The sequence below is a fragment of the Achroia grisella genome, unplaced genomic scaffold, assembly GCF_030625045.1.
Source record: "Achroia grisella isolate CSIRO2021 unplaced genomic scaffold, CSIRO_AGI_Agris_v1 utg794, whole genome shotgun sequence".
NCBI classification, from domain to species: domain Eukaryota; kingdom Metazoa; phylum Arthropoda; class Insecta; order Lepidoptera; family Pyralidae; genus Achroia; species Achroia grisella.
Window position 1 is genome coordinate 1,355,758 of NW_026713026.1, and position 239,163 is coordinate 1,594,920.

At 34.5% G+C, this 239,163-nt stretch overlaps 1 protein-coding gene across 1 annotated transcript; it reads right to left on the reverse strand.

Annotated features, from left to right (window-relative positions):
- Window positions 1–1,957: 1,957 nt before the first annotated feature.
- LOC131851605 (voltage-dependent L-type calcium channel subunit beta-4) lies at window positions 1,958–208,660 on the reverse strand. The gene is made up of 13 exons (XM_059202121.1): window positions 208,513–208,660; window positions 195,424–195,542; window positions 81,719–81,754; window positions 18,846–18,962; window positions 17,935–18,054; window positions 16,737–16,935; window positions 11,862–12,087; window positions 10,412–10,535; window positions 8,609–8,749; window positions 7,702–7,869; window positions 6,673–6,803; window positions 4,148–4,215; window positions 1,958–2,977 (listed from the first exon to the last, which is right to left on the reverse strand). Exons 2-13 carry the CDS (start codon window positions 195,496–195,498, stop codon window positions 2,664–2,666), a joined length of 1,719 nt encoding a protein of 572 aa, XP_059058104.1. The 5' UTR covers window positions 195,499–195,542; window positions 208,513–208,660; the 3' UTR covers window positions 1,958–2,663.
- Window positions 208,661–239,163: the final 30,503 nt, after the last annotated feature.

A 239,163-nucleotide genomic window follows, 5' to 3' on the forward strand; every position in this document is an offset into this window, starting at 1 on the left:
TCCTTTAGAAAGTACATACTATACCCTGAGGAGATAAAAAGCATCGCTCCTAACAATATCCTTCAATTCTTGTCTCTGACGGGTCTAGATAACGAACTTTGAAAAAATACGGCGACTTTTGTATCTATGAAATAGAAATAGAAATAATCTTCATTCAAATAAACTCATTACAAGCATTTTTGAATAGTCATATTTTGATTCTACCACTCATTCGGAATGCAGATTCATCACAAGAAGAATGAGCAAGAAACTTGTGTGTTGCTCTTTTTAATAGATGTTTTTTTTTATATAAATAATTACAGTGTAACAAGTAAGAGGCATGCGACAATCAACATAGAAATCGCTACGCACTCATTATTAGTGTAATCAGATAATATTGTCAGTGCTATGTATTTAAAATTTTTCTACAAAAACATTATTATCGTTAACGAATTCTTCGCCATCGTCCATCGCATATCCATGTATATAAGCGACTGTTACCATTTACCACCGAGTTAGTTGTTAGCCACAAAAAGTTCATGAACAATCACTGAGCGTTGAAGCACCAACACTCTTGATTTCACCCATACTACATACTTATATACATAACCTCGATTCGAGAGGAAGGGGATTGTTACTAATGTGGACTAATGATCCCATTCCATCCGTCATACTCGTGAACGAGTGCTGCTTGTAGGGACTGGTCTGCTCTTATCACTACGACTGATTTAATCTTATTGTGTTTTTATATTTGAGCCTAAATAAATTAGTGCTGATTGGTAGTTTGTATTCACACGTTTCGACTTGTAAAATGTGAACTTACAAGGATTGTTTAAAAGAGCAACACACAAGTTTCTTGTTTATTCTTCTGGTGATGAGACAGCTTTCCGAATAAGCGGTAGATTAAAAAAAATTTTGACTATTCAAAAGTGCTTAAATTAAGTTTATTTGAATAAATGATTTTCTATTCTATTGCTAGCAATGTACCATGTCAGATCGACGTCCACGCGGTTTCCTCTGGAAACCATCGTGATACATTCCTGGTGAATTTGTCACGTTGGGCTAACTGATCTGACTTCATGTTCATCATATCATCCTCCACTGGTGCCCCGCCAGCGTAATCCGTTAGCGCAGGCGGGTGTACCATTCCATTATCATCCTATAAAAAAACCTCGATTCGATGGCTGCGCATACGATTCCTCGCTTGAAGCAAACAATTGTACCAATGAGTATGATTGTTTGAAAAGTTGTTACTATACATATTATGTATGTCTCTACTATGTGTCTACAGTAGTTGTCTAGTACACTGCTTAGCTTGGGGATAGATAGGGGGGAGGGGGGTACCGGATAGTCATTAAAGTGTTTAGGGATCAAATCAGCAATTCTCTGGTTTTTGGTTTGATAAGTTTTAGAGTACCAGATAATTATCTGGGACGAAGGTTCCAGATGCTAGCGGTACCTCGCGGCAGAACTAATATATTAAACAAGGCGCTCATGACGCTCGCACTGACTACTCTCAATCAAATACCAGAAAGAACGGATTTGTTTGTATATAGTCTGTTATTGTTTGTATGTAGTGTGATATCACAAAAACAACATTGTATGTTATATGTCACCTGAACGAACATGTATAATATATTATTAGATACACTATTGTATTGGGCTTAGGCCTGTAATAATAGTTGTGTGAGTAAATAAATAAATGATGAGTAAATATGTCAATTACCTAAATTGTGGTAATTATAGCATCTATTACAGATTTATTTTGCTGAGAATATTTGAATACGAATAAAGTTACGAAGAGTGACCTGCCCTCTCTCAGATTATTTTGCTTTTTATCGGTATTCCTCAACATCGGAGAGTTTATTATAGTTGACATACAAAGTTTTCTGTCTCCCAGATTAGATCTCAAGACCTTGGCGTGATCATGCTGTAACAATCTGCTTTTATCACAAAAAAAAAACTCAAACTCATCGATATAAAGTATTTTATTTACAAATGATTGCAACAATGAAGTACAGACGATGCAATATAATTACAGAGTATGTTCAAAAAATGGGAAACGTATAATATCTAACGGTACTAAAATTATTTTTATGTAAAATTTATACAATCGACGCGAGCTCCGTACCATCGAGTGCGAGTGGTTCAGCACGCTAACCTACACTACATCTCTCTCCGATATACACGTAGCGGTCTCTCCGTCCTCTTCTTACACATACACGGAAACGGGGACACGCGCCCGAGAAGCGTGTCACTAAAGCTCAGCGAATCAGGCGTCGGCGACCGAGAGGGCCGAAGGAATGCGCGACAATAAAACATTAAGCGGCGCCGGACGTGGCTCCAAGTGCGCGAGTACCTGAGTCGAAGTTTAGTACCAATGTTTTGAGCCCTTTGGTACCAAAGTTCGAGCAAACATTTGCACTTTGCCGCCAGCCTTCGATTTTAAGCGCACCTCGAGGCGGTCAAAGTTCAAACGTGTGCATAGTTCTCTTCTGAAGAGATGATTACGGAGCGAGTACAGCGAGCACACACGATTGCAACACGTGTTAAAATAAGCGTCGGAAGGATTTAAAATATTTCGAAAAGTTTGAAGCCATGCCCGTCGCCGGAGATTAAGGATACACGAAACCGCAAAAGAACCGGTCTCAGAAGCACCACGTGGGACCTAGCGGCGGCGGCGGCTACACGGCGTTGAGCGCGCGCCGCGACGGGCCGTACTCGTCGGCGGCGTCCCGCTCCCGCGCGCGGCCCCGCTCCTCGCGCGCGTACTCCCGCCCGTACTCCTCGCGCGCGTACTCCTCCCGCGCGTACTCCTCGCGCGCGTACGCCTCGCGTGTGTAGTCGTGGCCGTACGCCTCGCCGCCCGCCGGGTACTCGGCCGCGTAGCCCTCGTGGTAGTCGCGCGGGTAGTGGTCCCGCGGGTAGCGCTGGTACCGCTCGCGCGGGTAGTACTCCTCCTCGAGCCGCTCGGGCCGCGCGGGCCGCGGCCTGCCGCCTGCGGGCAGTCACACCACTCGATACCGGGACGAGGCGCCATGCGATGCCCGGTTGAGAACTACCGGTCGAGACGCCTTCGTCCCGTCATAAAACTCAAAATACATGCAATTGACTAAACACCCCAGTTAGAAAACGTCCGGAACAAAAATGGACTGTCTTCATTCGAAATAATAAAATTTCACTTATGGAATAAACTCTCGGGGAGGAAGCGGGGGCTGGAGAGCACACTGCAAACGGCACACGGGCGGTCAATGAGGATCGGGGGCACCCAGACTTACGGCGGCCGAGTGACCTAGTGGCTACCGATTACGACCTAGGACACTAGACTGAGCGACATCTGCAGTAGCGCCTCGCCAGGCTTGCGCACTTTGCCGGGACAAGGCAGCACGACCTCGGCGGAGGGCGGCGGCGTCGGCGTCGCTGTGAATAAGCACATAATAAGCGAACCCCGGGGGCAAAGCCAGACGCGTTAGAATCAGGCGTATGTCGTCTTGTCTTTGTGTTCCGTGTACTTGTAGATCGGCCGATGGTCGAGTGATTAGACAGAAATGAAAAGGACCGCTGCCCGGAGCCCCTATAAAGAACGTCCACTATGTAGAAGCTTTAGGTTAATGTTGAGCGAAATCAAACGAGACAGTTAGTAAAGCGACACCCTCAATCGCTAGTGAAGCTGGTTAAGCGGGCGGGAGCCGCTAAATATGGTTAAAACCTGGATGGGAGGCCATCGGCGGAGTATCTGCTATAGGGATACTGGAATTATGGTCTTCGCTCGGCTGTTAGTGGGCTTGTCCTGAGGCTTGTACTGAAATGAACAGGCGGGAGTCAATGGGCTGTTGGATTTAATGGACATTGTTCTAGGACGTTCCATATGTCCAGGATTTGGGAGTTACAACATCAAATTACAACATAGAATGGTTTAATAACCTCGTTAGTAATAATGAACACAACATGTAATGTAATTGTACATCGAGTCAAATATTTAGAATACAATTTATTTCTACTAATATTTGTAAGAAATTAATAAAACAAATTCCCATCTGTTGAAAAACATGATACTTGTAATCAATATGCTTCATATTGATCACGAGTATCATGTTTTTAACATAACGCCAATTTCTAACTTAAAACTATAGTACTAATGTGAAAATGTTACATGAAGATTTATTACCTCTTTCTCTCTCGTAGTTATAGGAGTCTGATCTTTCACGGTGTCCTCCAGGATGTGCGGGGGGATCAACAGATGGAATATAGGGTTACACATGCAGTTATGGCGTTCATTAATTCATTTATAAAAAGAGTAATCGAAACGGTGTATTAGATAAGTGGTCAGATCATAGAATTGATTATATCATAAAGTTGTAACTTAATTATAGTTATAGCGTTTCATAATATACTTAATCATTACTGACATGATGTCATTTCTTGTTTAATATTATTTCGTAGCTGTTACCATTTATATAGAGAACAATATTAATGTTGTGGTATTCATTAAAGTAGACGGGATACCATTTATAATAAGATTAGTTTGGATTCGTTTCAGCAAAAATTGCGATTAGTTAATACTTAAATACTTAGTATTGTAGGTTATGGTAAAAAAAAATATTTAGAAAAAAAGGTGAATACTGTAATTTTAACACAAGGAATCCAAATAATCTCAACTTCTATAGAAATGCCTATTGTATGTCAATAAAAATTTACAATAGTTGCGTGATGATATAAAAATACTACCGATAAATATGTTCAGGAGAAAGTTAAAAAGATGGCTGATCAATAAGTGTCTTTACTGTTGATGAGTACTTTAATTCATGAAGTAGGTAATCGTAGTACTTTGACCAGAAATTTAAATTTAATTTAATAATGATTAAAATAAAAATGATACTGAGAAATATGTATATCTACTCTTGTAATAATAAATAGACACTGTTAATTTTTGCGTGCCAGTTTCTGGTGAAAAGTGCGATACATAAATTATAATTTATTTAAAATCCTGTAAACCACTTTTCAGGCAAAATAGAGATATTTGTATTTGTATGACATAAGTGCTAAATGTGTTCTCGTATACGTGACGGAATCGTCATAAATCGTAAACGCCGAGCAGCTCGTGAGCATGGTGATGCACCATGCTCACGAGCTGCTCGGCGATTACGATACGTCTGCTATATTAATTACTAGGCTATGAGTGCGCGTGGCCGTATGTCAACCATATTTCACACTCGACTGCGAATGCGCATGGCCGTACGTCTGCTATGTTACTCACTGGGCTACGATGCGGCACGGTACACGCGGCAATACGTCAGTCCTATTACTCAGGGAATTGCGTAGTGTATAATTCACCAGGCCGTGGCGTGCTGTGCGGCGGCAGGTCGGCCCCGGCGCCCCCTACAGCCGTTGTCGCAGTAGGTCTGTGTGACTCACCAGGCTGCGTGTGCGCGTGGTGCGCGTGGTGCGCGTGGTGCGCGTGGTGCGCGTGGTGCGCGTGGTGCGCGTGGTGCGCGTGGTGCGCGTGGTGCGCGTGGTGCGCGTGGTGGGCGTGCGGCGCCGGACGCGGTGCCAGGCCGGCGGCGGCGCCCCCTACAGCCGTCGTCGCTGTAGGTGTGGTGTGTGACTCACCAGGCTGATCGTGCGCGTGGTGCGCGTGGTGCGCGTGTGCGCGTGTGGTGCGCGTGGTGCGCGTGGTGGGCGTGCGGCGCCGGACGCGGTGCCAGGCCGGCGGCGACGCCCCCTACAGCCGTCGTCGCTGTAGGTGTGGTGTGTGACTCACCAGGCTGAGCGTGCGCGGGGTGCGCGAGGACCCCCTGCGGCGCCGGACGCGGCGCCAGGCCGGCGGCGGCGCCCCCTACAGCCGTCGTCGCTGTAGGTGTGGTGTGTGACTCACCAGGCTGCGCGTGCGCGTGGTGCGCGTGGTGGGCGTGCGGCGCCGGACGCGGCGCCAGGCCGGCGGCGGCGCCCCCTACAGCCGTCGTCGCTGTAGGTGTGGTGTGTGACTCACCAGGCTGCGCGTGCGCGTGGTGCGCGTGGTGCGCGTGGTGGGCGTGCGGCGCCGGACGCGGCGCCAGGCCGGCGGCGGCGCCCCCTACAGCCGTCGTCGCTGTAGGTGTGGTGTGTGACTCACCAGGCTGCGCGTGCGCGTGGTGCGCGTGGTGGGCGTGCGGCGCCGGACGCGGCGCCAGGCCGGCGGCGGCGCCCCCTACAGCCGTCGTCGCTGTAGGTGTGGTGTGTGACTCACCAGGCTGCGCGTGCGCGTGGTGCGCGTGGTGGGCGTGCGGCGCCGGACGCGGCGCCAGGCCGGCGGCGGCGCCCCCTACAGCCGTCGTCGCTGTAGGTGTGGTGTGTGACTCACCAGGCTGCGCGTGCGCGTGGTGCGCGTGGTGCGCGTGGTGGGCGTGCGGCGCCGGACGCGGCGCCAGGCCGGCGGCGGCGCCCCCTACAGCCGTCGTCGCTGTAGGTGTGGTGTGTGACTCACCAGGCTGCGCGTGCGCGTGGTGCGCGTGGTGGGCGTGCGGCGCCGGACGCGGCGCCAGGCCGGCGGCGGCGCCCCCTACAGCCGTCGTCGCTGTAGGTGTGGTGTGTGACTCACCAGGCTGATCGTGCGCGTGGTGCGCGTGGTGGGCGTGCGGCGCCGGACGCGGTGCCAGGCCGGCGGCGGCGCCCCCTACAGCCGTCGTCGCTGTAGGTGTGGTGTGTGACTCACCAGGCTGCGCGTGCGCGTGGTGCGCGTGGTGCGCGTGGTGGGCGTGCGGCGCCGGACGCGGCGCCAGGCCGACGGCGGCGCCCCCTACAGCCGTCGTCGCCACAACCGGCGGGTGTGTCGCACGCCAGTATGTCTGCAGTGTAACAAACTCCACTCATTTTTTTTTTCTTTTTTTATACCGTATTGGTGGCAAATAAGCTTACAGTTCATATGGTGGTAAACTGTTACAGTAGCCTATGGACACCTGAATACCAGGGGTATCACGTGCGCGTTGCCGACTCTTAAAAAACCTTAATATTCTTGAAAAACCCCATGCTGTAGTCTCTTGAGAAAACCTCGGCAGGTAGTTAATTCCAAAATCTAAGTGTACGCAGGAGGAAGTTGCTCTGTAACTGCAGTGTCCGAAACTACTCGGGTTTTAGTGTGTGGGGATGAATTCCCTGTAATTTACTTATATAGTCACTCTCATCGAAATCTTAGCAGCAACTCACTTTATCAATTCATTGAGTGAGCTCATAATTACGCCGTGACTTAACTAAATATAGCTAGAAAAGTCATCAGCGTAATGGGCGCCATAAATTGAAGTTGATCAAATAATTTAGTCTGGGTACCCATATTGAAACTACTACTACCAATCACCTTCCGTTAATAGTATTTCTAAACCGATACGATATTTAAACCTTCAAGAAAAGAGCTTATTGCTTCTTAAAAGGCAGGCAAAGCGCTTATGGTATCCCTGGTGATCATTGCTATCTCTTACTATGAAGAGATCCGCTTTTCGCCTTTTGCCTCTATGCTATGAGCAAAAATACTACTAGTAATATAAACAGAGCTAAAACGCCCGTAAATACTTTGGTGGTAGCCATGAGTGATTATTTCTAAGAACTAAACTGTTATGTGTTCCGACTCTTAACATCACTGTCAAACCTCATCCTTCAAATTGGATTAAACTAATTAGCTGAGATAGAGGTAAATATTGAGTAACTACGACTAACTGTTACACTATCGATGTCAAAATATTAATCACATACCTCTAAATACTCAGCAATGTGTTCACAAGCGTCCTCAAGTTGGTTCTCCTCGAGGATGACGTCAAACATGTCCGGCGGACACTGCGACAGCTTCTCAGCGGCCACCATTTGCACCGACAAGTTTTTACTCTGTCCTTTCCCGCGTGACTTGATCAGCCGCTGTAATACCTGAAAAATATAAATTTTAAGACATTTTATTTCTATTTTCATAACCACGTCCTTATTGCTATCAATATTAGATTGACCTCCACAAATTTATGGCATTCTGGTCAATGTTTGAATAGTAAGTAATCTGAGATTAACTGATCTGATCTTAATTGACAGTCATCCTTTTCATCCTACTTTAGTGTAAAAGTAATTGCGATTAAATTATTGAGTCGAACTTCTTAGCATTCCGTGGATTAACCGTGTAAGTGCCGGGTCCATTGTGTGGCAGACTGGGAAACTCCGAGCAGTTCTCAGGACTTGTGACCCAGGTTAAGTTTTAAGCGACCCCTTTGCCGATGTACATCCACACTCACTTACACCGCTCGTGTTTTTCTTCCTGCCCAGCCAAATTTGATAAGCCAGTACAGTTTCAGATACACGTTCTAATGTAGAACTTACTACAGTTCTAGACAGGCCAAGAACAACACAAAAAAATAGTAAATTCCCCATCAATTTACTCTATTAAATTATATTTTATAATGGTTTGTCGGCATTGACCTCAAATTTGTCGCTATATTGCCATCAGCGCATCTTAAGTAGTGTTCATTACAACATGGACACTTGACAATACTATAAACCCAAATATGAAAAACTAAGGGAGGATTCTCCGATTCGGGATTTACTTTAAATTCTTCTCTGTTACTGAGAGAGAGAGAGAGAGAGAGATATAGAGACTGTTTGTTATTGAAGTGTTTCTTACCTTTGGGCTAGAAATCTTCAAATATACAATTGTTGGGGCAAGCGATGTCTTTGCTAACTGTGACGGATGGTTTATCGTGTCACAATCTAGCACCACCAACTGTAGGGTCCTCGCTAAGTCGAATATCCGTTCTATTTCAGCCTGCAGTAATAAAAATTATCATGTAATTTAGTTTAATATTATAACACATATTTAGTTTAGCATACCCATGCTGGTTAGTAATAAAAACAAGTGCTGAAATGTCTCGTTATAAAATGTTCAATATATGTAGATGTTAATAACACAACGTTCTTAAAATGTAATTCTGTACAAACATTATTTAAAAGAGCAATACGCAAATTTCTTGCTCATTCTTCTTGATGAATCTGCGTTCCGAATGTGTTAATAATTCCGAATAACAAAATATGACTATTGAAAACTGCTTATACTAAGTTTATTTGAATGAAAATTATTTCTATTTCTATAAGAAGTTTGTAGACGAAATTTATATATTGTTAGGTAGATACAGGTTTTAATGTTACTTATTAGAATTAAAATATTTACCCAAAATTCGTAGACTGTCATTTAATATATACAGACTAACCAATAAATAAAAACTGCATAATAGATTTTGCCGGTGCTTCAGGCATTATCAGAAACAAATTAATCGATAGACTTGCCGAATCTTCAAATTGCATATTTAGTTCAACTCATTGCACTGTTTTATTTGCCCTACATTCTATTACATTTTTGCTGTTGCATTGATCATTTATAAGTATTATAACAATTATGTTTCTTGATTAGTTCGTGCTATTACTTGCGTGTTTGTGATGTGTTAAATGAATGGAAGCCAGTTATCTACAATGTAAAGCATCGCCAATATTATTGTAATGAATGGTGATGATTGTTTCAATACTATTATCATCTGTTACTGAGCTGTTTGCGAGATATTGTTATGAAGACTGTTAGTAAAGTCTCTAGAAGACAAAGGCGTTGATGGTGGTTCTTGTTTGCTATGAATCTTTATGTAATGCTTCTCTATATAGAACGAAAGTTCCATTCAAGTATGGTTGGATAAAGAGTATTTTTATTCTATTCTGTAAATTATCTAGGTTGCTGATATATTATTATTTTATATCTTTTCTTTTTGTAGTTTATAGAAAGCATCATGGTACATTAGTCATTTATAGAAAAGTTCATTTCAAATTATCTTTTAGTTCTTTGTCGTGAGCATGAAAATCAAGTACTGTAACGTTTTATTATATATACTCTTATTTATATTCTATCCTATTGCACCAAATATAGAAAATAATTTAAATAGTAAATTTACATTAACTGATACAAAAGGCGGTCTTATCGCTAAGCGATTTCTTCCACACTACCTTTCGGTGGTAAGAGAAACTAAATCTGTTTTAATTCTTCAAACTGAAGTAAATTATTGTCTTTATTCAGATTAGTCTATTTCATCACATACACTAGACTTTCGTTCATCTATTTTACTTTATATATCACATTATTCTTTTTTTATAGCATGATAATTATTCGATTCAAAAATTGCATAAACAGTGACCACCAACAACGAACGACCCGTGTCTCGTAGAAACTCCAGGGAATGTTAAATTAGGAGCTGTAAGCTCTAACTACTGCCACAATGTCTACCCATGTTCACCGCACCTGAACCTCGGCTAAGCAATTTGACCTGGAGTTTGACCTGTCCATAATTGGTTTCTTTGGCGGGTTATTGAGTAACGATCGCTTTGCCAGCGAGATATCGGCAGACACCCTCGTGATGATAATCCTGGAACACAATCAAGATGTGATTACCTGGACTTCAGCGAGGCAGGTGGAACGCGAGTTGGACCGTTCCATTATCGCTCTTTTCGATGGATTGTTGAGGAGTGAACGCTTAGCTAGCGATATATCTGCCATCACGCGGGTTATTATTATCCTGAAATGTCATATTATGTATTCATGAATTAAGGCTCTATCTATATATCTTAATATATAAAAATTCCGTGTCAAGTTCTTTGTTCGCCATGAAGTCGTAAACCACTGAAGCGATTTTGATGAAATTTTATATGTATACTCGGTAGGTTTGAGAATAGGTTGTTATTTATTTTTTATAACCCTAAGTACTAAGGTTGGCCCATACCCAAAAAGTAATATCTTACTGACAATTTTTTTACGATTCGACTTTAAAAATACATGCAATCAGAATATTTTACTCTTCTATCATCAACACCTATTTTTTTAATAGCGATATGAATATAAATGGCAAAATAGTGTTTGCCGGGACAGCTAGTATAACATACGTAGATAAGCCTTGTCATAAGTGCCTGTAATAGAGGTACATGATTAAAGATATACTGATTTGATATTAACTTAATTATGACGGCCTCGATGATATAGTTTTTGATGATGATTGTGACTGATGATGCCTCGTTTAGAAGCTAATCACTAGTCGCAATACGGGTGATCTCAATAGATCTAATAACGGTCGGAATTAGTTCACTAGTAAGAAAGGACGCTTCCACTAGCGGTGGTCAGGTTTCCGCACTGAATGTTTGTGGTCTCACACCAACACTTGCCGTGGTAGCTGAATAATAAAGATATGGTTTACCCTGTTTTACATAAATAACTACGCGAAATGTAGTTTGTTATTAAACTTTCTTAGTATCATGTGAACTAATGGCGGGAGTTGTTGGTAATGGAGATTAGTGACATTGCTATCAATGTCAACAGATTGATCTCCAAGTGAAACCCACTCGAACATTGCATTTAATTCTTAATGAATTTGGATGATAATGAACTCTTCATATCATTCTTCATGTCATCCCAGGGACTGACTGCACTGATATCTCTGACTGATTTATTTCGTTACTCAAGTAACAATGAATATTTATTTACTACTAGCTGTTCTCAAGACTTCGTCCGTGTGGAATTTAACTTTACTTTTCTAAAATAAAAGTAGCCAAGTTATTTCATTACATCAGCTACCTGCCAAAGAAGTCCCGTCAAAATCGGTTCAGCCATATCAGAGATTAGCCGAAACAAACAGACAGACAGACAGACGAAAATTGTAAAAAATGTTATTTTGGTGTATGTACCGTATTTATATTCATATGCATGTGGTAAAAAACGGTTATTTCAATATTACAAGCAGAAACTCCAATTATATTTATATGTATAGATAAAGGTATTTTTATGTATCGTTAAAAGGCACCAATTAAATTATAACAAATATACTTTTTCGTTCAGTTCATATGATACTGACCTGCCCTCAAACCTTCTCTTTAGAAAGTCAAACAGTGCCTTTTGCATCATGTCAGTAACTTCATATCCCTTGAGCGAGGGTCCCACCAGGACCACGGGCCGCATCGAAGGCACCACGTCGTAGGGTGTGCAGGCCTCCTGCTTTTTGAAGAACGGTTTCCGCTTGTCCTTGCCGGCCGGCAGGGCTCCCGCACCGCGCCCTCGTCCTGCCGAATCTGAGTCCTCACCTGAAGAGGAGACAATATTTTACGATTAGTTTCTTAACATTCGTCTTATAAAACCACTGAATTTCCTTATTGGTGCTAACAGTCAATTATAACATTGGCTACAAGTTACCTGATCCACTTCTAATAATTATTATTTTTACTAATATTGGAAATGTATGTCTATCTATTTATTAGCTATTAACGATTAAACGGCTGAACAGATCTTAATGAAATTTTGGTATAAAATAGATTGCGCCACAAGAATGGACCTATTTCAGGCGTCCATAGGCTTACCTCCTTAGGTTCTTAGGTAACCGTTTATCATCAGATATGCTTGATTGCCACTATCGTGGTACAAAAATATGGACAAAGTCATACCTACCAGCTAGTTTCGTACATTATAAATCCGTAAGTATTTCAAGACCTTTGTTTTTTACTTTTTCACTCAAGAAATACTAAACGGATTTAGGTGAAATTTGGTACATAAATAGATAGAACATAATCCATATTAACACAGTAGATACTTATTATCCGAATATATGCAGGTAGCGTCGCGGCATATGGTTAGCCTGCTGTAATTGGCTAACGGTGCACAATGATCGATAATTTACTTAGTTTCTATTATCCAACACCTTCAGAACTATTTCTGAACAGGTAAAAACGTTATTTCCATTATTCATCACTTCAATAGAATAATTGCTCAATAGCTAAATAATTCCTATGTGTTTATTACACAATAACGATTAATGATAAATTTAATGGAATATGAAATAATTCAAATAAAACGGTTTGGAAGAATTTTTTATATTTTAAAGGTCGGTATAAAAAATGCTTCAACATACTTCGTTTACTAGAAAACGCTCGTGTTTTGACAATGTTTAAAGATTTTAAAGATTCTTTTCGATCGTTTTTTAATATTAAACTTGCATCCAATGTTTAGAAATTAATTATTAAAATTATATTGTTTTCCATAGATAGAAATAAGTTAATCAAATATATAAATAATTATTACCCTTAAATAAATAAATTAGATATTTTGACTGGACCTATTGCACGTTAATTTCACTTTTGATTCGCTTATCGTATTCAAATACTTATAAATAAATTTAAATAATCTAAAAGGATATATACAATGTAATGGATAATGGTATCAAAATGAATGTAATAAATAATATTTTCCAATATAAAATTACATAATATATATTAAATTATAATAGAAAGGGCCAAATCATATATTTTATAAGAACATGTTGGTGAAACTTGACATAATTTCCTGGTGTTTACATGTGTGAGTGATCTTACCTCAATTGAAGTTAGAAGAATCTGAAAAAATGACAATAGTGGGTGCTAAAACCAGGAAATCTCATCAATTTCCACCTGTTTTTATATACTTGTGTGTGTTGTATGTATACAGATAGAATATTAGGGAAAACAATGCGACCCTTTGGCGGAATATGGTTTCAAAATATTAATTATACTGTATATTTACTGCGGCGTCGCTTGCATGAAATATAGCCAATGTTATAGTCGGATAATGGAGCTTTCCGTATGTGAAATTCTTAAAATCCATTAAGTTATTAAAGAGATTATCAGTGATAAACAAAAAAACATATCTTTTCAGTTTCTATTCTCGTTTAGGTAGCCAAGGAATATACATAATATATAGTAAACTTCAACTACGGAATATATACATATTATAATTAAACTTTTATTTATTAATTCTTAACAATAAGTATTGTATTGTGTTTAACAATAATTCGTCGATTAAATAGAAAAATGTCATTTTTCAAAATTAGAAGCTAGACTCCTTTTATATAAGTCAATTAAATTAACCACGCCGTCTTAATCATTATCTAAATACTTTTAAAATTATGTATAATAAATTCTCTGTGTAAATTTAAAACTTTAAAAGAAAAATAATTTAATTTAATTAAAAAAAAAATACTTTAAATGCTTGTCTTGTAAAAAAATGTACATTTTGAATACTACCATTTTTCTATTTAACCGACGAATTGTATTAAAAAAATTATCCAAATCTGAAATCTGAACAATGTTCAAATATTATCTTTATAAATCTGAAATTTATCGATGAATCGTATATCGAATAGATTTTACATTTAGATATTATTATCTGAATATAAACTCTAAACAATATCAAATATCTGATATAAAACAAAATTATTTTCACAGCATAACATGACCGTATCACTACTAGCGGCTCCTCAAAACCTCCTCCAGTTAGTGAACTTGTTTTTAAATTTTATACATATATATAACACATAATTTAATATTCCAAATTCAGAGGGTCGCATTGGTGTACCCTAGGGTCTGTAATGTGGTATGCTCATATGGCTCGCGTGACCAATAATGGTTTTGAGCGCAAAGCAACTATGATCACATTGTGTGGTCCTGATCTAACAGTCTAGTCTAAATATTATTGAGAATTTAAATAGTTTATACATGTAATTAGTAAATCACGATCTTACCACGGTTATCACGGGTAAACTGAACACTTTACCCGTGATCATGGCGGTTGAAACCCTATCGAAATATCGGGAACTCAATAAAAATAAAACATTTACTAATTATACGTATAAATAATGACCGCATCAAACTTAAAACATTTAAATAGTTATCTCAATAATATATGCATTTGTATCATTTTGTTTAATTCCAGTACCATTAGCATGTGTGAGAGGACTAACATTTAGTGCGGAACCCTGACCAACGCTTTGGAAGAGTTATGACCATAAGAAACTAGGTACTTTGGTCGCCGACCAGTCAACATTAGGCTTCCAACTATATCTCAACTCTATTCATTGATGATGCCTCGTTTAGAGGTGAAACACGTGTTAGAATATCCGATAACGTATTGAGCTTGATCGGTAGAAGGGAATTCGCGATTTTTCAATTATCCAGGGTTATTATTATCTCTGTTATTTATACGGTAGTCGTCATGAAGCAGCAGCGCGAAAGAGGGACCTTCCGGAGGACACCGACAAGCCCCGAAAGGAGCCGAGCGCCTTTTGTGCTTGTTACCACGGCAAAGTCAGTAAATATAATAATAAAATTTAAATTCTGTAACGATTCAGCTATTAGACAACTTCAAAAATGTGTATTAGTGGAGTTACAGAGTCTCCAATAATCTCTAATTTGCATATATGAAGATGTAACGCTACTACCATCATATTTCTGGCAAAGCGCTTCATGGTTACACAGTGGGCTAGAAATTCAGACATCCCACCCACTTTCCTCCACGAGAGTTTTGTGAAGAATTATTAAACGTTAAAAAAGGGAACAAAGCACTAAACACCAGTGCTTGAGAACGAAATCTTAAATTAGGTACTAGTTGTCTGCTTATAATGAGTTAAGTTGTAGAGTGTTGTGCAAAAATAAGCATATTGTAATAGGTGCTAGTAGTGCAATGTAAATTTAAATTGATATTATTATATATTCTTTATATAAAATGTAATTGTTGAATACATCGAAATTTTGTATAATCAAGATAACTCTCAGGCTCATAAACGCATATTCTTCGTGCTTGCTTGCATGCTTGTCTCAAATCAATTTTCGTTCCCCGCGCATTTCGTACGACTGACGTACATAATCAACATATTTCCATACAATTTCATAATATTGAGCATCATCCAGATAGTCTATTTCAATATCTTGTCACATAAGTTCATTTTAACTGTGACAAGAGAATACAAATAGATCTATGAGCGAGATTATGCGCTATGAGAGTTTATGGCGCAACAGGTGGCCAACACACGTCAGACGTATCGAAACGAACGTCTAGTTCATAAAAACGTTTACATGTAAATTTGGGAACTGACGAAGAACGTATAGCTGTGACACTGGCCTTCTCATTGACGAGTTCCATTATGTCAATCATAGACGAAATTATACATTTATAGAAGAAGCATAGATACAAATGGCACAATAAAGAATAGACTTCTATGAAATTAAATCTTCTTGAATAGCGGGATTTAGACTTATTTACAAAAAATAAAACCTCCTTTTAACGTACTTTAACTTCAAAATGTATGGTCACTTTCTAATAAGTCAACAATGTTGTTTAAAAGTAAATCAAAACGATTTTTACAGCTAATATTTTATATAACTTCCGATTTTTCGTAAATAGTGAGGCACAAGATGGCGGCCTATGAACAGTGACGAAAAGGGGCGAAAAGGGCATTATACGAGCAGCCGGCGAATGGAACGGACGCGTTGTGCGCGTGTCTCTAAAAAAAGATTTATTACAAGTTTAATGTTTCTGCAAATACACTATTGTTAGTTGTATTGTTTTTAAGTGAGTTAACGACCACTATTTAGTTTGAATTAATTAATTAATATGATTTGTGCCTATAAAGTTGAAAGAAATATATAAATAGTAAAAATTGCATGTTCTAGACGTTTGATATCATTATCTCTGAGTACAAAATATAAGATCTGATTTGACCATAACGATCCTACCTACCGTCTTTAAAATAGAACCACGATATCGTGTGCACAGTGCAGTTCAGTTTTAAACGCTCGAAGTGTAAAACTACGTATAACTAAAAAAAGTTCAATGTTTTAGTGTTTCGTTTGCTGCCGGTAACGGCTATTGAATGCAGTAGCAAAAGCAATGTCATAAAGTAGCAGGAAGCATGGGGTGAGTGACGTACCGGGCGTGGGAGGGGTGCTACCTCTGCTGGCCAGCGGCGGCGGCGCGGCGGCGAGCGCGGCGGAGGCGGGCCGCGGGCCCCGGCCGCGCGCCGCCAGCGCCGCGCGCACCGCCTCCAGCTTCACCGGCGACGGGATGAAGCCGATGTCGCAGCCCTCTTTCACGAGACGCCCGATCCACCAGTTGTTGTCGTATTTCTCCTGGAACCGATCAATGTGAGGATTAGCTTCCGTATGGAAGCCCTAGTCATGCGTATGCATGATGACTAGGGCCCTCACAGGACACTGCAAATTGAACAAGCATATGGCTAAGCTAGGCCTATGCACGACAAGTATCTGCAGATTCTGCCAAACTGAAGAGGAAACGCCGCTTCACATCCTATGTGGTTGTAGCCCACTCATGCATAAACGAAATATCTCCTTTGGAAAGTTTACACTGTTTCCCGAGGAGATAAAAACGATCGCTCCTAAGAATATCCTTCAATTCTTGTCCCTGACGGGTATAGGTAGCGAACTCTGAAAAGGGCGAGCACAATAGATCTATGTAGGTCGCAGTGCTACAGGTGCTACACATCTGACAATAGCCCAAACAACCCAATAAAAAAAAATAGCTTCCATAACTTTAACAATATATAGATCTGTTGCCATGCAAAAAAATCATATGTTTACGATATGGTAGTGAAATTACTGGGCTGCTCATTAACAAAAAAAATGCCTAATAACTATGTTACACCACCATGTCGACGACATAAAAATGAATCCACAGATACTTATTAAATTAAAAATATTAGTAAAAATCTAAGTATACCCTAAAACAATACACGAGAATGTCTATAGTTATTGTTCTTGCTTTATTTTTCGCCTCGGCAATCAATCATCAGGCAATGAATAATATTAATTGCCTGATGATGTTTCATTCAGAGGCGAAACACGTATCGCAATATGGGTGTAGATTCTGTAACTACCGGAATTTGATCACGAATAGAGGTCGTAACCAGAGCTTACAGTAGAGAAGGTCAGGTGTCCGCAATGAATATTTGTGATCTCATAGATACCAATTGTAGCGGAATTAAATAAAATAATATAAATCCATTACATATTTAGGATTCATTATATATTTTGGTTCCTGTAATAATTGCCTTCCAAATAATTAATAGCATGATATAAGAATAAGCTGATTGTGTCTACTTCTGGGCATACCTTGATGTGCAGGAAATCGCGCACGTCGAAGGAGATGGCGCTGCCGTGAACGGGCGAGTCGTCGTCGATGGTGCCATCGTAAGACACGTTCGTGCGCACTGCGAACGCGACGGGCTTCGACTGGAAATTATTAAAAATGTGGATTACTAACTGTTTTTATGGTAATTGGTATAGCAAACAAATTGTCGGCCCACACTGTGGTAATCATCTCTATGTAGGTACATGAATAGCAGGTTACCGTGACACCCGTGATATCGTGGTGCCTTTCTGGAGTACTGAGATTTAGAATCCATTTTTAATAAGTTAAACTTAATGTAAGGACTTTTCATTAGTTATGATTTATTCTGCTGCTCATTCGGAACTTAAATTCATCACAACAAGAATGGGCACAGTAAGTACCTTTACTTACTGTACCTTGCCCATTACTTGTTTACTCTCATTCTCCCATAATCAATATTACTCTTTGAAATAAATGTTATTTTCATTCAGCATTACATTTTTAGGATTTTGTGTAGCAAAGTTGATATATATAATAAATAGTTGCCTGACTAATAACACAAGCAACCCCTTTCACGAATATAAGAAGTGAACCAGCCAGGCATATGTTGAGGAGCCCAATGACCAGTCCCACCACGCCGCTGCTTGTGGCGTGACAAGGACATTTGTTTCACAAGTGATCAAGACTGACAGAAAAAAGGGCGAGCACAATAGATAGAGGTCCAATCACCAGACAATAGCTCAAACAAACCAATAAAAATACAGACGAATAAAATTTTTATTTATTGTCACCAATCAAAATACTTCTTATAAAGGAAGCTGCTTGGTAGAAAAATATTAGAGACAGTGGCACGTAGCCGATATAATAAAAAGTGTATCTCGTTTTAGATAGTACTTAAATGAGAAGAGCTTACCCGTGCCTTGTCGAGCTGCAAGAGTGCCTGCGCTTCTTTCTCGCGGCGCAGCGCCTCCTTGTCTTCGTCCAGCGACAGCTCCGATGATGGCTGCGAGTAGTTGGAATCTGCTGAGCCCTGCAATATATGTAAATACTTTATTACTTACTGATTCATTAGTATCTACATTTCTATACTAGTATTATAAAAGGTCAAGTTTATAAGTTTGGATAGTCACAATAATTGCCGGTATTCCGTGACGTCTGGTGTCTGTAAAGACACCAAGAGGCTTCTCCGCTTCTGGGAGGAGCTTGGCTGACTATTCTATAGTACTATTCTATATACTGACTATAGTAGTATCGGCACACGCATAACGTCCAAATCAGAGGCTAAGTGCGGATAACTAATGTTAATTGTTAATATTATATTGTTTTTTTCTTATACTATTATGGTGCCAAACAGGCATACTGCCCATTTGGTGGTAAATGGTTACCGCAGCCTATGGACGCCTGAAACATCAGGGATGTTATATGCACATTGCCGACCCTTAAAAGACCTTAACCCTTCTTGCATAACCCCATGCTGAAGTATCATGAGAAAACCTCGGCAGGTAGTTCATTCCACAATCTAAGTGTACTACTGATCCAATTCTGAAAATTCTTTTAGTGTTGGATAAATATTTTTTATACTCTTTATCGGGGAAGGCTATAGGCTACATAACATCATGCTTCGGCTAATAGGACCGTGCAATTAAACGTGTTAGGAAAACGGGAAAAATTGACGTAGACGAAGGAGTCAGCAGGTAGTATTTATAAATGGGGTTCTTTTTTTGACACCATTAAACTCTGTAATTATTAGTAAGAGTCTCTTTTAAAGCATGTATATGGTGCATCAACCTGCACTCACATTATTAGCGAAGACCAGTGGAAGATGGGAATGTTAGAAGTCAGGTCAGTTCGCATATCATGGCGAATTCACCAGGAATTAACGACATAGAGGTCGACCTGACATAGTACATTGCTAACAATCAGGAAATTGCTAGTATGGGCATTAGTGCAATGCCCATACTAGCAATTTACTGATCTTCTGGTCAGTTTTGAATAATTACTTACAGTTCACAGCCGAATGCTTTTGGATGGCCATTTAATATCACGCTATAAACTTTAGAAACTGAGCAAGAATTAGAAACATCCAGAGATATCCTAAGTGAAAACGATATAATAACTGGGCCAAAAGTGTGTAACGACACGATGGAAGAAAATCCAATACGGCCGCTGTTTCTTTTAAAATATACTGCTAGTGAAACCGCAGGGCATAGCTAATCATGTGTAAAAGGACTGCACTCCATTGAACGTATATGTATCATCATTATCATTACATAGTACCTATAAAATAAAGTCGCTGTCGCTATCTGTCCGTCCCTATGTATGCCTACATCTTTAAAACTACGCAACGGATTTTGAAGCGGTTTTTTTAAATAGACAGAGTGGTTCTAGAGGAAGGTTTATATATATAATACATGTACACCCGTGCGAAACCGGGGCGAATAGCTAGTCAATAAAATTGTACTCGATTTTTTCGGCAAGAAAACATTAAACATTATTTATAAATATACCTATATGTATATTTATAAATAATGTTTAATGTTTTCTTACACCGTAAAAGAAAATCATGCGGGTTCTTCGTAGCATTAATTGTAGTTTTAATTATAATGTTTGTCTGTCTATACATTCAAATAATTAAGTAAACAAATTACTATTTAGTAATTAGTAACTTAGTTTACGATGGTAGCTCATGCACGGGATTTTGACTTAATGTTAGACATAGACACCGATAGTACACAATAAAACAAAAACAATTAGAATAGAATACAGAATATTATTTAGTCAAATAAACCTAAATTTAAGCAAATTTGAATAGATATACTTATTTTTTTAATCTACCGCTCATTCGGTAAGCTGTCTCATCACAAGAAGGACGAATATGAAACTTGTGTGTTGATCTTTTAAATAAATGTTGTAACTTTACATTATTAAGTTGAAATGTGTGAATACAAACTACTATTTAGCAATAATTCATTATAGTCAAAATATTGAATACACGAACTGGTTGAGTAACTAAATAAGATTAAATAAGTAGATCAGACTGGTGCCTACAAGCAGCACTCGTTCACGAGTATGACGGATGAGCCAGCCATCATAGCGCTCGACCATATTTTAGGGAGCCCAATGATTCAGCGGAATAAAAACTCTGCCTTAGTTGCTTTAATAAAAATGGTTTCAGTAATGTCTTACTATGTTACTAATACTTGGTTATAGATGGCGCTGCGTGAATTCTCGTGAGATTATTGTTATTATAAATTAATATTATATTTTAATATGTTTTTCTCTTCTCTCTCTCTTTATAAATAAAATAATATATTTAAAGTAAAATAACGATATACACTGCTTACCAACGGCTTGTAGGTTGTCATTGGTTGTCAGGCGAGGCGTGACGACTGCATGCAAGGCACAACACACATAAATGACATAACATGCCCCCCTCACATCACAAGTACGGAGAAGGCAAGAATCAGACGCACACAAAATAAAGGCACAAACATGAACACATTGCATCAACATAGTTTATCGGGTAGACAAGATTTTTTTTCGGACTACTCTAATGCTGCCGCAGCTGGCCTTTACAGCTTCACCGGACGATAATGGCGAGTACAGATGTCACTCCTAACCCGCGGAAGGACTTATGGAGCGGCTGAAGGCCAACTCCCGCCTGCCGGATGCGATCCCCGTTTGAATTGAACGGGGGATCTGTATTAGGTATGTTAGTGGGGGCAGTATTTATACTCGGTTTGTTATATATATAAATAGTATAACAAATTAGTAACAGACATAAACAATAGTATAAAACAATTGAGAATTAAGAAAATTAGTACCTATGAGAAGTAGCCATTTTGTAGTATTTTATTTTCCCGCGCAAATAAATGTGCCACAGATTCACAATATTGCACGGCGAATTACAGTAGAATGTCGAGCGTGACATGGCTGTACGCAATGTTAATTTACATAAAATAAACCCAGACTGACATTATAAATCAAATTTGTAATTATGTGTAATAAATACAAATGATTGTACCGTCTGAGGAATCGAACCCGTGGCCATTGGAAGTAAGGCGGTGTGCAAAACCGCTCGACCATTGTGGTCGTCAAAAGTCAAAGTGTAAGGTATATAATTTAGTCGCTGTTTCGTGACCACAGGTGGTGCAATCTGGCTGAAAGTCAAGCGATTATTTTTATCTACCATTCGTGTTAAAACCCAATAAACTATATTAATGTACACTAAACTCGAAAGTTTAAAAGTAATTAAATTTACTATCGACACTTTGTAGAATATCATGCAAAATATTAGTTCAATTTATAAAAAAATCTTTCTTTTAATAAAAAAAATATAAATCGTCTAACAATAACAGTAACGGTCAATAATGAAAGCATTTTTTTTGTCAATACAGTTATAATTGAATATAAGATAGATAGATAAGAGGTTTTTTGTATATTAGTACACACATATAGGCTTGTAATTAAGCCAATACAGATTATATAAACCAATACAATACAATATGGGTAAACCTGCATGTGTGTGCTACAGCAATACTCAAGAATCAAAACACTGATTTTCAGCTATGTTCTCCAGGCTGAATGTACTTTTTTTAAGATGTAAAGATAAGAGGTTATTTAAGAAATATTTGATTCCTAAAAGAAATTAAATTATATCAAGAAGATAGTAAATATTGTCTAAAAAAGGATATTTACAAGTATGTCCACGATCTAAAACTAAAAGCCATATTACAAATATTTCTACACGCAACCATAATAACACCTCACCTTAGCCACAACATCCAAATACGTATAAATAGAAAAAAAGATATTTCGCACTGGCAACCATTTTCGTGAGAAACGACGAAAAAATAACAAAAACGGACAGTGACAAAGCCGAATGGTATTCAAAAATAGAATGTCGTAACTTTTTAAAATGTCATTGATTGACGGAGGTTTATAGAGTCGGGAGGTTCTGTTGAAGCACGATTGATCAAGAGGTTTGAATAGGACTGGAGGCCTAAGCACGGAGTTTTCGGCGGCAGACTGGCGGGCCGGGGTCGAGGTGTGACGTCATACCCGCCCCCGCTCAATAGCGCCAGCCTGCATATTTTACGCCCTTGTTTTTGGGGCAGAGCCAGTTAATGCGGTAGTTTTTTTATTGCTGTTGTTTGATTTATTTATTTATGGATATACTAAATAATTATTTCTATATGTCTATAAATAAGTTGTAAATAAATCATTAGCAAACAGACATGGCTGTATGGGTACTGTTCCTTATGCCTTTAAAGGTAAACAGAAACAAAACAATGCGATCTCGTTATGTTATCACGGACAATTTCATAACATACAAATTACAATATTATTAATAAGTTATTAATAAGTACAACTTGTTGTAATTACCTGGTGATATTTATATTAGAACTAGCTGGCCAGCGTAGCTTCGTCTGCATTACACTTGCATGACATTGAACGTTATATTTCGCCCAATTTACATAATATATTTTTAAACTATACCCTTATGTGTTATTCTGATATATAAGCAATCTTACTGTTATCCAGTAGCTTTTGCGTGAAAGAGTAACATCCATCCATACTCACAAACTTTCGCATTTAGAATATTAAAGATTTTTTGGCGGGAAAATCGCATTCCATTTTTAATTTTTATTTTTATTGTGAAGTTTATCAACTATTTATTCAATCAATCAAATCATTTATTCGCAGAATACAGTACTTATATGTGTATACAATATTAAATATAATGTCCAGTGTATTCAGCTTGCATACAGGCGTGCAAATTTTTATATTTTTTTATATATTCATATATTTATGTCATTCTGATTCGTATTTCGATCCCCGTTTGAATTGAACGGGGGATCTGTATTAGGTATGTTAGTGGGGGCAGTATTTATACTCGGTTTGTTATATATATAAATAGTATAATCCCATCAAAAACATAAATGTGAAATGATAGCCGAGTTTAATATTATGATATATGCCTTGATTGTTGACTTCTACGACAAAAGAGATGAGATCTAAATGGGTGCCAAGTTCAATGGTCTATCCTGAAATGTATTTATAACAATATAAAATATCATTTCTTCTTATAACTTAGGATAATATACTGTAGCCTAAGGTCTAACTTGGCCAGTTCTCATATACCAATTATTACTTTCGATTGCTAGTTACTACTAATATTAAAATAGGAACCGACAAGTAACATGTCATATTTCGTACAATAACTAAGTTATTTTTTTTTAATTTATACAACCACAATGTAGTGGCATCATGCATGATATTGTAAATGCCGATAAAAGATTTGTAGAAATTATTTTAATATAAGTTTGCTGTAAAGATTACTTCAAAAAGGTATGTTTAGTTTGAATACATACAACTGGTAGACCTATGCAATCCAATACACGTAGAATACAATCCAGACCTATACAATAGAATCCAGGTAGTCGAATAACAAACATATATATTAAACATGCAAATAAAATTCAAAACTTAATATTGTGCGGGAATCAAACGTCCAACCATCAAAAAATAAAGCAGTGTACTACTACCTATGGCATTAGACCATCGTCATATTAGGAATAATAATAATTCAGGACAATTCACACAGCGACATCTAGATCCAAGTTAAGCTAGCTACTGTTATGGGTACTAGATAACTTATACAAATACATGGATATTCTTCTATTTCTTCGTAACTATACATAGAAAACACCCAGATAGATGCAAACAATCATATTCATGAATACAAATGTTTGTACCGTGCGAGGAATCGAACCCGCGACTATCGGAAGTAAGGCAGTATGCTATACCCCTAGACCGCCAAAAGAAAGAATAGTGTGTAATATCTTATTATTATTATAAACACGAAAGTATGTGAGTATGTATGGATGTGTCTCACTCTTTCACGCAAAAACTATTGCCGTTCACTATGATGAAACTTTACAGTAATATAGCTTATACATCAGAATAACATATCATTACATAAACAGTCTCTCCGTCCCTATGTATGCTTAAATCTTTACAACTACGCAACGGGTTTTGAAGCGGTTTTTTTAATAGACAGTGTGATTCAAGAGGAAGGTTTATATGTATAATACAAGTACCCGAGCGAAGTCAGGGCGAGTAGGTAGAAATAATTTTCTCACGGGTGAAAGCGAGGGCAGAGCTAGTAAAATATAAATTATATATAAGTAGTGTTGTTAATGAATTCGCGTAGGCCAGTTAGTATAGCGCGCTTTATGGCGGCACATTTTCCAAGAATTCATTATTTTCCCTATTCAAGGTCAGCCATTTTTATGAATAAAGAATAATGACGTCATCGTAACCTCCACTAAGGGTCGACACTCACGTATTTCTGTACATGATAATGATTTACGAAAATTGTCTTTAAATATATATTCCCCAAGGTTGTAATTTCAATGGCTTAGACTATAACTAGGATTTGTAGGATACGTACATATCCTGTAATAATCTGCTGAAATTTAATTTAAAGTCCACCGCGGACGAGGGACAAAGTCCTCGGCGGACTATTCTGTCTGCCAAACTAAATTGCAGACTTAATGTTTCTAATGTGGGAATAGTTAGATAAATTCTTTATTCACCAATTACAAAGACATAAAAAAAATAAAAAAAATATGTGCCGTAAAAGGGAATAGGCCACTAACTCGGCATATATATTGACCTCTGACCTCTCATAGGGTTACCATTTGAGAATACAGTCAGCAAAATATAAATAATTATATTATTCATAATAATATTATATATAATATGAAGTAATTTTGTTTACTTCATTCTAATTTCATCCCCTAAATCATCATCATATTCTAATACACCTAATAAGATTGGTATTATAATGAACACTTACACGACTAACTGTTACCCGCTATTTTGTCTGCACAATTTTTCATCCGACATTTCATCCCTTCAAGATTTTTTAAAATTAAAAGATAGCTTATGCTAGTCATTAGATACTGATTATCATCATATATCTAATATCAATAAGATCTGTTTAGCTGTTTAATATAATATAAAAATATAATAACCCTGAACAATGTGGGGTGAAAGGGATTGTTAGTAATGTGGACTGTTGACTCTATTGCTAGGTCAAGCAGACATGGTACATTATACCATGTTGGGTTAACCTCTACACGGTTCCCCCTGGAAACCATCGTTATAAATTCCTGTTGAATATGTCATGATGGGCTGACCTGGCCTCAACCTGGACAATTCACACAGTGCCATCTAGTCCCTAATCGACAACTGATATAAATACTTAGTTACATTTCTTATATATATAAATACATACATATTATACATAGAAAACACCCAACAATTATACTGATGAATACAAATGTCTGTACAATGCGAGGAATCGCACCCGCGACCATCGGAACTGCAGCGGTGTGCTAAACCGCTACACCACAGAGGTTTTTACTTTAGGTACTTTCGCATTTATAATATAACTAGCTTTTGCCCGCGGCTTCGCTCGCGTTAATTTGTCCCCTTGGGGGTGGAATTTATCAAAATCCTTTATTAGCGGATGCCTACGTCATAACATCTTCCTGCATGCCAAATTTCAGCCCGATCCGTCCAATGGTTTGGGCTGTGCGTTGATAGATCAATACGTCAGTCACCTTTGAGTTATATATATTTAGATTTATAATATAATAATAATATAACAATAACCTCAAGACAATTCACACAGCGCCATCTAGATCCAAGTTAAGCTAGCTAAAGCTTGTGTTATGGGTACTGGATAACTGATATAAATACACAGATTTTTTTCGTAAATACCTATATATTAAACATATAAAACACCCAGACCAAACAATTATACAGAAGAATACAAATGTTTGTACAATGCTAGGAATCGCATTCGCGACCATCGGAACTACAGCGGTGTATTGAACCGCTAGGCCATCGAGGTTTTTAGTAGCGTAGAGGTAACAAACAAACAAATAACAAACACATTTCGCATTTCCTAATGCATATAATAATAAAAAGTCTATTTTAGTTTCTGTTTCTGTTTACTCAGTCGAGAGCGTGCATTAGCTAACGTTAGATTTCTGTTTGCATATGATGTATTACTACCGAGAATTCTCAGAGTACATACAAATATGTATGAATATATGGATAATGTGGATGGTTATAAGGCCAGAGGAAGGCCGAAAAAGAGATTGATGGGCTGTGTGAAAGATGATATGGTAAGAAAGGAAGTAAATAACGAGATGACTGCGAACAGGGATGAATGGAAGAGAAAAACATATTACGCCGACCACAAATAAATGGGATAAGGAAGAAGCAGATGATGATGATAAAAATAAGAGTTAAACATACGGCCTAGACTATTAGAAATAGTTCATGTTTAGTTGCTATGCCGGAATTTAATTCAGCTAAACCAATTGGTTTAGCTGAATTAAATTCCGGTGCAATAGACCATGTACTTATAGTTCAAATAAATTTATTTAATTATATTTTATTCATGTAGATCTATTACAGACTCTTATATCATATCATACTTTGGAGGAGGCCTATGTCCAGCAGTGGACGTCTTCCGGGCTGCGATGATGATGATGATGTCATATCAAATCTACAGTCAGTTCGGAATGATTTCGAAATGAGAAGAACTTACAAGAAGCTCAGCTCTTTCTTTTCGAATGAGCTTGTATATGATTACAAAACAGATTCATTTTTAAATTCAAATCGTTACAAAAGTACCTGAATATCAAAGAAATAAAAATATACAGGTGAAACCAGGGCACAGCTAATAATATACAATATACATAGAAACAAAGCTAGAAACTCTGGACGTGATAACTCCATCTAGCCCCAAACAAACCATTATATTACATCCACTATCATAGATATATACTATTCAAACTAGATCATTCTAGAACTCAGACCGAGTGGAATTTCCTTATCAGATAGCCTTATCAGCTATTGGTTGCTTTAAGCTGCCTCTACAATAACTTTAAATACTTTAGAAAGACTAAAATTATTTAAAAGAGCAAGTAAAACGCAAGTTTCTTTCTCGTTCTTCTTGTGATGAGAATGTTATTGGTTAAATAAAGCTGTTTCTACAATACCTTTAAATAGTAGAGAAAGACTTTACAATAGCTTAAAAAAGAAACACGCAAGTTTCGTTCTCATTCTTCTTGTGCTGAGACAGCTTTTGATGAGACTATTATTAGTTAAATTAAGCTGTTTCGACAATAGCTTTAAATACTAGAGAAAGACTTTACAATAGCTTAAAAAAGAAACACGCAAGTTTCGTTCTCATTCTTCTTGTGCTGAGACAGCTGTTGATGAGACTATTATTAGTTAAATTTATTTCGACAATAGCTTTAAATACTAGAGAAAGACTTTACAATAGCTTAAAAAAGAAACATACAAGTTTCGTTCTCATTCTTCTTATGCTGAGAGCTTTTGATGAGACTATTATTAGTTAAATTAAGACAATAGCTTTAAATACTAGAGAAATACTTTACAATAGCTTAAAAAAGAAACACGCAAGTTTCGTTCTCATTCTTCTTGTGCTGAGACAGCTTTTGATGAGACTATTATTAGTTAAATTAAGCTGTTTCGACAATAGCTTTAAATACTAGAGAAAGACTTTACAATAGCTTAAAAAAGGAATACGCAAGTTTCTTTCTCGTTTACCTTTTGATGATGAGACAGCTTTCTAAATGAGCGGTAGATTAAAAAAATAAGTATGACTATTCAAAAGTGCTTAAATTTAAGTTTATTTGTATCAAGAATTTTCTAGTCTATACTATTAACCGACATGATAAAAAGAGATAACAATTCAGTTGTGTTTTTATTTACTTCAGAACACCGTTATTTATAAACCAATTTGGTAATATTTATGCTATGTATGTACGTATGCTTGAAATGGTATATTCAAGAAATATCATAGAGATTTCCAGAAATTTAAATGTTCTTCAATGGCCTAATTTGAATAAAGAATTTCTTAATCTATTCTATTCTAAATTCTGAATTCAAAATTCTTTATACAAATAAAACAATTGTTCCATACAGTTGTTGAAGACAAGTATAAAGTCTTTAAGCATAAAGATACCTGTGCCAGGACACTCCACTCCATCATAGCTGATATTATAACTTTTTAAAAATGTTTTTAATTTATTATATTACTCACTACTCGCCCAGGCTATGCACGGATGTACATGTATTATACATATAAACTTACCATTAGAATCACTCTATCTATTAAAAGAAACCAAATGTTTATAATTAAATAGATATATATTGTTTTGTAGTAAATTTAATTATATACAAAGTGAGTTTTATGTTAATTACTCAATGTACTCTTGATGATCAGAGCGGTGTGTAAAATTGATTAAATCTAATATCTGACAGATTAACATGTAAATTTACATCGTTAATCTTACTAAAATAAATAAATAAATAAAGTCGCTTCCTCTGTTTGTCCGCTTAAATCTATTAAACTGCGTAATGGATTTTAATGCAGTTTTTAGCAATAGATAGAGTGATGCAAGAGGAATCTTTTTATGTATAATACATGTACCCGTACCGGCGCGAAAAGCTAATCTTATTAATTAATATTATAAATGCGAAAGTTTCTATGTGAGTATGTTTGTTACTCTTTCACGTAAAAACTACTGAACTAAATTTGATCAAATTTTACAGTACACCTTTTGCATCAGAATAACACATATGCTATATTTTATATTGAAAGTTAGACACAGCTAGTAAGAAATAAAGATAAGTTGTCGTTAGCTGATTGATTGGTTGATTAATATATACATTCAACTATTATAGAGAACTAAGGATGTCCCAAAACTTCCATAGAGATAACGTTTTCCGAGCGAGTATCGATGCGGCAAACAGCTGCTAAATAAAATATCATCTACTAGCTGTGCCCGCGGTTTCACTTGCATGAAATTTACAGCCTATATATTATTCTGATGTATAAGCTATATTACTGTAAAGTTTCATCAAAATCCGTTTCGTAGTTTTTGCGTGAAAGAATAACAAACATCCATCTGTTCATACTGACAGATTTTTGCGTTTATAATATAAACTGTTTTTACTACATGCATATGAATATAAATACATGCACCAAAATAACATTTTTTTACATTTTTTGTCAGTCTGTCTATTTGTTCCGGCTCTATGAAATGGTTGGACCGATTTTGATAGGACTTTTTTTGGCAAGTAGCTGATGTAATAAGATGTAAAGGAGTAAGTTAACTTGAGTTACTTTTATTTTAGAATAATAAAGTTTAATTCCACGCGCACGAAGTCGCGGGAACAGCTAGTAGATAATAAATGTCTAAGATACACGTTATAAACTATGATAGAAAAGTTTCATTAAATTGTATGTGGACTATAGAGTCATTGCTAATATATATAGCAACGGTCTGTATATCCGTGTAACACTGACGATCTAAATATTTACCTTAACATCCGCACGATTTAATGAAATCCAGATTCGTACATGGAAACAGGTAAACACATATATCCGATGTGACCACTGACATACCTTTCACCACCGAATGGTAAATGAAGCACGCGTCGTCAATAACTAAGCACAGATATCGGATATTACCACTGATATACCTTTCACCGCCGGATGGTAAATGAAACTCGTCGTCAATAACAAGCGCGTCGCGACAACAAATATTAAAAACACACTGCGAATGCGCGCGCACCTGCGTGAACAACTTGTTGTATCCGTGCCCTTGGTTGTTGTACCCCATCATGTTACGACATGGCTGCAGGTGGTGGCCGCTGCGGACCACCAGGGGGATCCCGTCGTGGTCTGCCGTGGTGCCGACACATGGGGCCGCGCGGTGCCCTCGACGGCCACGGGCGAATAAACCCGAGTGGCCCCGATCGTCCCCCCGCTGGATCCCCGTACCCCCCTGACCGCCCTGTCCCCCGGCATCCGGGTGAATGGGATGCGCGCGCAGCGATCGCTGCACTCGACTCACGAATCGTGGGCCATAGGTGTAGTGATTAACAACTAGGTGTAGTGATTAACAACTGGGTCAGCACAGATAATGGTTTAAAGGAGGCACGAGTGGGAAACTGTTTGGGGTGTCACGTGATTTGACGTAACGTCACACGGGAACAAGGCAACGCAACGTAGAACCACTTGTATTGACAAATACGAATTGTTAATTACGTCTATATACCAAACCTAAGTTTTAATAATATATTAATACAATAATATAGTAAAAATATATTAATAATGCATTAATACAATAAATAGCATTTGAAAAGATTGAGGGCAGTGATTAGAATAGAATAGAAAATCATTTATTCAAATAAACTTAATTTGAGCACTTTTGAATAGTCAACAATTTTTCATCAATGAATTAAAGGTTTGGAACATTGAATTCCAAATTTAAATCCATAATTCCAATTAATCCAAATTTAATAATAAAAAGGCATAAAAAGGCAATAATAATAAAAAGGCATAAAAAGGCAAAAAAAGTCGCTGCAACGCTAATTCCAAATCCTGAGTCTAAATAATCATAACCAAGTATTATAGACACTGAATCCTTGCCGAGACCTTCTATTTACTATGACACTAAGTCTTTCTTCAGGGGGAAAGGGGATTGTTAGTAATGTGGACTCATGACCCTATTACTAGCAATGTACTATGTCAGGTTGACCTCCACGCGGTTCCCCCCGGAAACCATCGTGATAAATTCATGGCGAATTTACCACGATGGGCTAACTGACCTGACCTCATGCTCATCTTGTCATCCTCCACTGGTGCCACGCCAGCGTAAACCGTTAGCGCAGGCGGATGCACCATTCCACTGTATTTCACCAAAAAAAGGCTATCTTCATAGATGATGTTTGCCTAAATAATATTATAAGTTTATTATTTAGCAAGATAGATGACTTGGTGTTATTGCCAGTTTTATAACACCCGAAGTAAAATAAGTGTTATAAGATTGACGTGTCTGGTTATCTGTGTAATTGCCTGTGACATCATAACTCCTAAACGAACGAAAGCGGTTTTGTATTCCACCTAACTTCCGAAGGTCCTGAGTTCGATTTCTTATACGATTGTCATTGTTCGTTTTGGACTGGATGTTTTCTAAATATATTGCGTATGTATTTAAAATTTAAAATGGCTACACAGTCTATTGTGCAATGTTCTCGTACAGCTAAAAACCGTATCAGATGGAGAGAAATTGCAAGGAGCTCTATAACCAAGGAGGACAATGTAGAGAATCTACTTATATCTATGAAAGTTACGGCCACTCTGTCAAGAGTGTATAAGCAAATTCAAAAAGTAAAAAATAGTACTTAACTTTTCTGTAAAGAAGTAGAATTTAAAAAGAAAAATAATATTATAAAAGATTTTCTCTTCAGTTGTTTAGTACCTATAACATAAGCTCTGCTTAGTTTGGGACTAGACGGCGCTGTGTGAATTGTCCCGAGTTTTTATTATATTCAATACGTTGCTAGAGATATTATTCATACAACCGGATGCATTGTGTATATGTACATTGAAATGATTGAACAGAATTTACAAACATTTCGCAGAAAATGAATCAGAGCTCTTGTTTATTCATTATTCATCGGAAATACTCCGTGTATTACACTATGTGTGTACAAATAAACGTTAATTAAAAGAAATTTATTTCCTTGGATTGGAATACATAGATATATCGTGTGAATAAACTAAAATGAAGAATAATAATCTCAGGACAATTCACACAGCGCCATCTAGACCCAAGTTAAGGTCTAAGATACGCGTTATAAACTATGATAGAAAAGTTTCATTAAATTGTATGTGAACTATAGAGTCATTGCTACTATATATAGCAACGGTCTGTATAACAGTTTATAACAGATATATAATATATATATATTATATATCTCCCTTTGATGGGGTGATAAACTTGTCAATGCGGGTGAAAACCACCAAACATTTTTTGGTGATTTACAAATGTAAAAGAAATGATTATGATGACAAAAATTTGCGGACTATGTGTTTAGAATTATTATTTTTATGTATATATTTTCTATATCTCCTTACTCGTATTAATAATAATAATAATAATAATCTCAGGACAATTCACACAGCGCCATCTAGACCCAAGTTAAGCTAGCTAAAGCTTGTGTTATGGGTACTAGATAACTGGTACCAATACATAGATAATTTTTTTTTCATTAATACATTCATATTATACATAGAAAATACCCAGACCGATACAAACAATCATACTCATGAATACAAATGTTTGTGCCGTGCGAGGAATCGAACCCGCGACCATAGGATGTAAAGTTGTGTGCTAGACCGCTAGACCACCAGTTAAAAAAATGTACTTACTGGTCACCCCTTAACAAATAGTAACATGTTTGTATTTTGCATACATTTTATCGTTACACGTCATAATTCTAGGAACAATGAACGTTGTTAGGCCATCCAAATGCATATTACGAGTACGTTTATCTAATCTCACTGTTCTCATGAGAAATAAGGCTGTATTCACACAGGTCCCGGCACGACACGACAATGCAGAGACACGAAACTCTATATATTGTCTATTTATTACTTAATTTTAGATATTTAACAATTTAATTAATATGACATTCGTTTATTTATCTAAATATATATAAATCAAAGGTGACTGACTTAGTGATCTATCAACGCACAGCCCAAACCACTGGACGGATCGGGCTGAAATTTGGCATGCAGGTAGATGTTATGACGTAGGCATCCGCTAAGAAAGAATTTTGATTAATTCTACCCCCAAGGGGATAAAATAGGGGATGAATGTTTGTATGAAACTTTGTCAATTTTAAACCGATCGGGCTGAGATTTTGCATGCATAAAGCTACTATGACATAGGCATCCCCATAGAAAAGATTTTGACGTGAGGGAAGCCGCGGGCAAAAGCTAGTTTATTTATATGCTTTGAATAGGTTACATTGTTCGTACAAATTAATTTACAGTTCCATATTAAGCTGCATTTTGAGCATGCAAATTTAAAATCATGTTAATATTAAAATCAAGAAATGTTAACAACGAATATCATAATTATTTAAATTGTTAAATGTCCAAAATTAAGTAAAAACAATATCTATGTTCAAAATTAAGATCAGAGAAATAAAATTAAATGTAATAATAACAATTTATGTCGTTTATAGGAAATAATCTGTGTTTGAAGTAGAGCTTCTTGTATTCAGCGCTGAGGATAAGTTGGAGTAGTCGATCATCGTTGAAAATATTCCGGTATACTCCCTTGGAAGGCCCTTGGAGGAATGAAGAAGTCCTTGAGAGGATTAAAGAAAAGAGACAGATCATAGAAATTATTGAGAATAGGCGGGGAAAAATGTTGGGGCACTTGATACGACACGACGAACTAATTAACAACATTATAGAAGGAAAAATAGATGGAAAGAGAGGAAGGGGAAGACCGAGACACAGCTATATCAAGCAAGTTAAAGAAAAAGTTGGAGTCGTGTCGTATCAACAGCTAAAAGGACTGATAGAAGATCGTGGAAGGTGGCGGGAGCTCCACCGACAAGAGCGCAGCTCTTAAATTATGAATGAATGAGGGGCCCTTGGGCACACAAGAATTCGGGGCCCTTTTGGAAATAAAAAAGAATAATTTTTTACTAAGTATGACCATTTATTATAAGTCATCAAATACAGTATGATATAATATGAATAAAATACTGCTGGGTTTTTTTTTGTTACGATTACGATAACGGTTTCTTTAAATGACAAATTACTCAGGTGTTATAATATTAGTAAGACTATGTCACGACGCTGAAGAGAAAGTACCCTAATCAGTGCATAATGTACAATATTATATTATAAAGAGCCTTTTGTAATTTTGCTCAGCCGCTATGATTTGGCAGCATAGTGAATAAGCATGTTTATTTCATATCGATTAGAATAATATTTTATATATATAACTAGCTGTCCCGGCAAACGTTGTTTTGCCTTAAAATAAAAAAAAAATTTAGGGGTGGACTACCCCTAACATTTAGAGGGATGAAAAATAGATGTTGGCCGATTCTCAGACCTACTCAATACGCTCACAAAATTTCATGAGAATCGGTCAAGCCGCTTCGGAGGAGTATGGGAACGAAAACTGTGACACGAGAATTTTATATATAAGATAACTAATGGTGTGTTTGAAATACGACAACATATTATGGCTACATACAAGGCATCTCTCGTCTCCTTTTAGATGGGGGATCGATCGGAGGGGGACCTAAATGAGACTTCGGTTTGGCAGACGAAGTCATGGGAAACGGCTAGTTAATATATATAAACATAATCGAGACTTCGGTAATAATAAACGAAAGAGATCAGCCCGAGGAATTTTAGGGCGCATTAACACGAACAAGGTCGGGATTTATACGCTAGCTCGTAACCGGTGAGTCACGCCGATCGGCCCGGGAATGTGTACAGCGGAATATATCTTGACGGCCTCGATGGTTTAGTGGTTTAGCACACGTTACTTCCATTGTCGTGGGTTCGATTCACGGCACAAACATTTGTATTCATGAGTATGATTGTTTATATCGGTCTGAGTGTGTTGTATAATATGTATTTACGAAAAAGAATGTATGCATTTGTATCAGTTATCTAGTACCCATAACGCAAGTTTTAGCTAGCTTGACTTAGGACTAGATGGCGCTATGTGAATTGTCTTGAGATTATCATTGTCATTATCATATAGCATAATAACATCGGCGATCTTAGTTGCGGAAATTTCCGGCTAACGTAACTACTAGCTACCGTACTAGGGACATAGATAATATTTATACATAGAAACTGAATCACTTTTGAATAGTCATATAATTTTTTTTATTTTACCATTCATTCGAAAAGCAGATTCGTCACTAGAAGAACAAGCATGAATACATGAACTACATGCATATGAATATAAATACAATACATACACCAAAATAATATTTTTTACAATTTTTGTCTGTCTGTTTGTTACGTCTAATCTCTGAAATGGCTGGACCGGTTTTGACGAGAGTTTTATTGGCAAGTGGCTGATGTAATAAGGAGTAACTTAGCCTACTTTTATTTTAGAAACATAAAGTTATATTCCACGCGGACGAAGTCAGCTAGGAAGAAATAAAAAAATAGCATACAAAGTTGGCAATAGGAGCTGCCTCAGCTGATATAAGTATAACCTCAATGAGGTTCACCTATAGAGCGCTGGTTTTCAGGCCTTGCTGAAGAACCAGATCCCTGTTCAGAACAGCGGTGGGCTAAGTTAAGAAGGCTCTGAAGATCACCAACATCCAGTAGGAGACGGCACATAAAGAAGAAGAATATAAAACTAAAAGGCTTCTATTTGCATTACTGCTGTAAATTTCACGCTCGTAGCAAGTAGCTACGGTAGGCTGTTCTAGAAAATTCGTAGCTCTGCTACGCTATTTCGTAGCACAATGCAAAGAGCAACACGCAAGTTTCTTGCTCGTTCTTATGACAAGACAGCTTTCGGAATGAGCAGTAGATTGAAAAAAAAATGTGATTACTATTTCGAAGTGCTGCAATGTATTATGTTTATTTGAATAAATGATATTCTATTCTTTTCTATTCTTATCTGTCTATTGTATTCAAACAGACATAGTGTATATTTGGCTTACTTAGATTTCTAGTTTTTTTCTCTATTTTCGATATTACATATATAAATAAATCGAATATTAGACATGAAAATTGCAGTTTCTTTAAGGAAATTGTAAGTCATTTTTGTAAAATGAGTGTAATCGTGTGTCTATTGGTTTATTAAGGTTTTATGCAAAAGTGACCTTAGCAATTTGGATCAAATTTTCGCATAATGTATAGTTAAATATGAGTCAATATATTGTCTATAGAAAGCCGATAATGATGGGGTGTAATAAATAATAATAATAATAATCTCAGGACAATTCACACAGCGCCATCTAGACCCAAGTTAAGCTAGCTAAAGCTTGTGTTATGGGTACTAGACAACTGATACAAATACATAGATTTTTTTTATAAATAGTTATATATTATACATAGAAAACACCCAGACCGATACAAACAATTATAGTCATTAATACAAATGTCTGTACCGTGCGCGGAATCGAACTCGCGATCATCGGAAGTAAGGCGGTGTGCTAAACCGCTGGACCACCGAGCCTGTCAAATAATGCCTTTATAAGGTTAAAAATGTTTTTTTTATTTTTATTGTCTGATTATTATTAATATATAGTACCTAATAATAGGAAAGACATCGCGGGCATAGATAACCAAAAAAAAACCTTTTAAAGTAACCAATTGTAGCAAAAAAATTTCTATCCAAAGTCATAAAACCACGATAAATTCTTATATTAATTGCAAATCGTTCAAAAAAGCAAACATCAACAGTCTATAGGTAGCTCCGTAAATAATTCTTACACACCAAACTCTTCTATAAACCAGTGGAATATCAACTCTAACACCTCGCCATAAGATACCATACGGCAAAATTTAACAACTGAAAAGCTGAAGGATAACGAACTTTATTACCAACGAATAAGAGCTAAACACACGTGTTATTGAATATGTTATCGGCATGCGGTAGTTCATTGTTAGGGTAAGTGAATACAGATCTAATTGCCGGGTAATACGATTGGATTTGCTTTGTGTACAGTTTGACAGCTGCGCGCGTGCGCGGAGAGCGGATCGATGGGCGCCGCGCCGGCGACGGCGGTGACCCAGTTACGGCATCGGGCGAGACGGTGCGGGTTTGATGTCCGGCCAACTGCTGCGTGAACATTAATAAGTCAACATGTCAAAGGTTACGTTTCCCTATATACTGATTATAAGAAATAGCACAAAATCATACCAAAACTTTGATACTAATATTATAAAACCAGCCTATATATTATTTTGATGTATAAGCTATATTACTGTAAAGTTTCATCAAAATCCGTTCAGTAGTTTTTGCGTGAAAGAAACAAACATCCATCTATACTTATAAACTTTCGTGTTTATACCTAATGTTAATAAGATACCTGACTGCTTTGTTTATGATGATAGCGGGTTCGATTCCTCGCACGGTACAAACATTTGCATTCATAAGTATGATTTATTTATTTACGTCGTAATTTTTTTTTATACTACGATGGTGGCAATCAAGCATACGGCCCATCTGATGGTAAATGGTTACCGTAGCCTATGAACGCCTGAAACACCAGGGGTATCACGTGCGCGTTGCCGACCCTTAAGAAACCTCAATATACCCTTCTTGAACCCCATGCTGTAGTCTCGTGGGCCTCCTCAACCTCGGCAGGAAGTTAATTCCACAATCTAAGTGTACGCGGGAGGAAACTCCTCTGAAACCGCACTGTTCGGGACCACTTAGGTTCCAGTGTGTGGGGATGAATTCCCTGTCGATGGCGAGCGGTGCGGTGGTAAAAGGTGGCTGTCGGCATCATGTCGAACAATTCCTCAGAACACAGTCCGTTGTATATGATTGTTTGTATCGGTCTGGATATTCCCTATGTTCACTTATATATATTTTATCTTGGAATAATTGGAAAATTTCATGGAAAAATGGAATGATTTTTTTTGTATATGATAATGAAATGGTGCACCCGACTGCGCTAACGGTTTACGCTGGCGGGGCACCAGTGGAGGATGATAAGATGAGCATGCGGTCAGGTCAGTTAGCCCATCATGACAAATTCACAAAGAAGGGGAACCGCGTGGAGGTCAACCTGACATGGTACATTGCTAGCAATGGGGTCGAGAGTCCACATTACTAACAATCTCTTTTCCCCCGAGACCGCGTATTGGCAAATGTAGTGTAGGACGCCTTGTAGATAGGTGCAGCGACGACCTACGTAGAGTTACGGGTAGTAACTGAAAGAGAAGGACTGAAGATTGTGCTTAGTAGCATGCCTTAGGACAGACCTATGTTCAGCAGTGGACTGCAGTGGTTTGATGAGGAATGAATGGGAAACGTATATAGGGTATCGGTGGTCCAGCGTTTGACCACACTGTCTTACTTCCGATGGTTGCGAGTCCGATTCCTCGCACAGTACAAATATTTGTTTTCATGAGTACGATGTACTGTGCTACACCTACTAGGTGCAGCGACGACCTACGTAGAGTTACGGGTACTAACTGAAAGGCTGAAGATTGTGCTTAGTAGCGTGCCTTGGGAGAGACTATGTCCAGCAGTGGACTGCAGTGGTCTGATGAGGTTATTGTCATGAATGGGAAACGTGGAGGTGAACTAAAAAAACCACGTTTGTGTGGTCAATATAATATAGATTTTACAGTATTAAACGAGTTAACGAAAACGTTTCACCAGGAAAATAGCTGGCGTTAAATAAATAGGTTAAATATACTATAAAAAAATAATATGGAGCTCAGGGGTGGCAAGAAAATAGCATTCTAATCTTGACAAAGGGTGCGACCAAGATCCGTAACTCGAGGGGAGCGATGCAGTGGTGCGTGGTCGCACTGTTAGCGGGAGCAGCGAAAATAATTCATTTTATTTATATCACTTTAATGCAGTTAACAGAGGTAAAAATACATGTGACGGACTTAACAGTACGAAAAAAATATATATATAAAATTATCGTGTCACAGTGTTTGTAAAACTCCTTGACGGCTTGACCGATTTTTATATTTTGTGAGTATCAGATAGATCTGAGAATAGGATGTAAACTATTTTTATACCGAAATGATAGGGATGATTCATCCAAAAATATATACTTATTTATAATATGGATATTATACAGAAATTATTTAATAATTTCTGTATAATATCCATTTTTAAATTATATATTTTTTTCCGTTTATTCTATACAAATGAATAAAATTTAAGTGTCTGTTGTAATTGCAAATTAACATCTTTACATTAAATCTATATGAAAGTATTCATGGGCTAATTATATCAAAGAATGTATTTAAAAAAAATGTGTCTGTTTGTTATTGCTTAAACGGCTGGACCGATTTTGTCGGAACTTTGACTCACAGATAGCTAATGTTATTAGAAGTAAATTAAGCTACTTTTATTTTAGAAACAAATGTATTTAAATTAAAGAATGAGTTAGTGGGATTTCTATATTCTTATGATTATAAACTAAAATCACGTATTACTATTTTGAAGACAACATTAGAAATCGCTCTGCTCGCATTAGGGACTGGCAATTCAAAAACTCCAACTGGCAAGGTGGCCTTAGCCTCGAGTGCCCTCTAGACCCTCAGGCCTGGAGACTCGAGGGCATTCTGTATTGATGAGTTATTCACATCAATCACTTGACACTGTTTTTGACGCTTTTGGTGTAGCGGCTTAGCACGCCGAATTCCGATGGTAGTAGGTTCTTTTTTTTTTGTGGATGATAATGGAATGGTGCACCCGCCTGCGCTAACGGTTTACGGGCACCAGTGGAGGATGATAAGATGAGCATGAGGTTAGGTCAGTTAGCCCATCGTGACAAAATCATCAGGAATTTAACACGATGGTTTCCAGGGGGAACCGCGTGGAGGACGACCTGACAAGGTACATCGCTAGCAATGAGGTTATCAATCCACATTACTAACAATCCCCTTCCCCCCAGATGGTAGTAGGTTCGATTCCTACGTATTCCGTACGATGCAAACATTTGTAGCTGGTTTACATCCGACGGTCGCGGTTTCGATTCCTAGCACAATGCAAATAGTTTTATTTATGAATGTGATTGTTTGTATTGATCAGGCTGCTTTCTATGTATATATTAAAGAATATATGTAAGCATTTCTATCCATTGCTTAGTATGTAGAGGTTTAATATGAAGTGTATAATAAATATATTGAAATACAAAAGTAAAATTGGTAAAAGGTAATGCCTCACAACATGACAACAGCGAAAATTTAAAAGAACAATAGAATACAACAATTACACTCTTTTTAAATATAAAATTCTAGTTTAAATGCCTTCTATTAACAACAGCCGGAAATTATTTTAACAAAGTTCTAATATATTACTCTCTAAAACTTGTCGAATCCGACTCGGATGGGCAGCAGATGGAGTCTAAATTACCGCAGTGTCTCAAGACGAAGGTTTACGACCAATGTGTGTTGCCATTGATGACTTACGACATAGAGACGTGGTCGCTAACTATGGGCCTCATGAATAAGCTCAGAGTCACTCAGAAGACAAAGACGCCCTCTCAATGGACTATGCATGGAGTTTCTCCGCATGATCGTATAAGAAATGAGGAGATCCGCAGAAGAACCAGATGCCCGACATAGCTCGAAGAATTGCGAAACTGAAGTGGCATTGCGCAGGACACAGATCGTAGGACAGATGGCCATTGAGGCAGTACAGTCCACGAGAGACGACCGCAGACCGGGAGACGCAGCGTGGAAAGGTCACCGATAAGGTGCACCTACGATTTGGACAAGATCGCTGGAAAGCGTTGGATGCGAGCAGCGCACGACCGATCGATGTTTTTTAGGGGAGGCCTTTGTTCAGCAGTGGATGTCTTCAGGGCTGAAATGATTATGATGATTATGATGAATATGATGATATGATGATTATCATCATGATGACTCTCGAAACGCCCAGTCCACAAACTGTCAAACAGAGTTGTATATAAAACTAGCTATTATATAAAATAAAAGTAGCCTAAGTTACTCCTTGTTACATCAGCTACCTGCCAAAAAAAGTCTCGTCAAAATCGGTCTAGCCATTTCAGAAATTAGCTGGACAAACATACAGACAGACATATATGTATAGATAATATAGCTTCGTCTTGAATCATGTACAACATTTATTTGAAAAGAATATGAGTTGAGTTCCTTCTCAGTTCTTCTCATCTCTAAATCATTCCGAACTGACAGTAGATTTGATATATCAAATATTTGAGTCTGTAATAGACCTACACGAATAAAGATATTTTGAATTTGAATACGTGCATAAAAGTACTCATGAAATGGCCATGCATATAAATATTTGTTATCTGGCCGTCTCCGTGTCTAATTTGGGATTTTTAATCACCGCACAGAACATGATGACGGATATCACACTCCTGGGAAACGTGACAACGTCACGACATGTCACTACACGTGGGTAGCGAAGAGAATAATAATTATAATAGAATACAAATTCACTACAATAAGAAAAGAAGATGATACGGCAAGAAAGAAAGTAAATAACGAGATGACTGCGAACAGGGATGAATGGAAGAGAAAAACAAATTAAGCCAATCTCAGTTGGGATAAGGAAGATGCAAATGATGTTAACTATGTCAGGTCAATTTTCACAGCGCCATCTAGTCCCAAGCAAACTAGTGTTATGGGTACTGGACAACTGATATAAATACAAAGATACATAGAAACAGAACTAGAAATAGAAATAAACTTAATATAAGCACTTTTGAATAGTCAATTCAATTTGTCAAGTTTTTTTATCATTACTCATTCGGAATGCAGACACATCAGAAGAAGAATGAGCAAGAAATATGTGTGTTGCACTTTTAAATAAATATTGATTTACTTACATATTTTTATACATACGTAATTTACGTAGAAAATACTAAGACCGATACAATCATACTCAGGAATACAAATGTTTGTACCGTACGAGGAATTGAACCGATGCGACTATAGGAGGAAAGGCGGTGTGCTAAACCACTAGATCACCGAGGCCGATTTGAGATTAGTCAGGTGGTATATATATACACGTACTAGCTGTTTCTGCGACTTCGTCCGCGTGGAATTTAACTATATTTTTCTAAAATAAAAGTAGCCTAAGTTACTCCTTATTACATCAGCTACCTGTCAAAAAGTCTCGTCAAAATCAGTCCAGCCATTTCAGAGATTAGCCGGAACAAACGGTCAGACAAACAAAAATTGTAAGAAATGTTATTTTGGTGTATGTACCGTATTTATATTCATATGCATGTAGTAAAAAACGGTTATTTCAATATTACAAACACACACTCCAATTTTATTTATACGTCTATATAAACTACTTTATATCTATTTGGAAAATCAGGATTTTTATACTACGCAGGTGTTTACCGTAGCCTATGGACGCCTGAGACACCAGGGGTGTCACGTACCCGTTGCCGACCCTTAAGAAATCTTAATATACCCTTCTTGAAAAACCCCATGCTGTAGTCTCTCGAGAAAACCTCGGCAGGTAGTTCATTCCACAATCTAAGTGTTTTATAAATGCTTAGTGGTTCAAAATATAGTAATGAACCTCGGGAAATAGGTTTGTTATCTTAGTAATGTTTGTTATTAGTCAATGATTTGATAATGTAAATAATTAGATTATTAGATAATTGTATTTACGCGGGGTGTGTTAATTAATAATTACTTGCTTACCCCTTATTACTTACCCCTGATTACAAGCTTTAATTGCGGAGACACGTTTCTATACAATATTCGTGTATATATACCTACTGTTTTTAAATTCAAATCCATTCAAATTCAAATTAAAAAATCATTTATTCATTTTAGCCGTTTATGAACGTCAAATTTTTTACATTATAATTTTATTTTTCCACCGTCCAGTTCGGTATATAGATCCAATTGAGAAGAACTTGCAAAAAACTCAAATGAATTTTTTTTTTTTAAACCAGTTTATTTATAATGTTTATTTATATAGGTGTCTATGTCTAACATTAAATGAAAATCCAGTGCATGAACAACTACTGCCATGCACGCTCGTCATTCAAGTAATCGTTTAGTGAGTAATACTAGGCTTTGCTTTTAAAGACGCGGTAATTATTTACACGAACAATGAAAAAAATCACGGGATCTTAGCATGTTTATTTATTTGAAACACTACCCAAATATCGGAACTCAATCAAAATAGAAACGTGGTATGATCCCGTGATTTTTTCTATATACTGTTACAAATTTGATGCGGCTATCATACGAACAATTAGGAAATTCACAATATCTTAGCACGTTTTACTTATTTGAAACACTAACGTAATATCATATTAATAAAAACAGAAACGTGGTAAGGTAAGATTCCGTGGTTTTTACTAATACGTGTATATTTACTAAAGAAGTAGAAAAACATATAAGGAAAATATTTAGGAAACTAAACATATAAATCTATACATGCAGATTTACGAAAAAAATTGAGGTATTTATGATTTTTATAATTTTGTTTGTCGGTCTGTGTATGTCCGCGTCGCAGGGCATGAAATACTTTCTATATGCCCTGCTATATACTTGTATATGCACCCCATGCCTTGAAAAAAACCTTCGCAGGAAACTCATTCCACAATCTGAGTTTCGCGAGAGGAAACTCCTCTGACACCGAACTACATGACTATTTATATTATAGATAGTGAGCATTTAAGAAATATTGGTATATAAGTAAATAATATTTATCATTACATAGTATAAAGTAGCTTTCGATGTCTGTCCTAACATATCCTTAAAACTACGCAACGGATTTTGAAATCTTTTTTTTAATAGATAGAGTGATTCAAGGGAAAGGTTTATATCTATGTATAATACATGTACATCCGTGCGAAGCCAGGGCGAGTAGCTTGTTTACTTATATTGCAATATTTTTATTTACCGTAGTCCGGTGTCAGAGGAGTTTCTTCTCGCGAAACTCAGATTGTGAAATGAGCTTGCAGCGAAGATTTTTCCAAGAAACTACGGCATGGGGTGTATAAAAAGGTTATTAAAATAGTAAAATTATTTACTTATGTTTCAATATTTCTTACAGAGTGACAAACAAACTTTCAACGACTTTGTATCCGCATAAATTTACTATTAAGTGCATACACTAGATATTAAGTGAATCTTAACACAATACATTAGTGAAAAGCTCACTCAAATCGGTTCAGTTATTTCTATTTTTTGTAGAGAATTGTATGATCTACAACTTTTGTACCTATTTTGACGCTAATATTTGTGGTTTCAGAGAAAAATGGAAAAAAACTGAATTTTTGACCTTTGACCTTGGATAAAAAAATTTGCAGAAGTAATCGAAGGGAGTTTTTGACATTTCATTTGTAATGGTTTATTTAACGTCTATAGCAATTTTCAGCTCTATGCGAATTTTGGCTAAGTTATCATTTTTTTTGGTCTATTTTGACTGGCTTTCGAGTGACAAACATAAACTTTAACTAGTTGAGACGACTTTAGGGTATAAAGTCGTCTAAAAAAAAGCAAAAGTTTACTAAAAGATTGGATTAACATAAACACAAAATATTAAGTGAATCTTAACACAATACATTAGTGAAAAGATCATCCAAATCGGTTCAGTTATTTCTTAGGTTAGAGAAAGAACAAACGTATCTACTTAAGTTAGGTAAATACTAAAAGAGTGCCATTTCCCATAGTTGGTCTTAAAGTTCTGTTTTTACCTAATGGTTAGCTATATACACATTTTTAAATAGACCAATAAACAGAAATAACTAACAAAGAAATTTTCAAGCAATAACATACGTGTATAAAATTATGTTATGTTATGTTACATACTACACAACATTCAAAATTTTCATTATTAGTTAATTATCGGGCACAAATATCAAGACAAACAGACAATAATTCTAACAATAATTGTATTCTACAACATTGATAAATTCGCTAAAAATCTTCAATGCACAGACAGTGATACCGTTACATTTTTATTTATATCTTGTATATATATATATATATATATACCCGCTAATTAAATAGTTTTGTTAACGGATTCATATGTAATTATGAACCCATCTGCTCTAATAGTATAAACTGGAGCTGGCACCAGTTGAACATGATAGGAAGAGAAAGAAGTCAGCTCGCTTAGCCAATCGTGACGAATTCAACAGGAATCAAAAACAATGGAAACAATTTCCACCTCACCGGAGTCCTGGCTGACTCTGGTGAGGTCGTAATTATATACGAAATTGCTATAAAAGACGCCTAATTAATAACAACTCCTTCCATAAGGGCATTGAAACTAAGACCTAATAACATATTACTTATGAAAATATTTTGTGACGTTCTTTCAAATTTAGAAGATAGTTCGTTAGAAAGGGACAAAACATTACAATAACGTTTATTTTTTTATTACTAATTTAATAAATTAACAATAGAAAGGACACTGACTTCTGAAACACAGGTATTTTCTATAGCTACCTCAGGGATAGTATATATAATTCAGGGACTTCATAAATTATTTGTATTTGTAAAAAATATTAGACAATAAAGATATTATATTATTATAATATTTCTAGCATATCTGTTGATGATTGATGTGTCATTACGCTCATTACTGAGAGACTGATAAAGCAGAGCTGACTGGTAGGTTCTTTAAAATTATTTACAAGGTAGGCATTTACACGTTCAATTATTATGTAGTGTAATATATTTGTGTCTATATTATATCTTATTAAAACAGCAGTATCCCGATTAACATAACCAAATGTTATCACACTGTGTACCTTCGTGTTTGTCAAACCGACCTACATTAAGTAGCAACATACCCGTCTCCTTTGCCTGTTGCGCTGCCGTCTAAATCTATCCATTGTGATACAGCCTTCGTCATAAGACACACATCTCACTATTTGACACTTAGCACCTGACACTTAGCACTAAAATCACTAACTAATTGTGCATTATAGTGTTTTTGGTTGTAACAGTGGCCGCGTACGGCGCGCGCGGCCGCTTGCTAGTGGCTAAAAATATATAACTCCCTACCTAAGAAAAGACGACGGAGACACAGCCACGTGTTTTTGTATTGAACGGTATTGATCTATCGTTTTTTTAATAACCCAAGACGATCTGATCAGCGCTATCTACTCCCAAATGCTGAACTTATAAATGTTATAGGTAATAAATATCGATTTTTATTTCTAACTAGATGTACCCGCGATTTCGTCCGCGTGGATTTTAACTTTGTTTTTCTAAAATTAAAATGTTTTAAAATAAAAGTAGCCTAATTTACTTCTTATTACATCAGCTACTTGCCAATAAAAGTCCCGGCAAAATCGGTCCAGCCATTTCAGAGATAAATACAAAAAACAGTAAAGAAGACAAAAATTGTAAAGAATGTTATTGTGGTGTATGTACGCCTTCTACTCTCAAACTATGCTGAACTTGTGTTATGGGCACTAAAGAAATGATACAAATACTGAAATATTTTTTTTCTTAATACATACGTAATACACGTTCCAAAGTCGCTGTCGCTGTCTGTCCCTATGTATGCTTAAAAAAACACCCAAATTAATATATAAAATTTAACAATTGGCAATATTAGATATACATATATGTACCTACTTCTGAATTCTTTATGAACCAGAGAGATGTGTGAATACTCTTAGCCACGGATCCCCAAGGGTGTACTTTGATTATGGTAGTTAAATAAATTAAACTACGGAAACCTTTCCACAGTGGCTGTTATATTATGTAATTAATAATTATTAAAAGACTATGTGTTCCAAAAAAATCTAAATAGCGTGATGTAGAAAAAAGTATAAAACTAAACAACGCCATCTAGTGGCACACTTAGGAACTAAAACAAACGTAATCTCATTCGATTGTACAATGTGGTTATAGTTTTAAAGCTTAAAAAATGTTTCGGTTATATCAAACTTTTAGTTTTATTACTTATTTTTACATATATCTATCTATATCTAATCTGTGGGCACGACATTGAAGGAAATCGTAGCAATTTGACTACAAGGCAAGGCAAATTACTATAATTTCTTTCCTGACCTCTATTACCAATCAGTCATCCACTCTTCCCTATATCACAACGAAATATATAATAATACTAACAAAATTATTGTAACCAATGTTCAAAATTACAACATATCGGATGACGATAATGTTTCACAAAAATCTTTAACGAACAAAACAGGCAATGTAGACTACATATTGCGATGTGGTCGTTTCTGATGACGACTTCGCAATACAGGGGTGTTATCCAACAAATTTATTTAAACACTCACTATAATCCTTAATACGTTAGCAGTAGAGTATAAAATTACAAATATCGGTGGTATTACAAAGCTTGCGAGATGGTAGATTTGTATAGGCAGTGGTTCCGCGTGTGTCGACATTGATGTCTGCTACGGTTGGCAACTAAACTAGTTTAATAATTAAATTAAATTAATTTATTGACTAACTGGTGTTAGAGAGTTAGCGGGAAACTTAAATAAGGTATTTTCTTTTTTTATTTTTTACTAACTGTGCCCGCGGTTTTATCCGCGTGAAATTTATAGCCCATATGTTATTCTGATGTATAATCTATATTACTGTAAAGTTTTATCAAAATCGGTTCAGTAGTTTTTGCGTGAAAGAGTAACAAACATACAAACTTTCGCGTTTACAATATTATTATTACGATATAAATGAATCCTTATTTTATTTTTGAGGTATTACTTTTTTTTAATGGATGATAATGGCATGCTACACTCGACTGCGCTAACGGTTTACGCTGGCGGGGCACCAGTGGAGGATGATAAGATGAGCATGAGGTCAGTTCAGTTAGACATCCATCGCATCATGACTCCAAACCCGCGGAAGGACTTATGGAGCGGCTGAAGGCCAACTCCTGCCTGACGGATACGACTTTAGTCTAAGGGCACCACTAGGGGTTCGAACCTAGGACGTCGCAATTTCGATCCCCGTTTGAATTGGACGGGGGATCAATCGGAGGGGATATATATTACTCTGGTTTCCCTTCAAAACACATATCTTTCGCCTATCGAGATCTCTTTTAGAGATAAGTCCATCTTTGCTCACTCTGTATATATTTAAGTTTACTACTGTATTTAAAAGTGCAATAAAGAATATATAAATCTCACGTGAATAAAACTGCGGGCACCGCTAGTTAGATATATAGATAATCTATAACCAAATATGTAGGTACTAGACCAGCCAAAAGAATGGTTTTATTATACAAGTACCATTAATTTCAGTTCAGACCAAAATAACTCGCCGTGAGTGTCAGTGCCCGATTACGAAGTCAAGGTTTACCATAGCGCCCTCTAAGTACGTAGCTAAATATTGAACTAGATAAATAAATAGATTTCAGAGTTGGTGAAGCTTGAAAAACATTGAACTTTGATTATTTCGGATGCGCGCCATCTATCGCAAAACTACGGTACTACGTAATGACAAGCGTTCATTTTAAGCAGAGCTCTGTAAACAATACATGAGATTAGTTTTAAAAGCACGCTCCACGACTCAGTTGAAAGGATTTAGTGGTAGATGGCGCCACTTGTATGAAAATAAATAGTTGTAATCTAATTTTCAAAATGCAATACATACATTTAAATTTACAGTATCATCACAATATAATAAAAACATATATAGTAGACAAATATATATGAATAGAAAGGTGATATTAATAAAAGAAACTGACGTCGATCGAAAAAGACAAATTCGTCGCGCGAAGCTGGGTGAATAAAATAACAATAATAATAAATAACTCTGGACAATCAACACAGCGCTATGGGTGCTAGACATCTGATATAAATACTTAGATTTTTTTTGTAATTACATACATCATTACATAGTCGCTGTCGCTGTCTGTACAACATAGATATATAACAGGGATAGCCCTATGTTATATATGTATGTTTAAATATTTAAAACTACGCAACGGATTTTGAGGCGGTATTTTTAACAGATAGAGTGATTCAAGAGGAAGGTTTAAATATATAATACATGGTACACCCGTGCAAAGCCGGGGCGAGTAGCTAGTAATACCAAAAACTCGGACTGATTCAAAGAATCATACTCATGAATACAAATATTTGCACCGTGCATGGAATCGAACCCGCGATCATCGAAGTGAAGCGGTATGCTAAACCGCTAGACCACCGAGGCCGTCCGAAGACAGCTAGTTTGTTAATAAAATGACGCCGGCGATGTCACGGTATAGTCGAACAATATTTGCCGAATGGGTGCCAACATTGATGTGAGTATGAATGAAATCTCTTATGAAACCACTGCGGAATACTTTCGCAGTTTATTGGCGTTTTTCCAACTTAATAACGTGTGAACTAGTCATACTGACGGTGTGTCATAGTTTTACGCAACGAAGGTAAGCAGCCATGTTTTTATATATGTATAGAAAGTGAGATATAAATTTTAATTCAATTAAATTGATATATTTATGTCATCTCTACTAAATAAAATTTTAATGTACCCACAAGAATAGCACTTTTTTTTATAATCGTCCATCTCCTTTTCAATGATGGAACAGGCAAAGATCCTTAGACCGTACAGCCTAGTCTACGTTTAAACTTCTTCATATTTGTATAAGTGATGAGGGCAAAGGCCAATTCTGATGTATGTTTATTTATTAGGTTTTTATTCGTGTTAAAAATTTAAGTCTTATCCACAGTCCATATCCTTGTATCAACTATTTAAAGTTCTCTCGATATAGAGGTAACGTATAAATATATAGGTATATACGTTTCAAAATTATGTTTCTTGGATGTCGCGCGGGATTTTTTTCTTGTTAATTATCAATAAAGACGAATACCACTTTATTCTTGCAATTTATTCAAAAGTGAAGCTTGCAGAACTAATTTGGGTCGTGTTTCACCTGTCGTCCCTTTTAGCGGCTGTACAACGATTTTGCAGAGGAAAGTCCAGAAGTTGATATATCTCTTATGAGTTCATAACTAAGCTCAATAGTTGACGTTGCAAGGAACGTCACCGTTCACCGTTGTGATATGACTTGTCACATCACAACGGTGAACGGACTGATAACCCAATGTCAGGACCTCCACGTGGTTCCCCCAGGAAACCATCGTGATAAATTCTTAGTGAATTTGTCACGATGGGCTAACTGACCTGACCTCATGCTCAACTTATCATCCTCCACTGGTGCCCCGCCAGCGTAAACCGTTAGCGCAGGCGGGACAGCCATTCCATTATCATCCATAAAAAAAAAAAAACCCAATGTCAGGTTGCCTCCATGTGGTTCCCCCTGGACACCATCATGATAAAATCCTGGTGAATTTACCACAATGGGCTAACTGACTTGACGTTATTATATCATCCTCCACTGGTGCCCCGCTAGCGTATACCGTTAGCGCAGTCGGGTGCACCATTCCGTTGTCATCATTTTAATTATTTATACACCCTACATATTTTACCCCGTCGATCTCACCTCCGATCGATCCCCTATCCAATTGAAACGGGGATCGAAATTACGACGGCCTGAACTGAGGTTCGAATCCCTAGCGGTGCCCTCAAACTAAAGTCCTATCCGTCAGGCGGGAGTTGCTATCAGCAGCTCCACAAGTCCTTCCGCGGATTTGGAGTGCCATCTGCACTCGCCCCCTATCTGAAGCCAGCATCCGATAAAAAACACCATTTTCATATTTATGAAGGAGTACAGTGAATTGCGTATTTAACGAGTTCAAAGTACCTAACAGTAACGGCTCATTAGAACTATATTTATTTTAACATATGGTATCATAATAAAAGTTTGCTTTGATATAAATTTGCGAGTTAATATGTCAACAGCTTATAAAGATGGGCGTTGCGCCAGATTTATACAAATTTTACTGACTCTGTGTACAAGTACTACCTGTTATTTTTAATTTAGTACATATTATTACTATATATATATATATATCTACTAAATTAATACTCTGTGCCGGGGAGAAGCATTGCACCATTTTAGTTCGACCTCCATGTTTCCCATTCATTCCTCATCAGACCACTATATATATATATATCAGTTACTACCCGTAACTCTATGTATGTCGTCGCTGCACCTATCTTCAAGGCGTCCTACACTACATTTGCCAATACGCGGTCTCGGGGGGAAAGCGATTGTTAGTAATGTGGACTCTCGACCCCATTGCTAGCAATGTACCATGTCAGGTGATAAATTCCAGATGAATTTATCACGATGGGCTAACTGACCTGACCTCATTCTTATCTTATCATCTTCCGCTGGGGCCCCGCCAGCGTAAACCGTTAGCACAGGCGGGTGCATTCCATTATCATATTAAAAAAAAAAGCGGTCTCCACTCTAGCATATGTCTGTGCTTGTTTCGTATTGGAAATCATCGTGGGTAATTTACTCACGATATTATTAAAAAATCAGTAGCGGACCAGTTTCTACAAGCATTGATAGCAATGCTTAAGGAGGTACATGCTTGTAAGGATTGGTCAGATTGACCCCATTGCTAGCAATGTACCATGTCAGGTTGCCTTCATGTGGTTCCTATTAGAAATCATCGATTGGTAATATGTCCTCAAGATATAATATTTTAAATAAAACGTGCTATGTAGCTTGTATCACTTTATGTAAAGAACATATTGTACCTATCTACATTAATACACTTTATTAATCAACAAAGTATAAAAGTAAGCACCCACATCTATATATGACAATTGGATAACTGACTTGAAATCATGTTTATGTTATTATCATCTTCCACTGGGGCCCCGGTAACATAAACCGTTAGCACAGGCGGGTGCACTATACAATGTTTAAAATTTCTTTCAAACTCTGTTTTACAGAGGTAGACAGAATCTCTGAGTGGATATCTCTTTCTCAAGTCCCCAAATTGTTTTGTAAGCAGTGTTATTTTCTTAGCTGACGGCTTCAGTAGTCTAGCGATTTAGCACACTGCTTTACTTCCAATGGTCGCTGGTTTGAGTCCTCGCATAGTGCAAACTTTTGTATTCATAAATATTATTGTATCGGTCTACTAATCCAAACAATCGTACTCATGAAAACAAATATTTGTACCGTGCGAGGAATCGACTCGCAACCATCGGAAGTAAGACAGTGTGGTCAAACGCTGGACCACCGATATCCTATATAAGAGTCACAGGTCACCAGGTAGAAATAGAAAATTCCTATTTCTACCGATGATGGTGATCCGTGACAAGTTCTTCGGATATTTAGTACAGGCACCAGTTCTCCAGAAATCTGTATTTTTGTATAGAATTTTACATGCCTCAAAGGCTCTGCACTTTATATTATGTATGTTTTTGTGGAGAAAATAAATTTCTATTGTTAGCAATGTCAGGTTCATTTCAATATTGTACCACCTTGAAATTAATTGATTTGATTTTCTTCCTATCGTCATCCTATTATCCACCACTGGTGCCCCGCCAGTGTATGCTGTTAGCGCAGACGGGTGCACCAATACATTCTCATGTCACATTGTTTGTTACCATACTCCTACGAAACAGCTTGACCGATTTTTATGTTTTATGAAATTGCATATGCATATTCAGTAGGTCTGAGAATCGGCTGCTATCTATTTACTTATACCCTTAAGAGATAAGGGTTGTCCACACCTAATATTTATTTTTTGGGCTATTTTGTTTTTTTATTTAGTATTAAAAATACATACAACCCTAAATTTTCTCTTTTCTTTCACCAACTCTTTTTTTTTTTTAATTTATATGACAAAAGAACGTTTGCGTATCAGCTAGTCATATATAAAAAAAGGAGTTGATAAAACAGTGGATCAACAAGGAAGTAAGTCCAAATTATAGCCGGATGGTGTTGGATCGATGCGTTAGTGATCCAAAAAAAAGATTCAAATGTTCCAAAAGGAAAAAGAGCCGCGACAAGTACCGGACGGGTGGACAAACCGTTCCTTTTGCTGTATATAATTATTGTGGAACTGAAATAGATCGGAGTCGTTCACCCTGCGACATGTTTGGTTAACTCTGATTTTAACTCGCAAGTGCCACTTGTATTTCTATTTTTTCAAGCTCGAGGCTCGCCTGATGGTAAGTGTACGGCCCCATGAACACCACAACATCAGAAGAATTGCAAGTACATTGCTGGCCTTTTGCAAGTACTCTTCTTAAAGCTTTCAATATCGTATCGGTTCGGAAATACCATTGCTGGAAGGTGATTTCACAATATTGTTGTGCGTGGCAAAATGTTTCTAGAAAAACGTACGGTGGACGACTGCCATTTATCCAGATGATCAGGATGGTATTTTAGTTTCTGGCGGGTGGTACGGTGGTGAAACTCAGCAGCTGGAATCCGAACAATTCCTCAGAACACTCACAGTAATATATCCGGAAGAAAATGCACAGAGATGCAACGTCTCGCAAAGTCAATGGATCGAGTCTGTCAATGGCAGTTGGCAGGCAGTGATGCCTAGCTCATACGTCATACTCGTGAACGAGTGCTGCTTGTAGGGACTGGTCTGCTCTAATCACTACGATTGTTTTAATCCTCGTTTCGTTTCGATTGATTTCTTCGTATTTTAATTACCAATATTTTGCAGTGTTGCCACGGTCGTGGATAAAAAATAATTATAGAATAGAATAGAAAATCCTTTATTTTTTATGAACTTAATTTAATCACTTTTGAATAGTCATAGTTATCATTCTTTTAATCTGTCGCTCATTCGGAAAGCTGTCTCATCACAAGAAGAACCAGCAAGAAACTTGCGTGTTGCTCTTTTAAATAATCATTGTAAATTTACATTTCTAATTTGAAACGTGCGAATACAAACCATCATAAGTACATAATAATAATCTCAGGACAATTCACACAGCACCATCTAGACCCAAGTTAAGCTAGCTAAAGATTGTGTTATGGGTACTAGATAACTAATACATATACATAGATATATTTTCTTTTGTAAATACATACGTATTAAATATAGAAAACAGCCAGACAGATACAGACAATCATAATCATGAATACGAATGTTTGTACTGTGTGAGGATTCGAACCCGGAACTATCAGATGTAAGGCGGTGTGCTCAACTGCTAGACCACCGAGGCCGTGGAGGTTAATATGAACGTTTCAATCTATTTAAAAAATTAACCAATCATATACTTCTTAAATAGTCACCGTATACACAGAAAATATGACTCATACCCAAGCAAAGAGCAGGATATATACGGCTATATAGCTTTCTACTTTACATCGTTTATTAAGTGATTGAATGGTAAATTGAGATAATATTAAGCTGTATAGATTTCAATTCCTTTGCCTATCCTTTAAAAAATGTATGTACTTGAGTATGTTAATGATATTTTTTTTCATAATTCACCAATAGTTACCATAATGAAATCATAATTGGTTTGAATGTAGCAACACATTCAAGTAGTTCTTAAATCGTGATACGTTAATTAAGAATTATTGAAAAAAGTTCTGGAAACCGATGGCGGGATAATTTGAATTAGGAACACATATATCTATTATGTATCTTTTAGAAATGAAAAATTAAATTTCGAACATTATTTTTTCGACGACACTGGCATCTGCACTAGAATATAATTAAAAAGAAATGGATATTGCGCGGGAAATAACGCGTGGAATATGTCTGCTATACTTACACCTATTAATAAAGAGCGAGAGCAGGAATTTTACAACAACAACAATATTAATCTTCGTGACCGCTCGGAATTCTCAACACATTATTTTCTGGTGTTGTAATAGTTACATTACAACGTTATAACAGTCTGTAATATATTAAATTATTAGTAAATTTTAGATGATTCTATCTTTTTTGAATAACTTATTTACATTTTTCCTTCTTCCATAGTTGAAGTAAGAATAAAATACAAAATCATTATTGTATTAAACAAAATTTAATTGACGGCCTCGGTGGTCTAGCGGTCTATCACACCGCTTTACTACCGATGGTTGCAGGTTCGATTCCCCGCACGGCACAAACATCGGTCTGTTTGTTTTCTATGTATAATATGTATGTATTTACAAAAAAAAATGTATTTGTATCAGTTATCTAGTACCCATAACACAAGCTTTAGCTAGTTTATCTTGGGTCTAGATGGCGCTGTGTGAATTGTCCTGAGATGATTATGATTATTATTATTAATTAACATACTAGTTTCTGCCCGCGACTTCATCCGCGTAATCATGTTGACCGGCACAAATAGTAATAATATCTATGAAGTTTTCAATCTGAAAAGTCACATATATTCGAAAAATTATGACTCTAGCAGTATATTGGTCCACAAATGGAAAGACAAAATACATGACAATACAGCCGAATCTTTCGTAATCTATACATATAAATAAAATTGGAGTGTCTGTTTGTAATATTGAAATAGCCGTCTTTTACTACATGCATATGAATATAAATACGGTACGTACACCAAAAAAACATTTTTACAATTTTCGTCTATCTCTCTGTCTGTCTGTTTGTCCGGCTAATCTCTGAAATGGCTGGACCGGGACTTTTTTGGCAGGTAGCTGATGTAATAAAGAGTAACTCAGACTAATTTTATTATTGAAAAATTGTTTTTATTCAGAAAAGTAAAGTTAAATACCACGCGGACGAAGTCGCGGCTGTAGCTAGTTCGCCATAAAATTATTCGTGTTAAGACCCGGTTAATAATATAAAAAAGTACTAGTCGCAGTTACCGTCCACGCTATTTCTAATGCGTCAATTTCCAACTGATAGGTAGGTAGGTGTCCCGAGCGCAGTCCCTATTACCGCGTGCGTGACATGACTGCCCCATCGCATCTATTTCTGTACCACCACCACTCCGCAATAACAGTACCGATGGTATTTTTATTGCGCGCCCGTTTTATTTCAGTTACAATTTGACAAAATAAAACTAAGGGCCGGAGTGTAACTCGACACCTATCTTGGGAATTTCCGATCCATTGCCGTTTAAGTTGGTAGTTCCGATGTTACGTGCGGTTGTTGTGCACCGATGGATATGGTATTTGGTTAAAATCGTCCGCCCTTTAATGAGAGTGCATTCACCTCGAGGTGTCACTAGAGGCGCGCGACACGAGTTTCCGTGAATCCCTTTGAGTGCCTCGCTGAGTATGGGACAGTTAAAGAAACTAGAACTGATCTTGCTGTATCAATTTCTAACCTAATTTAATATAGTAGGAATATGAAGTAAACAATAATTTTAATGTTGATAATCTACTTTTAAAATCATATTTTTATATTAAAAAGTTAGCCCAGAACTGTGAATTTACGAGGTATTAATCATATGTTTTCAGGAGGATCGCGTGGAGTTCAACTTAACATGACATTGCTAGCGATAGGTCTTGGATCTCTCGCTTTCGGTCTAAGATGTTATGTCTACGGCTACCTTTTACTATCACACCGGTCATTATCAATAGGTAATTCTTCCCCACACGCTGGAACCTAAGTGTCGCTCGGACAGTGCTGGTTCACTGGAGCTTCCTTCCCCGTACACTTAAATTGTAGAATGAATTATCTGGCGAAGTTTCTCTAGAGATTATATCATGGGGTTTTTCAAGAAGGTTATTTATATTAAGGATTCTTAATAGTCGGCAACGTGTACATCATTGTCAAGGTGCATTTTATCATTGAGGGATTTAGGCTATTATCAGGTGCTAAGACCTGTAGCACTGCGACGTTCATAGATCTAATGTATTGATTTGTGCTCGCCCTTTTTCAGAGTTCGCTACATAGACCCAGCAGGGACAAGAATTGAAGGATATTCTTCGGAGTAATGGTTTTTATTTCTTCAGAATAGAGTGCATACTTTCCAAAGGAAATACGTTTATGCATAAGTGGGCTACAACCATATAGGATGTGTAGTGGCGTTTCCTCTTCAGTTTAAAAAAAGGTGTATCTTTCACCTTTTGGATTATGTGTTTTAAAGTTAAATAAATAAATGAAGTACATGCAAAGTTTATTGAAATATCGTAACAGAACATCGATACTCTGAAATCAAAAACGAGTAGGTATCTGCTTAAACTAAAAGATACGCGTTTAACGATCACAGCAAAAGTATTAACGATCCAACATTATTTACTATTATATCCTCGAATTTTAGTCACAGACAGCGCAACTAACTTTCGCAAACAAAAGTAATAAAAGAAAAGTTGTTCGCCGAATCGTCCCAACATATTAACGGCACAAAATCCAAATTTTCATAAAATTAACATTTATGACTATCGTAAAATGCGAGACTCCAGCTAACAGCCCTGGTAGCGCTTCGGTGATACTTAACAGACGATATAATCGCTTGCTTCTACATAAACACGCTATTGCTTCCCTCCGTATCATATAAATTTAACACCTGTCTTCCTGTCAAATGTACTCCCTCCCTGCGTAAAGTTGTGCCGTGAAAAACTCGTAGTTATCACTTAGTGGTATCCATTGCCGGTTAAGTAGCTAAGTTGAATGTAAGTGTTGGTAGATAGCGAGCAATGGCGCCGGCTCGAGCCACCACGACGGGTGGATGGCGTGAAGAGTTTAGGCACGCAATAGCAAGTTTTCACGGCGCCTCAGAACTTATTTCCGCTAAATAATTGCCAGTCATCAGCGGTTGAAACTGTTTTCGGCGTTGTATATACTGTTACTATAGTATATACCCTCTTTTACTAAGTACATTTATACTTTTCATTTTAGCAGCAAAACTATAACAAATTATTAATAGAAGTTATAACTGACTAAACAGAATTCAAGCAAATAAATTAAGAATAACATCCTAAAATTCAAAACTGTTATCTAAATATGGTGACTGACTGACATAGTGATCTATCAACGCACAGCCCAAACCACTGGACGGCTCGGGCTGAAATTTGGCATTCAGGTAGATGTTATGACGTAGGCATTCTCTAAGAAACTATTTTGATAAATTCCACCCCTAAGGGGTTAAATTAACGCGAGCGAAGCCGCGGGCAAAGGCTAGTTATTTAATAAATTAATATTTAATCATAATAATAATTATAAATAATTTATTTATATAGGACATTTTAGAAGCTCATGAAAGTCTAGGTGGTAATATACGAAAATCGTGTGCATGAACTACTATTGTCATGTTTTGCTCAATAAATGTGATTTAACAGTTGTTTTAAATTTATTTAAAAGTAACTCCAGTACATCCTTTGATATGTTATTGTAAAATTTTATACCCATTGCCTTAAAAGACCGTTTTTCTTTTACCCTCTATTAAAGACAAAACCTATTCGTAGGGTTTGGACCATATGGGATTGCCTGAAAATCCTGTGTTTTGAAGTTAACTGTGCACAGTTTTACCTACCACTACTAAATCAAAATTAAAAATCATTTATTCATATAGGACATTTTAGCCGCTTCGATACGTATTTTTTTTTGTAATTTATTCCCTATCGTATTTGCCCTTTCTGAATCTCAAAAGAAGAGCAGCTGTGCAAAACAATGCATTTGACTGACCCTAACTTTACACGCTTTCACTTAATTTGTACTTTCCTAACAACAATGTTTTCTGTCCTGTCGACAAAACTTAACAAATGAAATTGACATTCAGTAAATTTTTTTAAGAACTTTTAATAATTCTATGTTTTGCAAAAGACAAATGAAGTGACGGGTTAGAACTAGTTATATTATAGACTACACATAGTAACTTGTGTTAAGGCTGCATGTCCCTGACTCCTCTCTACACAAAACGTGCTCTGAAATTTTTCTACAATAATAAATTTAACTCGATAAGTTTTGTTCATACGATAAAGCAACTAATATCAACGTTTTACATTAGTCAGATTTTCTTTAAACAAGTTTATTTTAGAATTATAATTGAAAAAAAAAAACTTTGAACAATAAAAAGTACCCATCTTCAGCTTATTGAAGTACCCATGTTTTATACTGGTTTGAATCTTAGTTTGTTCGTACTTTGAATGAACAAATCAAGGCAGTATAAAAATTTTTAAACTATGTAAGACTAACTAACTAAAATGTAAGTAACTACTATAACTAATGTACATATTATTACAGTAGTACAAAGGTATTTATTTCGTTATTCTAAAAGTTCATTAATAATTTCTATAGTTAGTTTGACTCTATAGTTAGCCACATGAACATAAATATTTCCATTGAAGTATGTCTGCCCTTGTCTATTACACGAGATGTGCATTTAAACCAATTGTGGCGCAAACAATATTACTACCATAGTATTGGGAAGTTTCAGAAATGATACGTCGATGCAGCAGTACTTTTAATTCCTTTTACAAAGTACAGTCCACATAAATTGCGTCGCTGTACATTCACGTCTGGTCGTTCCGGTCGTCTCGAACAGAGAGAGAGCAGCCCGCTCACTCCTTGTTCCCGGCCTATTATCTCTGTTACTATTGGTGGCGGCATAATCGTGACACCTACATCACGTGACTCACTATGGTTTTATATGAATGAAATGTAAGTAACAAATTAATCAACCGAGTTTTCTTTATGTATTGAAGCTAACAATAGGTGAGGAGAGACGTAAAGTCTCTAAACAGATAGAATGAATACTCAAAAATACCTACATAATAATTTTATTTCGTGGACACAGTACTCTTAAAGAATCTACTTTATACCCCAATGCGGTGCGTAGATTTTCTAAGTCAGTATCTGTTCACACAATCCCACACTTCCACCCACAGTTGGGGCGTGTACTACGCGCACGCACCACCACCCTTCGCATTCTAAACATTGCTCATCGTTCGTTTCTCTACTTGCCCGTGCACTAAACTACTTGCATATTTCATAAACTAAATGGATTTAATATACAACTGGTTACTTGCTTATTTCCACAGATATAGATGGAGATACAATATATCTTGCAGAGAAGTTTATTGTTAGTAATGTGGACTAATAACCACATCGCTAGCAATGCACCATGTCAGATTGACCTCTACGCGGATAGCCCTGAAAACTATAGTGGTAAGTTGCCATTTGTCACGATTGGGTAACTGACCTGATTTCATGCTCATTTTGCGATCCTCCACCGGTGCTCCGCCAACGTGTGCTGTTAGCGTAAGCGGATGTAGCTTTTCATTATCTTACATTATATATATATGTATCTTGTAATATTCGTGGTAAGGTTCATGTCAACAGGCGATTGTTTTCTCCTTGGAAACCATCGCAACTAGTTCTCTTGAATTCGCACACAGTACATTAACTGACTCCATTCTCATCCCATCCTTTCTTCGTTCGTATCCGTAAGCCTTTAACGAATTTGACTTAAAATTTCAAAAAAAGAATCCAACCGTTACCGAATTTAATTTTAAATTTTCAAAAAAAGAATCCAACTGTTAACGAAATTCTTTTAAAATTTTCAAAAAAAGAATCCAACTATTAACGAAGATCATTTCAAATTTTCAAAAATAGAATCAGTTAAACGAACCAACCAGCCAGTTGTATAACATATCGACTTGTACAAGTGACTTGGCCACAGTAAACTATATCAATGCGTACACCAGGGCACCAAGTGTAACGCACAGCAATTAGAGAGGCACGCGAGGCGCCGACGTCTCCGCCCGCCCTAATGTACACTTACGTGCCGCGGCAAGTGTTCAAATTACTTATTGATATCTATATTTATTATACCAGAAACTAGATTTAGAATTGGCGTTCTATACGAGCTTTGTACGCTATAGACACAATATATGAAACAAATCAAAATATTATAAAATATTATAATTTTTGTAATGACATATTGTAAATTAAATAATGTAAATTTAATATTGTAATGGGTGAAAACTGTGATCGGTACAGCCTATGCTGTAAATAATATAATTGACGTAGTGGAGTAACCTGAAACAGTCATGCTCGCTATAAAGTTCAAACTTGTGGCGGCGTGGTGGGCCGGGTCGATGTGCTCCCTCAAATATGGTTGAGTACAATGATGGCTGGCTCATACGTCATACTCGTGAACGGGTGCTGCTTGTGGGGACTGGTCTGTTCAGGTTGTGAACACTGATTAAATTTTTTGTTCTTTGCGATAGCATATGCTGGTGGTCACTCTATTCACCCAAATTTAAATTTAAATGAAATAGTGTTATTGTAAATATGTACAACATTAAAAAAAAATACGAGCTGAGTTTCTTGTCAGTTCTTCTTATCTCGAAATCATTCCGAACTGACGGTAGATTTGACATATCATAAGAGTCTGTAATAGACCTACATGAATAAAGATATTTCGAATTTGAATTTGGATATGTTTCTTCATGTAGGTCTATTAAAGATTCTTATGATATATAAAATCCACGGTCAGTTCGGAGTGTTTTCGAGCTAAAAAGTTGCGAGCTATTGTACTGATATATACAATTTCTGTATGTACCAACGATTCTAGTACTTTCCCACCATTGCTAATATCTATATATAATAACCTTACTTATCTGTGGTGTGAAGCAATATATACATTTGAAACAAGAATACAGATAATGCTATGTCTATTAAAGACTTTTATGATATATGAAATCTATGGTCAGTTCGGAGTGCTTTCGATCTAAAAAGAATTGACAAGAAATTCGAAGCTTATTATTTTTAAATGAGCTGTACTCGTATATGACTACAAAAATACAGATTCTTTTTTATATTCAACTAGCTTTCGCCCGCGGCCTCGCTCGCGTTAATTAGGGATGGAATTTGTCAAAATTCTTTCTTAGGAGATGCCTACGTCATAGTAGCTTTATGTATGCAAAGTCTCAGTCCGATTGGTTTAAAATTGACAAAGTTTCATACAAACTTTCACCCCCTATTTTATCCCCTTGGGGTAGAATTAATGAAAATACTTTTTTAGCGGATGCCTACGTCATAACATCTACCTGCATGCCAAATTTCAGCCCGATCCGTCCAGTGGTTTGGGCTGCGTTGATAGATCACTATGTCAGTCACCTTTGAGTTATATATATGTAGATTAGGGAGAATATAGTAACCAGGATATGCTATAGTATTTTTGTAAAAATACAATAATTTAATCAATAACCCTAACATTTATATTTATGACAACTAGTGGTCTCCCAATGGTCGAAACCAAACCATAGTTAATCAAAATTATGAGTTTTAACATTACTGCCAAAGACTATACTTCTATACGTGTGTGTCAAATATATGTTAGTATCTGTAATGTTTTTATTATAAACGTAATGTACTGCATTTTTATGCATTATTAAAAAAAATATATATTCGAGATTTCTTCAGATAAACCTTCTGCAAGGAATTCTACAAAATATAGTGAAAACTGTATCAAAATCGATTAAGTGGCTTCGAAGAAACAAATGGTTATACAGACGAAAAGTGAGACTTTGTTTTATATTAATAGACTAGCGAGACGCCCCGGCTTCGCGCGGTTGCAATGCTGATATTAAATATACCTAATTACTGTACCTAAATTTATCAGCGTTTCTCTATAATATTATGCATGTATTATATATATAAACCTTCCTCTTGAATCACTCTATCTATTAAAAAAACCGCTTCAAAATCGTTTTTTGTTTTTTTTATACTACGTGGCAATCAAGCATACGGCCCACTGATGGTAAATGGTTACCGTAGCCTATGAACGCCTGAAACACCAGGGGTATCACTAGCGCGTTGCCGACACTTAAGAAACCTTAATATACCCTTCTTGAAAAACCCCATGCTGCAGTCTCGTGGGAAAACCTCTACAGGAAGTCCATAATCTAAGTGTACGCGGGAGGAAACTCCTCTGAAACAGCACCGTTGCGTAGTTTTAAAGATTTAAGCATATGTAGGTAAGGACAGCGACAGCGACTTTGTTTTATACTATGTTAAGATGAGTAGCAAATCAATTTTCTTTTCAGTATATTTGTGCCGCAATCTTGTTTGTCCTTACAGTCACATAAAAATTTGCAATAATATAGAGTGAACAAGAACCATTCGTTCTATCATTTATATTTGGCCCACCCACGCGCTCTGGATATCATATACAGACAGTCGGCTAGGTTTTCCATACATCGAGTGTAATAAGTTGCAATTTTTATAACACATGTATAAAAATCGATTAGAATATTCGAAGACGGCGTCGGTGGTCTAGCGGTTTAGCACACCGACTTACTTCCGATGGTCGCGGATTCGATTCCTCGCACGGCACAAACATTTGTATTTTACCAACAAATTCAGCGATTCATTTTTATATTATAGAAGACAAAAATATAAATAAAAACTGCGTGTCTTTGACGTCATTTCACAGAAAAACCTTCGCATTAAATTTTGACGCGTCGGTGGTCTAGCGGTTTAGCACACCGACTTACTTCCGATGGTCGCGGATTCGATTCCTCGCACGGCACAAACATTTGTATTCATGAGTATGATTCTGGTCTGGGTACGGTCTGGGTGTTTTCTGTGTATAATATATACATATTATACACACAGTATTTACGACGAAAAAAACTATGTATTTATAACTAGTTGTCTAGTACCCATAACACAAGCTTTCGCTAGATTAATTTGGGTCTAGATAGCGCTGTGTGAATTGTCCTGAGATTATAATTGTTATTTTTATTAGAGAATAAACTCTCCACTTTCATTCCTTACATATATACTTTTGTACTTTGTTTATATATTATTGTATTATGTTTTTCATTTATAATATTTATTCAACATTTGTTCTCTCAACTGATACATATTTTGAATCGGCAGTCGCACGATGTGAGAAGGGCCTACATGTTCCGTGTACTCAACCATCTACTGGTGGATTGTATTACTGAGTACACATCTAGTGTTCTATAAATATTCGTTTGCGCACATTTCTTGTAATTCACATTTGTCACAATTTTTGCTCACACTCCGGACGTGCCGACGCGTGCGCACGTGGCGACGGCGCCGAATTCATGTTATTAATTATTTATTTAAAGTTTCTTTTAAGTCTAAGCAGCTTCTTCTTAGTGTAGTCATTACCAGATTTAGATGATATGTCACTGATCATAATCATCCCTGAACTGCAAATAAACATATCATATATATATGTCATACTCGTGAACGGGTGATACTTATGGGGACTGGCCTGTTCAGGTTACGAACACTGATTAGACTTTCTGCTTTTTCAATAGCATATGTTAAATGTCACCATATTCTTCCAAATTTGAATTAAAAAAAAATTAAACTTATTGTAAACATGTACAACATTTATTTGAAAAGAATACGAGCTGAGTTTCTTGTCAGTTCTTCTCATCTCGAAATCATTCCGATCTGACGGCAAATTTGACATATCATAAGAGTCTGTAATAGAGCTAAACTAAAGATATTTTGAATTTTGAATATGATTAAATTTTTCCCATAGACAATATCTATTACACAGCATAGCATAAAGAAGCAGAGTTCGCTCGAACCAAGTCGCGTCGCCATATTAGATCCGTATCTTTGGCGCCATAATTATCCGCCATACTATTTCCACAGATTGCATTCGAATTTCGAATTCCTCGTGTTATTTTCTCAATTAATACCTACTTACAATTTGTACATCATTCAAACATATCCTGTTTTAGAACCGAAATGTAATTGTACGAATGACGTTCTTTAAAATGTTCTCGGGAGAAATCTAACATGGTTTTGTTATTAATTACAGTCAATATTCAATTATATCAGTTATGCCACAAATAGGATACATTCAAACCGGTCTAGACATTGTCTATGTCGTTTGTATGGGTGCTTCAATCTCACCTACTTCAGCTGCAATAGAGCTGGTTGTGTAAACTGAATTTCGGAGATTTGGCAGTAAAATTATACTTACTATACATTCATGATACCCTAGTCCTTGGGAGTGTCAATGTATGAGCGTTATTAAGTACAAAGTTAAGAATTAATACATAATTAATAAATAAATATTCCTTTACGATATTCTTCTCCGATCGATCCCCTGTCTAATTGCGAATTCCAAAATGACGACGGCCTGAACTGAGGTTATCGGTTGGTCGGTTATAGATCGCAAATATTTCTTTATAGTAATACCCTTTCGATCGTCAAATTCCATACGACGACCTGAGTTTCGAAGCAGCGGTGTCCGCAGACTAAAGTCGTATCAGTCAGGTAAGACTTGGTGTTTGCCGTCCCATAAGTCCTTCCGGATTTGGAGTGCCATACGACGCCCTGAGTTTCGAAGCAGCGGTGTCCCTACACTAAAGTCGTATCCGTCAGGTAAGACTTGGTGTTTGCCGTTCCATAAGGCCTTCCGGATTTGGGTGCCATACGACGACCTGAGTTTCGAAGCAGCGGTGTCCCCACACTAAAGTCGTATCAATCAGGTAAGACTTGGTGTTTGCCGTTCCATAAGGCCTTCCGGATTTGGAGTGCCATACGACGACCTGAGTTTCGAAGCAGCGGTGTCCCCACACTAAAGTCGTATCAGTCAGGTAAGACTTGGCGTTTGCCGTTCTATAAGTCCTTCCGCAGATTTGGGATGCCATCTGTACTCCCCCTACCGTTCGGTGAAGCTAGCCAGCTGCCGTCTGCATTAGAATAGTTCGAAAAATTACAATATTGCGTTGGATCTCAATGAACCTTCAATCAATGATTCAAATCGAACTGTTTCTAAGAACATATCCTGACTTGAAGTAGTGTCTACATTGGATGGTATATCTGAAAATACTTTAGAATCACTCTTATACGTGATAGTCGACGTTGCCCATAGATTACAGTTGTAATACAGAAATAAATGCAGGCGCGGCGCACGCGCGACACTTTACTGTAAAAATAAACTGTTTACTTCGAATTATGTGTGCGTAATAAAGTACTTTACAACATATGTGTGTATTATTATAACGCGTCTATTTCGAAATTGAATTCTTTTGATGAACTTGTAGCTTCCGCACGTAGTGTGAGATATAATGTGTCTCCACATGAAAATAAAATTGGAGTGTCTGTTTGTAATATTGAAATAACCGTTTTTTACTACATGCATATGAATATAAATACGGCACATGCACCAAAATAAAGTTATTTACAATTTTTGTCAGTCTGTCTGTTTGTTCCAGGTAATCTCTGAAATGGCTGGGCCGATTCTGACAGGACTTTTATTGGCAGCTGTTGGTAGCTGATGTAATACGGAGTAACTTAGGCTACTTTTATTTTAGAAAAATTATTATATTTTAGAACAATAAAGTTAAATTTCACGCGGACGAAGTGGCGGGAGCAACTAGTATTCTATATTATAAGAGGTTAATGAATAAATAAAATGTTGTAGTTTTATTTAGTTCCTATGCTCGCGGTTTCACCTACATGAAATTTAGAGCGTATATGTTATTCTGATGTATAAGCTACCTTATATTACTATAAAGTTTCATCAAAATCCGTTCAGTAGTTTTTGCGTGAATGAGTAACAAACATCCATCTATACTCACAAAACTTCGGGTTTACAATATTAATAAAATATATATATATATATATATATATATATATATATAATATATATATAAGTATAAGTAAAAAGAAAATACAGAAGAAGACTTGAAATACGTAAATATATTATAAACGATTTACAAGAAGTTGAAGTATAATAAAATATATAATAAACGAACTATAAATTTAATTACAAATTTAGAATATTAATAATATTATTGTTAGACCTACAATGAGAATCACTGGCAGTTTTTATATATTGTTTTATCCATATTCAAAATGTGATTTTCTTTATATACATTTTTGTTTTATAACAATTCTGTCGCTGCGCTCTGCTATAATAAGCATCTAATATATCTAATAAATATAATTATTTATATTATATAATAAATATAATATAAATAAATGTATATATCTAATAAAAAACAGTCTATACAAGCATCTCTCTATTTTACCATTAGCGAATTCGTTTTATACAATGATAATGGTATTTATGTATCAACAATGTTACCATTATCATTATATAGCTTATTACCATATCATTATATAGCCTTTATCCAATTACTTGGGGTCGTCGCAGTATGCCATTTTCTTTCACCGATCCACCGTCGTCTAATCTGAACTTACTGGGGGGAAGAGAATTGCTAGTAATGTGGACTTATAACCCCATTACTAGCAATGTACCATGTCAGGTTGACCTCCACGCGGTTTCCCCTGGAAACCTTCGTGATAAATTTCTGGTGAATTTGTCACGATGGGCTAACTGACCTGACCTCATGTTCATCTTATCATCCTTCACTAGTGCCTCGCCAGCGTAAACCGTTAGCGCAGGCGGGTGCACCATTTCTCTATCATTCACAAAAAATCTGAACTTACTCTCTTATCTCTTAATAAATATTTATTGATAAGAGATTATAATAATAATTACCCTGTATATTCACACAGCGTGACGTAATGACATAAAATTTATTTAAGTATTTACTTCTGTCAGTATAGTTTCCATAACACAAGCTTTGCTTAACTTGAGAATAGATGGCTCTGCGTAAATTGTCCTGGATTATAATTATACTAAAAGACCATTCAGAGTTCTCATGTGAGTAAATAGTGTTGCGCATGCACATAAATCAACATAGCAGTGATTATTAAAGTAGAAAAAGAAATAGTAAAGTGACGAGTGGTAAATATATCGTTCAACGGACCTGTGAATAATCTTAGAACCGAGATAAAAGTCCTACTGCGACATATAATGTTGCGGGGATGTAAGAAAATGAAGGGCCACGGATTTTGGATGCGGCTTATAAAAGTATGCACTGTAATTCCTTACTATGACACTCACTACAGTTACGAAATGTGTGTTTTTACTTTAAAGTTACGATGTAGATATTATTTCAATTGTATAGGTGCTACAGACAGTCCTCTTTGTCAGAGCTGCTTTATAGTCGAATAAACGGACGCTCATGTATTGCTGGAATGTGCAGAAGTAGCCACACGACGTACATAAATCGTCGAAACGTTGAGGTCGCTACGTGCAGCCTGTGAAGATGCCAGAAGGCTTCTGCGCTTCTAGGCTGGAGCTTGGCTAGTGCAGAAGTAGCCACACAACGTACATAAATCCTCGAAACGTTGAGGTCGCTACGTGCAGCCTGTGAAGATGCCAGAAGGCTTCTGCGCTTCTAGGCTGGAGCTTGGCTAGTGCAGAAGTAGCCACACAACGTACATAAATCCTCGAAACGTTGAGGTCGCTACGTGCAGCCTGTGAAGATGCCAGAAGGCTTCTGCGCTTCTAGGCTGGAGCTTGGCTAGTGCAGAAGTAGCCACACAACGTACATAAATCCTCGAAACGTTGAGGTCGCTACGTGCAGCCTGTGAAGATGCCAGAAGGCTTCTGCGCTTCTAAGCCACCGAGCGTTGGCTAGCCTGTGAAGTGCAGAAGTAGCCACAAAACGTACATAAATCCTCGAAACGTTGAGGTCGCTACGTGCAGCATGTGAATGCCAGAAGGCTTCTGCGCTTCTGGGAGGAGGTTGGCTAGCTACTCCAGTAGTCTCAGCTCTACACGCCCAGATGACAGGCTAAATCCGGATCCGGATAATTGACTCCAACTTACATTACATAACATATTTCTCAGTACTCGTTCTATCCCTATTCTGACAAATTGCTTCTCCTCTCATCCAAGTGCGATAGTAATATTTTCAATTGAAATTCTGCCGCAAATATTTACGTTCTGTTCTACTTAGCTTACTGTACATTTTTTTTTATTATTTTTATAGATGTATATATGTATGTTCCTGTATGTAGGGGACATTTAGGGGTATTACGTTATCACGTGACGCCCTAGATAACACTCAAACGTTGCCATTCCAGAGGACTGCAATGACAGGTCTTGTATTCTGTAATTTCGCCGTAACTCACCCGAAATACAGATACAATTTTTTTTTATTGGATTGTTTGGGCTATTGTCAGATACCTGCACCTGTAGCACTGCGACCTACATAGATCTATTGTGCTCGCCCTTTTTCAAAGTTCGCTACCTAGACCCGTTAGGGACAAGAATTGAAGGATATTCTTAGGAGCGATGGTTTTTATCTCCTCGGGAAAGAGTGTAAATTTTCCAAGGGAGATATTTTGTTTATGCATGAGTGGGCTACAACCACCAACCAGATACAATTACAGAAACAGATTACAAAGCGTGTCTGCTTTGTAATCTGTGCTTGGCGACTATAATGGGTAAGATAGAGGTACCAACGCAGACGAGTTTGCACAAAATAAATCTAAAGTATGTTCTTGTAATATTGCTAATATAGTAAATAGAAATGTGAATAATATTTATTCAAATAAACTTAATATAAACATTTTTGAATAGTTACAATTTTTATTCTACCACTCATTCGGAACGCAGACTCATCACAAGAAGAACGAGCAAGAATCTTGCATTCATCTTTTAAATAAATGTTGTTCTAACTATACACACATTAACAAGGCTTAGGCATGCGACAATCAACATAGAAACCAAATAAAATAGGCATATCTGACTATTAGATATTGATTCGTAGTGACATGTACGGAGAGTGCATCGCCTACGTTCATTTGGAATTATTTTCGTAGGCTACAGTCGCGGCGCGTTGCCACACAGTGAGTTATGTCCAGCACACTTATTTCCCGAGTTTATAAAGATTACACTGACTATAAGCCACGTGGGTTCAATGACGTATCTTATTAATTTAAGAGTACGTATCGGAACATGTCGCAACAGACATAAAACGTGTAGTATAAAAATGAGCAGTAAAATATGAGAATTGTTAATCATATCGTCTTTTGAAATATAATAATAATATCCCTAGAAAATTCACACAACGTCATGTAGTGTAAGCTAAGCAGAGTTTGTGTTATGGGTCCTAGACAACTAATACAAAAATACATTCTCTTCTCAATACATATACAATTCAGATAAACCAAACCAAATTACCCGGTAAACACATAGATCAATACAAACAATCATATATAATAAACATCAAATTTATACTGTGTGAGGAATCGAACCCGCGACTATTAGTATTAAGGCAGTGTGTTTCGTTAATTCTAATATTTCAATATATAAAATCTGTATGCACCAACGGTTGTACTACCTTCCCAATATTAATAATATCTATATGTAATAATCTTACTTATCTGTGGTGTGAAGCAATATATACATTTGAAACAAGAATACAGATAATGCAATTAATAAAACTATTCAAGAAATCCCAATTAAAATAAAACCTTATACCGTGTAAGATGCGCGGAGAAAAAAAAACGCGATTGCCACGTGCTTCCCGCGACGGATGCGTATAATGACGCCCCCCCCACTCGCCCCGCCTGGTAGCCGTCCCCTCTCGGTCTACTACCAGATATTTCTGGTAGCGACAGCAGAGACACTTCACTTGTACTTTACTGGATGTTTTGATATGACTTTCCTTGTCTGTAGTGTTAGAAAATGAATAGACGCGGCCAGGTGTTTTTTTAAGTGAATAAATTTTATTTTTTGTTCTTTCAAGTAACATTTGGATTATTTGTAAGTTTATAAACATCATGAAGTTTAGTAGAATTTAGAACGTAAAGTATCAACGCGAATTTTGATATCAAAACGAAGGAAGCTAAATCCATTATCCAGCATTTAAAGGATCGTTCACTATCATTACAGTCATTTATAATTTAAGAGCCGCCCTCTTATTGGTGGAGCTCTTGCCACCTCTACTATTTCATTTCTCACTTTCATTGTAATTCTTCCCATCCTTTTCCAACACTATATTTAAAACGCATCAATTTTGTATGCATGTAAAAGGAAAGACCTTTTACATGCATACAAATCTATACTTATTAAATCGTTTCCGATGTCTTAGTGCTACTGTTTTGATTGCTAATAAATAAATAAACTATTACCAATCCATACTAATATTTTAAAGTTCATAAAGTTCTGCTCCACGTATTATTATAATGATTATTCTTCTTCTTCTTCTGTTCCATAGGAACTAAATTTATTTACCCCAGAATGTTGCAACGACTTTAGCTCATTTGGTAGCATTTTTAGATTCCCCTTTGTGTAGTATGATGGGCACAAAGGTAAGGACAGTAGGCAAGCCACACTCTGCGATGGTGAAGCGATTTACCCCATTTCACCAAGCGACAACCTGCGGCCCACCTCCCAACCAAATGGGCTGGTTGGTGCTTGGGCGCAGGTGTTCGGCTTTTCGAATAAAGTCCAATAGAGCAGGGTGATTTGACTTCCATAGGTCAGCCTTGACCTTATGTGAGTCTTGTCAGAACGCTCTTCCTTCTTCGTAATGATAATAAAATCATAGGACAATACACACAATTGCTTCTAGTCCCAAGTTATAGATAGTGATTATTAAAATATATTAAATAATACTGGCATGTCTAATATTTTCTAAAGCTCTGTAGGCCGGCATGCGTCGCACGCGCATCCGGCCGCGCCACGCGCCCTCTGACTCGCAGCGATCTCTTTATTTGCAATAATAATTACATTAAGCCCGTAATATATGTATATGTTTAGGACAATATTATTTTTACTGGAAATATTAACCAGGGTACGATTGCCTTTACCAACAAAATAATAAACATAAAACTGATATTTGGGTGCTCTCTTTAAAAATAACTGCTATTTATAGAATCCTTAGTAATATTAAATTAAAACTGTTATCCTTGTTTTGGAAACTGACTCCTGATATGCAGCTCATGCTAGTTTGGGAGTCAGGACTGCATCAAACTGTACCCTGATATAGGTTTAAATAAATAAATTATAAATGCGAAAGCAACTCTATCTGTCTGTCTCGCTTTCACGCCAAAACTGAGATGAACCGATTTAAAAAAAATTGGTATATTACAATTTAATCAATAACGTAAAAAACAAGTATCAAGCTTCTACCTTTAAAATAGACTATACATCCATATAACCTTTCATCAAAGGGTTGCTATGTGTTAAAAGGGGAGCTTTTAACCCATTACAACCCTTTTTTATGCATCAAAAAGTAACCTATGTCCTTTCCTAGGGTCTAAACTATCTGTATATCAAATTTTATGTATAACATTTCAGTAGTTTAGTAGAAAGCGCTACAGACAGACAGAGTTACTTTCGCATTTATGATATTACTAGCTTTTGCCCGCGGCTTCGCTCGCGTTAATTTATCCCTTTCGGTGTGGAATTTATCAAAATCCTTTCTTAGGAAATGCCTACGTCATAGTAGGTTTATGCATGCAAAGTCTCAGCCCGATCGGTTTAAAATTGACAAAGTTTCATGCAAACTTTCATCCCCTATTTTATCCCCTTGGGGGTAGAATTAATCAAAATCCTTTCTTAGCGGATGCTTACGTCATAACATCTACCTGCATGCCAAATTTCAGCCCGATCCGTTCAGTGGTTTGGGCTGTGCGTTGATATATCACTATGTCAGTCACCTTTGAGTTATATATATTTAGAAGTAAGGATAACTGGTCTGGATGGTGAAACACCTATATTCTCTCCGCTTTTCTTATGTTTATTATGAGTAAGCATCGTAATTTTTTATGTAAATATATTCCACGAATCTTTGTAAGTATCGCGAGTAATTATTTTGAGGAGATTTTTAAGAAATGTGACATAATAACAGATTGACGGCTAATAACCTATGAGATCTGGGCACGGATCTTTCCTCATAAGATGAGGATCTAGTCTAATATTATTACACTGTGTAGGCGACATATTACATATAGTCTTACTATATTTTACTTGCGACTTTGTCTATGTTTTTTAAATAAAAGATAGCCTATTGAAGTCCTTGTTAAATCAAATCAAATCAAATCAAATAAAGGTTTACATTAGTTGTTATTGTAATATAATGTCCCATTATATATATTTTGATAAAGTTTAATATTGAAGTTTAATATTTATGAAAATTTTTAGTAATAAGTATAGTATAAGTAAGGAGCCAACAGAATATCAGCGCTGCAGAGTTATCTGTAGCATTATGCTGAGTCCTTTTCACTTTTGCGGCACATAAAGCCACCTACATTTCTTTTATTAATTTCATGTTTTTTTCTGTATCTGATGTATGTTGTGTGTCTGTTATTATGAATAAAGAATTTATCTATCTATCTATATATCTATTATTATGTTTTGCCTCATTAGACATGCAAAATACATAATTAATAAAAAAATATTTAATTATTAAATAAAATTGTCATCAGAGTAATTATAAATACATATTATTATTATTATTACATTATTATTCATTTTAAAACTCGTTTACGTAGTAAAAACATTATAAAATCTATCTTTTAAAAATTACGTCTTTGATAATTTCATTGCGAGGCATGACATCTTAGTGCTCCCGAAATGCATGAGTAGTATGGGCATCACATGGTCGTGCTGTTCATGTATATAGATGACAGTTACCACTTTCTTGATGGTATCGTCACCTATATATATATACCACTTGATGGTAGGCCGACAGTCTGTCTGCCGTTCCAATTAAATAAAAAAATTAAGTACCGTTCACCGTTTAGTTGAGAAATGAAGAGAACCCAGGAAGAGACACTTCTTGTGTTTCACCTTTTCGTGCATTTGCTCATTTTGACATTTTTAATACTTTGACTACTATTTTTTTTTATTAAAATATAGCGTAAATCTTGAAGCTAGTGTATACCACACTAGCTTCAAGTCAAATGTAATTAGGAATAAATATTCAGAAACGAGGAGCTATAAATATATGAACTGACAGACAGACAGACACATTGTCGCATTTATAATGTTAGTACGTTAGTATATACTGTGTTTTCCTCTAAAGACTAGAGGAAAACCTGTAACACTATCTTTAAATAGGATCAACTGTTTAGACATAATATACAACAGACAGACAGACATTGTCGCAGTCATTATATTATGTAAGTATTTTGTGTTTTCCTCCTAGAGACTAAAGGAAAAGTTCAGATGTACTATTAACTAATAGACCAGAGTTTTATCGGCAATTACGATATTCTTAGAATCATATACATATATATATAGACAAATTCGTAATATGTAAGATCATCCCATGAAGCTGTAAAGGCCAGCTGCGGCCAACAGCATTACAGTAGTCCGAACAAAAAGGTTTCAGAGTTCTGGAATAGCAATGTATGAGTGATCACATGATAACGTGATGCCTGTAGTGCTATTCATGAATAGCACCATGGACATCACATGACATGTGTATGAAGGCGATGTTTACCATTTCCTATCAGATGGGCCGTTAACATGTTTGCAATTCCGATAACATAAAAAAACTCCTCATTTATTATTACATGGATAACTAGCTGTACCCGTGACTTCGTCCGCGTAAATAATGAAAAAATATTTAATGACCTAACGAGGGTAAAATTTTTACAAACTCTGAATGTCATATTTATTTATATTTAATCAACACCCTTAAAAATAAGTTTCAAGCTTCTCTTCTTCCATCATCTCAATCTTCCATGCAATCTTTCATCCCCACTTTCAACCCCTTACAACCCTTTTTTCGCATTAATAAGTAGCCTATGTCCTTTCTCAGGGTCTAAACTATCTGTGTACCAAATTTTATTTCAGTAGTTTTGACGTGAAAGCGAGACAGATAGACAGACAGAGTTACTTTCACATTTATAGTAAGAATAAGGATAAAAACTTATTCAAATTATCCTCATAATTTTTGGGTTCATATGAAGATTCCTTAAAACAATGCGCATCTTATGTCATTCGCCATATTGGATTTCTGATGACGTCATAAACGTCTGTCCTTGGATTTCAAGGTAACCCACTTATGCTGAATGTCTGAGTGTTGAGTCGCTGTCGGGATGTCGTTTTTGTGTTTTGTCGCCCTCTTGCTTGGAATTTATACATTACATTATATATATAGATACTTTACTATACTGACCAGTATTATGTATGATGCAATAAAGCCTAAATACACTCAGTTCTTTGCCTTATAAAATATTAAAAAGAAAATACAAATACACATGTCATTATTTAAAATTAGAATAGGTTATTTTACTAAGAAAATATTAATTCAAAAGAGCAACACGTAAGTTTCTTGCTCATTCTTCTTGTGATGAGTCTGCATTCCGAATGAGTCGTAGAATAAAAAAAAAATATGACTATTCAAATAAGCTTCAATTAAGTTTATTTGAATAAAGAATATTTCCAATAACTTTCCAATTTCAAACAATACACATTATTTAAAATTGGAATGTTGTTTCTTTCGTATAATTATATTATTGACTTTTTTATGATATGTACTGTAAATACTATAACTGTATAATACTATAAATGTTTTTTTTTAATTGGAATAAAAACAAGTGGATTGTCCCGTTGATTACAGTTCGTAACCATCGCCTAATATTTGGATAGCATGACGGATATCACGTTATGTGATGCTTATAACGCAGCACTTTATTTACCACTCTGGAGAACTAAGAGTGGACATCACATAAACAGGCTCTGATCGGACGGGCCGTGCCCACGACGCTGTTTGATTGTCAAGTTCTTTAGTTCTTGCAGCAAACAATGATGACAGTGTTTTTGCTATAATAATTTGACGAAAATTATATTTTTGAATAAGTCTTAGTTGGTTTTAGTCAGTTGTGGTTAGTTAGTCTTAGTATCAAAAAGAAACCAAAATTAACGCCAGTGGTAGAACAGTATCAAACAGATTTTTCTCAGAGTTTAAACGTAGAGTCTAAAGTCGAACGTACATTTATAAACTTGTATTTAAAAATAAATGTGACATATAATTTTTGTTTTAATTTAACATATTTTTATATAAAATAATTTAATCTTCTGATTAATAACTTAATATTAACTTAAACCGTTTCCATAAAATCTTATTGTGTTATAAATATTGTGAGAACCACATGTGGTTCTTTAGAAACCAGTATAAAGAGATATAGCAATGACGCGTACTCCACTCGTTACTTATTTAAGAAAAAAACATTCGAGTTTATTTTACCTCCTTGCGCTGGTACAATAAACCTGCATTGCATCATTTGTGATTCATACAATGTGTAATTTTAGAAAAAAAAAGACTTCAATCGAGATATAAATATTAGTAATATAAGTTTTTTGTTTAAATCAACATGTCTCTATACCGAATTACTCTGTATTTTCCAAAGTGTTCCAAATTTGAATTAATAATACGAGTTTGAATCAACAGATGTCGTAACAGAATTACATTGAATGTATTTTTTTAAGTGTTCCAAATTTGAATTTAAATATAGGAATACAGATTTTTTATATGCATTGGAAATTTTTTTCCTACTGCCTTGTAGCGTTACATTGCTTCTCAATTAAAATAGAATATATAAAATCGCTAGGTTCTTGTTTATAAGTAATACAAAGGTCCAGTTAAAAGCAATGTACTAAGTTTAGCAGCCGCTACTCGTTTTAAGAGTTTAGCATTAGTATTATATTTATTATTTAGACCAGATTTAGTCACTTTTGTTCTCTTAACACAGAGACAACTTTCTCTCTATAATATAGTCCTTATATCATATTGTAGAGTTTTTGGCCAATTATTATTAACTAAAGTAGTTAGTGGTACTGGTCGTAGGGATAGTGATAAAAATTATGACTTGTATAAGAAGCCTATGTAAATAAATAAGTTGAATCATCTCATAAAAAAAGAATGTATTTCTGTATGACAAAAAAGATTATTAAAATGGCGTTTTTTTGACCGGGTCAGGCCATGTTCATTTCATTTTTATTTCGGTACACATTCATTATTATGTATGTACCTATAAATTATATATATGTATAATTAAATGACATATGTATACTAATAAAATATATGTATACATACTAATTAAATGACAGCCAAGCGAGTCGTCTCATTACACTTCTTTTATTAACCATATGTCACGCTCTATACCGAAACGAAAATAAACCGCCTATACCGCGTTATCGTTCCAAATATAGTTACGTATGTTTCCTAGCAGCCTGCAGGGATGTATGAGTAACATACAATCCGGATACTTGACCCGCCGTTTACTTACTTGTTACATAGCATATGATTGTTGATCCCAACCGGCGCGGTGAGTAATTGCAATTGGGATTTTTGTACGCTGACGTCACATCTCTAAAGAGATCGACAAAGATTTTCCTTGAATTTATTGTTTAATGTGTTGCAATATTAATTGAGAGACATTTTTTACAACTTACTCAGCGCCATCTAGTTCTAGGGTAAAGAGAGCTTGTTTTATGGGAACTGGACAACTGATATAAATATCATCATCTGCTTCTTCCTTATCCCATTTATTTGTGGTCGTAATATGTTTTTCTCTTCCATTCATTCCTGTACGCAGTCATCGCGTTATTTACTTCCTTTCTTACCATATCATCTTTCTCACAGTCCATTCATCTCTTTTTCGGCCTTCCTCTGCCCTTATAACCATCCACATTCATATGTAACACCTTTCTTAAATATAATATATTATCCTCTAATATAACTGATATAAATATATAGATATATTTTTTTATTTTAAATATATTCTTAATAGACATAGAAAATATTTATTGATATATTAGTGTGTCGAATTCAAAGAGACATATTTTTACAACTTACTCAGCGTCATCTAGTCCTAAGGTAAAGAGAGCTTGCGTTATGGGAACTGAATAATTCCGATCAGTCTCAGGACTCTAAGGGAATTTGTTCTATGATGCTGTCATGTAGAGTGGCTTCCCATTGGAAACTTCTACTCTTCTGCAGCCTAGAGCTACTGCCGATCTTGTAGCTCCAGGATATGATGGCGTTTTAATCGTCTCACATGCTGTTCTATAGAAAGTTCTCGAGCAAGTTTATTAGGGTGATGGATCAACCGTTCCTTGTATTTGATATAAATATATAGACACATTTTTTTTTGTAAATGTATTCTTAATATACATAGAAAGCATCCAGACAATCATAGTCATGAATACAAAAATATTTATACCGTGCGAGGAATTGAACCCACGACCGGAAATAAACCGATTGCCGCCATCGTGGTATAAAAAAAAGTAAGCTGATGCGTTTTAGGAGTCCATTCTTCATCAGAACATGAATGAATCGGGTCAATGGAGCTTCATATTAATGAACTAAACCTACATATGTAGTTTTGATTCATATCATAATTAAGAGGAGTGGCTGGTATATGATCACAATGAACTCATTTGCATAATCACATGCATAGTGATCGGCTGATTAGGAATTTGTTTGATTACTGGTTTTTTTATTTAATTGGACTGCCAAACAATATGACGCACTTGCAATTCCCCTGGTGTTGCGGGTGCTCATGGGCGGCGGTAATCATTTACCATCAGGCGAGCTTCTAAATCGTTTGTCTCCTGTACTATAAAAAATTACGTTAAGTGGCAACTAGTCTATTTCCCGTACTAGATGCCGCCAGAATGTTTCTATTTTTTTCATTGTATATAAAAATATAATTTGTTTTTGTCTGTTTATTGTCTGCAATCAGATCAGAAACTAAGTAACATAGTTATAACAAAAAAAAAAACATAAAGCATATGGTATTATAGGTAGAGAAATATATATGTAGCCTTACTTTTATTTCCCTGTCAATCATAAATACGCAAAGTCACGGGTAACAGCAGTAATTAGAAAATAAATATATACGAGTTTACCGCCTATGAAATTGTAAAGGCAAATATGAGTTTTGTTGTTACGAAATTCAATACAATCGGTATAGAAAGATATAGGTTACTCTAACTCCCTGTCAATCTTAACCACGCAAAGTGACGGTAAAAAACAGTGTAATATTTTATGACAGAAAATTAATATATACGAGTTTAACGCCTATGAGATTGTAAAGAAAAAACGAAATTCAATACAATTGGTATAGAGAGTGTAATATTTTATGACAGAAAATTAATATATACGAGTTTAACGCCTATGAGATTGTAAAGACGAATATGAGTTTTGTTGTTACGAAATTCAATACAGTTTAGTATGAGTAGGAACCGATATAGGTTAGTTTAATTTCCTATCAATCGTAATCACGCTATCACGGGGAAAACAGTCATATTTTATGTAAAAAAATATATATACGAGTTTAATCACTACGATATTGTAAAGGTGGATATGAGTTTTGTTGTTACGAAATTCAATACAGTTTAGTATGAGTAGGAACCGATATAGGTTAGTTTAATTCTCTGTCAATCATAATCACACAAAGCCACGATATAAACTAGTATAATATTTTATGACAGAAAATAAATATATACGAGTTTAACGCCTACGAGAATCCCCGAAGGCCATGAAGCATGGCGACCAGTTTAATTAGAATAAATTTGGACCATCATCAGCTTGTGATATACGCATCTAACTGTACATTTGTGAATGATACATTTCTTATTTAAGTTTCTTATCATTGAATCAAATTTTATAGTACGGGTTCCCTATGTTTATGGATTTATTTTATCAACTAGCTACTCCCGCGACTATGCGTGGAATTTAACTTTATTTTTCTAAAACAAAAGTAGCCTAAGTTACTTCTTATTACATCAGCTGCCTGCCAAAAAAAGTTCCGTCAAAATCGGTTCATCCATTTCAGAGATTAGCCGGAACAAACAGACAGACAAAATTTGTAAAAAATGTTATTTTGGTATTTATATTCATATGCGTGTAGTAAAAATCGATTATTTCAATATTACAAACAGACACTCCAATTTTATTTATATGTGTAGATTATGAAACATTCGGCTGTATTGTCATCTATTTTGTCTTTTCATTTTTGGACCAACATACTACTCTCGAATAATGATGACTCTAGTAGAGTCAACATTTTTCGAATATAGATAACTTTTGAGATGGAAAACTTTATAGATTTCTTTTTGTATCAGTCAACATGATTACACGGATAAAGTCACGGGTAGAATCTAGTATGCTAATTAGATATATAGATAATATTATCTTAGAATAATTCACACAGAGCCATCTTGTACCAACTTCAAAAAAAGATCACGTGTTTAATGGACATGGGGCCGTCCACTAAACACGTGATCTTTTTTATTACATGTAGGTATATGTGCTACTGTCATTCGCTTTAAGTACTGCATCTACGAATTAGGAGATACGTTTAAATATAATTTCATATAAGATGGAACGGACAGAATTCTAATTAAACTTGGGTTCCGGATTTAAAGATAAGAGCTGTTAACAAAAGTGATATATTTCGCTCATAATAATTCAGAATGACATGTACCTACTTAATGTCATTTAGCGACCAGTTCTGACGCGTTACATTCAGATAGCAGTATATTATACTGCTTTTAGGGACATCAAAATAAACAAAGCTTTTTTTTAACGTTTCTACAGATACAAAATTAATAGAGATAACTTTTTAAAACACCAAAATAAAGATGTTTGGTTTATGTACTTTGTTCGGATTAAAAAATAAAAATTGAAATTCAAACAATCCACCAATCACATTTTGTCCATCCATCAAACATATTTTGAAAATCGAACAATGGACATTCATTGATTTTTCGATATTCAAAATGTGTTTGATATTTTTCACTAATTTAGCATTATATAAAAAACAGATATTTTATGATTTTAGCAGGCTCTGGAGAGAAACAATCTTCTAGTGTTGTGTCCTTAAAACAAAATATTTTTTATTTGTTGTGTAAACGTCCATTTTAAAAAACAAAATATTTTTTATTAAAAACTAAATGCAATTATTTTAGCACGAAAGTGTTGTGTCATTAAATAAAAATATGTTTTATTTTAAACGTGTTCTTCGTATTTTAAATATATACGAAGAAAGCCTGCCTTTTTATTAAAAAAAAATTGCAGCACTTATAAAATATATTGTTAATTGCTCTCAACCAAGTCTATTTACGTATAGACAAAGACTTATTCTATTGTATTGTATTGTACTAAACAATATTTAGATGCATGACTCAGAATATTTTTATAAACAGAGGTCGCTAGAGTAATAAAAACACGGAAAATTTCACATGTACGCAAATACCAATACTACTTTAATATACTTTACACATTTATAGCAATGTCGAATGATGAATGCTTCTAATTCATGCATTATCCACTCACAAATCCTTTATACATGTATAATGTTATACAAATTATATATAACTTATATAAATACATTGCAAATAATTCTTACTTTGTATAACATTATGTTTAACATTTATAACTCCACAGTATACTCTCAATGCGTTCTCTAAATAAAAAAAAAATACAGGATATTTGATTGTTTTTACCAGTAAAGCGATGGCAATGATAGCATGATATACTGCTCTTTTTTTTTTGGCATTCAACTTACCTTGAAGGATAATATCGTCAATGTTGGCGAGGACTCCTGCGGAACAAACAATAAATATCCTGCTTTAATTGTATTTATATGTATAATATAAACGCATTAACGAGTATAAGTGGAGTGAATATACATATTTTTAAATTATACGTAAATCTTTAAATCGTTTATTTCCCACAAATGCTACGTTGGACGAGTTTTATCTTATTCTACAAGATATAATTAAGTAAATCATTATTTAAAAAAATTATAAGTAATATATTATAATAATTATTTACGCGGACATTTATAAAAATTAAATCCTTAAAATTATAGGTACAATTAGTAAAAATCACTGGATCTTACTACGTTTTATTTTTATTGAGTTCCCGATGTTAATTATTTTATTACTTGTACAAGATACGCTAGAGGGGATGTCCAATTCAAACGGGGATTCAAATTACGACGTAATTAATAGCTGTGCCCTCAGATAAAAGTCACATCCGTCATGGAGGAGTTGGCTTTCCACCGCTCCATAAGTCCCTCCGCGGGTTTGATGTGCCATCTGCACTTATCTATCCTTCGGCGAAGCTGCAAAGTGCAAAATCTGTGGAGCCGTCGTCAGAATCGGACACAAAAATGTGTATTTTTTGTATATATACATACTTTAACACCGTATATACATTCGTATGCATCTAGTGAAAAGCAAATTATTTAAAATTACAGACAGACACTTAAATTTTATTTATTTGTATATATATAAATAATAGAAAAGTATAACTTTACGACCTAAATAAAAGTTTAGACCCAAATACAAGTTAAAAGTTCCTAATATTAGAAAAAGGAGACGTGAACCAGTATTAGTACTCCGATTTTGAAAATTCTTTGAGTTTCAGATAGCCCATTTAGCTAGAAGGACTATATGTATATATATATATATAGAAAATTGTTATAAAAAACGGGGAAAATGTAACGCAGACGACTTTCATTGGCCAGCGAAGCGTGACTCATATTGGCTATTCCACGAAGAAAGCGCATCGAAAGAGCTTACTGCAGGAAAATCGTACGCCTCTGCGACTCATCGGTTCTGAGGAATAAGTGTTGTCTTTTTGCAGTCAATTCCATTCTAAAAGGAACAGCTTCGTGAGAAAACTGCACTGAATAATGCCAATTTGAGTTTAATTGGTTGCAGTATTAGCGTTTTGATTTTGTGAAATAACTGGCTGCAGCATGCGGCTTTGTTCTTATGAATTATGATTCACTAAGACTTTAAGATCATGTGCGTGGATCTATCCTATTTGAGTCGCTAAGTAGTTTGCTTATAATAATAACATCTCAGGACAAATAACACAGCGCCATCTGGTCCTAAACTAAGCAGAGCTTGCGTTGGATACTGGACAACTGATACAAATACATAGACAGATGTTTTGAGAATACATACATAATATATATATGTATAAAGACCCAGACCGATACAAACAAACATACTCAGGAATAAAAATGTTTGCACCGTGTTAGGTATCGCACTTAGGTATCGAACTCGCGACTATCAGAAGTGAGACGGTATCTTAACCCGCTAGACCATCGAGGATATCAAGTTTGTAAACTGTAGTTATTATAATTTAATCTGTGTTTTGATAAGACCGTTGATTAATTATAAAAAAAAAAATACCAAATATCTTTATTCAGAGTAAATCGGTAAGTAACTACATACGTTTTGGAATAAAAATTACGTGTCAATAACGTATAACTTATTTATAGACATTCAAATACAATGATCGGGTCATAGACGCACGTAATTATACCAGAACCGAATCATAAACACTTATATTATTACCCCTCGTTGCCTATTACGCGTATTAAAATAATTACAACGAAACAAAGCGTCGCAAAAAACGTAAGGCCAGCAAAAAACAATAACAGACACTTCGCATGAGTACGGCTAACAAAAAAGGCGATACGACTCTACCTTTCCTAAATTATCCTGTCACGCTCACCTATAAAGTGCAATTGGTTTTTAAAAATTCAAAACCGAAATTGGAACTCGTTAGAATTTTAATCCAATACAGTATAAGAAGTTTAGAGTAGCTATACAAATGTGTACTCTATTTTGTGTGGTGTAAGGATTAAATGTGGAATGTTTTTATTGTAGGTTACATTTTGGTGTCAGGTTGCGCGCACAATAGGCGCACGCGCATGTACCTGCAAGCAAGGTGACCTACGGTGAAGGGCACGAGGCTGCCCTTGCGCACCCTACGCTCCCCCCAGCACCGAACCCGCGGGTTCCATTCGCATGCATTGTCCGACATGCTATTACAGAAATGACCATTATGGTTACGCAGATAGAGATTGTACCCATGTTTATTATCATATCGATATATTTTTAGCAATTTTTATCGATAATTTTATGTATGAAAATTTATATAATGTACTAGCTGTCCCTGCAAACGTTGTTTTGCCATATAAATTAAAATCGCGTGTAAAAATAGGGGTTGATGGTAGAAGGAAAATTTATTTATTTTTAATGTCACATTATAAAAAATGGAAAAATAAATATTATCCAAATAATAAAAAAATATTGGTGGACAACCCGTATCACATAGGGGTATGAAGGTAGACCATTCTCAGACCTACTGAATAAGCATATAAAACAATTGATTGATTTGAATAACAATTTGTCCAGCCGTTTCGGAGGAGTATGGTAACTAATTTTGTGACATGAGAATTTTATATATAAGATATCTAAAAAAAAGGCTTTAAGGAAACATATTATTATATAATTTAAATAGCTTTGCTCGTATGGCAGTGTTCTTATAATGTCAAAGGGCACTTCGAAGTAAAATGAAAATTATGGTTGCTTTAAAAAAAAAAAGAAAAAAAGAATTTTATCCACGACACATAATAAATAGTTAAAAATTATACAGTCAACATTATACTATGCTGGCTGCGTATATGTATGATAAGCCTGTCAGTCAATCACTATTAAGTTATTAACCATAGAGAAAAAGTAACTAGCACTTTGTCTATGCTACAACTCTTTTTATTTTGTATCTAAAAATATTTTATAGCCACGTTAAAACTACTAATAATTTGTTAATATATAAAACACACGACAATCCACGAAACAATTTCATGAGATAAATATCTACATACATTAATGATAATTAGAGGTAAAAGCTGATAAACCGGTCGTCTATAAAGTGCTTATTACAATTTTAGTTCGTATTTTATTACACATTAGCCGGTCTCGTCTTCATATTTACATACATAGCATATGTAATCATTAAAAAAAAACCTGTGTAATTTTAAGACACACGGAATCGATCTCATTACAAGATTACGTAACTATCGATATAAACTATCGATATATCGTTCCCACGCCTATTCGAATGCCAAAATATATTTGAAATGAGCTGGAAGCGACAGGTGCATTTGCTAACATTTAATCGAGTTCAGCCGAATAACCGAATTAGTGTTGGGGTAAAAACCCCCGATTATTAGCCAGTGTCTCGATTGGCCGATAATGGCGAGTGGTAAATGAGTAATCGATACGACTCGTAACCACTTTCTGATGTAAATAACACTGATTCACGCAAGCTATTTGTCAGTTACCTACAACTAAGTGATGCTTTGATATTATTTACGCCACTTCGTTAATGTTTGTATGTTATTTGCCTGTCTCAGGTGAGTATAATATAACAACTATAATCTACATTTAATATCAAATAACTAAATTATTTTATACTAGCTGACCTGTGCAAATTCATCTGTACCATACTTTATATATATTATAAAGTACAATTTATAGAATTTCTTGTTAAGCTATAGCTTATGTATTATTCTAATGTATAAACTACATTACTGTAAGGTATTATCAAAATCCGTTCAGTAGTTTTTGCGTGAAAGTGTAACAAACATTCATCCATATATTATATTTTCTTATAATATACTAGCTTTTAACCGCGGCTTGGCTCATATTATATGGCTGCTAGATTTGAAGTATAAAATAGATATATTTTTTTGTTACGAGGCACAAAGGACGGTATCGTTCGTAAGCAAAGACAACCTTTGGGAGACAGAAACTGGTAGATGGCGCAAAAATGGACTACAGAAATAAAAAAAAGCATAGCAATACTAAATACTAAATAATCATAATTTGCATATACTGTTGCTGACGTACTTTTTATATCGTTACGATTTTCGTTTAACGTAGTGAAAATGACGTTTGTCAATAATGCGATCATAGACGCCATTTGACGCTGTCAATTTAAACGCAACTTTACATATCGATAAAAATTATTTCTATCGAATGTCGATTTAGTAACCTCGTTGCAATGTCACGTAATCTATTTTGAAATGACAGCGTGGAATTAAACGGTTTTTAATATATATTACAATCTTTAAAATATCAGCATTAGCAGCATTATTTATCTTGTTTTGGTAATTTTCAGTATTACATATATTTTTATTATATTAAATATTACGTAGAAAGTCGTGAAAAGGTTTTAAATTTATTAAAATGGGAAAATTGTCACGACTCACAACACGACATCAGTGTTGCCAATTCGATATTTTATTTTCGTCCCAAATCACATAGAATATATATAAATGTTTAATATAAAATTAGGGTTGATTATGATATTAATATAATTAAAAAACTATTTCAATGAATACGGTGCTCTGTGAACGGAATACAACGTTTATGATGCTCTGTGATTTGTTTAAAGTAAATAAATTTATTTGTTTAAAGTTTTTACAATTATGTACAAATTTAAAAAGATGTGCCCATGTCATTGTAAATTTATATGGATACCTATGTACTTACCTAGATATCTATAGCAGAAAAGAGAATTTAATTTGTAGGTTAGATTAATATTATTAATGATTATAAATAGTTTGTATAAAATATGCTTTTATATTCAAAATTATTAACCTTATTTTTTCATTAGAATAGAATAGACTTTCTTTATTTTATTTTATTAAATGTCTATTAATAAAATTAAAATAAAAGAACAAGTGAACGCTGCAGTATATTTTGTAATTTTTGAACGCAATAAAAATTGTTTCAAATCAACCAACTAGTGTAACAACCCAATAAATTAAAATGTATCCCTCTAAAGGTATAAGCTATCTAATGTACTGACTTTTTAAATTGGTCGGATTAACAATATTCCGCTACAACTTCATAGTAGTGTTTTATCGATAGAAATGATTTATGTTGCGGTCATTCGACCTTACTTGATCGCATTTTTAAAATGAAATGATTTCATATTGCATCACAACTTCAACAGAAACAATTTCATATCGTGTTACATAATTAGCCCACTGGTCACATACTGGCCACATACTTTACAGTTCATATATTATATTTTCTAAAGAATTCTATTATATGTTTTTGTATATAGATTTTTTAATGTCTAACAAAGATTGTGACAGACAACAACATATACTACATACATATATATAGAATACATTTTATATACTATTTGACTGTCCTAAAACAAACTAAATAGGTAAAACATAGTCTGGCCTCTGTGATACAAGCTATGCTTAGTGCAAAGGAGACCGTTGAAAATAAACACAACTGTTTAACTGTCATAGGTTAAGTTAAGTTAAGATCAATATTTGTAAAGTTGTGTCTCCTGTGAAGTGTCTTTTCTTGAAATAGATATTAATATTATTATTATTATTCTCTTTTTCACAGCTTTAGCTGGTGACTAGAACCGAGGACGGGACATACTAGTCTCTTTCTTTATTCTGCTGGATCGTTCAGCTGCTGTGGCATTTAGAATTTATTATTATTATTATTATTTCTTTATATATTATATATATATATATATATATATATATATATATATATAATAATTGTTGTTTGGTGATTTATATTATCGTCGACTGTGCAAATACGAATTCTCAAGTATTTTGGTCACATTAGCCGAAACACACACACACACACACAACAACACACACACAACACACTGTATGGAGCGGCTAATTATCCAAGGTTCGGTTGAAGGCAGACGTTCTCAGGGTCGATCACCAACGAGATGGACTGACAGTATAAGAACGGCTACACAGCAATCCATAGTACAATGTTCTCGTGCAGCCAAAAACCGTGCCAGGTGGAGACAAATTGTAAGGAGCTCTTTCGCCAAGGACCACAACGATACCATATCACAAAATATACCATCATGAAAGCCACGACCACTCTGCCAAGAGTGAACGACTGAAGAAGAAGAATATGTATATACACATACATATAAATACAAAAGTACAAAGTAGGTATTAACTAATTTGAATCAAAGAATCGAGTATACGATGTTTGTGATATAGTATGTTTTGCAGCACAAAAGCCTAGCATTTATTTCTCATCTAATCATTTTTGCATTCACAAAAAGCCAATGAATCATTTAATTTTCAACCTACAAGGTTATATTCTTAGGCATAATTATAAATTGATGTTTTCTATGTATATTAAGAGTAGGATAGAATAGAAACTCATTTATTCAAATAAACTTAATTTAAGCACTTTTGAATAGTAAACAATTTTTTTTAATTTACCGCTTATTCGGAAAGCTGTCTCATCACAAGAAGAATATGCAAGAAACTTGTGTGTTGCTCTTTTAAAAAATGTTGTAAGTTCACATTTTACAAGTCGAGATGTGTGCATTTAGAAACAACATACATCTATGTAATTATGGTATATCAGTTGTCTAGTACCCATAACATGAGCTCTGCTTAGCTTGGGACTAGATGGCGCTGTGTGAATTGTCCTAAAATATTATTATTAAATGTATGGAATACGTACATAAATATATTTTTTTATTGAGAGCATCGTTGCTTAGTTAATTAACGACGCTTTGTGGTCATAGACGTGAGTTCGAATCTGATCGACACTAATAAATATCTATATGCCTATTTATATTATTGACTATTCCTCAGTGGAAACACCCAGAACAAATTAGTCTGAGAGATAGTAGTATTTTTGGATTCAAAATAAGCCCAGATACGTGTGGGCATGTCAAGAGTAAAGGCAAGACAATGATAACTTAAGTAATAAGTGAACATGATTATTTTAAGTGTTATATAATTAAGGGATGTTATATACATTACAAAGACTTATTCTATACTACGCATGTATACATATAAACCTTCCTCTTGATGATAACTGCATTAAATATGTTGTATAATTTAAACGATATAAGGATGCACTTTGTTTTATACTTTATTACAATGGTATTATATATATATATAAACTTTGCTCTAGAAACTATCTATTTAAAAAAAACGAATCCGGACGATTGATGTTTTAATTTAATAATTTGAATATAGTTGTATATCTTTATACATAAAAATTATATGTCAGTTGTTTGTGATCCGTAAACTACTGAAAGAAATTTTAATTTGAACATTGTGTACATTTTGATCCAACTTGAAAGATAGGATAGCTCACATCTCAATTTACAGTCGCAATATTATTTTATTGCATATTATTATAAAATTAGTATTATAAAAGTCACAGCAACGCGTGGCCGGGTCTGCTAGAAGGTAACTGATATATTTGCATAATGGAGAAACCGCGATATGGAAATAATTGTAATTGTATCCTTAATGATTTCATTTGGAAAATTATACGATTATGCAAAGTTATATAAGTTATTTCGATTATGTATATATTTAGTTATTTTCCGTGGTATTTCCCGTGCGAACACATCAAATTCAAATTCAAAAATCATTTATTCATGTAGGACATTTTAGCCGCTTATAAACGACGGTAGGGAAAAATAATATTTTTTATATTAAAAATTATAATATAAAAAATATATTTTTAAATTATTTATTTTCATATTTTAATTTTTTCCCTACCATCCAGTTCAGTATATAGATCCAATTGAGAAGAACTGGCAAGAAACTCAATTGAATTTGTTAATCGAATCTTGAAATACTTATCGGTGTTAGGGTACATATAGTTTTTGGAGAAAATCCGATAATTTAAAATATTAAAAGGAGATAGTATCATTATTCTCAGTACCTTGATTTTGGTGACCATAAAGTCTGTATTAACATTTTATTTTATGTTATCTTCTATATATGTTAGTCATTAAGATATATTAAATGGGACAATATTGCTATAAAAATAATATTCAGTTGCCTGAAATAAATTAATTAATAAAAAAAAACAATTATTTAAAACTTTTATACAGTCCATGTACCATTTTTACGTGTATCATTTATAGTATTTCACAATTATAATTTGACTCACCCGTTATATTCGTGAACGGGTGCTGCTTATAAAGACTGGTCAACTATGATAATATGACTGATTTATTTACAATTATGATTGATTTATTTTGTTACTCAAGTAATTATTTATTTACTTATGTCAACTTTCCTTTTAGGCCGTTTGTATTCACACAAAATTCCTAAAAATATAAATTGAACAACATTTACCCCAAAGAACAACACACAAGTTTCTCGCTCATTGTTCTTGTGATGAGTCTGCGTTCCGAATGAGTGGTAGAGTCACAATGAAATGACTATTCAAAAGTGCTTGCATTAATTTTATTTGAGTAAAGACTATTTGTATTTACTTACAACTATCGAAACATTTTTACAAAATGTTTTAATCAATTAAAAAGTACATAATACATTATATTTATTTTTTTTATCCATAGACATATGTATAGTCGGTGCTCTTGTTAGTTTTTTATAATTCAAATTCTTAATCTATGATTTAAATTTAAAATTTCGAGTAAATCGATTTTATCCAGGTCTCATATAACCATTTCATGGATCGTAATATACAATCCCTCGATTGTTTAAAGCTCAGACATTATGTTTACCATTGTAGTGTTATAAAAGAGAAAAATATTTCCAGCTATTATCTTTGAAACAAACAGGGGGTAGAGAGGGAGGGTGTGAGTGCTGTGGGGTAGAAACTTTACTGTCGCTGCCGTCAGCACCGACCTAGTTAAGGGGTGCTCGCATCCGCCGCCTTTCAATCAACGCTGAAAACTGCCACGGAAGGCGCGGAAAATGCATCGTCCCTTATTCCATATTCAGATTGACGGTTCGTATTGAGGTGCGGAGGTTTATTTTTAATTTATTGAGGCTTTGGATGGTTAGCCTGCCGTTTAAGAGCATTTTATATGCATTCTAAATGCATTAGTACTATAATACCTACGTTTTTATAGAATTAAGGATAACTTACAAACTATTGCATGGTCATATTGCTGTTTAAGAGTTACAATGAACTAGTACTATATAATACAGAGATTTTTTATAGAATTAAGTATAACTTAAAAACAAGTAGTTTTTGAGTTATCATTGTCAAATTTATAACAAAAATTAATATAACATATTTTAATCACTGTTTTGAAAATAATTAATTATTAAAATCGGTTTACTTGAAAAAAATCTGAGGTAAAACGCTTCTATTTTTAAGTATATTGAATGGAAGTATAATTCGAGGAATTAAACAAATCAAGCAACAAAAAAATTTAAAAAATAAAATTGTTACTTGGGCATACTGATTCTTACTTATTCTTACATTTGCAAAAAGATTTATAACCATGAATATTCTAATAAGATCGTTTATGGTGTAAACTAAGCATCTACATGTTTGATCTCGATTAATTTATTTAACAATTACTAATATGCCCCTGACGGCTCCTTTTACTGTTGAGGTACAGCCGTATATTACAGTTTTTATTATATTTTACAACAAACCAGAACAATATGAGGGTAACGCAGCTGAAGTCGAGTCACAACGCGAGTTTCAAAGCGCCACCGACTTCCCACCTTCATGAAAGAGGACTACTGGCCGAAAGGTGTGGTATATCGGCGCTACCGTGGCAGATTGCCGTCTTCAGTGCCGTGATCACACAGACAATATCATTGTATTAGTTTATAAATATATTATATGTATGTTAGTCTATAAGGTATTTATAATATAGGCCTAGTTGCCTGAAATAAATGAATAAATAAAAAATATCAATATCTGTCATTAACGTAGCAGCTGTAGACTTATTTGCAATACATTAAATAATTAATTTCGCAAATGCCAAAGTGGCATCGGCAGGTGCGATCTGCAATTGGAATAAATCACTTTTTGCAGACCATATTTGATTATACGTTTGTAGAGTTTGGCATTCAACTCATATTTTGTATGGTCACGTATCATTACCGTGTACTTGGCTAGATTTAAACTTAAGTCCGATGATACATCTTCAGGGCCAAGCCGCTTAGCAAAGATACTGATGAAAAGGAACTTATCAAATACCAGCTTTTGGCCGCGGCTTCGCTCGCGTTAATTTATCCCCTTAGGGGTGGAATTTATCAAAATCCCTTCTTAAGGGATGCCTACGTCATAGTAAATATAATTTAATCTCGTTTCGATCACAGTTGCACGTTACATATCAACTGTTACTTAGCAACATGATTACTTATTTTAAATGTGTTGGATTAGACTTAATCTTCTAAAATCCATATGCCTAATACTACTCTTTGATCCAACATTTATAAAAAAAAATGTTCTTTTAGGAAAGGAATGGGCTTATTGGTTTGGTAGTAAACACTTCTTTTTTCTTAATTTTCACCACAGACTTTGTCATCTACATCTTATATACTCTTTTCCTCATTCAACCTAACACATACACCAACCATAATTATTAGTAGTAAAACTTTAGAGATTTAGTTTTAAAATTTCACTGTTTAGGTAAATAATATCTTATGTAGAAGGTCTTAAAGAGTATTGTTGAACTGTTGTTGACTTATGATATACTAGTTGGACCCCCGGTTTCACGACGTGAAATTTATAGCCTATATGTTATTCTGATGTATAAATTATATTACTGTAAAGTTGTATTCAAATCTGTTCAGTAGTTTTTGCGTGAAACAGTAAAAAATATCCATCTATACTCACGAACTTTCGCGTTTAGAACATTAATAAGATTGTTAAGGAACTATCTAATAATTATCTTGACTGAAATTGAACAAGGCACTTATCGTAGATCTGTTTGAACTAACCAAATGATTGTTTTTAATAACCCTTTTAAAACTTCGTATGCTATTACAGTACCATATAACCTATGTTATATTAACGTTGAAACATTTCCTCTCCTCCCCGGGCCCTAACCCGGCGTCAATCGTAAAACTTCTTTTACAGCCTTCTAAAACTTTTACACGGAGTGTTAGAGGGGCAAAGTGGACGATAAAAAACGCCTTGCTACTATACAAATTGACTAATTTCTGTCCGTGGCTCCGTTTATACTTCACATTACTTTCTTCTTGGCCGTTCTCTCACTGCTGAGGATCGCGACTCTACATTACCTTGTCGACCAGCTGTCGCCATCGCTTGAATGTTTAGCTTACTACATATGGTCTGACCATTCAATGAGACTTCAGCCTCTAGGTCTTTTACCCTCTATCTTTTCTGTTAACAACTTCACATTACAAATATTACTAAATACATTCTGCCATGGTCTGCGGTATCTCAGTCTCACTTATTTCAGCCGTCGTAGATTTCTCTTATTGTTAGATACGGATCCCTAATATACGTGTTAGTTATACAGTATGGAATAACACAAATGTTCGTGTTTACGATCGTAGAACTGTTCTACAATGACATATAAAACTTTCTATGTAACATTTGTTATTCGCGAGCTGTCATACGAAATGTGGACGGGGTTGTGGTCGCCGATTTGCTTGCAGACATGCAATAAAACGGCTACACACGATAAAATTACGACAATATCTTAGCAGTGGAGGTGGAGACAAAATCGGTGACTTGTGTTTAATTGGCCTCTATTAAGATTAATATATATTAAGATACATATAACAAATTTTATTTGTATATTAATACACACATATACATTTAATTACAAAGATACGACAAGACAATACAGATTATTTTAACAGATTATAGAAATATGACCTAATTTTTTTAAAATAAGTGTGTCGACGATATTGCATTTTTGTATTATAACAAATATTGTCATATTAATATATTGTGACATATATATCTTTGTATAAAAAAATTACGTGTCACGTTGTTCGTCCGCGATGGACTCCTAAACTACTGAACCGATTGCATATTTGGTATGCACATTGTGCGCAATTTGATACAACTTGAAAGATAGGATAGCTTACATCTCAATTTATAGTCGCAATATATATATATATATATAATATATAATTATTTTTATTAAGGACCTTAGGTACAACAACACGTGGTCGGGTCTGCTAGTGATTAATATAAATTTCAATACAATTGCTAGGTAACATTCGAGTTTAAAATCTAGTTCAATGATTACTTACAATTAAAACTGGCTCTTGACTATTGATTCTAGTTATACAGACGATTTATTGCTCCAGTCATCGAGTAACTATTATCAATATAATTTATGTGTGAGCTTTTATTATTACTGTTCAGAAATCTACGTATATCTGTATGTACGTATATATATATCATAATAATTATTACACAAATAGCTTGCATGCTAAATATATTACTAACTAGCTGTACCCGCGAATTTGTCCGCGTGAAATTTTACTTTATTTTTCTTAAATTAAAGAATTTTCTAAAATAAAAGTAGCCTAAGTTACTCCTTACCACATCACCTACCTGCCAAAAAAAGTCCCGTCAAAATCGGTCCAGCTATTTCAGAGATTAGCCGGAACAAACAGACCGACAGACAGACAGACAAAAATGATAAAAACTGTTATTTTGGTGTATGTACGGTTATTTCAATATTACAAACAGATACTCTAATTTTATTTAGAGGTATAGATAATATAAATGTGAAAGTTTATGAGTATCGATATATACATGGACGGATATTACTCTTTCACGTAAAATCTACTGAACGGATTTTGGTGAAACTTTACAGTAATATGTCATACAATATGTGGAAGGAATTGTGGTTGATTTGCTTGCAATCATACAATAAAACAGGGTTCATACAATAAAATTACGGATAATACCTTAGCAGTGGAGTTGGAGACAAAATCTGTGGCTTGTGTTTAATTAACCCCTTATGTAACATGAAAATGTTGGATTTTTACCCATGTAGGACCATGTGTGATGAACATCAAACAATGGATGGAAAATGGTAAATACTTATAATGAGGATACGTGTACAAACGGTTGTAAGACAAAAAGTGACAATAAAAATATATGACAATTGTAAAAGGAAATACTAGAAATTGGTAGAAAAATAAATATATAAAAATGTGCAAAGAGTTTCCAACACTTTATTTATGTCGACTTTGCTATTTGGCAGTTTGTATTCACACAATCAAGACCACCAATTGTAGCGTCCTTGCTAAGTTGAATATTATTAAAAAACTTTTCAATAACATACCTTAGCTTATATACTATACGTTCTTCTGACGTATAAACTATGTTACTGTAAAGTTTCATCACAATTCGTTCAATAGTTTTTGCATGAAACAGGAACGAACATCCATCCATCCACGCTCACACACTTCCTCGTTTATAATGTTACTAGCTGTGCCCGCGGTTTCACGCGCAGGTAATTTATAGCCTATATGTTATTGTGATATATAAGCTATATTACTGTAAAGTTTAATTAAAATCCGTTTAATAGTTTTTGCGTCAAAGAGGAAGAAACATCTATCTATCTGCAATTTACATTAGTTTTAATAGCAAGTACCTACAATACATCGTATGACTATACTTCGGTAACATGTAGAGTATTGTAGAGTGCACGTGGTGTAACCTTGATGAATATTGCGAGTGTAACTCCCGACTCCCAGAATACGAAACAAAAAACAGGCAATGTCTGGAACGGGCCGAAGTAACGGCCACAAGCACGCTACTCGCCAAATATTGCAAGGACGTCCGGTTCTCAATGTGACCCAATGCGCTACATTACGCCGCGCTGCCCCGATTTCCGATAATATAACCATACGTTATGAATTATCCGAGACAAATCCATAGTCTAAAAAAATGTAAAAATAAATATTACCTAGATAAACTTTTTTTTTAATTTAAAATAATATATGTCGCTTTCTTTGTGGTGACATCCTTTTGGCCTGTGCCTTTTTATTACTATTATACTGTATGCGTATTCATCAATTTTGTAGGTACACTTTTTACTATATATATTATACTACTTTTTTCTAGTTGAAATTTGTAATGTCGTTTTTTTTGGACTACTCTAATGTTGTCTGCAGCTGGCCTGTACAGCTTCACCGGACCCAAACCAAACCGTGGACGGACTTATGGAGCGGCTGAAGGCCAACTCCCGCCTGACGGATACGACTTTAGTCTGAGGGCACCACTAGGGGTTCGAACTACAGCTCAGCCCGTCGTAATTACGATCCCCGTTTGAATTGGACGGGGGATCGTTCGAAGGGTCATCTGTAGAGTACAGTACCAGTTTGCTTTGTAAGATATATTTTGGTTGTATCTTCGGAGATTAAAGAAATTACAGGATTAGAGGTATGACATAGTCCTTCGAAATGGCAAAACACGAGTCATAGCCGTCGTATGGTAATGTTATGTCCATAGTGTTTATATATACCATACTACAGTTCCAATTAATTTATTTTGTTGTCTGTATATAAAAAGAAATCTAATGAATAAATATTTCTATTATGTAGATATATATTCTTGCAACTTCGTCTGAGTTTCCCCACCCTTTGCAATATTTTTAATTGCAGCTCCACGCCTATTGGTCGTAGCATAATGTATATGTATATAGCTTAAAGCCTTCCTCAACAAATGGACTATCTAACATAAAAATATTTTTTCAATTCGAACCAGTACTTTCTGAGATTAGCGTCTTCAAACAAACAAACAAACAAACAAACTCATCAGCTTTATAATATTAGTATAGATATCCTGATTTTTCTTTTATTAACTATGGTAGTGCTAGTGCTAAATCCTAACAGAATGCAAGCAGCCTTATTGTTCTGGTAAGTGGGGCTGGTGGCTATTTATAACAAAGATTCCAATCTTTGATTTTTATAGCACAATGGAAAGTTCCAGATTACTTATGTTAGTTACAAATAAACTGAACGTCAATACTTCATTTTTATTGCATACTAGCAATCCACCCCGGCTTCACAAGTGTGTACTCACATATTATAACCTTCCACTTGAATCACTAATGTAAAAATTGCATCAAAATCCGTTGCGCAGTTTAAAAGATCTAAGCGAATAGACAGTGGAAGTGTCTTTCTTTTGTACGTAAAGGTTACGGCTTGCGAAGCTGTACCTACAAATTCTGAAAATAAAATTTATTCTCATTAAGTTAACACTATATTTTCTCTTTATAATATTCATTTAGTTATAATTTGACATACATTATTAAGTAGTCAATAAATAAGTAATAATAAGCATTTAAATTGTTAATGGAAATAAAATAAAAACAAATGAAAATCGTCTCTCAAATATCGCACGTTTATCAGACAACTAAAATCAATTTGCAGTTCCAAAATCAATGCGTCAGATCTTTGCGCGCGAAAAATAAGTCACCGACAATCCGACGTAATCCCCATTAGTGCACAGAGCAAAAGACCCATACAGCCCATGTTTGTCGTACCTCTCACTTGCACACCCACAAAAAATAAGACGCGCAATCAGTTGCATTCCTTACCCTTGTTGCACACAAATTGTATACACGTAAAATTACACAAAACTCAACTTTAAACCCATTCGAAATAAGAAGCAATTGAAATGCATTTGAAAGGCTACTTATTTTTTTCGAACACCAAGTGCGAAGGGCCCGGCAATTCGGCCAGTTTTAATATAAATAACAATAACAAGTCAGGTCGGTCGATCACTAAAGACCTTTTAAAAACATTGAACGGTTTTGACAGATTGTTGCTGCACGGTTGTCTTCGTTCTTTTCCATTTTTGAATTCGATATTTTATTTTATGTGGTAAAGACATAGATGGCAAAGAAATAGCTCATATAAAGCTTTATTTTATGTCACTATTACTTGAAATTTACATATTCATAAAAAACATACTTATAATTTATGATTTGAAGAAATATATAAATCAAACTCTCGTAATCAACAAAATGTCGTTTCAATAAATTGCCTTAAAAGTAGAGCAATTTTTTATATTGTGAGAAATCGGGTCGTCGGAATCTCTCAGACAGATTGGCACTAGAAATCACTTCATTTGCATCTTATAGCTAGGAAACCAGGTAAATTACCTTATATGCTCGCGCTGACGTAATATAACGTCGTGGACGAATTAATTTTATATGATTTCAATATCAAAATGTATACCGTTGTGGATCAAAAGATAGCGTTGTAGTCGACTTTAGATGATAATGCTCACCCTTGCTTTATGCATGGAACGGAATTTGTCTATGGTTTGACCATAGCTATAACAATTTTGCGATATAGTTCAATTATATATATATAACTGCGGCAAGTGTTGAACCTACAGTCCTGTTTGTAATAGAATAAGTCTTTATATCTGCTACTATTAAAACACTTATTCTGAAAAACTTATGCGTAAGGTTTTTCAAAACATCATCTAACCATTAAGCATAATAATTAAATACACATTTATTAGGGTTCCAAACCCAATAGATGAAGCGAAACCGTTATGGCGTGACTTAGTCTTCTCTCCAACTTTCATAGCGCTTTATTTCAGATATGCTACTAATTTAAAACTATTTAACCTATTGATTATAAACCTAAATTATTGTTAAATAAAATTAAAAATAATATATATATAGTCTTTGCTTTAAATAAAACTCTTGAAATTTTAAAATAGTATTAAATTAAATGGAAAGAATCAATTTATTTTATACGCTTAAAAGCCGCCATCTTGTGCATTACCTGTTTAAATTGACATTAAATTTTGTCACAAAGCATTTTAGTATTCAAATAAAACATCAATTTAATGACTGTAATATGTTTCGTTAATTTCTAACGTAAAGTTTAATCTGTAAAGATATTTCACCGCCGAACAGGGCCACCCAAATTAGATATATAGAATTAAAATTCTATAATACCCACACGGCATACTCGTAATACTTTCGGTGGACATTATAATGTGATATTTCTATATTTATCACAAATAGTTATGCGTTACCGTTACTGTCTCGAGACAGTCAGTACTGGCAGAGATTTGCCGTCAACTCCGCATAATTTAAGTCTAATGGCCCGAAATGTTGATATTACCATAAAATAACTATAATACTCTACAATTGCTGGCGACAAAGCAATCAAAATATCTACGTATGGAAATTTTACGCGGTTGCTTAGTTTCAACTGTATGGGTATGTAATAAGGCGCATGGGATTACATGTGTTGTATGTTTGTATCGGTCTGGGTATTATATTTGTATATTATGTAACATTATTTGTTAATTATAATTTATTTTGTATAAAACATACATATATTTAAAATAGATATTTATTCGATTGATATAATCTGCAATGTTAAATCTTACCTTCTAAAGATATACGTCAATTTGACATACATCTTTAGAAGTCAATGTCATTCAAATCGTCAGATGTCAAAGTCATTCTTTTAAATAAAACTTTATGATCAAAACGGGAAATGGTTGTATGGGCTGAGTCCTTTTGCCTTTCTCTAAAAAGGGAAAAACTGAAACAAAAAAAAAATCAAAACGGGAAAATAACAAGATGGGCAATTTTTGTCGGTTGATATATAAACGAAGTGAGGAATAAAGACTTGCTTTGTATTATCTATTATTAAACAGCTGTTTTAATTATGTATGTATTTACACAAAGAAAAAGTTCTTCTTACTGTTGAACTAGATGGCGCTGCGTTAATTGTTTTGTGTTATTTATTATTTATTTATTATAACTTTCGTATTATTATTATTAATTTATTATAATTTCCAATTGCTTTGAGTATACAGGTGAGGTTTATGTAGGTTACTTTCCATCTGGTTGACTATTAGCATATGTTCCATGTAATAAACGTGCTGTTTTGGGGGGGAAAGGGTGTAATGTACAATGTACCATGTCAGGTTGACCTCCACACGGTTCCCCCTGGAAACCATCGTGATAAATTTGTCACGATGGGCTAACTCACCTGACCTCATCATCATCTACTGGTGCCCCGCCAGTGTAAACCGTCAGCGCAGGCGGGTGCACCATTTCATTGTCATCGATAAAAACAACATGCTGTACAGTACCATGTCAGCTCAACCTCCACGCGGTTCCCTCTGGAAACCATTGTGATAAATTCCTCGTGAATTTGTCACGATGAGCTGGTCTGACCTCATGCTCATCAGACAAAGGGGATTGTTAGTAACGTGGCTCGATGATCTTATTACTAGTAATGTACTATATCAGGTTGCCCTCTACGCGGAAACCATCGTGATAAATCCTTGTTGAATTTGTCACGATGTGCTAACTGACCTGACCTCATGTTCATCTTATCATCCTCCAATGGTGCCCCGCCAGCGTAAACCGTTAGCGCAGGCGGGTGTACCATTCCATTATCATTCTTTAAAAAAAAACATGCTGCTCAAGTTAAAATGTATCTTATGACAACATACTATTAATCTATATTTCCATATACATCTTTTGCCACCCAGCGTCCATTTAGATATAGTCAAAGTGGTTGAATCCTACATTAAAAAATTATGTATGACTAAATTCAAATGTGTTTCTAATAATATATGTATTACAAAACGTATCAAGCTCAATAATTTTAGCATAATGTGTTTAAAATGTCATAGTTACTTTATTGAATTGCGTAAGCAACGTGGGAGGAAGATACGAGTATGTAACATGCAGATTGGTAATAAAAATAAAATTATTATAATTATATGTGTATTATGTATTACTTATTATGATATATATACATATACATAGGAAATATATATTACATATATACCAGATGGAACATTTTTTCTTAGCTTCTTCTTTTCGTTAGCTCTATAGATGGAACATTTAAACAAAATTTTCATATAGTCTTGTAATTTATCTGATACTAGCTACCCACCCCGGGTTCGCACGGGTGTACATGTATTATACATATAAACCTTCCTCTTGAATCACTCTATCAATTAAAAAAACCGTTTCAAAATCTGTTGCGTAGTTTTAAAGATTTAACCATACATAGGGACAGACAGCGACAGCGATTTTGTTTTGTTTTATATGTAATGATTTAGTGAATCACTCTGTAGGATTATATTTGTAGTTGTTAATAATATAAATTGAAATAACTATATCAAAAGACAGATCAAAAATCAAGAACTTAATTATATATAAATGTTTAGTTTGTTCACGTTTGATAAAAATATCATCTCATTTTAACACACAATACATTCAAAAGATAATATTTTAAGGAAAGTGTTACATATGAATGTGGATGGTTATAAGGGCAGTGGAAGAAGAGTTGGATTGATTGTATGGAAGTTGATATGATAAGAAATGGAGTAAATAACGAGATAACTGCGTACATGGATGAAATGTTATCGATACTAGATAACTGATGTAAATATTTAAATACATTTTACTAGATATCTAGTGTAAATATTTAAACACATATTATTTGTAAATATATACATAAAATATATAAGAAGAGATGGATGGACTGTATGGAAGTTGATATGTTAAGAAAGGGAGTAAATAACGAGATGACTGCGAACAGGGATGAACTGTTGTCGATACTAGATAACTGATGTAAATATTTAAATACATTTTATTTGTAAATACATACATAAAATACATAAGAAGAGATTGGATGGACTGTATGGAAGTTGATATAGTAAGTAAGAGAGTAAATAACGAGATGACTGCGAACAGGGATGAACTGTTGTCGATACTAGATAACTGATGTAAATATTTAAATACATTTTATTTGTAAATACGTACATAAAATACATAATAAGAGATGGATGGACTGTATGGAAGTTGATATAGTAAGAAAGGGAGTAAAAATAACGAGATGACTGTGAATAGGGATGAACTGTTGTCGATACTAGATAACTGATGTAAATATTTAAATACATTTTATTTGTAAATACTTACATAAAATACATAAGAAGAGATGGATGGACTGTATGGAAGTTGATATGTTAAGAAAGGGAGTAAATAACGAGATGACTGCGAACAGGGATGAACTGTTGTCGATACTAGCTAACTGATGTAAATATTTAAATACATTTTAATTGTAAATAAATACATAAAAATGTATTCAAATCGTACACTCATCTCGGAATATTTTTAGAAATCAATAAACGACGAAACATAACGTACATTTGGCAATAAATTGTTCCAATTAATTACATTTTTATCTTGAATCTGTTGCGATGAAATAAAAACTACTTTTTGATATTGCTCGGACGCATCTTAATCACTAATTATTACATTCACAGAGAGGTCTATTTATGTAAACATACCTGTTTTGGCTAACTGTACTTGCTGAGTTGTATATCGCACGATATATAAAGCTACGTTCACACAGAGAGTTCTAGGCATATCGGTTGTTGAATAAAAAAATTACTACATCACACACTTTACGTCCTCGATGGTTGCGGTTTGTCACGTCGCGGCGTCGATTTATTTCCGATGGTTGTGGGTTCGATTCCTATCACAATGCAAACATTTATATTCATGAGAAGGTATGATTGTTTGTGTCAGTCTATGTTTTCTTATATTATGTAGGTGTTTATAAATAATTGTATCTATGTACTTATATCAGCTGTCTACACAAGCTTACTTAGCTTGTCTAATTACATCAAACCATTCAGGAACTTATTGATATATACTCACAAAATTAGTTGTTAAGAAAAAGTTAGATGACAAACAAACGTACTACAGAAGAACTATATTTACTCATCCTTTCATCACAGGTTTTAATCCAAAGGACATAAAAAATAGCGTAGGAACTACTTATTCTCAAATCTACCAATTACATAAAAAAGAATCCTTAAAATAGGTCAGGCCGTTTAAGACTCCGATAGCAAATATTGTGACACGAGATATTTATATATAATACTAGATACTGGCCCGGCTTCGCTCGGCTGTGCATGTATTATACATATAAACCTTCCTCTTCACTCTATGTATTAAAAAAAACCGCTACAAAATCCGTTGCGTAGTTTTAAAGATTTAAGCATACATAGGGACGGACAGATAGCGACAGTGACTTTGTTTTATACTATGTAATGATTAGAAGATATTGCCACTATTCATCGATATATTAATTGTCTTTAGATAGTAAATATGGGCAGGGCACATAGCTCGTAGGATAGATGGCCATTGGGGCAATAAAGTCCTCGAGTGGCAACCACGGACCGGAAGACGCAGCGTGGGCAGGCCTCCAGCAAGGCGCACCGACGATCTGGTCAAGATCGCAGGAAGGGAATGGATGCGAGCAGCGCAGGACCGATCGTCGTGGAGATCTTTGGGACAGGCTTATGTCCTGCAGTGGACGTCTTCCTGACTACGATGATGATGATGATGAGATGGTAAATAAATAATATACATCTTAATAATAAATCTCGATCATGTGGACGTGGTTTTACAATTAAAATAACTTTAAATATTGTGCAATTAGCAGATATTAGCAGTTAACCGACTCTCTAATAGTTTAAAAAAATACGAGTAAAAAATCAGGCGGTAAGTTCAACACCTTCAAATCAAAATGTTTATAGATTATATTAATAGATGCAAAAACTATAATATGCCGATATGTGTTAAATTATAAAAGTTTTTGGCAATAGCATAATACATTACAATACATAAAAATAAAAGGTAAACGCACTCGGCTCTGTCTATCTACCGCGTAAGAAACAGAGCGTGAAGATAAACTTAAGCACAAGTACTAAATAAAAATTTTATCAACTTTATATATAAGTTATTTACTTACTTAATTAACTTTATAAAGCGGTTTTGCACGCCGCTTTACATCAGATGGTCACGGGTTCGATTCCTCGCACGGTGCAAACATTTGTATTCTTGAGTATGATTGTTTGTATCAGTCTGGGTGTTTTCTATGTATATTGTTTATATATTTAAAATGTACATATCTAAGTATTTATATCAGTTGTCTAGTACCCACGACACGAGATCTACTTACTGTGAGCTTAGATGGCACTGCGTTAATTGTCCAGCGAAAGAAAATACTATACACTACGTAAAAATACTTTTGGCTTGACACATATACTATATGAAAATGTCTTGATAATTAAATCATTAATGAATTCTATAGGTTTTTGAACTAAAAAACTTGCTTTTTTTGAATGAAATTTGACTTAATTAAGAAATTTAAATAAAGGGTGCCGATCAATGAATGAACGACGAAATGTTAGAACAGATGCTCAGCGAAAGCGTGTGAAAGAGGTCCAGTTATATTATTTGAATATTCGATTATATTTTATCTGATAACACTGTCGTATCACTGTTACGGTTAGATACAGTCCTGTCAGTTATTAGTCAATTTAGATTCTCGATTTAAGAATCTCGATTTATGTCTAGAATAGAATGGTAACGTTCTTAATTCAAATAAAATAAATTTATAATCATTTTTATGAATCTGTCACTCGTTAGGTTCTTCAACTATGTAGAATGAACAGCTTATCATCATAATTGTTGTTGGCAGCTTGTCTACCATTTTTTTTATAAACATAGTATTTTTAATCTGTTTTTTATATGTCACTTTTGACTATCTGTTGTTACTTTCTTCTTCGCTGTGACCCTTTTTGGGATATATATAATTTTTTTACTATTATTTGATTTTTAATAAAATAGTAGTCGTGTTCTCGCTGCAGTCACAATATCTTCTTTTATAGAGGCATGATACCTTAGTCCTCCGAAATGGTAAGTTACTTTTGAGGTATGGTATGGTAAGCGACGGCTGACTTGCCTTAATTGGGCTAACAACTTATTTGTCATAACAGTTTATATAAAAAAATATATACAAATCACCAAATATGAAATTTATTTATTTATTAAAATGAAATGTTTGTACCCCGCGAGGAAGCGAACACGCGACCATCAAAAATAAAGCGGTGTGCAAAACCACTAGGTTACTGAGGGCGTCAAATATTTATATAATTAATTCATGTATTTAAATAAAATTTATCTATTCGAAGATTATCGTAGTATCAAACTTTATATTCAGACATATACATATGTTTCACTTGAACGCAAACTTTTATGTCATTTCATAAAACTGCGTCTGGTTTCCGGTGCTTTATTAAATTTGTTTCTAATTAAAAAGTAACTTCTTCAACCGGACGGATTAGCATACCCGTTTGTACAATATCGAGTGCATTTACGTAAGTGGCATGTGTCCCCTACTATGGACAACATTTTATTAATTATCACTTTTATATTCGTATTCCCAAAATCATTATCATTACATAAAACTACGCAACGGATTTTGAAGAGTGATTCAAGAGCAAGGTTTATATATATAATACATGTACATCCGTGCGAAGCCGGGGCGAGTAGCTAGTGTGATAATAAAAATGATAACTCGGGACAATTCACACATCGCCATCTATTCACTAATTAAAGTCTAGCTGTTTAGTACACCGTCTTACTTCTGATGGTCGCAGCTTCGATTCCTCGGATGGTACAAACATTTGTATTCATGAGTATCAATGTTTGTATCCGTCTGGGTGTTTCATGTATATTATAAGTATGTATTTACAAAAAAAAGTATATATGTTTTTATTTCAGTACTTTGCTTAGCTTGAATATTTATGGCGCTGTGTTATGTGTATAGGGTTGTTATTATTATTATTAATAATGTATACATCTGCACTTGCAACAAATGTTTGTAATCTATAATATTCTCTACTACCATTGCAATAAAGACGGTGTGCCAAACATGTATATCACTAAAATGGTTGACGAAACAAATTTTCTTATCGAGTTATGAAGCGAGAGTGAGTACTTTGTGAGTAACTGCAAAGTTGTAGGTGTTACATCTAGATTGGACGAGTTTCGTGTATTATCCTAGTTACGAACCTCCAGCAGACCCCTCCGATCCCCCGTCCAATTCAATCGGGGATCGAAGTTACGACGGCCTGAACCGAGGTTCGAACCCCTAGTGGTGCCCTCAGACTAAAGTCGTATCCGTCAGGCAGGAGCTGGCCTTCAGCCGCTCCATAAGTCCTTCCGCGGGTTTGGAGTGCCATCTGCACTCGCCCCCTAACGTCCGGTGAAGCTGTAAAGGCCAGTTGCGGCCAACAGCATTAGAGTAGTCCGAAAAAAAAACCACCAATAGTGTCAGTTTCCTCATTAGAGATGCTCATTCTTTGGTTATTACACGTTTGCTCATTACCATAATGTGGCAATTCTACAAACGAATTTATCGAAACATTTACTTTAAATTATAAGCGGTGTCGCAAGATTCTATATTTGGATGTCGCATATAAAGAGAAATGAGAAATTGTTAGCGAGAAATTGTAGTTATACAGTTTATGGAACAATCTGGTGATATATTTTTTAATTTTATTCGTTTTGGGGTCTTTGAACTACGGAATATAATATATACATATATATTTTTCGTCTATTCATATTTTTTTTATAACAATGTTTAATAAATATCACATATTTTTTTAATGTTATACTATAGGGTTTACGCATATTATGGAACTTCGGAAATATTTTTTTTTTCGGCTATTCATTTTTTTTTTCAAGTCGTTTTTGTGGTCCTCTCCCCTGTAGTTAAGCAGCTCGCTTTGTAAATTCTAATTTAGCTTAAAGATTAAGATATAGCAGTGTAATTACAGGGTCTGAAGTAACATCTTAGTCCTCAGATAATAAATGAAAATAAAGAGAGATGCTTATAGACGTTTATTACAGTATAGCGCAGTGACAGTAGTGTATATAAAACAATTGTATAAAAAGAGTACCCATATTTGAAATATATAAAGATAAAGGAATATACAAAAACTGCCAGTAATTCTCATAGTAGGTCTAACATTCAGGAATAGCAAATACCATGCGCTACTTAATGCTACTTACTATTATGTGTAATACTATATGGATCGTCAGCTGGTTTGACTTTCCAATTACGTAAAAAAAAGTACGTCCGTCAGTTGTCTAATATACATCACTAGAATTTTATGCATTGTCTATGATTATTTATCTTATTAATATTATAAACGTGAAAGTTTGTGAGTATTGATCGATAGATGAATGTTTGTTACATTTTCACGCAAAAACTACTGAACGGATTTTAATTAATCTATACAGAATTATAACTTATACATTACAATAATATATAGGCTATAAACTTCATGCGTGTGAAACCACAGGCGCAGCTAGTATAATTATAATGGGTTGTCTCTAAAATTAGCCAAAAGATGATTACTCCCTCGAGGGGTTGAATTTTCAACTATATATACCAGGTTCCCATAACATATTAGTTTCCTCTGTTGACCTTTCCTAGTCCTTTAAAAGGTAGCTTAATCTTCCAAGCATAGTCTATAATTATTTAATGTGATATAAATAACTTAAAACTTGTATTCAATTATTAGAGTCCTATTAAATTCCAATATGAACTGAACCTATTAAAACTATAATACAAAACACTTGTGTATCAGTTCACTTGCCTAAGCACCAACGCCGAAAAAAAAAAGTGAGACCATAAAGTTTTTTCCCGCCAGAAGCAATGGCGGTCATAGACAATGGGCGGCCATTATCCCGTGACAGTGCGCTCATTACCGCTTTTTTCGCTTACGATCCCGTCGCGCCAGCATTGTTCGCAATCGTCTACCTGGACCTATCGCTATATCGGACTTAAAATGGATAATGTGTTTATGATTTTTTTCCTCATTCCATGTATCTTTTCTTGTATTAAAAGGGATGTGACATGGATAGATATGGAATTATAGGTTTGTTTATTTTAAATCAATCTATTTCATCATAATATATCTTATATTTACATTTGTAGAAAATAACATAATTTTGATATGGGAATTTTGCCAACTGAAGATCAGCTCTGGAAGCTGTCTCCAGCATTATGCTGAGGTGGTCTATATTGACCATGGTAATAATGTGTGTAAATTGTTTGCTTTTTTATGTCATAAGTTTGGTAGTAGATATAGTCTTAAAACAAAAGACTTTACATCCAAACATTTGCATTTGTTTCCACAAAATATAAGAGTTAGTTAAATAATATAAAGTAATTTAATGGTAGGTTTTAAGATAAGTTTAATTTTATATTTTGGCAGTAGATATAATTTTAAGTTACATGATTCTAATTACCATAGTCTTCTTTTGTATTTCAAACACATTATATAGAAACGTAAACTGCGTAATGAGAATATTATGCAAATACAAAAAGTTACAATCTAACCTCCTTTTTTATACTAAAACCTTGGTGGAAGTTATCAAAAATAATAAAGCCAACAATCAAAAATTTGCACTCTATAGCTTGATTGGTATTATCTGTGGTATTATTTAGACTGCCTAATCAAGTATCCGCAATTCTTAAAACAAAAGTTAAGTAATTTTTTATTAGTCATTTATTCATAAAACAATAATACAATTGTGTTTGAATATAAGTACAGTTCATAAAAAATATTGGTATAAATTATATTTTTTTTTGTTGAGTTACAATAATATTAATTTATTTTTGAATAGTAATAAACTTCCAATGTCCTTCAAATCTACAGGCAAATTATTATATGCTTTTACAGCTTCACGCGAACAATGCTCCACCACCTTAAAACTAGGAAACAAGTTACCTCTAACATCTCTCTTTGTAGAGAGAGAGAGATCTCCCTCTCTTCTCTTTGTATTCTCTCGCATCAATTTCCGATTTCTGACAAAACACATTCTGACATCTGATTATACGCGCATTTGTTTTGCAAATGCAAAAATTTACAATACAATCTAACCACCTTTGCACGCAATATATGAGAGTAATTTGTAAGTTAGTAGATATTTATAAGTTTGCAAATAGATATAGTTTTAACACGTTATACGATTATAAATACCATAGTATTCTTTTGTATTTCAAACAAATTGTATAGAAACGTAAACTGCGCATTGAGAATATTATGCAAATGTAAAAATTTACAATACAATCTAACTTCCTTTTTATACTGAAACCTTGGTGGAAATTACCAAAAATAAAGCACACACACACAAGTTAAGGTGACTTGACTTGTTACTTGTAATAAAATAAATTCCACTTATAAATTCGGGTGGGTCATGTTTTTTTGTCAATTAAAAATTACCGAAGGGACTGAGCAGGTACTCGGTAATGCCGACCATGTACCAATAATACACGTATTGCCGTCTCTCTCTGTTCCGATATTGCTAGACAAAGAGGACGGCGTTTTCGTATTTGAATCTCGTACATTAGAATCGAGTAAGGATTTATTTCGAGAGTAGGCATCACGACGCGTAATGTATGGATGTGGTGTATTTAAAATTTTCTTCTTTAATATTTAATAGTGTTTAATTGCATCGAATTCATTTTTGATAATTAAAGTGATCAATTGACTTCTTAATTAAGATCAATGTGGTATTTGGATTTTCTATTCTACTGTCCATTTAAAAATGGTACTAATTTCCTATAACAAGAATGATTAAAAATAAAAATATTTATTTTCTATTTTACTGTCTATTTGAAAATGGTACTAGTTTCCTATAACGAGAATGATTAAAAATAAAAATATTTAATTTTAATTGACACCTACACTTGAGGTGGACTTAATTAGGACATAAAAGGACAACAAAAGTAGTAATAAAATTGGTAAAATTCCTTCGTTCACTAGAAAACGAGCTCCAAATGTCCATATGCCTGAACAGACTCATAATAATTTTATCATCAATAAGAATTACCTCGATTTTACAAAACAAAAATCCCCGTCAAAATCGGTTCACCTGTTTAGAAGATATTCTACAGACAGACCACAGATAACATAATATTACAGACACACAAATAGACACGTTAAACTTAAGACTCCTCTTTTTTACCCAACTAAAAATTTATGTAGTACTCGGGGCTAAAATATGCTATATTTTTTTAAGCTTAAGCACTTACTTTTAAACGAAGTTAAAAATATATAAGTAGTAATTTTTGGTCATACCAATGTTTAGTTCACTTGCTTTTACTTCCGCGATACAAAGGCAAAGTTTAGTATGGGGTCATAGAGAAACCGTTAGTTTTTTAATATTTTAGTTAAGTTTTTTTAAATAAAACTAATTCTTATAATTTTTTCGCGCATTCAAAAGTTCATAAATCCATAGCAACATAACATGAAGGACTAAGTATATATATGTAAGGTGTACGCTAAAATATTTATTTTAACACATCCCTTTCAACAAATCAACGTTCCAAGAACCCTTAAGATTTAAAGTACAAATAAAACTGTAATATAAATTCGGTATTCCGCGTCCAACCCACCTAACTCTCAAGCAGGTAGAAACTTTATGAACATTGAACATATGAAGCCAATTAACTTTTGGTACCTGCTCGGTATATGCGTGTGCGCATGTGTGCCTATACACTTGCGCAAACGGGGGTGTAAGTTCTCATACACGTTTGGGGTTCTAAGATAAATCGTTGTGGTTTAATGGAATTCGGAATTTATGTCTGGGTCCAAACAATTTTTTATTGCGTCAAGTCGCCATTGAGCGGTACACGGCTCTGTAATTAGTAACACTTATTACAAACTTACTAAGCAACTATTTGGGTAATTAATATTTTAAGATAATACTCATACTAACGGCCTCGTTGTTCTAGCGCTTTACTTCCAATGGTCGCGGGTTCGATTCCTTGCACGGTGCAAAAATTTGTATTCATGAGTATGATTGTTTTTATTGGTCAGGGTATTTTCTATATATAATATATGCATTTACGAAAACAAATACTATGTATTTGTATCAGTTATCTAGTACCCATAAACTTTAGCTAGCTTAACTTAGGTCTAGACGGCGCTGTGTAAATTGTCCTGAGATTATTATTATTTATATATATATATTATATCTCCCTTTGATGGGGTGTTAAACTTGTCATTGCAGGTGAATATCACGAAACAATGACATTTATAAAAGAAATGATTATGATGACAAAAATTTGCGGACTATTCTACTCTACAGGTGTTTAGAATTACAGCGTTTTGGAGAAGTTTATTATTATTATTATGATTATTATACAAAAATTCTATTATTATTATTATTATTATTATCATCATTATTATTCTTCTATATTGCTGTTGATTGTGTACTAAACTACAATTATACACTAGCAGTTCCCTGGACCCGAGTGTAGGTTTTTTTTGTTATGGATGATAATGTGGTAGAATCAAAATATGACTATTCAAAAGTGCTTGTAATGAGTTTATTTGAATAAAGATTATTTCTATTTCTATTTCTATTTCTAATGGAATGATGCATCCGTCTGCGCTAACGGTTTACGCTGGCGGGGCACCAGTGGAGGATGATAAGCTGAACATGAGGTCAGTTCAGTTAGCTCATCGTGACAAATTCATCAAGAATTTATCATGATGGTTCCCTGGAGGAACCGCGTGGAGGTCAACCTGACATGGTACATTGCTAGTAATGGGGTCGAGTCCACATTACTAACAATCCGCTTTCCCCACCGGGTGTAGGTTTGATGGGGCTATTGCTGACAAACTCACTACACCTTTACTGTTTGTGTTTCTCTCCCTTCCCAGGCAAATCTGGTAGAAGCAGGGGGGTGGGATGAGATTGTTAGTAAGTAGTATCATTGTACCATATTATTTCAACCTCCACGCAGTTCCTCCTGGAAACCATCGTGATAAATTCTTAGTGAATTTGTCACGATGGACTAACTGACCTGACCTCATATTCACCTTACCATCCTCCACTATTACCCCGCCAGCGTATGCCGTTAACGCTGGCGGGTGAACCATTTCATTATCACTTAATACAATACAATATAATACAATCCACTGTTCAAATATACAGGCGACAGTCACCACTCAAAGTCTAGCTTCATTTTCATAAAAATTATATAAAAAAGACATTAAAGTACACGCAAATCGATATACCCATAATATTAAAACATCTCACTCCATCGCCTTTATTGAAAGCAAATTAAATGTAAATTTACAATAAATGAATTACATTTAAATGTGAATGCCAAATTGGGCGGACGAAAAGGCTATCACTTGTTCACAATGGACACCGTACTTCAAGCAAAAAGTGAGGCCGAGGAAATGGCAAAAAAATGTAATAAATGGAACAAAAACTCGGTAGCAGAGCAACACCGCATGGCGGTATTGTCTTCGACATGTGCCTGCATTTGTTTTTTTTTTGTGTCAAGGCAGATGACTGATTTCTTGGCGCTGGATGCTTAGTGACATTTAGATCTAAAAGTTTCTAGAGGATTGTTAGTCATTTAACGGTTAACTTATCTAATATATTTATTACATTCTAAGGAATAATATTCTTTTGATAAAACAACTGAACACTACATGGGCAAAGCAAACAATAGATCTTAACGTTAAAGAAGCTGTAAATGCAATATGAACAATCCCCTCCGATCGAACTCCCGTTCAATTCAAACGGGGATCGAAATTACAACGGCCTGAGCCGAGGTTCGAACCCCTAGTGATGCCCTCAGACTAATGTCGTATCCGTCAGGCAGGAGCTGGCCTTCAGCCGCTCCATAAGTCCTTCCGTGGATTTGGAGTGCCATCTGCACTCGCCCCCTAACGTCCGGTGAAACTGTAAAGGCCAGCTACGACCAACAGCTAGAGTAGTCCGAAAAAAAAAGTATGAACTGTGTAAATAATATAAACAAATAATAAATCAATTTATCCCTCCACGAATATAATAAAAATAAAATAATTTCATGATTGCAATCACACCGCACTGATGAGTTCTAAATAATAATAATAATATATTTTTATTTCAGGCAACTTTATATTATAACAATACTGGCCCACATTATAAATTTCTTAAGCACTTACATACATATGTAGAAAATAATAATTGAATACATCTTATAGACACAACAGGATATTATCAACGTCTGCTCTTTCATTACGAAACGAGCCGCAAATTATTCAATATGTTAAAACAACGGACCTCCAATACTATTACCGTAATCTCGGAACGAACCGTGCCACCCGCGGCGCGTACGCACCGACCCAAGAGATACACCTAAAATGCAATTACCGCATCCTATCCAGAAATTTATGCGAACAGTACAACGAAATAATAGGGCGCCATCGCTGATTTACGATTGCCTGTAATTCTAAGAACACGAAACAAACGGGTCAGGTAAAAAAACCTACTTGTTTTAATATCGCGTGCAGCCGCTGGCTGTTATTGCCGTCATGAGTCATTTATAGTGTAATCGACATGATTCAGTGACTAGACGCGAAAAAAATTAAAAACTCAATGTGTCGAAGGCCGTACAGCGTGTTGTCTGTGCGCTTGCGGCAATTAAAAATAATTAGGGAGCACAAACATGGCGTCTTCTCGGAAGGACGCGTGGTAGATTTACATATGGCGGGCTGTCTAAACTAAATCGGCTACGATTAGGGGCAATAGTGATTGAAAAGGGTAAAGGAACCGGCCAGTGTTAAATCATTGCTTTTATTTATCGTTTTAAAATTCAAATACCTTTGTGCGTTGAGTTAATTGCGGCGGTCATGCGACTATCAAACATACGTGACTACATAAAAGAGTAATGTGTGTACCGGAGTGCTCACTTAGCATGTCGTCAATGTAATTTATTTGGACACCACTATTAGATAATGACGGAGTTTGAGATGCATCAATCATACTCTATAGTTCTATAATCAATTTGAAGGTGTTGCTTTGTAATAGTCAATTTGTTGTCACATTAATTTTGTTAAAGCATAATAATTATTTAAGACTATTATATTTATGTTTGGCATGTGCAATATTTATACTTTGTTATACTTAACAAAGTATAAATATTGGGATGAATTCCCTGTCGATGGCGAGCGGTGCGATGGTAAAAGGTAGCCGTAGGCATCATGTCAAACAATTCATCAGAACACAGTCCGTTGTATATTCCATTAATTTGTTTAATAAATGTGAAATAAAAATTGTCTCTGTTACAAGAAAAGTAAAAAAATGTACATTTTATACAATTATTTGTTATAAATTAAACACAAAATATACTATACATGTTATGTTATATAATTTAATAGGAATGTGCATGCAAGTTTGATCTACCATTGGCATTAAACCATTTTCAGGTATCAAAATAAGATAAAAGCTCTTTAAAATATTGAAATTAAATAAAAAAGTACATTTATTAGTTTTACAACTTTAAAATATATAATTTATTTAATTGAACATTAATTTGCGGCCAGTTTGTCAATTATTGTTAAAAAATAAACAAGTGCAGATAATACAGCCTCCCGCGAGTCATTCGGGCAGTGGGTCGGCGTGTGGCATGCATTTTTGCGTTTCAAAACAGGTTACGTTTGATGGTAGAGTACAGTCAGCGAGGGCGTGGGAGCTCATTCATGCCCGTACTTTACTTTTTATACTACATATTTTCCTCCTATAGCCATATATTTTTAATTGCAGTTAAATATAAAGTTCAACCCTTAACAATCTTTAGTTTAACCCAGAACAATCTTGGTTTTGATACCTTAATTGATTATTTAACATACAGACGCAAAATTCAGGAGAATGCTTCAAAAAAGATAAGTAGAAAATATCTATAACAAGAAAATAAATTAATCCATCTGAATTGGTATAAATGGTTCTTTTTTTGGATACTAATAAGAATCTGTACGTCAATATTTGGATCAATCTGTATATTAAAGTCTACAATGCAATAGTATTCCTATTATAATTTTTAGAGGAAAAATTCGATTAAAATTGTAATTTTTCTATAACACCATGAGCTTAGAAAACTTACCTAACCTGAGAGAACCTACACTACCACACACATACTTAATACAATATTTTCGTGGAGAAGGTGAAAGAAAGAAGAAGAAAAAAAAGAATTTAAAACAAAACACAAAATGGGCATGGACTCAATGGTCTATGGAACGCAAAAGCGTAATATAATACCTAACCTGAGAAAAAGAAAGATTACCAGGACTACTGCTCTCAATGTTAGTAATATATCGTACTTAATTTCGACCTAATCAGCCGCTATGACCTAAGTGACCTATTTTTTTTCCACATCTTTTCATACTTCATTGGTTTTGCACTAGCAAATTCCATTAGCAAAAGTAGGATAATAATTCTATAAAAAGCAAAAGCTAACGAACGCATTAGATAAAACGAGATGGCATTATCCACCGTCTTGGTCTTACGTATGGATCGTCCATATCATTTAACACTTTTTTAAGGACTGTAGATATTTTTGGATTAGGCTCATACTGATAATAAATATGTAGGAGAAATATGCAAATTATTTATTTATTCGCAAAGATTGCAACTATAACATTAGTAAGTTTGATTATACTTTTGTTATTATTTAAAAACTCACACTATGATTCTTTGCGGCGCTTCGAGGACCACCTACTGAGAATTATGCTGCGTTTATCCTAAGTTAAGTTATTATATTAAGTTTTAAATTTTCTTAGTTACTTTTCCCCTACAGCTTCATTTACGAAGTTACCTCATTACTCATGCTCTCTAATTTTAACAAATCTTTTTCAATTTTCAGGATGCAAACTCTTGAAATTTGAAAGTTTTAGTTTAGTTACATCTAAACAAATATTCCTCAGCGTCTCTTCAAACACAACGTATTTTCTTTACTCTCATTGCAATTCTCTTTGAAGTGAAGATGCAAGCTTTGCTCATCCCCGCGTACAGTAGCCGTGCAGTGCACATTTATGCAATGCCACGATCAAAGCCCAGTTCTACTCCATTGAATGCGAGGCGCAAATTACTTTATCCAGCCACATAAAAGGAACACGTCGTAGCAATCACTTTGATCCGGTCTAGAGCTCTGTGGAAAATCTAGAAACTATACAATTACCCTTTATTTCTCTGCAAGTTTGAACATGCGCTTATTTCATGTTAGTGGGATTTATTCGCAAAGATTGTGACTATAAGTAAGCTTGTTTATATTTTTGTTGTCATTATATATTATATACACAACTATGTTCCTTTACCACGCTTATTGACATTTGCCTATATCCTTGGGTGAATTTATTCAATTTATAATTTTCTTAGTTAGTTTTCTTCTACAGCTTCCTTTACGAACCCATCTTATTACTCGTCCTCTGTTAATCCACACGTATTTTAAAGTTCCTTTATTAAACATAGCGACTAGACTCTCTTTCAAATCACACACTTATATTAAAACAAAGGTAAGAAAATAAAAATTTCAATATACATCGAGCATTTGGGTTACGACACTATTGTTTTGCTCTTTCACATTGAAAAGAAATCATGTAGGAATGAATAGCGAACAATAATATAATCAATGGAAGAACGAACAATCGATGATCCAACAAAAACAGTAATGCAGAAATTCTACGTAAACCATCACAAATTAAATGGAGAAGACTGAAGAAGGCCAACATCAATAAAGTAAGTTGAAGAAGAATCGATATAATGAATATATATATAAATAACCTTCTAGAACATATTTGCAATATATTATATTATTTATACATAACTGTAACTGTTTATGTTATCGGAATTAAAACAGGAGAGTATAATTAATTTACTTTACAGAGCATTTATTAATGTATATTATGGTACATATATTTAATATATATATATAAAGTTTGTTTCAAAACAGATGGAGTGCCATAGAATTACTGCATGGTTGAACCTCAGACAAAAAATACAAACACGTATATATTGACTTCACAGTCGGTTTAACGTCTAAACACTGGAAAAAAGTAACGCGATTAAGAATATATTAAAGTATAAGAATTAAACAACCTTATGCAAAAGGTTTAAGCTTCAAAATCGGTTATTATCTAACTCTGTAAACCGATTACGTACATTCAATGCAGTAATGCTATAATGCGAGACGGAATTGCAGATGTATTGTCGCATTATGCATTTGCTACCGCGTCGCAAAATCCATTATATTGGACTTTATTGAAAGTATGTCTATAAAGATTTTTATTATATTTAGGATCGTGTTAGATGTTACAATTGTACAATAGAAAGAAGTAATAAATAATCAGGATAATATAGTTTATTCTGTAGATATATCTAACAAAAGTATAGACAAAACAATAATATGTAGTTACGGTAATACGACTGTAATTATTCTAAGGAACATACTATAATTTACAGAGTGATAATGTATATTGAAGGCGGTTTATCAGTCTAAGAAATCATTTCTAGACACCCTTTGAATAGAGGAAAGACAGTAAAATGTGGTAGGTTGTATGTGGATGAAATATAAAAATAAATGTATATTTTACAGAATATATTAAAGATCAAAAAAAAATTTACACTTTCATATAATCTGCGCGCCCACGTGATCACTCTTGGTGAAGGTGATTCAGTTTCATGAGTAAGTAGTGTGATATCCTAAGCTGAGTGCAACGGGCGCTGCTTGTGCGAACTGATCTGTTCGGGTTATCGCTACTGATTAAATCATCCATATTTTTGTAATTATGTTCAAGATCATTTGAAAAGAATAAGAGCAGAGTTTCTTACTTGCTAGAGAAAGCACTACGAACTGACGATAGATTTGACTTATCTTAAGAGTCTGTAATAGACGTACATGAATAAAAATGTATTGATTTGATTTGATCTATTGTCAGTTCTACTTAGTTCGAAAGCACTACGAACTGACAATAGATTTGACATATCTTTAGAGTTTCTAATAGACGTAATCGTACATGAATAAAGACATTTTGAGTTGATCTAGCTTCCACTTGGAGATCAGACTAGACTCTGTATATTTCTACAGCTGTATAAAGGTTTATCACTGTACATACAATTTGTCTAAGGCCAATGAACCACCACGACCTCGTATGAAACAAAAAATGGCGTCCTTCTTAAAATTCACCGTTCAGCACATTCCTGCCGCTCGCCCCGGGTCCACGGATTTGAAATGCTTATTGCGATCAGCTGTAGAAATATACGGCAGGCTCTATGTTAATGTACAATTTCGGATTTGTTATTACAATTGGGTGCGTTCACCGGCGGACCCTTATTTGCGAGTCAAAGGATGGTGGGATCACAACGCAACCACGGCCAGAGTTCAATGGACAAGTCTTTTCGTGATAATGAACAAGATTTTGTTACAATTTAGGCGCGAAATATAGCATTTTGAACGTAATATATCAGATATTTATTTTACTAGGAAATTCTACATTAATAGATGATGATGTGTACACATAATGTCATATATACAGACTCACATAACACATGTGTGTGTACATACCAGCTAGCCTCCCCAACATCGCACGGGTGTACATGTATTATACCTATAATCCTTCCTCTTAAATTACTCTGTCTATTGGTAAAACTGTATTAAAATCTGTTGCGTACTTTAAAAGATATAAGCGAGCAGACAGCGAAAGCGACTTCTATACTATGTAATGATAAATATATATGTACAGTATTTAAGTAATTATATCAGTTGTCTATCACGCGTTACGTGTACAAAGATGTGTTACAAGATCTACTTAACATGAGACTAGATACTAGATGGCGCTGTATGAATTATCCTGAGAAAAATTCTAAATAAAAAACTATTTAGTTATGAGACAAATAATACGTCACTCTCTTTGTCTAACCCATGTTACCAGTTTATCTGGGGTCGGGTTTCCCTGTACATCTGCGTCAGAGAACTCTATTCTGGGTTGTCTATATAGTAAGGTTGTCCTGGGCCATCTGCTTCTTAATATTGTTCTACCAAGTGGCGCGTGGCCTGCTCCTACCTCTGGTCGAGTTTGGTATGAGGCAAATAATACGTGCATAATATTGAAAATGTAAAAATTGTAGCAAAATTGACGTAAATTGAAACTTTACTTGAAAGAACTTACAAAAGCAAATTACATCAAAACCAAACGCCAAGTGATGTTGCCATTGCGAGCGAACTCATGAATAAAACGGTGTAATGTATTTATGAAATGTACATTTCTATGAAAACCGAGGAATATATATCGGATTTTGAAACAGTAAATGCTCAATTTTAATTCTACATGAACTTGACATGCACGAGGACAGCGCAGGTCAAAGACATTGGAAATGGGGAAACGGATTCGCTGGAATCATCTAGAATAAGTTTTCGAACGGATTTTCAGCAAAATCTGTTGTTCACAAGCACTTGACGATCGTTAAATAGTTGTAAATAAAAGCATTTTCAATACCACAGAATAATTATTATGTCAAAGATCTTAGAAATGAGGAAATAAATTCGCTGGAATCTTCTAGAATAAGTTTTCGAACGGGTATTTTCTTTTACTTTTGTTGACAACTATTGAACGATCGTCTAGTACTTGCATGTCGGCAAGTTTTTAATGGATTATAATGGAATGGACAATCAGTACTGCATTAATAGTCTAAACTGTCAAGGTAGGAGTGGAGGGTGATTAGAATGAAGTCAGTTCATGGATTACCATCATTGGTTTCCAGTGTACAGCCCCTAACTGGTGACCTCGTTCTTGGATGTAAGACATAATTATATTTTAAAGACCAAAACTACATATAAAATTAACAGCTATACCATACCAGGAAGAACCGTGTGGAGATAGACCTGACAGGTTACATTATTAGTGGTAACAACGAAAATTCCGGTGATGATTGGTGATTTGAAATCAATTTGTTGAAATAAAAATCTTAATCTAGCGTTAAGCTGGGTTAATTTAAATTTGTTCTTTTTTTTCTTAAATATACTTTTAGTGCATGTCATATTTCTTAACTGCCGTTACAATTTCATTTTCATAAACATATAAAATGAGTGAAAGATTTTTTAATACTAAAATTTTTGTTTGTAATGTTAACCATTAAAAGCAAATAATAGTTTACAAAATTGCGAAGTTAAAGACCACTGATGAATGAATAAAATCGGGACAAATCGGCGAAACAGAAGAAGTCTTCAGTGTCACATGCATTGAGAGGTGCTGCAATGCTGAGATGTGCGCTCAGTGAGGCCTTTTGTTGAAACTGGGTCGCAGGCACACTCCACACGAGTATGCAGTCACCAGACAAGTTCGCTACAAGCACCATTGTCTTATTAAAGACCTGTTTATCATAAGACAGCTCATTTGGATAAAATCCCTCGGCTCTCGTTAGCGAAACGATGACTATGATTTATGTAGATGATACTTTACTTCTTTTTTAAGCGGACAACGTTATAATTTGATTTTCATACTGCTTTCTTGATATATGATAGCGTAGCGGCTTTTGTATTGATTGCCGCATGAATCCTCATGTAAAGTGCGAATACTGTAACTACCATATAGTAATTTTAAGTAGCTGTGACATGGTCGAGTGGAATGAGTAGTCATGCTCACTAAAATGTCCAGACATGTGGCGGCGTGGTGGGCCGGGTCATTGGGCTCCCTAAAATATGGTCGCGCGCAGTGATGGCTGGCTCATCCGTCATACTCGTGAACGAGTGCTGGTCTGCTATTATCACTACTACTGATTTAATCTTATTGTATAGTTATATTTGACCCAAAACAAATAGAGCTGGTCGGTAGTTTGTATTCACACGTTTCGACTTGTAAATGTAAACTTACAAGGATTATTTAAAAGAGCAACACACAAGTTTCTCGTTCGTTCTTCTTCTGATGAGACAGCTTTCCGAATGAGCGTTAGATAAAAAATGTGGTAATTTTTTTCAAATAATTACAATTTTTGTTTGGTGAAAATATAAAACATAATTATTATCAAATCGGCGAGAATAATGTTTATTCTTACAAAATCACAGTCTACCGATATACATACATATCTTAAAATAAGTAGTGAAACTTCAGTAAGAGAGAAATATTTGTTTCAATAAGATAATAACAATAATAAAAGTAATCGATTAATCAATAAATAATTATTATCTTTCACGTAATGCGTATGAAAAGAATATTTTTTCCATTAAACATAATATATATATAGGTAACAAAAAATATAAGAAACTATTAGAAATATCACACCTGCAGACGCTCACGAATGTTTATCTAAAATAAAAAGCACCGACATTCAAAATGTAACCACAAATTTCGATATTTGCTCCGAGATCCGAATAAAAATATGTTAATGTTCAAAATTTTACCTGCCCCACAATGTATGTAGCATTTACTCGCTATTTTAGTTTTTTTTTTCGAAATTATCATAGGCATAATAGTATTACAAGGGGATATAATTGGAGCAAATAGTTGACTATTGGCAGCAGGTCGGCTGGGTCCTAAATAAACAAACCATCATACCGCTGGGGTATGATGGTGACACTCGTTATAAATTTCTATCCTTAAATGATTCTCGGCTTTCTGTACATTAATATTTAGAATTAAAAACAAAATCTTATTTCGTAATACATACAAAATAAATGCTGCCAACAGTTTATTTGCGAACAGCGTTCCAATTTTAAAAAAGTTACGAGAACATCCCGAACGAAACATGTTAAATCCACAGAGCACTAATTATTTCCCGCCAATTACAGTCCGTAAGTTTATTATTATAATTTTAATCATGTGTTAGGCAAATGTATATCATGCAAACAGCTAAATTTTAGATTTATTAACGCAATATAAAAATTTTGCAAACTAAAAATTGTATCTATACATGTAGGTAAAAGGCAAGTCATTTCTTTTAGATTTCTATTTTTATCACTTTGTCATTTTTGTAAGCATTTATAGTTTTTACTGTTCTAATCAAAAAGACATAGAAATTCAATTGTTTCTTTTAAATATAAATATTTTTTATGATATATTTTTCTATACTAATACTATCATGAGAAAAGATGTGACTTTTTGTTCAGACTGCAAAATCTCTCCAATCTCCAATTTTTAAATTTCCTTCATGCACCTATAAGAACAAGCTTCATTAGCAATATGTAGCATGAGTATGTACATCTTATGTACCAAAATGTAGAGATCCCTATAATAATTGTTGCCTTGTCAAGCCGGGTCAAGTCATTTATGTAAATAAAAAAATATAAAGCCCGAAATAACATGCATGTCCAAATGCCAAGTTATTTATTTAAATTAAAAAAAATAAAGCCCATAGTCAAAACGCAAGTGTCCATATGCGTTTCACATGCACAGAGTATGTATGCGATCGCGTTGCATGTCCCATTCTCACGTCCGAACTTTCGCACAAAAAGTAGTGCGTGATTTATCGTTTGCGAGCGATGCGAATCGACGCCCCCGCATCCCTCGGGGGTGGTACACCCTCGCCGGTATAGCCACATTTACTAATAACTAAAAGTGCTAATAGTGAGACTGCTGAATTTTTTTTTATAGGAGAGTAAAGGTTACAGTTACAGTACTTCCTTATACAGGGACGGGGATTGTTAGTAATGTGGACCAATAACCCTACTGCTGGCAATGTTCCATATAAGATTGACCTCCACGCGGTTCCACCTGTAATTTTTATATAAGTAGGACAGGAAAAGTTACAGTACTTTCTTATACAGGAAAAGGGATTAGTAATGTGGACGAATAACCCTACTGCTGTCAATGTTCCATATAAGATTGACCCCCACGCGGTTCCACCTGAAATTTTGATATAAGTAGGACAGGAAAAGTTACAGTACTTTCTTATACAGGAAAAGGGATTAGTAATGTGGACGAATAACCCTACTGCTGTCAATGTTCCATATAAGGTTGACCCCCACGCGGTTCCACCTGTAATTTTTATATAAGTAGGACAGGAAAAGTTACAGTACTTTCTTATACAGGAAAAGGGATTAGTAATGTGGACGAATAACCCTATTGCTGGCAATGTTCCATGTTAGTGAATTTACCACGATTAGATGAGCGATAAGATAAGTAGGTTAGTTGTATAACCTAACCTCATGCTCATCTCATCATCCCCCACTGGTCCCGTCATGGTGTCCCGTCAGTATAAATAGATAGAAACCAAAAGAAAATCAATATAACATGCCTCTTATTCTGTAATATCACTGCTGTATCCATATACAGCAGTGATATTACAGAATAAGAGGCATGTTATATTGATTGAGAATAACCAAAACACATCTTATAAGGCAAGCTGCAAGCTGGATGAAATAAGAGAAGTAGAAGTACCTAGGCAGAAAAATAAACCTATCTCAGATATTGTATATCAAAAATACCCAGATAGACATTGTTACATTTTGCAAAGTCTTATGGCAGTGAAGTAATCAGGAATGATAATACAGGAGTGGTATCGCAGGTATCACTTGTTAATGTGACGTCAGTATTCGTACTTATAATGTATGTAGAAGACGACTTCCATTTACCATCAGATGGGTCAGTTTGTTTACCATTCAAATTATATAGAAAAAAAGGCATCGATTTCAAATGTTTTAAGACAGTTGTGGTACAACATCTGTTTATACACAAAAAAAATATAGGTAACAATGGGCGGCCTTATCGCTAAATAGCGATTTCTTCCAACAACCTAAAGCAAAACATTACACTTATAAATAAGTATTACACTTTGATATTCGCAACGCAATGAAATCCGAATCAAAACTACCACAATTTAAATATATCAAATCGTTTCCTTGCTCTCTCTGTCTACTGGACATAGGTATAAGTTTGTTTCTTTCTTTTTAAAAACCATAAAGTTTAGGCGTCAAGTTCAAAAGTTCACTAAACTGTAAGTATAGCATCTATTTTAATCTTTTTAAAACTTGTTTTTGTGCGAACATAATACTGTCGGTGTTATTGCGACCTGGCGCCACTTTTTGAGATACATATTATAAAAACGACCTCGGTGGTCTAGCGGTTTAAGACACCGCTTTAGTTCCGATAGTCTCGGGTTCGATTACGCGCATGGTACAAACTTTTGCATGCTTAAGTATGATTGATTCCCAGCTAATATTCAACGGTGACAGCGGCCAATATCATCATCATCGTCATCAGCGCAGCCCGGAAGACGTCCACTACTGGACATAGGCCTCCCCCAAAGATCTCCACGAAAATCGGTCATCGGCATCCAATGCCTTCCAGCGATCTTGACCAGATCGTCGGTCCACCTTACTGGAGGCCTTCCCACGCTGCGTCTTCCGGTCCGTGGTCGCCACTCGAGGACTTTACTGCCCCAACGGCCATCTGTCCTACGAGCTATGTGCCCTGCCCATTGCCACTTCAGAGTCGTAATTCTTGGCCAATATACATGATTATTAATTCGGACATCACGTTATCATGTGATACCCATGATACCACTCATGAGTTGCCATTATAGAGGACTAGAAGTCATGTTATTTATCTTTTAATTGCACGAATCTTCTTTACAAGAGTTTCAAGTTAATTTCCACTTAACCTAAAAAAACTGAATTAGAGATCTTCTGTTGTCATACTGCATTACCGAGTAGTAGTTACTGTAGTAGATAAATAAATAATAATATCTCAGGACAATTCACACAGCGCCATCTAGTCCCAAGCTAAGCAGAGCTTGTGTTATGGGTACAAATACATAGGTCTTTTGTTTTTATAAATGCTTACAAATATTCTATGTATTATATAGAACTAGCTACTCGCCCCGGTATCGCACGGGTGTACATGTATTATATATATAAATCTTCCTCTTGAATCACTCTATCTATTAACACGTTGACGGACAGTAGGAACAAGCGAAGTTCGAAAATTGACACTATATGTTTTTGTGATTTTTAGAATGTTAGAAGTATAGTTTTACTCTTTCTGCTTAAATAAACTTATATATTATATATTATATTATATATATAATATATATTTATCATTTACATTATCATTATTTATTTATATTTCAAATGTAAAACCAAAAAAAAAAGTAAACAGTATAACCTATAGTATCGTTAACCTAACCTAAAATGCTAAATTTTGTTTTTTTATTTCTGTTTAAAGTATAAAATGAATAATAAACAAATACATACCAGTATAGTTATATAAATAATAATAAATCGATCGCACTACTCCCTTCACAACCACGTGCATAATGAATCTGCAACTCGTATAACAGGTGAAATATGAACTTCAACCTAAAAAGATGTTTTCAAAACACGACACTATGCTTCTACGTATACGCCAGTAAGTGCACATTTGTGCTGCTATAGCCGTAGGGTCTAAAAACGACCGTTTCGTTTTGGACGGCTATAGCAGTCATGCCACATTGTGAACTTCGCTTTGACGGCTATAGCCGCAATTGTCCGTCAACGTGTTAAAAAAAACCGCTTCAAAATCCGTTGCGTAGTTTTAAAGATTTAAGCATACATAGGGACAGACAGCGACTGCGACTTTGTTTTATACTATGTAGTGATACACCTAGATCGATACAAACAATCATACTCATGAATATAAATGTTTGTACCGTTCGAGGAATAGAAGCCGAGACCAATGGAAGTAAGGTGGTGTACTAAACCACTAAACCACCGTTCCATCATGTAAAATATTTTAAATGAGAGGCAGTAATTTAATATACAAGCTGCAAAGAACAATGAGAGGAAAATAAAAAGTTGTCGAAAATAATAAAAAAGAATACTTAAAAAGTTCAATGAACCGTGATTATAAGATCAAGGAAAAATTTTGCAAATGTATCTACGTTATATGTATTATATGTTATGTATGTGATACGTTACGCAAACACATAGAAAGCTATGCTAATGTACACAAACAGTCATGATCGAATAAATCTATGTAACAATTACATATATTATATGCATACAAACATACATGACGGCCTCGGTGGTCTAGCGGTTTAGAACACCGATGGTCGCGGGTTCGATTCCTCGAACGGCACAAACATTTTTATTCATAAGTATAACTGTTTGTTTCAGTCTGGGTGTTTTCTATGTGTGTGTTTAAAAAAAAATGTCTAAGTTTTTTTTATATCAGTTGCATAGTATCCATAACACAAGCTCTGCTTACCGTGGGACTAGATGGCGCTGTGTTAATTATCTGAAGTTATTTATTTATTTATTATAATTTGTACATGCAAATCAACTTATTTTGACTTGATTTCATGTACGTGAAGAGTATGTACCCTGGACTATGCTTTATCAGATTAAATATTAATCTTGTCATATCATTATCATCATTTCAGCCCAGAAGACGTCCACTGCTGAACAAAGGCCTCCCCCAAAAATATCCACGACGATCCTGCGCTGCTAGCATCCAACGCCTTCCAGCGATCTTGACTAGATCGTCGGTCCACTAAACTTGTATATGTGTTTTTATTGTTAACTAGCTGTACTTGCGACTTCGTCCGCGTGAAGTTAAACTTTATTTTTCTAAAATAAAAGTAGCCTAAGTAACTTCTTATTACATCAGCTACCTGTCAAAAGTCTCGTTAAAATCGGTCCAACCATTTCAGAGATTAGCCGGAACAAACAGACAGACAAAAATTGTAAAAAATATTATTTTGGTGTATGTACCGTATTTATATTTATATGCATGTATTCAAAAATGGTTATTTCAATATTACAAACAGATACTCCAATTTTATTTATATGTGTAGATAATATAAATATTATTTAAAATATGGAGATTGCATATCTATTTATATCTTATAAGGTAATATAATATATGGAGACCATTTTAAGTGTCCATATATCAAAATGTAGGCTTGCAGTTAACATAAAATACAACATTATTGTCAAGATAACAATGTCTATTAACATATACACACAATTCTAAGTTCTATTACCATAATACAATAAAATACATAATCGTGTAAAAGTATACAATAATCATCTCACATACGTATAACACCAGAGAGACGTGTAACCGAATATTGTGCACACGACTCGATATAAAAACCATAGACAATACGGTAAGTTTTTATTAAAAGGTTTTAAGGTGGCCATAACTGTTCAGCTCTATCTGCCATAGATACGTTTTTTTTATTATTTAAAGGTACGCGTTTCACGGGACGGAATAAAAAAGCTTAAAAGCATTGCTCGCAATACTTCGCCGGCCGTACCTGACTTTCCCACAAAAAATATGATTAATGAAGGTGGAATTAAATAATTTCAGCGCAGGTACCCGTGCGGGGTAAAGTGGCGATTTTTTAACTATTGTCGCCGTACGTGAGCATTGTGTGGCGTACAATTTTTGGCCATTAAATCTCGTACCTACCTAATAATTATATATCCTCGAATGAAGTATGGCACCGTGGAAAACTATTTAGATTTTTTTTTAAATATAATGATTCAAAAAATAATCTTTATGAATAGGTAAGTTAAAATATAATAACCAGTGTATATTATTGTTATTATTTATTATGATACTTATATCCAAATTTGAATAGAACACAATTTTCAAATATATTGTCCTTTTCTATGTTTAATTTTTTTAATTTATGAAAATATTTTCGACTATTCAGAACCCGCTACCCGCGACTACCTCCTCGTGAAATTTCACTTTCTTTTTTTATAAAATACAATTTCTGAAATCAAAGTAGCCTAAATTACTCCTTATTAGTTAGTTTACATTTACTATATGCCAGTGAAAGTCACATCAAAATCGGTCTAGCAATTTCAGAGATTAGCAAGAACAGACAGACAAATAAAAAAAAATATTAAGTATGTAGAGTATATCCTTTCATATGCATTTAGTGAAAAGCTGTTAATTTGAAATTACAGACACTTTAATTTTATTTAATTGTATCGATATCCATACATTGAAAAGAAAACTAACTCATTTAGAGGAATTAAATATTTACAAATTATTTTGATATTTTTTCTTCCTACCTTAATTGTTTTTTTTATATTTTAATTCTTATGTTAAATTAATAATATATTTGGCTTTATATTTTTTATTGAATACAGTATCCTAGATTAACATATATTATACTTTTATCTCAATTCACGTAGGCAACAATTACTTTTAACAATCGATCTTACTGATCACCGGCCGGCACTCCGTTCAATTATAAAATTTTACTATTATAGTAGGTAGGTAGGTACCTACAGACAAACAGCAATTGTAAAATTTTATAACGTATCCTCAAAGCTTATTGGGATACAAGCTGCAATTAACATGTATTCGTTATAAACGTACATCGCATTTTTATTACCCCCTCTTTAGGGTTCCTAACCCTAAATGTAAAATGAAACCCTTATCCTCATGGATTTGAAATCAATTATTATAAATTGTCATAATATATTTATAATCCAAAAAAAGGAAAACATGTGATAATAAAAACATTAGAGAAACAAATAAATTTAATAAAAAATAAAATCTTAAATTGATTTTATATTCACATTTGTTTATATTGTCACATTTAAAATGTAAAGTAACAATAAAATTATTTAAAAGAGCAACACGCAAGTTTCATGCTCATTCTTCTTGTGATGATATAGCTTTGCTAATTAGCGGTAGATTAAAAAAAAATGTGATGACTATTCAAAAGTGCTTCAATGTAAGATATCATCATTATTATTACATAGTATAAAACAAAGTCGCTGTCACTGTCCGTCTCTATGTCTGCTTAAATCTTTAAAACTACGCAACGGATTTTAGCGATTTTTTTTAATAGATAGTCTGATTCTAGAGGAAAGTTTATATATATAATACATGTACACCCGTGCGAAGCCGGGGCGAGTAGCTAGTTCATAGTATAAAACAAGTCGCTGTCGCTGTCCGTCCCTATGTCTGCTTAAATCTTTAAAACTACGCAATGGATTTTAAAGAGATTTTTTTAGTAGATAGAGTGATTCAAGAGGAAGGTTTATATGTATAATACATGTACACCCGTGCGAAACCGGGGTGGGTGGTGTGGTAGCTAGTTGTATATAAAGTCACAGATAACATAATATTACATAATATGAATGAATGATTTTTTTTTCGATATAAATTGTTCGGAACCTTTTAAAATCCCAGCCGACTCGCACCTGACCGTATTTTTATTATTTTTTTCATTTACTATCGTGATTTCTGACATTAAATACCCGTGTTTTTGTACTCGTTTCGTGAATAGATTTGCAATAGAGTAATTGACGCTTCGTTTAACCAATTTTTATTGTTGTTATACGAGTTTCTTTGATGTGCTATCGATTTTATGTAATTACAAAGGCAGTTATCGGCCATTAAAATGTATTGTCTGCTCTAAGTATTTTATTGCCGCTTAATTATATATAAATTGTAATTACCTTAATTATTTTATGTTATACTTTACTTTTGCACACGACCTCGTCCACATTCAATTTAGATTTTAACATTGTTCCGGAGTAAACAGTATCACATATATTAACATGTATAATATTGATAAGAAACTGTCTGAAATAATATAATTGTGAATAATTAAAAATAACTTTTTATCTATTTATTATTAATCACACAGCGTCATCTAACCAAAGGTAAGCTTGTGTTATGAGTACTAGACAATTTATAGAAATACTTAAAGACAATTCTTTGTAAATAATTAAACAATCATAGAAAACACCCAGACTTAGCAGCAACTTAAATTAACAAATTATCTCAATAATATTATAAACGCGAAACTGTGAGTATGGATGGATGTTTGTAACTCATTCACGCCAAAACTACTGAACGGATTTTGATGAAACTTTACAATATACAGCTTATACACCAGAATAACATATGCCGTAAGTTTCATGTGGTTGAAACCGTAGTACACAGTTAGTAAGTCATATATATATCATACTGACCAGGTATTTGTCTATATGCTACATATGTTTAATATAAAGAAATAAATTCATAGTTGTGTACTGACTATGAAAAAGAAAAAGATGTACTTTCATTTAATATTATGTGTTCAGTTGTACTGTTTTTGACAGCCTCGGTGGTCTAGTGGTTTAGCACACCGCTTTACAATCCGATGGTCGTGGGTTCGATTCCTCGCACGATACAAATATTTGTATTTGTGAGTATGATTGTTTGTATCGGTATGGGTGTTTTCTATGTTTAATATGTATTTATTTAGAAAAAAAACGTATCCATGTATTTATATCAGTTGTCTAGTACTCATAACACAAGCTCTGCTTATATTGGGTCTAGATGGCGCTGTGTGAATTGTCCTGAGATATTATTATTATTATATTATTATTGTATAGAGCGGGGACAGAAGCACGGGTAGACGTGAATCTCTAGAGGTCGCGCGAGAGTAATGCGAGCCGACAGATGTCACGCTGCGTGCACTTCCGAAAATAAAAAAAACTACCGTAGTTAGACAAGAACTAGTTACGAACGATGTAAGTATTATATAATATACGGATGGTTCCGTAGAATATAATATTTGAGTTCTATCTGTTTTGTTTTTAAACAGTGGCCCACACTATTGTATCGAGTGCTTATAACTTGTGAGTTTTAATAATTATAATAGTCCAGGACGATTCATATAGCGATATGTAAACTAAACAACTGGTAATATACTTTTCGGTTTTAAATTGACGAAGTTTCATACAAACTTTCATCCCCTATTTTATCTAATTATATATGTAGAATTAATGAAAATCCTTTCTTAGCGGATGCCTACGTCGTAACATCTATCTGCATGCCAAATTTCAGCGCCGTCCAGTGGTTTGGGCTGTGCGTTGATAGATCACTATGTCAAACAACTTTGAGTTATATATATATATAGATAATCTCAGGACAATTCACACAGCGCCATCTAGTTCCAAGTTAAGCTAACTTAAGCTTGTGTTATGGGTACTAGATAATTGATACAATTACATAGATATATTGTTTAAATAAAATAAATACATACATCACCCAGACCGATACAAACAATCATACTCATGAATACAAATGTTTGTGCCGTGCGAGGAATCGAACTGCGACCATCGAATGTAAGGCGGTGTGCTACCGCTAGACCATCGAGGCCGTCATAGAGAGATAAATATAAAAGATCTTATATGTATGTATTTATTTACTACAGCTATTGTTAAGCTGACGCACTACTCAATTAAGGGTAAGTGCGTGTTCATGTAATGTTTTTATAAGCATGTTGTACTTACATGTCGTGCATTGGCCGTGATATCATAAAACCGACCCTTACGTTGTTTTCTTCGACCTTACGTTATCAGAAATCTTTCGAGCAGCATTAGAAATGAATTATTCGTATACGTGATTTCATACCGTTTATTACATTTAACCTACGCTGTAATAATGTAATTGTGTCAAGGATATATAAGTTAATTTCATGTTATATACATGTATGTAAATAAAATAAAAATAATAAAAACAAAAAGTTAAGATGTAAAATATGTGCTAGGCTGGGATTTCCTTATAAGTATCATATTAATATTATAAACGTGAAAGTTTGTTTGTACGGATGCATGTTTGGTACTCTGTAACGCAAAAACTACTAATATTTCCCCCAATTTACATATCTCTTTAAATTATAGCGTATGTGTTATTCTAATGTATTAGCTATATAACTGTAAAGTTTCATCAAAATCCGTTCAGTAGTTTTTGCGTGAAAGAGTAACAAACATCCATCCATACTCACAAATTTTCACGTACATAATATTCATAAGATTATTATAAATGCAGTGGAACCCTAATTTGGTGCAAAGTGTAAGATCAAACGCACTTGTAAGAAGCAACGGGCGACATTTGGCACATGTATGCGGCACTGCAGCACCGTCCATCTGTCTGTCACAAAAAATGTTCATTGCCTACTTAACACAAGGGCTATTTTAATTATTTCCTTGCTCATACGCCCGAAATTAATATTCAATCCATTTTTAGCATTCTAATGTTGAAAAATCAATGTATTTTTATAAAACGCGTGCCACTAATTTGTCTATGGTATTGTAATCTTTTCTTGCAATCTGACTTTAGGAAGACGGATCGCAGTCTTTGGATTAACATTTATGAAAGTGACGTTGTTGTATGATAATAACCAATGTATAACGAGAGTTATATCAGCGAAACCTCTCTACAATCTTTTAAATGATCTTGGCCTGTCTAAAACTGCAGTAGGTTGTATATTAGAACGTGTATTTAAAGCTAGCAGACTCCTATCAGATTCCGCTGTGCGGGGAGATAAACTATATGGATCGACGATCTGGTCATGATCACTGGAAGACTTTGGATGCGAGCAGCGCAGGACCGATCGTCGTGGAGATCTTTGAGGGAGGTTTCTTTGTTCAGAATTAGACGTCTTCTGAGTTGAAATGATGATGATAATGATATGACAAAATTATATTTAATCTGATAAAGCATAGTCCAGGTACACACTCTTCACATATACGAAGTCAAGTAAAATATTAGTCAAAATAAATCAATTTACGTAGGACATTTTAGCCGCTTATGAACGTCCGGGCTGAAATAATAATAATGGGAGAGAAACGCGAGCGGTGAATCTATGGAATGCTAAGAAGTTCATCTCTTGTTTTATACATTGTGACCTAACTCCTCCTAAACGGCTGGATGATTTGAAAACATAATTAGATGAGACAGGTGGCGCTATTCTTCCGGGCAATCATCAAGGTATCACCAACGTCACGTGATGTCCCTGATGCTCAGGCCAGGCTAGTGTCGTCGACTACTATGCGATTCATTTATATAAAAAAGTACCATGTTCTACTAATATATCAGTCAGTATTAAAAAAACGAATAAATTCTATCGATCCCCCGTCTAATTCAAACGGGGATCGAAAATACGACGGACTGAGCCGAGGTTCGAACCCCTAGCGGTGTCCTAAGATTAAAGGGAGAGTGGGCCTTCCGCCGCTCCATAAGTCCTTCCGCGGGTTTGGTGTACCATCTGCACTCGCCCCCTATCGTCCGGAGAAGCTGTAAAGGCCAGCTGCGGCCAACAGCATTAGAGTAGTCCGGAAAAAAACAGCCGTATCAGTACCATCTACTTCTATACTATTCATAATGTTATAAAATATTAATTTGGAGACAACTCATTATCTAATAACAATATATAAATATTAATCAGTGAACTAGTTTCATTGCAAATTACATATAAGTACGTATTTGAGTATATTATTGCAAATCCGTTGACATATTGACCTAAAGTTCATAAATTTGAAGGAGATATGCCGTTACCATTCGGGAAAGGTATAAAAACTGAAGCAACTAACATAATAAATCTGTCGTTTTGTTTAATTAAAATCATTTAATCTGCAATCTGAATACATTATACCGGAGCGTGGCTGATAGGCCGCAACTTAGTTGAAATATATGGATAGATATTGTGTTTATGAACGTTATCTAAAACTATGAACTGCTGAATACTATATACAGTATTTATTTAAATTAAAATTATAATTTATTTCATAACTCTAACATCTACAGTAAGTTTAAATCAATAATAATTATATTTATATACATTTGTATTTTGTTTCATTGTATAAGTACTTAAAATAATGGAGCAAACATTGCTATTTGCAATTCAGCAATGAAATATATTATTGTTAGGATTTCTACCACCAGAACACACAAATTCATAAAAAAGCTATGCATTTATCAAACCTATGTTAGCTACTAACCTTTTGCATTCTATTCTTTCGTGCTACATTCGTGATTTAAAGAAAATAAAATATTGAAAAATATAACATATCTTTAATTCTTATAAATAGGCTAATAAGAGGTTAAAGTATGCGTTCCTTTAGTGATCCCAAAGTAAAACATGTAAATTTGTATAAAGAGAATAAAAAAATGTGCTTTTGAGTTAATATAAAACGTATATATTATTCTATACATACATTCAGTCATTCTTAATTTAAGAGCCCCGCTCCTATCGGTAGATCTCTTTCCATTTTCCACGATCTTCCATCCATCTCTTTAATTGTTGATACGACACGACTCCAACTTTTTCCTTAATCTGCTTGATATAGCTATGTTATATTCTTTCCCCTCTTTTTCTTTCAACTATACATGCAACCTAACGAAGAATATTCCTATATTTTATTGTATACATACACGCAGCCGGCCCGAACAAAACAAACAGCCGTATGTTTTCAAAGCGGGGCTCGACGTTATACTAAGTAATGTGGCCGTATTATCCAAGTATTTCCGCTATGAGAAATGTTATCTACGAAATCAACATATAAATTATTATGTATATAATTTACTACGGTAATGTTCGACACCAAATTGGAAAGTACAATATTGAACCGGAATGTAGTTTAACTACCGAAATACGCTATAAAGTGAAATTGTATTGAATTTTCATATTAACTGTACAATTTAATACTGATTTAACGATCTCTATATATTTAATTGCGGTGTGAGAACTTCTATAATAACTTCAAAGCTACCTTATGAAATATTCAATATTTTCTACAGAGACCACGAGAAGAAGACTCTGGGAGATTTCTGGGACTATGAGACTCTTTCTCTTCATTCTCTTCAAATACAGAAGAGATATTTTCTTTCTTCTTTTTCTTCCATTGCAGAATATAAAACACAAACGAATGGAATAGTTAGCATTCTCATTCATACTGAGAAGTCTCAGTGTCCATTCTGGAATGTTGTTAAAATGTATGGAACATACATTGGTTTGGATGACAAGTGATCTATCACTGTAATAATAATAATAATCCTGAATAATTCACACAGCGTCCTCTAGTGTCAAGCTAAGCCGTACTAGTCATCTGGTATGAATACTTAGATACATTTTTTTTTGTAAAAACATTGATAATATGTATAGAAAAAGCCCAGACCGACTCAAACAATCATACTTATGAATACATGAGCTTGCATCGCGCGAGGAATCAAACCTGCGTGTATCGGAAGTAAAGTACTAAACTGCTAGACCTTCGAGGCCACCAACCTTATACTTTACCTATCATCTTCCACGTAACACCAATATTTGGATGGAGGGGATTGTTAGTAATGTGGACTAATGATCTCTTTGCTAGCAATGTACCATGTCAGGTCGACCTCCATGCGTTTCCTCCTGGAAACTATCGTGATAAATTCCTGGTGAATTTGTCACGTTGGGCTAACTGATCTGACCTCATGCTCATCTTATCATCCTCCACTGGTGCCCCGCCAGCGTAAACCGTTAGCGCAGGCGGGAACACAATTCCATTATCAATCCTCAAAAAAAAAACACCAATATTTGGGGGAGGGGATTGTTAGTAATGTGGACTAATGATCTCATTGCTAGCAATGTACCATGTCAGGTCGACCTCCACGCGGTTCCCCCTGGAAACCATCGTGATAAATTCCTGGTGAATTTGTCACGTTGGGCTAACTGATCTGACTTCATTCATCTTATCATCCTACACTGGTGCCCCGCCAGCGTAAACCGTTAGCGCAGGCGGGAGCACCATTCCATTATCATCCACTAAAAAAAAAACACCAATATTTCAGTATGTATTAAAAAAAAACATAAAATTTAATTGTCATTGTCCACCCATAAAGTTTAGGAGGTAACGAAGCAAAACATAGACTATTAAAATTTAGAATAAAAAATCCTACCAGATGCCTAATGTCATTGACTCTAGATATTTCCAAATAAATTAGAAATGACAGATAAATTATCGAGATCATCAGGTAAAAGCAAGAAATCCAATCTCACCATTCAACGTCGGGCTAATGTTGTCACGAGATGACAAAAAAGCTGTGAATCTTCATTATAACAACTATAAAACATCTGCGACCACTAATAATGTTACATATTCGTGTTAATTTCTTCTCGATGCGTAAACTCCCGTTCAATCTAGTTCCGAGCCAGCTGTTGAATATTCAAGTACCCACAGTGCGACAGTTAGATAATCACGAGATATGGGTAACAAATAACATTTCTTAGCGAAATCCTACATCCTTTATTCTAAACCTTATGTCTATAACGAAAAGGGATAAATTGAATGAATACGTTGGTCATTTTTGTGCCAATGTGATCGACCGCGATCATCGGCGACCATTGAAGTGTTAAACCTGATAAATCACTAACAACCTAGTGATTAATTTATGGAGTGACCATCCTAAAATGTCCAATAAGAAAATGACACTTAAACTAAAGGGATTAAGATTCGAAGTGGCGTGTTTAAAATGTGGTAAAGGGTCAGTCTAGAGTGGTGTTACGATATTTTATAAGATACTTTATGGATCGTTATAGAAGTGTGTACATGACAATAAAATAGGAAAGTCTGGTGAAAGGTTGCCAGATATATTGTTTTATTTTATATAATAAATTGATTTTTATGTTGTTCCTCGTAAATGAATCGTTAATTATTGCAAGAAAGCAGCATGATATATTAGTGCGGTCCACTTTGTAAATATAATCGACCCGTTCATTAGCATTTAAACTGTGTACGTTCAATGATTTACATGATGTGACAAAATTATAGAATTGATTATTTTATGAAAGAGTGCAAAAAGCTAATATTTTTTTATTATAATATTTCAAAGTACATTAAATTTATTAAAAAAAAAACTACACACAATATGCGTATAACAGACACATATGTTTAGTCACTCACAATAGAACCTTAATAAAATTGAATAGAAATATTGTCGATTTTCGATTACTTACCTTACTTACTTATAGATGCATTTGGGGGACTTAACACCATGAGGTATTTTCTCCCAGTCAACCATTGGGCAAACAGAGATCTATGTGGGCAGAGCACTAAAATAAAAGTAAAAAAAAATCGTATAAATAGGTTAAAGCTTGCTGTATGTTATCTCTCCATACAAAACGTGTTACTATAAATAAAGTCTATAATAACTAATTAAGCTCAATAAAATTCTATCCGTAGGATAAGAGTATTAATATCAACGTTTCACAATAGTTGAAATTTCAACTTCATGATGGTATTTCCACATCTCTAATATTTTTATTTCTAAAACAAATGAATGCGTAGCGTATTTGAAATTTAAAATAAATATAAAAGAGTTTTTATGTCTCGTTTACAGATGAAAAACTGTGTAAGACTTTGGAAGTATAATTACGTTTCAGAATAATGACAAAAAGACTTTTATATTTATAGCAATTAAGGTTGGCGTGTGGTGCCGCCGTAAGAATCTCTTCCCGTGGGTTTTTTTTCGGACTACTCTAATGCTGTTGGCCGCAGCTGGCCTTTACAGCTTCACCGGACGTTAGGGGGCGAGTGCAGATGGCACTCCAAACCAAGGAAGGACTTATGAAGCGGCTGAGGGCCAACTCCTGCCTGACGGATACGACATTTGTCTGATGGCACCACTAGGGGTTCGAACCTCGGCTCAGGCCGTCGTAATATCGATCCCCGTTTGAATTGGACGGGGGATCGATCGGAGGGATACCCGTGGGTCTTGTAACTAAGGGATTAATAGACCAGTGGACGGGCAGCAGCGTTCTACTTAGTAACTACCATCACACTGCGATCGCCAACTCGCATGCCAAGTGTGGCGATTATGGCAATATCCCCCCAAAATAGGGGAGGCCTTTGTTCAGCAGTGGACGTCTTCCGGGCTAAGATGATGATGAAGAACAATTACGAAAGTCGAATACAGTAGAATGTAAATATTTACGTCAAAATTTTGAATTTCGAAAATATTGCTATCGCGCTTGGATGAGAGGAGATGCAAGGTCTCTGAATAGAGATGGAATGAATACTGAAGCATACACATCCTCTGAAGCAGCTTTGGAGGAATTTGATAACAAACACTGTAACCCTATATTTTTATATATTAGACACTCCACTAGTTTATTATACACAGTTCACTAAGCAAGTACAGACAAAATATTGTATGTATGTATTGGAATTTAGAAAGTTACATGTAAATATATTATTATTGTTCATTATAACGCAATCGGGTGTAGATAGACAATAAAATATCATTACACACCCGATAAATAAGAACTGACCAAGAGCTAGGGTTACCAGCCGCCCGTTTCGTTTTATTTATCCTCGTGTAAAATGTATAGGTAGATCAGATGATACTTTAGATACAATAAAAAAATAAATATAAATATAGTTATTTTTAATTTTCTAGAGAAAATACCATCAATATATGAAAATTTCTGTATCCAGCAATGGTGTTTTCGAATCGATACGATATTGAAACCTTCAATAATTCAAGATTTTAAGTTCGTACTCTTTCTTAAAAGCCTTAGCCTTCTCATGGAAAGCCGTAATGACTTAGCTTACCTACTTGGTTATTACGCTATAATATATATATATATATATCAACATTAGGCTTCCAAGTTACTTCTGAACTAGCTCTAGCTTGGAAGCCGAGTATTGTACCAGCGGGTACCTGATGATACCTCTTTCAGAACCGAAACATGTTATAATGCAATATGGAGGTAGATCTTAAATCGTTCGGAGTTTGATCACCAATAGAGAAGGTCGTAACGCGTCCAGTAGCGGTGGTCAGGTTTCCGCACTGTATATTTGTGGTCCCACATATGGTAAAGGTAGCCTATGTGAGACCACAAATGAAACAAATAATAGTCATTAAGCAATAGACATGACATTACTGTATAATAACTAATGATTAATAATAAAAATCATAAGACTCAAAAAAAATAATGACAACCCTAATGGCATCAAATGGTACCAGTTCCATAGACACGACAAATCATAAACACGTTGTTTTAATTGTAAACGAAACTGGTTATCTGGATAGAGAAGAGAGCAATAGATAAGGTGAGATGCGATGACTTATGGTTGAGATGTTATGTAAGATGTGCGCAAGGATCTCATTATCCTCGCATAATAAAAACAGCATACAAGTAATTTACTTGGCAGTGGAAAGAATCACCTATTTTTGCTGCTAGCAGTTTGCTTCATTTTACTGAACTATTCTGATGCTGTTGGCTACAGCTGGCTTTTGCAGCCTCATCGAATGATAGGGGGCGAGTGCAGATGGCACTATAAACCCGCGGAAGGACTTATGGAGCGGCTGAAGGCCATCTGCAGCCTTACGGATACGTCTTTAGTTTGAGGGCACGGCTAGGGAATTGAACCCATTGCTTCGCTAACTGTATTCCTAATGTCAAAGAAAACTTTACAAATCAACTGCATATTAATGTTCTTCCGACCTCGGTGGCCTATCGGGTTAGCATACCGCTTTACTTCCGATAGCCATGGGTTTGATTCCTCGCACGATTGTCAGTATGTTTATTGGTATTAGTCTAGGTGTTTTATATTTCCAAAAAAAAAACATTTAAGTATTTATACCAGTTGTCTAATATAACACAAACTCTGCTTCGTTTGGGACTAGATGTCGCTGTGTGAAATGTCCAAGGATTATTTTTATATAATTATTCGTATATTGTACACTAGTACGCGAGCCTTTTGCTGCTTCGCCGGACAAAAATGGAGGCGAGAGTAGAGGTAAAATTGGTGGTTGAGGTGCTGTTTATGTAGGTATATACAAATTCATCAGGTGAGGTTGTCATTTCAATTACAGAGAAAAAGTATAAAATCGAAGACAATTTTGAATACAAATTTTTAATACAAACTATTACATTACAGCTATGTAACACATTCTCTAAAATTTATAAGATATCTTTGAACTGTACAATAAACAGTTGAATAGCTAAAATAAATTTTATTTAACTTTCTGTGTATTTAAATTTTGTGTTCAAATTTATAAAACAAACACAAACAGAATGGAATCATATTCAAATGTACAATTTCATTGGCTTATCATCGTGTAACCATATACGGCACGTCAAATTGTCACAAAGTGGGCGGAACACGCGAATAGAACTATTGGTGTTACCACAGAGATAGACGACTCAAATTCTATACAAATAAATAAAATTAAAACATTTGTTTGTAATCAAATTAATAATATCAAATTAACAACTTTTCACATATATGTATATACAGTACTTACATTTAAAAAGAATTTTTAAAAATTTATCTGTCAATGTCAGAACAAACGTCTTACTAATCTCTGAAATTGCTGCACCGATTTCGAAGGGACTTTCACTCATAGGTAGCTACTGTTGTAAGTAGTACCTTAGACTACTTTTGAATTACAATTTTTATTTATTTTAATAAAAATAAAAATTACACGCGAACGGTTCAAGGCTGATAGCTGGTATATAGATATACAAATAAAGCTGAAGGGTTTGTATGTTTGTTTTCACGTGCTAATAATCGTCGAGATAAGTAAATACCTTTATTTGCCATAAAATTATAATCGTTAATAATAAATCGAGATAAGTACCGAATGTACCATGTTATTGACCTGCGGTTCATAAAATGATAAATTCGTGTTGACCTGACCTCAATCATCCTCCACTGGTGCCCCGCCAGCTTAAACCGTTAGCGCAGGGGGGGCACCATTCCATTATCATTCATAAAAAAAAAATATAATAAATAGTGTATATTAAACATGAAAGTTTAAAAATAAATATAAAACTTTGTAAGAGTTCTTAATTAACTGTAATTTAGAGCAAAAAATTGATACATAAAATCCGTTCAGTTGCGACATCTTCGACTATTTCCGTTATGATCAGTGGGTGTGGCATTGTAATCACAAATTGTGAAAACGAGAACAAATATACAAAAATTTATGATAATGCCCAGTTGGCAAGTGAAAGGCGATTTGCTCATTGCTAACACAAAATCATTTGGCACGATAATAAAAGATGAATCTAGAAATTTATTCTAATCAAATGTTGCAGAGAGACTGTTCACCGTTGGTGTTCCAAATTATTTATTATTATTTATTATATTATTACATTATTTATTAATAATAATTTACAATGCAGACGGTGAAAATGTAATATCGTTCTAAATTGTTTCTAAATTTGAATAAATAAAAATAAATTTAGAAAACTAGACTACTTATTATGCATGTTGCTTAAATACACTCCTTGATGGAATATACCTACTCTCTTTTGTATTATAAAAAAATAATAACTTTTGTTAGGTCGCTTGTTAATTTATAGTTACTTATAGTTTACTTGACTGATAGACTTCAGTTATCTATAATCTATCGGTCACTTATCGACTGAATACTCCAGTCGAGGTACACACTGCAGTTCCGAAATATATAACTGGCCGGTAATAAACCCAACATTCATTTAAATAAAAAAGAAGAAAAAAGAGAATGAATGCCCGCCATCTTTTATTTATTAATAAAAATCATTACGTAGTATAAAACAAAGTCGCTGTCGCTGTCTGTCCGTCCCTATGTATGCTTAAATCTTTAAAACTACGCAACGGATTTTGAAGCGGTTTTTAATAGATGGAGTGATTCAAGAGGAAGGTTTATATATATAATACATGTACACCCTTGCGAAGTCGGGGCGAGGAGCTAATGTCATATAAATTAGACATTGTGCTCCGCTTTTACTAAATATTTTTTATAACTATTCGCGATATATAATAATTCTGGAAAGTTACTCACAGACGACGATGCCGTCTATTATAGAAATTATAAAAAAGACTCCTAAAAAGGAAAAGAGTTTGATCATTTCGGAGGAGTTTTGTATATATAAAATACTTTAAAATACAAGACAGATCATATTTAAGACGCGACCTGTATATATCGTACTTATAAGTAACACGGACTGATATCATCTCTAAGTTAGGCAACAACAATAAAACATATTGTTGCGTTTTGGCGAATTGTTGAATTAATGCTTATAATATTGTTACGAATTTAAACGATCTTTTGTGACTTATAACGTTTGTGACAATGAAAGATATCTTATTTCGACTTCTACAATATTAGTTTACATCATAATTCTTTTTTTAGTATCACCAAATCTTTATTTTTATAACAATATTATAATAGTGAATGTAAAGGTGTGACGTTTAGTAATACTTTGTTTTATTTAATTATTTATTTATTTATTTACGTCATACTAAGTAAGCTTTACAGTCTCCCATCATTGGGCATATTGGGAGACTTAGGAAAATAATACATACATATATTTATATACACTAATTACACAAGGAAACAAAAGAAAAAAAATTATACTTAATCTTAATTGAACATACTGCCTAAATAATCTACTGCCATCCTACGATACTCCAGTAAAATACTAGTAAATATGTCTAGATCTGGAAAGCGACTGACTACACCGTTGAGTAGACTCAATGCCAGAGAAATAGGAACCTGTTTGGTCAGCTCTGTTCTTCTCCATGGATTTGATGGATTTTTTTTTATATTACGATGGCGGTAATCAAGCGTATGGCCCATCTGATGGTAAATGGTTACTATAGCCTATGAACGCCTGAAACACCAGGGGTATCACTAGCGCGTTACCGACCCTTAAGAAACCTTAATGTACCCTTGAAAACCCCCATGCTGTAGTCTTGTGGGAAAACCTCGGCAGGAAGTTCATTCCACAATCTAAGTGTATTATTGTATGATTTAGTAATGACTCGTCTAACGGTTTAGCTTACCGCCTTACTACTTATCCCATGGTCGTGGGTTCGATACCTCGCACGGCACTTACATTTGTAGTCATGAATATAAACGTTTATGTCTAGGTGTTTTCTATGTATATTATGTATGTAATTACAAAAAAAAGTATCCATGTTTTTGTAACAGATGTCTAACACCTTGTATGTATTTTTATATGTTGTACCATAAAAAAATAGAAACTAAAAATTTTGTCTAAAAAATAAAAAAATAAAATTTAGGGGTGGACTACCCCTAACATTTAGGGGGATTAAAAATAGATGTTGGCCGATTCTCAATACGCTCACAAAATTTCATGAGAATCGGTCAAACCGTTTCGGAGGAGTATGGGAATGAAAACTGTGACACGAGAATTTTATATATAAGATTATTATATACTGAGTACTGACTTCTATGATACTGATTATTTCTACATATTGTTAAACTGTACAAATGTATCAATAATTTCATAAATTCATGCAACTCTGATACAATATAATCTAATATATTATTGATAATAATTTATTACAATTGTTGAGATATTATCTATTCGCACGGTGGCCGAGCATTACCGTGTACTGGAAGAGATGTAATTAATCTCGCGCCGCGAATTTGAGATTACGTCAACGAATGCTGGGTCATACGCGGCGGTTACTTGTTTTCTCACGGTTGCTGATCACACCCCGAGGGTGTGATGGTGAGCAGTGTTTCACTTTATGCAGATTACAGAAGATCGTTATTACGATCTGTGCTACTTTTTACTAATACAGAAAGGTTGTTAAAGTTTGAGGGCATTACATTATGACAGCGTCAGTGGATTAGTGGTTTAGCATACCAGTTTGCTTCCGATGGTCGCGGGTTCGATTCCTCGCTCGGCAGAAACATTTGTATTAATGAGTATGATTGTTTGTATCGGATGTTTTCTATAAATGTATTTACAAAAAAATATATCTAAGTATTTATATCAGTTGTCTAGTATCCACAATACAACCTGTGCTTAGCTTGGGAATAGATGGCGTTGTGTGAATTTTCCACGGATAAAAAATAAAATAAATGAAATGTATAATATCACTGATTAGGGAAAATCACGGGATCTCACCACTTTGTATTTATATTTTAATGAGTACCCGATATTTCGGCAATGTTTCAACCGCCATAATTACGGGTAAACTGAAAAGCAGCGAGTAGATAGTAAATAATATATTTTATGGGCAGACATATTTGTCTACCTTCACACGTCTTCATTTGTTGATACTATTGAATTAAAACGTGGTAAGATCCCGTAATTTTTCCTAATTATACATATAAATAATGATCATGTTAACATTAAAATATTTCATATATTTATTTTATTTATTCATTTACTTTGCTTTACACAATTATGGTATTTAAATTAATTTACACACACCTGTTAGATATTGCAACGTGGATAATTGATCTTTGATTATTGATCACATACACACATACACACACACACACATACGCATAACGCATAGGCTTCTTTGTTTTGGTAAATTTAAATATTTTGTAAATTTTATTATACAATACGTGATCTGTAACGTCACAGCATGTATTTTTTTGGAATTAAATAAACTCGGTGGAGGGCGTTTATTCGCAACAAAGTTTTATACTTCTCTGAAAATCATCGTTTCTTCAGTAAATTAGTACACATGTTTTCTGTTTAATAATAAATAAATAAGAATAAGAATAACATTTATTTCATAAAATATAACTTAAGTAACATTGTAACTATGACCCCACACTAGGCTATGCCTGTATCGTGGAAATCAAATCAGGTTTGACAGTTAACGTTACATTGGTACGGCGACCAGAGTGCATATAAAAATTTAGTGTTTATATAATATTAATACTAGTAATATATGACAAAAAATATAATAAAATAAACAAAGAATACAATAATAAAAATTACAGATATGTATTTGTTAGTCGGCGAGTGTGTGTGTGTGTATGTGTGTACGTGTGAGTATGTGTGTGTGTGTTTGAGTGAGTAAGAATGTTATTTGGAAGTGTTGTAAATTCATATAGAATCATTAGAATATTTCAGAATTGTCTAAATTTATATTACGGGTTTTAGTATTTTCTCAGTGTCCTCATATGTCCAGGACATCAGTATACTGATATATAAAAATAAAAACAATATTATACATATTGTTTATTACATATATTATAATATATATGATAAATAAAAACAATATTACCATTTCTTCATGTCACTGATTATTGATTGTTGCGTAAATTAAAAATGATACCTACAAATGATTAAAGAAGAACGTAGGTACTCACCGCATTAACGGCGTCTCCAAATATATGTAATTCTTGTATGTCGAAGTATGTAACGCAATAAACTTTAACGCCGACCGGTCCGACCAAGAAATTTGAATAATAAAGATATGGGATCCTCATAAACAAGCATATGCCACATACCTACTTATCAAATTCAATTCTAATAGTGATAAAGATTAGGCGGCCAGCATAGAGGACGCGGTGGTTGAACTACTATGTTTTCTGCCTACTGTACTATGACTCACAGAGACATCTTATAAGCGCATTTTATCTAATTGTAAAATTTAAAATATCATAATAAATTATTAATACGAATAATTATTTGATTTTTAGTAAATCAATATTTTATATATTTTATTGAAAAAACTAACGTCTGGACTGTTGCTGTAATAATATCTTTTTACAGAACATCCAACATGATCTGAAGAGATTCAAATAATAATATCATTGCTTTAGAGTAAAGAGAGATATACACTCTAATAAACTATTTTAGAATTAACCAATTAAAACGTAAAGAAATGTTCTATATTATTCACTAACACATTTAAATGTTTGATGCTAAGTAATTTTGCATTGTGATAAATTTCATTTATATTACAATTACAAAATTACATGAGCGGATTAAGGAATGTATTGAATATTGAAAACAGCAGATTAGCTGATAGCAACAAAATTGCAGATTTACTATATGTAGATGGGGAACGAGGATTGTGAGTAATGTGGATTAATAACTTCAGTGTTAGCTATTAATGTACCATCTCAGATGACCTTCACGTGATTCTCCCTGGAACCCGTCAGGATGAATTTCTGGATTTGCCGCGATGAGCTAACTGGCCTGGCCTCACACTTATCTTATCGTCCTCTATTGGTGCTCCGCCAACATATGTCGTTAACGCAGGCGAGTGCACAATTCCATTATGAAATAGTCCAGTAGGTAAACATTCTAAACTATCTGCGGACATGTATCCTTAATCTTTGACAATTTTACCGTACTAAACGTTAAGTTCAGCAATTGGCGGTGTCGCAACGCCGTCGCCACATTATGTATTCATACAATAAAATAGAAATAACGAGATGTGCCCAAAACAAGCCTCATACTATGGGGACATACGTGATACAAACATGTTTTCCGAAAGTAGATGTTATGGGCGAACCACTTCTAATGAGTTTCAAACTGTTGTCTCTCTCGACACTTCCTCTAATCTCTCATTTAAAAGTTCATGTATCTAATGTTAGATTTTATTTATAAATATTTGCATTATCTAAATGGTCAATATAGCGGTTTATTTGTTAATTATTTCAAATTAAATTGTTTGAATCAAGTTTCATTTCCTGTTTTATTTTTGGTCTAGTAGGTACTATGTAGGAAGCCTAATATTCTATCAAATATGAGTGTTATGTTTTTTTATACAACGTTTGTGTGCAAAAAAATGACACATCTCATCAAATATAGGTTTTTTTGTACTAGTACTAGTGTGAGATTATTTATACTTAGGACGGTGGCAAACGGGCATACGGCCCATCTGATGGTAAACGATTACCGTGGTCTATATATTGAAACAAGGGTGTCACGCGCTGCCGATCTTTAAGAAACCTTAATATACCCTTCTTGAAATATTTTAGTGTAATATTATATTTTTAAGGTTTGAACGCGATTTTAAGTTCATTAATTAGAGTTATTAGACACACATTATAAAAAAAATCCTTTAGATGTGTGTAGAAAACGCAGTTAACCGACAAATCTACTCTACTATCGAGTTTGAAAATAAGCTGTGTAAAAAAATTAAAGAAATATAAATTCCAGTTTCAGATATTTTTTGTCTGAAATTCAATATCACGTGTCCACATCAGGATATAAACCGTTAGCGCAGACGGGTGCATCATTCCATTTAAATAAAATCCATTAAAAAAATTACAAGCCGCCCACACGCTGCAGAGGTGTGACGTCACAACAATGGCGCCCAATAACCAAGCACTTCGGCGTACATAATAAAACCGAACTATTCCGATCAAAAGATAAACAGATATCGCATCAAAACCGAATAAAAGTGTACTTTATACCGGTTATTATGCCCTAATAAACATCTGTGTGTAGATGTTTACGAGGACCCATAGACAATCTGATAATAGACATTACGTTGGAATAAAAATTGTTTACTGTGAGATGTAGCTGGCCACCGAATAAGTATGGAAGTATTTTTATGTCGGCAGGGTCCCGTAGGCAGCGGGGCGGACGCCGCCGGACGTTTACCCTCGTTACTCTGTATGGAACCTCTAAATTTAGAGCCTATCTATCCTTTTAATAGAGATATACAAGATATTTTTGTTTGTCAACCTTAATTTGTCAACGCAAAGATTATATTTATAAATTTTGTCAGAGCCTTATTTAGTTTCTTCATTATTTTGTTACATATAAATTAATAGAAAACTTGATTTGCAAATGACAATTACAATATATACATATATATACGATTCTTGTCAGTTGTTCTAGGGTCGAAACTAAATTCTGAACTGACACTTACTAAGTGTCGTAATAAAACTAAAAGTCCAATTTAACGTGTTAATTATATTATATGTATATGGGCTGTTAAAATAAAATAAAAAATATATTTATCACCAGCTGTTAACCGCGACATCGTCCACGTGGATTTAAAATAAATATTTACAAAATAGAAGTAGCCTATTTTACTCCTTATAACATTAGCTATCTACGACTAAAAGAGTCTGTCAAAATCGGTTTTAGAGATTAGCAAGAACAAACAAACAGAGACAATTTTTTTTATAACTACTTTTTTTTATGTAAATATACGTACGTTTAAATGCATTTAGTGAAAAGCTATTAATTAGAAATTACAAACAGATACTTTAATTTTATATATTTGTATAGATTTGAAATTTCATATACGGAACCGAACCATGGACAGTATGTACACTCTCTTTCAATAATAAATAGATTTGATCGTTTGATTCAACACACCTGATGTACCGCAGCAGTTTAATCGACCCAACTAATTAACCGAACTGAGCTCGGTATTAAACTCCGATAGTAAAACCTACTCGTTAAAATGTACAATAAAAAACTCGGTAAGGTCCCCATAAATCTGGTATTAATATAGGGAGAGATATCCTAAATAATGCAACTTGGATAGTTAGAACGTAAGTTTTATTGGGAATAGTTAAAAGTTGGATCGTGAATGTGTTGTCACGGAGAAACGGAACGACATTGTTTTTATAACTTAAATAGCAAACAAGTTATTTGAAAAAATCACCTATGCATACCGAAAGATATACATTTTTCCCGCCGATCGCTGCCCCGTCCAATTCAAACGGATATCGAAATTAGAGCTTGTATTATGAGTACTAGACAACTGATACAAATACTTGTTTTTGCAAATCCATACATAATATACAAAGAAAACACCTATACAAACAACTATATTCATAAATATAAATGTCTGTACCGTGCGAGGAATCGAACCCACGACTTTCGGAAGTAAAGCGGTGTGCTAAACCGCTAGGTCACCGAGGCCGTCCAAAAACAAACGTTATGGCGGCAGTAGTAGATGACACATAGGTATAGCGTAACTTTTTTCCAGTCCCAAACCAAGATTTTAACAATCACCAATTTATAATTCAATTACTTTGAAATATTAGTGCAAAACCGTTAAAGTTTCAAAGTACCTATTGCTGATTTACGACGCATTTTTTATATGTTTCCCTAACATGCATATCGTAATCCTCCAACATTGTAATCCATACGTATGTTTATTACAAAAAACTAAATTTATTCTATTATACATTGTATTTCTCTTGCCTTAAATATTAATTGAATTTAAAATTAAAACATTGGAATATAGAAATATTATAAAGATCTGAACCCATTACTTTTTATGGTATAATTAATTCACGGCTTTGATTGTATTACATTGCTATTAATATATTTATAACAAATTGTTGTCTATATTTGCTGGAGAATATAGCTTTTAAGCTTAAGAATTGTTATAGTACTAACAACATAAATTTTTAGAACTCAATACATATAAAACAGTTTATTTATAAAAAGTGATTTAAAAGTATTACTAAAGGAAAGGAAAGTAATGTGAAATTATGTCAAATTAATATGGATTATAAATACTTTTGTTAACTTTATTTATGAATAAAAACCATCCATTAGCACTAATTTATTATTTATTAAAATATTAAATACACAATACAGAATATACGCAATATAAAATCAAAAATTATTCATGTAGGATATTTTAAACGCTTGTTCATAAGCGGCTAACATGTCCTACATATATATATAGATATCCTATTTAACTATTATATATATTTGACTGTCTTATATATATATATATATATATATAGTTTGATACTAAATTTTTTTGTATTATAATTTGTTATCTACCGTCCAGTTCAGTATACAGATTCAATTGTGAAGAATACATATAGAATGACAATTTCAAATCGAAGGTGATTGAGAAAGTCATTACAAAATGCCGCTACCAGAAGGAGCAGTCCGTGTGGTCCACAATTAAAATGCACCTCTAATTTATGTCGAAGGCTCAATACATTATCATTTAATTTATCTGTGTAATATTTGTTCCATTATCCATTTTGTAATTAATAGAAATACTTTTGTTTCCTATCCCATAATGTTATGTCGCGCGGCATTCCGTTTGATGTACGGAAATGTTTAGTGGCCATAAAAATATATTATGGGAAACGATGGGGTTATCTCGGTTATTGATTTATTGTAAATTATTAATATAAGTTGATTTGAAGAGGAAATCTGCGACTGATTAATTTAAATGTTCAAACACAAAAGTATTAATTAATGTAAGATATTATAGACACTTGGATAATATTTTAAGGAAGGTGTTATATATAAAGTGGATGGTTATAAGGGCAGAGGAAGGCCGAAAAAGAGATGGATGGACTGTGTGAAAGATGATATGGTAAGAAAGGAAGTAAATAACGCGATGACTGCGAACAGAGATGAATGGAAGAGAAAAACATATTACGCCGATGACAAACGATCACAAATGGTATAAGAAAGAAGCAGATGATGATTATAGATACTTAGTTGTAATTGTAATTTTTTAAGAGGAATCAGATAGATATGCAGTTAAAATTTTGGTGAAAAAAAATATCTACCAATTTCTCTAATAGAAATTATATAAATGATTGCGAAATCTTATCAAAACCGTATTTATAGTTTAATAATGTTGAGAAACAGACATTTGTACTTTATTTTTAGAGATATATTCCCAACTCAATAAGCTTATTACATTATTAATCAGCTTAGAGTTGCTTCAGTACTCTGTGATGTCACGACACAAAGCATTGCGAAATCCTAGAGAGCAGACTATTGCCTGTATTTTAGGTCAGCCAGCAGCTTATTATAATATTTTACAATTAGACCGTTCATAAATATATGGAACATTACGACGCTGGCCGTATATGTTCATAGACATAAATCACTGTGTAACAAAAGGCGATCGCGAACTCCAGCGCTAATTGGGCGTCACCATAAACCGGGCGGCCATTTTGAAAACACAAAAGTCAATTCCCTCTACAAAGAAACGAAAAAACCAAGGCCCACCGTGTAACACAATCTTGTACCGCGAAAGAACATAAAATTCGGTTGGCTATTAGATTCCGCGGCGTCGGTACCCACAACGACATTTTTATATTTTTAAGTGAACGGCCTGCGCCCGCGCATCGCACACACGCGCGCACACACACTCGCAGCCAGGTATAAACAAATGTGCTAAGTAAAAAATATTATTATAACATAATGCGCCATAAAACACGAGTCTCGGAGTAGGGCACGCGCTTCTCAAAGTGCTGGCGATCGCGGCTACGAGGTACGGCGCCCGGGCGTAGCGATCACGTAGCGGTTCGTAGCAAACCTTCATACAAATCAAAATAATTTCATACATTATTTTCATTTATCTGTATCAATATTCCTTGCTTATTTGACAAAATATATAACTATAAATGCATAAGTTTGTACTCGTATTTAGTTATTTGAAGTTTAAACTTTTGTAATTTTTTTTATGAAAACATTTATTGCTAGTCATAATTTATTAATCTACTAAAATGATAAATTACAGTATTTCTTTGTCAAATAAAATTACTTGATTTTGGCTTTGATACGCTACCGCGTGTCTAGATAAAACATTATGCAGTAAGGATATTCGTCAACATCTGTTTGTCTATACAACATTCCTATTCATAAACAGACCCCAGAGGATACAGAGATAGAAATAGAAATAGAAAAAATCTTTATTCAAATAAACTCATTACAAGCACTTTTGAATAGTCATTTTGATTCTACCATGCTTTACCATACCGTACTTTTAGATTATGTCGTTTATTTCTTTTCTTTTAAAGCCATACAACTTCCCACTGTTGGGCGTGGAACCTCTCATTATACAAGAGAAATTTGTTTAATATATCGAGATTTATACTGTTTGTGTCGCTGTATTTACGCTGAATTCCTTAAAATCTGTTCACTACATTTTCGAAATAAAATGAATGGTAATATATTTCATTTTGATAAATTCATTTCATTCATTCATTCATCATCATCATCATCTGCTTCTTCCTTATCCCATTTATTTGTGGTCGTCGTAATATGTTTCTCGCTTCCATTCATCCCTATTCGCAGTCATCTCGTTATTTACTTCCTTTCTTACCATATCATCTTTCACACAGTCCATCCATCTCTTTTTCGGCCTTCCTCTGCCCTTATAACCATCCACATTCATATGTAACACCTTTCTTAAAATATTATCCTCATTCCTACGCATTACATGTCCATACCATGATAGATATTATACATATCATTCATTCATTCATATAATAATAATTAATTAATAATAGTAAATAATACGAAATCTTTGAGAACCACTTGAAACACGGTACTCGACATAAACAATGTCAGTGATTTCTATTAAAATCATTCGGCATTCGATATACGAAATATATTATAATAACGTCTGGGAACAGCTCTATACGCAATGTGCAATAAATAACTAACAGACACACACACACCGGCGGATAACTCTTATTCCGATAAATTTAAAGGTGATTTTTGAGCGTAATAATTTAATTATTGTTAGAGAAAGTTTTTTTGTTTTTATAATCAGCAATACTTAATACTTTTTTATAGTGTGACATTTATATTGTGAGTTTGTACCGTACCGTAATAATGAAGAAAGAATACATATAAATAAATAATCCTGGACAATTAACACAGCGCCATCTAGTTCCACTTTAAGCAGAGATTGTGTTATGGGTATTAGACAACTCATATAAATATTTAGATACTTTTTTTGTAAATACTATATACATAGAAAACACACATACTGATACAAACAATCATACTCATGAATACAAATGCACTGCGAGGAATCAAACCCGCGACCATCGGAAGTAAGGCGGTTTGCTAAACCGTTAGACCACGGACGCCATCAAAATAATAGAAAGTATATTAAAAGTAAATTACAGACATATAAAGGTATCATCAATAGTATGAAACAATTAAAAATTAGGAACACATGAATATAAGTATGTCTGCTAAAGAAGCCATTTTGTTTTTTAATTTCCCGCGCAAACATAATCAATAGTATAAAACAATTAAGAATTAGGAACACAAGAATATTGATATGTCTGCTGAAGAAGCCATTTTGTTGTTTCTATATTTTCCCGCGCAAACATAATCAATAGTTATAAAACAATTAAGAATTTGGAACACAAGAATATTAGTGTGTCTGCTGAAGAAGCCATTTTGTTTTCCCGCGCAAACGTAATGCGCCACAGATGCAGAATATTGCATGGCGCGCAGGCGCAGTAGGATGTCATAGCTGTATAGCGATGTTAATACTACTATGAGTATTAACAATGATAATTACAGTAACAAATTAACTAAACTGCAATCGTGTAATAATATACTAAGGCAAAAGCGTAAATTTTAATATTTTTTAAAAAGATATGTATGTAACAACATTACATTAAGTTTATTGATGTCTCGTTACTCTGATAAATGTTACAAGATTAAAAAAAAAAATAAGCACACATATAACTGTACAAAAGCGAATTTTTAAGATCGCGTACATATGCATTCTTTTTTTAATAAGATGTAATAATTTGGAATTATGGGGAAGTGTGAGGAAGTAAGAGAAATTAAAGAATATCGTGCGGATACTGTGGTGAGCTGGTCAGACGAACTTCGACTCATGGAATATTCAATATTAAAATAATTTATTCGTGTAGGACACATTATCCGTTTTTGAATGGCAAGTTTTTTGTATTAATATATTTTATGTAATATTATCACAATTGTAATTCTAGATAATAGAAGCAAAACATTTTATAGAGTGTGTTTGAATCAGACCTGGCTGAGGTTGAACCGTTGTAATTTTCAGTTTTTATTTTAGATACTATTCATTCAAAACAATATATTTATTACAAAGATTAATATTTGTTATCAATAACAGTATTATGTATTTTATAAGGCATAATACTTGGTATAATTAATTCTAAAGACTGTTAAAAAAATACCATATTACGAAGTTCGTCTACCAACTGAACAGTATCGTGTGTACGAACCCAGAAAGCGGTGAGATTGGGCTGCAGCCGACTCTGGAGGTCAGGGTCGGAGAGGGCTCCCCTGCCGAGGGATCCCGAAGCCGAGGAACTGCCGGAGGGCCGCTTGCCGCGCCCCGCGCGCCTCTCGCCGCCCCCGCCGCCCCCGCCCTGCGCACCACGTCCAGTCACACCGCCGCCCCGATCACACATTTCGACCTTGAAATTACCCTAACCCCATTTTTCAATCCTAGACTACGTATAGACAACCCTACAGCTGAAAAAAAACCCTATATTTGCACTTGACCATGACAGAGCCGGATTAAGGGTGGGAGCGCTGGTATAGTTTTACAGGTAAAAATCAATAACATATTTTACACATAAACTGCCTTTACACGACACGTTCTTTCACGCGCGATCAGGAGCGCGCGCGATTTAGCGCGGGAAAACCAGCGCGCGCGATTTAGCGCGGGAAAACCAGCGCGCGTTATTTAGCGCGGGAAAACCAGCGCGCGTTATTTAGCGCGGGAAAACCAGCGCGCGTTATTTAGCGCGGGAAAACCAGCGCGCGTTATTTAGCACGGGAAAACCAGCGCCTGTTATTTAGCGCGGGAAAACCAGCGCGCGTTATTTAGCACGGGAAAACCAGCGCGCGCGATTTAGCGCGGGAAAACCAGCGCGCGTTATTTAGCGCGGGAAAACCATCGCGCGCAATCGTGAGTGATTGTATTTAACTACTCTTTGTGCTCACTCTTCCGCGCGTGATTTTGCGTATGTTTCATGTCATTTCACTTTCTTTTTTAATCCGCAGATTTAATTCTCCAAAGACATATTTGAGATTGTCTATAAATCTATAATTATGTCTTCACGTCATAGTCACACGTCCGCCATTTTTCAATGATTTATTTCAATTGTTATAAAAAGACGCCAAAACACGCACGATTGCAGGCGCGGGTTTTCCAGTTCTCTTTCTTCTTTTCTCTCTTTAATTTCATTTACATACACTCTTTTCCTTTTCTTTTGCGTGAAACTCGAATCGCATATAAAAGAGCGTACGTGTAAAGGCAGTTATACAGTATGATGGGACGGGATGGTATCAAAATAAAAAGAAATCATTCGGAACATATCAATGAATGACTAATTCATTGATACGAATCGATTTAGCAATAAATAGGCATCGGATCTGATTTATTTATCTAACGCATATAATTAACTACGCTACTCTCGGATATCGGTATCTTTTATTTTAATAACAACGTAAAAAAACTTATTTGTAGGACTAATCACCAATGAGCTGTATTTATAATGAGTTTGAAATCCTTTCGGCATCACGTGCTTCGTTTTTATTTATGGAAGTAAAGCAAACTATCTGAGAATATACCTGATGATGAGTGGTTATTATCAACTACATATATGAACAGCAATATTGACATCATGTCATTATGTGATGCTGACAGTAGCCCTAACTTGTAGCCATTTCTTGGGAATAAAGTATTATATATAAAGAGATATAATACTTCAGTACTAAGACATTGCTACAGAGAAAAAAACCTCTATTTTTATTCTGTAATTGGGATGGCAAAGGCCACCAAGGGCCGACGCCAAGTGGTAACCGTCGCCTACATACAAGAAAAGCGCTACCATGTGATACCTGTGATACACTTGCATTGCCATTACAGAGAACAAAAATGTCACGAGTCTGTACCCTGTAATTTCTCTGCCATTTCTCATTTCTCAAACATAATTTTCAAAACAAACTGATTGACAGCAGAAATAAGTAAGTTATAGGCATCTACAGACTTTGTCTAAAACCACGGTTTTACCATTTTCTGTATGCATATTACCACCATATGAATCTAATGTTACATTAATGAACACAAAAAACATATCACGCACATGTACCTTGTATCCCATCGGATATTTAGTCACCCTTCTGTTATTCTCACTTGATAAATAATGACCAGCGGCGTTGAAAATAAAATTAACAGGATCGTAAACTGGATACCGATTTCCGAACTCCGATGACTATTTGAATGCATCCGAAATTGAATTGGGGTCTTTTATCGCTTAATATCGAGCAACGACAAATTGTACATATATATTTTAATTAACATTTCCATCTGTTTCGTATGTATTGCAATATCGTTTATTTATTACAATAATAAAAACGAAAATATACCAATAACATATGGAGAAGTCATTTGATTTCTATTTCTATAAATATAACGACGTTTTGGTTAGTAAAATGTATATTATGTTACTAAAATATCAGCTTTTAAACTAACATTTATCTTAAAAATATATTTTAAACATTTAAATCTTTTATATAATAATAATATCTCAGTACAATTCACACAGCGCCATCTAGTCCCGAGCTAAACAGAGCTTGTGTTATTGTTAGATAACTTATGCAAATACATAACACAGACTGATACAAACAATCATATCATCAATACAAATGTTTGGCCGTGCGAATCGAATCCGTGACCATCAGAAGTGACGGTGTAAATTATTACGACAATATAAAAAATATGCATTTATAATAACCAAAACGACATTTTTATCTAGTGTTAACATCACTACAATTTAAGCAAAGTTAGGTAGTTGAAGTGATAGTGCCATTTGCATGCTAAGAAGTAAGAGAATGGATGATAGTCTGCCATCGTCTAGTGCCCAGTAAGTGAAGCATCGAGATGTGTGATCGTATAGCGACTAAAAGCATCTATAACATACGTAATAACTAGATTAGATATAGCGATAGTAACAAACATATATACATGTGAACAATAACGACACTTCATCTACACTCATGTCGTTTACATTTCAACATATACATGGTAAATAAAGGTATTTTCATCTCCCGATATTTCGACTAGGTTTCCCTAGCCGTGGTCACAAACTGACTGGAGTAGATTGACATTGACTGATACTCCAGTCAGGCTGACTACAGTACAGTTGTAGTAAGTAACCGTTTTTTTGTAATCTACTCGAAATAAAATTTGTCGTCACGTCGTCGTAACTATGCAAAAACGACAATTAATAATTGAATGAAGATGTGAAGAACAACGACACTTTATCTACACTCATGTCGTTTACACTTTAAGTGTTACTAACACTTGAAAAACTAGCACATGCAACGACACAATATAAATTATTTAACTAAATAAACAATAAACCAAATAACTTTATTTACCATAATATTATTTGTGTTAAAACGCGTTTTTACATATTTAGTGCCGTTATTGTTGATATAGGTACTATTTGCTAATTTCAATTTCTTATTTACATATAAATGCATATTAAAAGTTATTATAGCGATAAACACATCGAGCTCAATAATTTGGGAGCTCACAAACCTAAAGACAAGATTATATATATATATATATCATTAATCCACTAGTTGTGCATTTAAATTTATTGTCATGATTATAAGTAAATATAGAACAGTCAGTATCGAAGTACAGACAGTTTACAGCCCTCGCCAAAATTCAATAATTCGCCGCCTCAAAAATACTTTGAAATTTTATATCTATGTATGTATATTGACCTGTACTGAATCTATTGTCGCATACTACATGTCTAAAGGTTGTAATAACCCTGTACCAAAATTTATTAGATATAGTAAAAGTTAGCATCTTAAATAACTACAATTGTTTATCATTTTAAAATTGATGATAATTTAATATTACTTCTAAGGTAAACAATACCAATTATATTGCAGCGCCATCTAGTCGCCGACTAAGTAGCCAACTACGGGTACAGAACAGCTATAATAGAAATACTTAAATGGTCTCGGCAAGCTGATCGACGGCTGAAACAAGTGAGACTGAGGACTTTTTAAGTCAATCTCTATCAAATAAACTTCAATACTAATAAATTAGCAATAAATTAGCAATGACATATAGTATATTTATTATGTAACTTTAGAGTATTAACTGGTATTAGTCTGTGGTAACATAAGTCTGTATTACTACTCTGTATTGTATTGCCTTAATTTCCATTGGCTCTTCTCAAGACAGCGTACATTACTGTTACCACAGATTAATGCCAATCAATAAATAGAGAAATAGTCCAGAAATAATCTTGATAAACTTATTTTGAGCACTTTTGAATAGTCATATTTTTTTATTCTACCTTTCATTCGGAATGCAGACTCATTACAAAAGAATGAGTCAGAAATATGTATGTTGCTCTTTAAAAAAATGTTGTTCAGAATTATATTTCTAAGAATTTTGTACGAACACAAACTGTGAAATAGTAAAGTTGACATAAATAAATAGTTACTTGAGTAACAAAAATCAAAATATATTTCATGTAGTTCTATTACATACTCTTACAATATGTCAAATATACTAGTATTGCTACTCTATGATCATTACACTACAAGTATATTATAATTCAAAAATACTAAATTTCAAAGCAAATCAATGCTGCATTTCTTATTTATTGATAGTAAACAGTGGATGTTTAAGACAAAGCATTTGGGTTACTTGATCTTATAGATTTCCAGTAAACGTTTGTTTCTCGCGGCCGGAGCGCAGTAAATCTCCGCTTAGAAGACGGTTTAGGGCTACCCTTCGGTTTACTGCCCATAAAAACACATTTCGGGTTCTCTACTCCACTTATTGTAGTCGTTAGTTTCAAAAAACCATTCTATGTATAGCATATATAGAGTACAATGTTGTGTGTGCACAGTAATATGACATTAAAAGAGCAATGTACATTTTTATAGAATGTTAATTACTCGAACAAAAGGCGGTGTTATGATTTTAGCATCTATTTTAGTGTATGTTAAACTGTTTTCTCGTAATTTTTCGTTATCTATTTATATATTCTACATATGTACTAGCATAAAAACGAGCTTAATTTAAATATAATCATTATAATTTATAAGATGCATAATTATATACTGTGAATCTTAGGGTATAGTGACACCCTTACTAGCAAGATACCATATCTGAACGTCCTAGCGGTCATCCTTGGAAACCGTTGTGATTGAATCTGCAATTTATGAAGGACTACCTGACCTGACTTCATAATCTCATCCTTCCACCCTCAATTGGTTCCCGAAGTGTACACTAGTTAGAGTAGTTGTAAAAACTATTCCATTAGAGTTATAAGTTGGCTGTTCCATTATATGTCATGAAAAATAAGTCATAAAACAAAATACAGAAACAGAAATAGTGGACCATTTCATGAAATCCTCGACTCCATTATTTGGTCACTATATATATCTTCTATTTATGACATATTTCCAATTAGTATACGAAGGAATACCATATAATAGTAATTACTTGAAACTAGCGGATCCGACAGACGTGGTACTGTCTGTGGAAAATAGGGCTAACTGGGTCCAATTATGTTACGAAACTATTTAGGAACTCATTAAAACTACAAAATATAAATTATACATACAAAATTTCATCGAAAACCATCCAGCTGTTTAGAAGACGTGATGTGACAAACATACGTACAGAAGAATTACGTATATTAAGATTGTACAATATAGAAATAGTTATAATAATAAATGTACCGAATTAGAAAGGTGACTCTACTCGCTCGCTTGCACTCGATAAAACTTGTGCTAGTTTGCAATCAAATCGGAATACAATTATAAAATATTGTAAATGTCATAATATCGATGATAAATATATCGATTATTATAATAACAGTGAGCAGCGGGGACATTACCAGCAATTTAAATAAAATAAATCGTGGCCATAACGTCGAATGATTCATTTAACAACCAATGTTTCCGGTACGGGAAATTTGGTGTCGCTGTGTGGGCGCGCTTGTTGCGAATTCTTCCTAGCAATTTTATAATAATAATCATTTATTCAGCATAGTATATAATACAGGGTAAAAATATAGAAAAACTGCACATATACCTAAAAATGGTAATATAGCACTATGAGCTGAAAGGGCCTCCACTCAGCTGGTATCAAAGCGTGTCGCTACAGCGCTGATTTTCAGTGGAGCCACTTGAAAATAACAAATAGCATTCTTGAAATTGTTGACTTTAAATGTATAAAAGGATGAATTAGAAGTATGTGTGGTGGAAGAAAAATATATAAGGTACATTTTCTTAAATATTTTGAATAAAAGACTTAATTGTACAAAACTTATAATATAACTTGTATACGATACAAGTAAAATATTTATTTTACATAATATAGATATATAGTTTCTCGAAAAACCTTGGCAGGTAGTTCATTCCACAATCGAAATGCGGCAGGAAGCTCCTCTGAAACTGCACTGTCCGAGACCATTTAGATTCAATCGTGTGGGGATGAATTCCCTGTCGATAACGAGCGGTTCGATGGTAAATTGTGGGCATCAGCTCGAACAGTTCTTCAGAACAGAGTCCGTTGTATATTCGGTAAAACACACAAAGAAGGTAAAGCATCCACAAAAATCAGGTTGTATTAATTAAATAGGGAAAACCATAAAAAAAATGTCAGGAGACACTTTATATGCCAGGAAAAACATATAACATGTATAACAATGTAACCGTAATACTATAACAGGAGAAAACAGGCGCTTCATTTATTAAACAGGGAAAACCTCAATGTCAGGACAACTTGTTACGTCGGGAAAAACATATGCAGTAACCATAAAAATTTTATGTTTTTGACTGGGAAAACCGTAATATGCTCTGAGGGAAATGTCTCCATACAATAATTACAATGATAAGTATCATTGACCTTCCTATTGACAGACGTGATTTCCAATATATTGAATATATTCTATAAAATACAATAACAGAAGAAAATAGGCGTTTTATTTATTAAACAGGGAAAACCAATTTAAAACCACAATATCAGGATAAACTTGTTACGTCAGGAAAAACATAACGTTTAAAATTTTGATTTTTTACTGTAAAACCCGTATACCTTTAAGGGAAAAGTGTCCACACAAAAATTACAGAGCAAGGACTATTGCCTTAACTGTTGAAAGACGAGATTTTCAATATATTGAATATTTTCTAATTATTATTGAAAACATAATGTTAGATCTTATTATAAAAATGTTTGAAATTGTTCAGTGGTGTATCGGCGACACTGTGGTAGATTACCAGTATCAGTGCCGTGACCACACAGACAATTTATATTAATATACTACCTGTACCCGCGACTTCGTTCGCGTGGAATTTAGGTTTATATTTCTAAAATAAAAGTAGTCTAAGTTACTCCTTATTACATCAGCTACCTGCAAAAAAAGTCCTGTCAAAATCTGTCCAGCCATTTCAGAGACTAGCCGGAACACACAGACAGACAGACAAAAAATGTAAAAAATGTTGTTTTAGTGTAAATACGGTATTTATATACATATGCACGTAGTAAAAAACGTTTATTTCAATACCACAAACAGACACTCCAATTTTATTTATATGTATAGATTTGTTAATATTTAATATATTTGTATTACTATTTTATATGTATTTTAGTCGATCGAGTATTTATAATATAGGTCCCTATTAAAGGTAGTAGTCTGTATTAAATAAATAAATATATACGAGTAGTTAAACTGTGCTGTCAATAAATATAGAGATGGAAACAATACAACTAGTTACGTAACGATGGAAACTTTTGAATCTACACAAGATTTGACGCAAATTAACAGACTTTCATCTAATTTTTATTTGATTATTAATTTAATATATTCTAATGTATTTATTTTAATAATATTGTAATTTAAACACACTTTATGAAGTTATTACCGATCAGATTTACGACGAGAAATTAAGATAAATGCATTAGTTTTTACGGCTATCACATAATCGATCGATTGATCGAAAATCGATCAATAAATCTAAAAAGTGTCGTTAAAATAAACGGCTGGTAGGTAATAAATAGTTAAACTGAGGATTATAGGGTTCATATTTTTTTAATTATTGTCATATCAGACTAAGCTCATGAATGTTGCATAAAAAACACAAAATTTTAGTTTTCTATTAACTATCCGGTGATGATTATATATGAAAGCTATTTAAATATATCTTATATTAAGCTTTTAGTACAAAGATATAATTTTAAATAAACTATATAACTTACTTTACGGCATAATGCGAGTAAATCAAATATTTACTAGAGCTTTCTATAAAATGCATCAGACCAATGACTTACTTGAGTATATTTACTGTAAAAGCATTTTTAATACCAAATCTTTCTATTCACAAAAACCTCTTGTAAATCCGCGATCTCTATATAACATCCTCTTCTAACCGCTGTGATGCGCTCACATGTTTTTTTAAGGTTGATAATGGAATGACACATCCACCTGCGCTAACGGTTTACGCTGGCGGGACTCCAATGGAGGATGATAACATGAACATGAAGTCAGGTTAGTTAGCCGAAAAAAAGGGCAAATTACCACTATGGTTTCAACCTGACATTGCTAACAATCCCCTTAATGCTATGATGCTGCTCATGATTGCAAACCATGTCTCGCTTGCTTCTATTTGCGCCAACATATATTCGAACGCGTCCAATATTTGTTCAAACGTTTGAACTCAGACAAAATCAAAAACTAACATAATTATGTGTAGTCTCGATATAATCTTGTCGCAACATAATGTGAATCATGTAGATACAAAATAGTATACGGCACGACAACGCAGTGGTGACACGATGAAACCGGTATTAAATGTACATAAATTTACTTAAAAAACTGGCCATGCCCACACTCGGGCGAATTGGTTATTATCTCATTCCATAGGTACTCATAAGATTCATTACACACTTATTGGTTAGAGAGCGAATAAAACCATTTTTGTGTGAGTTTAGTGATGTCTATTTTATCGATATTCACTTGTTGGTAAGTATACAAATTTCATTGTTTCAAAATTATTACAATTACATATTTAAAATTAAATGTGTGATTTAATAAAATTACACACGACAAAATAAACAGTGTTTAGTCAATAATCAGATAATCTATATATATATATATTCCACTTTTAAATACAGTAGTAAACTTAAATATATACAAAGTGAGCAAAGGCGAATTTATCACTAAAAGAGATCTCTACCAGTCAACCTAACAGTTAGGCATAGCTATTAATGAGTAGGTAACACAATCTACTGTAGATATAATTAAAAAAACGTTTATATTTTGATTGATTTAATTTTTAAGCGAGGTATATTATATTATATATTAAAAATATATAGGAATATTGTTATTGTTTGTTATCTTTACTAACAGTAAAGATAACCTGACATCCCTTGTGTTAAAATAGCAAATGATTCTAAACATCAAATTCCCTCCCAAATCTGTTAGTTGTTTAAACAAGACTGAATAATAAACATCAGCATAAACGTCTTCACAAACTTTTGTTTATTTTCAAGTTTCACATTTATATGCAAATAAAAAAAAATTTAAACTGTTACATACCTAGTCCATATACAAAATAAAGTCGTTTTCTATTTTAAGTTAGGAGTCGTAAATTTTATATTATTTGTATAACGACATGTCGATATAATAAATACATGGTCATGAAATTAAACTGAAAATTATTAGTTTCTAACCTTTACAACGATAACTTACTTTGTCTAATTATACCATTTAATATTCAAAATATCGAGAAATCTATGAAAGAAGCTATATCAAATTAAACTGAAAATTATTATTTGGCCTTTACAACAATATATAAAATTATTTATTAAAAATAATGGAAATCGTGGTTGAATCGTATGAAACGAATTTAGTACCAATTATTATTGTATGCATGTCTATCGAATCGGAATCGAATATGAATCGAACTTACTATCGATTATTATTGTATGCTTGTCTATCGAATCGGAATCGAATATGAATCGAACTTACTATCGATTAATTATTATTGAATATGAATGAACTTACTATCGATTATTATTGTATACTTGTCTATCGAATCGAATCGAATATGAATCGAACTTACTATCGATTATTATTGTATGCTTGTCTATCGAATGAATCGAATATGAATCGAACTTACTATCGATTATTATTGTATACTTTATTCGAATCGGAATCGAATATGAATCGAACTTACTATCGATTATTATTGTATGCTTGTCTATCGTACAGAAACAATCAGATGTTTCGAAAGGTCGCAACACTAGTAGACAACAAACCAGTTCGCGCGTTAATTGCGGTACCAAATTCGTATCGAAAACATTTGAATATCCGTAATTTATGGCAACGGCGGACATAGCCGAGTATCATCTCTACTTGAGCCAACTATCTGTGTTAATGTACGCATACATTATAACAACTAGCGTCCGAAATGGAAAGACATTATGTTCTTTTTTATATTCAAACTAGCTGTACTCGCGACTTCGTCCGCTTGGAATTTAACTTTATTTTTCTAAAATAAAAGTAGTCTACGTTACTCCTTATTACATCAGCTACCTGTCAATAAAAGTCCCGTCAAAATCGGTCCAGCCCTTTCAGAGATTAGCCGGAACAAACAGACAGACGGACAGACAGACAAAAATTGTAAAAAATGTTATTTTGGTGTCATCATCATCATCTGCTTCTTCCTTATCCCATTTGTTTGTGGTCGGCGTAATATGATTTTCCCTGACATTCATCTGTTTGCAGTCATCTCGTTATTTACTTCCTATCTTACCATATCAGCTTTCACACAGTCCATCCATCTCTTTTTCCGCCTTCCTCTGCCCTTAATTTTGGTGTATATACCGTATTTATATTCATATGCATGTAGTAAAAAACGATTATTTCAATATTACAAACAGACACTCCAATTTTATTTATATGTATAGATGTATATTACAGAGTCTGCCTGATATGACCAGTTGAGCCGCGAGATAATGCTACTGGTATTTGAGTAAGCGACGCCATATTTTATTATTTCTAAGAACACACGGGATTACACTAATTAGTTTAAAACGTGTACATATATGGAGATGGTTTTGAATTTCTAATTCGGATCTGATTTCGAAGTTTTTTGGAAATTATGAATATTATACTGAAGTAGCTGTTCCGCGATATCGTCCGTGTAGAATTAAAATAAATAAAATTTCTGAAATACTTCTATTTCCCTTAGTTATATCTTATAATAGTAGCTATCGGCGAAAGTCCCATCAAAATCGGCGCAGTCGTTTCAGAGACTTACAGTACATAAATTAATCAATTTCAAAATTATGCAAACTAACACACGTCTATTTATTTACATAATTATTGAAATATTTTGTACAGATTAGCCATCTGGTCTCGGTCAATCATACTCATAAATACAAATGTTTGTGCCGTGCGAGGAATCGAACCTACGACCATCTGAAGTAAGGCGTTGTGCTAACCGCTAGACCACCGAGGTTGTCAAATTGCCGTTGGTTAAATTTCAATCGGATTATAAACAAAAAGTTATATGTGGACGAAGTCGCGGGGTCAGCTAGTTACAAATAAATATCAAATCTTTCCTCTTCATACTTGTGATATTAATGTAGATACATTCGATCAGTATGTGTGTGTGTACGTAGGTGCTTACGATATGCGTCTGCAGACAAATCGTGACATTTATGTACATTTTCTAACTGTATGTATATTTCTAATAATATTTCTCTAAACTTGGAATGTGGTGCTATTCTGCGTCGAACCACTACTAGTACGAGTTATGGGCTTTTGTTCAATTCGAGTGGGAACGTTCGTTTGATTATAGTTTAGTAAACTTTTCGTATATAGTTATACTTATATTATATATAGCTGATCCAGCAAACGTTGTTTTCCCATATAAATTGCTAATATCCCTTTAAAAAATAGGTGTTGATCGTGATAAAAGGATGAAAATTTGAATGTATATGTAGTCGTATTTTTCAAAGCTAAATCATAATAAAAAAAATATCAGAAAATAAAAACGTAAAGGTGGGTCATCCTTATAATTGAGAGGTTTATGAAAAATAGATGTTGGCCGATTCTCAGACCTTTTTCCGATATGCACATAAAATGTCCTAAAAATCGGAAAAGCCGTTTCTTGAGCCACTCTTGAGTGAAACCGATAATCTTGATAACAAACACCGCGACTTATTTATTAGAAAGAAGAAGAAGATATACGCTGATAAATCTCGTTATGATCGATCTTTCGTAGTAAAAATACAGACTCTGTTCTGGACATTACCATGCGAAAAGTTTGCATACCTGATGAACAAAGCAATTCACAAAATTGTGAAGTATCTGGTATAACAGAGGATGTATATCATTTGCTGATGGAGTGTGTCAGGAAGGAGAGACTACGACATACAAGAACGTCAGACCATAAATTAAACATATTGGATGAGGGTGTACTTCAGTGTTCTAGCTGATCCTTCAGATAATGCTGCAGAGGCAATTTGCTCACTAGTAAAGTGATACAGTTATCAGTTTTGGGACTAGCATATACTTTTAGTACATGCCTACTGAAATAAAAAAACTACACATATTTTGTTTGTGCGTTACAATAAAAAAGAAATTCATTTCGATTTCTTGCTAGTTTCCCTCAATTGAATCTATAGACAGAACTGGAGGGAAGAGAAAAATAATATATGTAACAAAAACTTGACTTTCATATTAGGCTAAAATATCGTAAATGATTATTTTTTTTTTTATTTGAAATAGATTTATACTTTTCTAAATGAATTTTATATTTTTTTAAAAGCATATTTAGCATAAAATATTAGCATCAAGACGCATATCGCGGCCGCATATGCCAAAAAGAGGCACTGTTTATTTTTTTTTACAAATTTAAAACCAAAGTCAAGGAACAATACTCCAAACAATAGAACAACCATAAAACCACGATCGTATCATAAAATAAAAACGTGATTTCGAAAAGCTACACTTTTTTCAATCAGCAATCGGTTTTGGGCAGTTTTTTTGGCATATTTACGCCGAGCACAATGCAACCGAATCATGACTGCACAGATAGATAGAATATGGCGTTTAAAAAAAAGGACACTGGTTGTGACGACCAATTTAAGTGGATACCCGGGATTGTATAAAAACGAAAGTGCATCTAATGTTGTATTATATTTTGGAATACCAATGCATTAATTTTATCGTATTTTGGATGTGGTACAATTGTTTTTAATAATAAAAAATGTTAATAATAACCCAAGAGAATTCAGAAAGCGTATATAATAGATAAAGACATTCTCGCATTATTCAATCACAAGTTTAGCGCCATTTTGAAATAATTAATTATCATTGCAAAATGGCGGACATCTAACCACAGAGCAAAGACAATTATAGAGTTATTGATAATTTATTCGGTTAATAAAGACTGTGGAATAAGTAATAACATTTTAAAATAAAGTGAAAGGATATGAAACAAACGAAAGTCGCTCGCGAAAGAGTGAATACAAAAAATTATCAAATGCAATGACTCACTATTGCGCGCGCTGGCTTTCCCGCGCTAAATAGCGCTCACTCCTGATCCTGATGATAAGATAATGTTCCAAACATTATCTTATCATCATACATGCTAATAGTAGAGGAATTAAACAAAATAATACAAAACCATTCAGTAAAAAAACTTAACTTACGCAAAATAACACCTACTGCAATAAAATACAATGTCACATCCATAATTCATAGATGAATGTATCTCGTTGCAACAAAAGATAGATTCTGTAACGAGATGTGATATGATTTTTTTGTGAACCATGGGGTGGTTGATGGTGTCGGGACTAGGAGCAAGGGGTGGGGGGTAGGGTCGGTGAGGGGCAGGGGCAGGTTACGGAGCGGGTAGTCAGGTGGATTCCGGATCGCAACGCATTGTCATACTTTTGTTAACATATCGCTGCAAAATATAGCCATATCGATAATTTATGGAGGTAACAGGAGGTAATAAATACGTGAGAATACGCGGCAGGGTCGAGCTGCCATTTTGTTATTTTTTACACCATTAGGTATTTATAATAAATAGGGAGACGGTTTTAGGGAATTATGAATAATAGTGTTTAGTTGTTGATATGTTATATCTATATATGTACATCATTACATAGTATAAAATAAAGTCGCTGCCGCTCTCTGTCCGTCTCTATGTATGTTGAAATCTTTAAAACTACGCAACGGAGCGTTTTAGCGATTTTTTTAATAGATAGAGTGATTCTGAAGGAAGTTTTCTATGTACGATACATGTACGACTTCGCCAGGGTGCGAAGCCGGGGCGAGTAGCTAGTTGTAAATAATATCCTCACCGTTGCTTCTCAATACATTTATGAAAATATCATCTATGCCAGAAGGAATATAGACAGTTTCAAAAGAGTTAGTGATTGCACTAATAAAAGCTTACGTAACAATAACAAACTGATTTTACCTAAATGTCGTTTGGCTAAAGTTGTAATTCGTTTTAAAATGGTTTTACAATAAAATAAGTCTGTTATAAATCTCAGAAAAAAGATTTAAATCCTTTGCTTACTATAAAATTGAAGAATTCGTTAACGATAATAATGTTTTTATAGAAAAACTTTGAATCCATCTGACAATATTATCTATACTGAACTATGTTGATTATCGATGCCTCTTACTTGTTATACTGTAATTATTTATATAAAAAAAACATATATTAAAAAAATATATTCTTCTTGTGATGAATCTGCATTCCGAAAAGAATCAAAATATGACGTTTATTTTAAAGATTATTTCTATTTCTATTTCTATTTCTAAAAAATGGCTTAAAAAAAGTAATTCAAGTTTCCTGCCAGTTCTTCTTAATTGGATCTATATACTGAACTGTACGGTAGGGAAAAAATATAATTGAAGAAAATTGATGTTAAAATTTCCTACAGGAATAAATTATTTTTGAATTAAATTTTGAAATTTGTTTTTGTCAATAGATAGATACAACATATCGTCACGACAAACATCCCAGACAGGGTAATCAGGGGTATTGTTAATTGTCGATATTGTGTTAGACGCAACACTTGATATGCTAACATTTCGCTGGGTATATTTGAATCCAAGGTGATAGAAAGCAAGTCTATCGGATTGTGAGGAAATAAAAACTCCTAAGCCGCTCCCGGTAACTGCATAGGTATTTCTATTGTTGTTTGTTTTTTTGTTATGGAACTCGAATGGCAAACAAGCTGATGGTAAGTGGTAACTGTGGGCCATATAATAATATCCTTGAAAAATTCTCACAGCGCCACCTAGTCCCACGCTAAGTAAAGCTTGTGTTGTGGGTACTAGATTACTGATAGAGATGCTTAGTTACATTTATTTGTGAATACATACATAATATACCCAGACAATTGTTAGTAATGAGGATTGTTGACCCCAACAATAACAAACAAACTGATTTTACCTAAATGTCGTTTGGCTAAAGTTAGTAATTCGTTTTATGGCAATTGCGTAAGGTTTTACAATAAAATACCAGAGTTTGTTATAAATCTGCCAGTAAAAAGATTTAAATGTCAAATAAAACAGTTCCTTTGCAAAAAAGCTTACTATAAAATTCAAGAATTCGTTAACGATAATAATGTTTTTATAGAAAAACTTTAAATCCATAGCACTGACAATATTATCTGATTACATTAATAATGAGTGCGTAGCGACTTCTATGTTGATTATCGCATGCCTCTTACTTGTTATACTGTAATTATTTATATAAAGAAAACATCTATTAAAAAGAGCAACACACATGTTTCTTGCTCATTCTTCTTATGATGAATCTGCATTCCGAATGAGTGGTAGAATCAAAATATGACTATTCAAAAGTGCGTGTAATGAGTTTATTTGAATAAAGATTATTTCTATTTATTTCTATTGCTAGCAATGTACCATGTCAGGTTGACCTCCACGCGGTTCCCCCTGGAAACCATCGTGATAAATTCCTGATTAATCTGTCACGATGGGCTAACTGACCTGACCTCGTGCTCATCTTATCATCCTCCACTGGTGCCCCGCCAGCGTAAACCTTTAGCGCTGGCGGGTGCACATTCCATTATCAAGCCTCAAAAAAAAATATACCCATACCAATACAAACATATTCTGAAAGTCTAGCGCTGGAAACAAAAACAAATTTCCTACATACAAAACAGAGCCAATGCGGACTACAACTCAGTATCGAGTGTTTATATGTTTTGTTTCATAATTGTTGTATTAAGACGATTCAATAAATTCTATTCTACTTATAAATACAAACGTCTGTACCATGTGAGGAATAGAACCCACAACCATCGGAAGTCAAACGGTGTACTAAACCACCGACGCTGTCTGAATTTGACTATACAGTAACTAATACTTAATACAGAAATATGTTATTACAAAAACATTTTAGATATGTACTCTAAACTTAAAAACATTATTTTTTAAAAGTAAATCCAGATTAATTGGCAGCCCTACGTCATCCTACCCGAGCTACCTTATCGGGCGATCTTTCCTTCAGAATTGTTTATTTCCTTCACACTCCACAAACTCATTGTTGCATTCTAAACGAACGATAATAACCCTTATTCCGTAGGAATTAGAGTTATATTGGTGTTGAATGCATGTGCAAGAGCGACGGAGTTACTTCATCTCAGTCACTACGTGTCATTAGAGCTTTAAGATTAACTTATTAGAGTGTACTGTTTTTTTTTATTAGATTAGACCTCAACGGTTTAGGTCGTTGTCCATTAAATACAAATACATACCAATAAAAACAAAATAACTGTAGCTTATTATAGCAATACAATGTTATTTATTTTTATAAAATCATATTTGTTTGAACAAATTTACTCTGCTTAATTGAATATATAATTTGAACGTATATTTATATCTTACATAACAGTCAATATTACAACGCATTCCAGAGCAATTTTTTAATAATACAAATTTATTATCACTATTTATAAATGTTTACATAGTATAAAACAAAGTCACCGCTGTTGTCTGTCCGCTTAATCTTTTAAATTACGCAACGGATTGTAGTGCAATTTTCACCAATAGATAGAGTGATTCAAGAGGTAGATTTATATGTATAATAGATGCGTGTTACAGTATAGAACGAGCCGAGAAATACAATGATTTGTAATGTATCCGGACAAAGCCGGGATGGGTCGCTAGTCATACAATAAAACTGTAGTTTTATTTCCATTCGCACTTAAACAACAATAACAAACAATAAAAAAGCGATATTGTTATTAAAATCGTAACATTGCTGTACAGGAACGATAAAAAGTGCGCAAAACACTCGTAAAACGCCTTTGCCGGGCAATAAAAACAAACCACGTGGTGGGGGGTGGAGGAAAGGGTAGGGGGGTGCCAGGACGCGAGCGCATGAGGCGCGCATAAATCAGCGCACGCATGCGCCGCACCTGCGGTATAGATCAAGTATAACTAATTGGAACAGACTGGACACTCTTATATTTGTTATCAAGGGTTTTTTTTGTATGTGATAAAGAAATGGTGCACCCGCCTCTAACGGTTTACGCTGGCGGGGCACTAGTGGAGGATGATAATATGAGCAGAAGGTCATCTGACCTCATGCTCATATTATCCCAGTTAGCCCATCTTGATAAATTCACCTGCAATTTATTACGATGGTTTCGAGGGGGAACCGCGTGGAAGTCAACCTGACATGGTACATTGCTAGCAATGGGGTCAAGTCCCCAAATCCCCTTTCTATCAAAGGGGTTTTGGGCTATATCTTGATGATTTAGACCTGTGAATGAAAGAAGTAGCTGGAAAGATAAAGTATGGAATGAAGAAGTATTGTTAAGGGTTGAAGAAAAGAGACAGATTATATTTATTGAGGGTTTTGGACTTTTGTTAGGCGTAAAACCTTTATCACGAGGCCCCGCTTAAATCTATTGTGCTCGCTCTTTTTCAAAGTTCGTTACCTGAATCGTCAGGGACAAGAATTGAAGGATAGTCTTAGGAGCAATGGTTTGAATTTCTTCTCAGGATAGAGTGTGTACTTTCCAAAGGAAATATTTCGTTTATACATGAGTGGGCTACAACCACATAGGATGTATAGTTGCATTTTCTCTTCAGCCTGTCCAAATCTAAAGATGTTGTTGAACTTAGACCTAAGTTTGCCATGAGTCTATTCAATTTGCAATGTCCAATGAGGGCCCTAGTCATGGTGCATATATTGTTTGAAAGACAGATCATATTATTAAGAATAAGCGGGGAAAAATGTTAGGACACTTGATTCTACACGACGAACTTATGAATAATATTATCGAAGGAAAAATAGAAGGATAGAGAAGGGGAAGACCAAGACACAGCTATATTAAGTAGATTAAGGAAAAAGTTGAAGTCGGGTCTTATCAAAACTAAAGAGATTGATAGAAAATCATGGATAATGGCAAGAGCTGCATCGACGCTCGTCTCTCATTGGGTAAGTACTTATAATTATTGTAAATAATGTACCAATCCAAACATTTATGAGCAAAACTGATGAATACATTTCTGCGAGAATCAAATTGACTCTCAGATAGTAATATATGTATACAGATATGGGTGGTTTAGTTACACTATGTAATATTACGTTAACTGTAGTTATATTAAAGAACAAATAGAACTCTTAAACACATTCGCCTCTGTTCCGAATGCATCTATGTCTTCGGCGTGTGCTTTGATGGTTAATAATAACAATTATCACGGGCGCCCGCGACTGACGGAAGGTGACCCTGGGACAAACAGTGTTGCCAGTCTGTAGAAAACATACATATTTAGCAGAAATACTTGCAATAACAATATTTTGTCGTAAGCCATCCTTATCTATATTTAATGACGTAATTTTAATTAAATATGGATTAATGTACATAAATTGGTAATATGTCAAATATATATACATATGTATAAAATAAACAGTTACTTTTGCTATACTAGTCATATTAATTAACTAAATACTTACATTTATACTTTGTGTGAAAACAAACAGCTATTATAATAAATAGAGCAAAACTTAAAAGTAAGATAAAACAAGGAGAGTATCAAGAAAGATAAGATATAGAATTTTCTATTAGTAATTTTCATTGTTTTTAGCAGGAAAATTTGAAACTATATGTGTGGGCATAATACCAACTGTTAAATAATTAAGTTTATATAAAATCTGGTCTCAATACTGGCAACATTATAAAATTGCAATTGTAATAAGCTGCCCGCGTCCAAGGCCAGGAGGCGGCGGGCGGGTCTTGGTCGTTTTGTTCCACCGGCGCAGGCGCAGCCCGATCAAAGTCAAGGACACCCTGACCCACTTCCCGGCGAGGCTTCGGCGCACGCGCACGTGTTGGGAGCATATGGAACGCTACTTTTTATCCTTTTTCTTTTATCAGCAGAAAAAATCTTGTTTCACGGGTTATGATGATTATTTTGACATCTTTAGGTATTTATTTATTTATTTATTCTTTTGCACACAAAAATGTATACAAGGCGGACTTAATGCCTGATGGCATTCTCTACCAGTCAACCATAATGAAAATGAAAAAACCTTTCTCAAACTATAACAAAACTATGAAAAAAAAAGGTATGTGTTCAGTAAGGATGGACAACCATCGATTATGTAGAAAGCAATTGGATGTAGAGAATATATTGATGATTACGTTTATCAGCTTTCGGAATATCTTATCAATCAATCTAATCATTTATTTGCAGAATACAGAGCTTGCATTCAGTAAAGAATGGGAAATGTACAACTTACGTATGTAAAAAGAATGGTGATTCACCCCTTCTAGTATAGACAAGACAAAGTGCCCGAACTACATTATTTAGCAGCCATAATTAGACTAACAACATTATATGCAAGCCTGTAATTCTTTATATTACAAATATATATAAAAGGAAATAGAAATAATTTTGGATTGAAAGGTGATGCAGTAACAAAATTGAGCAAAGATGGTTGAAAGAAGAGTGACGTCAGAATTATATGGACCAAAATGTAGCGCAAATTATGACAGGGGAACAAACGAGTCAAATAATACAAAGGGATCAAATAAAAATTACATTCGAACTTATGTGAATAGATTTATATATAAATAGAGGAAGCAGAAAACGTATAAATGAATCCAAGTATTTGACATTCTATTGGCTGTATCTACTTCTCCTGTATCTTACTAGGTAATGTTATAAATGCGTAAATTTGCAAATAATGATTCCTGGGATCAAATGGGATCGATATTACAACGCCCTGAGCCGAGGTTCGAACCCCTAGTGGTGTACCTAGGCTACAGTCGTATCCGTCAGGCGGGAGTTGGCCTTCAGCAGCTCCATAAGTCCTTCCGCGGGTTTGGAGTGCCATCTGCACTCGCCCCCTATCGTCCGGTGAAGCTGTAAAGGCCAGCTGCAACCAACAGCATTAGAGTAGTCCGAAAAAAAATGTAATGATTGATGAATATTTGTTATTACTTCATGCAAAAACAACGGATCTTGAGGAAACTTTACAGTGATATAGCTTATAAATTATAGAATAACACATCTAAATATATATAACTCAAAGGTGACTGACGTAGTGATTTATCAACGCACAGCCCAAACCACTAGACGGATCGGGTTGAAATTTGGCATGCAAGTAGATGTTATGACGTAGGCATCCGCTAAGAAAAGATTTTAAATAATTTTACCCCCAAAGGGATAAAATAGTAGATGAAAGTTTGAATGAAATTTTATCAATTTTAAACCGATCGGGCTGAGTTTACATGCATAAAGCTACACTATGACGTAAGCATCCCCTAAGAAAGGATTTTCATAAATTCCACCCCTAAGGGGATAAATGAACTCGAGCGAAGCCGCGGGCAAAAGCTAGTAGTCTATAAATTTCAGGTGAATAAAACCGCGGACACAGCTAGTGGGATATATGTATGAAATTAAAATTCATTCAAAAGTGAAGAGTTCTGGAAACTGCATTTTCTAAACTTGTGACGTATACCATGCAGTGATATGCTGATGGTAAAGATTCGATTACTGCTAACCAAAGCGTGGGCAGTGGCAGGCTCGATCGCTCATAAATATTCAGTCATTCACACGGCTGGTTATGAGATATATCGGGTTACCGTAAACACCTATCATCAACTGATTTACCGACTCTTGATTTGATTAGTACCTTTCACACCTTTTGATGCCTGAACTACGCGAGCGCTTTAAGTGAAATAGAGTCTGAGAGAATACTATTTATTATACCCAATGATGTGATAATGTTCTTATAAAACAACGTTCAAGACTTATTTATTTTGCTAGCTGATCCATGCATCGTCTGCATCTTACTTACTTGATTATATTTCGCCCAATTTATATAATATCTTTTAGAGTATACTATTTATTATACACAATGATTTGGTAGTGTTCTTATAAAACATATTGTATATATTATTTATCACATATTCTATATATATAATATATTGTATTACTATTTGTTAGTCCTAAACAAATTAAAAAGAAAAAGATCTATTTATATATTTTTCTAACTAAACCGTGCAACTACGTCTGCAGTATTTATCATATTTTACCCAATTTATATAATATCTTTTTGAATTATAGCCTACGTATTATTCTAAATGTATAAGCGTTAATACTGCAAAGTTTAATTAAAATACGTTCAGAAGTAAACTATATTATGTACTTCAAAAGTCGTCCAGTTGTTTTTGCGTAAAAGAAACATTCATTTCATCACAAAATTTATAATATTACTAAGATTTATTTATGATATAATATAAATGTTACATTTTACCCTTATAATATAAGGTGAAACCCGGCTTCCTAAACAGGAAAAATCTTTTTATTTAAAAATTTAGCCTTTATAAACTTGTTATGATGGGATATTACTTTAGATGAGTAATGATTTTATTTTATGCCCCTCCGATCGATTTCCGGTCTTGTTTAAACTCCTACGAACGTCCTATTTGGATCCCAAATCCCACCGAGGTTCGAACACCAAGCAGTGCCCTCAACTTCAAATTCAAATTAAAAAATAATTTTAGCCGTTTATGAACGTCCAATTTTTTATATCATATTGTTTCCCTACCGCCCAGTTCAGTATATAGATTCAGTTGAGAAAAACTAGCAAGAAACTCAATTGAATTACTTTTTTTTTTAAAGTCTGATTATTTACAATGTACATTTATGTAGGTGTATGTCTAACATTAAATGAAAATCCCGTGCATGAACAACTATTGCCATGCGCGGTCGTCATTCAAGTAATCGTTTAGTGAGTAACAGGCTTTGCAAAGTAAATATGATTTGAAGGATTCTTAGATTGAGAATGGGCAAGTTCTTTGGCCGCTTAATACGTCCTTCCGCGGATTTGGAGTACCATCTGCACTACTCCCTACTCCTCCTGTGAAACTATAAAAGCCAGATAGGGCCAATAGCTTTAGAATAAAAAAATTAAGGTGTTTTTAACGCATTATCACCACTGAACTAACTTCATTTTCCCCTTTTTGAAATCCCAACCTACGACTTTTGTTTAAATTCTCCCCGTGGCAATTTATTATACAATAAACTTCCTTTTCATTGTATATTATTATGAGTAATCACAGTTACATTTGGACATAACTGCTTCTGGTTTATTGAAGTATATATGTACAGGGGCGGATCTACCTAAGGGCTTCTTGGGCTGCAGCCCAGGGCTCCGTGAATATATGGGGCCCACAACCCCCACTGAAAATAGGTCATATTTAGAATGAAAAAATATTAAAAAACCTGTAATAAGGTGGGCAACCCTGAGATCAACCAACCCATGCATATGCCCGTCTGTCAAACGGAACAGGGAAATCTACATCGCTTGTTTTTGGTCGGTGTATTTTTTTAGTTGAGTATAATAATTAGTGGGATGGGAATTGTTATTAATGTGGACTCATGACCCCATTACTAGCAATTTACTATGTCAGGTTGACTTCCATCACTATGGTTTCCAGGGGATAAATTCCTGGTGAATTTGTCACTATGGGCTAACTGACCTGACCTCATGTTCATCTTATCATCCTCCACTGGTGCCCCGCCAGCATATACCGTTAGCGCAGGCGGTACACCATCATCCATAAAAAATATATAATTAGGTAGGTCCCTAAATAGTCCAGGGCCCCACAAATTCACGATCCGCCCCTGTATATGTAGGTATTCTATTATGTTTTACGATAGTTGCAGCTAATCCCGTGTGAAAAGCATTACGCGACTGGTTTTAGTGCGCTATAACGTCGTATTTAAGGTGATGGTGTGTTAAAAGTTTTATTGACGGTAGGTGCGACGGTACGATATATATTGTGTTTTATAGATGTCATTTATAAAGTTTTTGAGGTTATAGACATCATATACATGTAGATTGTACTTTTTAAATTATTAAATTACGTTAAGACTAATGTAACATGTGACTTTGTGATGACAGGAGGGGTGGTAAGTGTAAACACACACAGTAGGGTGTAACTTGTATATTAACTGTTACATCTTGAATTACTCTAGCTCAGACTAATTACATAAACTATATATATGAGGTACTGCGTGAACTACGTGTCGTTATACAAAACGTACACTGGCACAATCTACTATCGAACCTGCTGATTTGCATCACTATATCACAACTTCTTATTTGGGAAATTTATTTTTTACAGATATTAACATTTTATGTACATATATTTGAATAGAAGTATAATTTGAAAACGATATCAAAAAAAATTTTGATATGTTCTTTAACAATATATCATAAATCTAGGTAGAACAAATATATCTTTGTAAAGATTTGTAAATCAATTTTGGAATTGTAAAATGAGCTTGCGTAAATTTGTAGAACGTATGTCCCCTCAGATCGATCTCCCATCCAATTTAAACGAGGATAGAAATTACGACAGTCTGCACCGAGGTCCAAACCCTCAGACTGAAGTCGTATCCGCAGGCAAGAGTTGGCCTTCACGAGGAGGGGGGCGGAGTGTGTACTTTCCACCCGAAACCCCAGTTGGACACTCAGAGCGGAGGATGTAGGGGCATCCAAAGCTCCTAGGAGGCGAGTTAAAGAGGGCGAGGAATGGTCCCCGCGCTCGCATTCGAGCGGCTCTTTCAGCGGAGACAGCATGCGGACGATTGCGTATGCGCAACCGCACCGACATCCTTTAATACGGTAGTAAAGGAGGAATACCGAGAGTTTTAGTAGGTTAGAATCTCACAGTATCCGTCCGTACCCTTCACAAAGGCATCCTGAATTGTATGAACATTTCATCTCAGCTCCAATCGTTTGGTGAGGCTGTAAAGGCCAGCTGCAGCCAACAGCATTAGAATAGTTCGAAAACGTATACAGTACGTAAGTAAAAACTTTCTAGCTATTTTAAATTAACCATGGACCACAATAAAGTCCTCGAGTGGCGACCACGGACCGGAAGACGCAGCGTGGAAGGCCTCCAGCAAGGTGGACCGACGATCTGGTTAAGATCGCTGGAAGGCATTGGATGCGAGCAGAGCAGGACCAATAGTCGTGGAGATCTTTGGCGGAGGCCTATGTCCAGCAGTGCACGTCTTCCGGGCTGCGAGGATGATGATGGACCACAATACCATGTATTTTCAATATGTATAAAATCTAGATGCACCACAAAGTTCAGAATATAGGGTACAAACTAATATTTAATTAAAATCGCAGCATATCGCCTAGACCAATTAATTTCAGTCTACAGGTAATATATTACTTTTATGTCACATTAAACGCAAATACACTCAATATAACAAACCAGCAGGGGTTCATTAATTCAAGGTACCGTTAGCAAAAACGTCACGGAAATATCATACATTTCTTTCCGAAATCATTTCGACCGGATGCTGCCATCTCGCACCAATAATAACTACACCTAAAATGTGATCTTGATACTTGATAGAAGGATGAGTAATTTAGGTTAATGATTATTATTTAATCATTGGCCAATTAATGATTAACATATTATTGATTAATTAATAATAATTAATTATTATTGATTAATTAATAATAATTAATCAATAATATGTAAAAAAGTTATTAATTAGTTTTATTTTTAATGTATTATATTGACGGCCTCGGTGGTCTAGCGGTTAAGAACACTGCTTTACTTTTAATGTTCGCAGGATCGATTCCTCGCACTGTGTAAATATTTGTATTCATGAGTATATGATTGTTTGTATCAATCTAGGTGATTTGTATTGACAAAAAAAATATCTTAGTATTTATGTCAGTTGTTTAGTACGTATAACACAAGGTCTGCTTGGCTTAGGACTAGATGGCGCTGTACGAATTGTTCAGGATTTTTTAAAATTCGAATTATTATTTTTTTATTTAGGTAACACAATGTTTACTAAGTTCTTTATAGTTCTTGAAGGCTTTTAAGCATAAAAATTTCTATGTCAAGAGTTTCCCCACTTCCATAGCTTCTATAGTATTCTTTGAATTAATTCTTTAATATTTATATAGATTTATTAATTATAACTAGCTATTATATTTAAGTAAGGGAAAAGTAGCGAATACCTATCTATATTATTTATAATTGCCTTTTAATATTTGCATCCCCCTATTGTGTGTATAATTAAATAAATAAATCCGATCGATCCCCCAATCAATTCAATTCAAACGGGGTCGAAATTACGACGGCCCGAGCCGATGTTCGAACCTCTAGAGGAGCCCTCAGATTAAAGAGGGAGTGGGCCTTCAGCCGCTCCATAAGTCCTCCCGCGAGTTTGGAGTACCATCTGCACTCGCCTCTATCGTCCGGTGAAACTGTAAAGGCCAGCTGCGGCCAACAGCATTAGAGTAGTCCGAAAAATAAATCTATGTAAAAGTCAAATGTATAATAATTTCCATAGCAACACAAGTTTACAAGCAACTATGAATGTAACGGTGTAACCAATAAACGCTCACAAGCACCTTTTGATTTGAATAAAAAAATAGTACACACAGACAGCATTAGAATATGAAATACATTTCCTGTCCGATATGAACGTACGACTTTCTATTGTGATTCGCCAAATATATAAAACTAGCTGTTCCCGCGACTTTGTCCGCGTGGAATTTAACTTTATTTCTCTAAAATAAAAGTAGCCTAAGTTACTCCTTATTACATCAGCTAGTTATCGAAAGTCCCGTCAAAATCGGTCCAGCCATTTCAGAGATTAGCCGGAACAAACAGACAGACAGACAAAAATTGTAAAAAATGTTATTTTGGTGTATGTATAATGTATATATATTTAGTAAAAAACGGTTATTTCAATATTACAAACAGATACTAGAATTTTATTTATATGTATAGATCCGATCGCCTCAGGACCAACGTTGGACTAATATTTGTATATTATACGTTGATGGGTCCATTTAAATGTTAATTCATGTAGAAATTATACATTATTAATTAAAGTTTTAATTAGTAACGTCTTATGGTTAGGTTCGGATGATTTAATTAATTGTTAACAATTTAATTAATAATAATTAATTTGTTTAATGACACTTTATTGAATGCAGTTGCAGTGTTGCAATGTAGAAAAAAAAAATAGTACTGTTCTCTTTTTAAAATTATATAACTTTTAGAATGGAATAGAATAGAATAGAAAATTCTTTATTCAAATAAACTTAATATAAACAATTTTGAATAGTCATAGTTATTTTTTTAAATCTACCGCTCATTCGGAAAGCTGTCTCATCACAAGAAGAATGAGCAGAAAACTAACATATTGTTCTTTTAAATCATTTAATTATTAGGAATATTCAATAAAATAATAATAATAATAAACCCAGGACAATTGACACAGCGTCATCTAGTCCTATGCTAAGCAGAGCTTATATTATGGGTACTAGACAACTGATAAAAATACTTAAGTACATTAATTTTTTTAAATACATGCATAATTTACACAGAAAAAAACCCAGATCAAACAATCATATTCATGAATACAAATTTACGTACTGTCCATGGTATCGAACCTGCGACTATCGGCAACATTGTGATAAACCGCTCGACCACTGAGGCCGTCAATAATATTTTTTGTATAAAATAATTATATAATACTACCTCCAGTGCAAATTTGTGTATAAATAATATTTATAATAAGCAAGTAGATGAAACTAACTTTTTTTTTTATTTTGATGCATCTCAAACTTTTATGATAGAAATGTATTACAAAACTTATCTTTGTATAATTACATAGCATAAAACAAAGTCGTTGTCGCTGTCTGTCCGTCCCTACGTATGCTTAAACCTTTAAAACTACGCAACGGATTTTGAAGCGTCTTTTTTAATAGATAGAGGAAGATTTATAATACAAGTACACCCGTGCGAAGCCGGGCGAGTAGCTAGTAAATGTATAAATAAAAAATATATATTTGACTTTAAAATTTCCCATTCATATATCGAGCACTAAATATTACAACAAATATTGGGCGTCACCACCAACATTCGGTTTAAACGCGAGCCATCTCAATAACTTCCCATGAATAATTCATACACTAAACTAAACACCAACAACAGTTGGATGTGCTTTTATTTATTTTTAGTGAGATTTATACATCCTCGAAATGATTCGCCACTCGCCACACCTGCCGTAATTTAAGTTTTATATCACAATAAAAATGTAAAAGTACTTAAAATAGTTGAAACATTATTCTCGTGCAATAAATTCCGTGCATACATATACCTTGACGTTATTAATCTCGGTCCATAGTTTATGTGTTTATACAAATCGTTGCAAATAACTTTTTTTATAACGTGTAAGTGGGTATTTGAGTTTAGTCTAGATACATATCGCGTTTCTGTGCATCTGGCACGTTCGCTCTTGCACGAACAGATAACTTTTATGTCATGATTAGAAAAAAATCTCATATTTATTCATCAGAATGCGCTGTAGCTCCAACAGAATTCTTAAAACATTGATGAAAAAATTTAACCTACCAATTACACAACATTTTGTTAGTATACTTGTTAGGCAAAGATGTAACAACTTGTAACTACTGTTAGTATAGTGCTACTATGTATACTAATAATATTAGAATTTTACTAACATTAGATTTAAAATTTGTAATTACTAACAAATGGGCCATTGATGATTAATATAAACTTTTTTTATAAATAAGGTAATTAATTAGATATTGAAATAATCTTTATTCAAATAAACTTAATATAAACAACACTTGTAAATAGTCATATAACATATATTTTCCTTCGCAACGGAAAACAGACTTATCACAAGAATAACGGGAATAAGAAGTGAGACCAAAACTCAGACTATATTACTATATTCTATAAACTATATACATGAACATCACTACGGACATCATGTTATCATGTGATGCTTTGTAACAGCCTTCAAGCGTTGCCATTATTCAGAGTACAAATGTGTCTTCTCCTCATATGCTGTAATGTCAGTCAGAAATTAAGAATAGCAGAAGTTTAGTTCTAGTCATGTAATATTAAAAAAAAGTAAATGACTTCATATCATTGATCAATAACTATTCCATAATCTTTAAAAAACAAGCTCTTAAAATAACCGCATGATTTCTCGCTTTCCCTTTCTAATTATTTTTAACATCCAGCCAAACAGTTACATTGTAAAAATATTGAAAAATCAACCTTACGTCGTTACTACAGATTTCATTCTGTAAAAGCAAAGTCAAGGGTCTGTAAAAAAAAGAATCACGCACGCACGATCCCGTTGCGTACGCAATATCTGAACGAGATTTAAGGAACACTCAGAGAACTGAGGACTACAAAATATAAAGTGTAAGTATAAGTGACTTAGGCACTAAGTAAATTAAAATTAATATAGTTATAATCGATTAATAATTATGTGAATTAGATCATAAAACGCTATTATTTTTTAAGTTATGCATAAAAATGTATTTTTTCTGCTTAAACTTATATCAATAAAAAAAAGTACACCCCACCATTTTTACACGACTGATAACAAAACGTACATGTCAATGTTGATAATTTTCAAATCAGCGAATCGAATTCTGTTTGTTTCTCTTATCAAATTAATATATATATATATTAAAATGTGATAATGACTATGTGTAAGACGTAATAATGTTCAAACTTAAGGTTCTGATTTACATGAATTATGGTCGAATTACGAGCATTATGCGATCACTAGTACATAATCAAATCAAATAAAAAACATATTCATGTAGGACATTTTAGCCGCTTATGAACGTCAAATTTTTTGTATTAATATTTTTTCCATACTGTCCAATACAATACATAGATTCAATTGAAAAGAACTGGTAAGAAACTCAACCCAATTTCTTTTTCGTCAATCCAGTTTATTTAGATTGCGTACTTATGTAGGTGTCTACGTGCATGAACAACTATTGCTATGCACATATGTCATTCAAGTAATCGGATATAATATACAAGTTCATTCCCCGACTCAACTCGTCTGCTATTTCAAAGCACTCAGACTTACGTATGCGTGCATTTCATCGTCATTACTCTGCGACACATTTAACTTGGCTGCTTTGAAGTTAATTAAAGTTGCACTTAAAATAAATATTAACGAGACATAAAAATAAATAGAAATGCAATTAATCATTACGAAAGCGTACTTTATATGTCATTAAAGTGTCTTATTTAATGTCACTTACTCCCATCGGTAATAAAATAATCTGTCAAGATTTATAGATTATGTTTTATTTAATTGTCACAGAATGTACCATTTAACAATTAAATAGAATAATACATTAAAAATAAACTTAAAATCAATTCAATTCATTTATTCATGTAGGACATTTTAGCCGCTTATGAACGTCAAGTTTTTGTATTTTTTTTTCTTACCTACTTGGTCAGTAGTTCCAGAAGAACTGGCATGTAACTCAATTGAATTTTATTTTATTTTAAAAACCAGATTATGTACATTATCTATTATTAGATATATAAAAGAAACTGAAAAGATATATACTATATGGAAGCATTTTTTGGTCACACAAAGTCCATTATACTTTTGTATATTTTAGAATTCATTATAAAAAGCGCATTTTCCAACATGTGCTATAAACGTCTATAGGCTACGGTAAACGTTTACGAACAGTCGAGCCGTATACTTCATTTATATTTATTTTAATTATTATTTTCACGTACTCTCAAATGGGTTGAAGCTGAAAATTAGTGTTTTGTTCCCTGAACAATGGTCCACACTGAGCTTCGACCTTTTTGTATTGCTACAAATCTCACATAATAACAAATTTATAAATCTTATGTCGTATTATGTATTCTCTATTCTTATGAACATGTGTATGATTAGTAACAAACAAATAAGCGATATATCTATCTACCTATCTATCTATATATATCTATCTTCATTGCCACCAATCTGATGGAAAAGATAGAATGGAAAATGTTATCCTTACTAACATTATAAATAAGAAAGTAGGGATGTTTGTTACTCTTTCACGGAAAAACTACTGAACCGATCATCATGAAATTTTGTACACATGTTCTCGAAGGTATTAGAATGAACATAGGATACTTTTTATTAAAAATAACAGCAGCGGGTAAAAGCTAGTAAAAGATAAAATAGTACATATATAGCCAATTCTTTAATAATAAATTGGTTTTGCAAACATATCCCCTCCTACAACAAGTTTATGATTAAATGAAGGAAATATTGTAAAGAGTCAAATAGTGAATCATTGTCGTGTTATTCACTCGGGTGCTGCGAATTAATTTGGACATACGGCCATAAAATGATTTGGTATTGAGGTGCGATGCCCCATAATTTCCTCTCGTGGACATGTTTATAATTGTTCAAGTCGAATAAACAATCGAAGGTCTTTCAATGACCTTGGATTTTTATGCGTTTTCAATGGTGGATGGTAACGATCGTATTGTAGTTATTATGTATTGTATATATTACGATGTGTGGTTATTTTTAATATTTTATCTTGAATACACATACTAAATTGGGCCCTAACACGAATAATTTTATGGCATCTAAAGGTTTTTTTACCTGTCTCTAGGTATCGACTAAATTAATTATAATTGTTTCGTCATCATTTTTATTAATTTATATATACGTTTCACACACGCAGTCTAAGTGAATTGAAATGACTAATCACTGACCTGTTTCTTGACTGGTCGTACTATAGCCAATCGTAATAGCAATCAGCTGATCACGTGATAATTTTCGTGATCAAAAGTCTTGTATCTCGATTCGATGCGAACGCCGGTTGCAACGTAGCTAAGTGTTATAAAATCCAAATTTAAGCCAAATAACCCTATGAACCATCATCATTCCTCAAGTTGTGAAATCTGAAGTGGACAGCAGATCCGAAGTGGAAAACCGAAGAGCAAAACGCAACAAGGAAGAATCTCAGGACAATTCACACAGTGCCTATATATTTTCTACAAAGACCAAGTTAAGCTAGCTAAAGCTTGTGTTATACGCCAGCAAAAGCTATGGTATAATAATTACTAGATAATTGATACAAAAACATACATACATATTTTTTCGTAAATACTTACATATTATACATAGAATATACTCAGATCGACACAAACAATCATACTTATGAATATAAACGTTTGTGACGTGTGAGGAATCGAACCCGCAACCATCGGAAGTAAGGCGATATGCTAAACCGCTAGACCACCAAGACCGTCAATTGCTTTACTTTACTATTTTACTTTTTTTTATGTAGATGGAACGACAACCAAGCTGATAACTTCCTCTAGAATCTCTCTATCTATTAAAAAAAATCGCTTCAAAATCCGTTGCGTAGTTTAAATATTTAAGCATACATAGGGACGGACAGACAGTGACAGCGATTTTATTTTATACCATGTAATGATAATGTTTAAGATATTGCTCTTTCTGACAAAAACAACTAAATCGTTCAGAATGTGATATTTGTTACCGGAATTCACGCGGGCAAAGCCGCGAGACATAACTAGTAATCTATGTGATATTATCTCATCGAAAAACATGAAAAACGGTACCACAAATCGCTATAGGATTGTAACGCGTTAGAAGACAATAAAACAGATCGTGTACAAAGAGCACTGTTCCATTTCTGTATCTCGTACGGATTTCGAAACATCCTCGGCCGTTTCATTACTATTCCCCGACCGTCTTGCCCCATCTCTGTGTCAGGGTTGCCAACTAATATACTAAATTCTTGTACGAAATTTTTCGATCGACTTCAGTACGAGATATTTCCAATACCTCGTACGGAAGATTAAAAAATGGTTGACTTTATCGTAAAATTTATATAACATTTAGATCTTTTGAGTTTATTTGTCATTGCAGTCAAACCTATTGGTACTGTTTTATTGCACTTATGTTCAACTTTGCCCGCGGCTTCGCTCGCGTTAATCCCCTTAGGGGTGGAATCTATCATTATCTATATATATCTTTCTTAGGGGATGCCTACGTCATAGTAGCTTTATGCATGCAAAGTCTCAGCCCGATCGGTTTAAAATTGACAAAGTTTCATACAAACTTTCATCCCCTATTTTATCTCCTTGGGGGTAGAATTAATCAAAATTCTTTCTTAGTGGTTGCCTACGTCATAACATCTACCTGCATGCCAAATTTCAGCCCGATCCGTCGAGTGGTTTGGGCTGTACGTTGATAGATCACTATGACAGTCACCTTTGAGTTATATATATTTAGATTGTCTGCATTGCTAAAAATGTGGAATTTTAAGTCAATTTCGACGCGATTCTCCCTGAAAACTATATGCTTAATTCCTAATAAATTAACCACTATGCGCTACCCAATATGGCCTCATATTCTATAAACCTTCACTGGTGCTTGGCAGTGTATATAGTTAGTGTATGCTGTTGATACATGCCCAGAAAAAGGAGAGGCCGGAACTGTGTACTGGTGGTCACCGAAGTGTGAAGGAAGACAAATTACGTCTGCCCTTAAAAGGATTTATTTACAATATATCCGGTGCTCTTTAGTTTACCCATAAACATGGCGGTTGAAACACTGCCAAAAAATCGGGAACTCAATAAAAATAAATAAAAAGTGGTAAAATCCAGTGTACGAATACTCCATAAGTGTTTTTTTCAAAGTAAAAAACTGTTCATATGTCGATTTCCAGTCCATCCCTCAACACCGTCATTAAAAATATAATGTGTACGAGCTTGAAGAGCAAATGTACGAAATTTTCGAACTCCCACGTAAGTACGAGGCGATTATTTGTAAAGTTGGCAACCCTGGTGGGTACTGTTTACAGCATCTCTATTCACAAGTCATGTACCACTACGCATATGGTCATTACACGTAACTAACATTATTTATTGCCGATAAATCTCTGGCGGCTCATTAGCCCGTGTGTGGGCACCTTTATGGACGCTCGACCTAAAAGGTGTTTACATTTTTTATTTCTTTACGCCGCCATTTTGGAAGGGTTCATCGAAATAGTGAACAAGTAGTCTAGAATCCTCGCTACTTGTCTATGAACGTAACCTGAAGTCTCTACACTATGTTGTAGAAAACGGTCGTGCTGTACTTTGAAATTATCAGAAATTATTAACTGTTTGAACTCTATTATGCTATTTATTATAGTATTAGCTTTAGGACGTCGAATATATTCCCTGCAAACTATTATGCAATACATCTGTTTGTCCGTCGTTCACATAACATTATATCTTCTAATTTGTAGACCTCTTCGGTATTTTTTTTTATGAAATATCCTTACAATATATAAATGCGAAAGTAAGTTTTGGAGTGAAAGGCAGACATACAGATAGAGATCTGTATGTCTGTCTTTCACGCCAAAACTACTAAACTGATTTAAATGAAATTTGGTACACAGATAGTCTAGACGCTGAGCCTATGTCCTTTCATAGGCTACTTTTTTCTTTGCAGTGCAACACTGTAAGCTTATTAAAGTATTTATACGTATCTGTCATATTTTAAAAATATTTCGCGTAAAAAATTAAATATGCTAAGTTTAGATAGCATATTTCATTATTTACACGTCGAAGTCGAAGTCGACGAAGACGAAGTCGCGGGTACAGATAGTATAACATAATAAACAACACTAGACAATATTAAAAAGGTATGTCGTGAACAAAATTAAAATAATAAAAAATGCTTATAGGAATATGTATTCAAAATATTTTTATTCATGTAGGTCTATTACGGACTCTTATGATTTGTCAAATCTACCGTCAGTTCGGAATGATTTTGAGACGAGAAGAACTGACAATATGTTAACATGTGTATGTTCTTTATTGTACTTTTAGACACTGTAATAATAGTAATTAGTTAGAATGTGATAGAATATACATAGATGTATATCGCTAGCACATTCTTTGAAGAAACATAGAAATTATTTGCCTTCCAACATTGCTAATAACAGTAAAACATTTGAATCGTCGCCAAAAAACTATTATATGAGTCACGACGGCCATGTTTGGATATCTCCGAATTTAATTGACTTAGAAAATGGTTGGAATAAATACTCTTTCTAGTTTTATTTTGTCTCGCACAGTGTAGTGTCGGCGGGGACCATTTGAAAGCCTTGGTTTCCGCGTAAATAATTTCAAGGGAGACGAACAGAATAGAGGTGGTTTATGCGGAACTTTAGTGCAAATATTTTCCTAAAGTGCTCCTTTCAACGTCATCTCCAACGTTTTTTTATTATCTATTCCTGTAGGATATTTATACCACTTCATATTAGTTTATCTATCCCTACGTCTAAATTGATTGAATGTACATTTTTTTAATCAGTCTAACTATTCTAAACTGGCAACCCGCTTTGTACGAGTGTACAGTATAACGAGGAGATTCCATTACATCTATATCTACTATATACATAAACCTTTAGAAGAAATACTCAAGAAAGAAGAATAAAACTGCAACAAAATCTGATGTGTGATATATACATATCTGAGAACTAATTTAAAATAAAATAGATATATGATTTAAGATAAGATTAGTGAACTAATACTATATTAATAAATTAGATATATGAGAAATAATATAAAATAGAATAGATATATGATTTAAGATATGATAAGTGAACTAATATATATAGATATTACCCAGACCAATATAAACAAACTTACTCTTGAATACAAATATTTATATCGTGCGAGAAATCGCACCCACGGCCTTTGGAAGAAAAGCAATACGCTAAACTGCTATACCACCGAAACACCCCTCCGATCGATCCCCCATCCAATTCAAACGGGGATCGAAATTACGACGGCCTGAGCCGAGGTTCGAACCCCTAGTGGTGCCCTCAGACTAAAGTCGTATCCGTCAGGCAGGAGCTGGCCTTCAGCCGCTCCATAAGTCCTTCCGCGGGTTTGGAGTGCCATCTGCACTCGCCCCTAACGTCCGGTGAAGCTGTAAAGGCCAGCTGCGGCCAACAGCATTAGAGTAGTTCGAAAAAAAAACCACCGAAACCATCATCAACAAATAACAAATAATATGATAATAAAAAATATGCGTATACTTTATTCAGTTGTTTTTGCGAGAAAGAATATAAGTAGCCTTCCATAATTACAATTATTCTCGTTTATAACATTCTATGATCATCCAAATCTAATGAACAAATCGTGTGTATCGATGTCACCTCTAATCATCATACCTCTGTGTACATTGAAACAATAGTCGAGACCGAATTTTTTATTGGACAAAACTGTAAGTTGGGAATGTAGACTGTACCGCATAATGAGGGCCCGGACCGGCCAGAATTTATTACGACCTGGATCTTTCTGAGAAGCTACTGAATTATTCGGTAGGAGGTATGTCGGTTCGGTTCCCGTGGGCCGATGCACAGTTATGTTGGCTATTCTTACGTAATACCGCGAAAACGATGATCATGTAAGATACGGGAGAGTTTGGTTCGATTAGGAACAATATAATAGTTTTAATCCATTACATTTTATCTTAGGAAGAAATCTTTGCTACGTGAAATGCGACTCATTTAGATTCGTTTGTATTTCAGTTGGAAACCATTGGCAGAAAAGATTTCTTATAATGGATCCATACACAGTAATACAATTAACGTAACTTCTTTTATTTCACTCAGAAACCAGAGAGACCAAAAAGAAAATTTAATTTTTGAAATTGAACTCTAAACGTAAAGTTTTAGAGTCAATTTTCCAAAGTTAGTATTTACTCAGAAATGGTCCTACTATAGTCCTGTCTGTCCTGCTGTCTGCTGTAGTATGTAACTTGTAATTAAGTACTCTAATACAGCATCTGTTGTAGAGCTGTATTTCGGTTTGTTTCACAACCAACCAAATATGAAATTAGACTTTAAGGTTAAAATTTTAGAGTGCATTTTTCAAATTTTGTATTTTTTAAGTAAATCCAGTGTTGTACTACATGAGGGATATGTAAACAAACTGTTCAAGAAGAAGACTTTGAACTAAGTAGCATGGTTAGCTCTCTCTTACCGATTTGAAGCACAACTGTAACACAGGTAAACAAAAAAGTAGCTTTAGCTTCTTTATGTATAGCGGTATTTCGGTTGGTGGCCATAGGTTACCATATCTCAATATGGCAGAGTAATTACAGGATATAGAAGCAAAGCATCTTAGTCTTTCAGAATGGCAACGTAAGAGCTATACTACGTCACAGTACAACGTGATGTTTAGTCATAATTAGAGCCTTAGAACTCTGTGTATGTATGTAAACCACCACTTACCACTACCTACCACAGTATAAAGAAAAAAATATTACATACGTAACTATATTTTATAGTTAATTTAACCCATAATATATGTTGAAAAGATTTTTTTGTATAGAGTAATAATAAAATTCTAATTAAAGATATTAATATAGTTAAAGGAACTTAACATGAATGGTTTAATTGTATATTAACAAGATGTATTAAACACGAAATTTTAAAAGTAAGTAATAATTTGCAGAGCCTGTAGGCTCTCTTAGACCCTTCTAAGTACAGAATAACAGTCATAAGGAAGTTTATTATTTATTTGTTTACGTTTTTTCAAATAACATAAACCGAGTAATTCTAAAAACACATAATGTAAATAAAGATATTTTAATAACCGATGAGATCACGGTATTGTTAAAATATTTTAGGATACGAAACCAACGCGAAACAATCATCGAATTACACTAAGCCCAAATCAAGATGCCGCATACCAAATAAAATTAAATTGTGCTTTACCTAACTGTAGTTAATAACGGATTAACCCGAAACGCTTAACTTGAAGGCATTAACATCGTTTCATTGGATATAGTATAACATAATAAATATATTTAACGATGGACCTATGTAGTACCAACTCTAAAAAAATTCATACAAGTAGGTAGAAACGAAGTTCTTAGCATTCCATGGTAAGGAAACTCCGAGCAGTTCCTGGGACCTATTACCCGGGTAAATGGAGTTCATGTAAATGGACTTTCTCTGAAGAAAGGAAACTTCGAGCAGTTGCCGCATTCCAGGAAAACAACGGGTATATGAAGTTTCCTTCTCTAAAGGAAGGAAAATCCGAGCAGTTGCCGCATTCAAGGAATAAACTGTGCGGGAGCCGGGTCCATCGTGTGACAGAGAGGGAAACTCCGACCCGTTCACGGGACTTGTGACCTGGGTATTGCATTAAGGAACTCGTTTCTTATGTACTTTTCAACACTCACCCTCACTGTTCTCCCACCAAAGTAAACAATACAAGTAATAAAACTTCAAAGTGACAAATTTCATAATAAAAAAACTTCATAGAGACAAACTTTTTAGCATTCCATGGATCCACCGTGTGGTAGAGAGGTTAATTCCGAGCAGTTGAGTTGGACTTGTGACCCGGGGGTAGGTTTAAAGAGCCCCTTGTCGACGTACGGCAACACTCACCTTCACTGCTCGTGTTTCTCTGCCTGCCCAGACAAATCTGGTAGGAACCTGCTAGTGCAGCATTAGATACATTATAGACCATACCTATTGCAGTTCTAGATAGGCCAAGATCTTTTAGAAGATTATAGAGAAATTTCCTACTTCAACTGTATATTTTATTAAAATAAATGTAGGTATGTCTTGGGCGACAGCGTGTTTACCGTTCCAATTACGTACAAAGAGACGAAACGACTGTCCCTGGAGTGCGTAGCACCTCTAAACAGTGAGGTCGCTAAGTGGAGCATATAAAGACACAAGCTTCTGCATATCTAAGACGAGCTTGGCTGGCTTTACACGATCGGTCCAAACGCAAGGAAGAACTTGACTAGCTACTCTAGTAGTCGGCTCTACACGAACAACGTGTCCAAATGCAAGGCCGGAGCTTGGCTAGCTACTCTAGTAGTCGGCTCTACACGAACATCGTGTCCAAATGCAAGGCCGGAGCTTGGCTAGCTACTCTAGTAGTCGGCTCTACACGAACAACATTCAAATGCAGTAGACAGAGTATAAAATGGGTTATATAAGAATAATATTTAATGACGGCCTCGATGGTTTAGCGGTTTAGCACACCGCTTTACTTTTGATGGACGCGGGTTCGATTCCTCGCACGGTGCAAACATTTGTATTCACGAGTATGATTGTTTTTATCGGTCTGGGTGTTTTCTTTGTTTATTATGTGTTTAAAAAAAACTAATTATTTATATCAGTTGTTTAGTACCCATAACACAAGCTCTGCTTACCGTAGGACTAGATGGCGCTGTTTTAATTGCCCAAGGTATATACTACTAACTACAGTACTATCACAAATCAAATTGGCAATAAGGGGGAAAGGGGGGCGTTTAATGGAGTGTAGCGAATCGCAGTCGTTTCCTCGTACATTGCGCCACAATGATACGATAATGCCTGCAAGAAAATTACATCAGTGGGTCAGACGACCTTCGAGAGCGAACGATGCGCGTGCGCACTCGCCACGCCCACTGCACGCAGGCCACTCCGCGGGGAGGTATGCTGCGAGGGGAAGTGGGGGAGGGGGATGTGAACTATATCAATTGACTAAACTATTAATTATATATAACACTCCGCGGGGACGTATGCTGCGAGGGGAAGTGGGGGAGAGGGAGATGAACTATAGCAATTAACTAAACTGTTCACTATGTATAAAACTCCGCGGGGAGGTATGCTGAGAGGGGAAGTGGGGAAGGGGGAGATGAACTATATTACTATATCAATTTACTTAACTATTAAATATATAGAACTAGCTACTCGCCCCGGCATCGCACGGGTGTACATGTATTATGTATATAAACCTTCCTCTTGAATCACTTTATCTACTAAAAAACCGCTTCAAAATCCGTTGCGTAGTTTTAAAGATTTAAGCATACATAGGGACGGACAGACAGCGACATGGACTTTGTTTTATACTATATAATAATAACGATTGACATGAGACCAAATGAAGTAGAAATAGAAATAAGAATGAGTAAAAGTATTTTTGATTTTTTGCCAAAATTATATTTTTAAGACGTGCTATTAAAAATACATACACTTCTGAATTTTCTTCTACCATCAATCCCAAAGTTTCAATATCGATATCTATATATACATATATAACTTAAAGGTGAAAAGGTGAGGTTGATAGATAGTGATCTATCAACGCATAGCCCAAACCACTGGACGGATCGGGCTGAAATTTGGCATACAAGTACCTACCTGTATGCCAATGTTATGACGTAGGCTAAGAAAGGATTATGATTAATTCTACCCCCAAGGGGATAAAATAAGGGATGAAAGTTTATGAAACTTTGTCAATTTTAAACCGATCGGGCTGAGACTTTGCATGCATAAAGCTACTATGACGTAGACATCCTCTCAGAAAGGGTTTTGATAAATTCAAGAAAGTCGCGGGCAAAAGCTTGTTAATTCATATGGGAAACAACGTGCCAGGTCACCAAATTTATAACTATAGGTCAGCTAATAGTCTCCTTATTGTAACGATACATGTGTCCTTTATAATATTATTTGTGCTTCTTCTTTATTGTATGTTACAAATAAAGTATATCTATCTAATTCATATTAATATTGTAGAATTCGTGAACCATTGCAATTTATGGCAGACCAAACATTATTCCTTAACCTATACGTATAATTAAAAAATCATGGAATCTTACCACATTGAATTTATGTTTTGTTGAGTTTCAAATACTTCAACAGTATTTCAATAGTAGCAACAGATGATGATGTGTGAAGGTAGACGAGTATCTGCCCATAAAAGATTTTAATTACCACCTACCCGGTTTTTCAAGAAGGGTATATTAAGGTTATAAGGTGCACGTGATACCCCTGGTGTTTCAGGCGTTCATAGACTACAGTAACCATTTACCATCAGATAGGCCGTATGCATGATTGCCACAATCGTGGTATAAAAAAAACATGGTAATCGCCCGTGACTTTTTCTTTACCTAATCTGAAATCTTATTTAAAAACATATAAATTACTTTTTAAATGGTAACAATTGATTATATATTGTAACACTTTGTTTGTTTACTAATTAACAGGTCATACAACTTTGTTCGCGGGAATTGCCTAATATTTACCCAGATAGGTATTGGAATTTTACAATAGCATCACCGCCATACTCTTTTTAAAGCGAAGTCGTTAAAAATACAATTTACAACAAGATCACTGATTCCGATTAGTAAACATATATATGTATAAATACAACAAGAAATAATAACCGACAGTTAGCTAGACAAATAATCACTTCTGCAAATCGGATAACTAGTTTCTGGGTGTGTTTTTTTTTATTTTACGAGGACGCAAATTAATGAATTCAGTATTATATGTCTACAAAAACTGTTGATTGTATCAAATTGAAACTAGTTTTGAAAAAAATAGTTTTAAAATTGAAAAAGTAACTATCTTGTTTTTTTTTCGGATTACTCTAATGCTGTTGGCAGCAGCTGGCCTTTACAGCTTCACCGGATAATAGGGGGTGAGTGCAGATGGCACTCCAAACCCGCGGAAGGACTTATGGAGCGGCTGAAGGCCAACTCCTGCCTGACGGATACGGAAACTGTCTTGTTACGTTATAACTACCTTATATTCCGTACAAAGACGATATATTTTAGCTGGCATTCTGGCCGCTGGCGGTACCTGATGGTTTCCAAAGTTTTGGAACGGGATCTCGGGAAGGCAAAGGCCCCCAGAACTGCCTCTTGGACAATCCTACTAATTATGAAGCATATCCCAAAACCAATAATATCACTGTAGACCACTATTCAAAATACGGGCAAAACTATATGACGACTTTTGCGTCACTCAAACTTTTTAGTCTAAATCTATACAAATATATAAAATTGCAGTGTCTGTAATTTCAAATTAACAGCCTTCCAATAAATGCATTTGAAAGTATGTTATATGGCAATTACATCAAATAGATTAATTCTAAATATATTTAAGTGCCTCTGTCTGCTTGTTCATGCTAATCTCTAAAACGGCTGAACCGATTTTGATCGGACTTTCACTCGCAGATAGCTAATATTATAAAAAGTAACATAGGTCACTTTTATTTTAGAAATTATGTTTACATTAGCAAAAAAAGGTATGTAGAAAGTCGGTTTATAAATAATTTTCTAAACTTCTGAGGTTACATATACAAAAAAAGACAATAAATTATACTTGTTTACAATCCTTAGGTTTTTTATGAAATAACTAGTCTAATATTATTGTGTGTGTGAAATATACTAAGAACAAATAGCAAGTTTTTTATTCACGACACGACCCCTTAACATGAGTGGGTGGTGCAAAATAGGCATTTAATTACACTATTTGTTTGAGCGCCAATTCTTATTGTAAATCGGTTTATTTGTTAATTACAAAAGGAATAAAGATTACAATCGCGTGCCCATTCCTATGTCCGCCGTCCGTGTTGAGATTACCACTCGGTTCTTAGAAAGTCTATGACCATATTAATTCAACTTAATAAAAATGGATACATTGCTAAAACCCGCAATTTTATTTTTAATCTATACACGTAATTACACGCGCGTGAACGTGGGTGTATAATAAATGTTTATCACATTGGTTGACAGACAAAAAAACTGTTTTTGTGTGTAGTTATTATATCTCGAATCAATGTAAAATTTTTAGATAAATTTAATTACCAAGTGTGTATTCTGTCTTATACATTTTTTAATTAATACATATCCTCATAATTTGTCTGTAAGAACATAAAAATAGAAACCATCTTTATTCAAACATAAATATTATAAGCACTTTTGAATAGTCATATTTTTAGTCTACCGCTCATTTGGTACGCAGATTCATCGCAAGAAGAATGAGCAAGAGACTTGTGTGTTGCTCTGACACAAAATAATGTATATTTTAGCTTCATTTTTATGAATACGAGTAGATATTTAATAGATTCGATAATAATTTTATTAAAATATATTCAATAAAATTATTAATAACTTAATTTATACAAACGAAATTATGTTTTCCTTACTACGTGAGTAATTATATCGCAAATCATTTAGCTTAATACATAAAATGAGGTTCCTGTTCCTCAACCCACCTGGGAACCTGGAAACTGCGGAAGAAAATTCCCCACACGCAAAAAATTAAAAGTATGCATTGGTCCCCACCAGGCCCATTTTCCCCGAGTAAAAAATTAAAAGTAGGGGTTGTTACCTGGTGGGGATTGAGACCAATTTTCACGACGTAAAAAAAAATAAGGGTTGTTCACCTTGAGGGCGCGAGACCATTTTTTCCCACATAAAAAATAGGAATTATTGTTACCTGATGGGAGAAAGACAACTTTTCCCATTTACAAAATAAACTATAGGGGTTGTTTACCTGGTGGGGGTGAGGCCGGTGGTGGTGGCGCGGTGGTTCGCGGTCGCGGGGCTCGGGCGCGCGCGCCGCGCTCATACCTTAGCGCCTCCACCGCATCACACCACTGCACTCGCGGCGCGCTGCAACGCAATGCACATCATTAGCACACTTACAAAAATATGCAAGTTAATACAAAATCCACTATATAATTACCTACCTAAAAATGAAAGAAGAAAGAAAGAAGAGAAAGAAAATAAAAATCTTTTCTTTTCTTCTTTCTTTCTTTCTTCTTTCTTTCTTTCTTTCTCAAGTTAATACAAAATTCACTATATAATTACCTACCTAAACATGCTAATTATAGTTAGTATATATAGTATAACCTATTTAGGTGCAATTGTCAAGGTATTTCGCCGAGCCCTCCTCGGGCAAGAATATCCAACTTAACATGTGAACTCCGAGTTCAGTATAACAAAATACAAATTAATACAAAATCCACTCTAAGATCAGGTACAATAATTGTCATATTTGTCAAATTTTCTTACCGAGCCCACCTCAGGCAAGAAAACTAACTTAACATATGAACACCGAGTTCGATATAACAAAATACAAATTAATACAAAAACCACTCTAAGATCAGGTACAACAATTGTCATTTTTGTCAAATTTTCTTACCGAGCCCAACTCAAGCAAGAAAACTAACTTAACATGTGAACTCCGAGTTCAGTATAACAAAATACAAATTAATACAAAATCCACTCTAAGATCAGGTACAATAATTGTCATATTTGTCAAATTTTCTTACCGAGCCCACCTCAGGCAAGAAAACTAACTTAACATATGAACACCGAGTTCGATATAACAAAATACAAATTAATACAAAAACCACTCTAAGATCAGGTACAACAATTGTCATTTTTGTCAAATTTTCTTACCGAGCCCAACTCAAGCAAGAAAACTAACTTAACATATGAACACCGAGTTCGATACAACAAAATACAAATTAATACAAAAGCCACTCTAAGAACAGGTACAATAATTGTAATTTTTGTCAAATTTTCTTACCGAGCCCACCTCAGACAAGAAAACTAACTTAACATGTGAACTCCATATTCAATACAATAAAAATACAAATTAATACAAAATCCACTCTAAGAACAGGTACAATAATTGTAATTTTTGTCAAATTTTCTTACCGAGCCCACCTCAGACAAGAAAACTAACTTAACATGTGAACTCCATATTCAATACAACAAAAATACAAACTAATACAAAATCCACTCTAAGAACAGGTACAATAATTGTAATTTTTGTCAAATTTTCTTACCGAGCCCACCTCAGACAAGAAAACTAACTTAACATGTGAACTCCATATTCAATACAATAAAAATACAAACTAATACAAAATCCACTCTAAGAACAGGTACAATAATTGTAATTTTTGTCAAATTTTCTTACCGAGCCCACCTCAGACAAGAAAACTAACTTAACATGTGAACTCCATATTCAATACAACAAAAATACAAACTAATACAAAATCCACTCTAAGAACAGGTACAATAATTGTCATTTTTGTCAAATTATTTCGCCGAGGTTAAAATGTTAATTTGTGTTATAAATTTAGCTAAACTCCAACTTTCACATAATAAAGCTAAGCGTTTCATTTTATTGAACCCAAATAATAGAATACAAAGCAAGCGTAGAAGACATTTATAAGAGTAATTCATTTATAAATTAACGGAGGAGACACTTGCAGTACCGTGGCGGAGTGTCTGATTGGAATTATACGATATTTATCGGGGCCCCGTGCGTATAAATCCTTAGTCCTTACTATTATTACAAATGCGAAAGTAACTCTGCCTGTCTGTCGCGCCTTCACAAAAACTATGAACCGATTTTAATAAAATTTGGTATACAGGTAGTGTAGACCCTGAGAAGGAGACACAGCTTTTTAGTGCGAAAAAAGGGTTGTAAGGGGTTAAAAAGGAAGATGAAATGTTGTATGGATGTATCGTAATTTTTAAAGCTAGAACCTTGAAACTTATTTGGTAGACTGTTAATTAAATATAAATAAAAATGACATTCAAATTTTATAAATTCGTCACTTTAAATATAACATTTTTCTTCGCTATTTTGGGTCAGATTATTCAATATTTTATGCTATCTAAGGTCACTATTCCACGCGGACAAAATCGCGGGCACAGTTAGTATTTTTATAAGTAATAGTCATATTTTTATTTAAATTGGAAAGGCAAAGCTACAAAACTATACAGCCTTTCTTTAACGTCTGGATTAGTAGTTATTAATCCAGACGTTAAAGAAATCTAATTAATCTTATTTGTGACTTTCCGAATAAGTTTTCGATTTTCAAATATCGAATATCACCAACCTATTATTATTTGAATATCCAGACAGGCAAAAAGCAAGAGCCATACTGCCTAATATTTTTTTTTACTTGAATAGGTTTTTCTGTAGAATTTCCTTGATATATATTCTTGAGAGCAATTAATAAAAAGATTATTGTAAACAAACGTGTTATTAAATGTATATTATAAAATATGCAGGGTTTTCTAGCGTGTAATTTTTTTACATTACATTAGTTTTGTTGTAGTGCAATCACAATACCAAGATCTGCTAATAATAATAGAATTTATTAGCAATAAAAGAATTTGCGGGTTTTACCAGCGTGTAACACAACAACTACACGAGGGTAAAACCCGCAAATTCTTTTACTATATATTATTAAATTTTATGTTATTATTTACCTCAATATTGGTATATTTATTAACCTTAGCATTTATCATTACATAGTATAAAATAAAGTCGCTGTCGCTGTCTGTCCGTCCCTACGTATGCTTAAATCTTTAATACTACGCAACGGATTTTGAAGCAGTTTTTTTTAATACATGGATATAATATGAATGTGGATGGATGTAAAGGGTGGGGACGCCCTAAGAAAAGATGGATAGATTGTGTGAAAGATGATATGAATAAAAGAAGAGTATGTTCATGTATGATGACCGATAGAGAGCAGTGGAAGAGAATGACATACTGCGCCGACCACAAATAATAGGATAAAGGCAAGGCAATGATGAGTGATTCTAGAGGAAGGTTTATATATATAATACATGTACACCCGTGCGAAGTCAGGGCGAGAAGCTAGTAATCTGTAATCTATAATCTTGTAAATAAAATAAAATAAAAACGCTTTATCAGAGTTCAGAGATTTGCGGGAGTAAACAGACAGACAAAAATTGTAAAAATGTTATTTTGGTGTATGTACCGTATGTACGTACCGTATATTCATATGCATGTAGTAAAAAACGGTTATTTCAATATTACAAACAGACACTACAATTTTATTTATACGTATAGATTATTCTTATATGATGAATTATATCAGGACAGTGTTTAGATCTTTGTAAATACACAAGTAATAGAAAACATGCATAATAACATACAAAAATATGATACATATGTGATATACAATATAAAATTAATAATTTGTTATTGTGATACCGGGCCCTGGTAGAGTCCGGCCCTGGATGGGCATCGAACCTGCGACCAAAGGTTAACAGCGGTGAGTGTACATTTGAAAGTTGTTTGTCCGCGTGTATCCGATATAATCTCGGTGTCGCGTGATCTCTGCTTACGGGGTCACACATTTCGGTCCACAAACAATTTATGACCCCACTGAATAGTGATATATGACCTCTGTGACAAGTTTCCTGTTTCGACGTTCAAATGCTATCGCCCTGTTCGCCATAAACAGTTCATTTAACTTTTTAATTATTCAAAAATAGAAGGTGATTTAACTTTTTTTTTTAGTAACCAAAATGCAAGCTAACGACTATTTGATGGCCAGTGTCAAATGATGTGAATGAATGACTGGTCACCCGCACCCCCCTAGGGAGGTGGAGCCGCGGGATGAACCCCTTTGCACCTACGTGATCTCCGGGAGCAACAACCTCGGGGTGTCTGGATTCGAGACTTTTAGGGCGAGCTAATTAAAATAACTTAACCTAACTTAAAAGTAGAGGGGAAAGGGGATTGTTGGTAATGTGGATAGATGATCTTATTGCTAGCAATGAACCATGTCATATTGACCTCCACGCGGTTCCCCCTGAAAACCATCGTGATCATCTTGGTGAATTTGTCATAATGGGCTAACTGAGCTGACCTCATACTCATCTTATCATCCTCCACTGGTGCCCCACCAGCGTATACCGTTAGCGCAGGCGGGTGCACCATTCCGTTAACATCCTTAAAAAAACTTAAACGTAGTGCCATACTTAGGGACAACTTTATTTGTCTGACGAAAACAATATCATAAATTCACGTGCCATACTTAGGGATTTTTTTTTATCTGACAAAAAACAATACCATAAACAATTCATTTGACTTTTTAAAATTTATTAAAGAATCGCGGCAAAGGTATAACTTCATGCTACTACTAGTCTGGTAAGTAAATAAAATTCAAGTTTTATATAATTATCATAATTGTTAACGACGTCGCACTTTGTAGATAAGGAGATAAACAAAATACTTTTATGTTTTGTAATTAAAAGATACAACTACAGTTAATATTAACATGATGTAGTTATACGATAATATCACAGACTAATACATCATTATTAATAACTGGCTTGTAGTTAATATTTATAGATATTTTAGAATTAAAAAAAATAGTTGAAAACATTACACTAATGATGAGTGCGTAGCGATTTCTATGTTGATTATCGCATGCCTCTTACTTGATATACTGTAATTATTTATATAAAAGAAATCCATTCAAAAGAGCAACACAAGTATCTTGCTCATTCTTCTTGTGATGAATCTGCATTCCGAAAGAGTGGTAGAATCAAAATATGACTATTTAAAAGTGCTTATAATGAGTTTATTTCAATAAAAATTATTTCTACTTCTATTCTATTTCTGTTTTATTAATTATAATTAAAACAGCTGTTTAATAATCGATAATATAAATTGCTTTTTCTTTATTTCTTTGTCTTTATTCCCCACTTCGTTCATATCTCAACCGACAACAACCTTTTTACCCTCCTGTTATTTTCCCGTTTTTATCATAAAGTTTTATTTAAAAGAATGACTTTGACATCTGACGATTTGAATGACATTGACCTCTAAAGATGTATGTCAAATTGACGTACATCTTTAGAAGGTAAGATTTAACATTACAGATTATATTAATCGAATAAATATCTATTTTAAATATATGTATGTTTTATACAAAATAAATTATAATTAACAAATAATGTTACAGTCGGCCATCCTACATTAAACGAGGCCCTTCGTTTACATGTTATATATATATTATTATACATATATATATTTTTTTAATAACAAGTACCTAATTAAAATCTTAATGTCAACATCTACTTCAAACTAGAACAATTAGTAAAGAGCAAAACATTATTTTAAAAATGGTTTTAAAGACATAGTTATTTTGTTATAGCAGAACTCTATTTATAAATATCCATTTTACTGTGTTTTCTTAATAGAAATATATATAAAAAATAAACAATTTTAACCATGGCATTATTACAATATACCAGTTGTATAACGTCTACAAATTACAACATAAACTTAAATAATTGAAATAAAATAACAATCAAATGCAACTAAAATTCTCTTTCTTTGATTTTACAATTAAAATACTATATTATTAACAAATATATTATTTATTGGTACTTAAGTTATCGGTATATTTATCATAGATTACTTAGTTTCATTTACATTCTTATTCGGTATCATATATAACAATCATCATTAATTATTTTCTAATAATCCAAAAAAATTACTGTTATTCATTAATTGAACTGTCACTTAATTTATGAACCTGGCGGAGTGATCTCCTTCACTTCCAGCCTGTTCGCGATACCACCTATCAAATCCTAGGCAACTATTTTGTATGTCATCATTCTGCCTTGATAGGTGGACCCATCACTAATTTTCACAAATTCACTACTTACATCTATGGACATCCAGTATGGGGTTACTTCCTTCACCTCCATCCTGTCATGCCCGCGATACCACTTATCAGATTGTGGAAGACAATTCATATGTCTACATCCCGTTGTGATAAGTGGACCCCTCACTGATTTTCATAAAATCACTACTTATATCTATGGACATACAGTACGGGGTTACTTCCTTCACCGCCAGCCTGTCATGCCCGCGATACCATCTATCAGATCATGGGAGACAAGTTCGTATGTCGTTATCCCGTTCTGATAAGTGGACCCTTCACTGATTTTCATGATGTCCTTTCACTAATTATTTGCTCAATTACATCCAACATAACTAAATCTTATGATATTATTCAATATCTCTTCAAACTTACTCAATCATTATCAACAATAACTATTGTGGCAGAGACACCATCCCTTATATTCATTAACTCATTCGCCTGCAACATAATATCACTATATGTTTCAATCTCTATCGCAGATATCAATTCAAGATTCTATCCTACATTATACTTATGTCATTTTAAACTATCTATCTTCACAATATTTTCCATGATACTACTTATGAACATAAATAATCACATGTATAATCATTTTACATTATATTCTAGTTTATTATTTAATTAAAATCACTCCTCCTAAAAATCCTCGTCACTGTCATTGTCGTCTTCATTTGATGAGCAAGCGGGGGCATCATAGCTTAACCATGGGAATATCTTATCAATAGCCACAACACTCTCATACCGTTTCCCCTTCCTAGTCAATGGAGTGTCCTCCACTAAAAATCGATCATTTGGCAACACTTTTTTGATCCTATATGGTCCTTGACATTTTGCCTCAAGTTTTCTCGACTGACCCGCTCCGCCAACGATAGTTCTTGCTATTCGTACAAGTTCGCCTTCTTTATATTCTTTACTTTTCTTCCTATGGCTATCGAACCTCCGCTTATTAGCTTCTTGACTTTTCCTTATCAGTTCACCTGCTTCAGATCTCATTTCGTGCACTGAGTTTTTTGGTATGTCGCTCCGGATATCATCGACTAAGTTATTAAGTATGCCATCTGCTGGGTTAGTTATTTTCTTACCGAACAATAACTCAGTAGGGGTTTTCTTAGTCACTTCATGAACCATAGAGTTTATGCCTAATTGGACTTCTGGCACTAGTTCATCCCATATTCTATTGTCCTTTCCATGACACATCGAACCGAGTGAAGCTAAGATCGTACGGTTGTAACGTTCAACCTGGCCATTTGCTCGAGGTGTAGCTACAGCATTCAAAATGTGTTTTGCTCCCACTGAATTGACAAAAAGCCTAAACTTTTTGCTAGTGAAGCTTGTACCTCTATCAGTAATTATACGAGAAGGACTACCGAAATAACTAAACAAGTTTTTAAACGCTTTAATACTTTCTTTGGATTTAGTACTGCGTACCGGAGTTAAGTTTATATACTTTGTGAATGAATCAATTATTACTAATATATACGCGTTTCCGCGTTTACTGCGTGGAAATGGACCAAGGTGATCAGCATGAATGGTATGGAATGGAATTTCTATTCTTTCAATTGGGTAAAGCGAACCTTCCTTTTTACCTGATGGAAGTTTATGGTGGGCACATTCAATACATGCGTTTACATATTTTTTTATGAATCTACGCATTTTCGGGAACCAAAACAAAGACCGCACTCGCTGAAAGGTTTTTTCAAATGCAAAGTGGCCAACCTCATCATGATTAGCCCGCAGCAGTTGCCAACGTACTCCTTTTGGCACCAGCCATCTCAAAGAGCCATCTTGTAAAACCCTAAAAACTCGTCCGTTTTTTATCTTGTACTCCTTGTGGATTTTCGCAATTTTTGGTGTATCAGGGTCTTCTATTATATCCCTAAGACGTTTCACTTCTTCATCTGACGACTGAACCGTTGAAATCCAGTCCTCCGAGCTTATCTTTAAAATATCCAAACAATGTTCTTTAACTGGTTGACCAAGAATGGGCCCTCTACTGAGGGCATCTACATGGGCCATTTTGTCTCCGGGGCGATATTCAATATTACAATCGAATTCTAAGAATTGAATCCACCATCGGGATATTCGTGTGACTAAGTCTCTTTTTGTGAATGTAGAGCGCAAGGCATTACAATCGGTTACAATAGTAAATTTAATTCCTATTAGATACGTGCGGAATTTATTTAGAGCACTGACCACAGCTAATGTTTCCAGTTCGAACGAGTGTAGTTTCATCTCGTCCGCTGTAGTTTGGCGACTGTAATACGCTACTGGTCGCCACGGCTTGAGACTCTCTTTTTCTCTTTGCAACAATATTCCCGCAACGCCAATTTTACTCGCATCGGTATGCAATTGGGTTTCAGCATTATGATCATACAAGGCTAAAACTGGTCGACTTACAAGTAGTACTTTAATGTTCTCGAAAGCTTGCTTTTCTACTTCTCTCCATTGCCAGGGTACATCTTTCTTCAATAAGTTAGTCAACGGTCTCGCTATCATAGCAAATCCTCTTACGAAACGCCTAAAGAAGCTAGCCAGTCCAATAAACCGTCTAATTTCGTGCTGATTGCGTGGTTCTGGGAATTTTGAAACCGCTTGTATCTTCTGTGCCCCAGGTCTGATACCAGCTTTATCTATCTGAAATCCTAAGAAGTCAATTTGCTCTTGAAAAAATTTACACTTTTCCATTTTTAGCGTCAGACCTGCCTCTCTTAAGTGAAGTAATACTTTTTCCAGGCGCTGTAATCCTTCTTCAAATGTCTTTGATGGTACTAGTATATCATCCATAAATATAATGACATACCCAATTTTAGACTTATTAAGAACTTTATGTATGGTTCTTTGAAATACTGATGGAGCATTCGCCAACCCGAATGGCATACGATTATATTCATATTGCCCATCAGGCGTGACGAATGCTGTTTTCTCTTTGGACGCTTCTGCTATAGGGATCTGGTGATAACCAGATGCCAAATCCAATGATGTGAATAAGCACTGGCCCGCTAGTTGGTCCAATAAATCGTCAATCACCGGTAAAGGATAATGGTCCCTCTTTGTTTTGCTGTTTAATGCTCGATAATCTACACATAAACGTTTTTCTCCCGACTTTTTCTGTACTAGTACAATTGGGCTGGCATAGGGCGAGCTTGACTCACGTACTATCCCAAATTTTAACATTTCCTCTACCATCTCTTGAACAAGTTTTCTTTCCGAATGAGCTAACCGGTAAGGTCTGTATACAACTGGAGTGGAATCCTTAAGATGAATCTCCATTTCGGTGACTGTAGTAAAACCTAGATCATGCATTCCATTCGAGAAACAATCTGTGTATGTGTTTAATAATTTTTCACACTCTTGTCGTTGTTTCTCTGTTAACTGTTTACCACATTGTAAATCTTTATAACCTAGGATAGTATTATCTCCCTCTGATATTTGGTGAATTGCTTTACTTGTTCCTAAATACCGTGCTCGTGTTACAAGAGATCCTTCTTTAATTGTCACTATTCCTGTTCCAACATTTTGTGCTAGCAAAAGGCATTTTCCTTTAGTAATCTGAAACTCTCCTGGTAATAAATAATACTCATTTCCATTAATGCTTCTAACAGTTCCACAAATATAAATGCTTCCACTTATAAAATCCTCAGATCTGACTGGGATAGACTTCATTGCACCAACATCCAGTACTGCAGTCTCGAATGCAATGAGTGGCAATTTTATGATATTGAAGGGATCAACCTTTTCAAACTGCAACTCGGTTGCTGTTTTGATAATCCGTAGATCTGGCCGTTCAGTAAAGCTGTGCCCAAGTAAAATGTTATATGAAATGAGTTGGTCATCTACAATAAACACTTCAACGTCCCGTTCTAATACATCTTGAATAGCTATGTTAACCGTTGTACGCCCCAATGGTAGATAGGGTATGTTACCGAGGCCCCTTAAAAATGGGCCTTCAATTCTTTGCCAAGTTAAACCTAATTTGGCTGCGTCACTTTCGCGTATTACGGTTGCCTCACTACCTAAATCGACAAGACAAGGTGTTAAGATGTCATTAATTTTGATATAAATTTTATATTTATCACTAGGGTTGTCTTCAATGAAGACTTTCAGTACAGTCTTTGCTTCATCCACTATATCCACTTCATCTAATGCAACCTCAAATATTTTTTTCTCTTTAGATTGGGTATTGTCCACATTGTCTTTTCTAGAAAATTTAGGGCAGTATTGTGAAACATGGCCTAATCGATAGCAACTGGTACACTTAACAATTGGCTTGGGACACCTAAAGCATGGATGTCCTACCTCTTTACAGTTAAAGCAGGTGAGTGTCTCACCACGACCCCGAGTCTTATTACTAACATCATTATTTCCTTTACTTAGGGGATGTGATGAAGACATGTGAAATCTTTTGTCACGGTTACTACCATCTTTTCTGAGGTCGATATAATCACGAGAATTATTCTTAACAGATTTAAAAAATTCTAGAATATCTTCAGTCTTTTCAAACTTTGCAGCTTGTGCCCCAACACGTACACCCCTATCATCAACCCCATGAACTATGCAATCCACCGCTTGCTTACCAAAGATTTTACAACGGTTTAATAGATTAATTTTAGAAAAATAATACAATTCTAAGGACTCAGACGGGCGTGCTCTCCTGTTGAGCATCTCTGTCAATAATTCTGCATAATTTTCAGTAGCTGGAAATGAACCTCTTAGCATTGCTTTCCATTCAACCCAAGAGTGCTTAACAGATGGCAATCCTTGATACCAAGACCGAGCATGGCCAGTTAACTTAGGTAGGGCATAGTGAATCGTCTGTCGTTCGCTCCAGCTATAGATATCTGAACATTCATCAACTTTATCAAGCCACACATTAATAGTCTGTTCTTTGGACAGTGGATCAAACTCGGGTATTATATTATTAAGTGCTGGGTAAGATTCACGATCCCCTACTCTACTTTTTAAAGCATATAAAAATTCCTCGAACAAATCAGAAGTGTTCATTCTCTGTTTCTTATTCTTATTAGAATCAGATTCAACAGCTTCGAAATCTCCATCGCATCTGCTTTGCCTCTTTTCAAATAAAGTGTGATCGTCTTGTACCTGCTCATGTGGAGTTGCAGATCTCTCCCTCACTCTTGATGTCTTATCTCTGCTATGGCAGCAGCTCGGCGGGGCCTTATCACTGTTGACGTGTACAGCTCGACGTCGTTGAACATCATGGCAGCCGCTATGGCGACTTCGACTGCGGCTATGACGAGGGGTAGTACCCTTATCATTATCACTGTTCCGAAAATTATCTCGCTGTTTTCGAGAATCATCTCGCTGTTTTCGTCTCATTTTAACTGGAACTTAGAAACATTTTTGTATTAAAGATGTGTTCTGTCGTATATTTTGTATTCTCAAGAGTCATTAATAGTAGCATACACTTAATTAATAACAAATAAATTCAATTTTTTATTTTTGAAAAATCGATTGCGTCATAATTATTCAATATGGCACTTAAACTATGAACTTATTTACTCACTCATATTAAAATTTCATTTCTAACAAACCAAGAAAGAAAGAAATTAGAAAGAGAAGAGAAAAAAAAAAAAAAAATAATAATAATAAATCATGAAGGAAATAATACACTATTCCGCAGCATTTCTTGATATCACTTGTAGACATCTTTTTTTTTTTTTTTTATTTTTGTATCTCGTTGATTCCCTGTCTATTCGTCTTATGTATTTCTTAAAACAATCCAAGTAATTACCTTACATATCGCTGGTTCCCTGTACATTCTTCTTATGTATTTCTTAAAACAATCCAAGTAATTACTTTATATCTCGCTAGTTCCCTGTCTATTCGTCTTATGTATTTCTTAAAACAATCCAAGTAATTACCTTAAGTTTTATTCCGATGGGCGTAGTATTAAACGCAAATTAGTTTATTTGCGCTAATCCCAGTTCTGAACTAAAACAGCTGTTTAATAATCGATAATATAAATTGCTTTTTCTTTATTTCTTTGTCTTTATTCCCCACTTCGTTCATATCTCAACCGACAACAACCTTTTTACCCTCCTGTTATTTTCCCGTTTTTATCATAAAGTTTTATTTAAAAGAATGACTTTGACATCTGACGATTTGAATGACATTGACCTCTAAAGATGTATGTCAAATTGACGTACATCTTTAGAAGGTAAGATTTAACATTACAGATTATATTAATCGAATAAATATCTATTTTAAATATATGTATGTTTTATACAAAATAAATTATAATTAACAAATAATGTTACATAATAATAATAATAATATCAGGACAATTCACACAGCGCCATCTAGACTCATGTTAAGCTAGCTAAAGCTTGTGTTATGGGTACTAGATACTAATAAACATGTAGAGGTCTCGCTTCATTGGTTTCATACGCTGCAATGCTTGATAAAAGCCAAGGTCAAACTTTCCTCGGAAAATCGTCCATAAATAGCAAACGTGACATATCGTTCTTTGTTTAAAATTAAATTGTAATAATCTAATAATGATTAAATATGTATGTTGGGAGAAATTTTAATTTTAGAAATAAAACAGTATTGGTTAATAAATAAAAAATAAAAGAACATATTAGCTATTAATACCTATTGACTTTTTATTAATTTTAGGTGATACATCACACTCCAGAGATCGACGTTCTATTGATTTAAATTTAAAATTAGAATGTAAAAGTATATACGAATAGAAAATATTACACAAAAACATACATGTATGACGCAGAGCAGGTCGTTACTGGACATGCGCAATGGCGATCTGTCTTTAATTCTATTAAAAACCTTTATAGAAACCAATCATTATTTTATAAATAAAACAACAGACTTTAATCAATATTATTAATTTAGGATAAATGTATTATTAACGTTCAGTGTTATCTCCGTGTGATAGGAATGTATTGATATTTTGTTGACAAAAAACATAGTGAGGTTTGTCTCACTTTTTTGTTTTTTCACAGTGACGTCAAGCTCCGTATAGCTGTATAACTGTATACACAACGCGATAATGTACTTACATTGTATAATACAACGCCCTTACAACATTAAAGTAACCCTTTCAATTAGAAAATTGCCTTGTAAATGAAAACTTCAATACTCACACAACACTAAAGCTCAGTCCCACTTCCCACGTGTGGTCTTCACTAATATACACAACACTAAGCTACCGTTTAGCACGCAACCGCTCGGAATGCACTTTTATCTGATTTTTCAGAGTTTTCAGGGAGGCCTGAAGGCTGCAGAGCCGTATTACGATGACACTTGTCATGTGCGGCGCGCGCTCGCTGCCGCTCGGTTAACTTCGCGGCGCTTCGGCATTCTTCGTGCGTGTCCGTGGGTCGTCGGTTCTTGTCGTGTGTATTGATCTAGCGGTAGGCGCCCGGCGGCCGGCCGCCCGTGGCGCCCCCGCTCGGCGCTAATGAGACCTGATGGGTGTCCATTATTTAGCAGCCTCCAAGACTGAGCGGTACGCGAAATTAATGGCGATTTTATTGATTTATTGCAAGCGAAATTAAAGATTGATTGAAGAGAGATCCGCTTTATCTAATAAAGATGAGAATGTATTTAGCCTCCCTGACATTTCCCAAGTTATATGACACAGTATTCATACTAGATTTATGTGATAAACAAACTCATTTCTTTTATTGTATCAATACTAAATTGCCTTCGATAATTAATGAGTAATAGGTTATGTATTGTTTATTGTCATAGAATTTTTCCACTTCAAATATAAATAATATGTATAAAAGAAACCTGAAGCACTTAAACTTCTCTGAGATAGGTTATTGGAAATGAGCTCTTAAAGTAAGTAATATAAGAACCCTTTTGCTGTTAAACTGAAGAAGAGAGTGAAATCCAAGTCAAATACAGTAGGTAAGTATGAAGTAGACTTAACGTCATGTATTCTGGATGCAACCATACACCTACACTTGGTGAGTGTTCTAAAGTAAAATTACACTTTTTTCGAAGTCTCATTATAATCTTAATAATTTTATAAACGCGAAAGTTTCTGAGTATAGATGAATGTTTGTTACTCTTTCACGCAAAAGGTACTAAACGAATCTTGATGAAACTTTACAGTAATATAGCTTAGTTTATACATCAGAATGACATATAGGCTATATATTTCACACGGGTGAATCCGCGTGCAGAGCTAGTATTTAATACGACTTACTACTAATTCGCACTATAAATACCTGCAGGAGATATTTTCAAAATAATAGTAAAACTATGTCAGAATAAATAAAGTTATTTAGATACGAGCGGTATCATATTTAGTGACTATGCATTTATACCTCAAATTTATGAGTCAAAATGAACTCTAGCAAGTTAATTAAGTGATAACGCAAGTCGATGGTACTTACCTACCAGCATATCTATTACAGTTGTTACATATTTATCAGTACGTATAAATAAAATTTAAATGTCTGTTTCAAATTAACAGGTTAAAAAAAACTGTCTGTATGTCTGTTTGTTACTGCTAATCTGTAAATCGGCTATATCGATTCTGATAGCTAATATTATAAGGATTAACTTAGGTTACTTTTATTTTAGAAATATTATTTATTTAAAAACAAAAAAATCTATTCCACGAGTTTATAATACTATTATATATTTTTATTACGATATATAAACTTAGGTTGCTTTTATTTTAATTAAAAAAAATCTTAAATTCCACGAGTTATAATACATACATTTTTAGCGATATCTATAATAACATAAAGAGAGAGAGAGAAGGAGATATTTTTGTTATATGGAAAGAAAACTCTGGAACTAGTGAACCGATTAGAGAAATTCTTACACTGCATGAAACTTACATTATTCTATACTGACATAAGCTATATATTATGATAAACTATAAAAAAATCGAGATAGTTATGTGAGCTAAGATTATGTATGACACTAGTCACTATATAGAGATATGTATATAATATAGAGAAATACGCACAGAGCAATATATATATATATACGTAATTTCTTCCTGATCGTTCTACGATTAAAATATCACTGTAAGTTAACTTTTTTATTTTACGACGAGGAATGTTACCCAGCAATCAATGAAAAAATCGCAATAACGGAAAGAATTTAAAAAATCACAAACGGAATAGAGATGCCAACGCATTCTTATTTTACAATATCGATAAACCGACTAGTCAATAATACCAGTTATATCGAGTAAACGGCTCGAAATACCATAAACAACATTAATGGACCATAAACAAAGATTTAATGCTTAATTAACACGGGTGGAATTATTACAATATTATTAAAAATACAGTTACAGATAAATATTTTGTTTTGTATTAATGAAATTCAATATTTGTAAAATCGAAAACCGAATATTATGAGCAAACATCAAAATAATTAGAATGGATTTTGAAGAGAAACCGTACCACTTATAATTTTAAGACTAGCCAAATCTAAGGAAAGCTATGTATATGTCATAATTGCAACGACTTAGGAAATAAATACATTTCATTATGGACCTATTACACATGTCATTTATATCTTTTTACAATTTTCGTCTAGTAACACGTGTTTATAGATTAAAAATGCTGTTTGCACTTTTTCGTATGATGAAGATTTTGCTTGAGTAATAAAAGTCGAAGATTCCTGGCTAATTATTTAATAATTAGTTAGTACTAAATTAATTTTTTAATCTTGAACTGCAACCGTCATCGTTTGTCTGGCCTGCTGAAACGCGGACGCAGCAGTGTTGCATTTTTAAAAAATAGAATTTTTGCCACAAATTTGCACAACCGCGTCTAAACAAATATGATATTAATAAGTTAATATTAATATTAAAAATTGTTACTCTTACACGCAAAAACTACTAAACGGATTTTAATGAAACTTTACAGTAATATAGCTTATACCTCTGAATAACATATAGGCTATAAATTTCACGCGTGTGAAGCCGCGAGCACAACTAATGTAATATAAACGAAAAAACCAATACTATTAAATATTAGGCATATTGTTATACATTATTATAATGTGCAACCCCAAATAAAGGCTCTGAAATATTTATATTGGCCTTGTTTACCTATTTGCCTATTAGCATATCCTGAGGGTAAGAGGGCATTCTTATTACGTCACAAAATCTACAAAACATACTACTTCTAACATGAAGAAAACATTTTAAAACTATTTATATGAATATAACTAGTTACTCGCCACTGTAGTACTGTACATGTATTATATATATAAATATTCCTCTTGAATCACTCAAAAACCTCTTCAAAATCCGTTGCGTAGATTTAAGCATACATAGGGGCGGACAGACAGCGACAGCGACAGCTCATGTAGACTGTAGTGATACCTACGTTCATTCAAATAATTTATTTTTATCGATTTGTTTTGATTTGATGTTATATCTATTTCCCAATACAAAGTATAATAGCTTACAAATAAAAAATACCAACAAAATATTTTAAAACCACACACTATTACAATCTATCGATGAAACTAATTCGCCGCGTCACTATTCCATCGAAATGTTATCGATAAGTTAGCGTTGTGCCGACGTCGGCCGCCAGATCGAGTGTACTTGTTTTTCACTGTCTGCGGGGCTAATTGCGCCATTTTTCATTTGCACCCCCACTCACACCCCCGGCGGCCATCCTTGGCTATTCTTGGACGCTTCACGGAATACTTCTAATAAATTAAACGCTGTTTTGGTTTTACGTAGTTCAGTATTATTTTAATTTGGAGAAGGAATAAGTATTTTGGATGCTTATTAAGACGATTATAAGATGAGAAGATTCTTTTATGTTTGATAATATTTCTTCGAGTTTTATTATAACCTAGCTACACGCCCCGGCTTCGCACGTGTGTACATGTATTATACATATAAACCTTATCTTTGAAAGACTCTATTTATTTCTAAAAACTGTATTAGACTCCATTAAAAAAAACATTTATTAAAAAGAGCAACACACAAGTTTCTTGCTCATTCTTCTTGTGATGAATCTGCATTCCGAATGAGTGGTAGAATCAAAATATGACTATTCAAAAGTGCTTGTAATGAGTTTATTTGAATAAAGATTATTTCTATTTCTATTTCTATTACGTAGTTTAAAATATCTAAGTGAAGAGATAGAGGAAGCGGAATGTTTTATACTATGTGGAGATAGAAGATAGACGATGTTTTTTTCTTACTTTTAGTATAAATATATTTGAATGGACGCACTATGTATAGATATATATTATTTTACGGGTTATTATGTATATTTGATTCGCCATTAAATATTCATATAACTCTACAATTTCACCCTTTTACCATCAACATCTATTTCTAATAGATATATTAATTAATATGGCAAAACAATGTTTGTATATATATATATATATGACGACCTCGGTGGTCTAGCGGTCTAGCACACCGCTTTACGTCCGATGGTCGCGGGTTCGATTCCTCGCACGGCACGAACATTTGTATTCATGAGTATAATTGTTTGTATCGGTCTGGGTGTTTTCTCTTGTATAAATGTATGTTATGTATGTATTTATTGTATGTATTTACGAAAAAAATATTATCTATGTATCTGTATCAGTTATCTAGTACCCATAACACAAGCTTTAGCTGGCTTAACTTGGGACTAGATGGCGTTGTGTGAATTGTCCTGAGATTATTATTATATATATATAAACCCAACCACCTAGACATACAGATGTTCTAGTAAAAGTAGATTTCTCGTGCAATACATACCTATTATACAAGGAATCGAACCCACGATCATCCGGAAGTAAACCAGTATGCTAAATCGCTAGACCACCGTGATCGTCGCAATCAAACGACAAAGCATTACTACACATTTTATTAATAAATAATTTAATATTAAAAAATAAATCTCTCCATAGCCTCACCTGACGAGGTCATCTAACAGCTAAGATTTTTCAATTACAAACCTGTCAAGCGTGAATCTAACTATAAGATAATGGTACTGTACTAGATATTTTTATTTTTTTAGTCTTCATTACATAGTATAAAACAAAGTCGCTGTCGGTGTCTGTCCCTATATATGCTTAAATCTTTAAAACTACGCAACGGATTTTGAAGCGTATTTTTTAATATATAGAGTGATTCAAGTGGAAGGTTTATATATATAATACATGTACACCCGGGCTAAGCCGGGGTGAGTAGCTAGTACATAATAAATCACTTTTTTTATGTAACTAAACTACTTCTATTTCAGGCGTCCGTAGACTACGGTGACTTTTACCATCAGATTAGCCGTATACTTGAATGCCAAGTTCGTGGTTTAAAAAAATACTCTTGTATCTAATTACGTACATTAAAAAGCCTTAATAACGAATCAATACTCCAATAAACTATTACTATTGAGTAAAAACAATATATGCATCATGACTAGGGCCCTCACTGGACACTGCAAGCTGAATAAGCACATGGCGTACTTAGGACTTAGCTTAACATCAATCTGCAGATTTTGCCAAGCAGAAGAAACGCAGTAGCGTTTCCTCTTGAGTGGACTACAACCATATAGGATGTAGACACATCCTATATTGTTGTAGCCCACTCATGCATAAACGAAATATCCCTTTGGAAAGTATGTACTCTACCCTGACACTACTCTACTACTATATCCTTCAATTCTTGTCCCTGACGGGTCTAGATAGCGATCTTTAAAAAAGGGCGAGCACAATAGATCGATACAGATCGCAGTGTTACAGATCTTAACGTCTAACAATAGACAAAATTACTCAATAAAAAAATAACGGAATCCTAAAAGACCACCACAAAGCACGGAAATTGAAACGGAAGCAATAGTAAACCATAAATTAATCAACATGTTTATTTGTAATAAAGAAAACAATAATTAAATGTAACTATAATAAATCGTCATATTCTTCTTTACATCTGTTTTATGATTATTATCTATTGCAATTCATTTTTACTATACCAATCGGAAACATTATTTTGATGGATATTTATCAGGTTATGTTAGGGTAATGTTAAACCAATGTCAGTCACACATTTCTTATTTTGGACAATTCACACAACGCCATCTAGTCCCGAGCGAAGCGTAACCTGCCTAGACACGTACGAAGTCTTGTATTTGCCTCTAAATAAAAAAAAATACTTTTCTAAATAAAGGATAATAATTAAAAACATCTGTTAAATCATATTTACTGAGCAAAGCCAAAATTACTCACTAAACGATTATTTAAAAGACGAGCGTACATGGCAATAGTTTTCATGATCGGAATTTTCATTTAATGTTAGACATAGACACCTATATAAATATTCATTGTAAATAAACTTCTCAATTGGATCTATATACTGAACTGGACGGTAGGGAAAAAAATATAATATAAAAAAATTGACGTTCATAAGCGGCTAAAATGTCCTACATGAATAAATGATTTATGAATTTGTATTTGACCCCGAGACAATTCCCAAGCTAAGCATGGCTTGTGTTATGGATACTAAAGAAATTATATAAATACTTAGAGTTTCGTAATTTTTCGTTAATACAGACATAATATGCATAGAAAACATACAGACCGATACAACCAACTTTGTATTTATTACAAATGTGTGTACCGTACGAGGAATCAAACCAGCGATATCGGAAGAAATGTGGCACGCCATACCTCTAACCGAGACCGTCTTTATATGTATAAAAATATAATAAAAACCAACTAGACTGAAGCGTAATTCCTATCTTCTTAGTAGAGAAGAATACGCAAGAAAAGAAGAACTTTACCAAACAGCAGTCTCGCCCCTACCAAGATGTATTTAAATAATCAAGTACCTATTAGTATTTTGACGGCCTCAGTGACATAACGGTTTAGCACACCGCCTTTCTTCCAATCATCGCGGGTTCGATTCCTCACACTGCACAAGTATTTGTATATATATATATTTGTATTAATCTGAATATTTCCTGTGTATATTACGTATGTATTTACAAAAGAAATGTATTTACATATTCATATCAGTGGTTTAGTTCCCATAACACAAGTTGTGCTTAACTTGGGTCTAAGCATGAATAGTCCAGGGTATAGTTATTATTTATTTAGTTATTTAGCGGCCAGACTTCGTACGTAGCTAAGCAGAGCTTCTGCTTCGATCGGGGCTAGATGGCGCTGTATGAATTGTCCAGGGTGATTATTATTTATTTTGTCATTTAGCGGCCAGACTTCGTACGCAGCTAAGCAGAGCTTCTGCTTCGATCGGGACTAGATAGCGCTGTATGAATTATCCAGGGTCATTATTATTTATTTTGTTATTTAGCGGCCAGACTTCGTACGTAGCTAAGCACAGCTTCTGCTTCGATCGGGACTAGATAGCGCTGTATGAATTATCCAGGGTCATTATTATTTATTTTGTTATTTAGCGGCCAGACTTCGTACGTAGCTAAGCACAGCTTCTGCTTCGATCGGGACTAGATAGCGCTGTATGAATTATCCAGGGTCATTATTATTTATTTTGTTATTTAGCGGCCAGACTTCGTACGCAGCTAAGCAGAGCTTCTGCTTCGATCGGGGCTAGATGGCGCTATATGAATTGTCCAGGGTGATTATTATTTATTTTGTCATTTAACGGCCAGACTTCGTACGCAGCTAAGCAGAGCTTCTACTTCGATCGGGACTAGATAGCGCTGTATGAATTATCCAGGGTCATTATTATTTATTTTGTTATTTAGCGGCCAGACTTCGTACGTAGCTAAGCAGAGCTTCTGCTTCGATCGGAGCTAGATGGCGCTATATGAATTGTCCAGGGTGATTATTATTTATTTTGTCATTTAACGGCCAGACTTCGTACGCAGCTAAGCAGAGCTTCTACTTCGATCGGGACTAGATAGCGCTGTATGAATTATCCAGGGTCATTATTATTTATTTTGTTATTTAGCGGCCAGACTTCGTACGTAGCTAAGCAGAGCTTCTGCTTCGATCGGAGCTAGATGGCGCTATATGAATTGTCCAGGGTTATCGTTACCTTTAGGTATATCTTGTGATGTAGAATTTAACATAATTATTATATTTTTATTTACAAAAACCTTGTGGCTTAATGTGTTTTATAAATTATGTCAACATGTGTATACTATAGCCCTGATTTTTCTATAATAAATAAAAAAAAATCCTGTATCTATAGTAAATAAAGGACCAGTTACACTAACAACTAAAAACTAATTTTGGAAAGCTATAGGCCCGGCTCTGTTCACCGAGACACGAAACTGGTTGCACCAATTAGGTAGATATAACATTAAAACTGAGATATGTTTCCGGTGAGATATGGCCGCCCTAGCGAGTGAAACTTTATAACACCCGAGACGTCCGTCCAAATACGCAATAAATAGTCACTACATACCATTAAATTGGCATAAAAATTGACACAGTTACAAATTTTAGAGTGGCATTTATTTTCACTGCGTGTAACGTTATTTTAAGGTTCATAGAAGGTCATGACTATAGAGTAGTGATTCTAAATGAAATATTTGTTTTTATGAAAAAAAAATCTACATTTAAATGAGTAATAATGAAGGAGAGTGGATATTGTATGAGCTGGATGTTTAATAAGGTATAATGAAATAACAGAATTACCTACTTTTGTCACGGCTTTCTGTTATGTTCTTTTCATTATTGACAATTTCGGTGCGGTTTAGCATTTCGCTTTACTTCCGACGATCGCGGGTTTGATTCCTTTCACGATACAAACTTATGTAGCAATTCATGAGTATGATTGTTTATATCGGTCTGATTATTTTATACGTATATTATATTTGTATTTCCAAGAAAAAATATCTAAATATTTGTATCGGTTGTCTAGTACCCATAATTCTAGCTCTACTTGAAATATATTGTGTATTATTATGATTACACATGATCTATGTAGTTTTATGTAAAGTGTAAACACTATAACTATCACATGGTAATTTTAAGTAGCTTTGAGTCTTGAGTAATGCTTATTAAAATGTCCAGACATGTGGCGGCGTGGTCGGCCAGCTCCCTAAAAGATGATCGAGCGCAGTGATGGTTGCATCATCCGTCATACTCGTGAACGAGTGCAGCTTGTCGCGACATAGTTCATCAATCATCAACTGAAATACAGGTTACAAAATAACCCCCACTTTCCTATCACAAAGACTTTCGTACAAAGTTCAACTTCATTTATTTCGATTATTATTCGATATTTACTAGGAAATACTAAACATAATCGGATTAAACTATCGCTTCGTAATAAACTTTCTAATTATCAACGATTATAAGATTTCCATTCAAAATCAACTCGGAAACTGTTCCTAATCTCTTTAGATCCATCACTTTATTATCTCAATCGTTGCTTCTCAAACTTATTTATCTGCGTAAAATATTCGCCGATGAATAATTTATTTGAGATTGTATATACGAGCAGCGCAGGACCGGTCGTCATGGAGATCTTTGATGATGATGATGATGTATACACAGCGCGGGTCCTTAATATTGTGAATAAAAGCGGTTTTGTCATGACCAAAACATGGCAACAATTCCGTGTTTAGATTATATTAAAACTGTCTACATTTACGCAAAAAAAGACACACACTAGTGTGTTTTTTTTTGTGTAGGATATTGGATTGGTGCACCCGCCTGCGCTAACGGTTTACACTGGCGATGCACCAGTGGAGGATGATAAGGTGAGCATGAGATCAGGTCCGTTAGTCCATCGTGACAAATTCACCAAGAATTTATCACGTTGGTTTCCAGGGGGAACAGCGTGGAGGTCGACCTTACATGGTACATTGCTAGCAATGGGAGTTACTAGTTCCCATTACTAACAATCGCCTTCCCCCCACAGCGCGGGTAGGCCGTTCAAGTATTACGCAACCACTACACCAACAGACTGTTTTCAAGCCATAACGCGCAAAAGAGCTGCATCACTGATGTCAAGAATTCGGGGGAGCGCAAACAGCATCCTAACAGCTATTGCAAATATATCAGATTCCGCTCCAGAGGAACTGGATATCGTTGGGACGGTCGGGAAAAAAATTAAATTATGATGTAGAAAAATTTGAGTTCATAAGCGGTTAAAATGTTCTATATGAATAAATGATTTTTATTGCATTGTGGACCCGGTGCTTCTGGACTTGGACTTTATATATATATATATATATGAAATAAGTGTATATCCCTGTATATTATACAATATGGATGTAATCCGAATTAAATAATTCTATACATATATATAAAATTGGAGTGTCTGTTTGTAATATTGAAATAACCGTTTTTACTACATGCATATGACTATAAATACGGTACATACACTAAATAACATTTTATACTTTTTTGTCTGTCCTTTTGTTTTTTACGAATGGTCTCTGAAATGGCTGGATCGATTTTGACGGGACTTTTATTGGCAGATAGCAGATAACTTAGCTACATTTAATTTAGAAAAATAAAGTTAAATTCCACGCGGACTCAGTCGCGGGTACAGCTAGTAAATAAATAAATACGGAGTCCAGTTTGAGATATTACGATGTGACTGAGATACGGTTTTTAGGAATCAGATGTTCAAAACCGGTAATATTTACATAACCGCTGCTGGTCGGTTAATTGGACAATATGATTCGAATCAGGCCAAACTTGTAACAGAAGACCATGAAGGTGTAATGACTACAGATAATTACAAATTTTTCAATTAAACAAATTACATTAGCAATGTTTAGGTAGTGATCGTAAATGATATTTCAGCAAAACCAATAACGGGTAGGTACGAATCTACTAAGTTACTTACTGGTCATGAAAACACCGTTAACAATTTGATATTTGGCATTGGATACAAAATAGACTGTGAATGAACGAACGATTACGTGTAGCATTCAGCACAACATTGTGTCGGTTAAGTAGTTTCCGAGAGTAGCTTATGCAAATACACAAATAGACAGATTATTCTAAGAAATATATTTTGGTCGTCTGTATGATATAGATGGAATATTTTTTTCTATACAAATTAATGAAATAGAAATAATCTTTATTCAAATAAACTCATTACAAGCACTTTTGAATAGTCATATTTTGATTCTACCACTTATTCGGAATGCAGATTCGAGAAACTTGTGTGTTGCTCTTTTGAATAGATTTTTTTTTATATAATAATTACACTAATAATGAGTGCGTAGCGATTTCTATGTTGATTATCGCATGCCTCTTACGCTACGCACTCATTATTAGTAGATAATATTGTTAGTGCTATGGATTTGAATGTACAGACATGTCTTGTTTACTATTTTACTTAATAAGTTTATTGTAAGTGTAATTTTGATATATCGTCGGTTAAATAGAAAAATGGCAGTATGGAAAATGTACTGTGTACTTTGTACACATTCAAAATGTAATGTATAATTATACATTTTTTACTAGACAAAGATTTGAAGTTTTAAATTTATTTAAATTATTGTTTCATTTGAGGTTTTAATTTACACAAAAGTACTTAGATAATGATTAAGACGGCGTGGTTAATTTAATTGACTTATATAAAAGGAGCCAATACTAGATTCTAATTTTGAAAAATGACATTTTTCTATTTAATCGACGATATATCAAAATTACATGACGATAACGTCGGTAGTCAGCGGTCTAGCACACCGGTTTACGACCGATGGTCGCGGGTTCGATTCCTCGCACGGCACAAACATTTGTATCCATGAGTATGATTTGTATCGGTCTGGGTGTTTTCTATATATAATATATACATATGTTGTAACAAAAAAAAATATCTATGTATTTGTATCAGTTGTCTAGTACCCATAACACAAGCTTTAGCTAGCTCAACTTGGGTCTAGGTGGCGCTGTATTATCCTGAAATTATTATTTCTTAAATTTAAAAAAAAATTCTCAGCTGCCCTCTTAAGGAGAGGAGATGGCAACTTACCCCCGGCAGAATTATTATTATTATTATTATTATATAACAAATATATAAACTATCAACCCTATTAATATTCTCCCTCAACCTCAAACCCCAAAAAGAGCAATAAACCGTATTTCTAATCAAGCCAAAACAGAATACAGAACGTCATTTTAATATCAAAACGTCAATTAAGGTGGTACCACCCAAAACTATCTAAGCACTTAGCAAATAAAACAGGCAAAGCTGAGCAGTAACTCGGTAGATGTCGTGACGGGCGAGCATTATGAAGACAACGATAGGTGCGGCACAGCCCGGCCTATTGACCGTGGTTTACGCGTAAACACCACCGTGTAACTCGCCCCCTAACCGAAACCAACCGCCACTACCATATCTAATTGTATCCAACACATCGCCGCACCAAACAACAATACTGCCACCATCGCAGTTGAGAACACAGCAATGGATAGCGTTGGTTGAGAAACAACACGCAATAAAGTAGTTGAAGCCGCAAGCTAACCTCTAGATGAGTGCGTACAAATCACGTTTCGCGCGAATCAATACTTAAGTTCAGGCGATCGTCCCCCTGCAATAAACAGTGGGGGAGTAGTTGGGGTCGAGGGGGGCGCTGAGTTATCGACCGCCCTCCAGCGCCCACCTGACCGTTACTAATCAGGGCTCATCTCGTGGACACCTAGAGTAATTGTACACACTTTATAGCACGGATGTACTCTGTTTGTGTGGGTGGGAAGGTACGGATGTCAAATATACTGGGTCGTTGTAGAGGTCGTTGGCAATTCACTGTTTCAGGGTAATTTAACGTATACAAATATTTGTTTGGAGTTTCGGAGACGGACTGTTACGTAGATGTTAAAATTATTTTACAGTCATTCAAATAAACACTAGTATTTCCGGCCTCGGTGATCTAGCGGTAAAGGACACCGCTTTTCTACCGATGGTCCCGGGTTCGATTCCTCATACGCCACACACATTTGTATTCATGAGTATGGTTGTTTGTATCGGTCTGGGTATTTTCTATCTAATAATAATGTCTATGTATTTGTATCAGTTATCTAGTGCCCATAATACAAGCTTTAGCTAGCTTCACTTCTCTAAGGTCTAGATGGAGCTGTGTGAATTGTCCTGAGATTATTTATTATTATTATTGTTTTACTGAAAAATCATCAAATGGAATGATAACACACGATTAATTTCAACAGCGCCATCTAGGTTAAAAATAAGCAGATCTTAATTATCAATTCAGAAATACATACATAATAAAATTGATCAATACAAACAGTCATATTTTTAAAAACAAATGTTTGTACAATTACTTAATAAGTATATATATTATTTTGTTTAATTCCGCTGCCATTATCATGTGTGAGACTACAATATTTAGTGCGGAAACCTGACCGCCGCTACTGGAAGCGTTACGACCTTATCTATTGGTGATCAAATTCCGACCGTTATTGGATCAACACCCATATTGCGACACGTGTTTCGCCTCTGAACGAGGCTTCATCAGGCATTTAATAGAGTTCGGATATAACTTGGAAACATTGACTGTTTTGGCGACCAAACTGCGACTGAATAACAATAAACAAAAAAAATTATGAATAACTAGCTACTCGCCCCCGGCTTCGCACGGGTGTACATGTATTATATATATAAACCTTCCTTGTGAATCACTCTATCTATTAAAAAAAAACAGCATTTAAGCATACATAGGGACGGACAGACAGCGAAAACAAAGTCGCTTTGTTTTATACTATATAATGATAATTATAATAAGAAAAGTATAATATGAAAAATATGACGTTCATAATTTTTTAAAATGTCCTACACGATTAAATGATTTTTTATTTTGGAACAATATGGATGTCGATTAAATACATTCAGTAATGAAATGTACTTCAGCTAAATAACAACTAATTCGATAAAATTATCATCACTAAACATCATAAAACCTAATACGATAAAATTTATACCTACAAATATAACATCACTAAACTTCCTGAAGGTTTTTTTTAGAATTTGAGAGTTTCAAGCTACATTATAAACTGAATTATAGAACTTTTATAATGATAACAAACCCTATATTTTATATTGAAATTTAACACGAGTGAAACCGCGGGCGCAGATAATAAAGAATAATTATAAGGCGGGAAATACATTATCTTTTATTGCAGGCGAAAAACAATATAGTTCAAACAACGCACTATTATACTATTTTTATTCCCCGGCGTGGCTTATTATTTACGTTGGCGAGTAATTCGTGTTGTAATTTACTCACGGAAGTAAATAGAAGTCATGTTATAAGCAATCTGCGAAGGAAACGCGTGTAACGCGCGCACTGACACGCGAGTACCAGGGCTGTTAAGCTGTACACACCTACTATACAATGGTTCTGTACAATATATTTACATAGTATTTTTTTTTTTTCAGACTAATCGAATTTTCACCGGGCGATAGGAAGCGAGCGAGCGAGAGCAGATAGCACTCCAAAACCGTAGAAGGACTTATGGAGCAGCTGAAAGCTAACTCCGGACGCCTGCCGGACGGATGCAACTTCAGTCTGAGCGCACATCTAGGGGTTCGAACTTCGGCTCAGGCCGTAGTAATTTCGATGCCCGTTTGAATTAGACGGAGGATCGATCTTAGAGGTGAGTAAAAAATAAAGCGATCTCTTAAACTGCACAACGGATATTAATGCAATTTTTAGCAATAGATAGAGTGATCCAAGAGATTTATATTTGTAATATATATAAACCCGTGCGTATGTAAACGAAGTGGATAATTAGTTAGGATATAAAATAATAATAGTATCTCAGGGCAATTCACACAGCGCCATCTAGACCGAAGTTAAGCTAGCTAGCTTGTGTTATGAGTACTAGATAACTGATACAAATACACAGATATTTTTTTCTAAATACATACATATTATACATAGAAAACACCCAGACCGACAGAAACAATCATACTCATGAATACAAAATGACAACAGTTAATCATCTACTTGCACGAATATTTTTACTGGATGAAAATGTAATGTTATGCAAACTCAGTCTCAACCTGCGAAGCAGCTTACATTTTAAGCTGTGTATTTTTTACTTGATAATAATGGAATGATGCCTAGGCCGAACGTTAAGTAATCCCATAAAACATTGTATTTTAATAGTAGTTTAATTACATTTCTTATGAAGCAAGGAGAGACCTGTAGTTGTACAATAACTCATGATTATGACAATTAATAATAAGAATAAAAATAATAAATATATTTATTTATTTTTTCTCTATTTTAATACCCCAAAATATACCCTTCACAGCCGGCTAAGAAGACACCACCGTTTCTCTATTCAGCATCCTCTATTTTAATTAATTATTTATGCCCCATTATTATTATTAATGCCCCAAAATATTTCTTTCATGGCGGCTAAAAAACACCACAAACTTTTGTTTGGTGTCCTTACCCCAAAATAAATTTAAATTTAAAAAAAGACACCACAGCTACCGTTTTTCTATTCAACATCCGTAACAGAACCAAACCTGCTACCCCCGCTAGTTACTGTGGAGTACGCACGCCAACCAGTTCCATTATAACTACCAACTCGTAATTACTGCGTGACTGGCTGCTTGCAATTATATGTGTAAGCGGAAAGCCAGCCAGCGGTGGAATAAAACTCAATTTGCGTTTGAAACTTTGTTTTGTTGCTCTACCAACGATTTCTTTGGGCAACCCGCTGTTGTACTTTGTATTAATTTATTTATAAGCGTTATCTGTTAATAATATATACATATATTGAGGGACTCGGTGGTCTAGTGGTTTAGCACACCGCTTTATCTCCGATGGTCGCGGGTTCGATTCCTCGCACGGTGCAAACGTTTGTATTCGACTATGATTATGATTGTTTGTATCTGTCTGAGTGTTTACAAAAAAAGTATCTAAGTATTTATTTAAGTTGTCTAGTGTCCGTAACACAAGCTCTGCTTATCGTGGAACTAGATGGCATTGTGTTAATTGTCCAGGGTTATTTATTTACAATCACAGACAGTAATTGAAACTTGTTCCTCTATATATTATTTTACATTTTGCAGAGCGACTTGTAAAAGAACAAGGAAAATATTTCCCACAAAATTACCATAGAAACGGGATCTCAAAGATATAGCGATCAAATCCTCGATATTCTAAACGTATAATAACGTTTAAAAAAAATAAAATTGTAATAATAAAATAAAAAACATATCTATATATCAACAATATTACAAGTAATTATTAACATTTTTCATTACAACTAAAAATTACGTGTAATGTTGTGCATAAAATTTACGTACTTATGTAGTAAACGTAATGAGCGTAATCATAACAGCATCGTAATATCGGGAGCTCATAAAAAAAATTACTCACTTCAAATATTCCGTTATTTCATGTGTATGAACATAACTTTCCAGCACCTAAGATACAGGGCTGACCTAGTTTGAGGCTACTTATAATAGAAATAAAACACTATTGTATAAAATTAATGTAAATCTATATATAAATATAAATAAAAACCATAACTATGATTTTCCAAAGACGGCAGAGCACGCATGACGTCCCTAACGTGGTATGGCTACGCCGTAGCAGCTACGGTGAAAATTTACCATCAGACGAGCCGTATACATACTTGATTTTTTTTTATAGCACACATGACAAACGTACCTACGGCTCACATGTTAGTTAATGATTACCGCCGCCCATAAGCACCTGCAACACCAGAGAAATTGCAAGTACGTTGTCGGCCTTTTAAAAAGGAATAAGCTCTTTTCTTGAAGTTTCAATATCGTATCGGCGCGGAAATACCATTGTTGGAAGGTGATTCCTCAATGTGGTTATTATGTGGTACTTACAATCTTTATATATAAAAATAACATGTCATGTTGTTTCTCCACGATGGACTCCTAAACTACTGAACCGATTGCAAATTTGATTTGCACATTGTGTGCAATTTGATCCAACTTGAAAGATAGGATAGCTTACATCTCAACTTATAGTCGCAATATTATTATATTGAAAGAACCTTAGCCACAGCAACACGTGGTCGACTCTGATTGTTATAGTATAAGAAATTTCAGACGTAGTGGATTAAACTGAAGGTACAATAAGCAAATGAGTATAAAAATCGCCGCGACGCGTTATTTGTCACCTGCTTTTGGTATCCAGAAGCTTTGTAGGTTGAGTTTCGGTTCCGGCCTATGTCAAAAATAAACTATACCTATATCAGTCTATATTTTTGATTCTTCGGTGATGTTAAAACTACTATAATATGCTGCATTCCACGTAGGATTATTCCTTACCACATTGTTTTCAAATATGGCAAGTGAACTGTGAGCATATCAAATGTTACATTTAACACAATGACAACACTTTACAATTTCTCTGACTACTCCATCTGTAAGAATACTTGCTTTCGGCTTTCGGCCTCGGTGGTATAGTAGTTTAGCACATTTACTTCCGATGGCCGCAGGTTGTATTCCTCGCATGGTGCAAACATTTGTTTTCATGAGTATGATTGTTTGTATCGGTCTCGGTGTTTTCCATGTATATCAAGTCTGTATTAAAAAAAGTATCGATCTGGGTATTTTCTATGTATGTATATTATGTATATATTTACCAAAAAAATCTGAGTATTTATATAATTTGTCTAGTACCCATATACCTCCCATCCTGAGGAGATAAAAACCATCGCTCCTAAGAATATCCTTCATTTCTTGTACATGACGGGTCTAGGTAGCGAACTCTAAAAAAGGACGAGCACAATAGATCTGTGCAGCGCTACAGGTCCAAACACCTGACAATAGCACAAATAACCAAATAAAAAAAAATAGTACCCATAACACAAGCTCTGCTTACCATAGTACTAGATAACATTGTGTTAATTGTCCAGGTTTATTTATTTATTATTCGTTACCAAATGAACACAAAGCTACATCAAACAAATTAAGAAGGAAATGAGAGTCGTGTCGTATCAAGAATTAAAGAGCATGATGGAAGATCGCATAAAGTGGCAAGAGCTCCACCGACAAGAGCTCGGAAGGATCTCTTAAATTATGAATGATGAATGAATGACCCATTATATTAAATTCAAATTCAAATTCAAATTCAAAAATCATTTATTCATGTAGGACATTTTAGCCGCTTATGAACGTCAAGTTTTACATTACAATTTTTCCCTACCGTCCAGTTCGGTATATAGATCCAATTGAGAAGAACTGGCAAGAAACTCAGTTGAATTACTTTTTATTTTAAATCCAGTTTATTTACAATGCATTTATATTGGTGTCTATGTCTAACATTAAATGAAAATCCCGAACATGAAAACTATTGCCATGCACGCTCGTCGTTCAAGTAATCGTTTAGTGAGTAATAGGCCTTGCTCTAGTATTAGTATTCAAGTATCTAATATATAGCGATACTAATGAGTTTCCTATAATAATCCTTTTAAGCCTAAAATAATGTTTCTAATTCGGTCACTATCCCCGATGACACCACCGCCGAGCCACCCCAAGTGGTTATATATAGAGGGGTGCTTCACTCACGCACCGGAAGTTACCCGTACAGCCTTACTGTTTCATATCAACGTCCCTGAAACATCGGCTATTTTCGAGCTTGTTATTTTTAGTTCGAACGATCTCAATTTGACAGACTCTTAATTATCGCGTATTGGATTCAGAGTAATTAATAGAGAAGTTTACTCTCCGTTTAGATTTATTTAAATTATACAAACAAATTTTATTTAAATCCAAATTATTGTCAATATTTACTTTCATTTTTACACTTATATTTTTATAACTATCGAATCAAAATACCTTTAATCTATTCTATTATCTTATGATATGTCAAATCAGTCAGTTCGGAATGAATTCGAGATGAGAAGAACTGACAAGAAACTCAGCTTGTATTCTTTTCAAATAAATGTTGTACATGTTTACAATAATACGGATTCATTTTTAAATTCAAATTTGGAAGAATATAGTGACCACCAGCATATGCTATTGCAATTTTGTCAAAAGCAAACAGTGTAATGTGTACTTAACCCGAACAGACTAGTTCTCACAAGCAGCACCCGTTCACGAGTATGACGGGTATGACTATATACAGACGTTGTGACAAATGCGCCGCCCTCACCCCTGAAAAGACCTGTATCCAGAGTCGTAAAACTTTATATATATATAAAAAAAATTCAATAAAATCACTAAATACGAATTTATAATAATAATTTTATATTACAGTCTTTGCTATCACAACAACTTTAAAGAATATGAAAAATCAGCTTGTTTACCATTCAAATCACATTAAAAATGTATTTTAATGTGATTTGAGTGGTAAACAATCTGACAGCACATGTGATGGTAAACTAAAACTGTCGTATTTATACATAAACAACACTACTGACATCACATTATCATGTGATAACCGTGATAGCCCTCTGCGTTGCCATTCTAGAGGACCAGTATGTCATGTCTGTTAACCTGTAATTTGCACTGCCTAATCTGCACCTTACCACAGAAAGCTTACAAAAGAACTACTTAGTTGAAATAAGTGAGACTGAAGTACCAGCGCAGAAGAATTTTCACATTCGTCCTGTAAATTTTGGTTTTGGATAATACCAAAATTGTCTTGTAATTTTATGACAGTTTCCAAAACCAAAATTTATGGGATGTGTTGCGAGATCATAATACGATGTTATCTGTTGAGACGATATATATTACAAATGATAACAAACTGACAATATGTACATAAAAATATTGATCTTATATACTAAATGACAATAGGCAAATGTAAGGTGGGGTGACACAGTTTAGACACGGCAGTGCTTAGTACACAATATTGAGTTTGTCTTACTAGCCATTATTAAATGCAATTATTATATTGATGTATATAGGCGTAGGTTTTGGCAGTTAGCTTCCCAATGAATGAATGAATATTCTATTCTATTCTTTGTAAAATTTTTACTCTTAGGGGGGGGGGGTAGTAAAATAAAATAGGGAATGAAAGTTATTGTGGAAATTTGCTGTTTGTGTGGTTGTGGAAGCTAGAACGATTAAACTTTTTGCTTTGTCTTTTTAGAGTTAGTTTATTAAATACCTTACTGATATTATAAATATAAAAGTAACTTTGTCTGTCTCGCTCACACGGCAAAAATACTGAACCGATTTAAATTGAAATTTGAAACAGACATAGATAGACTAGATCCTGAGAAAGGACATAGGTTACTTTTTAATGTGAAAAAGGGTTGCAAGAGGATTGAAAGGGTAGATCCAAGGTTATATAGATGTATCGTCATGTTTAAAGCTAGAAGCTTGAAATTTATTTTTTAGCCTATTGAATAAATATTTATTTTTATTTTTTATCATTTTTGAAGCCAAAACGATGAAACCTATTTATTTGACTTATATGGTGTTAATTGAGTTCAATATTTACGCGGACGAAGTCGCGGGTACAGCTAGTTAGTGTATAGATCGAATAACCAAGTAATCCCATCGAATCTCAACTCAGATATAACAGGACTGTTAATGACATAACGATTGTTAAAGTACTAGTTAAAAATGAACAATAATAATAATAAATGACTGGGGGGAAAGGATTGTTAGTAATGTGTCCACATGATGATCCCATTGCTAGAAATGTACCATATCAGGTCGACCTCCACGCGGTTCCCCCTGGAAACCTTCGTGATGAATTCCTGGTGAATTTGTTACGATGGGCTAACTGACCTGACTTTATGTTCATCCTATCATCCTCCACTGGTGCCCCGCCAGCGTAAACCGTTAGCGCAGGCGGGTGCACCATTCCATTATCATCCACTAAAAAAAAAAAAATAATAAACGACTGGGGAGAAAGGATTGTTAGTAATGTGGACTGATGATCCCATTGCTAGAAATGTACCATATCAGGTCGACCTCCACGCGGTTCCCCCTGGAAACCATCGTGATAAATTTGCGGTGAATTTGTCACGTTGGGCTAACTGATCTGACTTCATGTTCATCTTATCATCCTCCACTGGTGCCCTACCAGCGTAAACCGTTGGCGCAGGTGGGTGCAAATTTCCACTATCATTCTCTAAAAAAATGACTTTGAACAATTAACACAGCGCCATCTAGTCCCACTGCTGGACGGTAGGGAAAAAAATATATTATAAAAAAATTTACGCTCATAAGCGGTTAATACTGTCTTACACGAATAAATGATTTTTTAATTTGAATTTGAATTTGTAAGTAGCGTGTGTTATGGGTACTAGACAACTGACATAAATACTTAGATATTTTCAATCAGTAAATACATACATAATATACATAGTAAACACCCAGACAGATACCAACAACCATATTCATGAATACAAATGTTTGCACAGTTCGTGGAATTGAACCCGCGACCATCGGATGTAAAGCGGTGTGTTAAACCGCTAGACCACCGAGGCCGTCAACTATGATTATTATCTGTGTGTATCACGCGACGCACTCAATGCAGTATGGTACATTAAGTGCTGCTTATGTCTGCTCTAAACCTATTTGTTTTGTACTGAATCAATAACTTCTATAAAGCTTGAGGCACACTTGAAATTGACTTGCCCTACATACATCGCATATGATATATATTTTAAAATATATAATAAATAACCCTGGACAATTAACACAGCGCCATCTCTTCACACGATAAGCAGAGCTTGTGTTACGCGTAGGTACTAGACAACTGATATAAATACTTAGATTTTTTTTTGTAAATATACATAGTAAACACCCAGAGTACGATGAGTGATGAGTACGATCGTTTATATCACTATAAACGATCGTACTCATGATTACAAATGTACCGCTTTACGACCGATGGTCGCGGGTTCGATTCCTCGCACGGCACAAACATTTGTATTCATGAGTATGATTGTTTGTAACGGTCTGGGTGTTTTCTATGTATAATATGTATGTATTTACAAAAAATATATATCTATGTATTTGTATTAGTTATCTAGTACCCATAACACAAGCTTTAGCTAGCTTAACTTGGGTCTAGAGGGCGCTGTGTGAATTGTCCTGAGATTATTATTATTATTTATAACATGGCTATTTGCGATCGTAAACAATATATGTAGGGCGTATTGATATATAGTTATATACTATGAATAATTAAATGTATTGACTATAGATATATTTAAATATTTTATTTTATTTCACGCGGACGAAGTTGCGGGTACAGCTATAAATAAATAAAATTGTTTCATTTGTGTGCTTCTACCCTCACGTCTGTTGTTTTTCAGTATCGGTGCGCCGAGGCGTCGGTGCTACGTAAACAAAGCAATTTGTACTCATAATCGTTAATAAAACAGCCTGTGTTTCGTTGTTTGATCGACTGTCTCTCATTTTTGTTTTTGCTGCCATTTATTGTGTTTTTAATAATCATAACCACCCTGGACAATTTATACAGCGCCATCTAGTACCAAACTACAAACAGAAATTATGAAAGACAACTGATAGAGCAATTTTTTGTGATATATTCACAATTTAATATAATATGTATAGAAAACACCCAAGCCGATACAAACAATCATACTCATGTTTACAAATTAATACCGTCATCGGAAGTAAAGTGGTGTGAACATCGCCTTATTTGTGATGATCGCGGGTTCGATTCTGTGCACGCGGTATAAATATTTATATTCATAAGTACTATTAGTAGTCTAGATGTTTTCTATGCATATTCTGTATGTACTTACAAAAAATATGTATTTATATCAGTTGTTTAGCACCCATTCCATAAGTTCTGCTAAGTTAGGGAATAGATGGCGCTGTGTGAATTGTCCACAGTTATTTTTTGCTGGTTTTTTCAACACTTACGGGCCGAAACCAAGTGCAGTGTGTGTGTATGTATGAGTGTGTTTGTGTGGGTGTGAGTTTGTGTGTGTTTGTGAGTGTTGTTATTATTATTTCCCAGTATTCTTAAATTTCACAGTTATATCTCACTATCGAAAGTTCCATTAATTCAGACTCGTAGTAGTAAACTACGATACTATATTAATATTATACTTCTACTTTATAATCTAAATATATATACTCAAAGGTGACTGACATAGTGATCTATCAACGCACAGCTCAAACCACAGGACGGATCGGACTGACATTTAGCATGCAGGTAGATGTTATAACGTAGGCATCCGCTAAGAAAGGATTTTGATTAAATCTACCCCCAAGGGGATAAAATAAGGGATGAAAGTTTATATGAAACTTTGTCAATTTTAAACCGATCGGGCTGAGACTTTGCATTTATAAAGCTATTATGACGTAGATATTCTCTAAGAAATAATTTTGATAAATACCACCTCTAAGGGGATAAATTAACGCGAGCGAAGCCGCGGGCAAAAGCTAGTATTAATATATAAATGCAACTTATCTCTGCACAACTCATGGTTGACTGGTAGAAAATGCTATTAGATGTTAAGTCCACCATATGTACTTTTTACCTGTGTATGACGTGCATTAGAATTATTTAAATAAATAAATAGAAAAGACTTAAAGCTGAAGACTTTGTTTGTTTGTTTAAACGTGCTTATCTCAGGAACTAAAGTGTACAAATTTAAAAAGTCTTATAGTATTTCATTCATTCATTCATAATTTAAGAGCTGTGCTCTTGTCGGTGGAGCTCCCGCCACCTTCCACGATCTTCTATCAGTCCTTTTAGCTGTTGATACGACACGACTCCAACTTTTTCTTTAACTTGCTTGATATAGCTGTGTCTTGGTCTTCCCCTTCCTCTCATTCCATCTTATAGTATTAAATAGATAAATTCAGGAGGGCACGCTACAACGAATAGAAGAGAGAGCATAAATAAATGTATTGAAAAACGAAAAAGAATATTTCTTATATAATGTTCCCGAGATCTGGGCGGATGACTGAAAACTCCCGGGTTAGGCCCAAAGAAAACATTTTTTTAACTCATTATAATAATTCTGTAGATAAACTGGCTTTGTTATTTCGATTATATAATATATTCATCATAGTATCGCTAGAATTAAAAAAATATAATCGTAGTAAAAAAAAATTGTGACGCCTGTAGGCGGGAAAATCCAATGACAGTATATGAAAATGCCTTCAGTCATTACAGGCTTCATGTTTAGTGAGTCATATTGTAAGGGAACTCGATTATGATTCACATTTCCGAAAGTTTGATGATACTGTATGTAGTCTTAAAATAAAAATATATTAATTATATATATATATAATTCAGCCTACAAGGCTTATATTATAAATACCTTATAGACTAACTTATATATACAATACAGTTCCTTTGCAAAAAATCTTACTATAAAATTGAAGAATTCATTAACGATAATAATGTTTTTATAGAAATACTTTAAATCCATAGCACTGACAATATTATCTTATTACACTAATAATGAGTGTGTAGCGATTTCTATGTTGATTATCGCATGCCTCTTACTTGTTAATACTGTAGTTATTTATATAAAAAAATCTATTAAAAAGAGCAACACACAAGTTTCTTGCTCATTCTTCTTGTGATGAATCTGCATTCCGAATGAGTGGAAGAATCAAAATATGACTATTAAAAAGTGCTTGTAATGAGTTTATTTGAATAAAGATTATTTCTATTCCATTAAAAAATAATATTAAAATATAAATATGAATTGTCTGCGTTGTCACGGCACTACTCTTTAGTGCCAATATAATATATAGCATATGCTGGTGGTCACTCTATTCTCCCAAATTTGAATTTAAATGAATCTGTATTGTTGTAAACATATACAACATTTCTTTGAGAAGAATACGAGCTGAGTTTCTTGTCAGTTCTTCTCATCTCGAAATCATTCCGAATTGACGGTAGATTTGACATATCACAAGAGTCTGTAATAGACCTACATGAATAGAGATATTTTGAATTTGAATCTGCCACGGTAGCGCCGATGCACCACTCTCTTCGGCCAGTAGTTCTTCTTCATGAAGGTGGACTGCATGTTGGTTGGGACCCGGGCTACAAACGTCATGAAACTCGCGTTGTGACTCAACTCTATCTGCGTCACCTTCAATGTATTCGACATTGGCCTGCTCCTCGGTGGCGTAGTGTAGGAGGAACAGGTATATTACCGTGGTCGGTGTAGCAGCAGGCAACAGAAAGTTGAGCTTAGTGGAGTGCCACAATTTAGATCACACACTCTGATTATGAATTGCTTAAGATGAATTTACTTATATAAGATAACAATGGTAGGATAGAATAGAATAGAGAATCATATATTCAGATTAACTTACATTAAAGCACTTTTGTACAAAACACAGTACTATAGCTTGCATATCAGAATAACACATAGGCTACAAATTTCATAGGGATGACACCGCGGGCATAGCTGGTAGAAAATATTAGTGCTCAAATATAGGTAAGTGCTTGTTAAACCTACACTGAGAATCTATCTATGACATTAGGTGTTGTTTCTTATAAATGTATGTAACTTAATTTAGCTACATTGTATTATATAACTTTAAAAGAAAGAACACAGAACACTCTAATTTTAAATTTGTCATTCTGAGCTATATCAATGGAGGGAAAATACAAGATACTTTACATTAGTACAAAATATTTGATTTATTTTCACAAGAACAAAAGGACAGTACAAACAGAATCACTGACAGGTTTTATATATTCTTTTATCCATATTCAAAATATAATGTTCTTTATATACATTTTGTTTTTATATTAAATTCAAATTCAAATTCAAATTCAAAATATCTTTATTCATGTAGGTCTATTACAGACTCTTATGATATGTCAAATCTACCGTCAGTTCGGAATGATTTCGAGATGAGAAGAACTGACAAGAAACTCAGCTCGTATTTTTTTTTAATGTTGTACATATTTACAATAATACTATTTCATTTAAATATAAATTTAAATTTGGGAGAATAGAGTGACCACCAGCATATGCAATATAAAAAAAATCAAAAAATCTAATCAGTGTTCGCAACCTGAACAGACCAGTCCCCACAAGCAGCACCCGTTCACGAGTATGACGGATGAGCCAGCCAACATTGCACTCAACCATATTACAGGGAGCACATCGACCCGGCCCATTACTTCTGTCACTGCACTCTGCTATAAACGTCTCTACAAGCATCTCTCTTTTTTTTTTCATTCATTATTACTGTTGTGAAATCAAACGGCCGCCAGCTGGCAATGCCCCTGACCACCCCGTCTGGGAAAAGTCGTGAATATATAGATAGATCTAAATTTACCAACATCCATTCAGATGGTATCTAATGTCATAAACAAGAGCACCGATGTTTGCCTGGGGCCGTTTGATTTGGACTATTGTGCGCACTTGGGGGGCTCCGGGGCCGGGGGTAGGGTGGCGGGCGCCGATGGGGGCTGGAAGGGTTCGAGTCCAGTGCAAATGTTATTGATGTGTAGTGGTTATGATGCGATACTGTACCGTTTATATACCTATAAGTTATTAAAGCTGCACGCCCTCGACCTCTCACAGACGGTGTTTTCATCACCATAGAGTTAGTTGGTAGTACAAATTTTCAGATGTTTTTCTAACTGAATGCAAACTAACGAATGTAGTAATGTTAATACTATTCGAGCATTGCAACTATTCAACTTATTTTTGGGTAAGGTCCAAGATGCTGATGTGAACACAGAAGCCTTGCCTTCTATCTATACATATATATAAAATTGGAATGTCTGTTTGTAACATTGAAATAACTGTATTATTAATATAAATACGGTACATACACCAAAATAACATTTTTTGCAATTTTTGTCTGTCTGTCTGTTTGTTCTGTCTAATCTCTAAAATGATTGGACCGATTTTGACGGGACTCTTACCCCTCTCCATACAAAACGTGTTACTATGAAATTTATCTACAATAACTAATTAAACTCGAACTGTTCTTCTTTTTCCATTATATTTGTGCTCTATTTAAAAGGGAATTGTGGTGGTTTCTCCATTTACCTTCCACGCCGTGTTTTACCGGCCGAGGGTGTTCGCTGATATCTGGTCAAAAGCCCTTCCAGAACTCGATACGGCAGGATGAGTTCATAAAAGTTATTATTGAGGGAAAGATAGAAGGAAAGAGGATATGAAGACCAAGGCACAGCTACATTAAGCAAATTAAAGACAGAATTGGAGTTGTGATGTATCAACGTTTAAAGAGTATGGTGGATCGTGGAAAGTGGCAAGACCTACACCGATAAGAGAGTCGCTCTTATGTAAATTATGAATGAAATGAATGAATGAAATTTATGATAGAATAGAATAGAAAATCATTTATTCAAATTAATTTAATTTAAGCATTTTTGAAAAGTTTTTTTTAATCTACAGAAGGCAATTAATATCTATCAATATTTCACAGTAGTAAATTTTTTTTAAACAAGTTTGTTTTATAATTACACGTAACTGACAAATTCGATTTTCAACAAAAAAACCTATATTTGTATAAAGTATAATAATTTGAAAGATTATGCTTGACATTGTGATTATAATAAATTTTGAGAGTAACGAAAGAAATACATTTACCGTAACAATAGAAATTTCGATTGAAAGTCTATACTTTGAATCGAAATTTTGTCGCTTTACGCTCCTCTCTATTCGGCTTACTCTATTATTACAGTAATTATGAAGGTATTTTTTTCGTAAGCGATAGCAATCTATCGCTTGCGAGAGGGAGACGCAACGTCTCTGAACAGAGATAGAACGAATACTGAAGCATAGCTTACCGTGATTTTATTTGATTAAATAATGTAAAAACAATATTTCTATTTTCTACCCATATTTTTATATTTACACAAACACAGATAATATAGAATATACTATAAAATGAGTAATAGTAATATAATTCATATATGAATACGTGAAGAAAAACTTTGTACTCATTTTTCATTTATAGTATAAAATTTAGCATACTCATCATCATTACATAGTATAAAATAAAGTCGCTGTCGCTGTCCGTCCCTACGTGTGCTTGTATCTTTAAAACTACGTAACGGATTTTGAAGCGGTTTTTTAATAGATAGAGTCATTCAAGAGGAAGGTTAATATATATATATATAATATATGTACACCCGGAGGAAGCCGGGGCGAGTAGCTGGTAGTTTATATAGAGGAGGAGTTCAGAATTCTAACATTATATTAATATGTAATGTATATATTACATTACATACATACACCAAAATAACATTTTTTACAATTTTTGTCTGTCTGTCAGTCTGTCTCTCTGTCTCTTCCGGCAAATCTCTGAAATGGCTGGACCGATTTTAACGGGACTTTTTTAGCAGGTAGCTGATGTAATCAAGAGTAACTTTGGCTACTTTTATTTTAGAAGAAATCTTTTATTTTATAAAAATAACGTTAAATTCCACGCGGACAAAGTCGCGGGTACAGCTTGTCTAAATTAATTATAATCGAACTTCGACTATTCCATCATCATCATCATCTCAGCCCGGAAGACGTCCACTGCTGAACAAAGGCCTCCCACAAAGATCTGCACGACGATCGGTCCTGCGCTGCTCGCATCCAATGCCTTCCAACGATCTCGGTCCACCTTGCTGGAGGCACCATAATAATACTACTTAATAAAGCCTCCAACAAATATATTTAATGATCTAATTCCCAACCGAGATCAACAATATACCCAACTTGGAAATAACTCGTGAAAAATGCACATAAAGTTACCATAAAGTACATATGAGCTCATTACGGCCGTGTCTTGGCCGCCCCCTGCCCAAACCCGCCGAGGGGGGTACGTCACACGTCTCCGTCGGGGAGGATGTAATATTTTCTTTTATAAGATGACAATGGTATTTGATATATTCATTATTGAATTTAGTCTTGCGTAGACCTAATTATTTAATACTACTAAAGTCATCGTCCGGTGAAGCTGTAGCCAGCTGCGACCAACAGCAGTAGAGTAGTCTGAAAAAAATTACAAAGAATCTTACTTCTTCGTTACTTTACGTCTACTTCTATATGGTAAAAGAGATTTCTTCTAAATTTTTTTTTTATAATTTTCATTCGAAAATTACTTTAAGGATTTCTTATTACTTAATTATAATACGATCGATTCGATTTACAGTTCAGCCGCGTTAATTTCAATAGAAAATATAGCCTATTTGTTATTCTGATGCATAAGTTTCATCAAAATCCGTTCAGTAATTTTTGCGTGAAAGAGTAACAATCATATATACTTACAAACTTTCGCATTTATAATACTAATAAGATGTATGTATTAACAAAATATATATATATATATATGTATCTATGTATTTGTAACAGTTATCTAGTACCCATAACACAAGCTTTATCTAGCTTAACATGGCGCTGTGTGAATTGTCCTGAGATTATTATTATTATTATTAATTCGTATGACCAAAACCACAGTTTTTGTTGCTCCTGAAAACTCTGAAAAATCGAAACTTTTTAATATATCCCGTAATGCGGTACCCGTAGGAAGACATTTGTCACGTCCAGCAGTCACCGTGACGGATGGGTCGGCGATGACACCGGGGTGGGGGAGGCCGGGCCGGGGGTGTCTTGCCACCCTACTTACGAAGATTTGCGCCGTAATGCGCCTGGTCGCATGTATTTATTCGCTGTTAATGCCCGCTTCTTTTTTTTCGGTTTATTAGTTAATTTATGAGTATTTTACCTCTAATAATATTTAAAATATCTTAATAACAGTATAAACGCGAAAGTTTGTGAGTATGGATGTTTGTTACTCTTTCACGCAAGAATTACTGAACGTATTTTGATGAAAGTTTACAGTAATATAGCTTGTGCATCAGAATAACATATAGGCTTTATTTTTTATTGCAATTTAAAGCTAATGAAATCACTGGCACTGCTAGTAATATTAGGTATAAAATAAAAAGACGTTTATACAAAAATGTGAGCAAGGGTGGGCTTATCTCTGAAAGAGATCTCTTCCAGACAACCTAACGCTATGACAGACGTGGTAGTAGCTAATGTATAATTTAAAAAAAATACACACAAACACTTACTAAAATGTACAAACAACAAGAGAATGTTAATATATTCAATGTGTGTAATTCAATGTTTAATAAATAAATATTATATTATAATACAACAATCATGTAGAAATACCTAAATACGTAATATTATTAAGATTAAATTAAAAAATCATTTATTCATGTAGGACATTTTAGCCGCTTATGAACGTCAAATTTTTATATTCTAATTTTAATTTTTTCCCTACCGTCCAGTTCGGTATATAGATCCAATTGAGAAGAACTAGCAAGAAACTCAATTGAATTACTTTTTTTTAAAGCCAGTTTATTTACAAAGTATATATTTATATTATATAGTATGTATATATACAATATTTACTGTACTATATAAGGTATTATGTATTTATATAGGTGTCTATGTCTAACATTACGATAATGATACCGACTAAGATAAGACTTAATACTGATTAAGGTAAGACGAGTGCAATAAAGTATATATAAATCTCTAAACGGAATGCCAGAGCCGCATCGTTCCCAAACAATACACAAACACCATCCATCACAGTGTAATTGCGCAGCGTACAGCGCAGTAACTGGGATTACGCTACAACTATCATTACGGCACTATTGATTCCTAATCCGCACTTCCGGATGTTACGTAACCACCCCCGTCACCCCCTCCCGCCGCCACGCGCCCCCACAGCCCCGCGCCGCGCCTGCAAAGATTTACAGCGGAGCGGGCCGTTCCGTTTGACGAATGATTGGCCGGTCATCGGAAGGCTTCCGGTATTGTGTAGATATTGTGCGGATTGTTTCGATAATGGCGGATATTTAATTGTATTTACATACTAGTTGAGAATATGGCTTCCTATCTTATTTTAAATTGTTTGGAATTAA

What these genes read in the sequence shown, in the direction of transcription:
- LOC131851605 (XM_059202121.1), bottom strand. Translation starts at nt 195,498, where the DNA reads ATGAGCGCGGCGCGCGCGCCCGAGCCCCGCGACCGCGAACCACCGCGC. An exon ending in CCTGCCTCGCTGAAGTCCAG is followed by an intron (nt 8,750 to 10,411) that starts GTAATCACATCT and finishes TTATTACTGCAG; the next exon opens with GCTGAAATAGAACGGATATT. An exon ending in CACCACGCGCACGCGCAGCC is followed by an intron (nt 4,216 to 6,672) that starts TGGTGAGTCACA and finishes TATTCCATCTGT; the next exon opens with TGATCCCCCCGCACATCCTG.